The sequence below is a fragment of the Anthonomus grandis genome, chromosome 2 (genome assembly GCF_022605725.1).
Source record: "Anthonomus grandis grandis chromosome 2, icAntGran1.3, whole genome shotgun sequence".
In the NCBI taxonomy this organism is placed as follows: domain Eukaryota; kingdom Metazoa; phylum Arthropoda; class Insecta; order Coleoptera; family Curculionidae; genus Anthonomus; species Anthonomus grandis.
The window spans coordinates 34727172-34990363 of NC_065547.1; the positions used below are offsets into that span (position 1 = coordinate 34727172).

Below are 263192 nucleotides of genomic sequence, written 5' to 3' on the forward strand. Positions count from 1 at the left end.
GGTCTTCATGCTTATGGAATTATTTCATTAACCCAAATGCAAGACCCTTTGATGAATGGATTGTTATTATTGCTAGTTCCACTTCCGGCTGTATTTTATATTTTCACAGCCAGGTACTGTTTATAATTATTATTTTAAAACATTAATTATTTTCTAAAAACTTCTTTTTTTATTAATTGTAGGTTTACTGATCCCACTATGTTCTATTTATAGCACATACACAATTGTAAAACCACCAGGGTGAAAGATAATTCTGGTAATTATGTTTTAACTTATACATTTGGCACTAACAGGATAAACTTGTCTCGAGTGGACAATTGCAGGAGCCCCAGGTCTGAGTTAAGGAACAGCGAGTTTTTAGATGTGTTTGGGGGGAATTACGAGGAGGAAATGATTTTTGGATGAAAGTAATTTAAGGTTAAATTTTGTATATATTTATTAGAAAAAAAGTTTTGTTTTAATTCAAGTGGGTGTTTTTCTATGGTGGTTTTGTTATCCCAAGAAGGACCTCCAGAAGAGTGAAAGTAATTAAAAGTGAAAATAATAATAATAATAATAATATACTTTATTGCTAAAAAAATGATTTCTAATCACAAAGCAACATTAAGATGGTGCACCATTATAATGTTGTGTGTGATACACTTCAAAAACATAAAAAAGATGAAAATATTATATATATATTTTTATACATACTTTCACACTTAACATAATTAAAATTGAGTTTTAATTGAATTGAAATTTAAAATATGCTAAAAAAGATAAAATACAGTTACAGTTAAGATTCATCAACCAGACACTTAATAGTTAATTACAAAGATTTATTTATCTATAGAAATAATAGAAAAAATACAACTAATAGTACTAATACCAATGCATTCACGTACTGTAATATTTACCACATATTAAAACTGTAGAGATATTTTTCTTGAAGGAATTTCATTGTTTCCTCCCTAAACATTCTGACATAGTTCAGTGATCATCTTTCGTATGTAGCACTAACCAAAAGTATGACATAAATTGTGCAAGGAGACAAAGTTACTCATTGGAAAAAATGGTAGTTTAGTTCAAAATTTTATCAATGAAACTTCTCAGTGTACTGTACTGTCTATACTCTAGTATCTGAAGATAAAACAAGAGAACTATACATTGCCTTAGTTTACTCATAGTTTGGTAGATAGATATAGACATTTTAAGTATGATCACAAATATAAGTATATATATATATATATATATATATATATATATATATAAGATTTGTGATCATACTTAAAATGTCTATATCTAAAATGAAATCTCTATATATATATATATATATATATATATATATACCGTCAAACGGGGTTAAGTGAATCATAGTGGGTAAAATGAATTAATCGGGTATTTCCGCAAAAAAGTCGATCCCGTCGCAGACCTGCCCCATATAGTGACATTATTGCATCGAGATGACCTCGTTAGTATGTCTTTGTGTGTGGTAGGGTGTGTTTCGCTGCTCAAAAAAATACACGTGAGTACCATAACGACATGTTCCGGTTAAACGATTTTTTTGTATTTTACAAAACTTTGGAAACGATTGGTTGCGGAAGTGATCAATATTAATATTTATTTACTTGATTGTAATTAATGTGTTTATTAGACATTAATAAACAAATTTGTGCTTAATTTTTGGTAATTTTTTTTTTTGTTGAATTTTAGCATTTTTTTTTTCTAAGATGGTAACTTTAATGGGTAAAATGAATCATTTAAGTGTCGCTGTAAATTTATGATTAAATTTTTTAGAACTTTTTTTTTAAATAATTTTTTATATAAGAAATATTTTTTTATTAGTTTTGGTCTTTTTAGCATGCCGAGAATTTACAAAAAAAAATTGGGGCCGCAGGGAAAATGTAACTACGATCAAGAATATGTTCGTCGAGCAGTGGCAGTGGTTAGACGAGGTGATATGTCCATGAGACAAGCATCTGAAAGATTTGGTGTACCTTTCAGTACCATTCAAAGAAGATATCATGGCAAACATTCTTTAAAATATGGTCGACAGCCTGTACTAAGTGGTGAGCAAGAGCTAAGACTAAAGGAGACAATCAAAATTTGCGCCGACTGGAGATTCCCATTAAAAATTACAGATGTTAGAGCAATTGTGCAACAATATCTAAATAGACTAGGAGTAAGGGATTCCAGATTTAAAGAAAATATGCCAGGGATGGACTGGTTCAAAAGTTTTATGAGCAGAAATAAAGACCTTACCGTTAAGTTGGCTGAAAATACAAAACGCGTTAGAGGTGCATTAACCCGCGAGGTTATTCAAAAATATTTTGAAAACTTGCAGGTCACGTTGAAAGACGTCCCTGCTCAAAATATTATCAATTACGACGAGACCAATTTTGTGGATGATCCCGGGTCGGCTAAAGTAATTACAAAAAGAGGTGCAAAGCATGCCCATAGGTTAATAGACTCCTCAAAGACCAGCACAACTGTGATGTTTGCAATAGCCGCTGATGGAACATTACTGCCTCCATATACGGTATACAAGGCAAAACATTCCTATGATGGTTGGACAGAGGGAGGAATTGAAGGAGCAAGATATAACAGAAGCATGAGTGGATGGTTTGACTCTGATATATTTGAGGACTGGTTTAAGACAATTGTCATGCCTTATTTTCGAAAGCTTGCTGAGCGTAAAGTTTTAATAGGCGATAACTTAAATTGCCACATTACCACTAATGTCGTACAGCAATGTGAGAATAATGAAATTGATTTTGTCTTACTCCCTCCCAATTCAACTCATTTGCTTCAACCGCTCGATGTCGCGTATTTTAGGCCTTTAAAAGCTGCATGGAGATCCACCTTGGAACAATGGAAACTAAAACACCGTGGAGTCATTCCTAAAACGGAGTTTCCAAGGCTGCTGAGACAGAGTGTGGAAAAGGTTGGCATAAAGTCGAAAGAAAATTCCATTGCTGGTTTTAAGACATGTGGAATTTTTCCGCTCGATCCCAACAAAGTTTTAAATAAAATTCCACGAAATTTACACATCGATGAAAATGGTGAGAATAATGATCAGGCCTGGAGTAACACAATAATCAGTCACCTAAAAAATTTAAAAACTACCCCGAATCAATCAACAAAGAGAGGAAAAAAAATTATTATCGAGGCTGGCAAAAGTGTGTCAAGTCAAAGTTTATTATCAACGATAATAGATAAAACACAAGAAGAGCCCTGGAAATATCGGATGATGAGTTAGATCGAGAGTTAGATAAAGAATTTTCCCTAAGTGATTTCGAAAATATTGTTGAAAACTTTGACGAGTTTGATCCAAATCCGTCGACATCGAATGATGATACTTACATGATCGACACAGACTTATCCATGGAGCCAATGATTGGGGAGTTTATTATTGCAAAGTTTCCAACCGAGAAACGAGATCGATTGTTTGTTGGCAAAATCGAGAATTGTTCAAAGAAAAAAGAATTTACTATAAATGCCATGAGAAAAAAGGGAAACTCGGAAAAGGGGTATTTTGTTTATCCAGAAATACAGGACCTTTGCCTAGTAAGCCAAGACCAAATTATTAGAAAACTGCGTCTTTCAAGAGGGGTAAATTTGTTTTTAACTTAGACAACGACGAATTTAAAAAGTTGGAGTAATTTCTTTTTTGTTAATTTTCCTATGTTTTGTATGTAGACTTAAGTTTTTTTTACCAAGAGTGCCATTTTTGTTTAACGAAATGTTCCTAAGTTTGTTGTTTTTATAAAGCCTTAATATTCTGTGATAGAATGTGTTATAGAATAAGACTTTGTTATTTAATCTTACTTTTGTTACCTTTAGAATAAAGAATTTGTTTTTTGTAAGTGTTTTTTTCCGTTTAAATCTTCTTTTTTTATTTTTTGTTGATTCATTTTACCCACATTATGTTTAAAGTGAATTTTACAGCACTTCTAATACATGATTCACTTTACCCCAAACCAGAGGGTAAAGTGAATCAGACTTTATCAAAAAAAATGGAGGACTTGCTTAAATGCTTACAAGTTTTAACAAAATCTTTTAAGACGTTTACCAGAATCTACAATATTTTTTACATATTTTTTAATTTAATACTTTGGCAGAAAAACGAAAAAACCACTTATTTTGATTCACTTAACCCCATTTGACGGTATATCTTAGAACATTGAAAGGCCTTTCTATGTTCTAAGGTTGTACACAAAAGGTTTTAACGTTGACGTTAACCAGCTTTTTATTGCCAACCTAAATAATTTATTGATAAATTACTTAAGTTGAGGAGATTGAGTAAAAATATATGTATCTGGTAAAAGAATATAATCCTTTAAATTCAAAATCAAAGTGAACATTTTTCTCCCTGTCTCGGTTTTCAAAATTTTGTTAGTTGGCAGCACTGAAAATTAATGCGAATTTGGATCTTCTTCCGTATACACGGAACCTTACTCTCCTTATTGTAACTATTTTTATGCATTTTAAAACCCTTTGTTAAATTTATTTTAATTCATCTTAAAATAAAATATTTAAAAGACAATTTAGCTTTTTTTTAATTTGAAATTTGCTCCCATACCTATCGTGCCAATTTATAATTCTTGGTAAGTATCTATAACTAAAAATCTTAAATGTCCCAAATAAACAATATCTTGAGAATTAAATTTCAATCAAATAGTATTTTAGTTGATGTGTTAATTCTTGAATAAAGTGATGAGGGATGTCTGATAAGCAATATTTATTTTTTTCCAACTTAAATTAAAAAGAAAACTTTTTTTTAATTAAAAATGGGTACGGTAAAATTCTAATAAAATGTGGGTATTTTATTAAAATTGTTTTTAATAAAACATCCACATTGAAACACAAACTGATAAGAGTATTGTTAATTTTAAAATAAAATTCTATTTAAATATATCTCTCATCACTCATCAGTTAACACATCAACTTCTGTAATTCGGCAAATTACTTTAAATTTAAATATCGCCCAATAAATCATGCTTAAATTTCCCGCCATATGCCACCCAAGATGGTCGCCCCTGTCCTTGTCAACAACGTCAATATAGCTGTCCACAGAATTTCTGTCTGTTTATTAGGCAACGCGCATTTCTCTATATTTGTGTTCTGTGACCTTATTGCCCATTACAGCGAGATCATACACATAAAAATCTAGAACGTTTTAAAATAATGCGAATTGGGATCGCTAAAACCATTTACGGGTGTTTACACATGCGTTTTATCTTAATTCGTATTTCGCTAATCAACATTAACAGTTGCCTATAAACATGGTAATTGCTCATTGCTCGGTAATTGGGACTTAGCCTGTAGAGCATTTGCTGCATTATATAAATAAACAAATAAAGCTCAGCTCAAAGATATTCGATAAAAAGTTATGATTAAATGTTATTAAATCACAAATAAAACGAATGTATTCAGTAATTCTTTAATTGATTAAAGAAACACAAACAAAATACAACAATTATCATACCGTAATCGCTCAAGAAAATATAATAATATAAATACACAACTTTCGCTAATATTTGGCAATAACAATGATTGACTTATTAACATCTTCTTCTATCTGCGAACCGCGTTCCGAAGCTAAAAAATAAAAATTCTCTCCATTATACCACCACCTCCTGACTAGAATATTCAATTTACAATTCCTAAATATACATAAATTTACAGGGCCCCAAAAGGATCGAAGGGAGCGCTGGGGTCTTGGCTGGGCGGCTGTTGCCCCATTGACATCATTGGCCGATACTGATCAGATCCAGGTTGTACCCAAGCAGGTGCTGCTTGTGGTGCTGCCACTGTCGCTGGTTTCGGTTGGTTCTTGGGAGAGCTCCATTTACTGCTTCCGCCCGAATCCATCGTTAAATTCTCGACCAGCGAATGTAAACTGGACTCCAGGTCATCGGTGATGATCTTCGCTGGCGGTTTAGTTGGTTCCGGAACGGGAGCGGCCATCGCGTTGTATTGGGGCGGCATTTGTTGTTGCGGGGCGGCGGCGCTATTGAAGAACCCGAACGGCTGTTGTTGCGGTTGCTGGATTTCCGTTTGCTGGGCCACTCCAAAGGTGTCGGTGCCGCACCAAAACTGCTGTTGCTGATTGGAAGGGACCGCCTGCGGTTGTTGGTTCATGTTGAAGAAGTCGGGGATGGTGCCGTTTGATGTTGGGGCGGCGGCCGGGACCGACATGTCTGCAAAGGGGTTACCTGTAATGAAAATCGTAGGTTTTTTTAAGTTGCTCGATTTTGGAGAATAGCCGAAGATATCAAAATTCTGATTTTGCCATTGGATTTTTTGAAAAAATTTTTTGAAAGCTGAAAACTAGTACCATGTGGGTTAATTCAAATTTTTAAGAAAAAATTATTATTTTGAGAAAGTGCATCAAAATTCTAATTTTACCATTGGATTAGTACCATTGGAAAAGTAGCCGAAAAAGAGATCTCGCACGCTGGAGGCCACAAGTTTTTTAAGATTAACCAAAATACTTCTGGTACTGGGATTCTAAAATTACGATTCGACACTCTCTTTTTACTCGATATGACTAATTCTAAATAAAATGTTTAATAGTGAGTGTTTTGCGGATTGTATCGCATGCACCAGACGATTTATCTTCTTCCTTATTTAATACGTGCATAATGTGTCAGCATCTTTGTTTAGACGTATTTGTTTCATCGACTATCAGGTTCAGTGTTGTCAGATGTAACATAATTATCGAATTGTAACATAATTTCACAAGAAAATAATTCAAAACGTTAAAATACATTTCAAACTTAATAAACTACCAAGAGAGTTTAGGATTTTACCATAACGTGAGTTATATTATTGGCAAAATGTATATGTATACCATCTAGGCATCTACCCATTATATTTCCTCCCTACTAGCTATTTTTCAATTATTTATTAATTATTATTTATCCGAACTCCAAACCGATAGCGCTCTCTGGTGCAAGTTCAAGACCAAATCAATCAAATCCAAATCTTTAAACGGCGCTCGGCGTGGGCTCCGCCGGTAACGAGTTGTGGGAATCACCGAACAGAACGTCAAATAAAAATGAAATCATACATACAGCCTACGGTCGAGAGCTATTACTTTTTCACTATGTAATTATTGGTAATATTATAATTGAAACGTGTAAAATGAACGCTGCAACTACGTCAAAATATTCTTCTGATTTGGACTCGGAATCTGCAGCAAACATCAATAGGAAACGTTTTAAAAACATGCAAAGACGGTAAACTAGACCTCAGCAATACAGGATAGAATGGGAAAATCTTTTTAAGGCGTCGTTAAAACCTGTTAAAGGTAAGTGTTATATTTCCATTATGCAGGCTGTTAACTTAGTATATTAGGTACAATAAATTTGACAGATGAATCTTAAGGTTATTTTAATACAAGTTTAGATAAACATGTGTCCGCAACGGCGGTTTGTTTACGTGATGCAGGGTGTTAATCTTAAATAAAACAATTGGTTTTTCGGGAATATCCTAATACGCTTTATCTAATTCTGTCATAATTTGGCGGTGTTAATTTAGCCTTAGCTTGATTAAATTTAATAGATTCGGCGTCGTTAGAGGTATACCTAAACGAATATTTTTGCTTAGAAAAATAATCGTAACTGACTTTTATATATAGATTTTTTATTTTCTTTAGATAAATTTATCAAAATAACAAGAAACAGAATAAATAAAATAAATAAATAAATTCGGTGGCTTAATATTACATAAATTATGTAATTAATAATTGGTGGGACTGTGGAAGACTCTTTGATTTATTTGGTAATTGGTATTTATTGTGTTTTAGATAATCCTCTACGGGCAAGGTGCATTGCATGTAACACTGATTTCCAAGCTGATATTACAGTCATTAAAAATCACGGCTTATAAAGGGACTGGCATCAAATCAACCTAAAATCGATTCTTCATTTTTTAAAAAGAATGAGGCTCAAGATCAAGTTTCCCAAGCAGAGATCAAAGTAGCCGCTTTTATTTCGGAGCATAACTTATCTATGAAACTGTCAGATCATTTAGTGCCCCTTATGAAAAATATGTTTCCTGACTCCAGAATCGCCAAAGACATGCAAATGGGAAGAACCAAATGTACCGGCATTATTAAGAACGTTTTTGGGAAATGTTGTTTTGAGGAGCTTGTAGAAGAGCTAAAAGAAGCTTGAGAAGGCATAAAAGGTTTAGTTTTTTAATAGACGAATCTATAGATATAAGCAGCGTAAAAAATATGTGTGTTTGCGTGCGGTACTTTTCTTCAAAATGTCAAAAAGTTGTAACTAGATTTTTTAGTTTAGTGCAATGTTTTTCTGGCAAAAATGCTGATGAAGCAAATACTGGTGCTATGGCTGAGGTAATATACAACAACCTAATTGCTGTATTTACATCATCCGGGTTACCCTTAGAAAATATCATAGGCTTTGGTTCGGACGGCTGCAACACAATGTTTGGGTCAAAAAATTCTGTGGTTACTCGATTAGAACTTAACTTCCCTGGAATAGTTATTCAAAAATGTATATGTCATTTTCTCCATTTATGCGCCAGTGAAGCATGTAAAGTTCTTCCACGGCACTGTGAAGACTTAGCTAGGAATATTTTTAGTTTTTTTAAACAGAGTAGCAAAAGGCAAGCTCAGCTTTTAGAATTCCAAGAATTTTGTCAAGGTGAGCCTCACAAAATTTTGCGGCCTTCGCAGACTAGGTGGCTTTCACTGCTCATGGTAGTTAACAGAATTATTGAGCAGTGGGATCCATTACAGTTATATTTTATCCAGCAGTGGATTGGACATAGATTACTAGCATTCGAAACCATAGCCAATAGGTTAGGTGACAGTGAAACCAAACTTTTTTTTTTATCTTCTCCAATGGATTCTTCCAAAATTTGTCGAATTAAACACTTATTTTCAAAATGAACAAGTAGTTATAACAACAGTTTATATTAAAATGTGCGAAACTTTTAAATTTCTTTTTGTTGACCTTTTTAAAACACAATTATGTCCATCAAACATAATTGCAAAACATAGATCCATCTTACGATAAATATTTTATAGAGTTAAACCAAGTATATCTTGGTATTAAGGTAATGGAAAATATTAATAAACTAAATCAGCAACAAGATGACTTCCTCATCCGATGTCGTCAATTTTTAATAGTATCTGCTATGGAGATAAAAAAAAGGTTTAATTTCAATGATAGTATGTTATCTAACTTAGCTATATTTGATAAGAATTATTGGAAGCCAAGACCTCAGTCTCTTATAGGGGTAATAAACTTACTACCTAGAATTATAGATCCTCAAAATACCGACAAAAAATTGATGACCAGTGGAGACTATATTGTCAGTGCCTAAATGAGTTTGATGAGGATATTAAAAATGAAAATAACATTGACAAATGTTGGTATAAAATATCTATAAAGAAAGATCTTTTAGACTCCAAACCATATGCAGATTTAGGCGCATTTGTTTTGGATATCCTTATTTTACTCCATTCCAATGTAGATTGTGAACGGGTTTTTTCAAAGGTAAATCTCATTAAAACTGATACGCGTAATAGTTTGTGCACTAAAACTATAAATGCACTACTTTTATCATCACAGCGAGCTAATGGTGAATGCTATAATTTTGATGTTACTCAAAAAATGACAAAGTCTATGATATCAAATATAATATATAAGAAGGATGATGAAGAAGATATTAATATTTCATTTGAATAATGACTTTTGTGTTAAAAATTTTTTCTTGTACCTAATTTCTAGTTTAAATTTCATACATAATATCAAAATATATAGGTTAAGTTTATATTTGTTGGGGTTTTGTTTAATACTAGCTATTTTTTACTATTGACGCAATTTTTTTATTTCCATTCCTCAATACACTCTCTTAGAAAAATAAGTTCCGGATTGTAACATATTTTTCGAGATAATCCGATAATTTTGACAACGTCGCTCGATAATTTCATACGTCACATCTGGCAGCACTGATCAGGTTTCCATTTGGTTAAGAAGCTCTCTTAAACCCAACAACTAATAAATCTAATTCGACTATTTTCCACAACCTCCTGTCAATAATAGACGCAGAGGACGTAGAGTTAACATTGAATTAGCAGTTTTAATATGTTAAAATTTTATGCCACAAATTGTTACCAAAGAAGCATTGCACAAGATTTTAATTTTGGAACTAGCGGAACTACTGCAAAACTACCAACAGACAACTTAATAAATTACGATTTATGAAGAGATCCAATTTTCTTGGTGTTATAAGTGCTATTGATTGCACCCATGTTGCCATATTAAAACCAAAAGTGGATGAACACAACAAATTTTTGTAACTTTCCATGCATTTAATTATTATTTCTCTATGGGTGGTTTTAAACGATATTTTTTTATTTTAAAGAAATAATGAGAATCACCCTTCTCGTCGTGATCGTATCGAGATCGAGTCGTGATTTTAGAATCCCAGCCCTGGTAATGTCTATACTAGCTGGTCTAATCTACATTCTGTCACTTGTCAGCTTCAATAGGTTGAGGGATTTGAAACTTTCAAGTTGAAAGCTGAAGCTCATTTTCAGTGTTGAATTGGAAAGAACCGCGGTTACTCTTTTGGTTGACAACTTTGACGGATTGTTCCCCACCACTTAAAAATGCTGATTTAAAGAAACAGTCGCTAAAATGAATTGGTTATTAGGAATTAAGGAATTTATGTTTTTTCTTTTCTGTTTGATTAACAAATTAAGTCACATTTGTTGATTTTCCAGAGCCTTAGCCATTCTTTTCTCTTGAATAAAAATGCTTTTATTGGATATAATAAATTAATTAATTATGTATAATGGTCATGTAAATTTGCATGGGTGAAGCCATAAACACCTTATTGCCGGAATTAATTTTATATTTTCTTCTTTCCTTTAATTTAATTTTTTTTTGCTAAGTAGCGTTTTACTACTTGTTCTCCTTGATAATTTAAAACTATTTAGTATTTATTTTTCTTAATTTATAAAGGGCGCACATCATATCGCAATTGTCAATCAATTTTTAACAATCTAAGCATAGCCTTCTTCTGGACTGTATAATCGGAAGTTTAACCCAAATCCAAAACCGGGTAATAATTGGTAAATACCAAACGCCAAACAGCTGATCCGAGACGTCACGTTTTCCCCTATTTTGGTTAAAATCAGTATCGTAGAAACGCATTGGCAAATACCAACTAAGAACCATTCCACGCTGAAAATCGTCTTAAGCCGATTTACGCAGCACTGAAAAAGTTTCTACTGCTCGACATATAGATGGCGGTAAGAGAGCGAAATTACCTCCTCGACACTACACGGAGTGTCAAGTATCAGATATGTCTTATAAAATGCGACCATTTTTGATAGTTCTCTAGCTTACAGAGGCTTTCTCTTTGATCCTGCCGAAAAACTAACTGTCATGAATCAAATTTTGCGAAAAAACAATTCTTACAAATCTGTTCGCATATTTTGCAAAAAATATTTCCAGGTGTTGAGTTTAGTGTCCTGGGTGGCGGCTGTGATTAGTTTTCATGTGTGTTAACACGTGCGACAAAGGATATTTTTTTAAAAAGCGGTGAATTATATTGTTGTAAAAGAACTGAGAAATAGACAGTAAAAACTCCGTAGAATATAGACATTGCCGACATTGCATTTGCATAAGTAGTTATTGCAACAAACTTTTTTTTGTGAAAATAGCAAGTTCAAACGTAAGCGATAGAAGTAAGAATTCGATTCTGAGAAAAAGAAGCTGTTTTGTCAAATCTATGGCTAGCAAAGTACTGATTTCCTGTTTTTTTTTAACAAACCTAATATGTTTAATACTTGGGTTCAGATTCCTAAGCTTTGAAACCACGAAAATCTCAGAAATAATAAATATTTCTATTTAAAACTGTATCTATGTAAAAATTATTTTTATCCTGATTTATTCATGCCCTATTCAGGTAGGGTCCTTAAACCAGATGGCATACCTTCAGTTAACCTCTCAGTCTTAATACAAGGTAAGTTAGAAAGGTCTTTGTAACAAATGACCCCACCAGATGTGTAAACTTAAGGTTCATTTAATGGTAAACTGCTTGGATTAAACTAAGCTCTTTAATTAATAATTTAGATTTATCGAAGTAAGAAAAAATTATACTTAACTTAGTAATGTGTCTCTTATATTTAATATTTAGATATATTTGAAATAATTAAAATAAAATCTTTTTATTTCTTTGAGTCCAATATGTATAGGACATTCCATTTAAAAAAATATTTTTTCAAACCACGATTATAGAGAAATGACCACTTTTCACCTGGAGGAGCAGCCGAGAACAGCATTCTGTTGGATTTAAAAGTTAAAAACTGGACCCAGGTGTTTAGTAAAACAATAGGATCCTAGATCGTCAATATGGCAAAATGGGGTAGGATTTTAATTTTTTGAATGATTTAACAAAATTAATACTTTAAAATATGCTTTTTATTTCTAGATATTCGAGTCCAAAATAAATTACCCAGTCAAGGAAGCTCAATAAGCAGCATAATTCATCATGTTTCTCTATAACTTTTTGACAGCCTCAATGTCAAAACTTTAAATCCGATGCCGAACCTGAGAGAACAGCAATTTTGAAGAAATCATAGTACGCAAATAAAAAAAGTGATAAATCGAAGTCTTTATTTAATATGGAGACAAAAAAGATCCCAATTTAGCACTTTTTTCTATCCAGTTACTAGAATTTCCGAAAGAACCACACATTTCCCACTAATTTTAAGCGCACGGTATAGTAGAGCGAAATTCAAATTGAGCGCCTTAATCAAATTTTAAATTACCCGTTATGATAGCGTCACAAAGCCACCTTCACTTCAGGCTGATACTAATCCCCGATATTCAGAGGGCGCAGCAGTCAATGGACGTTTAGTGTTATAATGACTTATGGGAGTTTCCTCAGTAAAGGCGAGTACATATAATAATATACACAAAACTTCTTCAATTTTATTATGACAACTGTTCTTGGCAGTTCACCCTTCATTAACGTTCTCACCTTGAGTGTAATCTGTAACTACGGGGAGACAAAAAAGACAACATTTTCACCAATAACTTCTAAATGAGGAAACCTACAAAATTAAAAGTTTTCTTGTTGGTTGCAGATTTTAGTGCTCTTTAAATTACTGTAATACATTATGTCTCTAAAATAATTAGGAGAGCCAATATTTGACCCTATTAAAAATTACATGGGATGTCCCGCCTGGTGGTTTAACACTTTGTATAACTATATGTAAAAAACTACATTGTTTATAAAAAAAATTGATATTTACTTTTATTTTTAATATAATGTAATGCATATGCACGAAATATGTACCGTTTATCCACAAAAACAAAATTCTTTTAAGGCGTTTACGGCATGATCTAATCTTGTTTATAAATTAGAGAAAAATACTAGAAAAAAAATGGCATATTCTTTGGGAGCGCACTTTTATATCATCATATTAATGAACCCGAATTTTACCATAATTAATGAGATAATCTGTTACTACGGAAAAAGAAATAGGGTATAGATGGAAAAAAGTATCTGAATCGATGTGTTTATTTTGATTTTTAAGAAAAAAAAACTAATTTTAGCTTTGGATTAGTTGGAACAAAACATTCAAAAAAGTAGAGATATCGATAGATTTGACAAAAGCAGTTTAACAATGAAAAATCCTAGATAAATGCTTCTTCAAAAAAAAGTACTTACCACCAAGAGAAAGAAGATCATCGATGGCGCTACCCTGATGTGCAGTTACCGCGGAACCATTAAAAGCAGGCGCGGCATTACTAATCGAATCCAATCCGCCGAAAAAGTCCACTTCCGGTTCCTCGCTCAAAAACGGATTCGTGCCCGCTTGCGCCTCGTTACTTAAACTAAACTGATTAAAATCTGCTTCCGGTTGGGTCGAGGGGTCATTCATGGCCGACCCGAAGGCCGAACTGGTGTTTGATAGCGCAGATACACCTAAAATAAATAGAAAATTATTAACATACTTGTATACCAGGAATTACACCGACACAAATTAGTGCCTTCATAGATTTAACATTTCCGGTTAGAAACGGAACTATAAAAATTATAGTGAATTTGTTAATTTGAGCAGAACATGAAACCTATTACCAGATTTTAGATTCTTCTGATTTCCAGCCGTCGTAGGAGTATTTCCCTCCAACGAAGCCAAATGCTGCTCCAAGGCATCCAATAGACTATTGGGAGCCCTGGTCAAGTCCGGAATATCTCCCTTATCAATCCCAATGTTCTCCGCTACTTTGAGAAACTCCCCCACCCGATCCATGCGGATGAGAAACTTTTTATAGAGATCCAGCGCCTCCCTGCACTGCTTCTTATTCAGTTCGAAGTACTTTTCCAGCAAATTGATGATGCCGTCGTTATAACAAGCGAACAACCGGATTAGGTCGCGGAAGAGCAGCATGAAACACATGTTGATCACTCCGTTGGTCAAATCGTTGGCGGTGCAGTCGAACTCGAGCAGGGCATCCAACTGGTTTTGCAAGATCGGGAGCGTCTTTATTAAATTTTCGGCGTCCATGGTGCGTAACGTGCCCTCTTCTTTGCCCCGTTTTACTTTACAAAAGTCGAACGCGATCGCCCGGTACGAGAGGGCTTTCTCGTTTAGGTACTTCGCATATCTGGAAAAAACATTGAAAGTTTTATAAAAATATTGCATCCTAAGATGCCTGGGTAAAATATTGATTGTTTCAAAAACAGCTTGGCCCACATTGACCAAGTTGATCTTAAAATGCTCAGAAATAAATTTTTGTAAACTTTATTCATGACTCAGACTGCTTAAACAGTTATTTTCTGAGCCAGCAACGATCAGATTGCAGATTAAGTTGTTAAAAACTGTTAATTGTCTGCAAACTTTATTATTAATATAGTATTAATGTAGTATTATAGTCGAAGCGTTTTGACTTAATAATACTATATTATTAAGTCAAAACGCTTCGACTATAATTTTCTGAGACAACAATGAGAAAAGATCCTTCACAAATTCCAATGGAGAGTATATGGTAACTGAAGAGGAAACGCGAGGTTTTTCCACAGGCCCAATATCCGGCTGTTGTTATTCCAAACACGAGCAAAAAGGAGAATTGGCAAAAAAGGTTGTAACCTACGAGAAAGTTTAATGGGCAATATGGTACCAATCTTCAATCTTGCTACAGCAAGGCAAACAACTGCTGCTACCCGCATTAGGCAAAATAATACGGGTCAGACTAGCCACGGCACACATACTTGGGAGGGAGGATAACAAAGGTAAGTATTCCTGCCAAATAAAGTGGGACGTGACTCGCAGCAAAACCCAAATCCTTCCGACCAATCTGCCTTACATCATTCCTCCTGAAAACAGAGGAAAATATTATAGAAAAGTTTTTCAGGGACGATGTACTACAGGCTCTCATGGCCTCTACATCGACACCAATATTCCTACCAAATAGGTAGCTCTTGTGAATCAGTGATCCATGAGATAATCCTGAGGATCTTTGAATAACAAACAAATCATTCTAAGAGCCTTCTTAGACGATAAAGGAGCATTAGACAAAACGTTATAAGACTCAAATAACCATGCCATAGCCACGAGATGTACATCCTATGACAGGCGGTTGGATCAATCAAATACTAAACCATAGACAGGTGACAGGCTCAATAGCACCACATAAGAGCCAAGGTGTGCAGGAGAACACTGCAGAGGAAATCGTCTCACCACTGACGACAAACTTTATATTGGAGAGCCTGCTAACACGATTGGAGAAATAGCATATCTTCGCTGTATAATACGAAGACGACATCGTTCTACTAGCACGGGGGGACAATCAGGCTCATGTAATCGAAAAAATGCAAAGAGCCCTGACCGTTGTCGCGCAGTAGTGCATGGAAGAACAACTATCCTTAAAACCCCGCAAAAACCACCCTAGTTGCCTTGATAAAGTTCATAAGAGCCTTAGGACTTGGACTTTCGTGGATACCAATATGACTTGGAGATGAGGTTAAATATCTTGGGGAGACCCTAGATAAAAAACTCAGCTATAAGAAGCACGTAATAAATAATACAAACAGTGCTACGAAAACGTTTATGTACTGTAACAGAATGTTTGGCAGATCACGGCAACTCTCACCAAAAATCATAAGCTGTATGGTGTATGATATGACACCAGTATGGTGACGTATGTGGCAGAAATGAGGACTGTTATTCAGATACGTAACAAAACATAAAGAACATGCTGGGTATATCAGGAACGATGTCAACGACAACAAATGCGGCCCTAGAAAAGCTTTGCTAAACGGTTTAGTTATCATATTTTTGTCAGCCTGATTACGTCCAAAACGTAAACATGATTATTTGGGGTAGCCCTTAATGCTAAATTTAATTTAAATTCAACTCACGCTACGTCTGGGAGTACTGGCTGAAGCAATATCAGAAGCAAGAAGGCTAATCTCGAATGGCGCAACGCTCCTAACAAAAGTTGGACATTATGACCTATTCGACAAGATAAATGACCTTGAGCATATGACACTAAAAACGGACAAAGCCAAGGTCACACAGCCAGATAGATCCTTTCTAATTAAGAAGAAAAAAAGACACAGAAATTACCCGGCGTAGGCAAGGCAGCTATTCAGTACAGTAAGCAGCGGCAAGGGACCGAACCTTCGCAATCTTTACAGGAGACCATGCAGTAACAAACACTTAAGGTCGGTTTCAGACTGGGTCAAAACAGAGATAGGCGTTGCAAGAAGGGCAATCCAACTTGTAATGGAGGGATCCAGTAATAGACTCATAGACTTAGAATCAATTTGTTTTTTTGTTTGTCAGCGATAAAACCTGGAAAAGAGATAGGAGATACTGGTTGGTACTTCAGCATAGAAACTAGTGGAAACAACTCCCAAAGCCGGAAATCTCCAAACAAATTTTGCTTCTGTGAGGCATTTAATGAGTCCTGCGCCGAAGGCAAGACTTCACCAGAGGAGTTAAGAACTGCACCCCTGGGAAAAATACTGAACTTCCGGCGGCCCAATAGGATGGTAACAGAGTAGAGCACAGTAAGTAACAGTAGTAACCGAATACAGTAGGTAACCGAGATCGCAGTGCGACACTACCGGTGGTTTAAGAACCAACGGTTTGTGACATAGCCACGACAAAATTAAAATTACGATGTAAAACATTGCTTCCAGGCGACATGCCGCATCAAATTAATTATTTTCGAAGGTACTTGTGCAAAATTGGCAAATTTTATCTAAAAATGCTCAAAATGAAATTGTCTTCAAACTTTATTATTGAGTCAGATTGCTTAATTTTTGAGAACAGCGATGACAAAACTTATAATTAAAATTTAAAAGATTGATTACTTCCACGGGACATGTCCTCATAAAATATTAATTGTTTCAAAAACTTTTGTTTAAAATTAACAAATTTTACATCAGAATACTCAAAATTAAATTGTTTATAAGTTTGTTTTCACTAGGAATGTCTAAATGATAATTTTGGGAAACAGCGATGATAAAAGTGGTATTTAAGATGTCAGAAATTGATAATTTCCAGGCGACATTCCCCATAAAATATTAATTATTTCAGAAAGTACTTGTTCAATCAAAATTGTATCTCAAAATGCCTAGAATTCAATTGTTTATATATTTTATTTTTGACTTTGAAAACTATAATTCTCTGAAACAGCGATGACAAAAGTTGTAATTAAGATGTAAAAGCTTGATAACTTCCAAGCGATATACCCCAACAAAATATTAGAAACTACTTGTCCAAATTTTACATTGAAATGCTCATAATTAAGTTATCTAAAAAAATTATTATTAACTCAGAACGCTTAGACTAAAGTTTGTTAAAGTTGTAGTTACGATGTAAAGAACGACGTCACCTGACGGGGGCATGTGCAAAAAATTAATTACCTATCTCATAAAGTATTTGTCAAAAATTAACTTAATTAAGTTTTACCCAAAAATGTTTAAAATAAATTTTTTTACATATTTTTTATTAAAAAAAAGTTTAAAACACTTACATAAGAAACTTTTGCGCTATCGATAAGAAACATACGTCTCAATAGAAAATACAAACTTAAAAAGTGTAATTTTTTTCCATAAATACCTCCTTATAAATGGTGACATATCGTATCCGGTTCTCGCCCCGACTGCACTCTGCACCCCCGTCTTATCCACGAAATTGGACAGTTGAAAGGAAACGTTGCTCGAAGCCAAATATTGGGTGAACCTCTCGTTCCCGTAGCACATAACGTGGTGGGTGGTGATCAGCGACTTGAAAACCACCACCCAGCTGGTGTTCTGAGATCTTTCCATAAGTAAATTCGCCATTTGGGGGATGGAAACGTTCGGCTCGTTCGTGCAGTGCACCAGGTAGTCGAGGTGCTTCTTTTTGGGGCCGAGCATCTCCTCGGTGGTCGCCTTACAGACGGATTTGGCGAGGCCCTGTCCCGCCAAACTGTGTTTGGCCGCCAACAAGCGGTCGTTTATTGTCTGCCCCGCCATTTTATCCTAGAATTATCCTATTTTCTATTATTTAAACGAGAAAAGTTCACTGATGATTTCTACTTACTTCTACTTATGTCATGGATATGCGTGTTCCGGTTTGTATCGATCCTCGCGCTGGAAAAGGGATGGAAATACAAAAGGGAGCGCGCAACGAGAGGCGCGACGGATTTTTCGGCGTCAATTAACGATTGAACTTTTTCGAGTTTATGATTTATTTTGTTTCTTTGGCACTTTTTTGACTTTAATTAAGATAACTACCTTTAAAGTTTTTTCAAAGCTTTAATTCAGTTTTTTCGAATTTTTTTTGGAAGTATATCGAATAATCTTTTGTTATACAGTGTAAGTCTGATGTAACTTAAATTCAGTACTTCTATACTTTTTTTCTGAAATGAATCAAATAAAATCAAAATAAAATTTTTTAGCTTTTTGGAGAGCGTCTATGTGTCCTTAAATTCTGGAGAGTCATCGACGGCAGTGTTTTGTGATCTATCCAAAGCATTTAACTGTGTGGATCATGGAATACTGTTATCTAAGCTCGATAAATATGGTTTTAGGGGCGTAACGTTGCGATGGCTTGAGTCCTATCTATCAAATCGTACTCAGAAGGTTACAGTGTCTAGGCGTTTGTCTGCTTCTAGATCCCTAAAATGCGGCGTTCCCCAGAGTTCAGTATTGGGACCACTGTTACTTTTACTGTATGTGGATGACTTGAGTTCATTGAAACTGCAGGGCAAGGTGGTTCAGTTTGCTGATGATACCACCATACTATGGAGCCATAAAAATTCTGATTATATTAAGACTTGTATCCTTGAAGACCTTCAGATTTTATCAGAGTGGTGTGCTTCCAACAGGCTCGTGTTTAATGTAAGAAAGACGTCTATTATGGGGTTTAAGTGCGATGTTCAGGGTCTGATGTTTGACGAAAATTCCCTCTTGCAGAATAAAGAGTGCTGCAAGTCCCTAGGAATTACCATTGATGGTCGCCTTCAGTTTGAAGATCATATTTTACATTTAGCTGGGAAATTATCTTCTGGATGTTTTGCAGTAAGAATGGCTAAACAAGAGCTGGTGGTTGCACGTTCAGTGTACTTTTCACTTATTGAATCTCATATTCGGTATGGCTTGCCTTTTTGGGGTTTAACCAATAAGGGGCTACTTAACATTATCTTTGTTATTCAAAAAAAAGCAGTTAGATACCTGTGTTCTGCTAAGTTAAGAGATTCTTGCAAACCCCTCTTCATTTCTGAAAAAATCCTAACTCTTTTTTTACTCTTTATCTTAGAAACAGCTGCTCTTATTCACAAAATTCCCAAACTACCCTCTGACACTGGCCATTTGACTCGTCGTGTAAATGATGTTCCCCTACATATTCCTACGTCTTCCCTTACCAAAAACTCATTAATTTACATGTTCAATCATGTTCCTCTATGTGTTAGACATATATCGGATGTGAAGAAATTTAAAAGAGAACTAAAAACGCTTTTATTGGCGAAAGCATATTATAACCTGGATGACTTTTTTAATGATAGGTTTTAACCTTGGACATGTTGGAAAGTTTTTTTTTTCTTCTCTAGTTTTGTCAACAAGTTTACCTTTATTTAGTAATTGATTGTTTTATTTAGTTATCTTTAATTCAAGTATGTTCAAAAAGTTTTGTCTTCTTGTGTTTAATTTTGTTCATTGTTTTGTCAATTTTTGAAATTGGATTTTTGTTTTTTTAGCTTGTAGGATGCTTGTACAGAAGATTATTCTTACGTAATATAGCACACTTTCTTTCTTTCAATCCTTCGGCTCGTGGACTCGTATTTTTAGTTGTGCTCTTTTTCGTCGAAAACAAATTTATACAGTATATGCCAAAAATAAAATATATTTTTTTTTAAATAGTAACCCTAATTTTTTATTGCGTACTTTTAAAAAACATAGATACATAAATAATTTTTTTAAATTTTATATACCTTGAGTTACTGCAAGCAACTATTGAGCCAGCTTTAGTTATACTGCCATTGAGAAAAATGAGCACCATCAGCCAGAAAATTTAATTTGTCAGTAAAATGGAGCACCCCTGCATTATGCGTTTCCTGTAACGCAATTTTTTGATCAAAGTTTTCGTGGAAGATGGATTGGACGGAGGTCCAACTGAATGGCCTGCCAGATCTCCTGATTTGTCACCCCTTGACTTTTTTCGTAGGGTCATTTAAAATCCAAAATTTATGTTTTTTATAGTCCAATGAAGATTTACCATTTACACCTGAAATTGACATAATGTGCGCGAGCATTTCGAACAGTGTCTCTATTTTTGTATGGAAGTTGGACGAGGGCATTTATAACACCTAATTGATTAGAAATAAATTAAATATAAATACTAGAACAATTTAATTTGTTTGAAGTATCCGACACTCTTCGTATTTAGTCTTTTATTGAAAATAAAAAGTTCAGTTTTCTATCCTTTTTGCAGTAGACTGGGCCTTTTAAAAATGTTGAACTAATAATTCATTTGAAAGGTCTTTTTGAGTATCCTTTATTACCCTAGCTCGAAACGGCTTACTCTTACAGGTATTAAATTAGTAAATAAAAACATAAATTTTTTTAAAAATTTTGACAAGCTGTGATATCACAGAATCTGAAAACAGCAAGTTAAAATTTCGTCATTATAACCCACATAAAAAGATCTTTAATGCCAAATAACTTTAATAAAAATATAGAACTAGATTTTTGCAAAATCAATTGCCAGGCCACAAACGCGATTTTATACATTTTCCCATATGACGAGCGGGCTTTAAATTATTGACCAAAATATATTCCAATTATCTAAACTTTCCACGAAAACTATTATAATTACAAGGAAATCCTAAGAATGGTCTTTAATAGGAAATATTTCAAGCCACAACATGGTTTGTTACACATTTTCTAATTAGACGACTGGATTTGAAGTTATAAACCAAAACATATCTGTGCTCCGAGTTATCTGAATTTTCTAACTGGATCATTTCTCATAAACCATCATAATATTACGAGCAAGTTCTAAGAATAGTTTTCGAATATTGAAATATAACTGTGTTTATTACACATTTTCCAATTAGATGAGCAGGGGTTCGCTTATAGGTGAAAACATTGGTAGTTTTTACTCACAATTTTAAAAATACCTTTTATGACTGCTGGATATTCAAGGATTTTTCCAGAATATTTTTCTTTATTAATTATAAAATAAGTAAAATATAACAAATTTTTATTAAACTACAAATATAAATAAACATGCGCTACCGATGCCTCTTCCCTTGGCCCTGGGCCACTCGAACTGTAATGCACTTCTTATCCAAAAAAGTCAACAAATCCTAAAAATTACTCGGTGAAGAAATGAGAAAATTTAAAAATAAATAAAAGTAGGTACCTGTATATGGAACATAAACCCGAGCTCCTTAAGCATCGCGTGCAAGCTCTCCAGTTGGAGCGGTTCGTAAAGCAAAATGTTCTCTCGGATTTCCGGGTTGCTGCACACAAAATTGTGCCAAACAATTTGCAGGGGGGGTTTGCACGTTTTCACTTTGGCTTTTTGTCTTCTTTCGAATATCAAAGACTCACTAAAACCAAGCAAATATAATTTTTGTTTAATTTATAAGTATTTACAAAAAAAAAACATATCCTGGTGCATTCACCAAAACATAAAATGAAGCTTATATTTCAGAAAGCAAGACTTTTTCTAATTAAACATCCTTTCTAGCGCATTCACTAAAAATTAGAGAAAATTAAACTCAATTTTCTTTGGATTTTAGATTTTTCGATTCCTGATGGTTCTTTGAGTACTTAATATTGTTTGGAAAAGAATTTAGGGCTCGAAAATGACTTTAGATGTTTTTCTGGGAAAAATATTTTATTTTCAAATGGGGTTTGCCATATTACTATAATAATTGTAACCTTCAAGTACCCCTACGAAAGTCGTCGACTTCAAATTGTATTTTGGCTGATAAACATCAAAATCTTCTCTTTATCCCTTTATTTTTTGTGCGATATTTTATAATACAGCGTAAACTGTAACTTGAATTTTTCTTATCAATCAATCGCTTTATTGTCAAAAAATTTTACAATTTGTAGACAAAGCTGATAACTAAAGTAAACATAAAAACAAACAAAACACAGAAAAATAAAATAAAACTAGTAAAACAAATATACAAACGTATACAAATCAATAATTGTATGTGGTCAAAAGTATGAATAAATAAATAAAACACAATTAAAAATTAAAAAATAAACAATTGCATTCATACAATGTCAAAAAAAGAAAAAAAAAGGGAAACATATATAACAGTACATATAAAAACAATAAATCAGTCTGTGTGTGTGAAGTTAAAATTAAGTTAAAATTTAAAAAAAATCGTTTACCGAGTAAAAGGCTCTCTCCAGTAGGAATGATTTTAATGCCTTACGGAAAGTAGGAAAAGATGTGATGGACTTGATGTTCAATGGCAAATGATTGTACATTTTTTTTGCTTTGTACAATATAGAGTTTTTTACCAATTCTGAATGTGGAGTAGGCAGATATAAATCATACTCCGCGTTTTGTGAGATGATAATTATGGGATGGCCTATCTGAATTTGATGAAACGTGCTTGTGAATTAGACAAACGGACTCATATATAAGTAGTGACGGCAAAGTTGTGATATTAAATTTTTTAAAGAAATCCAGGCAATGAGCTCTATAATTAAGTCTAAGTGTATAACGCAAAGCTCTCTTTTGAAGTCTGAAAATTTTGTCAAATTGAGTGACACTACACACACCCCAAAAAGAAAGGGCGTAACGAAGGTGTGATTCAAAGAGGGAAAAATAAAGGGGAAAATCCGTTATAGAGGTTGAGAGGCTAAGCTCCTTGGAAATTGATCTTAGCGCAAAACTAGCGGAGCTTAATTTTCTTCTTAAAGGGTTAATGTGCATGTCCCATTTTAACGACTTGTCAACAGTAAGCCCCAAAAATTTCACTGAGTCGGCTTCGTCAATGGTTGCGTTATCCAGTTCAAAAGATTGCAAATTATTTTTATAGGACAAACATTTAGTTTTGGAGATGTTAAGGCAGAGAAGATTAGAGTCGCATCATGCTTTGATAGAAGTTAAGTCACTTGATATGATTTTATGAAGTTCGACATTGACAATATTTGAGAATTTTCTTGAAAACGTAAAAAAAAAATTCTAAACTTATGTATTATTTTTGACAAATACTTTTTTTTTCAGTTTCTCAGATCGATGTCAAATTATGTTTTCTGGCAAAAGCGCCTGAAAAAAATAATTTTCCCCTAATTTTTGGTAATACATATGTAGAAGAAAGTAACTTTTCCTTCTACATAGTTACTATTATTTTATTATGTTTTCTATATATTTATATATAAGATGTTTCAGATGTTATATTTAAGATGTTTCAGCCTTCAAACAAGCCAACAGATGTTTAATTTATTTAAAGTAGAAAATGACAATATTTAATTCTTTTTCTTTTTATACTTTGGTAAAGACGTTGAAAGAAAAAGTCGTTAAAAAATTTCCAGAATCACCAAAACTGCTATAATAAGGTAGTTGCTATAATAAGAGAGCTTTTTTCTTCACCAAAGCGTAAAAAAAGAATCTTTATCTAAAAAATGTAAAATGGTCTAAAATGGTAATAGATTTCACAATTTAGAGCGAAAGAACTAAGCATATTCCTGACGCCTTCACCTAAAGGTAAAAACCTGATTAAAAATTGGTCGGTTTTTCACAAATTGCAAGATTTAAACTGAAGATTTTGTATTATTTTTTTATCGTTTTCTAAGAAACCTCACAATATTCCTAGAATAATAAAGGAGTTAAAAAAATTCCTAACGCATTCACAAAACCAATAAAAAAATGAAATATTCAAAGAAGCGATTAATTGATTGCACGCGCCTTTGCCATAAAAGAGATTGATTCGCAAATTAACCGTTTTTAACTGATCACGCAAATTTATTTAAGTTATAGCTTGCATTGGTATACTCTAGTTTTAAGTTTAATACTCTAGTTAAAATTCTAAAAAAAATTTAACACTAAAAACTTTTTCCTTAAAATGACATAAGGAAGAAAACATTCACCCTGCGTCTTCGTTCAAAATATAAAAGCTAATTAAATTTGACAATTTTTAAGCAATCAAATACTAAAAATTTAAAATTTTCAAATTAAGTTTGCCCTCACCAAAAACTGCGTGATTCAAAAATTGTTGATTTCTGACAAATTTCAAAATGTATCTTGTGAAAAAGAACTTTTATTTAAAATCAAATTTAATTCAAACCATTGAGTTATGAAGGAAAAAAAATAGCCTACCGCCTTTACCAAACTATGAATTTTCTATAGAGCACACATTTCTTTTAATCCATTAACTTTGTGCTCTAGGATTCATTTTTATATTCACAGTAGGAAGACTAACAAAAAGTAGTTGCTAATTCTTCTATTGACGTTGTTTTTCATGATATTTACTACGTCGTAACATTCTCACTATGTTCTTTCTATGGATATTTTTGCAATTTTAGCCGGAATTACTCAATGATTTAGCATATTTACAGGACTTTCATTAAATAATAAATTTCTAAAGGATCAGTTCTTTACAACACTTTCTAGGTTTAAGAGGAAAATCTCAATGATACTAAGATTATCCAAATGTCTACTATACAGGGTGTTTCAGGAGTAATGGTAGATACTTTGATATGTTATGGTATCCATAATTCTGAATAAGAAAAATATATCCTAATCTCAATAGTTGCTAAGATTTTTTTTTTTTTTTTTTTTTTTTTTTTTTTTTTTTTTTTTGGGTCGGTGGAGAAATTCTTTATGAACACTGGTTACGCGGCGCCGCCCCCAGTAGTGTGGGACTCAGTGTCGAGTCTGTCTCGTCCTATACCCACTAAAACTCCACCGCTGGGTGGTGCCTTGTGGCTCCCTACACTGCGGTCTGCTAAGAAGCAGTCCTATTGTGTCCCATATGTTTAGTCCCATAGGTTCAATTCTGTAGCTTCAAGGAAGTCCAGGATTGTGCCCAGTGGTAGATTTCTTATACCCTCTGGTGCGGGTTTCTCTTCCCCCAGGAATGTTGCCCTGGTTTGATTAAATGCTTCACAGAAGCACAGTATGTGAAGAGTTGTTTCGTCCTCCTCATTGCATCCCCTACATAGCGAGGTAACTGATTTCCCTAGCGTATGCAGGTGTTTCCTGCTGGGTGCATGGCCTGTAAGTAGCCCTGCGACCTTTCGCAGTTGTTGTCTGGAGAGGCCCAGTATGTTCTCACCCTTCTTGAAGGGTGGGCTGCCTATAAGTTGTTTGGATTGTTCCATCTTTGGCAGCTGCTCCCAGTAGAATTTGTTCTGGTTTGTTGGCCAGTTGCCGATTTCCCTCTTCCAGGTCTTATCGCTGACATAACATGTTGGTTCAGGGCCTACCAGGCTGTTGCTGGCTCCCTGGGTTGCAAGTTGGTTAGCCCTTCTTGCAGCCTTATTGTTGCCCATATTCTCTGCTAGGATTATCTCTGGCCTATTTTGCGCTTCGGCGAGGTTCCTGAGATCCTCCCAGCAGCTTTGCACAGTCCTTGACTTAGTCTCGAACTGTTGTAGTGCAAGTGTCGCAGCCTGGTCTCCTGTGAAAATTGCGAAGGTTTTGCCTCTTGGCAGCCCTTCTCTCATCAGTTGGACACAGGTTTGAATTCCTATTATGCTTGCCTGTAAATTTGTTGTTTCGAGGCCCAGGTTTAGCATAAGTTGTCTGCCCTGTTGTTCGTCCTCCACCATGCCCACAGCTACCCCGATCTTGGATCGTTTGGTTGCCGTGTGCCATACTGAGTAACCTCTTTGCCTGAGCCTGTTCGCTTCTGCGTCCAGTGGTCCCCTTTTTTCTTTGATGATAAAAGGTTTGTCTAGGTATGTGACCTTGGTTCTGTCTGTTCTTAGGGCCAGGCGCCCAAGGTCCTGTATTTTGTCAAATAGGGCATTGTGCCCATCTTTCGATAGGATTGTTGCGCCATTTGACAGCAGTCTTTTCGCCCCCGTTATAGCTTCAGCCCGTACCACTAAGTGTAGCGGGCTTAGTCCTATCAGGTTCTCTAGGGCAGCAGTCGGCGTTGTTGACATCGCTCCTGTTATGCCCAGACATGCTATTCGTTGTGTTTTGTTGAGTATCTGTATTACAGTCCTCTTTTCTGCCGCATGCCACCATATAGGTGCTGCGTATGTAATGATGGGTCTAACCATTGTCGTGTACATCCAATGTACCATTTTTGGTGACAGTCCCCATGATCTACCGAACATTCTCTTGCAGTACATAAGAGTTTTCGTGGCATTATTTGTAGCTTGGATTACATGTTTCTTGAAGCTGAGTTTTTTATCCAGGGTTATACCTAGATATTTGACCTCGTCTTCAAGTCGCAGATTTTCTCCATAAAATTTTATGTTTCTAATGGGCTCTAGTTTCCTTCTTTTGGTAAAGGAAACCAGAGTAGTTTTTGTGGGGTTTACCCTTAGTTGTTCTTCCTCACACCAGTGCTCGACAGTAGTCAGGGCTCTTTGCATTTTTTCGAATACATAAGCCTGACTACCCCCTCGTGTAAGGATGACTATATCGTCAGCATATCCTATAGCAAGGATAAGCTGCCTCTCCAGTCGTATCAGCAAGCTGTCCGATACAAGGTTCCACAGCAGCGGTGACAGTACGCCCCCTTGCGGTGTTCCCCTGCACACTTTGGCCTTAACCGTTGTGCTGTTGAGATTTGCTGCTACTTTCCTATGATTTAGCATTTGGGTTATCCAGCCGCCAATCATGGGATGTATTCCTCGTGCTGCTATCGCACGGTTGATTGAGTCATATGACGTATTGTCGAATGCTCCCTCAATATCTAAGAAAGCTCCTAGGGCGATCTCTTTGTTGTTCAGAGATTGTTCGACCCTCTGGGTTATCTCGTGAATCGCTGATTCACAAGATTTACCTGTTTGGTAGGCATACTGGTGTCGATGTAGAGGGTTGACCCGTAATACATTGTCCCTGATATGCCTTTCTATAAGCTTTTCCTCTGTTTTTAGGAGGAATGATGTAAGGCAGATTGGTCGGAAGGATTTAGGTTTCGCATAGGAGTCGCGTCCCGTTTTTGGTAGAAATACTACTTTTGCTTCCCTCCAGCTCTCTGGTATATGCGCCGTGGCTAGACTTGCCCGCATTATTTTACATAGTGCAGGCAGCAGCAGTTCGCTACCCCGCTGTAGCATGACTGGCATTATGCCATCCATTCCGGGAGATTTAAATGGTTTGAAGGAATTTATCGCCCATTTAACCTTCTCGTAGGTTACTACCTTTTTCGCTAGTTCCCAGTGTTCCCTTTTGCCCCTGTTCGGAATGATAGGAGTTGGGTCCTGGGTATGTTCTGGTTGGTGGAGAATTTTCGATCCCGGAAAGTGCGTGTTCAGCATTAAGCCAAGCGTTTCTTCCTCGGTTGTCGTATATTCTCCATCGGGTTTTAGACAAGAGCCTAGGGTTTGTCGTGGCCCTTTGGATATTGCCTTGTGGAGTCTAGCATATGCTGGTGTCTCTGTTAGGTCCCGGCATAGCTTCCTCCACCCTTCTTTCTTTGCTCTTTTTATAGCATCATTGTACCTGGTTAAGTGTTGTCTGTATAGATTCCACTCGCCAGTTCTTTTGGCTCTGTTAAAAAGCTTTCTTACTGTCTTCCTTAGCTCGCCCAATTCTTGGTTCCACCATGGGGTGTTCCCTGCTTGACGCGGTTTGCTTAGTGGACATGAGTTTTCAAAAGCAATTTTAATAGCCTCAGTGACTGACTCTGTCAGCACTTCGAGCTCTACATTGTCTTTTGCCTCCGTTGGACAGTTTTCCAGTTCGCGTCCTAGTATCTCATTGAAGAGGTCCCAGTCCGTTTTCCTGGCGTTCCTGTAGGTCTCCGGATTTGTATCCATAGATTCTAGATCGAATCTTATGTACCTGTGATCCGACAAACTTGGTTCGTCAGATACATGCCATTTTTTAACGAGGTCGCAGATGCGTCCCTTGCCAATGGTTAGATCAATTACTTCTCTGCGGAGTATGTTGACGAAGGTCGGTTCCTCCCCCACATTAAGTATATTTAGACCGGAGGCAGCACAGTAATTTAATAATGATTCGCCCCGTTTGTTTGTTCCAGTGCTTCCCCAGATAGTGTGGTGAGCATTGGCGTCACAGCCTATTATAAGGTTTTCCAATCTTTGATGGTCTATCAACCTCCGAACTGTTGTCGGAGGTGGTTCCCCTTGTTGATCGTGCGGAAAGTATGCTGATACTATTATTGTATCGTAGCTCCTCTCCGCTGTTTTGATTTGTACTTTGACCGCCGCTGTGTCCCTGTCACAAAACTCCCACAGCGGTGTGGCCTCTATATCTTTTCTTATAAAGATACAGCTTCTTAGGTTAGGTCCCTCTTTTGGGTCTGACACTAGTCTCCCGTTGAGGTTTCCTAGTCCCCTTATCTGGCCCCTATAGGTATAAGGTTCCTGAATCAGGGCTATCTGAATATTGTTGTCGGCTATGCATTTTTGTAAGGCCGCAGTGGCTGCTTTGCAGTGGTGGAGGTTAATTTGTATCAGCCTCGCACCCATTGCGGAGAGCGATTTTAGGAAGAAGAGGTTCCCGGCAATCCCTCTGTTTCCATAGGGGTTGCCTGGTCCCTCTTCTCTTTCTCTTGGCCGGCAGCCAAGAGAAAGAGAAGAGGGACCAGGCAACCCCTATGGAAACTACTATAGTTGCTAAGATACTACTATTTGAAGTTGGTCTAGCATAGCAGAAGGAAATTGATCACACGTGATTAAGTAGGCGGTGAATGACAAATGTCGTCATGTCGCAAATTGTCAAAGTGTTGAGAATGCCGCAGGTCTTTATATACGCAGAATAGCTCTTCGTTAATCATTTTTATAGAGATTATGGTCAACGATTTCCGAACAGACGATTACCGAGTCCAAGAGTATTTACTCGCGTCTTCACCAAACTGCGTGAGGTTGGTAGTGTACCCTAGTAGATTTAAATCCAAATGTGGAAATCAACAAAACTTGGATGAATTAGAACCGATCCTTAAATCGGTGGAAGGTAGTCCTGGTACGAGTACATGAAGAATTGATGTTCACATTGATATTCCTCACGTAGCGGACATTACATCAGCAAGGTTTGTATCCATTTCATGTACAACGGGTGCAACTACAGAAACCCAATGATATCGCTAGTAGATTGGAATTTTGTCATTGGGTAAATGCTCACCGTCAATCAATTTCATCAATAATATTCACTGATGAATCAACCTTCACTCGCGACGATATTAATAACACCCATAACTAGCATCAGTGGTCTCATAAAAATTCACATGCCATTGCTGAATCGAGTTTCCAACATCGATTCTCCGTAAATGTGTGGTGCAGAATTCTTAACAGAATGTTGCTTGGACTCGTTGTATTACCACAGCGTCTTACAGGAGCCGGGTATTAAAATTTTCTACAAAACAATATGCCAATAGAGGATATTCCTTTGAATTTGAGAATGAATATGATTTCTCAGCACGACGAAGACACGTACATGACATCCGTCAAGTGAGACAATACTTAAATCAAACATTCCCGGGATTGGATCGGCCCCGGTTGGCCACCAAGGTTGCCCGACCTTACTCCTCTAGATTTTGCATTGGGAGGAAGGCTGAAAAATGAAATTTATCAAGAAAACGTATGTCAGACGAGTTAATCTTTAAAATTAAGGACATTATGATATTATAATTAAGAGCATACTGAGAAATGTATTGAATTTGACGATGGGATTTTCGAACCATTCCGCTGAACTATTAACAGCGATTTTTATTTATTTGTATTAAAAATTATTATGCTCTAACACTAGAATTAAATTCAAGTCTCTGTTTTCTATTCAGAAATATTATTATTACTAAAACATACCAAAATATCCACCATTCCTCCTAAAACAACCTGTATATGAAATATAATTTCTTCATTTGAAGACTAATCTATTTAATTAATTTATACTTTATTTTTATTATCCGAGAAGCTTTTACTTCTATCTAATTTATCTTAACCTAATACATTTATCTTATTTTAATTTAATCCCATCAAAACGACTTTATGAAAAACAAAAAAATTTATAGTTTTCATAGTTATACAACATTCCTGAAAAAATCTCTAAAATAATAAATGAGTAAAAAATGATTAAAAAAAATGTATTTTTTTTTTAAAAGCACATTTACAAAAGTGGTATTTTGAATAATAATTTTCGTACAAATTGTAACATTTAAACAGAATAATTTCGACTTTTTCTTAACAATACTATAATTAATTAAAAATATGCTTAAAGGCTGAAACGTAGAGGTTTCGTCATAAATCTCCCCAAAAGTCCCCTCTCACTGGGTTAAATGACGAGTTGAGTGAGAGGTCTCCCACTCCTTCAACAAAGGTGCACAACTGGCCTACTGATGCCTAAATACAGTGGTGTTTGCACCACTCTGTACACTACAGAAACAGATAATACGTGCCTAGTTTCTTATGATTTTTACATTGACAAACTATTGAATCGTCCTGCACCAAGACAGAAGTCATTTATAAAATTCGAATCAACAAGAAAAACTTGATGATTATTAGCCTAAAAATAAAAATTCTTTGAAGAAGAGCATCCAAAATCCTATAAAATCCAAATATGGGTAAAAAACACAATGATTTTCACAGCCCCTTCACCAAAAACCTAAACGAATTAATTTCACTTACTTTTCTAACAACTTGTCTCCAACAATCTCTATTGCCACCTTAGTTTCTTCTAATCTGGCCCTCTTGGCAGGCCTATCATCATCAATGTCGACAAAGGGATGAGTGCTGTCATAAATGTACTTCAATAATTTTGCCCCTTGGAGCCTTTTTAAGGGCTTCACACCAATTTTATCCAACTCTTTAACGATCAACGGGGTCGTCATTGTATCGTAATTCGGCATGGGAGTTATATCGCTGGTTTTGATTATGTATTGGCTATTCACTGGTGTTTCTATGGGGTTTTCTTGGATTAGAAGAGACTGCGAAGCTTTATCGTCTGGGCTCGTTTTTGGGCTCATAAAATTCTCATTTTCATTATTGATGGAATAATTTAACTCCTCATTATTTAAGGTTTCGATTGAACATGAGGAAGATTTATCGTCTGGACTCGTTTTCGGGCTCATAAAATTCTCATTTGCTTGATTGATGGAATAATTTAACTCCTCATTATTTAAGGTTTCGATTGAACTTGAGTAAGATTTATCGTCTGGACTCGTTTTCGGGCTCATAAAATTCTCATTTGCTTGATTGATGGAATAATTTAACTCCTCATTATTTAAGGTTTCGATTGAATATGAGGAAGACTTATTGTCTCGACTCGTTTTTAGGCGCATAAAATTCTCATTTTCATGATTGATGGAATAATTTAGCTCCTCATTATTTAAGGTTTTGATTGGAGTCGAGTAGTCTAGAGAATAGATTAACGTTTCATCATTTGTGGCAGACAATTGAATGCTATTTCTGGTTTTTGACGGAGTTGCACGGCTTGTAGAATAATTCAATTCTTCATCGTTCAACAATGATTCTTGGCTGCCGTTTTTTGGGCTCAAAGAGCTTACAGAAAAATTAAGATTTTCAATGACATTCGTGCAATTAAAAAAATCTGCATAACGGGTGGAATAGTTCAGCTCTTCATCATTCAAGACGGATTCCTGGCTGCTATTTACATCTTTTACAGGATTTTTACAAACATCCGATTCCTCACTTCCTATAGATTCTTTATCTAGTTCTTTGCTATTCAAAGTGGCAGTGGCATTATTATCGAAACTATAACGATCTTGACTTAAAAGTGTTTTGATATAATCGGTGACATTCAGATGTTCTTCATCACGAGCTGCCCAAGGTTCCTCTGAACTGTCTGATATCAAAATACATTCGTTCTCATCAATTGGTTCTTTAGTACTAACAATTTCATCATTAGTACTAATTGAGAAAGCTTCTTGGGCTTCTGGTGGCTCCTCGTATGAAGCAAACAAATCAGGCGAGATACTCCTTTTTCCAGGACTTTTTGGTAGCTCTGGACTCTTTTCTCTGCCAATTATTGTGCCCCAATCCCTCAGTAAACTTATAAATCGCCTTCTAGAGAAGTTCAAGTCTGATACATAAAAATTATCGGAAGCATAATCAAACTTAAATAATCTACATTCATTACAAGCTAATCCATGCAATCTTTCACTAAATATTTCAACCTTATCAGTCTTGTTTGTTTCGAGGCTCATTTGGTTCAATATTAAGGATATTTTTGAGTTAATCAATTGTTCCCGGTCAGCTGAGGTGCGCATGTTCAATATTGGGGTGACATACTTGAAACGATTTCTTCCCTTTTTGGGTCCCACCTACAACAAAAATTATTGGGATTTAATTATTAAAGTTTGGTTGATAGGGGTGTAAAAAGAAGCATATTAATTTCTGGAAATCACATCAATTGATTGGATTTGGTTGACGTTGACACATCTCTGTTACCTATAATATCTAAAGCATTGGAGAAGTGCAAGGATAGGTAACTTTATAATTTTCTATATAAATCTTGGACCCCATATCAGCAATAATAGATGATTTTGAAGAGGGCAGCTATAATGTTATAAACAGCTTTGACTTTTTTTAATTATTTATTTAATATACGGGATAAACTCCATTACAAAAAACTATATAACAAAAATAAAAAATTGAACACTATTACCAAAGTTACTTAACTAATCTTAACTATTTTATACGTTTTAAATAAAGTAAATATATTAATTGAGTACCCCACACCTAGAAATATCTAAATTAGGTATTTCTCTTGTAACAACTATCAATGTATTAATAAACATCTTAAATTAACTAGATCATAAGTTAATAGAGAATAAATTAAATATTATTATTTTATTCTCTATTAACTTATTCTAATAATATATTTAAAGTGACTTAAAAGAATGTCCAAACGTTCAATACCCCTATCACTAAGCAGTCTTAAAGTTCTTTCAATAGGCATTGCATAATTAGTGCTATGATGAGGCAAATAATGAGAACAGCTTATATAATTTAAGATTACGAGAGGGAACATGAATGGTATGCTGCTTAAGAGTACAGGAAAAACCACCTGTCCATTTAAAAATTTATATAAAAAAAGAAAGTCTGTATTCAAAGATCATCGTATATGTGGTCCTCTGGAATTCCTAAATGAATTTTATACAAAACCTAATCAATCAGTCAGCGGAATTAGCGCTTAATTATGGGAAGGGAAAAATGGATGTACATAAAAACACTAGCAAAATGTATTCATAAAAAATGCAAAGGAAAGAAGTATTAAAAAATTGATATCCCATTGAACTTAATATAACATCAAGTAAAATCGAATATTCGAAGAAATAATACTTCCCCAACATTAAATGCATCTGTAGTGGAATTAATAGACAATTTTCGAAGATGCATATGTTTTGACGCTTAACATAGACATAAACGTCATCTTAGCCGCTGTTTGACAGCTCCCCAAAAAGTGTTTTCGAAATAGGTGACACGTTTACCGCTAACCTAGCATAAAGTATTATTATAACGATAGCAAAAAACATTATTTCCAAGAAATTCGTTTTAATTGTTTTCTTTAATTATTAGTCCTTAAATTTTCTAACCTCATTTTTATTTGATATTAAAGAAACTATAGATATTTTATTAATGTTTAGTCTACAATATTATATTTAATTTAATTAGGTAGCGTTATTTAAAAATTGAAATGTATCTAAAGTTACAATATGATTGATGATTTTGCAGCTCTAGAATCAGATAAAAATTATTGTGTATGATGTTCTATTTTGCTGAATCAACATAGGGATTATTTGCTAGGATATTTGATCATCTTCTTCATTAAATCTGACCCTACTTCTCTTGAATTTTGTCAAGACAATGAAATTTAGATTTAAGTTGGTCGTGGTCATTGTTATGCAAAATAAAAAAAAATTATTTTTACTGTTTCAGACAAAAGGAGACTAAATAAACTTGAATTCTTAATTATTATTATTATTTAACAATAATGTAAACAACATTAATGCGCATGCGTTTCGCTATGTTTATGGCTATGTCTATCGTACGTAAGATAGTGGAGGGTGCCGATAGGGATATGCGATAAATGACTCTTTAAATGTCATACTTGTCAATTAGTGGTAACCGGTGATACTTTTTAATGGTTTCGAAAACTGTCTAATAAAAAGTGTAGTAAGTAATATTACAACTGATAGTTGGAAAAACTCCATACAACATTTTTACACGTAGAAAATTCTTACGCGTCTATTAATACTAATGTTCAGCTCCTAATAAGTTTTGACTTAGACAATGATAGTGACAGTGAAACAGAATTAAATTTAGATCAAGGTAGAATAAATTATTAAAGAGCGTTTGCATTTATAAGAAATAGTTAAAAATGTTTGGACCTTGCTCAATGGTCTAATTGATTTATGATAGTTGAAGTATCAATACAGCTGTTGAACTTTTTTATCAGAAAATTTATTCCTATTTAGATTAATAAGTTTCGAAGTTTCCGATAGATCCAAAATTTCGAGAAAAAAGCGCTTATATCCGCTATGATTTACTCCACAAATAATAAGACTAATTAAACAAAAACATAGTGCCTGGAAAAAATATAAGCGTTCTACCAATCAACAGGATTTAACTAATTGTCGCAACTTACGCACACAAAAAAAAGCAGACATTGATCATTCAAATAAATCCTACTGCTCTAACCTTGAGCAAAATCTCCAACACATCGCCAAACAACTTCTGAAAATTCACAAAAAAAAAGTTCTATGCCATGTAATATGTATGTTCAAACTGGTGCTCTCTTATCTGACCCCAAACATAGCAGACTCCTTTGCTCAATTTTTTTATAACTGATACTCAAGCACATCCCAACAAAAGATAACTGAAATCAACTACTCAAATTCTAATACTATTCACATCACATCTTAAGCCCAAAGTCCAAAGTCAGATTGTGCGTATGCATATATTTTTTGTAAACCGCTAACAATATTGTTTAATCTTGCACTCAGAACTGGAGAATTTCCTCTGCTCTGGAAAAAATCTTAAATTATTCCTGTTAAAAAATTATAAAAATCTTATCAAAAACTTTCGGCCAGTTACACTTTTTAACAACTTTTCTTAAGTTTTTAAGCGTGTCCTTCATTCAGCATTATACTTCTTTTGAAACATCTTACAGACACTAGACAGCATCGCTTAATGAAGTGCAAATCCAGAGCTCCATTTAATTTCTACCAGAGGATTTAAATGGAGCCAACTATTTAGATTTTCTACAAAATGATATCCCCGTTCTTCTAGACAAAGCTGGATTATTGGAACGAGAAAGACCAATAATCTTTCAGCAAGATGGTTGTCCAGCGCATTGGTCCTTGGCTGTCAGGAATTACTTAGACGACTGTTTTCCGGACGGTTGGATCGGTAGAGGCGGAACCTTTCCTTGGCCTCCTCGATCACCTGACCTAACTCTGTTGGGTTTTTTCATATGGGGCCGGGCAAAGGAGCTCGTATACACAACCGAAATAAGAACAAGAGAAGAGTTGATTCCCAAAATAAATGAAGCATTTGACAGGATGAAAGAAGATATGACCATAAGAGTAACCACCACCAAAGTAACAAAAAGGGCTCGTGCTCTGTATTAGAAATAATGGATTGCATTTTGAACATGAACAATAAATAGTTTAAACAAAATTGTGTTTTATTTAACATTAAAACCTAAAATAACCCCACAATCGGGACTCTAATGCGTAGTAGGCTTATGAGAGGTATCAGTCTAATAATTTTTGTTTACATGACCTGCCGCACAAAAGAGGCCATAATTCTGAGAATTGGCCAGGTATCGGCATGAGTGATATCTTAAAATAAAGGGCAGAAGCTAGGCATATTTTTAGAGAGGTTTGAACGACGAAAGCATTTTCATAACAATTATTTAAACATAAAACAAAGCATTTTTATTTTAACTCCATATTTATTTTTTACGTTTCAAAATCTCTATTTTTTCTAATAAGTTTACACAGAAGCTTGAAATTGATCGTATTTTTATTAATACACATTAGACAAAACAAAATAAACTTTGAAACTCCGATACTAATTGTAATTTGCGCTCTATTACCGTAAGTGTGAAAATTTGGTATTTCTTGAGAAAAATGCGAAAATTGCCATAAAAAATTTATAAACAAATTTCGACCTACACATATTTAGCTTAAAATGTTTGAAATTAAGTCAGCTATCACCGTCTTAAAGGATTGCATCTAGCTTCCGGACACCCTGTATATCCCAAAAATTTCTTAAATTCTTTTGGTTTGAATGCGAAATGGTGTATCAGGAAATCGGCTTCTCACATGATCGTTTGCTTGAAATATTTCAGGCAAAATCTCTACAGAAAAGAACGAGATTCGGCAGATCTGCAATTCTTATATAAATTAACTAATGGCTTAATTGACCCTCCAGAGGTCTTGCAACTTCTAAATTTACACGCTCTTCGGCTGTCAGCTCGCAGTTCTCAAACTTTTTACCTTGCAAGACCTACAACCAACCTTACAAAATGTTGGTCCATACATAGAGCTTGCAATATACAGGGTGTCCTAAAAATCAACGATAAGCCGAAAACGGGGAATAGACCAAGTGCTCAGGGATTCAAAAAATCTATCTTGAGTACTTTTAAAATTATAGGCCTTTATAGAAAACTGAAAAAAATTGACACCCTCTGTTGATCTTTTTAGTACTGTGGTTACAAATTTTTGAATTTCTTAACAATTTCTTTTAATGTAACCCTGAATAACCGTTCGATAAATTACAAAACTAAATTCAAACAGAGCTGTTTACATTTTTAAGAAATTATCAGATTTTTGCTCAACTTATGTCGTTTGACCATCATTTCCCAACTTTAACTAACTAAGATACTTGTAAGAGAGTTGCTAGATTATTCATTCAACAGGAATGTATTTTTTTTAGTACATACTCAAATGTACTCCACTACTCTAAGCTAAGATAATAATTGTACAGTCAAAATAAATGAAATATGAAGCTGAAAATCAATCATACTCTTGTGAAATAGCTTCTCTCAAAAATGACATGGAGGTATTTAAAGCCTCTAACTCACGCGAGGAAGTTATCGAGGATTCTTCGGATATCGAATTTGACACTCATTGTACACTTAGTACAGAACTTGACAATCCTTCTAGTACCAAGAATTTAACAGTACCTGATGTTAAAGAGTTTTTTGTGACAAGTAATCCTGATGTCAATGTATGCAGAAAGCAGGTCCTGGTGTTTGGTGATCAGACTGCAAGAGGTGTAGCCTCTGGGATGACACATTCTTTGGACTCTAAGATCTGTTCTATTCACGGTGAAGTTCACTCCAACTATACTTTATCCCAGATGGCAAACCGTATATTTGAATTAACCACTGACTATGTTAGTACGGATAATATTATTGTTTGCTTAGATTTAGGATCAACTTATTTTGACTGTCACTCCTTTTATGGTTTACTTTGTTTGGGTAAATTCACTAATTTAACTTTAAGCTTAACTTACGATGATACAAATAAGTTTAATTATTTTCATGTGGTATCTATTTGTAAGAGATTTCTTAAGTCCCAAAGGGCTTCAGTAAGAATTTTCAGCAATAACTCTCAAAATAATAAATTTAGAATTAGTAAAAGTGCTCTTTGTGTTCGTCTGGTTTTGTTTGTTACTGTTAGTTATGCGTTAAAAAGAAATTTTGTACTCTCCCCCGTTCCATTATCTAATATTAATTTTGATAAGCATTCCAGTGGCTCTAACTCTGATAGTTCTCCTCTTACTCTTAACTCTACTTCAGCTGATACCTTGGTTAATTCTTCTTTTTTAGGGTAGGCAACTTTGACGCATGCATTTCTATTATGCTTTTGAATATTTAATCACTGCGCGGTAAATCTGATGATTTGTATATACTTTTAGACAGTTTAAATTTTCCAAACATTGTCTTACTTACTGGGCACTGGTTGAGAAATGAGGAACCAATTTCCCTTCCTGGCTACTCTGTAGCTTCCAAATTCTGTAGGGCTGGCCTTGGATATGGTGGCACTGTGGCTCTTGTGCATCAATGTTTTTGCGACGGCTTTGTTGGTTTTGGCGATTTTGATGATCTTAGTGTCGAAAAGGAGTTTGAATTCTCAATTGTTTATTCTGGTAAAGCCAATTATTATATTGTGTGTATGTATCGTTCCCCAAATAGTAGTATAAGTACTTTTTTAGATAGGCTTGAACAATTCCTTTTAAAATTTTCTCCTAAAAATACTATAATTCTTGCTGGAGATCTTAATATAGCTTTTGAAGATGGGGAGAATAGGGCTACATTGGATTTAATTAATTTGCTTTCCTCTTTTAATATTTCTATGCATGTTAACAGCCCTACGCGTGTAACAGGTACCACATCAACAACCATTGACTATGTTGCCTCCAATATACAGGAGAATGTAATTTGTAATGTATTTGATCCAGCTTTGTCTGATCATAATGCCATCCTGGCTCAGGTGCCATTCAGAAAAAGATACAAATCCAGAGGTTTGGGTAGAATTTACAGCACAAGGAACTTCCGGTCTTTTGACGCAGGATGTCGATCTTTTAATTGGGACTCAATATTTTGTGAGCAGGATGCTCTTGCTTCATTTCACGCATCTCTTTCAAAGTTAGTTGATAGATACTTTCCCGTTCACCCATTAAAAAATCGATTTACGGACCGGAAAAGATGGTTAACTCCTGGTATTCGCATTTCCGGTCGTAATCTTAGATTTTTTGGTATTTTAAAAAAGTTCTACCCGATAAATAATTTTGTATTGTCGCTATTCTCGAGATATCGAAAAGTTTACCGGAAAGTTGTGTGTGAAGCGAAGAGACTCTATTATTCCAAACGTTTGAAATATTCCTCCAATGAGCAACGCGAAGCGTGGTCAATTGTTAATGAGGTTGTGTCCAAGAGTAATGGCTCTCAAGAAGTGCGGATTGATTCTGACATATTAAATAAGTACTTTTGTTCGGTTGCTGATATCCTCACAAAGGGTCTCTCTTCCACTTATGACCCTCTCAAATTTTTACCTACCACTAGTGGAAACTCATTTTACCTCAGCCCCACTACTCCCAGGGAGATTTTTTGCACTATAGGATCGATGAAAAAGAAAAGGGCATCTAGTGACGATGGTATTTCAGTGAATTTATTGGGAAAACTTCCTTTGAGTGCTATTCAGGCTCTTTCTGATGCTATTAATATTTCATTTCAGTTGGGCACATTTCCTCTTTGCCTAAAATTAGCAAAAATTTTGCCTCTTTATAAGGGTGGTGATCGTTCTAGTCCATCCAACTATAGGCCGATTTCAATTTTGTCTACTTTATCTAAGTTAATTGAAAGACTTATGAAGGATCGTCTTTTAAGGTTTCTTCTGGGGGAAGGGGTTCTTCGAGATGAACAATTTGGTTTTCTATCAGGGAAAAGCACCTCTGACGCTATGTTTGATTTCTTGTCCAAACTTCTCCAGGGTGTTAATGGAAGAGAGGCGACTGCGGCGGTGTTCTGTGACTTGCCCAAAGCTTTTGATTGTGTGAGTCATAGGATACTGCTTCAGAAGCTTTCTGCTTATGGAGTTAGGGGTGTTGCACTGAAGTGGTTTGAGTGCTATTTGTCTGGTCGCGAGCAGTCTGTGTACCTTAATGGTGACTTTTCTGGTAGGGAGTCTGTGGATTGTGGTGTTCCACAGGGGTCAGTTCTTGGTCCCCTTCTATTTCTTGTATATATTAATGATCTTATTACTCTTAGCATATGTGGACATTTTACATTGTTTGCTGACGACACAACGGTTTTATGGTCGAATAAAGATCCCAAGCAGCTTGTCAGAGATGTTGCAGCCGATCTCCTGAAATTAAAGCAATGGTGTGATTCCAATCAACTTTGCTTAAATCTGTCAAAGTCCCACATTATTGGTTTCAATTTTCAAGCTGAGAGTCTTGATTTTGGTGAGAACGCATTGGACATGGTAGACAATTCTGCATTTCTTGGTTTAGTCATTGATAAAGATTTAAAGTTTTCTGACCATATAATAAAGTTAAATAAAAAACTTGCTTCTGGCTGCTTCTCTGTTAGGGCAACCGTTCATGAACTGGGGAGAGATGTTGCTCGTGATGTGTACTTTGCTTTGTTCGAGTCGCATTTAAGGTATGCTCTTCCATTTTGGGGTGCATGTTCAAATTATCTGTTTCAGTCTGTTTTTGTGCTGCAAAAGAGGGCTGTCAGAAGTTTATTTAGGGCCCATTCTAGAATGCATTGTGGTAATCTTTTCAAAGAGAGCCGTATTTTGACCCTACCATCATTATTTATTTTGGAAACTGCATGTTTAATATTCAAAAATAAGAACAGTTTTCCAATCCGACATCACAGTTATCCTACCAGACAGATTAATAATATTCCCCTTCCTATTCCTCATTTTACATCTATCAAAGATTCATTTATATATCGCGGTTTAATGATTTATAATCTCATTAGCGTGGAATTAAGAAGTGTTCAGTCTTTGCGCCAGTTTCGTTGTAAACTGAAGTCATATTTGCTTCTAAAAGCCTTTTATTCGATTGAAGACTTTTTTAAGGCTGAGGATGTTGTGTAGTAGATGCTAAGCTTTTAATCTGTTAATTTTAATTTTGAACATACCTTTATGTGTCCCTTTATCTCTGCTACCTTTGTCTACATGCATGTATTTTATTTTATAAAGATTTTGTTTGTAACATTTTCTCTTGCATTTTTTTTTTTAGGCATTTTATATGTTGTATAAATTTTTTATATTTGTTTTGTAAAATCTGATTTGATTGTATTTATTTTCTGAAGCTTTGTCAATAAAATTCGTGTACATGTACCAAATTTTCGACAATAAAGTACTTGAAAAAAAAAAAAAAAAAAGAAATAAAACTTTACTTAAGTAGCAACTAATGTTCAAATAATTGTCTGCCTGCATTCCTGATACAGCGTTTTAAATTGGATTAGTCAACACTTTTTTTTAATTTGAAGTTCTCACTTTTTATTAATTATTGTTATATGTAAATTTAAACAATTTATTTAAATTGGGTGAACATGGCGCCAGGCTATTCTTCTACCCCGTCCTATCTACTTGTACGGGTATTCCATGTTCAGAAATATCCCTATAGGGTAATTAAGACCGGTAGTGACGCAACTTAGGTCATTAATCAAATCAAATCAATTAATTTACCTTTTATTACTTTTTTATGTTCTATTTCACTACAATAATCATTACTTAAAAAAATAAATATCTTTACCAGTTTTAATTTGTTTCTTATAAAGTATTAACAAAAAGATAAAGTATGTGGTATCTTTGAAAGGTAATTAAAAGACCTTTAAAATGAGTTACCACTCGACCCTCCTTTCAATTTAAAATTTTAGAGGTTATGTCCGCTCCCGCCAGACTAGACGGCTGCTGCAATTTGATTGTAAACTAACCTAAAAAATGTCCCCCTCAAAAATAAATTTAATGTATTTTTGGAAATTTTTAAATTTTATACAGGGGCAGAAATTTAGAGGGTGGTACTTTTTCAAATTAACACCCTGTATACAACACGATTAGAGCCTACACGAAGTTCATACATTTTCTTAATTACCGTTTGAATAGATCAATACAAGCATCCGAAAATGGACGTAAATACTTTGATTAATGTTGATCTACAAAATTATAAACAGTTTACTTGAACGTGATTTCTGCTTATATCATATTCACATAAACGCCAATATTTACTACTACTACCGTATATACAAGGCAAACTTCTAGCATTCCAAGAATACCATCAAACTACTTTCTCCATTCACCGCTTAATTCTTTGTGCTAGAGAATTGAACAAAATCAATAAGTTCCGATAGTTTTTATTTAAATTTCAACACATATAAGGACAAAATTAGAGTTTTATTAATTTAGCTAAGTTGTAACTAACTAGTACAGCTTCGTAATACTTTAGGTATGTCTTATTAGAAATCTAGAATACTTACTAGACTGTTCATGTTTCTTTGTTTACTTTGTGCCATTCAGTAAGACAGCTTCGCCTGTCTGTTGAGCGCCAAATAAAAGTTGGATCCTATCCCTTTTAGTTATTAAATAAATAAGTGAACTAACAAGTGACCAATAGCGTTGCAATTCCTCAAATTTAACCACACATAAGTGAGGCATTAAGAATTATAGTGGCCTAACCCACAAAAAGTTGATATTTAGATAAACCCATAAAACAATTCCCAAATATCCAAAGAATCGACAGAAAAGTGGCCTAACCCATTTTAAACTTTGTACGTATAGATGTCGCCACATGTTTCACTATAATATTTAAATTATTTTTTCATTTTTAAATATTATACTGGCCTTTCGGGGGTTAGGCCACTGTTATGTTAGGACTATCATTTGTTTACCTACGTTTAGGTTAAAACGTGGCTGTTCTTTTTCTCAGTAAAAGTTGTTGTTTTTTTGAAAAAAATTGGGTTGTGTTAGTATGGAGAGTGTGGGTAAGTATTTTTAATTTATTCCGTTACCTGTATTATTATTTTGTTAGGAATTTCCACTTTTACTGATAGTAGCACGGCAAAAATTGAGGTTATTAAAATTTTACTTTACTTAAATAGTTTTTAAATAGCCATATTACTTAAATAGCCACTGTTGCAAAAATTTTGTGTCAGAAAAAAAACTTATCATGTATAGCGATCAATGTGGCGGCCAGAATCGCAATATTAAGATGGCACTCATTGCGAATTCTCTATCACTGAAATAAATCACAAGTTTTTAGTATCAGGTCACTCATACCTTCCGTGTGATCAAGATTTTGGCGTTGTAGAAAAAGAAAAAAAAATTCATAAAGATGTGTTTATACCGGAGCACTGGATGACTGTTATTAAAGCTGCACGAAAGAGAAAGCCATTTCAAGTAATTGAAATGGAAAAAAAACATTTTTTTTCCACGAAGAAACTGGAAGGCGCTATTACTAATAGAAAAAGCAGTACAGATGGCTCTAAGGTAGAGTGGCTAAAAATGCAATGGATTAAATTTTCGAATGACACAAAACACCAATTTCATTTTAAATAGTGCAATCCTTGTGATTGTTGAAAATTTGGATTTGCTGTATCCATTAGGGTGTCCAATAGAAAAAAAGAAAAAAAGATGAGCTTATGGAACTTCTTCCATATGTTCCACTAATTTTTCATGGTTTTTACCATAACTTAAAGACATTTGCCTCAGCGATTGACGAACTGGGAGAAAACAGAGATAATGTGGCTGTGTAGGGCTCCTTGAATAGACTTTCCTAATTTTTTCATGTACTATCTGTATTAAAAATATACCTTTTTGCATTATAATCTGCTTTTTCATTTAACTTTTAGAGATTTCAGAACTTGCCAAAATTGTAGTTTCGTTTATAAAAATAACATAGTGGCCTAACCCACATCAAAATCATTTTTTTAATAAAAAAATAATAAAATGGCTATACATTTTTAATAACTAACTAAATTTAAAAAGCATTAAATCAAAAATATTATTAGAAGTTCACAAACTTTTTTAAAAACCATCATGGAAAAAGCTACTGATTTTAATTTTTAAATTACACATTTATTTAATTTTGGGGTTAGGCCATTATGATTCTTAACGCCTCAAGTGATCAAAAAGATGAATGTCCTGTAATGTATTATAAACCCCAATCCTTATATTAATTTGAGAACTTGCTAATAAGGAATTCTAGAAATTTGTATGCTTTGTTAATTATTTAGATACATGCTTTCAAAAATTAAGATGGCAATCTTAAAATGACTCACCTGGGGTGCTCGAGGCTTCCAACTGTCCCCCTCTAACACTTTTTTCCCTTTAAATCCGAATCGTTCCAAACTGGTCGGTTTAACGTTTTGCAATATGGCTCCAATATCCGGAGTGTCCTCTTGAATCTTTTCTTCAGACTTCGAGAGGGCCAGAGCCATTTGAAGATGCTCCGGATTGACATTATCAGAAGAAAAGTTTTCTATGACCAATTTGCTTTGTTTCTTAACAAGTTTTTTGCCAGTTTTTGCTTTGGGAGGCTCCTTGGTGAGTTTCCATGCCACTTTTACGGGCTTCTTCAGCTTAATAGGGGACCTAAAGTCATCGTCACTATCTTCGACTTTGCGTGTTTCCGACGATTTAAAATATTTCGACACGGTGTTGGACTGTTGACTGAAAGAGGTTAGAAAAAAAAGGAAACTTCTGTTACATGCTAAAGAAGACTACTTTATTTAACTAATAACAACAATCGAACCTATTGCTCTTCGTTTTGGTCTTTTTCGCTCCTCTTTTGATGTTCGATAGCGGTTTGGAAGAATAATGAGTCTGCTTCTGGTTCATCCTGGTACACAGTTCTCTGTCTTAGTTTAGTGAGGAGACTGTTGAGAGCGGGCTGTTCGAAGGAGGCACGAAAGTGCTGTCTGCGGTCCAAAAGTAACACGGACTCCGTATGCTCTTTCAACCAAGCTCTGACTTTTTTAGCAGCAGGAGTCAATCTGAAAATGACAAAATGAAGATGGACTCATTACTAACCACTAGATAAAATAATATGAAGACTAAAATTAAAGGAATATTGTTTGCTGCAAAATTAAGAAGTTTATTTTTATGTTTGATAGTTATGTATACAGGGTATCTGAGACAAAACAGTCCATCCTGAAAATCATTAGAAATTAATTGTTTATCCGAAAGCCGAACATGTCAAATTTAATACTGAGACGGACATTTATTGACAGAAATTGCGTTTCTTTGCAGTCATCCTCTCCCCCAGAGCCCCACTTTATTTTCTACATAACCCTATTTTTATTTTTTATTTTAACACTTCGTTCTGGAGAAATATGAATAAATGTGGCTAACATTCTTCACAAGTTAAATCTTGCAATTTTGCAGCCTGCATAAAATTTCTTTTTTTTTTAATTATCCAGGTGTTATATCTAATCAAGAAAAAAATACATTCCGAAAATTCAAGTTATTTTGACAAAAACGTCAAAATATGGAGTAAGTAGTTGCATATTTCGACGCTTTTGTTGGTTTAGTTATTTTTCTTTTTAGATGATACTGTACTATTAATCAAAGGACAAAGCATAAACACAATGTTAAGGCAGCTGCAATCACAGTTAAATAGGATAAATACCTGGCTAGAGGTACACCACCTACAAGCATCACCACAGAAAACCAAAGCAATGATTTTGACTAAAGGAAGATATGCAAACCTACAGTACAAATTACAACTAAACCAACATAAATAGACTGGGTAACAGAATACAAATATTTAGGCATCACTCTCAACTACAATATAAAATAGACAACACACATAGACAATGAGGGACATAATTATTGGACAAGGCAAGCAACATCCGCCATAATAGAAGGGGCGGACCAAATACTACAGTATTACAATTACATCTATAGAGACTCCAAACTACCATGTCACCGCTACAATATACATATAGACAAACAAAAAGGATAGAATACCTAAAGACCAAAAACTCCTGGAACAACAACCATTTTCTTTATATCCAACCCCCACTACATGCCAGGAACAAGTAGTTGAGGACAATGGAGGTCCTCAACTACTGTTATGGAGGATTATGTCTCAATGAACACTGGCTGGTGCCAAAGGAACTATGTACGATCCCTATAAAAAATTACAGAATGGTTTCTGGATTTTGCAGGTCAGTTAGATCTCACAATCTATGAGCTTTTAAATCTTGAATATTTATAATAAGAGAAGCAAAAGACTCTTTTCGCCACAGGCAATCCAGTTAGTCATAATAACACACTCATTGCACTCAGTGATTTCTAATAAGGAAGGCGCTATAAAACAGATCAAATATAGGAATCAGAAAAGATGCAGTTCATAACACTAAGCACCAAACAAGAACCAAGTCTTGAAAACAGGAACATCAAGTTAATATGAATATTGAGCCATACTGGAATAAAAGAAAATGATACAGCAGAAAAACTTGCAGTAGAAGGAAGACAGAATAATACCATAAAACAATAAAAAAAATCCAACATTCAAGATTCCTTAAATTAATTTAAAAAAAACCAATGGAGGAAATTGATGGTCATATACAACAACTGGAAACAGGAAAAAGGTGGCAGCTACCCACAAATACAGCCTACACCACAGAAATAAACATGGTTTAACAATGCCAAAGTCACTATACAACAAACAGGGCCAAAGTCACTACACTCATAAGCAAGCTCTGTTACTACAACTTTCATTCAGAGAGCATTGCCTTTGTCAGGTCATACCTGTATGGCCTACTCCAATAATATGTGTCATACAATGCTAGTGTATCTGGTAAACAGACATTACATCATGGAGTACCACAAGGATCCGTTCTAGGCCCACTCTTATTCCTTATTTATGTAAATGACTTGCCTTATTTTACAGACCAGGCACATGAGCATAAGTTCATCCTGTTTGCTGATGACACTACTCTACTCCAGCCTCATCACCCGGCAAAACAGAAAATCGCCAGTACAGAGGAAATAGAGAGTAAAATGAGGGAATGGTTTGTAGCAAACAAACTAAACCTTATCTATGCCTCATATCCTCATATCCTCCGTTATGTCATATGCTGTGCTGAACTCTACTCATGGGGAGAAGATATCTGGTTTACAGAGCAGGTGCATAAGGGCTATGACTGGTTTGGGGCACCGTGACTGTTGTCGACACTGTTATTCTGAACTTGAAATCCTCACTTTTCCATGTGTATTCATCTTGCAATGTTTGACTTTTGTAAAAAATAATCTACCATCATATTTAACACACAGTAATATACATCAGTATTCAACTCGAATTTCGCAGGCTTGGGAGAACCCGTAGAGGAACTGTTTATCATGGGATTTGTTTCTATAATCTGTTACCATTGTAGGTTAGGGAACTTAATGAACAAGCTTTTACTAAAAAAATTAAAAAATATTTATTAAAAAAGTCTTTTTATTCATTTGAAGAGTACCTAAATAACAATTTTAATGACCTAATTTAACTGTTTTATAAATATTGTGTGTCTATTATTTATAAGTATTTTTAAATTGAGCGTCTGTAGATTTTAATTATATATTACCTTTTTTAAATTGCATTTTATATATTACCGTTTATATTGACTTGTAAAAACACTATGTGTAATATTACGATTAATGAAATTAAAAAATTAAATTAATGAAATTAGATAAGAACAGAGCACTGCACCATGCCAGAATACTCAAATGAAATACTTGTCAACACCCAAACTGTATTTTTGGACCAACAGGAACACTAAATCATCTCATCTTCAACTGTACTTTCAGGGAAAATCAATCCAAGGAAGACTACTTGCAAGCCACACAGGAACTATTAGGACCAGTAGCCACCAAGAACATTCTAACAAAACCAGTGTCAATGACCATGCGCAAAATCATAGAACATCAACCTTAAAAGTACATCTTTCATGACTAAGGCAGCTGGCTGTCTGCAAAGACGCGGGCTCAACAAGAAAGACAAAAAACTGTTTTTATTTTGGTATCAGTGTTTTGTAAAAGTGAGATATAACAACAGTAGCATGAAGTATTTGTTTAATCTAGTCCTAGGTATATTGATAATATTAATAACAATGGTTTAAATGCTGCAAGAAAGAATTAAGTTGATGGGTCTTTATTATCATCAAAATAAGTCTGCTAGCATGCGCTTTTAATGGTGATCATCTGGATAAAAGGGTGAATTATTCTTATGTAATGGATTTGACGAGAAAGTTTCAAGAAAGTAGTAAAGTCAGTATAAAATTGAAAAAAGTTTAGCATCCAGTGAGAAATAAAGTAGTAGTAGTGCAGTTTTGGTCATGTTGAGATAGAACCTAAAATATCTGCTTGAAAATTTGCTACCGCATCTGGCATGTCTAAAAGTACTGTTCACAAAATTTTAAAATTATAAAAATATCATCAACAAACAAAAATATATCACAATTTATTTCGAGAAACACATATGTAGCGACCTCTTAATAAAACTTAATGTATGTGCTTGTTGTATCCTGGGAGATCATTCAAATTTAAATTCAAAATATGATTTATTGTTCTAATAATAATAATAATAATAATAATAAGCTTTATTTCCAACAGGTTCCATATACCCAGTTACAGGAAAATCAATTAAATATATAAATGTACGAATGCATGAATTGTATTAGATTCATGCAACTAAACTATAAAAGAATTGCTATATAATAAAAAAAAAAAAAAAGTAGTGAACTTGAGAAAATAAATAATAAAAAATCAACACTAAATTAGGATAAGAATCAAGAATTAATTTAAATCAAAAGAGCAAAAAAAAATGAGTAAATAAATGTATTCAAGCTAAAAACTAAATAACCAAAAACTAAATAACCTAGCCTCCCCCACCGACCATACGCAGGTGATTCAAGATAAGTGCCAAATCGTCATGGTGAATGTCACAAAAATCAGCAATGGTGTTAAAGTTTTGACACATAAAGTGAATAGGACTCTGGTACAGAATGTTGGACCTGGCTGTGTCCAAGTTAAAAGCTGGACACTGTCTGGATCCTGGGCGTGGTATATGAAAGCAAATCCTTTGCAAAAGGGATGGGCAGTCAATCTTATGGTTAAGTAAATTAAACAAGAATTTCACCGAATGCATTTCTCTCCTCTTCGCAAGTGACCGTTCAGTATATCTAGAGAGCAGCAGGTTATGGTCAAAACCCCTTGGAGGATAGACTCCATCATCCTTAAATGCCAAACATTTAAGGAATCGCCGTTGGACTGATTCTAATAGGTGAATGTGCTGGTTGTAAATGGGAGACCAAATGAGGGAGCAGTAGTCCAGCCTGGATCTAACAAATGCATAGTAGAGAGTTTTGGCAGTGGCAGTGTTCAAAAAAAGTTTGCAATTTCTAATAATAAAGCCTAGCATGCGAGTAGCTCTAGAAACAGTATCTTCGATGTGAGGGATAAAAGAAAATTTTTGGTCAAAGGTGACTCCAAGATCCTTGAAACAGGTAGACCTTGCCAGAGACTCTCCATTAACTGAGTAATTAAAGGCAATTGGACTTTTGATACGAAAGTAGCTGGCCACATTACACTTGGAAACATTAAGGTTAAGCCGGTTCAAAGTGCACCAATGGTGTACAGTATTGATGTTCTTTTGCAGTAGACCACAATCTGCTATAGAGTCAATCCTATAGAAAAGCTTTAGGTCATCAGCATATGCTAACCGAGAGCAATTGAGGGTGGAGATCAAGTCATTAGCGAAAACGTTAAAGAGAAGGGGGCCCAAGTTAGAGCCCTGAGGAACTCCAGAGGTGGGTGAAAAACAAGCAGATCTAAAGCCTTCGACCACTACAAACTGAGAGCGGTCAACTAAATAGGAGTTAAGGAGCTTTATCAAGCGATCGGAGAATCCAAACTGGCGTTCAAGCTTATTTAATAGGATGAAGTGGTCAATCTGGTCAAAAGCCTTTTGAAAGTCTGTGTAGATAACATCGATTTGGCTTCTATCATTAAGTGCTTCGCACACAAACTGAGAGAAGAATGCTAGGTTTGTAGTACATGAGCGGCCAGAAACAAAGCCATGTTGATCGTTGGCCAGCATGGACTTAACCTTGGGAAAAATTAATTTATAAAGAGCCAACTCGAATAACTTTGAGAAATCGCACATAATGGATATAGGGCGGTAATTCTCTATTGTTCCAGCATCGCCCTTTTTAAAGATAGGGCAAACTTTGGCTTGCTTCCAGATATTGGGAAAAATACCTGTGTTAAGGATCAGATTAAAAATGTGGAGCAGAGGGTCTGTAAGTGCAACAGAGCAGTCCTTAGCTAAAAAACTAGGAATTAGATCTGGGCCAGAGGTCATTTTGCTTTTGAGACACTTGCTCGCCATTATAATGTCGGTAGCCGCGAGCGCGACGACGTCTATGCAAGTCAAGGGAGGTTCAGAGACGACAGGATGATCGCTGGGAAGTGAGTTCGTGTATACACTCCTGAAATAATCTCCAAAAGCGGACACAATGCTGTCAGGCGTATTGTATGATTGGTTAGAAAGCTTCATTGAGCCGGGGATTTGAGACTGATTACGTTTGCTTCGAATAAAAGACCAAAATTCACTCGGATCGGAGGTTATTTTGTTCTCAATACTATGGATGTACATTTTGTAGGCTTGTGCAGTTAGAGCTTTAATTGTCTTGCGCAGAGATCTAAATATCTCTAGATGATGTTTAGACTTGGAAATCTTAAAATCACGAAATGCTCTTTCCTTTTTATATATATTACGAATTATGTCCGCCGAAAACCAGGGAGGGAAACGTCTTTTACGTTTTACCTTGAAGGGTACCGCTCTAGCGAAAGTGTTGTTCAGTATATCATAAAAAACATCACATGCGGAGTTGACGTCCTGCTGCACCATGACAGGCGACCAATCAGTATCTAGCAGCAGCTGATACAAAAGGGGAAAGTTAGCCTTTCTGAAATTAAATTCCTTTATTTCAGCTTTATTAAGGGGTAGGTTATTGAGAGAGATAAGGCCTGCATGGAACTCAAATGACAAAGAAGGATGGTAGGTATCCTCCGGGACAAGAGATGCACCGCTGTTAAGTACAGAGATATTAAAGCTTGCAAAGATTAAATCCAAACAGCGAAGATTGTTATTTACCACGTTATTGAATTGCTTATAGTTTAGGAAATCAAAAAAATTACTTAGAAGTTGACGTTTACTATTGGGAGATACCGAGTGTTCAATATAAGTGGGGACATTAAAGTCTCCCAGGATAATCACATGTTCAGAATAGATTACATTAATCATGGAAAAGGCTTCGAGAAAGCGTTCTAATTGCACGGAGTCGATGGAAGGAGGAACGTACAATACAAAAATATACAGTATGAAATGATTAAATTTGCCCCCACATCCTACCAGATCGATTTCTGGTATTTCTTGGCTGATCGCAGAGAGGTCGAGGGCTTCCGAGGAGAGGTGGTTCAGAATCCCCAGTAGAACACCACCACCCCTTGAAGCAGCGACAAGGTCAGTTCTTCTGTCAGAACGGTACATTACGTATGAGTTGGGAAGGATTTCACCATCAAGTATATCATTTTGGAGCCAAGTTTCTGTGATGGAAATAATATCATAGCCAGAAGTAGACGCAGCACTAAAGCAGGTATTGGTCTTGGAGCGCAGGCCGCGGGTGTTCTGGTAATAGCAAGAAACTAGATTTTTTAAGGAGGGGGAGGTGGTCGCCCTTGGTTTTTTGCCGCTATTGAGGGAATACCATTGATATACTTAATGAAGAGGTTATCCTCACCACGGTCCCTGCGCAGCCTTAGTTCTTCCTTGACATTATTAAGGTGTTCCAACTGAGCCGGGGTAAGGTCAGACTCAATGTATATCTTTTTTCCTGAGAACTTACTCCTGTTCTTCAGTAGGAAGTCGACATCCCCATGGTTCACCAGTGTGATCTTAACTGGTCTGCAGCCATTACAGTTGGGTTTCCCAAATCTAGATGCCTTGGATATAGGAATATTACGGCCACACACATCGTTAAGCAGAGTAGAGATGTCTGCTGTGAAAGTCGGATCTTCAGACGACTCGGACTTTAGGTTAAAAAGCATTAAATTGCAGTTACGTTTTTGCCTCTCAATAATTTCCTGCAACACAACATTACTAGCCTCGGCATTTGATTGAGTAAGTGGTGGTTGTTGAGACTTGCCATTGGAAGCCAATGGCATCTTAGATGAGGTAACCTCCACCTGTAATGCATCCAACTTTGTCCTGACCCTTTCAAGTTCATCCAGTACAACAGGCAATTTAGATATTTCAGTCTTCAGCACTCCAACATCCCTTTCGAGTACTCCTACACGATCGATCAGTCCCAGCAGCTGCTTGACGCTGCCTAAGCACTCTTTACAGTAGAAGGGCATAGATCTCTTGCTTAACACCACTGCCCTGATTTCAGTAGCACTTAAATCACTGCAGCTTTGACAGACCATGCTTCTACAATGGTCGCAAGGGTAACCAAAAACCTCCCCATTTCTTTTAGGTTCTCTGCAAGTAACTGCAGTCTTACACTTAGTGCAAAAGCCAGACATTGCGATATCGGTACCCTCGCCCAGCTCCACTCACACCACGAAGGCAAGTGGAAAAACTGTGTCGATATTGCAATCCAACACTACTTAAGGTTTAATGCACAGAGAAAAATTAAAATTAAAAAATTATGTGGTTAGATGCACTCTTGATAAATGACACTGGTTTGTTTATGTTATTGTTGTAAGTTATGAGACTATTGAGTTATGGGACTTGGCAGTGTCTTCTTTTTGGACTTTACCCATTATTTACAGCGAGCGGAATACTCTCCTACACAATAACTTAACTTTTAAAGACATTAACCCACTTAAAAACTTAATTTTGAGACCGATGGTAAACACGTTCGTTACAATTGGCTGACAAAAATCTTCTCCAACTAAACATTTGTTGTTGTGAACAAAGCTGTATAAAACAAAAAAAATAAAAGTAGGTGCGAATAAACAACAAAAAATATATGAAATACACACAGAAATAAAAATAAAATAAAGTACTGATAAAACCTAAAGCTAAAAAAAGAACACTCACACACACACACAAGAACTAAATACATGTATTTCAGTTGTTGAATTGAATTGTATTTTGTATGGAGGTTGACATAGATCATTTTCAACATTTAATAAAATAGATGTTAGATACTTTTTATTTTTTTCATTTAAAATAAGATTTATTTTTTTATCTAAATTTATTCATATTTCTTGAGAACAAATTGATAAGATAAAAGATATCCCCCTCAATATTAAATTTCACATGTTAGGCTAAACAATTTATTTTTGAATATTTTTAGAGTGAGTAAATAAAGAAATAAATAATGTCTTTATTATGCCAAAATGTACAAAGGCGAAGTCTAGCCTAGGGCTAATCAACTTAACCTCTAAATACATGAACAAAAATATATACCAAATTACATAGATAGCAGTTATAGAAAACCCGTGAAATCTATCTTGAGTTGAAAAATAACCAATGACATAAAACTAAAAAAGAAGAAAAAAAAAATTACACATTTTCTCTTTAAATTATAAGATCATCTGTAATGTGAGAAAATGTGACCTTGATTTTACTTTAAAACCAGCAATGGACATGCACTTAAGTGAATTCAGAAGGTCATTATACACCAAAACAGCATTAAAAAGAAAACATCTGTGAAATAAGGTAGAATGAAAATGAGGAACCGATAATTTACTTATACATTTTAGATTGACGTCATGCACATCTCTTCGAAAAACTGGATTTTTCATGAAGGTAAGCAGGGGAGGATGTACCAAGCAATTGATGCACAAAAAAATTTCAATTCAATTTTCAGTTTTTAAATATTGGATAACTTTTTAGACAAGGGGCTGAGAAACAATATCTCTCAGCCTCTCAATAAAAACACCTCAATTATTGTGTGGTCAAATTGGTATACATTACATATACTTACTCTCAAAAGGATCAATAGATTTTATATGACCAGGAATATCCTTCAATACTGAACATAAAAATATCTTGAACACTATTTTATCTGTTTCAAGATTATAGTTTTTCTAAATAAATTGACTTTCCTAACAGTTAGTGATTGTGAATGAATAAAGAGAGTAACTTATTCTACCAAGGAAAATGTACTTACTCCATCAAAAACCAAGACAGACCTGCTAGAGCGATCCCGCCTGCCGCCCAATAATTCCTTTGCGTATAAAACGGGGTCCCTTTGGTACGCCTGGGCTTCCTAAACCTCTCGTCCACTCTCCTGTCCATATCACGACTTTAAGGTTATGTGCGATTCGGTTCAAATACAAGGCGAATAATTGCTTGTATTTGACTCGAACATTGATATTAGATGAGAGTTAATATGGAAAAGTTTTATTTGTTTATTCGTAGTATTTTTTTTTTAGTAAGTTTATTATATGAAAATTCGGAAAATTTTTGTATTTTGACATATGTCACTGACAGTGACAGCTGATGATCCTTTAAGCGAAGTTGCCACGTGGTAGTTCCAATCGGCGTTCGAGTTAAATAATTTTTTTTTAGATTCGTAAATTTCAATATATTGCGTAGATTACGTTTAAAAAGCTATTAAAAGAAATCTAAATAATGTAACTCGATAATAATCAACATATTACAATAATAATGGGATGATTTAGTTATTAATTTGCTTTTTATGTAATGGACTGTGTGATTTTTAAATAGAAAAGTATTTTGTAAATATGTATTTAATTCGCTAAAGTAACTGGTTTGTCCTTAAAAATGTACTGTTTCTATGGGACAAAAAGATATCACAATAAACTATTTCGACACTGTATATTTCTACTAGCGAATAACCGAGTTTGGCACTAACGTCTTTTTTGTCTACGTTTTTTTTTGTTATTATTATGATAGTGTATATAAATATGTGTTGCTGCAGCAATTTCCAGTATTGTTGCTTCGTTATTGCTCGACTATTTTAAATAAATTAAAATGGTAATCGAAAAAATGCCACGGCAGAATATTCTGCTATAGGTTATACTACAATGCTGTTACACGATAATTTATCGGAGTACCGAACTCACTACGTAACAGCATTTTGTTGCACGACGATGTTACGAAACGGAGTTTTGTTCTATGTCTGTACGCGCCTTAATTCAAAGCGAGTGAAAAATTTGGGTATTCACCAAAATGTGAAACGAAGAATGTTTTAGCTATTTAAAAATTAATTGTTTTTTCTTTTTTTAAACTAGAAGAAACGTCCGTTTTAGCTAGATTTTTCAGCTAATCTAACGAATTTACGTGACCTACAAATACATTTCTAACCAAGCTTGGCAACATTGTTGATTGGTTGTCACAAACGTCAAAATGACAATCGTTATTTCCAAACCGACCAATAACGTGCTTGAATAATCTACGCCCCGATTGGTCGTTATGAAACCTGACTCTCAGTTGAATTTTCCTTTTTCTAATAATTTCAACTCTAAAATCGTATTATTTAATAATTCCTGGTTTAAGTAAGCGTTTTTATGTCCACCAGTGACTCTCATATTATTTTAAAGTGGTAAACGGCAAAATAAAAAACTGTTAAAGTCGCCATTTTGACTATGCGCCCACTCCCCACCATCTATTTTCAGCCCAAGGCACTTACGGCATCGGTGTCACTCGGTGTGCAAAAATTAACAGTAAAAATTTAATATTTCTATCGGTTTTCCCGTAAATTCCATTAAAAAAACGTGAACGTCGTATAGTTTAAGGCACGTACGATGCGTAGCGTGAGCGGGAACGAGCAGGAACCCCGCGAAAAAGTGCATTTTCACGGGAATTAACCAGCTGATGGCGGGTGGTGGACTTTACCGAGGCAGCTCATAAACGACAGTGCTAAGTGCGGTTTCGCGTTTAATTCGACTAAAAAACAAACTGATATTATCGTTGCGCGACTTCCCGATCCTTTAACCCCGTTTTTATCGTTCAAACGTATTGAAAAAATAGACGGGAATCGTGGGAAAAGGGCGTGCGGACTGAACACACCTCGCGGCTCCCAGCCACACTCTTCTTGTCAATTGATATTTCGCGACCGTTCGTCATCCTTAGACTGGCCTGTTAAAAAAAAATACAAATGATTCGGGAATTTTGATGCATTTTGTATCGGTGGTGAGATGCCGCATAGGACCCCCGCGTAATTCCTGTATATTTTTACCTTTTATTGTAGCTCCTCCCCCCCTCTACTACTCAGTGGCTGTTCATAAGGATAAATAAAACAGGGAAGAAGAAGTAGGATAAATGTCTACCGGAGCGTTCGTAGACCGGATCGATCCTTTCGCCAAACGGTCCTTAAAAAAGAAAAGTAAAAAGTCCCAGGGGAGCTCCAGGTACAGGAGCAACCAGGATGTTGAACTGCAATCCTTGCCCCTCTTGAAAGGTGAGTTAATGCCTTTCAACAATCAACTGTCAAATATGATGACCAGGTCAATGTTTATTTATTATTACCAAATATTACAGAAGCGAAATATAAATAACTATTACAGATTAAGAACTTTTTTTATGTAACCACTCTTGGGTTCTAATAATGATAATAACATTATGTTACATGTTGTATTCAGTGGCAAAAGTTAGTAATACACTCAGTCATGATACAATCTCAGTTAAAATTTAAAATGTTATGGCAGTATTCAAATTTATGTGGATACAGTCTCAGTTTTGAATATTCCATTAGAATGAATATTGAAATCAATTTCAAGTCCGAGTCTCAAGGTCAAGTCAGTTTTTCAGGAATCAAATTTGCTTTAAAACATTTGACCCAGAAACACTTTTGTCGAATATATAAGACAAAGATTATTTGGACTATCATTAATTATTTTCTTTATTTAGTTTATCAGAATATATAGGTTTTTTTTTTTAATAACAGACATGTATCCATTCTTGCTGCTGACCTTTAAAAGATTAACTAGATTTTAGTGACATTGGCTAATAAAGGGAAGCCAAATCTTTAAGAAGGTGAATGCATTTAATAGTAGCTTTTAGCCAAAATTTGCCTCTGTAAGGAAATAATATATAATTTAATGCATTATTTAAACAGCTAAGTTTACTTAAATAGCACCTAGATGACTTAGCATCTGTAAGTGCTTATAAAAAATAAAGAAAAAAAAAACAATGAACTCTATCTAATTGTATGTATAAACCATTGATTAATAAAAACATTATGATGATGTATATAAAATCAACAAGGCAATAGAGAAGTAAAAAAAAACAGATCAGAAATTCAGCTGAAACAAGAGTAATATTAGTTCACACCTTATTCATAAATCTTCTTAGAGAATTTCTCTGCATTAAACTGATAAAATTAGTATATAAATCTCTAGTGGAATCATTGCTGCGGTACGGCCTTGTAGTATGGGGGGTACATACAAAAGTAATTTACAACCATTACAGGTAATACAAAGATAGGCAATATCCAACTAAATCATTGTATAACAGCGACAACTGCAACTTAGACTGTTTATACATACACTATATTTGTACCTATATACATAAAAAAGAAAGACTAAAAAAATTTGTAAACCATCAACCTCAAACAAGAGCAAATGTTAATAGACACTTAATTATACCACCAAATAAAAAAACTATAAATTTAAAATTTGCAAATTATTTAGCACCAACATTTTACAACTTAATACCAAATAAAATTAAAACTATAAGTAGGATTAAGATTTTTAATGAGAGATGTAAGGACTTTATTGTAAATAATTATGAAACTTTTTCTAAATTTATGTCATAGGGTAGAAAATAGGATTTAATTCCACCCTTGTAAATAAATAGAAAAATGAATGAATATATGATACATTTACATTTTTAGGAAATAGTATATAGGTAATATTTCAGTGGTATCAACATACAGGGGTATCAACTTCTAGGTGCCAATTAAACAAAATTTTTGATAAAAAAAATATATATAAAATATAAAAGTTCTGGCTTAAAACAGTGCTTTAATTAATTCTAAGTTTTCAACTATATTCATCTTATGATTTCTTGTAACTAATTTAGATTTGTATATGCTTCTTATTTCTAGTGAAATAATATTATAGACCTTGGAGACCAAATAGTTGACAAATCTAAGATTTATATTTTTCTTAATTTTTGGTATTTGAATGTGTTTGTTTATTTTATATAAAAAATGCTTTTTGCATCCTAATTTTCATTGGAGACATCATATTTGCACATATTTTAATGTTCCATTTGAAAGATGCACTTCAGAACACTTTTTATTTTTCCATTCTGAGATCACAGAGAATGAGACAAGTTGTTTTTGTTTATTAGTTTCACAAACTAATGGAAAGTGAGATGGGTCCAGTAACAGAGTTTCTTAGTTTTTATGATACTTACATTGTACTTGAAATGTAACTGAATAAGCTCAACAATTTTATCCCACCTTAGCATGAGTTACAGATAATATCATGATATTTAATAATTTCTTATTTATTTTCATAACTATTTGACAAATTTTGTTTAATTACTTAAGGAATATTGTTTATTATTTTTTTATTGTTATGATTAGGTTATTAATTATTGTTGCAATTTATTTTGTTATTGGGGACATCCCATATATAAATAAATAAATATAAAAGGGTCATAAAAGATTATTAATAAAATTAAAATATTTTTTAGTTTATTTATTTATCAGTAATAATTTTAATTAATTTACTTTAAATAACCTTGGGCACTGATGATGAATTGGAAGTTTATAATATTTGTTGAAATCTCTCTGCAGTCTATGAATTGGACTATGCATGCTGTAGTTAGTAGGTACATGAAACATGAAACTTTAGATTAAATAAATCTTTCAAACAGATTCTTGAAAAAGTTTGAAATGTCACATTTTCCAAGAGATAAGTTAATTGAACAATTTCAAATTTTTAAAATCAAACATTCCATTTATGTTTAACCATTCAAAACAAGAGATTAATATCATTTTGTAACTGTAGAACACCAAAATCAGTATAAATCAATATGAATACTTTTAAATTACAAACAAAAAATTTCCTATGAGGTCTTTGTTTTATATTATCTAAGTGTTTGCCTATTCTTATCAAATAATGATATATTTTGTTCCAAGTCATTGTGAGTTTAACTGGCTCAAGTGCAAGACACCAGTTTTAGATTTTAACCTGGAATTTGTGAGATAGCAGTTGTAAATTATCTTTAAGGAGTTCCCAAATGTATATGATATATATTTGACTTTTGTGTAAAACAATTTTACATTGCTTTTATAATAGTGCTTATTATTAGAAATGACCAAATGGAAATATCTTTTCCTGGAGCACTCTTTTGAGGTCTGCAAACAGCCAGTATTCACTATGGGCCAGATCTGAAGAATAGTAGTATTTATTCATAAGTATACACCTATATTTATTTTGACAAGTCAAAATAAAGTACAAATAAAATAACAGTTGAGAGTCTTCACAAGCTTTACTTAGCCTGCTGACAATTACTAGAATTCATAATAAAATCATAGTTTGATTTAATTTTGGTGTAATTGTGCCTGTAACTTTTTCTATAATTACTAGCATAAAAATTTATTCAATGATTCAGGAATTTTAGCTCCTCCCCTCAACAATCTTTGATTATTCAGGAGAATAAAATCTAATTACATTATATAGAATTAATAAACATTTAGAATTCCTTAAAGTAGCTCAGGCTGAGCCTTTGGGTCTGATTTACTAATTGGTCATATCTGAAAAATAGTTGTTGAGTTAATGGAACTGGACTATTCTTCAGATATTTTTGTGTTTGAATAATGTTCCTAAAGTTCAGGAAATTCCAATTTAAATAGATTTAAAGTATTTTTTTTATTCATTACAATACACATGTAAGGTGAGTACAAAATTTAAATGCTAAAGCCATAATATCTACTTCAGAATTAATTATGTACATACAGTTGAAGTTTTATCACATGTATGCCTACCAAATTCTCCTTAAAGAAAAGAGACCTAGTTTTCATATTTCTAAATCTAAAAAAAGGGCTATTGCCATGTTTAAAATTCTATCACATTTTAAACATGGCAATAGCCCTTTTGTTCCTCTCAAAAGATGTAAGACATCTGATTTTCCCAAGTGGTTCTTGGGTGAACTTAAATATCTAGTTAAACAGAAGAAGATTGCTCACAAGAATTACATCAGTACTCATGATCAATCTGATTATGTCACTTTTTCTAATCTCAGGGCGAGGTGCAAAACTTTAACGAATATTTGCTACCGTGATTATATTTTAAATTTAGACCAATTACTGTGTACTGACCCTAAAAGCTTTTGGTTTCACCTCAACAGTAGGAAGGCGGTAAATGAAATTCCAAATTCAATGTATTATGGTGATAATGAATTTTCTGGTTGTGAACAGATAGCGGAGGGTTTTGCCCAGTTTTTTTCAACTGTAATATAAATAAAAATAACAATTATTATATGGGTCAACAGGTGGGAGAAAATATGACAATTCCTCATCCCCAACTGTCTGTTGGTTTGATTTTTGATAAAATTTTAAAATTAAAGGCCAAAGTTAGTTCTGGTCCTGATGGGATACCAAACTATTTTTTACAAAAATGTGTCTGTACTGTTTCTCGCCCTCTATTCTTCCTTTTTCAGAAATCCCTTGGCTCAGCACTCTTTCCGTCATTATGGAAGCATAGTTTTGTGGTACCAATATTTAAATCAAATGATAATGACCAAATAGGCAACTATAGGGGCGTTTGCATCCAGTCGGCCATTTCAAAACTGTTGGACAGTCTTATCTACGACCAAATTTATTTCTATTGCAAGGAGCTGTTGCTCGATCACTAACTTGTTGATCTATCAGCAGGATCTGTTGGATGCCTTGGAGAGGGGATGTCAGATGGATGTGATTTATACAGACTTCTCCAAGGCTTTTGATAGAGTCGATCACAGAATCTTGCAGAAGAAACTTAGAGTGTTTGGTTTCTCCAATCATATAGTTGCCTGGTTCACAAGCTTCTTGTCAGACCGGACTCAGCAGGTTAGATTGGGTAGTGCTAGATCCAGCAATATCAATGTATGTTCTGGTGTACCTCAGGGTGGACACTGCTCACCATTGCTCTTTAACATTTTCATTAATGATATAGCTACATGTTTTGAAAATAGTGCCTTTTTATTGTTTGCAGATGACCTGAAATTTTATAGAGTAATCCAGACGCCCAAAGACCGATTTTGTTACAAAAAAATTTTCGGTAACGCCCAAAAGAAATTTTGTTACAGAATGACCTGAATAGGCTAAATGATTGGTGTGTCAACAATATCTTATTCTTAAACATACAAGAAATGTAATTATATTAGTTTTGACAAAAGAAGTAAAAAAGTTGTAACATCATACAATATAGAGGGAAGCCCTGTTCAGTATTTTGATACAATCAAGGATCTTGGCATTTATTTTGATGATCATTTAAATTTTAATATACACATAAATAATATAGTGGTTAGGTCCTCCAGGGTTCTGGGTTTTGTTCTGCGTAACTGCAGAGAGCCATCAGTCAAGACCTGTAAGAGAGTGTACATGTCTTTGGTGGTTTCTTTATTGGAGTATGGCTCAATGATATGGTCCCCCTATTATATAATGGTCTGATTGTATGCCCCAACCTTCTTGGTAGAATTAGCTTTAATGTCCCTTCAAGACTCTTGAGACGAAACTGACTATTTGCTTTGCCTTTTCACAGTACCAACTATGCCACTCACTCCCCTATCGAAAGAACCTTAAATATTATCAACCATGAGGATATTGAAGTTGTGGGCATTGGCTTGTCTAGTTTTAGGAATCAAATTAGAGAGATTGTGTAAACTCTTCTGTTGATTTTATGTTGGTTTGCCTGTAAAAACATATTTGTATTTTAGCTGTTTTAAGTTATGGTTGGGTGTAACTATTGAACTTTGTAATATTTTTTTTTTGTAATGGGGTTGATCCCGTCTATTAAATAAATAAATAAATTTAAAAGTCAATTCATTACAATCACAATATAATGTTATTTTCTTGAGATCCAGTCAGATGAATTAAAATCAGCTCTTGACCATAATTGTTTGATTATTAGTAAAGGTAAGTTTACCAGTCATTTGGAGGTTTGCAAAACTATTAATATGTAAATTAGACCCAAAACACAACCAGAAGGAACATTTTCCTAAGAAAATTGAAGAAAACTGGGACAAATAAGTTTTGAAATCATGACTGACCATTTCTTGCACAGGTTGCAAGACCACAGCAAAAACACATGAAAGAACTGTCTTCTGCTTGATAAGCAGTTAATATTTAAATTGGACATGATCTTGGTATAGGTAAGTTCCATGCCCAACTTCATAAGAGGATATCTGGTAAACCTGATAAACTTGCTCGGAACATTTTCAAAACTTTTAATATGGATTCGAGAATTAGGTGATCAAATTGTATAGGCGATTTTAAGAAGAGACCAGGTGAGGTGAATTTCTGTCTTCAATGCTGACATATTGGTAAAGTCTTTGTAAGATCTTTTGATAAATCCAAGCAACTTATTAACTTTATAGTTTGTTCAGGTTTGTCAAGTGGTCGAGGAAAGTAAGACCAGCTTCAAAAAAGACATCCAAATCCTTGACTGAGTCAAGCTGCTTCAAGGATTCCTAACTATATAAATACTATAACTATAAAGTAACTATATAAATTACTTTTCAAGATAAACTATTAAAATTTGGTATAGCGATAGAATAGTTAGGAGAGCATCTTTTGACATATTCTATTATTTTCCATCACTTCCGGTTTAACAGGAAGTGACACTAACTTTCTTATTATAAATGGGACATTTGTTCTATTTTTTACGTATTTCAATAAAAAATAAGGTTCTAAAATCAATTATACTGTATTTTCCACTTTTTGTTTTATACTCATAGAAAAAATCACTTTTTTAAATTTTAAAATAGGGTGCCATGAATGTGTTGAAAGTTTTAATTTTTAATCAAGTAATCACGGAAAAATACTTTTCGTTACATTTTATGACTTTAAATCTTTCACAAGCCTATTTAAAATGTCTAAACCATTCATTTTGGCATTTACAACTTAATTTTTTTAAATAGCACATATTGGGAACAACCACTTTTGAAATGCGGTCACCCCGTATATATATATATTCTTTATTCAGCCCAAAAACATAATATTACAATATATTACAATGTTACATACAATAATCGTAACATTACAAGACCCCAGATGGGATATGGACCGTGTCCTAAAATATTAGCTATAATAGCTTAGAAAAATTTAGTATTTAGTTCTGTTATATAACTCTCTCAAGCATCAACTGATCTTGACAGGAGGAGGAAATCCATCAGAAAATCTTCAAATCAAACAGTTCCACCAAACAATTAGAATTTGTAAATTCATAGATAGATAAATAATACAGAACATCTGGTGGGCTTTAGTGGCCACCTGAAAACAGGTTGTTCTTTTGGAAGTTGATACAGCTATTAACAAAAAGTTATACAGCACAGAATAATTTAAATAAATAGTTATGTCTATACCCTTAGTATTCATTTTTTCATTAGTAGTTCAGCTTCTTTCCGAACAAGTGATTTTGTGATAATGATTCAAAAATGATCCAATGACCCATGAGACAATGTATTTTGAAAAGTTAATATAGGAAATTAATAACCATTTATTGGAGATTTTGCCTTTATCATTGCAAGTTTGAAATGATTTATTGATTATATTGATTTAATCAAGTCCTTAGAATTTTACGAAAATTCTAGAGTGTCTGAAATGTAGTTTCCACTAAAAGGTGCCTCATCATGCCTGTCATTAAACTTCGATTTCTTTATAATTTCAAGAGATAACACAGGATTTTACATCTTAGTTACACAAAGAAGGGAGAAAGCACTATTATACATGTTGTGTGTGGGCATACGCCCATTGTTAACATCCCCTTGAATGGAAAACCGGATGCACAATCGCTTATCGCGTTTGTCATTCAGTTTTGCACAATTTAATTATCGCCGTTAGACCGGGTTTTATATCCAGTCCATTGGAAAGGTCGACGTGATCGTCATATATACAGTCTGGAATTAATGAGAAACGTGGCAACGTTACTTAGGCGTCGGGTAGAGAAAAATACTGTTTTTTATAAATTATTTCCCTGCATCGTCAAATAATCTTAAAACAAAAATGACATCTGTTACTTTCATACATCTTGATAAATTAAACTGTTGCCAATTAACTAAATAGTGGCGCGAAATTCAAAATGGAATGACAGTATTTTTTGTAGTGAATATTGGTCAAAGGTATAAGTTTATTTTTATTTGGCTTCTTAGTAACACTGTTAATATACATTTGTCAAATGTCAAATTGGTCTCAGAATTGTTAAATTTTAATCTAGCGTGTCCTGACTATAATAAATTTGTAAAACAGTTTAGGAGACTTGGAAATGTCTATACGTTATCGACGATAATATCGAGTAGGTCCTAAAATAAGCAAAAAACAAATTTAAAAAAATGGGAGGCCTTGGAACATGCAATTTTCTCAAGGATGTCATGATACATTAGATATGTTATAATAATAATAATACTTCTTTATTTGCTCATATACATCCAACAGCTTAGCATTGTCAAAAGGTATAGACTGTCAAACTCCAATAATACAGTGCATAAAGGGAGACATTAATGTATCAGAGTTTTACCTACATAACATAGCAAACAAAAAACTTACATTTTGTTCACAATATAAAAGAAAATACAATTTTGGTTCGCATCAGAAATGCTCACTAAGTATATATGAAACATTTGTTATACAGGTATGAAAGTATAATATTCGATAAATTTTGATAGACTAGGTTAAAGACTATTGTAGAATTGGTCCAATGAGTATGTACAGATCTTCAAAACCAGGTTTTTCGTTACTTGCTTAAAGTCCATATGACAACTTTGACAAGGTCCTATATACGCCGTTCTACATACTACTGGAGGCGCCAATTGAACAATTCTGCGCAACAGAAAAAGAATCACGAGAGTTTTATGGCCAGATCTATTATATGGCTCTTCCATGATAATTTATGTTGCGAAATTTATAAAGAATTAAGATGAGGAATACCCTGTAAGGGCACCTAATGCAAAACCACTTTTTTATTCGTTATTGTTATTTCACTAAGCCTAATCACTACTATCAATTTATTTAATCAGTAAATACTCATATGAAACTTAAGAGCGCCAAAATATCTAGGAATTTTTTTTTAGGATGTTTGGTAACAAATTTAATCTATTCTCATTTCATCATTGTTTACAACAAAATTTATTACTCAGAGTTTTCTAATTAGTTTATATATATATAGGGATAGCTATGATATAATGAGATTACTTTCATCTAATCAAAAAGTACATATAAATATTTAAATTCTATTCAGAAACAACAAAGTATAAAACCCAACTGATAAGCATTCTTTATTCTTCCATCATCAACACTCATATTAAGAAAACAGATTTTATCGCATTTTTACTTATAAAAATTGAGTTTGCAATGCCGCTTATTAATTTAAGCTCCACCTTGGCATGCCTGATCAACTATTGAGGTATCCCTGACTCAAATGTAATGTTGCCACATTGTATAGTAAATCCTGAATGAAGAGATTTACAATGTTCTTGATTAAATGTTATAGCCAAATATCGCTTTATTGTTTTACAACATATAAAATGTTATTAACAAAGCAAAGAGAAATAAGATAACACAGAATACAATAGTAGGTCCAACAGTGTTTAGAACAGATAAAATAAGTAATATAGGTAAATATTGTCAAAAATAAGTTAAATTTAATAATCCAAATCAAATAAAATTTTATTCAAATTTAAATATTCATACAATACATTTGAGTTCATCATAGACATTGCTTTTTTTATTAAAAGTTTTGTTTAATAGGCACCTAGAGGTTACGCCTGTATGTGCACGGAAATATTACTTATATACTATTTCCTAAAAATGTATCATACATTTATTTATTTACAGTGTGGAATTAACTCCTATTTTTCTAACCTATGACAAAGGTTTAGAAAAAGTTTCATAATTATTTACAATAAAGTCCTTACACCTTTCATTAAAAATCTTAATCCTACTTAAAGTTTTAATTTTATTTGGTATTAAGTTGTAAAATTTTGGTGCTAAATAATTTGTAAGTTTTAAATTTATAGTTTTTTTATTAAACCACCAAATTAAGTGTCTATTAACATTTGCTCTTGTTTGATGATAATGGTTTACTAATTTTTTTAGTGTTTCATTTCAATTTCTTTGTACATACAATGCAAAAACATGAAAATGTACACTTACATCATATGGACAAGAACAGCGCAAATGGCGAAGTTTAGCCTCCTGACCGGTCTTCTACTCAACCGATTCGCCGGATATTAAGTTCACCATCTTTAAATGTTAACAGAGAAAGTCCAATAGAATGTTTTTAAGAGATAACACTGAGGATAAAACAGTTTTAACCAACCATAACAATATAACAATGCAGTATATCTGTCACTAAAAAAGTCCTAAAAATCTACTGCACATCTAATAAATACCTCTTGTACTTAGACCTTAAATAACCAGTATTGCATACCTTAAATTGAAGAGGTAAATTATTATATAAGTTAACACAATTATAACTGAAGCTCTTTTTAAAAAAAGATTATATAGGTACAAATATAATGTATGTATAAACAGTTGCAGATGTCACTGTTATACAATGATTTAGTTGGATATTGCCTATCTTTCTTAAAAATGATCTTTAATATGGAGTTTTGTATTACCCGTAATGGTTGTAAATCACTTTTGTATGTTCCTCCCCATACTACAAGGCCGAAACCGTTGTTTTATTCACTTGTCTGAATTTCAGTAAAATTGCCTTGCAGTTAAGTATTCTGTAAGATCAGATTGAGAGTTGTTTTTTATTATCCTGTATACAAACATAGCAAAGTAGAGATTAACACGAAAATTGTATTTTAAATGTTTATTATTGACATATAATGGATTGATGTGGTCAAACTTACGACCTCCATATGCAAAACACATAAATTTATACTATTCTGCGAGTTACAGAAGTCTAGCTGTCGCAGGATTAAGCATTCTACCAAGAGGTATGTAATATGGCCACGGAGAACATATTTAAAAGAGTAAGGGCTTTTCAATTTTAATAATAATAACTTTATTTCCAACTAGCTTTATTTCCAACAGGTTACATATACCCAGTTACAGGAAAATCAATTAAATATATAATTGTACGAATGCATGAATTGTATTAGAATCATGCAACTAAACTATAAAAGAACTATAAAAGAATTGCTATATAATAAAAAAAAAAAAAAAGTAGTGAACTTGAGAAAATAAATAAATAATAAAAAATCAACACTAAATTAGAATAAGAATCAAGCATTAATTTAAATCAAAAGAGCAAAAAAAAATGAGTAAATAAATGTATTCAAGCTAAAAACTAAATAACTAAAAACTAAATAACCTAGCCTCCCCCACCGACCATACGCAGGTGATTCAAGATAAGTGCCAAATTGTCATGGTGAATGTCACAAGAATCAGCAATAGTGTTAAAGTTTTGACACATAAAGTGAATAGGACTCTGGTACAGAATGTTGGACCTGGCTGTGTCCAAGTTAAAAGCTGGACACTGTCTGGATCCTGGGCGTGGTATATGAAAGCAAATCCTTTGCAAAAGGGATGGGCAGTCAATTTTATGGTTAAGTAAATTAAACAAGAATTTCACCGAATGCATTTCTCTCTCTTTACTCTTTACTATTTCTCTCTCTACTTTAAGTAAACAGAGCAGAGCTTTTTTAAAACATACTGCCGAAAATTCATTCCGACTGCTTCAATATTTTTTAGGTGTTCCAGTAGATTAGATCTGCATAATTGTGCACACCTAAAAAATATTATATCAATATTGCATCAATATTATTAACAAACAATGCTTGTTTCTGTAAAATGAAAAGAAGAGTGATATGTAGAAATAATGAATGCATTGATGGAAAAACTTAATTTTGGAAAAATCATTAGTTAACCAGGTGTATGCTTTGGATGGTAGAATGTGAAGATCTATTGATACCCCAGACTGATAAACATTCATATTTACACTCATAAAGGCATTTCTTCTGAGTGCAACCTTTATGGTCTGCTGGATGCCAAATCCAAGTAATGTATCATCACATAGCTTCAGCTCAATTGGTTCAATTGTGCCAAAATACATATTAAATAGCCTGAAGGAGATCAACACATTGCAAAAGTTCATGAAATAATTTGACGTACTATATATAATAATTTGGCGTTAGTTGCTCAATTTTTCTTGAATGTGCATTTGCAAGAAAATTCATTAGTTTTGCTCTAATTGATTTAACATTTTTGAAAAGTTACTTCTAAAAGGCCAGCTTAATTATGAATAATTGTTGTGGTCCTATCCAGTCACATATTTTTACCTCAGTGAGGCAAAAGCAACGTTGCCACATACAATAATAAGAATCGATGGCAATTTACACTTCATAGCACTCGATTAGGTGTAAATTTGAACGTAATTTGTCATGTATGAAAGCGATGAATTCCCAATAAGGTTCTGTTTGGTTTTTATATTTTCGCGGCCGTGAGAATTAATAATTGTCGTCCTCGTCGTTGCGAAATCGAATTTAAAAGCACTTTACGGGAAAAGTTGCCCTCAGCGATCATCATCATCATAGTAATAATAACGTAACTTTATTAGCTGACGAAGATCGGTCGGCAATTAGTCAGCGACCGGGTGTCGCTGACGCTGCTGACTATATCGATTTATTTCGGCCCTCTTCGCTTCTTTAGCGCGATGTGTGTGTATGTGAAACCGAGAAATGAGGCCGAGTGGCAGGAATACGATGCGAAAATAAATTAATTTGAAAAACTTCTAATAAATACCTTTTTTTTTAATCACCCTGTATAATATAATGTATTGTATATATTTTTAAATAGGACGCTGTTTGCTCATTAAGGACTTGGATTTGGAAAAGCCCAAACGGTCTGACAAAAAATAAGATCTTGACTTTGTAATAACCGACAATAAACATATCGTCAAAGATGTATCAGTATACTAAATAGATTTACCACAGGCAGTGACCACACTATGGTAAGAGAAACGTTTGTCTCAATTTAAAAGAGGAGCGTCGCAAAATGGTCAAGACGTTAGATAAAAAGACCTTGGCATCCGCCGATTAATTGTTATAAATTCCAATAATGCATTTACGACCTATTAAAAGAACTTGAAGAATGAATGAAGAGTTAAAGATAGACACCTTTAATAACAGTAAAGGCCCAGACAACAAGCAAACTGGAGAACTAATAATGCAAGAAAGAAAAAACAAAAGAGGAAGATCTAAGGGAAATAAACAGTCAAATCTCCAAAGAAATAAGGAAACACAAGAAGGTAGAAAGTGAGAGAAATTCAACGACCATAGAAAACAACAAAAGCATTAAGGTACTCCAAAAAAATTACGAACGGAAGGAAAGAAATATGCAAAATGAGCAACACATATGGAGTATTAACTTACGACCAATAGAAAGGAAATATTAAATATAGCAGAGGAATTTTAGAAAATCCTGACATTTGGATGGCGTTGTCATTCTAATATTACCATAGAGGAAATAGAATTAGTATTAAAAAACACAAAAAATAAAGCGCCAGGGAAAGATAACATAATTACAGATGTAATAAAAATAGGAGGCCAACATCTACTGCTAAAAACTGCTTCTTTAACATACAACAGCTTGTCCACAATATAGAGAGAAGGTAGTGTGAGTATTCTGAGAATTCTAAATGTAGCCATACAGTCATCCCTATAACATTTCTCTGATACCTCCCAGTTAGGTAGAATTCTAGAGCTTGGATAGAAAGATAGTAGAATTTCATTAAAATTATAAAACTTAAAATGGTTGTGTTGTCCCTGTTCATCCTGAACTCAAATTAACTGTTGTTAAAGAACCCATTGGTGCATACAATTAAAAAATAAGATAACATGAAACATCAAACTAGAAAACTATTACTGAAAAGAATCATCAAACTTCTCAAGGCTATAATATGTTTTAGGTAAAATTAGACTTTTTAGGCGCTTCATGAACATTTTCATGCATCTTGAACATTTTTTAGAAATATAGAATAATTCTGATGGAGAGTTTGGACGAAGAGTCAAGATATGGTTTTCAAATTTTCAAATAGTGGAGGAATTGTAGAAAATCCTGACATCACACAAAAAACAAAGCGCCAGGGAAAGAGAACATAATTACAGATGCAATAAAAATAGGAGGCCAACATCTACTCCTAAAAACTGCTTCTTTAACATACAACAGGTTCTCCAGAATATAGAGAGAAGGTTGTGTGAGTATTCCAAGAGTTCTAAATGTAGCTTTACAGTCATCCCTATAACATTTCTCTGATACCTTTCAGTTAGGTAGGATTCCAGAGCTTGGATAGTAAGATAGTGGAATTTGATTAAAATTATAGAACTTAAGATGATTACACAGTCAAAAGCTTTGCTGAGTTTACAAAACAGAACTGTATTATAGCATTGCTCACATAAATATTGCATAGTATTAACTATTATATTAAGTATACCCTGTGTCATGTCCCTGTTCTTCCTGAACCCAAATTAACTCTTGTTTAATAACCCACTGGTAGGTATAATACAAAAAAAAATATTTAAAATACTCAAGATAACATAAAACACAAAACTAGAAAACTATTACTGAAAACAATCGTTAAAAAAACTTCTCAAGGCTATAATATGCTTTAGGCAACATTAGATTGTTTCGGAACTTTATGAACATTTTCATGCATATTGAACATTTTCTAGAATTATAAAAGAATTCTGATGGAGAGAGGGACATGCTTATAAATCTTGTGTCTTATATAAATAAGAGAGTTTTTAGTAAGGGATGATGTTGGTATGGGCAAAGAAAAATCATGGAATCATCGAGTAACATGTCCAGTATTTGATGGTGGTCTATCAGATTTAAGGATGAGTGCCACTGTCTCCAATATAAATAGTGAGTGAACAGTTAAAATTTGCTCTGAAATAAAGAGTGGTCTGCAGGAACTCCTTAAACCAACAGAAGAAAGATATCTTGTAGCTTTTTTCTGAATCAGGTCAAAAATATTCAGTATTTCTTTTGTAAACAAACCCCAAAACTCAAGCAGTGCAAAATACATTTAGTATGCAACCACCTTTCCCATCAGTTCCTGCATTGCCACTTTAACATCCTGAAAATAGTTTGGATGAAGAGTCAAGATATGGTTTTCAAATTTTAGATTTCTTTCAATATCAAGACCTAAAAAATTAAGTCAGCAAATAAAAGACCATGAACAAGAACTTGAAACAAGACCCTTGTCCACAACACCAGACTGTTAGATGTACGCCACTCCCGAATCTTACGAAGATCCTTAACAATGATAGATCTAAGGTCTGATCTTTGATCTAAGATCTGATCTTTGTGGTACTAAAGAAGCGTAGTATCATTCACAATTTGAAGAATCAGACTCAAAGAGAGAGCTTAATTCACTCAAAGCCTAAGTAACTGCCAACATAAAGGGGTTAAAGAAAAAGGCCTGGGATTAAATGAATCACTTCACTTCTCCTTTTTATACACTATAATTTACACTATTTACACGGACTTTATACACATTATATACAACAGGATTCCTATTGGGGAAGAGCCTAAACCTAAGGTGCGTAACCTATGGTTATTTAATTATTTAAATTTATAAAAAATATAGAGGACAAAGAACGAATCTTTTACACGTTGACATCATGAGATTATCGTCTCAAGTGTCAGTGGTAGCAGGTGGCGCAACTGACAGGCTGTACATATTAGCGCTGTGTTGCCACACTTACTCCTTTTATAAAACTTGATATTAACAAATAATTGTTGGATTATGTTTCCAACACTTTTGTCAGGGCTTGGTGTTGAATCTCTGTGTATACATTGAATGCTCACAATTTTTTTTTGTGGAAGCTTGTTAATAACAAAATAGAGAGCCCAATTCTTCTAGCACAACTATCTTTTCACATCCCTTGAGTGAAGGCCAGACACAAGCCATGATTTGTTCTTGATCCAATATTCTTTAGAATGTATAAAAACATTAATTATGTTGTTATGGATTCCAATATACATTGTTGCCATTTATTATAGAATTTTGCTAGATGTAGAGACTTACTCTTCTTGAATATGATTCATTAAGTAATAATTTAATTCTCAATTTATTCATACTGATCTGTCTAATGGTGTTGACTAGCAGTGAATTCTATTAAATAAAGAGCTCAATTGTGTTATTGCTTTTTTTTGTGTTTTATATTATGATTATTATTATTATTTTTATTGTCCCTTTAATTTTAATTAATTAATTAATTCATGTTGTTTATCAATTTTTTTGAGATTTTTTTCTGTAATTCAATAACGTCTGGTGGAACAAATACTATTATTAAACGAGTTTTCGTATTGTGTGTTGTAGTTTAATACTCACAAGAAATTTGTACTTGGATTGTTGGGGAAGTCTCTTTACCTTATATTTAGGTTAAAAGTGTCTTATAGTTCACAGAAAATATTTGAGTATAATATCATAGGAAAATTTTTGCCAGAGAGCTCTAATGTCGTAGTCAGAACATAATTATTATACATCAGCGCAACACAGTTTTTGAGTAAATCAATGTACTGTTCTTTTCATAACTGATTTGCATATCAGCAGTATTTGTTAGACGCTTTTGAGAACCATAGTTAATGGACCGTATTTACACTAATTTCTCGAAATCGTTTGACAGAGTGAAACATGTACATCTTATTTATCAATTGCGTGCGATAGGCCTGAGCGATGGTCTTTGAAAGTGGATTGATTTATAGCATAATTTCTGAAGAAATTAAAGTCTTCAGGTGTACCTTAGGGCTCCCACACAGGACCTATTTTATTTATTCTATTTATTAATGATCTTTGTTGTGTTGTCCGTCACTCGGAAGTTTTATTATTTGCAGACGACGTAAAATCATACAAAGTAATGAAATTCGCAATTGCTGCGCAACTTTTACAAGCTAAAGTTGATAGTGCTTTTTTATGGTTAGTAAGTAATGGTCTGGAGCTTAATATTCAAAAATCCGAAAGTTTTTGTTTTGGTTGGTTGTATATTGCACTATAAAGGACTTAGTTCTCAGATCTGCTACTACTGTTAGAGACTTGGTGTTATTGGACAGTAAATTGACATTTGGGTCTCATGATGAGATTGTCTATATATATGTGTTCATTCTGGACTTGAATACGCCTTGCCTGTATGATCACCTTTTTATTCTACTATGTGGCAATAATTGAAACCAAAAAGCATTTATTAATTTCCTAGCATTCAAGGCTGGCATTGAAATTTACCAGAATTTTCATATTAATTATAAGATAATAAAGGATATTTTTAACATCGGTAGTCTAACACCGAGAGGGACTCGTTCAAATTTACTCACAATGTATAAAATATTAAATGTAATTTTTTATTGCCCATATTTTGAAAAATATACAATTCAAAATCAATAATAAATGTCGGAATCCTGCCATGTTTCGCTTGCCTTTCCATCATGCGAATTTCGGTCTCTTTTGTCCAATCACCAGAATGATGAGAGCATTTAATGGGCTTAACCTTGCCCCTTCCTGGCTAATTCTGTTAATGCATTTAAATTAAGTCTTAAGGAACTAAAGTGATGAAATTGTGCATAGGGTTATGTTTTACGTTTTGTATTTTTTGCTCCTTTATCTTTGCTATTGCTTTGTTCATTTTCATATTATTGATTATTTTTATATTCTTTGAAACTTCTTGGTTATTGTTATTAGTATGTATTTTAATTTATTCTTGTAAATTGGCTTTTTAATATTGAAATAAATAAAATAAATTAAAAAAAATCAGGTGTAGTAAAGAAACTTGCTTAGATCTTGATTTATCATAGTTGAGACTGTAATAATCCTACAAAATGTTCCTTAAAAATATTATAAAAAAAGGCTTAAAGCCAAGATATCCCTTTGTTCATCCTGTAACTAAAATGAAAGAACAATTCCAATAGTAAATCGTAGCGTCAATCTCAGTGTAATCAGAAGTGAGATACTTTATAAACTTCTTTATTATTGTTATTATTATGTATTTTAATTTATTCTTGTAAATTAGCTTTGCCGTTGAAATAAATAAAATACATTAAAAAAAAAACAGGTGTAGTAAAGAAACTTGCTCGGATCTTGATTTATCATAGTTCTGTGATAATCCTACAAAATGTTCATTAAAAACATTATAAAAAAGGCTTAAAGCCAAGATATCCCTTTGTTCGTCCTGTAACTAAAATGAAAGGACAATTCCAATAGTAAATCGTAGCGTCAATCTCAGTGTAATCAGAAGTGAGATACTTTACCCACCACGTAGGGAATTGTACCGTTTGATTGATTGATTTATGAACTAATGGTTGTTTTTAGATGTGCCGGCGAGCGAACAGGAGGAGCTGTTCATCCGCAAGTTACGGCAATGCTGCGTCCACTTCGACTTTATGGACGCGGTGTCCGACCTAAAGGGGAAGGAGGTGAAGCGGTGCTCGTTGAACGAACTGGTCGATTACATCACGGCCGGACGGGGGGTCCTCACCGAACCCGTTTATCCCGAAATCATTAAAATGGTGAGTTAACGTTCTCGTCAATGGTGATTTCATTAAAACCCGCACTTCATTCATATTTTTGGGCGATTTACGCAAACCGACGGCGGCGCTTTTTCTAGTCAGTCTAATTACGATCTCATCGCCCGGGAATTCGGGAACACCTGCCAAAGCGGATCCGTCGCAGGAATTTTTGGCAGAAATCGTCATTTTCCGTTTGCGTTTTTTTTTTTGGTTTTTAAATCGGAAAAGATTATTTAATTATTATAAGTTAAAAGTAGTTGAAGCGGCCACGTCTTGGGCAACTGTTACGTTTTATGTCTGAAATCGTCGGGAACCGTCACGCTCAACAGAAACATACAGGGTGTTAATTTGAAAACTTTCAATGCAAATATCTCTGAGACTAAAAAAAATTAGAAAACCACAATTTGGTACTATACTATACTATTTGGTACTAACCACACCTTGGGCCTGATGCACCAAGTTCCCATAATTTTAAATAGCACCACCTCTTTAAGGCATGGAATAGTATTCACCTGCACAAGAATTTTTTCAAGTATAAATGAAAGGTATAAGTGAAATAAAATAAACTGTTTTTATGCAGTGTTATTTATTTAATTAAATTCTCAAAATGCATTCCATTTTGGGCTAAACAAAAGTATAATCTATTTCCAAACTTTTTTAAATACTTCTCTTGGAATATAATAATAGATGCACATTCTGCAATAATTCTCATCATTGAGTGAGACTGGTTATGTTTTAAATACAAAAGTTTTTAAGTGACTCCAGAGAAGAAAAAATCGGGGGTTGTTAGATCTAGTGATGCCTCCGGCCATTCCATTGGACCTCTTCTCCCGATCCACTGAAATCCATCACGAAACGCAGCATGTAAAAATTGCCTCACAGTAAGAACATATAGTAGGGTGACGCTCCATCTTCTTTAAAATGTAATAAATGTTCGTTTAAGTTCCTACCTCCATGAATATCCAACTGATTTTCTATTTCTTTAACAATTTTAGGTTGAATGAGTGTTTCCAACATTTCCATGTAAGTTTCGCTAATAAGATTACCGTTAATAAATAATTCCCGCCCACACATTGATTTTTTCTGGATACTGTGTGTCCTTTCCTGAAAACGTGCGGATTTCCAGTATTTACAGTTGTGCTTATTTACGGAATCATTTAAAAAAAAACTTGTAATCGTCGCTAAACCAAATATTTTTTAGCAACTCTGGAGTAATACGTAATTTTTCTCTGTCATTCCCTCTCAAAATTCTACTTTTCCGTCAGGGTCGTCTTTACACAATTCCTGAAGAATTTGCATTTTGTTTGGTTGGAAATCATTTAATTTAAGTACCTGATTTATACATTCATGACAAATTCCTGATATCGCTGAACCTTGGTGTAGAGACAATGTCCTAATACTTCTACTTGTGTCACTTCATGAAGTACTCTACACTGAATTCTTTAACTTTTTTTTTGTTTTCCTCCAATCCTTTTTTGATTTTTTTCTAATTTGAGAATTAGTTGCCTCACATAAGTTTGACTTTTGACATTTTTTCCAGTATTTCTTTAAATAATGCAGCTCAAACTAAAAAAATTATTGCTTTATTGGCTATATAAACATAGAAGTTGGAGATAAAGCCAAAACAATCTAATTCACTGAATTTACAATAAGTTACATCAAAACTAGATTAAAATTTAAGCCATAAAGAATACTTAAAAGCTAATCATTCAAAAATGTCCTTAAACTATAGCAGGCTTTACTGGTGAGAAGTTCATTTGCTCTTATATGTAGGCTTTTTTCAGTTTTAAGTTTTCTTATTTCTAGTGGAAGATTATTAAATAACTGTATGAGTGAGGAATCGGTAGCCTCAGTAGGTAATTTTGTTGAGTGTTTTACGGATCACCTAATTCTAGTTTATGTTTCAACTCAAAAAAAGCTTTATTGTTTCTAACGAAATTGTTTTAAACAAAACTAAAAAAATATGTATAAATTTAAACTGTCCTGTCCTAATAAACATTACACAACTTACAAACAATGATGCTAAACAGTCATAATTTTTTTTTTAATAATTAATATACTAAACAAACTGTTTCCAGAAGAAAAAGACAATACAGAGTTAAAATATTATGAGGCAGGAATAGATGGCAAGGGTCACGAGGCTTTGTTACACATAGATTCCTAATGGCCCTTTTCAACGAAACAAATAGTAAATTAAAAAGGTAATTTGAGCATGAACCCCAAAAGCAAATTTCATATTGAAGTTGGGACTTAATAATCGCAAAATATGCACATTTGGAAATATAAAAGTTTAGATTGGTAAGCAATCCTTAGAGCACAATGATTTTGAGAACCATAAATTATTTCAGCCATACTGTAAATCATGGTGTGAAGTATTTGGGTGAGTCGGTGACAAGTCACAAGACCATATCGTCGGCCTCATATGAATTTTGCGTAAGTCCAAAAATGTAAATTTTACAGTAGGCGAAAAAACTAGTTATTGACTAACAGTAATGTAACTTCAAAGACTTTTTTTAAATTATGTTTTGTTTTATGAAAACTAATATCGGAAATGTCAGAAAAATAATTTTCTTTTTTATTTAAACAAGTTAAAGGACTTAGGCAGGAATCATATAAAAACTCATCGCATTTTGGACATACGCATATTTCATATTAAAAATACAACTATTATAATTGTTAATTATTATTTTATTGTTTATTAATTGCTTTTAAAAAAAATTAAAAATTTAAAACATTAAGTACTTACATTCTTAGAAAAACATTACATGTTATACGAACCTTTAGGATTCATGTTCAAGATCGTCATAGAAAGGATGGTAATCTGGTTCCATAGTATTTTTTAGCGATTGAAGGTGTTCAAACTTTTCCCTTTTAATTTTTAATTTACCTTGATAGAGTTTTGGTAGCTTTTCCATGGGTATACTCAAGCATTTTTTATTAAATCTGAGTGGAAGGATTTGAAATTCACCAACTTCTTATATTGAATGGATCTGTTTGAATTATATTTTAGAGCTCTAATATCTTGTACAGTAGGGTCACCAGTTTTACGTCCAGACCGAATTGAATTAAAAAAGTTAACAGAAAAATCTTTAAAATAATCATGATTCAAATATTGAACATAATAAGGTCTTGGGTTTTTTCTCGCAACTATTATCAAATTTACGTAATCGGCAGGTACGTTTATTACCCTGCCTGTAATCTTTCTTTCAATTGTGGAATGCATAGAATCACATTCCATTTGTGTATGACCCTTCTCTAAGTATTTTTGAATAACACATACTTTTTTTTCCATTGAAAAATTTAATAGGGCATTAGACAAGGTGGAATTGCGATTCTGTGCACCACAACCGTCACTGTAAAGAATAATAGTTTTGGTATTTGGATCCATAGTTGGTAAAACCATGGTATCTAAGAAGGTACAAATAATCAAGGCAAAACAGTTTGCCTTTAACTCCCCTTCCCCTTCGTGCCACAGAAAACAGTAACCATCCTTTGTATGTAGATTAAAAATAGTAAAATTGTGCAGAATCAATTTAGTTTTGTAGTAAAGGGCAGACACTTTTGACTGTAGACACAGTAAAACAGATTGGAGATCCATGGTAAACACTTCATGGGGTGACTGCTTGTCCTTTTCTTTTTAATTTCTTGCCTCCTCCTTTTTTTTATATGTGCTTGATGAAGTAGATCGGAAACATTTTGTGTTCGGTGCTCTACACAAATATCACATTCGTCCTTTTTGGTACTGAAGAGAGATAAATTTAGTTCTTCAAAAATATATTTAAATAGGGTTAATCCAACTGGTTCTATTTTTTTATATGTTAACCAAACATTTTTATAAAAATCATAGAGTTCAGTTTTGTTTTTCCAGCGGGGTTCTAGGTATAGCTTTGAAGACGATTTGCGGCAGTAATGAGATTCTAGCTTTGGTAAATTACTAAGAAAATCTTTAACTGATTTTTTTTTCTCAATATTTCTTATTTGGTGTTTTTGGTAGCAGTCTTTAGTTTCTACATTATTACATTTTTTATTTTTGGGTGAATTAAAGCTTTTTTTTAACCAGTGAGTAATAGTTCTCATGGATACACCAAGTGTGTTGCATAACATCATTTTGCATACTCTAACTCTCTCTTTTTTTATGTCAAGAAAGAAAGATCAAGAGCATTTTTTTCTACTTTCTCCTTCGGTTTTTCGGTTCCTTGCCCTTTTGGTTTTTGAAGAGACCGCTCTTCCATTGACAAAAAAATTTTTCTCCTCCCATGTATACTTCCAGTATTTTTGAAATTTTTTGTCTTTGTTCGTCATTTAAGAGATAACATTTAAAAATAATTTTCTTTGACCCCTCTTTACATGAACATCTCATTTTTAATTTTCTTTCAGTTCTCTGAACAGAAAATTTGTTATCCTTTCTGCCCATATACGAATCCCCTTCTTGTCTTTTCTTTTTGTTAATGTTGTACTCCCATCCTTGACTGTCTCTCAACCTGTTTTTCTTCCTCTTACGCTTTTTGTCTCCATTTTCTGGAATACTCTCCCTTTCACTTAGGTCTTCATCTTTATTTAATCTGGAATTCTCTTTGTTCTCATCATCGACTGTGTTAGTATTGTCAAAATATTTTCGAAACTTGTGGTGCTTGTGTTTTCTAGATTTTTTTTGGTCGCTAGTCCGAACATTATTATTATTGGTCAGATTTCTGCCCGTATAACTAGCCTCTTCGAAAGTTATATCGGCGTTGTTTATGGTATCCAAGTCAATAAAGGCATCTAAAGTATCAGTATTATCCAGTAATATAATTTTCTTGACAAAATCCTCATTGCCGGTCAAGTTGGAGTCAATATTTTCTTGTAATTCTTTTGCAGATACATTAAGCAAGTTTTGGGCCAACATACATTCTTCTTTTAAATGTGCTAATGCATCCGCATACTCAGGATTAGAAGAAATTGTAACGTCACTTGAAACTATAACTTTTGGTTCGGATTTTTGAAACTGTTGATTAACATCAGCAGTTTTTAGGTTGCATTGGGGAGCAACTCATTTCATCCATACTTTTAAGCCTCGCTTTATAAAGTATTTTATAGCTTTTTGAACTCTTATTCATTCTGAAAAAAATACTGTGCATCTACTCCAAGGGAAGGCTTTCAGAATATTAGAAATGAGCTGAAACAATATCATTATTTTTGTTTAGCACAAAATGGGAAGCTTTTTTCACCATCTAATTAAATAAAATACCACTTTATAAAACAAAGTTTATTTTATTTAACTTATACTTTTCTTTGACCCTGTATAAAATTTAGCAGAAAAAATTTTATGCAGGTGAATACTACTCCAAGAGACCAAATTAACTAATTTAAGGTATCACAAAAAGAGTGATGCCATTTAAAATTTTGTGGTTGGGGTACATCATGCTTGAGGAGTGACTTACCCTATAATCAAAATATGGTGTATGTAGTTCCCCCTACCTGTATAACATTTGTACCAAATTGTGCTTTTCTAACTTTTTAAGTTTCAGAGATATTTGGATTAAAAGTTTTCAAATTGACACCCTGTTATATGATATAATTGTACAATTTTTTAATGTAAAATAAAATCCATCGACATGATACTTTTTTCAAGAATTCAATAGCCCAATCGGGTTTTTCATATCATCAATGACTTTCCCAAAGAGGCATTATTTTCTGAAAAATTAAAAGATATCATTTTTTTCCAAAAAAAACTCCAATCGTTATACCTACCACTAATAAAAAATTTACTGAATCCGCCTTCTCACCCTTACAAACGTTCTAACTACCAATCTATACCATTGGCGCAACCACCCGCCGATGGTTGCCTACACAATTTTCAATTAGCCACTGTTGCCACGTTTACACTGAAACATTCCTGACAGTAGTAATAACAGGAAGTGCCCGACGAATTCGCATGCATGGCGGGTCCCTTCAGAGATAACCGAAAAGATGAAATTTTCTGGGGCGTAAAGGGCTGAAGGGGCAAGGAGAGGAAGGGAAGTTTTTCACGTCCGTCCTTTGTCGTAAATTGTTTGCTTTTCCCGTTTTGGGAAAGGCCTTTGTGACACAAAGGATTCCGAAAGAAGACGCGAATTGAATATTTAAAAATGTCACGATATGCTCTAGTTGTGTTTATGTTGACTTCTTCATCCTTTAGGGCCCCACAGGGTGTTATTTCTATACCCAGTAGTCGTTAACGAACGCACGAAATTTGAAAAATTGGCTTAACGTGGCACCATTGTATGAAGTCACTAGGCAACCCTCGATGCTCGTATCCAGATTAGTTGGTTAAGGGTTTGTGGGGGTGGCAAGGCGGGGTTTAATTATAAAGCGACGTTGCCGATTTACGTTTTTATATAGTTGTTTGATCTATTCTTTAGATATCGGCGAACCTGTTCCGTACGTTGCCCCCCAGTGAGAATCCGGATTTCGATCCGGAAGAGGACGACCCCACGTTAGAGGCGAGTTGGCCCCATTTACAGCTAGTTTATGAATTTTTCTTGAGGTAAGTTTTTTGTGTTGGTAAAATATATATTGTTATGAAAATGTCATGTTGCCAAACTTTATAGAAGGAAAAAACGGAGGAAAAATCAATATTTTCTTAAAAATTGCAATAAACCCATTGTCGTGGGTTTATACTCTTTTTTTTAGGTAACTTTTCCTCAAGATTTTAATGTGTAATTGGTTTTTTTTGCATTATCAATGGTTTTCCCGAAAAATTTTCATAGAAATTAAACAAAACTAGCGACATACGATATTCTTTTTCAGCTAAAGGGTGTTTCTTGAGAGTTACACAAGTTGGAATCACAATAAAACAAAGAAATATATTTTTAATATCAATGAAGCACGCTTTATTGGATAAAAAGTTTTATGACATTAATGATTAAATGATTTCGGCCATGTAATCGCCACGGCTGGCGTGTACAAGACGCGAATACCAATTTTCATAGTTTTTGCAGCGTTTGCGGCCATATTTCGTCAATAACTCTTCTAATGTTGATTTTCAGGTGTTCAATTTCTAATTTTACAATGTAGGCAAGTGACTTCATATGCCCCAAAGAAAATAATCAAATGGGGTTAAATTGGACCATTACATACATTTATTCTTTCATAGAAAGTTTCCTTGAGTAAATCAGTTGTATGCATGAGCTGTGCAGCAAGTGGTTCCGTCCTGTTGGAAACATATACCAGCTAATTGACTGTCCTTTCACCAATGACAGTAACATTCTGACCATCATTGTTTTTGAAGACATATGGACCAATGAGAATAACTCAGTCCATTTAGCGCACCAAATGTTCTGGGTATGTATGGTTCAGTAATGTTCTGGGGATGTATTGGTGTGTGGGTAATAGCTTTTGGATTATCCTCACTCCAATTCTGCTTATTCACTGGAGAACAGAATGTTGAATGGAAATTCAATATCAATTCGTGCTTCAGCCAATTCGGCGAAAGGTCGTTTGGCTTTAATTCTTACACAAGTTGAATCTTGACACCTCTAGTCAAGATCCTTTGGTAAAATCTTCCATAAAGCGGAAGGACCCAGCCCTAGTTGCTGAAAATTGCTTAATTTAGATCTTTTTCAATACTTCCCTGTACAGAGGCTATAACTTCTTCGGTGCGTACGGTTCGACATCTCACAGTACGATAGTTTGACGAACAGAACCATTATTTTGATTTAAAAAAAATCATCAATTTACATGCGTTGCTCTGGTGTAAGCTTATCCATAATGAAATGTCAGACCAAACCATAAATTAATACTTCTTAGATAGGAAACTCCCATAAAAGCCAATAGAACACTAAACGTCGATTAACTGTTGTCGATGAGTAACCGGAAGTGAAAATAGGTTGGCGACATCCTAATAGCGGGTAATTTAAAATTTGATTATGGCGCCAAATTTAAATTTAATATACCGTTGCTCTAATATACCGTGCACTTCAAATTAGTGGTAAATGTGGGGGTTCTTTCAGAAATGAGAATGGGCAGATTGAAAAGGTGTTAAATTTGGACTTTTTTTTTCCCCCACATTTAATAAATAGTCCTCGATTTGTCACTTTTTCCGAAATTAAACAACAGATATTTACATTAAATGTATTACTATATTGCAAAAAGAGATTCTAGCAAAAAATTCACAAGTTTATACATTAAAACTTAAAAGGGTAAATTATTAGTTAAAGGGCTTAGTTTAACCTAAGCAGTTTATCATTAATAATTAAGCTTAAGTTGTTACAAAAACCATCCAAAAAGGAAAAAACAGGTACCATATATGTTTGAAACACTACCAAGATACATAACATTTTATTCATTTTTGTTTAACTTTATTTTTTCATTTTTAAAAACTGACGGGTTATTGTATTCTTCAAACAAACATTTCATAAACGTTACATCAACAGGGGGCATAAATTTAAATAATCTTGTTAGATCAGCTACAATGGCAAACGGTAAGAGGCAATTTTTTGGCTCTGGTGCACATCGTACTTCAGGCAGATTATATGAAGTATTTATTTTGGTCCTAATAGTACTAATCTGTGTCTATAATAGGAACTTCGGTAAAAGAGTCGTCACTGTGCTTAAGCTTGTAACTAATTTTGTTTGGATAGAGTCCCTCATATTTTAATTGCCGTACTGAAGTCTAAGGAACTTTTTTAAAGTTTAGCGCCTGTGAAGTTTCTTTATATAGAACATAATCTTGTGCTTTCATATGAAATACTACAAAAGGTCGTTTGTGATTCACTGAAGGAAGAAGTCGAAGTAATCCCAAAGGGCTAAATATTTCTGCACCAGACAGTTTTCTTTCGATTTGGCTATGCAAATTATCGACTTCCTGGACACTGCTATGTCCCGGTTCTCCAAAATTCTGTGCTATTTCGTTAACAGAGGGATGTTTTTCTAGGAACTTCATCAAAGCCAAACTGATAATAGAGTTTTTGTTTTGAGGTACATGAGGTACGCAGTCAAACCACAAAACGATTTTTGAAATATGCGGGTAAGCTGCTACAACGCGTTCTAAAATTTTAATTAATCCCGAAGCAATATCACTTCCCTTCCTCCCATGTGTTCCTTCGCTCCAAATACAACAGTACGCTTGTTTGCGTAAATTACAGTGTGCAGTAAGGTTGTAGGTGTTGAGTTTTCTGCTATAACGTTCTAATATATGCAAAAAACTGGATATATTAAAACGCGGTAGTGCAAAAACGTTCTCTAGGTCAAAACATATGATAGCAGTGATTTGATCTTGGTTGGATCTATCCAAATTGCGTTCAATTTTCGCTGGGGTTTTTCCTTGTAAATGATTTTCAAATCTTTGTTTTTCTTCATCAGTCATACCATATTTTTGTTTTATTCGGTACTCATCGCACACATCACAACGATCCTTTTTTGGCTTTAAAAAATCAATGTTGTATTCATAGTAGAAAATATTTCTGTAAACAACCTTTGTAACAGGTTCAATTTGCTTTTCATTGCAAAATTCAGTGTACAAAGAATATAACTTATTAATACCTAGGTTTCCTTCTAAATATTTCTTTTATGTATCAGCTCGACAATAATGAGATTCTACTCTCGGAAGTTGACTAATGTGAAGTCGAACGTAGTCTTTGCTTGTACTACTAATAGTTTTCTTGGGATGACAACCTAGACGAGATGGTAAAGGAATTCCTGTAAGGTTTTCTTTTTTTCTCATGAAAATAATTGATTCTTTGTTGACTTATGCCCAGTGTCGTCAAAAAAAATGCCTTGCATACGCGAATTTTTTCATCTGCTATGTGAAAATAATATTTAAATGAATAACTTCTACGTGATACTTCTCGTAAAGTTTGCTTTCGTATTTTGTTTATTCTTTCGGTATTTTTTGCGTAAAAGTGCCATTTAGCGTCATTGGATTATTCCCCAAAATTTTTGAAATATGGTTTCTCGTTTAGGTAAACTTATCTTCTTGCCACACAGAAATTTGCAATTGTTCTCACAATTTTTTAAAGTTTTTAAATTTTTTCCCTTGCGGATGTTACCTTTTAGATCTCTATGTTTCTTTTCTCTTTGGCACAAAACTTTATTAATATTCATTTTCCACATCTCAAGTTTTCGTTTTCGTTTTCTGGTAGATTTATTTTCATCAGAAATAGCGGAATTTTGCTGATTGGTTTCTTCGGGTGCTTCAGAGTTGCTTTGCAAAGGTGTGTCTGCAATTAAGAAAATAAAAAAAATATTATTATTTTAAAATTTAGTTTTAAAAATAATGCATATCTCCTTGGTTGCCTACCATTTTCCTGTGTAACGTTAGACATAAAACCTCTCATTCCTTCCAGGCTTTCGTCAGATGGGATAAAATCTAGATCAAGATGCGAATCATCACTATTGTCTATATACTCCATTCTTTTACGTGGATTCATTCCTGATGTTGATCTTAAATAAAATAATACAATGTTCTAAAAGCAAGCTTTAAAGTTCACAATTACAACACTAAATTGTAAAAAGATATTATTATAATGTTCTAACAGAAAAAAACGCATGGAAAATTGAGGTTAAACCAATGTTTACAGTTAAACCATTTAAAATACAATTTTTTCTAAAATCCATTTCATTAAAACAATTTATTATACTTACGCCTCCATGTCGAAGTCCATTTTTTTCAAAGTGGTTAAAAAACAGCACTAAACCGTAAAAAAACAGCACACGGTTTTACAAAACAAAGCTCGATGTTGACTAGTGCAAAATAATATTATATTGTTCTCTCAGCAGTTGACTTTGAAATCTGATTGGCTCCACTGTTAGAACATTATAATACTAATTATTTTTTTAATTTAGCACATAGAACATTTTAATATCGGTTTTAACTTCGGTTGTAAGCAATTCTGATTAACGTTTTGAATTCTGATAGAACAATTTAAAAAATATATATTCAAATACATTTACGGAATGTTTCGCGCCAAAAATGCTTATAGAACAATATAATATTCACCCAACGTTGTATTAAGCCTATGAGGTTAAATCTGGTTTAAAGTCCTTCCTTGAATTGGACATGAAAGAATCAGGAGTAAAATAATTTTCACATATATAGAATTTCGAATAGATTTATTTATTGTTACTGAGATTTTCATGGTTTCAAGGTTTAAGAGATCTGAACCCTACTATTAAATATGTTGGGCTTGTTAAAAACCAGGAAATCTGTGTCTTTTGCTATCCACAGATTTAACTCAGAATCCATTTCTCACTTTTGTTGTTTGCATTTGCATTTGCCATTTTCACAAAATATGTTTATCACAATAACTTTTTATGCAAATGGAATGTTGCTAATGTCTATATTTGATTCGCAGTTTTGACTGTATATTTCTCAGTTCTTTTACAAAAATTTAATTCATTTTTTTTTTTTATTTTCCTTTATCGCATGTGTTAGCGCACCTAAATGAAAACAAATCACTTAGACAAATATGTGACATATGAGAACAGATCAATTTTCTTAAGATTTTTCTCAACATTTGATTAATGAGGTAAAAAAGAAAGCGTGTGCAAGCTAAAGAACTATGAAAAATTGCCGCATTGTGTATGACATCTCAGATGCTTGACAGTCCATGTAGTCTTGAGGAGGTAACTTCGCTTTCTTACCGCCATCTATATACGGAGGAGTAGAAACTTTTTTGAGTGTTTCGTAAATCGCGAAAATTCTATTTTAAGACTCCTCCATATTAGCGATGTTCGCGTGTCAGGGACTGCCTTAAGACGACATTGACACCGTTGGTCTCGATAATGGACGAGCGAATTGAAAACATTTCCTATCGAATACAAATCGATAAAAAAAAAGTGTGAAGGTCATTAGCATTTTCGTGTGTAAGGCACGTGCAATATGCTAATGGCTAATTAGTTTGTTATTTTTCATTTTCGATTCAAGGTGATTTTTGAAAGAAAGAGTATACAGGGTGTTCGAAAAATAGACGGAGATATTTCAATGGGTGATTCTTTGTAAAAAAATATGAGAAAAAGTTTCTATATACATGGGTCAGGAAATGCACAGTTAAAAAAATGATACAGGGGGATACATTTTTTTTTTAAATATTAATTTTTTATTAATATTAAACAAAATATTTACTTGATTCTTTTGAAATTTGGCAGTATTACTTGTTGTATTAAGAGGCTAATTTAGCCCTAATTATATTAAAATTATAAGGTCCAGTGGCGTCCCAGGGGGGCATCTTAGCAAATATTATTGGAAAAAAAATTTATGCCACTGTCTTTTTTTCAACATTAATATTTTTTGTTTGATTAAGCATTTGAGCAAGTACAACATTTTCGCCTCTTGTATTTTTTTCGTATCTCACTTCGTTTTCGACAAAAAAAATAAATACCGTGTTATTGCATGCCACTGGACAAAGTTGGTTTATTAATTTTTGGTAAAAAAATCACAGCTGCCTTGGAAAACAAAAAATCAAAAACATTTCTAAGAGTTTTTTATTGCAACAACTACAACAAATGTTGGAAATGTCCACTATCCATTTCTGTACACCTTCTCACTCGACGAATCATTAAACGACGCACTCGAGCTAAAATTCGAGGTCTATTTCTCACTTCTTCGCAAATAGATAAATAGAAAGACTAGCATAAACCAGACTTTTAAGGTGTCCCCATAAATAAAAATCTATTGGATTTAAGTCAGGGGAGCGAGGTGGCCATTGAATTGGTCCACCTTCAAAACGGTATTTATTTTTTTTGTCGAAAACGAAGTGAGACACGAAAAAAATACAAGAGGCGAAAAATTCGTACTTTTAAATGCTTAATTAAACAACAAATATTAAAGTTGAAACAAATAAAAAAGGCAGTGGCGTACATTTTTTTGCCAATAATATTTGCTAAGATGTCCTCTGGGACGCCACTGGACCTTATATTTTAATCTAATTAGGGCTAAATTAGCCTCTTAATACAACAAGTAATACTGCCAAATTTCAAAAGATTCGAGGAAATATTTTGTTTAATATTAATAAAAAAATTATTACCCTGTATTTTGAAAACTGTGCATTTCCGGACCCATGTTTATAAAAACTTTTTCTCATATTTTTTTACAAGGAATCACCCATTGAAATATCTCCGTCTATTTTTCGAACACCCTGTATAATACCGTTTTTATTAAAAAATAGTGATCCATCAATGATAATTTTTCCATTTGGGAATGTAAAGAACTTCCGTCTCCTAAATGATTTATATGGCAGAGAACTTGCAAGTGTGCCGATAAGTCAGCTCTCAAGATCATTTTTAGATTGCTGGCAATTGCATGTCGACAAAAGGAATTTTTAGATATTATTTATTGGTTCCCAAGGATGTATTACTCTTTTTAAGCTGATTTTTTGCTTAAGAATCTGATGGTGAAGTCGGTTTTTTAGTATTTATCAATGGTTGTCCCAAAATTAAAAATTTTTCTCAAAATTGACGTAAACTCATCAAAATGGTACTCTTTTTTCCGCTGTTTTTTTTTCTCAAGTAACCGATGGTGAAAATCTATAAAATGTATAAATCTTAGAAAATAGGCTAAAACCTGTTCCGGCGGTTAGCAAAAAAATTCAGTCAAAATATAGTCATGGACCAATTTAGAGTACTAGTTTCCTATGTTGAACTGCAAGTTACCTAATTAAAAAACCACGTTTTTTTGTTTATTTAATGAAAATCCGTTATTAAACTTATTCAAATGCAATACAAAAGTAAATATGTAATTCTGAGATTAATTTAGTAATATAGTAGCATAAAATATTAGGTATATAAAACAACAAAATTAGTCACTGTCGGACTCACACTTATATGGAAATATAGACAAACGAAACAAAGTCACTCTTTGGATTTCGATTCGCTTGATGACTTTTGTGGCAAACGGCGTTTTTCCTTATCAGATTTAGATGAAGATGACTGTCTTTTGAAGATTGGCTTTGAAGAAGTAAAAACCTTTTTAACGGTTTTAGGAGAAGCCATTTTATTATATTGTTTTTCTTCAAGACCATGCTTGTAGTAAGGAAGTTGTGCACGATTTTCGCTTTAAAACTGGCAGAGCAGATATTTCAGAAATAGATTTTCGTTTTTGGAGCGATGGCTTGGAACATTCTAGCTTTAATGTTTCGTCTACAAACTAGAGATGTGGAGGGAAGTTAGGATAAGTTGTTAATGTTAGTAGAAGCATTATGGGAGAGAGCGTTTAGTGAGTCGATTATGTTGTCTTTTAGCGCATTTGCAGACTCGAGGTTCACATTGGAAGGGCAAGCGAAGTCTTTGTCGTCAAGCATGTCACATTTTGATCTAAAAGCCATATCCTGCCGCATGGTCAATCAAATCCGCTTATAGCATTTCCTATTGATGCAGCTGTTGCATATACTTCTCCCAGAAATCTTGACACCTGAAATTGCATAATATTTTGGGTAAGAAACTTAAATATGTCACAGGGTTCTAACCTGTGGGTAGTGTGTGCTGGTAGGGACAACATGATGATTCCAATATCATACTCGTTATCCAGCCAATTCTGTTTCTGGAGGCAAAATTACATTAGCCACTGCGAAACATTCAATTTTCATCACATTTCAAAAATCAACAAATTTCTCGTTAGGGAGTGCGACCAGCAAGTATGCACGGTTATTCACGATATATGTCACGGAATATTATGTGTGAACTACAGGGTAAAGTTTAAACTGAAAGTTTCCCAATAGGAATTACTGAAATAAGCCTGCTTTTGAAAGACTGGTGGCTGAATTTAAGGAAACTGGAAGTACAAGACGGATTCTAAAAGCAAACTTATAACGGAAAATGAAGATATTGAGCTGCTGAAGTTGTCAAAGATCCTCTTATCGGGCAAAACCAAATTGCAGAAAATGATAACATTGTCCAAGCAAGTGTTTCTAGGGTACTAAATCGAAATCACTTAAAATTCATCGTCTCCAAGAACTTTCGAAAAGCGATTTTAATACAACAGTTGAATTTTGTATGGCGGTGTTGGATAAGGTTGCAGATAACAACTTTTTTGTTAATATTCTTCTATTTACCGAGTAATGCGCTTTTCACAATAATGGCTCTTTCAACAGACATAATTATCATCATTACACCGATTCCATCCTACATAAATGGTCTGATAATATAGGAATAATGATGGAGCGCCGCCATATTACCACCGTGGGGTTAGACGATTTTTAAATAATAATTTTTATAACCTGATGGATAGGACGGGGTAGTCCTATCCAGTGGCCTCCAAGATCCCCGGATTTGACAGCACCGGATTTTTTCGTATATGTGAAAGCTTTTGTTTTGAAGTTACCTCTGACCACACCAGAAAATATGAAAGAGCGAATAAGAGAAGCTTTTCAAAGTATTACTCCACAAATGATGTTAAAAGTCCCTGTAAATTTTGAAAAGATTGTGCGTCGATGTTTGCAATTAGATGATCATCATTTTAAACATATTTTGTAATTGTTATTTTTTATTTTTCCTAAGGATAATGTATTATAATAGTCAGTTGAAAATAGATACGTTGTAGAGTCTTAAATTTTACCTATTGCTAATCTTTTGTGTTTCATGCTGTAATCAATAATTATATTCGGGTGTTAAATTTAAATTTAGCATGACAAGCTAAATTTAAATTATAAAAACTCAAAAGTCATAATTGTTTAAACTTAAACTTGATTACCCGCCATAAATTACGTTATTTTTACATACAAAAAATTAGTTAAACAGTAAAAAAATTACAAAGATAAAAAATAAAAAAATTACAAGAAAATAATAGGCATGTCAATTTGTTATCGCCTACCATGAAATATGTTTTAAGTGTAAAAAAATCCACATTTTAAATATTGCTAATTTTTATAAAAATGAGAAGGTTTAGATATAGGAAGACCTTTTTAAATTTGAAAATGAATTCATTGGCACATTTAAATTAAGCAACTTATTCCGTTGTAAAAACTAATAATTTAAACCTAATATTTAACGTCCTGTATAAAGTAATCACTTTTTTACAAATGAAATGCAAAATTTAATAATTTAGTGCTCCTCAAATATCGTAAAAATAGAGAAAACACAAATCGCTTAATTTATCATGAAAATGAGGGTGTTATTTGCAAATGTCTCTAACTGACAAAAAAATCAAAATTCACTTTTTTTGCCAAATTCAACAGGGTTTTAATTATGAACGTATTACTATCTTTAAAGTTTTCCATAACTGCCTCTTTCCCATACAAAAATTGGTACAAAGTTGCAGGTTATTCGCATTTTTTTCTTTGCTTTTACAGTTCCTTTGCAAACCTGGGGCCGTATTTTTGAAACCATTCGACGTTGATTCGCATACGAAATTAGAGGATTTCGCACGAAAAATCGATATTCGTATTTTCGACCGCTTCGTATGCGAACTTTTTCGCATGCAGTGTCTCGAATGGGTATATACCATTCGAATTTCAAAGTTCGTGTGCGATTCTGCCACTTGTCTTGTTTTGGTTTTAAACTAGCTTTGTTTTTTTTTTAATTTGTGAGTTGGTTAAGTATTTTCGTAGTGTTTTCTTGTTGTTTATTGAAAAAAAAAACAATAATCAAATGGCAAGATTAAACATTCTTGTGCAAAGAAACGTCGTCGATGCACTGGAAGAGACTGAAACTCTGTCAGATAGAAGAAATAGGATGTACTCTTTATTTCTTGACCCATTTGAAATGTATTCAGATGCTCAATTTAATAAATTATATAGATTAAGCAAACCTATTACGATAGAATTGATGTGCTCTTTATGTGCTCCAGAGACTGTGTAATCTGTCCGCTACTTTTGTCCACAAGGCTTTTATCCACAAGGCCACAAGCCGGAAAATTTTGAGTGAATTTGCCCGACTTTAATTCCGGGTTCTCTTCCATAAATGAAATTGGTTCTTTCTTTTGCTCACTTGACACAAAACCGCAATATTTTTTATTATTTGAATTCATTAAAAAAAAAGTAAATTCGCTAAAACCCAAGAAACGCCATGAAAAAACCTCAAAATTCCCTGATGTTTTTAAACTTAAATTTTAGGTTAGGTTACAAAATCTTTATCGTCTTCATTCCGGTTACGTTGCCACTACATTTCATGTTCGCATGCGAATGAAATTTCGAATGCTGTTCAAAAATGCACTTTTTAATTCGTGTGCGAATTTTGCCGCTCGACTTTGTTCGCATTCGAAGATTCTCGCATGGTTTCAAAAATACGGCCCCTGCTTGTTTGCGCATCGACCAATAAGCACGCTATTCTTGTGCCTACGCGACTAACGTAAAAGGTTTATAGAAGGCAAATGTATTCTTCCGTCTCTTGAAACGTCCAAACAGTGTCATTTTCGTTCAACTGCCAGAAAAACTTGGTCCTGAATCAATTACCAGACCAAGCCACATATTATTTCAGCCAGCAAATAAATTACAACAATGTTATTATAGTATCTAGAACGTCTATTACCAAGTTAATACCTGCAAATGTAAACTAGTATTTATGGACGGAAATTGATACACAAAAAAATGCGAACACAATAGCCTCGGCAGTTACACCAAAATTATTTAGCTTTCTATTAGAAAAATTAATTTGTTGGCTAATGGGTGCGGCGGGCAAAACGAGAACACAAGTGTGATGACAATGTTACCCTACTGGCTTCTTAAAGAATCTCCAGAAAGTGTTAAAACTATTAAGTTCACATTTCCAATTGTAGCGCACTTTTTAATCCCACCAGATAGGGTTTTTGGTCAAAAAAATACCCGTTATTATAGAATCCAGTCATTACGACGCTATAAGAAGTAAACATGCTACTGTTAGAAAAGTAGGTGTAGCTTCGACTATACAAGATTGGAAAAGTGAAGCAAAAAATCGTAAAGCTTTCTGGAGCCTGGTATTTTAAATTTAGCAATGCAAAACGATTTCTTTTTCTAAAAAGGAACACACGGTTTTAATTTAACGTGAGATTAATTACTTAAATAACATAGGAGCGCCTAAAAGTGTTTGTAAAAAAAAAACGTTTTCGTCCCTTCAGCCATGTTAAGTACCACTAAGCAACAAACTTAAAGGCTATAAAGCTTTTGTTATTAGTTTCCTGATTAAGCATTATGGTGAAGACTGGATATAACTACCAGAACTGGGCTTCTACAAAAATGTCCTATAGCAAACTGCTACAAGACTACAAGTACGATAACAAGTGAAGGAGAGAGAACGATAACAAGTGAACAAGAGACCAAGATTTGTGTGAAAAGGAATAAACGACACTAAAATCATTTAATTTTTTTCCTCTTTCTTGATTTTTGTAAATAAGAAGATATTTAAAACATAAAAAAGATTTTTTTAATTTCTTTAACAGGTTATTTGTAGTTTAATTAATAAAATTTTTAGTTAAAGAAAAACTTTAGTGGGTTTAAGTATGTGGTTATTTTATTTGAAAAACTCTCTCTTTGCGAAAAATAAACTTTTTTCCTCAGAAATTGTAAGAGATTCAAATTTAGGATTATTATTACTTGTCATTATTGAATACTAATTGCAAAATAAGTAATAAATCGAAAATATAATTTACATGAAAGCTAAAATAGTTTTTGTTGCTCCTGAAAAGTAAATCAAATAGCATAGAGAGAGTTTTGCAAATAATGGTCTCAAATCGTCTGAGTATTTTCACAAAACACAAAATATTACGAACACCGTAATGTTTAGGCTGGGTAAACCTCAATAAAACCTATTTCTATTTACGAGGTAGACTTCAAAAATCAAATAACATACAGGGTGTTGCATTAAAAAAAAAACATAACTTTGATATGTTTCTGCACTTAGAAACACCTTGTAGGTCATAAAAATAATTTTGAAAGATCTCTGGAACGCCTCTGATATTCTTAATTTTTTTTTAACCTGTAGCTTAGCCAAAATATTCCGTGTCACTTGACATTGACAGTTAATATTCAAATAAAAGAGATTGTCCAATTTAAGAGTCGGTCCAAAATAAGGACCTAGTACTAAAGTACCTTAATAAATCCAAAACATTTCCCGAATTCTTTGTAGGTTCCTGGAAAGTTCCGATTTCCAACCGACCATCGGCAAACGGGTGATCGACCAGAAGTTCGTCCTGCAGCTGCTCGATCTGTTCGACTCGGAGGATCCGCGGGAACGCGACTTCCTCAAGACGGTCCTGCATCGGATCTACGGGAAATTCTTAGGCCTGCGGGCGTTCATACGCAAACAGATCAACAACATTTTCCTACGATTCGTCTATGAGACTGAACATTTTAACGGGGTCGGGGAACTTTTGGAAATCTTAGGATCGATCATCAACGGGTTCGCGTTACCGCTTAAACAAGAACATAAACAGTTTCTGGTCAAGGTAATAAAATTAACTTCTCTCTCTTGTATATGGTATGTCGTGCAATTTTTATTTATTTTAGGTACTGATACCGTTGCATAAGGTGAAATGTTTGTCGTTGTATCACGCGCAGCTCGCGTACTGCGTGGTCCAATTCTTAGAAAAGGATCCGTCATTGACCGAACCGGTTGTCCGGGGGTTGTTGAAGTACTGGCCGAGGACGTGCAGTCAAAAAGAAGTAAAAAATATCTCAATTTTTTTTCGCCCTGAAATGATGGCTTTAATTGTTTTTGTTTTTTAGGTGATGTTTTTAGGTGAAATCGAGGAGGTTTTAGATGTAATTGAACCGTCACAGTTCCTACGCATCCAGGATCCGTTGTTTAAGCAGCTGGCAAAGTGTGTTTCCAGTCCACATTTCCAGGTAAGAAGTTCTCTTTTTTGCACAGGTTTTTTAATTCCTAAAGCCGATAAAATTTTTTTTTTTGGTAATTGCTAAAAATACTTGGAATATTGGTTTCTCCATCATTAATCTCTTTTAATTGCGATAAACTTTTTTTTGCTAATTTGTTTCAAGTATTTTAATGGTTTTATCAATTTTTTTGATATCATTATGAGTTTTAGATATAGAATAGAATAGTTTATTAACGTATTTACCATTTACAAATTTATAATAATTGTTTTTAAATAAGTAGCAAATAATTATAATAATATAAATTTCCTAGATTAACACTTATTTAATTACTAATAACTTAAAACACTAACATAATTATTAGAATATAAAACTTATAGAAATAATTTACAGAAATTAATAACTACTACTATATAAACAAACTGCAAGATACAAACTTCTGAGTGACGCTTCTAATGAACCTTAATTCTAACCGAGACATTTATAGAAAAGATCTAAATAATAAGACTTTGAAAATGACACAGAGACGGCCCATTTTTTGTAATGAGTATTTCCCTAAAATAGGAACTACTATGGCATGTCAAATTCCTGATACAACCACAAAGCTTAAGCTAAATTATCCATCTTTCTTAAACTCCATGTCGTTAAAGCCTATAACAAAAAATGAACTAATACTTCATATTAATTCATTAAAGAAAAACAGTTCCCAGGCCCAGATGGCATAACTTCTGATACGGTAAAGCTGTGTCATCCATATACTGTTGAACCACTTAAATATATATTTAAGCTTATTTTCTCATCAGCAGAGATACCTGAAGAACTCAAAACTTCAATTATTACACCAACTTACAAAACAGGAAGTAAGAGTGATGTTTCTAACTATACTATAAACCAATAAGCTTAATAAATACATTTGAAAAAATTTTTGAAAAATGCTTAAAACAAAGATTATATGACTACCTAAATAAAAATAAAGTACTTAACAAAAATCAATTTGTTTTTCAAATAAAAACTGGTACAAATCATGCAATGTATAGTCTAATAGAAAACATAAAATATGGATTGGAGCAGGGAAAGAAGTGTGTTGCAGTTTTTATGGATCTAGCAAAGGCCTTCGACACTGTACGCCATTCCAGGTTACTTCATGTTTTTGAAAGAAAGATATGGAATTAGGGGTGTAGTGTTGAGGCTCTTTAACAACTATCTACAAGAAAGAAAGCAAATGGTAAAAATTAGAGATTCCCTGAGTGACCCTAGCGCTGTGCAAATTGGAGTGCCCCAAGGCACAGTGCTGGGACCCTTACTCTTTATTTTATATATAAACTCCCTTTTATCCTTGCATATAGGTGGCATGGCAGTATCTTACGCGGATGACACAGTTCTTGTATTTAAGGATGTTACATGGAATCTTGTAAAAATCAAACTCAATTGGCATCAGGAATGTAAAGATGTAGTTAAAAAAGTGTAAATTGTCCCTAAATATTTTAAAAACTGTTTATGTCGCCTTTTCTCTAACAGATGCAAATGGGCCAAATTTTAAGGAAATAGTTATGGATGAACAATAAAACTTTATTATAAAAGAAGTAGAAAACACTAAACATGTAGGTATAATAATAGACAAAAATATTAAAATGGGCACCACACATCAAAACTTAACATCTAAGCTCAAAAGCTTAATTCATAAATTTCTCCTTATTAAAAATATATTGGATAAAAAAACTTTAATAATGTTGTACCAATCATTTGTGGAATCTCTGATATGCTATGGTATAGTGACCTGGGGTGGACTCTACAATACTGCTCTTAAATCCTTAAACTGTTCAAAATTATATTATCAAAATAATCTAAGTAGACATTTATTTATTTAATCAATCAATTACATATTAATTTACAATTATTATGAGATATAATATGTGTATTATATGCATACAATGGACATAATGTGTCTGTGTGTAGGCACATTCAGCTCAACAATAATTAGTTCATAATGAACTTCAACCTAACACTAATAATAGTAACATATACCTGCTTAAATAATATTATCAAATTCAGAAATATTAAATTGACTAAATACTAATTAGTTATAATTTAATGAAAGTTAATGGCACGCTTGATGGAATTTATGTTATTTTTATTCCACTAGTACAATTTTTTCTTTACAGTATAATATTTTTTGTTTTTAAATTGTTCTGACAACATATTTAATAATTTGGGAGCTATATATGTTAGACATTTTTGAGTTACACTAAAATGGGGGATGGGTATTATTAGATGTTGATGTGTATTTGCTCTGGTATTAACATTATGACTAATAAAATTTTTAAAAAGGTTACTACAAATTGAGAATCTAAGTACATTTTTAATATAAAGTTGGGTAACAGTAAATATTCCCGATTGTTCAAATAAAAGGTTCGAGGGAAACAGTCTGGATTTAAATAAAATAATTTATACAACATATTATACAACAGCTTTGCAATGATTCATCTAGTGCTTTGTACATATTTATTATTTTTTTACTAAGTATATTACGTAACTAATAAAATTTATATATTAGTTTTTTTAGTTTGTTTTGAACATAATCACTATGATGCTGTCATGTTAAATAATTTTCAAAATAAACACCTAAGTATTTAATTTTGTTTGTTGATTTGATGCTGCTAGAACAAGTACAGTCAATATTCATTTTACAATCGAGTATAAATCCTAAGAACATGCTTGCTTGGTAATACCACTATACTCATTGAAAAACACATAAAGTTAGTTTTTTTGACATTTACTGTCAGTGAGTTAATATCCATCAATGTTTGAACACTACACATTGCAATTTAAAAAAGCTTCATCCCAACAATCTCCTTTACATAACAGAACTGTGTGATCGCCGAAGCATACCACTTTTACTTTCGGAACTACATGTGGAAGATCAGAAGAAGAGTATTGGGCCAAGCACTGTACCCTGTGGAACACCACAACCTACACTTAACATAAGAACTTAAAACTGATTTCAGATTTACCTTTTGATATCTGTTTGTAAGATATGACTTAAATAGGTCAAGTGCAATTCCCCTAATACCGGTATTATATAATTTATTTAGTAGGTTGCGATGATCCATAGTATCAAACGCCTTGGTAAGATCCAAAAAGACAGCCAGAGGCTTCCAATGGTTATTAAAACAGTCTGTAATAAAAGTGCAGACTTCATTCAAAGCATCATCTGAACCTACACCCTCGGTGAATCCATGCTGTGATTCTGACAAGACCCTATTAGATTTTAAAAAACTGCATAACCGTGTTTTTATACATTTCTTGATTACTTTGCAGATAGGACTAGTAAGTGCAATGGGTCTGTAATTACCCGGTTCTGTCCTATCTCCACCTTTATGCAAGGGAACAATTACCTATTATTACTGATATGTATCTCATTCACAAAGTTGTTCAATATTTTGTGTTTTGACATCTTTGATAATCCTACCGCCATCTTTTAGTAAAAAATTATAACAGATTAAATATGTCTAATTTAAAAATTAGGCAGACACACATAAGCTGATTCGTATTAAATAAAGAGCAGACTCTACCTAAGCAAAATAGACACACTTCAAACATGGAAAAGTCAATATATTATAATTTATTTGTGTGGATAGGTGGCAGAGCGGGCTCTGTACTTCTGGAACAACGAGTACATCATGTCCCTGATGGAGGAGAGCAACCAGGTGATAATGCCGATCATGTTCCCGGCGCTCTACCGGATCTCGAAGGAGCACTGGAACCAGACGATCGTCGCTTTGGTCTACAACGTTCTCAAGACGTTCATGGAGATGAATTCGAAATTGTTTGACGAGCTCACCGTTAGCTATAAAGCGGAAAGACAAAAGTAAGTGGGACACGATTTTATTTTGATTTACCTGGATGAACAGTAGTTGTCTGTTACTTACTGATGAGTCCTGGCTTACCTCTCAAGTCTAATATTAGGCTTATCCTCAAGTTCGGAAGTAGTTTAGATTTTGCATAGGAATTATTATCTTGTAAAGTAGAATATGAAATGATTGACCAGGACTTCCCGGACTGACCGTGCATTCTGAGCATCTCGCAATGAAACAAAATCTCTGGAAAATGTACATTTAAGCCGCCGTACCACGGGTATGATTTCATCTTGTGGCATCTGTAAATAACTTTCTCCACTTAAGCTGTACATAAGGACAAATATTTCTAAAATATTTGTTTATTTTCCCATGATCAAATTCTAGCGGTCGTAGAATTGTGTATTCTGCGAAAGATTAAAACTAATCGAAAACTACTTACAAATGGCCTTATACACGTTTGGCGAGTTGAATTACGGATTGAGTTTTAATGTATTAGACCGTAGCCGATCGATAATTCTAGCCGTGACACTGGTTTCGTGAAAATTGAAGCCGAGATTTGGTGGCGCACGCCGTACAGTGGAACGACTAAGTGGAGATACCGCGGGACCTAATATTTTACATTTTACAAGATAATATATTTTTTTTATTATTACGTATTTTTAGGTATATGATAAATGTTTTAAATATTTATTTTTATTTATTTTATTGGAAAAATATACATAAACGGTGTTTCAAATTCGTATACCCTCAAAATACGAAAATCGATAATTTACCCCAAAATTGCACATTATTTACTTATAAAAGAATATGCCATATAAAAAAATGTGTTGTGAATGGCTGATTCTCAAATATTGTAGGGCAGGCATCTGACAGCTTTACTCCTTTTCGAGAAACCTTTAAAATTGTTCCATCCTTCCTAGCCACTATATCCTCACGAATAACGAAACGTTCAGAAAAATGTTTTATGCAGATCCTTGATGATTCTTTTATCACTACGTCGTCTCTTTCAATGCATTCTAACCATCTTTTCTTTTGATCCGGGTCATTGGGAAAACAAAAAATGGTAACTCTCTCGGTAACTTTATAATTGCTTTTGCACCCAGGAATGCAGCAAGAGGTAAGCATTATTCTAAATAAAATTAAGATTGTAAAATGTAAGTTAAAAATAAAATTGTTAATTTACCCACCTAATTTAAACACCGAATTTTTATTCTTTTTAAAACTCAAAGCGAGTATCAAATTAGTTTTGTTGTTTAAAATTTTAAATGCGTAATCTTACTATAAACTACAATAATAAGTGCAGTAAAATATTATTTCGAATCAACGCAAAATATGTGCCCCAGCGCGGAATTTTTGCCATCGCGATGCGGTTGTCGCCTCGCATGATTTCGGCTTCTGTTGTGAGGTATCGATGGAAGCGGGGATAAGTGTCCAGGCTAGAATTATCGATCGGCTACGATTAGACCTAATAGATAGAGAGTAGGCAGAGAACGACTGAATCGGTAACCTCCCACCGATAGCGACGCCGATTCTCCGTACCGCTCGCAATGTGAATTTAATTTCGGCTTGCTCGCAGTGATGTTTAGCAAGCGCTTGGAGATGGGTAGGTTAGCCTCGAATCAAGTATTGGAATTTTACGCGCACACGAAAGATAAAAATTTATGTTGTTTTTTAACGTGCTCGCAATCGCAAGTCAAAAAAACAACTTTAATATGCTCAAATCTTAGAAACCCATTAACATATTAACACCTTTGGTGAAAACTAAATACAATATTTTAAAATAAGATGAAAAAACACTCTCAAACAAAATAATAATTCTAATTTAATAATTCTAATTAAGATTATTCTGTCGTAAAATTCTTTACGTACATTGGCTAACATTTCAGGTGTAATGGACCTAGAAATATTAATAATTCTAAGTCTCAATTCGTCCAAATTAACGGCTCTTTCATGTCGGTGTTGGTAAAGGATTTCCGTCAAATAGCCCCATAAGAAGTAGTCGCAAGGCGTCAGATCTGGAGATCGCGGAGGCCATGGTATGGTACCTCTTGTGGAAATAAGCCGTTCAGGAAAAGTGTTTGTTAAATAGTCCTGCACTTGTCTAGCATTGTGTTAAATTTCCTTAAAATCAACATCCAAGTTTTGTAGAGCGGGTATAATATTTTGTTGCGATAAAAGTAAATATCTCTCAGAGTTAAAGGTAAAGGTAAACCATCAATAAAAAAGGCCCTACAATGTGATTGGCTAAAATACCAGCCCAAACATTTACCTTTTGCGGGTATTGAGTTCGTAATGGTACACTCAAATGTAGATTTTCCCGAGACCAATATCTCACGACTGAAGAATTATGTCGACCTAGAAAAGAAAAAGATGACTCGTCTGTAAATAAAATATTACTTGTGAAGTCATTTTGATCAGTTTTTTCTCTTAAGGTTTCACAAAACTCCAAGCGTTTTATTTGATCTTCTGGAAAAATGTATTGAGTGTTTTTAATTTTATAGGCTTTGTACTTATTTCTTTTCAAAATATCACGCACTGTACGACTTTGAATATCAAGTTCTTCAGAAATTTGGGAGCTAGAACAAGGTTCACTTACTTCCACAAAAGCACACACCTTGACTTCCTTTTCAATCCTGGCGTCAGGTGTTCGACGAGGTTCCTGATCGCCACTAGAACATTTTGCACACCGATTTACAAATCCCGACTGCTCAAACTTATGCCAGATATTATAAATTGTATTAGCAGTAGAGACTTGCTGATCAGGATATGCAAATATAAAACGGCCAACAATACTTCTTCTGCACTATCCGCATGACAATACCATTTAATGATATTAATCTTTTGATCAACAGTGAAAACCATTTTTATTTTATTACTGTATCCGTCTTCGTACCAAAGGTTGAAATAAATTGTAAACATGATCGGCTAACACGTACATAGGGTATGCGAGTAATTGCAACCGGACTGATAAGCGCAACGACGACGCGATAGCCGCCCAGGGTGGAGCCAAGTTTGTTCTCGCTCTACTCCGTCTCCTTCTTACACATTACGCAAAAATCATATTCGAAATTTTTCAACCGCCGAACGTGTATACTAAAGATGTAAATAAGAGAGTGAAAAATGCAATGAATCCTGGCCGAACAAATCTTAAATATTACCTAAACTATTCAATTGGCTATAAGCGATTGGACCTTTATCCCTGTTAAAAATGGTTTTTTTGATTTTTGAATATTGCTAAACTTTGGTATGCATATGATTTTCTATTGTTATTAACTAGTTTAAGCAATTTTAAGCTAGAAAGTGACCAGTATTTAAAACATGTTTAGCCAAACTTCAGCGCGCAGAAGACTGCACTGCTTGCAGGTTCATATATGACCATCTTTGTTATAGAGTTTGTCTAGCTAAGGAAAGGTACACCATCTGTTTCAAAGCTGCGCCAAGTTTTGTCCCCTAATAACGCGCGATTAGCGACAGTAGCGCGCCTTTTTTTTTTAATTTAATTTAAAGGCACAGAACACAAATATAAGAATTAACGCAACGGCACTGTTTATATGCAAATCGGGGCGATCGATACCGTTGCTTTGGCAGCGGCGTAAACAAATTTACTGCGCAACCGAGCCGAACAACACGTGCTGTACCTTTCCTTAGCTAGACAAAGTCTACCTTAGTTGTTAAAGTCTACCCTCGTTATCTTGTACACGTATACATATGAGATTAAGGCATTAGAAAAAGAAGTACATAAGATAATGAGGCCCAGTACAGGGATCTCAGTAACCATGAGGGATAGAAAGTTGGTTAAATGGGAAGAATTTAGCGGCTTTGGGTGCTCAGTAATATGCCACTTTGAAATTTAAAAAAATCCTAAGTAGCTCCGAAGATATCCGAAGAAAACTGAATTTTCGAAAAAGATTTTCCTGAGTTTATTACAAAAGATTTTTGAAAATAACTGACACTTTTTTTATAGCCACTTTTTTCCCTCTTTAAAATACCGTTATTGGATTATAGATCGTTTTTGAATTAGACGTCGACGTTTCGTCTCCGGGCCACCATCATCAACTTTTTTTTTCAAATACAGACCTGGTTTTTCGATTTCAAATTGTAAGTGCTTTTAATTCTGAATTCAATAAATATTTAATATTCAGTAATAATTCAACAAGTTGTAGTTCAATCATGTCTTAGATCTTTTTTAAGCATTATTAAATATTTTCAATGCCTTAGAAGAAAGTAGGCTTTGGAAACAAAATGATAGTTATAGAGATGCTTGAGGTTTGACATTGACTTATAAATTATTTCAGTGTACACTTTACATATTTCAATTTATTTTGTAAAAATGTTTTCGAATAAAGAAAAATTTAATTTTTTAATTGTTATAACGCGGATCAGATGTATCTGAATAAATATATGAAGGAATACGGTGCGTTTAAAAAACCTCTGCATTCTCGGCAAAAACCAAGTAACGACGACAAAGTGTTCAAGTGTCTTGGAATCCATGATAAGAAGATGCTATTTACGGTTAAAAAATCTAGGAAATCTTTTTGAATATCTACTACCGACGTAGATTCTTTTATTTTGTAGTTTTTCATTAGCTTTTTATTGATTATTTATTGTTATTGTTAGATCGGCCTAAATCGCCTTTTCCCATGGTGTGGCACAAACGGTACAAGTTTTTACTATCGTAAGAGTTCACAAAAACACTGAAATGACTTAACCTTTCTCGTTTTTCAACCAAAAACCATAGAAAAAACACAGAACTTCACACATGCCGAATGTAAACATAAAGCCGTTTGTCAAGATGTTCACATCAGCCTTTTCCTACGGTGTTGCCATCTCAATTTTTTAGAAGCGGTTTTAGGAATAGTATATAAAATGTCTTCTTTTTATTTTTAATCCAAAATCTAACATCGATAAGTTAAATTAACATTATTCTGTGTGTTGATATATAGCTGAAAATGTCCTCTTTTGAAAACTAACTAACTTGACAACACAGTATCGATGAATATGTTTGTAAAGAAAACATCCCCCTTGCCTCTGTGCACATGTTGAACTCGAACAAAGTTGTTGTTTACGAATTGTAGACTTCAATGTTTTAAGATAATGACAATTTTTTTTCCAAAGCCCTTCTTCTGAGGCATCGAAGATACACTACCGCTCAAAAGTATTTGCCCACCATGTATTCTTTTTAATATTTTAAATTAGATACAAAAATCTTATCTTTATACCTCTATTTAGATTGTATCTCTTTTGTAAATTGCATATATGCTTAAACAGCATAATTATCAACTATGGTTCGTTGAAAAACACTGAGTATTTAAAAATAGTCTTGCAAATAACAAACAATGTAGTGAAAATATACACTTCTTCTAAAAAATTAATCAGTTTACAGCTTGTTTCCGATGAAATTTAAAACATTTAAAGGTGTTTAGTCTTCAAAAATTGATTTTGTGTAACATTGGTAAATAATTTTGCTTGCTTATTGACGATTGTCACCGTTTCTTTGCTGGTTTTTCAACATTCTTTAAAATGGCTAAAACAAAAGAGTTATCGGTAGAAACAAAAGGTATTATCATTGGACTTCATAGGGCTGGACAGACTAACCGTCAAATTTCGACGGATTTGGGAATTCCAAGGCGGACTGTCGATATTAATGTTAGGAAATTCACCAAGGGACTATTAGCAACAAACCTCGATCGGGAAGGCCAAAGGCAACAAGTTCAAAGGATGATTTAAATATTATAATTACAAGCAAACGCAATAGACGCCTTACCGCCCCTGAAATCACACCAAAAATCAACAAGGAGCGTAAAAAAGCGGTCAGTGTTTCGACAGTAAAACGGCGACTTTATAATGCTGGTCTTAAAGGACGTTTAGCTGTATCAAAACCGCTACTGAAGGATGTTAATAAGAAGAAAAAACTTGAGTGGACACAATCACATAAAGAATGGACCATTGATGACTGAAATAAAGTTCTCTGGAGTGACGAGTCGAAATTCGAGGTTTTTGGAACGAAGAGGCGAGTTTCGCACATCAAAAGAAGACTTATGGAGGATCATCCAAGAAGAGTGGCACAAGATACCTCAGGAAACTTTGGAAAAATTAATTAGAAGACTACCGAAACTCTGTGAAGCTGTTATTAAAAATCGAGGCGGACATGTAGATGAATCCAAAATTTGATTTTCTTAAATTTAATTAATTGAAAATGTATTGTTTATATTCATTTTGTTATAAATAAACCGTTTCATAAGAATAACTGATGGGTTTTTTATTTTTAGTTATAACTTTAAAACAGTCATATGTGGGCAAATACTTTTGAGCGGTAGTGTTTTTAGTAATGCTTGAAAAAGGTAAAACATGACTAAACTAAAACATGACTGAACGCAACTTGTTATATACAGTTGAATTCGGAATTAAAAGCACTTTTAATATCTGATATTGAAAAACCAGGTCCGGATTTGAAAAAAAAAGTTGATGATGGTGGCCCGAAGACGAAACGTCGGATCTAAAATTTAATAACGGCATCTTAAAGAGGAAAAAAAGTGGCTATGAGAAAGTGTCATTTATTTTCAAATCTCTTTTGTAATAAATTCAGCAGATGGTATTAATTTTTTTTTCGAAAATGCGGATATTTTCGGAACTACTCGGAATTTTTTAGATTTCAAAGCGGCATGTTATTGAGCATCAAAAGCCGCTAAATTCTTCCCATTCAACCAACTTTCTAACTCTCATGGTTACGGAGATCCCTATAACGGCCCGTTGTATATTATTAATTTGCCACAATGGTGTATTTTTACTCAAAAAGTCAACTATCCAGGTATTTTATCAGAGATCTTGTTCGACAGTTTCATAAAAAAAACTTTACTTTTACCAGACAGAAATTACTTTTTTCCACGAAAATTGTATTAGTGCATTTGCACTACTCTAACTGAACTGAGCAGTTGCTTAGATCAAGATTGAGGACTGTCTTCGTCAACGTATATCAAAAAATCTCATATTTCATAAATTTTTCTCAAATATACAGTGCCGGCCAAAAGTAGAGAAACTTAATTTATTTTCTAATTTCATAATCTATTCAAAATTTTTGTGACACCATGTATTAAAAATGTTTATCTTAGCCTAAGCCATAAATTCATACCAAAACAGTTTGAATATTTATCACAGGAATGTAAATAGTAAACAATGTTTTTTTTACTTGAGGACATAAATAGAGAAACTTTTTGTATTAAATATTTTAAATTAAATAGGTCTCGTTTGAAGCAGTTCGTTTTCGATTGTGAAGAAGCTTATTTGGTATTAAAATGCCTCAAGGTATAAATTTATCTGAACAAATAAAAAAACTTATAATTGAGAAGGACAATGCGGGAGTGAAACAAGTAACAATCGCTAGATAACTTGATCCTCATAAAAGTGTCATTTGTAAACAAATCAAATTGTGGAAAACTAAAGGCACTACTGTCAGCATCTCTAAGCCAGGTAGACCCAAAAAAACAACATTTGCAACTGACAAGCAAATAATTAGACGATGTTCTATAAGAAATCCATTTTTCTCCGCCGAAGATATAAAAAAGGCATATCCCAGCATTTCCCTTTCAGTTCGGTCTATTCGAAGACGTTTATGTGACGCTAAACATCTTAAGGAATAATATGCTTCCCTACGCCGAGGATAATTTGCCGTTAATTTGGAAATTCCAGCATGATAACGACCCCAAGCACACTTCTAAAATTGTTAAATATTTCCTAACCTCTCAACAAATTCAAGTTCTGAAGTGGCCAGCTCAAAGTCCAGATTTAAATCCCATCGAGAACTGGGAGCACCTAGACAAAAAAGTTCGACAAAAAAAACCGAATAAGTTCCGAAATAAAGACGAATTATTCCAAGTCCTAAAAGAAGCATGGAGTGAAATTTCCGGAGATATTATACACAATCTTCTTGAATCTATGCCAAGACGGTGTAGTGAAGTTGTGAAGAATAACGGTTATGCCACAAAGTATTAGTGTGCTTTTATCCACATTTTGTATTATAACATAATTATGTCATAAAAATAAAAAGTTTCTCCATTTTTGTCCTTAGAGAAAATAAATTTTGTTTGCATATTTTGTAATAAATTATATGTTTTCAATTTTTTTTTTCTAATTATTTTCGTCACTACTAGATATAACCATAAACATTATTTACAATTACTTCGAATTAGTTTTAATAAGAAAAAAATAAAAATATAAAAAGTTTCTCCACTTTTGGCCGGCACTGTATAATATATTAACGATATCAACAACACTATCCAGCTACGCGAAGTGGTCCAAGGTACGCTATGGTGTAGATACAACAGTTTCCCTGCCAAAACATTATGTATTAGAGAGTTTTCGTGATATTTTAGCATTGTGATATTTTAAAAATGCGGAGTTTTAGTAAAGTTTTCTCGATTTTAATAAAACTTTAATAAACTGCCTAAAATTCAAGAAGCAACTTCTAAAAACATTTTGAAATTATTGTAGGAAAAAGGCACTTTCATCAGTCTGTTATGAAATAATGTCGCCCTCCGAAGAAATTAAAATTTTCATTCAATATTTTGTTTTTATTATGTTAAATAGGGAAAAGAAACGAGAAAAAGACAGAGAGGAATTGTGGAAACGTTTGGCCGAGCTGGAACTGAACCATAACAAAAACGTGCCGGCGATCGCGACGGCGGGCGGCGGCGGGGCGGCCGTGAACAGTTCGAGCGTCGCCCAATCGAACCCGGCTGGAGGGGGCGGCGGAGGGGCGACCGCGGCTCCCGCCCAAAACAACAACCCTCCACCCCCCGTAGGCGGTAAAAAGTGATACACCACTAACAACGCGAATAATGCGAGGGTCACTCGGGTCTAGGCTTTTAAACAGATTTTTTTTGGTAAGTTTTTTTTTTTTATTTATTGTTTGTTTCTGAGGGTGAAATGGTCAGTTTTAGTTAGTGCTGTAATCACTTTAGGTAATCTATTTAACTATCACTTTAGGTAATGATATTTTTGTAAACATTTTTGTTTTTTTATGCCTGGTAGTCTTTTACAGGTTTTTTTCTTAAGATTTCAGTGGTGAAATCAGTTTTGTGATATGGTAATGGTTCTCTTCAAATTTTCTCTTCTTTTTTATGAAAATAAACCCATCGACATAGTAGGGGAAGAACGGGTAGTCCCGAACACCTGAGCGTTTTTGCGAAAACTGTACAGGAGGTCCTATTGTAGTCTTCTTTGGTAGATTATCTCCATTGTTATAGAAGTTAGAGCTATGCGGCTTTCGCGTTACTATGCTATTTTTTTATGAAACGAAATATGTCGAAAAATCTACAGCTTTTAGTGATTAATATACAGAGTGATTTTTAACATTTTCAATTTTGGGATTCCCTTTGTATCTCCGATATTATTTAACATGAAAAAAAAAATAAAACATGGCTTGTACATGATAAAGGTTTTTCTGTAGAACACGACCCTATAATCTCTTTGTTTATAATAATTAAATATTTTGAGATAAAAAATAAAATTATGTTTTTTAAATGGAACACTATGAATATTTTGAAATGAAAGATCCGCGTTATTTTTTCCTTTTTAAAAATTTATAACACTATTATTTTCAAAAATGACCAAATAAAAGGCAATTTTCGTAACATAATTACCGATTATTTTAATTTTAATAATAGCTCATGGTCATGCATCTCTATGGAAACAATGCCAGATTGTTTTAAAGAAGACTATGGCAGAAGTACAAATCCTTATAGAACTATAAATTAAAAAAATATATATATATTATTTATTTTTTATAATAATTTCATTATTTTTAATTTGTGTCCAAATATTTACTAAAAATTATTTCCATTTTTTCTTACACAAATTTCACATAATCTCGTAATGCATTTTAACGCATTTAAAATTATAATGGGACGCGTACGTAATTCTGTATAGCTGTTTTTACGGCTTGCTGTAATTGCTCAGAATTTGTATTGTTTTGGTCGCACCATATAAACTTTATGTTTTAAGTAGCCTCACAAAAAAAAATCCAAAATAGAAAGATCGGGAGATCTTGCTGACCGCCTTATAACACCATTGATTTATATCCATTTTTGCGAAAACGAATCCTCTAGAAATGGCCGAATTAGTACTATGTCTTGGTGTACCATCTTGTTGAATAAACATATATATTATTTAAATTTGCTAAAGGAACATTTTCTAAAAGCTTGGGAATGAATTTTTGTTGCATGTTTGTTTAATGTATTTTGTTTAATGTACAATTGTATTCGGGCAATATACCAATTATAAACATGTAAGCGACGTTAAGCGTCTCCAGGTTGTATAGAAACTTACATTTTATATATTTTAAAAAAGAAGAAAATAAAGCGGATTTTTCTATTTAAAAATATACAGTGTCCCATTTAAAAAAATATAAATGTATTTTCTATCTCAAAATCTTAAATTATTATAAACAAACAAATTATGTAGTCGTGTTCTACGGAAAACCCCCCATCAAAATCAGTGTTTGCTTTTTCAAGATGTTAAGTAATAATGGAGATACATAAGGTAGATCCCAAAATTCAAAATAACTTTGTAGATTTGAAACTATGTCAGCTGTCAAAAATGTCAAAATCAATCACATGGTAAAATCAGTCATGTTATTTTAAAATAGCAGCATTAGGCTGTTTAAAAACCTATATAGGTAAACCCAAAAACATGCCTAAATATGAATACCAGCCGTAGCAAAAAAAACCTTATTTTTATTGCTCAAAACTGGAGGATAATCTCGGACACATCTATAAACTACGGAAAAAAAAACCTATTTGATACTCTCCATGAGGCATATGTAATTTTGACCAAACAGTAATATCTCTGCACATTCTTTTTTCATTTCATTTTTGCCTTTATGACATTAAATCTAGTCCTTGTCAAATGTCTCTTGACATATAAGACAGAAGGATACTGTCTCTTTTGCTTTAGGAGTGTTCTTTGGAATCAAATTTTCTTTTTGGACTGCCTGGCTCTTCTCTCCAAATTTCTTTTTTTTTTTTGTTGCTTTCTCTACCTCTAAACAAGCTAATTTTTTTTTGTACACCTTGTTTCGGATTTAATCTTTTGCTATTTCAGCCTTATAAAACAGCTTCAGAGATTCGAGGATGTTAGAATTTCACTCTTTCTCGTTTTTGTCTTTTCTACTGACAATTTTTTTTTCAGCGCAGCTAGGGATTGAAGAAATTTGGTCCAAGGAACTTTTCAGGAGAAGTTTTTGCATCAGACATACCCTCACTGATTTGTTGCTTAGAGGTAGGAATCCGAGGTAGCGTCTTGGAAACCACGAATATGTTACTGTGCATATTTTCTGCTAACTCTTTATGTTTAGATCTGTGCTTCAGTGAGGTACGGGACGTCAGCTTCCATTGTGATTTGATTAATCGTCGTGCCATTTTTATGGAATGTTTTGCTTTCTCGATTTGTAGTTAAAGAATTAAAATTCACTGGATGAACTTCAGTCTCCACAATTTCCTGGTATTGAGTGTTGGATTCTTTTAAATTCTCTGGAATTTCGGTCACCGGGGTTGGCAAGCCTAAAACTGAAAATACGTGCCCTATCAAAAGGATATATTCTAAGAATCCAAAGCCTTTTTATGCAATTTCAAGTCGAGCACACCAGGTGAATGCTTGTGTCTGCCAAGCTCTGAAATATCAAATTGTCAATTCTAGCTCCATGATATTCTTATCCAAGAAGCGCATAATTCATTATAAGTGTTTTTGAATGGCTTCATAAAAGTTCACTCCAGTGATTGAAACTTATGTGTTTTATGTGGTGGAGTGTTTAGTATCTGAATATTATTTTCCAGTTCAAATAGAATAACTTATCAGGAGATGATGAAGAGAGTATGTACAGCCTATGTTATATTTTCAATGTGTAGATTCCAACTGTATCTGTGAGAGTTACTAAGAGGGATTTGTAACTATTAACTGATCTTATATCCCGCTCATCATAACGGCTCTTTGACCTAGGGACTTCAGGTTTCATGGGTAGAAAGAGCATGGCATCTGAATTGTTAGCTGATATTTTGAAGTTTAGATCCTTGAATAATTTTCTCTTTTCTTTTTTTTTTTTTGAATAGTTTTCTCTTCCTAAATCCTATTTGATTCCTCGGTAAAATTGCCCGGTGTTCTATTAATAGTTATGGGTCTAAAACTTTTAACACAAAGAATATTGTTGTTTAGCTTTAACAGGGAATAGATTAGGTGTTGTTTCCATTGGTGTGTTGTTTCCATTCTTGCCCCCTTTAAGACAGCTATTATAGTCAAGATAATTAAAGCTTGATTGCCTTCGCTTGTCCTATATTTTGTAGCTCAAAGTTAGGGGCAATATTCACTTCGTTTACGTTTTAAAAAGGATATCTCTACTGATGTTAGTTGGGCATAACTTATTTCTTCTTTCCTGAAAAATATTTATTTTCTCTTTAAAGCTTTCTTTTTTTTGTTTTATATTTTTTCTGGCCTTTGCTATTGCTTTTTTTGCCTTAGTAATTTAGTTGTCCACGGTATATTTATGTCTTTCAAATTGTTTATTGCTTCTTTTCTGTCTGTAATCCATTGTACACTTTTGGTTCCTGGGGTTATTGGTCTCTTTTTTTTCCTTTATAGGGCTCCTTCATTGGCAGGCATTTGCTGGCAGCCTGTATAATTAATTTATCTAGTTCTTTAGAAAGCTGCCAATTTGCCTTTTTGAAATTGCTGCTTGATCTTGTAGTTGTGATTGGTGTGTTAATTTTTTCATTTATCTCAGTGACTGTTGGAAGATGGTCGCTTCTTCCACAATCCTCTAGTACCCCTCATCTACATTTTCTTGCTAGAACATCTGTTGCAATAGTTATATCTGGGGCAAATATATTTTGGTTTGGAAGGGTTAACGTGGTTGGGGTTTTTATGTTTAGTATCACTAAATTCAAATTCTTGAGTAGGTCTGATATGGTTTGAGATAGAATTGCCTCATTGTGAGGTTTGGGCATTGAGGTATCCTGTTATGATTTAGTTGTATTTCCTCTCTCGTAATTTCCGGAGGGAGGTACATGTTCTCCACTGTTAATTCTGGTTTTTTTATCCTGATTGCCTGAAAAGAGAGCATGCTTGTGTCCATTTGTCCTGAGTATTTTGTTACAACTGTGTATTTTGTATCATAGTTAATATTCTGCCTCTGCCATCATTACGAATCTTACGGAAAGTTTCGTAAGCTTTTGTGTATGTAGTGTATGGTATTTTCAAAAAATGTTTCTGTTAGAAGAATTATAGTTGGTTTCCCATCTGTTATCATCATTTTAAGACCCGGTTTGAAAAAAACCTCTGATATTCCACTGAACAAACTTTGGGCTGTTTTGTACTGTATTTACCACGTTATTATTAGCCGTTGGCGTGTGTCTACTTAAGTTTAATGGGAATTAAGAAGCACTACCACTGTTCCTCTTCAGTAAGGCAGTAGTTATTTGTTTCTGAATTTTTATTGTTCAAGTACTGTTTAATTTGTTGCAGTTTTCCTAAGATTTCTTGAAATTTTTTAATTACTTCCTTTATTGTTTGGGTCATTGGTGTCACGAGAGTCAGTTGTAGTTTTTCCATAAAAAAATCTTGAGTTTGTACTAGGTATTACTATTATGGCTGTGCTATTTTTTGCATATATTCGATCGGTTTCTTGTTGGTTGTGGTAGTAGGAATCTTTTCAATTCCACCCTATTTACTCCTTCTGGGGTAGGTTGCCTTCATTTTTTTTTTGTTTCCACTACCTCATTGTATGCCTTTCTCTGCTGTGTTAATTTTTTTCCTGGTGTAATTGTCTATTCTGACTAATTGGTTAGAAATTTGGAATGCTGTCCTTCTTTGTTAATGTTGAGAAGTCCCTCAAATGTATGTAATTAACTACCTAACTATTTGCCGGTCGTCTAGTCCTTGGAATAAGACCTGCCGCTTGGAAAGTCATATCAATTGTCATATGTGACTTTACTTGTTGGTATCTCCAGAATTCCAGACAACTTCCCTTCAGTGAGTTGTGTAGGAGGCTGTCGCAATTAATACATTTTTTGCTGCTGTGCATGGTTTATCTCTATGTGCATTTGCTCCACATTTCCGGCATTTTTTAGTATGTTCGAAGAGTAAACATAAAAAGAGAAGTTGTAGCACTGTAATACCGGTAAGACCGGTTATTATTATTGGTAATTGTTTACTCGTGATTGTAAATAGGCAAGCCCCCGTCTTGATATACTTTATCTCCTTTTATTCTTCTAACTCTTCTATTAAATCTTCTAACCGTCATTACTGCCATTTCTCCTGGGGTCTTTGTTACCTCTATTACTTCTTCGTCCATCTCCTTACATATCTCTCATTACAAGATATATTATGTTCGCCGATAAATGCGCTAAATCCTCTTCTTCTCAGGTTCTTGTTATTGACAAAGTCATCGCTGCCCTAGCCTTACTGAATTCGTCTGTAATTTTGTTTCGCCCCTTCCTCATTGGCTACATTTTGTAATTGCAGGTTAAAATATTGCCATCGACATAGGATGCATGTTTCCAAGATTTTTGCCGTTATAAGCTATGACTATGTATGGTCTCCCTGTCTCATTTTCGTGCTAATATTTAGGCCTCAAAATGAGTTATTCATTCATACCCTACTGAAATGTATCTTTGTTTCCCGCCAAGTCTTGTAAGTTTTCGGAGTCTAGACCAGCATGTGTGTTCATTACAGACTCTAGACATGACATGGGCCCTGAATTGTTGCAACGATCTTGCCGTATGTGACCGAGGTAGCCCTAAAGCATTTTAGGGTAGTAAAAAAGGGATATAATCGATTTTTTTATAGTAGAAGGCGACGATTGTAGTGCGCATTAAATCGCACTACTATGCTTACCGGAAATATTAAGTATCACACTTGTCTGGGGTTACCCGCCGTCAGGGACTACTCGACCTTCCCCTACTCTTTGCTCAAGAATTCAATGTTGCAATTGTTTTGTCTTCACATACAACTAAAACTTCATGTTAATATTTTTTCACCGAACAATTAATTCTCAAATTAATAGTAAAATCAAACATAAAATCTTTCTAAAGTTCTATGAATTAACGTCTCATGAATACGGCCAACTTATTTGTTTTGATGGTTATATCATCTGATATTATTGAATATTATGAAAAAATTACTGATCATTTCAACCCATAATAAAATACTATTAAAAAAGAAAAAATAAATGAATTCTCTTTCCTCCAGATTATAAACCAAAAAAAAAACACACACAAGCTGTCATCTGTCAAGCCGCCATATTGGATGTAAAATCCAAACGCATGCAAACACACACTTACGTGAAACCGCTCTCCTCCTTAGTAGAATCACGTGGTCGAGTAACCAAATAATTGTTTAAATAATTTTTAAAAAAATAATAATAAAAAACCTAGTGTCAGTTATTGTTGAATAAATTAAAACAAAATAAAGACAATTTTTAGTGTGCACATAAAAAAAATTTAATCAACTCGGACCGTGCCGTATAACCTTAACAACTATCCTTAATAATATTATGATTTCTTTTTTGCTTAATAAATAATAATGATAATATTGTTGTAAAAAGATGATGATTATTATGAATTTAGAAAACAAAAAATTAAATAAAATCTAGTAGGGCTAGTCTTATTATTATTATTATTATTATTATTTTAGTGTCATCGGAGATCCATGTGTAATATATAATAATATATGTTTTTTTTTTTCAAACCAATCGGGTTTTTGTTTTTTTTTTCTTTTTTAAATATAATTTTTCTTTTGATATTACAATATTATGTAGTTTATGTTGTTTAGCAGCTGTTGCGCTTATGTATGTAAATAAAAAAAGATGATTATTAGGCAAAACGTATCTTTTTATTTATTAAAATTATAAATATCGATTATAGTGCGAGTGCTTATATCATAATAGTGACGTTAGTGGAGAAGAGAAGACTCACAGGGTAGCAAAAAGGCTTTTGGTGCGGGGCTGTTGGCTGTATAAATTGGTTTTTGACTCAATTTCTTGAAAATTGATGAAATATGAAGTATCCCTGGTAAGAACTTAATGCTTTTTTCATGTTTTGTGTTTTTTTGTCGATATATTATCTTTTAGTACTAACTCTATTATAAGATATTTTATAATTCCTTGCCAATGTTAAGAAGAGCTTTTTTTAGAGCAATTTTATACAAAAAACATAAATTTTAAGTTAAAAATTGACTTAACCCTTTCAGTACTGACCTGTTTACTACCTATTATAACGTATGGACGGCTGCCTTTCACTGTGGCGGATAGACGGCTGTCATATATACAGGGTGTCTCACGACGAATAGACGCGATCGATATCTCGGAAACTAGTTTTTCAAAAATTTTGAAAATTTGGCAGCATGGCACAGTCGATGGGGGCTACACAACTAAAATATTTTGACAGTTGTGACATTTCCGGTTATACCGGAAGTAGGTGTCAACTTCGTTATTTTAAATGGAACACCTTGTATATTTTTACATTTTTTGCTTTTACGTGAAATTCTAAGTATATTTTGTGTATAATGTCCTATACCTAAGTGTAACCGTTTTTGACATATTTTTAATTTCATGTGAAAAACTATGTTTATAAGCCCTAACATAATTACCGATTACTCCCTTTTAGTAGCCTTTATTTATTGCTTAGTTTTGGTTTTATTTTAGAGGAAGGACCACTTTAAAAGACTATTTTAATATTTGGCTAAAAAAAAGATACAGGGTGGTCAAAAACTAGCATTAAAAATTAAAATGAAAAAATCATTAAAAGTCAATTTTTTTAAATGGAAACCCCCTATTTTTATAATTTTTTCATAAAGATAATTAAAAATAAGGATAACTTTGTATAAGGTTATCTAGTCCAAAAATTGATAGTTTCCGAAGTATTGGCAGTTTAAATTTGGCCTAATATTAAAAGCCGTATAGTAACACGACTCAAGGATTGTTGATTAGTTGGGCATGACGGTTATCATAGTAACCGCTAGAAGCGGCAGTAAGATAATGGATTATAACAGAAATGTACACTTTTTAATTAAATTACACTTTTACGAAGAAAACTTAAATAGCAAGTAACTTATAAATTTAATGCATATAATCCATTGTCTTACTGCCGCTTCTAGCGGTTACTATGACAACCGTTATGCCCAACTAATCAACAATCCTTGAGTCGTGTTACTATACGGCTTTTAATATTAGGCCAAATTTAAACTGCCAATACTTCGGAAACTATCAATTTTTGGACTAGATAACCTTATACAAAGTTATCCTTATTTTTAATTATCTTTATGAAAAAATTATAAAAATAGGGGGTTTCCATTTAAAAAAATTGACTTTTAATGATTTTTTCATTTTAATTTTTAATGCTAGTTTTTGACCACCCTGTATCTTTTTTTTAGCCAAATATTAAAATAGTCTTTTAAAGTGGTCCTTCCTCTAAAATAAAACCAAAACTAAGCAATAAATAAAGGCTACTAAAAGGGAGTAATCGGTAATTATGTTAGGGCTTATAAACATAGTTTTTCAGATGAAATTAAAAATATGTCAAAAACGGTTACACTTAGGTATAGGACATTATACACAAAATATACTTAGAATTTCACATAAAAGCAAAAAATGTAAAAATATACAGGGTGTTCCATTTAAAATAACGAAGTTGACACCTACTTCCGGTATAACCGGAAATGTCACAACTGTCAAAATATTTTAGTTGTGTAGCCCCCATTGACTTTGCCATGTTGCCAAATTTTCACAATTTTTGAAAAATTAGTTTCCGAGATATCGATCGCGTCTATTCGTCGTGAGACACCCTGTATAGGTCACTATACCAAAATATAAATTTTATCATAATAGAAATGTTTCTATATTTTTATTATTATTTTTTTAATCGATTTCATAATAAAACATATTGAAAACGTTTAAATATTTATTACGAAAAGAAAAGCATACAAAAATTCTTGATATGAATGCAAAAAATACATAAAAGAACTAAAATTTTTTCAAATTCTATAGGACATTGCTTGTTTTAGTTCAAAATTTAATATTTGTCTTTGGTATGACAAACCTCGAAACATGCACAACCTACGTTCCACTCCCTGCACATATATCTGGAAGCCTTTCTCATTTTTTGGCCAAGTGGTTTGTGAACATACAACACATCTTCTTTGAGCTGTTTTAAGTTTTTCAGAGGCACTAAGTTTGGAAAATGTCGCTCTCTTAATCTGGAATTTATTTCAGTGTACATCACTGTTGGTTTCTTCTCGTACCTATACCTAAAAATTTCAAAATATTTAGCTAAAATTGTGAAGAACGAGAAACAAACACTACTAACCTTTGGCGAAACATTTGGCGAATAACATTCAACTGGAACTTGGCAAGCGAAATTTGAGTGGTTTGCTTTATGGAGTACATAGCATGAGCTTTCAGCATACAAATGTCTAAGCTATGAACAAACAATTTCCGGTACCATTTAACTGTCGTATAGTCGTATATGTCTTTACGTAGACAATCAATGCTGCTCATCATCATGTCAGAACGATCTACTGCTCCAATGTTTGCATTATACTCAACCACATACAAGGGTTTTGTGACGTGTTCTTTTGTAGTCCTGTCGATTTTGTCAAGAGTAACCATTTCATTTTTATGCATTGTGGTTATCATTGTTACTTCTCGCCGGTTCTTCCATTTTAAAACAAGACACTTGTCCGAACTCCTCCAGGCAATATCTCATTTACTTAGTTTTTCATTAAATACAGGCATGTGCAATTTATTAAACCTTACAGTGCCACAGGAATTGGTTTTATGATCAAATAAGTAGCTTGAAAGTGCAGGACTGCTATAAAGTAAAGACCGAATAACCTTTCTCTTGATAAAGCTGAAGAAGCTGGACAACAATATTTCCATAAATTCCTAAACCTGGAATGTTTTGTTCTGAAACGTAAGTATCCTTCCCAATATAAACAATAAAATCGAGAAGGTATCCAGTCTCGCAGTCACACAAAACATAAAGTTTAATACCAAAGCGGTGGCGTTTGGTTCGAATAAATTGTTTAAAGCTAAGTCTTCCCTTAAAAAGCACCATACTTTCATCAACAACTAGGTTTTGAAATGGGTAAAATTCTGATTTAAATTTTTGTTTAATAAGCTCTAGAACCTTTTCAACTTTAAACAAACGATTTGTTGTGTCTTGTTCTTCATTATTGGCAAAATGCAAATTTCTTAGGATCTGAAAATATCTGTCTCTTAAGATGTGTTTTCCAAAAATATGAGAAAATAGCAAGGGATCCAAGGACCAATATTCCTTTACTTCTAATTTTTTATTTCTGGGCCTTACCATTGTAAGAGCAATAAAAGTAAAAAACTCATTTAAATTAAGTGCTTTCCAGTATTTTTCTTTCTGTTGATCTACATATCGTCGGTTTTCAAGAAAAGTGACATAATCCAAAAAAAAACATTTTGAATAAACACGTTTTAAAATTTTATTCAGTTATTTTAGCTTATTATTTTTATTTGTATAAATGAAATGATTTACTTCTTTCAGTATATTGATGTATACCTTTTAAGTAAATATTCATTAATATTATTGTCTATGATGTTGATAATTTAGTGGTAAAAACTGGGAAATTTAAAACCCCCTTTTGAGATGTGACATTATTCTAGATAAATAGTATTAAAATAGTACTCTTTTATTTCATTTTTCAGCATAAAAAAATAGGAAAATAAATAAAACAACAAATACAACTTTAATAAATCTGGTTCTATTTGGAAATAGTAAACAAACCTATCATCTACATTACAAAAGTTGATGAGCTAACAAAGACATTAACTTTTAACATAATACTTTACTCATAAAAAAAATTATAAACAAAAATTTAAGTCTTAAAAGACTATTATAATGACTCAAAGAAAGTTGCATAATATTTTGGAATGTATAATTTCCTCTCACCAGATCAACCAAATCTTTTTTTTTATTTTCAGATATTCCTGGTTTATTGGAAAAAGCTTTATTTAACTGAATAGGATCTGATGGGTTAATTGAACGTTTGCTATTTCGCGATATTCCTTTACCTTCTTTAAATCCATCCGTGTATGATGTTTTATAAAATAATGAGTTAGGCGAGCATTTCTCAAATTTAACCACTTTTATGTCCGACACTTTAACTACATTGTTATCTACATCTTTGGACAAATTAAATCTAAACTGAGCATTTATGTCTTTTACATCCAAAAAATCGTCGAATGACATTTCGATCGCTGTATATGGTGAACCTTTTTTCTTTGCGGCTCTTATAGCACTTATAAATGAGTCAGGAGTATACAAGGGTGAAGTTTTTAATTGTTTTTTAAGATATTCTTCAATTGTGGAAAGAACAGAGTAACCCTCGTTTTGAGTATGCCCTTTAATTAAATATTTATGAGTGAATGATTTGATGTTTAAACTGCGTACAAATACAAATTAAACTTATTTTTTTGGTTGCCAGTTAACTCCGTTTCACCGTCATTATCAGAAACTTCCTGAACATATCTGTAAATGCAAGTTCCTAGCTCATTGACCCCTCTGTTACCTAAACCCTCATGCCATACATAACAATCTGCAGTTTTGTTAATAAGATCGTAAATACTAAAATTAAAGACGTTTAATTTAGATTTGTAGTAGAAAATTGATGCTTTTCCTCTAGGACATTGAAAAACTGCTTATAAATCATACACTGCAAGTTTAACATTGGGCGTTTTAGCAAACCTTTCCTTATAAGAATTCTTTTCTGCACGTGCTAAATCCTTTTCTATTAAATGCGTTTCATACTGGGTCTTCATGGTTTCCTTTTCTTCGGAATCTGCATTGGAATATGCCACACATAATTCGCACTGGTCATTTCTGGGAGTGTAGTTGAAAATGTTAAATTCCTTGGTGAAAAATCCGATAAAAGAAAAGGTAATACAATATGGAGAGTTTTTTGCTTTGCAATGTGCCACATAGTCTCTGTGAATATCTGCGATAAATTTATTTCCTTCTATGTAATGTCTGCTTGATTCTGAATTGAATAAAGTCACATGTCAAAAAATGTCTTATTGTTTTTTAATTGATTTACTAAAATACCGTCACAACTCAAACTAATACCATGTTTATTTATTATGCTTTACGACAATAACGGCATATCTCAAAATAATGCATTCTTTCACAAAAATAATTAAAAATATTATACTTACGTTGTTCAAGCATAATGGCACTATACGAATTAACACACTCTTTTAGAAAACTAAAATTTTAAGTAGAATATATATTTTGTTCAACAGTGACACATTTCAAAATAATACTCTATTGCAGAAAAAAATTAACATCAAAACAGTATTAAGTCGAAATGTGACGTTCTCGCTGAAAAAATGCGGTTTATCTCTTAGCCTGCCACAACGCAACTAAAGATGTGTCAATATTAAAGAAAACCGATTTTCCAAATGTTAAAAATAGAAGAACGTCACTAGCGCGATCTCGCGGCAACCATTGATAGTTTATTTGTGACACTCTACCAGATAAAAAGTACATTGAATTTAAGAATAAGGTTACAAATATCTCAAAAAGTGGGATTTTTGACTTGTGTCACTCTTCTCGAAAACCGACGATATCTATTGGTCTCTTGGATAACATATAGAGCAGTATCTTTAGTAAAAAGATTAAAAAACAAATCTAATTCTGGCGAACTTTCGGTCAACATCTGATTTTTTACTCCCCTATTTACCATATCGAATTTATGAAGCTTGGGTTAAAAATTAAAATTGGTCCATTTCAATGTGGATATCGCTGTAGTCGGGCATATCACAAATATTTTCCTGTTCTTGTAAATTCTGTTCATCATCTTCCTGCTGTTCACCAAGCCGGTCGTCTGCATCCCTTACCTCGTACTCCATGCTGTCATCACTCTCAGTTTCGCTTGGCAAGTATTCACTTCCACTGTCCATAAATGGATCATCGTCACTGTCCTTATCAGATAACTCACGAAACAAGTCTTTTATATTTTGCAAATAAGGAATTTTCCAAATCAGCGCCGCCATTTTCTTCCGCTCGGAATCTTTTCGATCTTGATGGACCTGGTTGCTGTTCGGACGACATTATAACCGCCTATGCACACTATAAAAACTCAACTAAACGCAAATAGTAATACCGAGCAAACCACTATCGAAATAACAACAAACAAACCCTTATTTCGGCAATTGTCGTATATTTCCGCTACTGTCATATATATCAGTCGCTCGGATGCCAGGTACCGTTATCATGACCGATATATCGGTCAGCCGTTCATACTGCAAAGAAAATTTTAAACTTTGTCCTATATTTATGTCAGTCGTCTAAGGGGAGTGTTTAGTATGATGTCATATATATCGGTCAGCCGTCCATGTGTCAATTTATTATCTTTTTTTAAATATGTGTTTTCAAATGAAAGAAGGAATAACAAGTTAGGGGCTGCGTTGGTAGGCCTGTGAGATTTAAATTTATAGATTGAATATAAGTATATATTTGCGAAGATTCAAATATTCGAATAGCAGAGAATTCAACCAAAACGATCTAAAGCCGCTTGACTAATAAAATTAAAGTCATGAACCCTATCGAGGCTCTAAGAGGCAACACTTCCGGGTAAATTTTTCACTAATTTTTCTAAAGCTTTTACTGAAAACTTTCTGTGAGACTTAAGTGGTTGTTTTTACTCAAAGCAAAGAGATTTTTCTGAAGAATAGCTTCATGTATGAACCGTTTTTGTGGGTTTCATACTTTCTGAACTAGAGCCAGTTTTGTCTCCGCAGTTTAAAACACCAAATTTCAATTTTCTGGAGTTAATTAAAACTTTTTTTTCTTGGATATATTTTAATATAGCTTTTAGGCTACTCAAGATATTTCTGTAATTCTTTTACAAAAGTATAAAGGACACCCTGTAGGTCAATTCTATGTGAAATTCCCGACCTTAATTCCAAAATTAGCTCAACTAGACCAATTTTGGTTTCAGGAAGATTTTTTCACTAATTTTTTAAGGTTTTTCAATAATCACCGGAGCATGGACATATTTGAATATCTTCTAAACTGGTTAAGATATCTTTGTTTTTTTTTTTTTTTGAATATTATGGAGGACGCTTCACGGTTCAATTTTATATAAAAATGACGATCATCGATTAAAAGTCGTATTTGCCACAAAAATTTTGGTTTTGGGGTAATTTTTTCACAAACTTTTCCACTTTTTTAAGGTTGAATATTTTGTCAGATGATAGGTTTGTTAAATGAACAATTTGTGTGGGTTTAATACTTTCTGAAATAGAACCAGTTCCTTATCAACCCCATCAGACTTGAATTTGGAATTAATTGAAGCCCAGATTTTTTTATTTTTCATGGACATGTCAATATAACTTTTAGGCTATTTAAGATATTTCTGTAATTCTTTTACAGCAGTACAAAGGACACTCTATAGCTTAGTTCTATGTGAAATCCTTGATTTTAGTTCAAAAATTAGGGAGATCAATTTTGGTTTTAGGAAAATTTGTTCGCTCATTTTTAAAGTTTTTTCAGTAATAACTGGACACTTAAATTTGGAGTTTCTACTAAAAGAAAAAGCCCTTTCTTGGGAATAATTTCACATATCAACGATTTTTGTGTTGAGTACTTTCTGAGCTAAAGCGAGTTTTGTTGCCCAAGTCGCAAACTTACCAGATTTAAGGTTTTTAGAACAAATGTTCAATTTTTAATTATCCATGGACTTTCCTTAATGTAACTTCCAAACTGTTGAAGATATGTTTATAATTTTTTTAGAATGTTAAAAGGACACTCTACAGTTCAGTTAGTTGTATATAAAAATCACGATCTTGGATGAAAAATTGGAGTTAGAACAACATTTTTGGTTTTTGTGGTAATTTTTTCATTTTTTCAGTTTTTTAAAGATCATTTGACTATTTTGTTAGGTATTGAAATTTAGTAATAACTCAAAGAAAACACGTTTTTTGACGAATAATTTCATAAATAAACCATTTTTGTTGGTTTAATAATACTTCCTGAACTAAAGCCAGTTTTATCCCACAAGTTTAAATCACATCGGAGGGAGGTTCAAGTTTTTGGAAGTAATGCATTTTCTTGGATATATTTTAATATAAATTTTAGGCTATTCAAGATGTTTCTGTAATTGTTAATATCTGTATACAGGATAGTATCTAGAGTTCAGTTCTATACGAAAATCTTGATCTTTGTTCAAAAATTATCTCAAGTTGACCAATTTGGGTTTCAGGTTAACTTTTTAACTCATTCTTTGCAGTGTCACTGGCACACTTTTTAAGATACTTAAATGAAGTTTTTATTCAAAGAAAAAAGTATTTCCTAGAGAGCTAGAACGAATTTTGTCGCCCAAGTTATAAACATTTGAGGTTTTTGGAACAAATAGGTATTGTTCAATTCTTAGCTCTTTCTGGACATTTCTAAATATGACTTCCAAACTGCTGAAGATATCTTTATAATTTTTTTTTTAATTATTATAATGCACACCTTGAATATTGGTTTAACTTGATACTTGTTAGTTTCAGTTATTTTTTTTTACTAAACTGTTAGTTTATTCAGTATTTTTTCAGTATAAGTTTAAAACTTGTTAAGGTACCTAAATATAGTTCCTACTTAAAGAAAAGTACATTTTTTGAGTAATAATTTCGTATATGAACCATTTTTCTGGGTTCGGTACTTTCTGAGCAATAGCCATTTAAAGCAAAAAATTATGTGAATAAGTTAAATATTTGACATCAAATTACACGTAGAAGATCGAAATTTATACAGCCACGTGACCCTTGACAAAATGCCCGCTTTACATCTAAAAACAAAAACGATGAGCACTTAAGGCAAAAAGTAAAATTACAAATATTTGTGACGTAGACGACACCCACTATAACTTATTAGGTTAGAGTGTAAGATCTTACATAAATGCCACCACCACACCCCTCCAGTTTCACGAGCTCAAGTACATACGGAGTTTCTACCCTCACCAAACCACCAAAAAACGGTTGTTTATTGTTTAGGCACGCCTTATGTAGGCGTAGGTCTCACCCTTCCGGTGAGAGTGTTTTAAAAAAGAGGCGTGTGTTCAAATTGGTTTCTTTTGACGTAAGACGCACACTTGCAGGAGTGTAAATTTTACGTCATAAGATGGTTTTCCTGAGCCACGCCCGTAGATAAATCTGCATGTGAGTGGGGCGTGGCTAGGTATATATAGCCACGCCCCCGGTTTACATTAAGGGCGTGCCCTAAACAAACAACGGTTTCCGGTCTCACAATAGAACTGTGAATAATTTAGTAGGGCCATAATTAAATTAAAGAAAGACACACACTTATTCATTACCCATCCTTCATTAGACTTACGATAATGTAATATATTAATGAGAAATCACTATGAAACTTGTAGATATATTATTAATATGGAAAAGTATATTGTTAAATTTCTATTGTTTTCTTAAATAGTTTTATAATTATTATTTTTTTAGTGCGAGCATCGGTGTTGAGTATTTTCCGCAAGAACGTTAATTCAATTTTGTGTGTCAAAATTCGCACCGTTTTTATGTAAAAAAAAAAAAATTAACGGCTACATGTCGATACGTACGCGTATCTAAAAATGAGGGGTTAGTTATTCAATTAAAAAAAAAATGTTTAAATAACGTTTTTTTAGTTAATTTAAAGGAAAAATTAACTATTTTATTTCGAAAAAAAAAAACAAAAAGATTATTCGGGTTGAAATTTGAACTCACTGGCCTTTATTCATAGAAACTTTACAAGAACTCGAGTAGAGCTGACTCTATCCGACGACTATAAAAATTTGTTTTAACCTTAACTTCACTTTCTAAAATTTCCTTGGGCGCGTATCGACCTGTAGCTCTGCCCTTTTTGGGAAATACTCGCACTCGAATGCGAAAACTGTGAGCTATTTTTAATTATTATTCATTGTTATGTTATTTCATTTATAATTTTCTTTTAAATCAATGTTTATTCGACTTAATGCTAAATATTATGGCAAACCCAATACGACATTTATATAACAAACAAAAAAAAACTTTCATAATTTGTATAAGAGCTAATTTACTGCCCTCATTCATTTTGAGGATTTATAGTAATTTGCAGTTTGTCAATGTACGTACTGGACGTGTACGTTAATAAATATTCTCATTTTGAAGGTTTAGATGTTTTATTTCGTTATCCTGGCCATCCAACCAACAATAATTTTCGGACACCTGACAAATGCGACATTTGACGGTTGTCAGGAAGTCATCTAAAAGTACGGATGGGCTCTTAGAACATTGAATGCCTAAAATAACACAAAAAATTATTAAAATCCCTTGGGAATTTCAGGAGATACGGGCATTATATTGATTAAATAACAGGGAGCGCGGACTATAAATGGTTTGGTAAACCGACATATGCCGCGTTCTCGATTTTTGTCGCTTGATTTCGATCGGACGCTAGCTCCACACACGTTCATACATGTATCTGTATTAACTTTCTCAACGCAATCAAAATTTCAAACCAGTAAAATATACATAGAAAGGGTAGAATGGACCAAGACCTGCGCCGATTTTCTAATGAAATCGGCGCGAAATGGAAATTTTTGAAAAAATTAAAGCAGTTACTACTGACAATGCTGCCAATATAGTTGCCGCCATAAGACAGACACCATGGAGACACGTACCCTGTTTCGCTCACACACTAAATTTGATGGTTCAAACTGCAATGGAAGAAATAAAGGAAATCCAAACCAAAGTGAAGAAGATAATAGAATTTTTCAAAAGAAGTCCAAAGGCAATTGCTCTCCTAAAATCAATGCAGGAACAAATGGGAAATTCAGTATTAAATCTCAAACAGGATGTAATTACCAGATGGAACTCAACAGATGATATGTTTAAGAGGATTTTGAAGACTAGAGAATCTTTAATTTCAACAACTGCCATTAACTATCCAACCTTAGCAAATTTGAACAATGAAGAGTACGCTATTTTGGAGAAGTGTTGTGACATTTTGGGTGTCTTCAAAGATGTCACAGAAGAGATTAGTAGTGAAAAGAAAGTTACAGCATCCAAAATAATTTTGCTCAGTTCCGGTCTAAAAAAGTATTGTGCAAACTATTTAAACAGCAATCCGGATTTACCAGAATTAGTTCGTCGTTTGGGCCAGTCGCTGTTAGCATCCCTTAATAAGAGATTTAGCAATATAGAACAAAACAAAGTTTTTTCCGAAGCTACTTTTCTGGATCCTAGATTCAAAAATCATGGATTTACCAGCAAAATCTGTTTTGAGGCTACAAAAGAGAATATAAAGCGTTATATTACAAACTTGCCCAAAGAAACGGAAGATAAAAATACAAATATAGAACCCAATGAAACTTGTGCTGAGGAACCTAAACCATCATCTAAAATATGGGAAGATTTTGATCAAAACGTATCAAAACTGGTTGGTGGTAGTAACCCAAAAGTTTCCAGTTTCATTGAAGTTGAAAAATATATGCAGGAACCACTTTTATTGAGAACCGCAGACCCACTCATATGGTGGAAAGAACGCAAATCTGTTTATCCACGTCTCTACGACCTAGCCATGAGAAAACTGTGCATTGTTGGGACATCCGTTCCAAGTGAAAGAGTATTCTCTAAAACTGGGCAAATCATTACAGATCGACGAAACACACTAAAAGGTGAAAAAGTAAATCCAATTGTTTTTTTAAGCGTAAATTTATGAATTAATTTTTATGTTATTTTCATTTTCTTTAGTATTATGTAGTTACTTTCATTTTCGTATTTTATTACATTAATGTTAATTTATTATATTATTATTAAGAATAAAACATTTATGCTATAGGTATAAGGAATTACATAGCGTTTCTTCCAAATTTTCTTTATTATTTCGTTTTCTTTATTTTTATGTTACACATAAATATCTAATATTTTTTGATACAAATAAAAATTATTTTGAACAAATTAAAAGTATTGTGTTTTTTTGGTTTATATTTGGGTTATTTTTTGGTTTTTTTGGTTTAATTTTATATTTAGATTCCTCAAATATCACATCAGTAGGTATCAGTAAACAAAAAAGTTTATATTTTTTCTTTTAATTTTTCCGTTAACTAACTCTTAAGCTAATTAAGAAATTATGAATTATTTTTACTAAAATTTCTTCAAAAATTTACTTCCAACTATGCGATTGTGATTTGTAATAATTCACAGAACGTACGTTGTACGTCACCTCAACCTCACTAGTACGTACGTATTTTCAAATTTAATCAACAGTTCCCTAGTGCGTTGTCTGTTGGTTGCTCGCAACAAGCAAAGGCTCAAACAGGCAAAGAAGCAAATAATTATAAAGTATCGCCACGCTACAGCGCGGACTGACCGAGAGCGAGATCGAGGGTAATAATTGTACTGTCAGTACAATACACCGTACACCGTACATTAAAGTGAATCGTACATTTTGTACGACACGCACACGTAGTTCCCATCTCTAGGGTCAACATACTCAAATATTCAATCAACGCTTATAGCGAATTCCATTGGAAAAAAAAATTGTGGCACTAGGGCGGCACCGACGCTGGTTCGGTTCAGGTAAAAAACCGCGCTGTTGCAATGCCATTGGTTTTTGGATTTAGCCTTGAGGGAAAAATTGGCTGTTAGTTGAGGTTATGTCTTACGTTACCTTACCTTAAAATTTAGTTTTGCTTATATGGAATTATTTATCAACTTCGCCAAATAATAATCGCCATGTTTTCTACTTACGGGATAGAAACTAGAGCCACACGACCTCCCATAGCTCGTGCGGAACTGGCTGCACTCAAGGCAAAAAGTGCCTCCTTAGTGCCCCAAAGGATTACACAAATCTGCACTTATTACACCAATGGTTTGTAAATTTTGCCCTGGTTCCGCACTCGTGCTACATTTTTTCCCCAATAGATTTCGCTATTAGTCTGGGTCTGGACTCTGGATAATGTATAGATAATGTAATAAAACCACAGAATAAACGATCTCACAGAAGCGAAGGCTAGCCCTTTTTACCGAACCGGTTTTTCGTTCAGGCTCCTCCCATTTACCCCCATTCTAACGGGTACAACTGTCGTCGCCCACGTGGGGTATCGGGTCATAATTAGTGTATTAGTACGAGCGTTAGTGTGTATATTTGCGATATTTTGTAATTTGCCGTTTTTTATTTTATTTTTGTTAAGTAGGTATTACACATTACCTTGTTTTGGAGTTTAACTCTGTGCTTTGTAACTTTGTTTTTTCTTTCATTTGTGTTTTGCTAAAAACTTAAAAAAAAAACACTAAAATGCCAACTTTTTGTGCGTATAGGGGTTGTTTTGCCAAAAGCGTTCCAGCTAAAATTTAATTTAAAAATACCTACCTATGTGCATATGTATATGTATATTGTTAACATATTCACATCACACAAATAGCAGACTTTCTCAGCTAGTGCCTTACTAAAGGCAAATATTATTTACCATTATCATAAAACAACTAACACAAAAATTCCATTCCAAAACAAATTCAAAGTATACTAACCTACACCTCTATCGTGTATCAAAACTGTCAAAAGCAAGGACCAATATAAGCCTTAACAAAAAAAAATCCTATTTGAAATGTAACTAAATTTTGTAGTTTGCTCCCGTATTATATGAATATAACCATTTTGATTTTAAAAATAAAAGCACTTCGTTCGGTATATGCGTTTACTACAACTTTACGAGATATCTCAGTGTATTTGCGCCGGGTGCATCTGACAGTTGGGCTTATAAAAAACTGGTTCACGGATATGAAAGGAGCCGACGCAAGCCTTCGCTTCTGTGAGATCGTTTATTCTGTGATAAAACCGATGGCAAAAAAATCGATCAAGAAGGTCGATGTTCCAAAAAGATCGATAAACATCGCCCAGCACTAGTATGGTCTTCTTTTGCAGTGGTCTATGCACATTTTACCTTTATCATATTTCTATGCATAAACCCAAAGTCAAATAAGAAAACAGGCCCTAAGAACAATTACAGGGCAATACAAGAAATCATCTAGGGAAGATCCCTATCCTATAAGCCCCGCTGCTACACAGCAGCCTTAGTCTTATAAGAATAAGTATAGAAGCACAAAGAAGTAAACCCGATTCGGGAAGGCTGGGTACAAACCCGATTAGTATCTTCTGAATCAACACTAGTCACTGGGTTAATTTCCCCGTTGCAAAGCCCAGTATAGAAACGAAAGAGAGAGAGAGGAATTACCTTTTCCATGTTTATCGACTTCTATAGACCTCTTTCTAGTCGATTCTTATTAACGATTTTCATTTGCATAGACTAAAGCTTAACTGTTTGACATTGACTAAGCTATTGCTTTATCTTTTCCCATTTTTTTCCACTATCGTGATAAATGCCCATTGTAAAAAGCCCTTTATCAATATAAATTTTAGTTCTTTTACTGCCTAACACACTTTCTAACTTTCAATACTTTTTTTTAACTATCAATCATGTCTCAGCAGAATTTAAACAATTAAATTGGTTAAATATGTCGGGTGTGGTAAAGCATCATTTTGCTACTTTTCTAATGAGGTTGTTAATATCAAATATTCCTGTATATTTGAGGGAAAAGTTAGTATTTCGAACATTTATTCATAACCGTGAACTTCGTTATGGAAATCACTTTACTATGCCACAACATCATTCAGCACTCTTTCAAAGAGGTTTTGCCTATAATGCAGTATCTTTATATAACTCCTTAGATCCCTATTTAAGAGATATTAGTTTAAACGGCTTTAGGTCTCGTAAACGGCTTAGTTTAAAACTTATTTGTTAAATTTACAAAATACTTAGTGTCATTATGAATTATGTTTACTTTTCACTTCTTTTTTGATTTAGAATAGGGATGGTTAAGTGTTAGAGTAGCCTAAGGCTAAACTTCGCCATTTGTATTCTTTAACCTTAATCTTATATGTATATACCTATAAAACATTTAAATCTGTGTAATGTATATGCATGATTAATAAAAGACGATTTATTATTATTATTATTATTAATACCTATAGCCTATCCCTTTTCCTTTCTTGAATGTTTTGTGTTTATTTGCACAAACGATAATCCTCGCCCATCTTTTACACTATCGTGACAAATAGAAAAGCCCATTATGAATCTTCATATTGACTTTTTACAAGGGAAAATAGAGCCGCTACTATATTTTGTTTTTATTGCTAAATATAAATAAATTGATAATGGAATATATTTAAAATATTGATATTGCAAGTTTCTGCATTGCTTGGCTTTTATTTGCCACCCACCCTTTACTAATGTCAATCTAACTACATGTTGGATAGTTGCCTTCCCCAGCCCTAGGGAATTTTTATTGGGAATTTCCATTTGTATAAAAAAAAGTTGATTTCCTTTATCCTAATGGAACAAATGGAACGCATCTATATTTTCAATGTTTTTTTCTTCTTCAAAACCGTTCATGCCAGTTATTTTTAATCAAGAAAATTGCTATTTGCATTATGGTGGACAAATAGGAATTAACACATTTCATTTTACTTTTTTATAAAGGCAGATCTATAGATATTTTTTAATATCTTGGGCAAAAAATCAAAAAATATAATTTTCTCTCGTTGTTGCAAAGGGAAATGCCACAAATATTTTTTCTTCATAAAATTCTCTTAGGTTTTACATTTATTACATTTTTGCCAGTTCAACAATTTAAAAAAAATAACAATTTAGAACGATTTCCATTCGATCACCATTCTGTTACACGTGTACAACACATGGAAAACACCATTATACTTACAAAACGCAGTAAAATGTTTTATTCTTTGAGAAGTCTTCATGTATAGTAAATTAAACCTAAAACTATGTCAAATTAAGGCTCGTCGTCGTTTTTAAGCGCGTCCATGGTCATTTCGTATACGATAAATAACATAGCGTGAGCGGGAAACGCTCTTACGGTAATCACAGGCAAACCTTTCCAGAATATCCTGAAACCTTAAAAAAATATTGCATATATGGTTTGACAAATAAGACTTTTTACAGTAAAACCATCTGTCATATACCTATTCACATGACAGATGTTTTGCTGCAATGAGTCTCCCTTCATGTCGATTTCCATTCATTTACACAAAGTACCTTCTTCTTGATAAAGCTTTTTAGCGCAATCGAGCATTCCGTTATAGTTGGGATTAAGTAGGTCATCCGCTTGCATGCGCGTCTTGATGACGTCAGCTGGTAAAACAGTAGAAGTTGTCCAAATGCCTTTAAACAAATTAAATTAAATCAGGTTTTCTGTGGTCAAAAATAATAGGTTTCATTTACCTGCCCATCCCCCGGCCCATAAATTATGGAACCATTGCACGTCATTCTTGTTTGGCGGTAACAGCATTTCATAGATGACAAAGAAGAGTCCGCTTGTGGGAACATCTCTGCAAAGTCGTTTTAACGTAATAACTAATTTCACTGATATCCAGTCACTGTTTACCTTATCATCATAGGGACAAATCCTTTAAACAATCCCCTCCATCCCTTTAATTTGAGAATAGTACGGACGGCATGCTTATTCCCTTCGAATTTAATGATATTCATATTGTGAACCCACGAGCTTTTACCCTCTGTGCTCGTCTGTAAAGCGGTTTTAATCAACTCTACGGGGCACATCAACGCCGTTTGAAAAAATCCCCCTACGCTCCCTTCAAAAGAAAATATTGAAAATCAAATAGTTTAGTCTTTCGAGTGGAATTTTGGCCAAAATACCAGCAAAAAACAAATTGGTGAAGTACTTATTGGGTTGGTTTCGTGTGGAGGGACTTCCGGGGCCGATACCATTAATCAGCTGCATGCATTGACTGGTACAACCGAAGAATATCGAATTGCTCGGCCCGTACGTTAATAAGGGCGACATCATACCCTTATAAAACCCCAACACACCCTCATACCGAAAAGTTTCTCTAGCAGCGATTAGGAATGAGGTCGAGAAGTTTTGTTGACGAACTTTTATCGTGTCGAAGGGATATCCCGTTACTACGCAGAACACGCCTAAAAATCGGAATATTTCAAATTTGGCGCCACAATCGAGGATAAGTTGATTGTTACATCTCCGGTAGATGGCAACGATGGTTTTCGTGAACCGAAATTAAATCTTTAACTGTCCTACTGATTTTTTGTTAGTTATCAACAATTTGGCAACAGTGTAAACTGATTATAGTTTAATTATTGTCTGCTTTATGGTAAATATAGCAACAATTAGTTTATTAAAATTTGTAAAACATTTTCTCTTTCATTACCGAAATATTAAAATTATTAGGCCATATTTTAGCGAATAAGACTTACGATATCTTAAGCGTTACGTCATCATATGGTTGCGCTCGAATGACGTCATGTCTAACAGCTGTCAGAGTCGGTGTTGCTAGATGTACGATAATTATCGATTTTGTACGATTAAACCAATGCTTGTACGATGTACGATAGTACTTATGCGATAATGCCACTTTGTATGGTAATTTTGACTAAATTTTATTTTTTTTTTAATTTAAAAAAATAATTAAATCCTTCATACAATAGTAATATTTTGTTACCAATAATATTTTATTTAGTCATTAACATACTATAGTATTAAGTAGGTAGGAATTTATAAGTGTTCTGTGCATTAATAAGTGTTTGTGGTTGCCTATCTAATGGATGGCACATATTACGAAATATATGAACGGCTATGGGCGGCGCGACGCCGTACAGAACTAGAGTATATCGAATCGTGTATCGGGGATTCCCCGTTCTTATTTTTCGTCGTAAATCTAAATTACTTACAGCTTACAGTTTATCTGCATCTTTCACACGTGATTGTTGTAATTATGAGCGTTGTTGATTTTGTGTTTGTCGTTGATTTTATCTAAAACTAGTGTAAAAACTAGACTAAAAAAAAATAAGAAGTAACTATGTCTGATTCCGAATCTGAACGTGAAAGTAGGAGTTCAACTCCTGAATATAAAAAGTTGAAACGCGGCGAATGTTCCCAAAAGTTTAAGCACCGAAAACAAAAATACCGAGTGGAGTGGGAACAAGACTCGAGGTTTAAAGGTTGGCTTATTAAAAGTAATGGTAAATTGTTATCAATAATTAAGTTTTTCCCTTTATCTCATATATTTAAATTGCACTTTCAGATGAAAAGGCTAGGTGTCGTCTTTGTAATGGGCTTGGAAAATTAAAAAAAATATATATATATTTTCCCAAAAATAAATACAACATAAGTTTATAAGAACAAGGACGTTTATTTCAAGTTGTTAGGGTAAGTATTTGCAAAGTTATAAGGCTGTTAGTCTGGGGTTTTTTATACCTCCCGAGATTCCGTCCCAATTACGCGCTACGTCATAGACGCCGACGCGACGCGACGGTGTATTATAGAGCGCTCGCTAGCCGGCCAGCCAAAGTCTAGTGCCCAGGCGTTATTTTGACAAAGCAGCGTGCGCGGTCGACATGCTAGCGTCGGTCGTTGCGTCCACTTGGGCGCCTGTGACGTATCATCCCGGCCGCGCTGGTACAAGGAAAAAATTAAACATGGCGTATTTATTCGAACTTTGAAAATTAATTGTGAAGTAACTATCAATGCTAGAGAACTGAAATAAATTGCTAAATTTACGTTGGAGCCTGCTCTTTTTTGCTAAAAAATAATCGAATTGTCGTTTCCAAGCTCATTTAGAGCTTACTGCAGAACTAACCGTTATTAAAAATCATGCTAAATCATCAAAGCATGTTCAGAACGTAAAAGCTTTTCCAAAGACGACAATAACCTCTTTGTTTAATAAACCTGAGAGTTCTTTGCAAACTCAGAGCAAAGTGGCCGAAATTAAAATAACAGGATTTTTGACAGAGCACAATATCTCTTTTAATTCAGCTGATCATTTAACAAATCTAATTAAAAGTTGTTTTCCTGACTCGAAAATTGCCAAGGGAATGTCACTAGGAAGATTTAAAGCGACTCAAGTTTCTAAAAATGTTATTGGTGCCTATGCCGAACAAGAAATAATCTCTTATTTAAAGGGCTCCAAATTCAGTCTGATTATTGATGAATCTACTGACATTTCATCAGTTAAAACTTTATGTATATGCGTAAGATTTTTCCATCCTAAAATCTGTAAAGTTGATACTCTTTTCTGGAAACTTTTGCAAATTTTCTCTGGGGATGAACCTGAGAAAGCGGATCAAGGTGCTACTAGCCAGAGGCTATATGAGGAAATAATAACACTCCTATCGCAAAATGGTATTCCTCTTAAAAATATGATTGGTTTTGCATCGGACGGCTGTAATACCATGTTTGGTAGTAAAAACTCCGCGGCAAGCAAATTAGCTAACGATATCCCGGGATTAATACTTCAGAAATGTGTATGCCATTCTTTGCATTTATGCGCAAGTGAAGCGTGTAAAAATTTACTCCGAATGTGTGAAGACTTGGCCAGAAATATTTACGGTTTTTTTAAAAACAGCGCTAAGCGACAGGCAATGTTCAAAGAATTTCAGGACTTTTGTAATAATGAACCATACAAGATACTTAGACCAGCTCAAACTCGTTGGTTGTCATTACTGCAGGTGGTTAAGCGGATCCTAGAACAGTGGGAACCTTTAAAATTGTTTTTCACTTCAAATTACCTGGAACATCGTCTTATATCCAGCGAGGAAATAAATATTGCTCTTAATAAATTCGAGAAAATATTTTATATATTTTTGGAATGGGTTCTACCTAAATTTGTCGACCTTAACAAATATTTTCAGAGTGAAAAAGTGGTAATTTTAAATTTACACAGTAAGATGGTTATGTGTTACAAAGATTTTTTATCAGCTTTTATGGAACAAAACTATCAATAAAACAGACATTGGTAAAATTGACCCAACTGATGATGCATTTCCTTCGAATAACAAATATGTATTTGGGTATTGGGGTTCTTCAGAATATAGATTCTTTAGAGGAACCTGCTAAAATTGATTTTCTTCAACGCTGTCGTAATTTTTTAATTACTGCTTGTCTAGAAATAAAAAAACGGTATAATTTCGAAGATCCTGTGCTAAGTAAGTTGCCCATCTTAACTTTAGATAGTATCAAAAAGGGCAATGAGACCACACTTTTACCGCTGATGAAATCTTTACCTCAAATTTGTGAACTTCAAAACACACATCAACTACAAAAAATTGATGACCAGTGGAGAAAATTACAAATTTACGAAGATCTACCAGAATCCACGGAAGTTGATGAGTTTTTTTGTAAACTAAGTCAGGTAAAAGACTTTAGTGGAGAATTCATATTCCCCGATTTGTCCAAGTTTGCACTAAATTGTCTGTAATCTAGTCTAAATTGTTCGTACTGTCACTACCGCATTTAAGTGCCAGTTGTGAAAGGCAATTTTCAAAGGTGAATTTAATAAAAACTACGGCAAGAAATAGAATAATAACGGATACGTTAAATGGTCATATGTTATCTTCCCAGAAAGTTTATCTGGAACAAAACTGTTTTAGATTTAATCCTAGTGAAAAAATGTTGAGAAGTATGACGTCAGCCACACTTTATCAGAATAAAGCTGCGACAAAAGAAAAAGAAACTAACGCAGAATCTGAAGACGATGACATAATTTTTGATGAATGTTTACCATATTTTAATTCAAATTTTGTAATATTTAGGAAATAAATAAATTTAAGAATATTTTCAGAATTTTTTTCCCCTTAAACTTTCGACTTCAAAGGTAATTAATTAAACTTTCGAAGGTATAAATATCGACGTTCAGTAGGATAATGTACGATAATTTTAATCAGGCTGTGCGATTATTCTCTTTATGACATCTAGCAACACTGGTCAGAGTCTAAATATTAGCTATACTTTTCATCGGTATTGAATTCGTTTTGAAGACTGACCTAAACCATGAAAACACCCATTTGTCTAAGTTTTCAAAACGTTTTGAGTCTAAATCCGATCTCATACATTTTTAAAATTGATATCAATATTTATTTTTTATTATTGTTTGTATAGCTTCCCTTTGACTTTAACATATCGAGTTTATTAACAAACGCTTAAAGCGCCTTATACGGTGACGTCATGACTTGATCGCTCGAATGAGATGGCTTAAAGACGCTTATAGGCGCTTACTCGCTAAAATATGGCTTTAAAAACTGCTTATGAACATTTTTGGCATTTTGGCAGCTGTCATCATTCTTATGAATGTCACATGTCAATGACTTCGACATATGACATTACGCATCTGTCAAAAATTATTCCCAAATTGTGGAATGTAAACAATGCATTTTTTGTTATATTTTTCGCGATATTTTTAGGCCGTAACTTCTAAAATATTTATTATTGGCATTCGCCTAACAATGATAAAAAAAATCTCCAGCTTACCACCGATCCAGCCAGCGATAAGATCATCCAGTAAACTGACGGGCATTTCCATGATTCATCCTTCTTAGTGCTCCCCCTTTGTTAAATAAAACAGCAAAAACAATGCTATCTCGGAAGAATAAAGACTTAAAAACTCTCAAGGAGGGTGTCGTGGGCAAGTATGTCAAAAAAGACACCCCACCCGAAATGCCAAGTAAGTTACTTTTGACATTAAATGGGGTGAGTTCAATACTGATTTATTTATGGCAGTTATCAATGTGTGGACTACAGAGCCCAAAAGGCGAAACTCGAACCAAAGTAGGGCTTCGCTTCCGCCCCAGGGGACCATTTCCTCTAATTCGCAAGCCAATCCAGTACAAACTGTACAAAAATTTGGTAATCAAAAAACTACTATTAGTGATGTCGGACTTGGGGCACATGAAGGAAAATATACCCCAAGTGCTTCTGTTCCTGATTTAGCCACAAGGTACTAAGCTATTTAATAATGGTTCCGCAGCATTGAAAAATAATTTCCAGGTTTGCCAATCTTTCTGTAGGGATTTTACCTGATAATAACCCTAGTGCCTTAATTTATAATAACCCAAATGTAAATGCTTCATCCCACCATATTTATCAATCAGTTGGAGGGAATTATATTGATAATTCAGCGGTAATGTTTTCTTTTATATAATCTTGTTAAAAAATTTATGTTTCAAACTTTAACAGAGTAATGCCAACTATGTAGAGATTGATCAGATTTATCCCTTGACTGAGCCATACAAGGATCCATATAACCGCACTAACTCTCCTATATATCAGAATACAAGGGATAATAGTGTAGCAAGGACTACTCAAGAGCAAACTGCACCAATTTATAGTAATACACATGTAGATAGGTTTAATAGGAATCAGTATCATAGTGGGATGTCTTATGGGGAGCACCATATGAGACATACAGTTGGGAGGACTGAGAATACTCAAGGTAAGTTTGCAAAAAAAACTAATTAAACCAAATTATTCAAATATTACAAATTTCTTTCAAAATTTGTTTTGTTAGTAATAGAAGTAATAATTTTTCTTTTCTACATTTTTCTGAAGCCAACTGGGACTTTAAAAATACCACATTGGTGGTCAATAAAACAGTTAGATTCATCTGAAACCCATTTTATAACATATTAAATATTAACATAATAAATATATAAAATAATGCAATTATTTAATATATTATAGCCTTTATAAAATTTATTATAATTTGGGTCAAAGCTATGTTTGTTTTATCTCTCTCTACTTGCAAAAAACACGAATTACGTAAATGAAAGTGCATTTTTAAAACTAATAAACATAAAAGAATATGTTAGGTACTTATATTAAAAAACCTGAAACATTTTAATTTAATTTAAAAAAGTACTTTATTAACCAAAAATATAAGTTTCGTTAAAAAAACATGGCAAGTATGTAGATATATAACCTTAAGCACAGAAAATTAATATAGTTAATATCTGCTTCAAGACTAAATAAAAAATACTCAACAAAAACCCAAGTTCCTTTTTCTAATACAAGGTGTCCCGTAATTAATTGGACATAGGTTAATGTAGGATACCTGACAAGAAAATAAACCTTTTGAGCTCAATATCGCTTAGCAAAATGTTATTGGTTTTTCGTTCTACAGGGTGTTAAAACTAATTTTTTACCAAACATTTATTGAAATATTTTGGAATCCACTGGACAGATTAACCTAAAATTTGGTGTACTCTTATTATTTGGGATGAGGAACACGAATATTATATCTATTTTGCCATTGCCACTGGATGGCACCACATAAAACAACATTGAGTTATTAAAAAGATCATAACTTTTTTGACCTCCCTGTACGTACATTTGCGAGTGAAAATAATAAAACAGCATTTAATTCTAGTCAAAAAAGGTATACTTCTTTGATCTCCAAAAAGTAGACCGTTTTCGAAATAAACGCATTTTTTTATTAGGTTGCATATGAACACTTAATCTAAAATTTAATTAACAACGATAAAATTAGAAAAGGCTGTTGATTATAATAATTGTTCAAAATGTTTACCATCCACTAGGACACATTGTCTATTTCTTTTATTTAAATTTTGCCTGACTCCAAACAATGATTCTTCTTGGGCCCTGATGATATTGACTCCTTTCACAATCTTTTGCCACAATTCCTGACGGTTATTTATTTTATTTTTATACACAAGTGATCAAGTAGCCCCAGAAATAAAAATCTAAGGGATTAAGATCGGGACTACGCGCAGGCCACGGATATCCACTACCTCTACCAATCCATTTATGAGGATAAATTTCGTCCAAGTAATTTCTGACTTGGAGTAAATAATGTGCCGGTGCACCATCGTGCATATACCAATTGTCACGTCTTAAATTTAGGGGCAGATCTTTAGATCTTTCTCAGAAATTTAGATAACGTTCTCCATTAAGCTTAGCTGGCAATTCAAACAGTCCCACAATACAATCCCCAAAGATACCACACCAAATATTTATTGAAAACTCATGAAAATGGTGTTCTTGGAAAGCATGAGGATTTTCCATTTAATAGATATGATTGTTACGCCAATTAAAAACACCTCTCCTTGTGAACGTGGCTTCATCCGTAAATAAAATTTTATTACAAAAAAATGGCGACTCAATTGACGCTCTCTTATAAATTGACTGAATTGGAGTCTTGCAGGAAAGTCTTGAGGAAGAAGATTTTGAACTGGAGTGAAATGATACGGATACAGTTTTTCTTGGCCAATAATTTTGGACACTGAAGATTTCCTTACACCAGTGGCTACCTCAATACGTCTTGTGCTGTTTTCAGGATTTTCGATAACACGAACCAAAATTTCATCTTCCATATCTGCTCCAATTATCCTTGGTCTTTCCGACGTTTTTTAAACGAAATGAGCCCGTTTCGCCTAATCTATCGTACAACGCTTTAAATGTTTGATGATTTGGCTGCCTTCTATCCGGATACAGATCTAAATAACGCTGCGTTGCTCTTCGACTACGAAAATCTTCTTGAGCATATACACATTGTTAAATAAAAAAATAAAAAAAAATTTAGAATTAATAATTATAATTAATTATTAACAATTTATTACATTAATATTGCTTTAATTATACTTGGATTAAATGAAATTTGAATGGACGGATGGGTAATCAGGAAGGAAAAAGGAGAGTAAAGGTATGGGAAGTGAGGGTTAGAAAATGGGTACAAGGGAACCAATGGAAGGAGGGAGACTTACTATAGACTATAGAGACAGCTCAGGGGATCTTCTCAAAGGGAAGCCGACTAGCACTAACCACTTTGGTAGAGTGGCGTGGATTCAACAAGAGTTTCAATAAAATATAAACGCCACCTGTTTTATCCCAGATGGATAAGAAAATCCCGATGACCAAGAAAACAGGAAATTTCTAAAAGCACTATACCTATAAACCTGAAAGAAAATCTCACAAGGAAGAACAGACAGTTTTAAGTGAATCTATATTAAAAGAAAAGTTAATAATCAAACTAATTATTTTAAAAACAAGTTATGTTGCCCTTCCTAAATATAGTGTCTATATCAAGACTAAAATCTCATATTTTGTTGTTTGGGGCTAAAAGTTCGCGTGAGTACTTTCGAAATAGACCTATTTATCCAGTTTACAAGATCTATACGGTCTATTTCAATAAAATAACTAATATGCACCTAGTTATTATGAAACTATTCGAAACAACGGTGTGGTAGTAAAATCTAATAATGAGAGTGATAACAATGTGATTTTGAGGTTAGTACTTAGTCTAATATACTACAGTAAAGCTAATGAATGTTGATAGGACTTTAGTTTACTGGTTAGGTTGTTTTACTGACTGCATGGTTCACTATACGTCACAAACATTGATCCAACCTGGCTCCAAAAGGGCTGCATGATTGCGATGGGGGACCTGGGTGGATTGGTTTAACAGTGAATGTCAATGTAGATGTTGTGGACATTATTGGAGTAGATGAGTGGAGATTTCTACCTCTTATAATAGTGGATAAAGACCATACCGGGGGATATAAAAGAAAGCCTGAAAGTGGAAGAATACCCAGATTGAGGAATCGGGCCAATAGAGTAAGTAGATATAAGCATTGATGGTTAAACTTAATGGTATGCGTATACGGTATGCGTGAGTCTACTTATATAAAATTACATGTGTAATATGTAGATTATTATAAACCAAGATGTCAAATGAAAATATTAGGACTTACCAATGGAATTGGCCTTTTCTCGGGAACACAAAACTAGACACTTAAACAAAAAACCTTGAAAAAGTTGGGATTTAACTACACCACTTATAATCCTACACTATTGCAGTATGGCATTTAGTATCCACAAACTAAAATACCTAAAAGGTGAGTTTTCAACTTTTCATTGGAGTAAAATCGGCAAAAATACCAAGAAACAACCTTCTTCAAAGGCTTGTTCTTCAAGACTCCTAGAGGTCAAAGATTTTCGCGCCCGAAATGGTTTTAGTAGGGATATAGGAGAATGAGCTGGGATCTTATTGGCTAGGATATGACTTCTGACATTAGTGAAATCAAAACAATTAAAAAAAATTAATGTTATGATTAATAATTTGAGTTTCATCATGAGGGTTGAAAATTATTGATATCAAAAATAGAATTAATACTGAAAAGATAACTGTTTATTTTATTAATTTTAGCACCAGAATAACTTAGAAATTGCCTCTTAAAGTTCTATAATCGAGCCATGCTTTCGCTAACATTTTAGATTCATTTTATTTTCTTATTCTTTATATATCTGACGAAAATAAACTGTAACAAGATACCATATCCCACATCTGAGCATTAGAAAAATCATTGTGACGCGGCATTTTTAAGCGAAAATAACACAACAAGAACACGAGCTTTAGCCAAATTAAAGACTTCACCTTGACAGGTCGTAGTAATGATGTTTTCATCCTAGGCAAAGCCTACTTTAAAATCTCCGATAATAATTTGTTCATACGCAACCTAATACAAAAATGCGTTTATTTGGAAACCGGTCTACTTTTTGGAGATCAAAGAAGTATACCTTTTTTGACTAGAATGAAATGCTGTTTTATTATTTTCACTCGCAAGATGCATACAGGTAGGTCAAAAAAGTTATGACCATTTTAAACACTCAATGTTGTTGTACGTGGCGCCATCTAGTGGTAATGGGAAAATAGATATCATATTCGTGTTCCTCATCCCAAATAATAAGAGTACGCCAAATTTTAGGTTAATCTGTCCAGTGGATTCCAAAATATTTCAATAAATGTTTGGTAAAAAATTAGTTTTGACACCCTGTGGAATGAAAACCAATAACATTTTGCTAAGCGATATTGAGCTCAAACGGTTTATTTTCATGTCAGGTATCCTACATTAACCTATGTCCAATTAATTACGGGACACCCTGTATAATAAAACTTTTAAAACAACATTTAATATTAAAAAAATCATATTAATAGTACACCTAATTGCCATAAACATAAAATTCAAGGTTTAATGATAAAGCATATCCTGATAGAATTCATATTGTAATATGCCCTATGCAAAAGTAGTTTTTTTAATGAGGGAAATGTCTTAATAGAGTGAATTGTTGTAAAACTTAATGGTAAATGTTGTTGGTAAATAAACAACTTTCAACCCTTATAAATTAAGGACTTTTTTACTAAGGAAGATTTAGGAACTGGTATAGAAAGAAACCAAGCTTGGTAAGTCTTGTATTGAGGATTAGGACTACATCACAGTTTTTAAAGATAAGTAAGACTTGGAAGTAAAGAGATTGGGTGGTAATTAAAATGATTATCAGCTTCAGCACCCTTTGAATATGGGAACTAATAGAGAAAACTTCAAACAAGTAGGAAATACGCCTTCAAACCAAGAAGTGTTGACCACACATAAGAGGGCAGGTAGATGCAAGAGCATTTCAGGAGAAATTCTATCAGCGCCACTATATTTGTTTTTTTTTGTTGTTTTCCTAATTTCTTCCTGGTTTGTATTAAAAAAAATCTCAAAGGGTCTGAAGTACAAGAAAAAGCAGTAATTAGGATAATTGCAAAGTTGTCATACAGTGCAACATGCAGAATCCACTTTCAAAAACTCCCATTTATTAAAAGTGCCTGCACTTTTTTTTTAACGTTTCTTATATGCGAAAAACAGCGTATGTAAATTTATTAGTCATGAAACTTTACATTCCTATAATGCTAGGAAAAGCTCTTTAATACTTTTTTTTTTACTCAACACACATTAGCTTTATTATTAGGGTTATTAAATTATATGATCATCTTCCAGACAGCATAATTAAGCTAGTGCAGATAAGAAAATTTAGAATAAGGATAAATAGAATTTTAATTTATCTGTCTTTATACATTACAAGAATTTTTTATTACACCACTGGAAATTGAATACTTACAGAAATTGCTTTGTTTGGAGCTACCTATCTTCCAAAGTTCATTCATTGTGTTATATAATTTTCTTATATATTCAATGTTTTGGCCTATTAAATTAGATTTTTCTCCTTTTTTTTTGTGACAATGCTAATGCTAGCAATTGCTTGTGAAGCAATTAAAAGATTTTGATTGATTAAATTAACAAATACTCCATTTTAACCTTGGGGCTTCAAAGTTTTAACCCTTTCAGTACGACTGACCTATATATCTGCCATATCGAGATTTGGCACATAGACGACTGTCAGATATATTTGACATCGAGTTATTCATGCCACATAAACCAATGTCATATATTTCCGTCATCTTCTAAAAATCAATTTGCCGTACAGCCCACTGACCGAATATTCGTGAGCACATATCTTTGCTATATCGGAAAGTGATTACGATACTAGTTATTGCGGATTGGATCGTGGTGAAGTTAGCCAAATTAAGACATTGTTTAAAAACGATGATATATTTGCCACTGACAGTGAAGAGGAGCCGTTTATGGATAGCGGGAGTGAATATCTACCAAGCGAAGTTGACACGGACGAGCAGGAGAGCGGCGAAAGTGAGGTAAATGAAATAAGCTTCGACGATAGAAATGGGCCAGATGTTGTAATTAATGACAGTAATCTTGACGCGGACATAACAGACTATAGAGACCTGATTATTACTTGGAGAAAACACGATTTTGTTCCAAAATTACATGCATTTGATGATAGTAATAGTGGAGTGAAAAACGAACACCTGACAGAAGGTACACCGGAGATTGAATTTTTCTTAGATCTCTTCACTGAAGATATTGCTCAGTATATAGTAGTAGAAAGTAATAGATATGTAATACAAAAAAATGAGAAGAATTGGAAACAATTAAACTTGGGAGAATTTTTTACTTTTATTGCATTAACTATGCTAATGTCTAGAAATAAAAAATTGGAAGTTAAAGAATATTGGTCAGTAGACCAATATTTAGTAGTACAGTAGACAATTACTATACACCCCTGTTTTTCGTAAGTACATGGCAAGGGACAGATATTTACAAATCCTTAAAAATCTCCATTTTGCAAATAATGAGGAGGCAGATAATAATAACCGTCTGCACAAGGTCCAGTATGTACTAGAAGAAATCAAGCGGAGATTTAAATCACAATTCTATCCATTCCAAAACTTGGTGATCGATGAGAATATGATATTGTTCAAGGGTAGGCTTAATTTTAAGCAATACATAAAGACGAAACGTCATCGTTTCGGTATAAAGTTGTATGTTCTATGTGATTACGAAAGTGGTATTGTGTTGGATTTCATTGTGTATATTGGCAAAGACACCTACGCTGAACAAGAAAATATAACTGGCCTGTGCCCACGGGAAATGTTGTGGCGATGCTTATGGAGTCGTATTGAAACAACGTACACTCGCTCTACACCGACAACTTTTATAGTAGTCCGATACTGTCCAACTACTTATTTGAAATAATGACTAACTCCTGTGGAACCGTTAGATATAATAGGCTCCATATGCACAAAATTGAAGAAAAACTAAAAAAAGGAGATGTTACCTTCAGAAGTTCTGATATTTGTTTAGTTATGAAGTGGAAAGATAGAAGGGATGTAACCATGATCACCACTATGCACGAAAACAAAATGATAACTTTGGACAGGATCGACCGTGCCACAAACGAGAATGTCAAGAAACCAATGTGTGTTGTGGATTATAATAGTAAAATGGGTGGCGGGGACCGTTCGGATATATGCTCATTAGCAGCATTGACAGCTTGCGTAAGTCTATAAAATGGTACAATAAATTGTTTATTCACACCCTGGACATATGTGTACCCAATTCCCATGGAATGTTCTCTACAAAACAGCCTATTAAATATCCACTTGCTAAGTTTCAACTGAACCTTATACGTCAACTTCTGGAAAGGTATATGTTCTTTGGTTTCTATTGTACGTAATTTAGTGGTGAATTATATTTATTTCAGATACGGACAAGTGAATAAACCCATACCCATGTCTGCTGAAACAAATTCAAGATTGTCTGAAAGGCACTTTCCAACCTTAGTACCTGCCACTGACAAGTCCAAAAGTGCTTCAAGAAGGTGCATTGTCTGTTCCCAGAGAAGCGAGGCCAAAAGAAGCGAAGGGTGTCTAGATATATGTGTAAAGACTGCGATGTGGGATTATGCGTGGTTTCATGTTTCCAAGAATTTCACACTAAAGCCAAATTTTGAATATTTGAAATAAATTAGTTGTTTACTTTTGATACTGTTTTAGTTTAAGTTGTTTTTAGTTTTAAGTTGGTTTTTGGGCAGACAATAAATATTATTTATTTATTTAGTTTTATTTTATTAAAAACTTATGCATTTACGTCAAACATTAATTTTTTTAATGATTTATTTACCTCAATATTTAATTTCTAGCGGAAAATTTAGTTCCTATTATACATAACATACTTTTACTAATTCCATTTCTTTATCACTTACCATTTTCATCAGAATCTTCAGAAGAACTTCCTCTGCCTCCAGGGTGGTCAGTTGATTACACCCTTAGAGGGCGTAAGTATTACATTGACCACAACACAAAAACAACTCATTGGTCCCATCCATTGGAAAGAGAGGGACTGCCCACTGGCTGGCAATGCATCCAAAGCCCCATATATGGAGTATATTATGTGAAGTATGTTTCTAGTTTATTAATAACTAATTTATTGGTTTATTAAATAATAAATTCTTCAGTCATATTACTCGTCAAGCCCAATATGAGCACCCATGTCTGATACCATGCTACAACTATGGAAATATCACACCACAAACTTATCAGAGATATTTGCAAGCTGTAAGGCCCACCCATTATCAGCCGCACAGTGTTTTGGTGCCCGCTAATCCTTATTTAATGGAGGAAATACCTTATTGGCTTAATGTCTACTTTAAATGTAAACTAATTATTCATTTATTATATTGTCATAATGTTGAAAACATTTTAGCAAGCACTGAAATTGACCACAAGTTACGCTTTGACATGTTCAGGCTGTCTGAGTTGGAATGTTTTAATGCCATGCTTACAAGACTTTACAAGCAAGAATTGCAAAATATTGTGATGAGATATGAGTCATACAGGTAAAGCCTTTAGCTGGTTTGTGATATCTTGTAAAAAATGTTGAATTTTTAGGGCAGCCCTATTGTTGGAGATGGAAAAAAGGGCCAACCAGAGATAACAAAATGATGTTCCTATTGATATTTTAAGTTTTATTTGCTTTGCTTATCATTGTACATACTGTATTATAATATTGAGTATGTTTTTTAAGTTTCCTTTTATAAGAAATATAATTTGTGTCTACCCTTTAAGTATATTTCAATTGAACAGAATCTATGATTTTACATCCTCTCGCTGGATGTTTTTGAGTTCTTCCACAGAAAGCCCCTGAAGCCTTACAATTTTTGCATCTTTCCTCCCCATTTCTAGTGCGTATATTTGCGCTGAAAAATGTATTTAATAGACAACAAATAAACGAGAATTGTTAAGAACAAACCTGCAGATAGTCCATTTTTTTCCTCTTCGGTTAATTCTTTCCTAGCATTTTTGACATTTGTATAAAAGAAAAGAGCCAAAACGTTCCAGCCCACGAAAGCGTAAATTATCGAAAGATTGGGGCTGCGAGAAATTTGTATATTACGTATCCAATCTTTCCAGCGGCTCATTTTTAATTAAAAAAAAAAAGTTTTGTTTTTATTTTTATTGCAATTGTATTGAGGACATTGAGGTTATGTACAACATTAGTTGCTTTGTGGTTATGTAACATTAGTGCGGTGTTGCCACCTAGAGCTGATGATTTATTTATTAATTTAATATACACTGCTCAACAGGATATCAAACACAGAAATATTGTTAAAGCAATGGACTAAAGCATCGATATATCAAGATATAAAATTAGACTTACACATAAGTACAAATAAATAAATAAATAATATAGACACAAAATTAAAATAATACAATAATTTTTACAGACAAATTAGTTGAAGAAGGAAATATATATCGATGGTTTGGTTCCAAATGTGGCTATCTTCAAAAATTGTATTTTTGAGCCATTTACATAGCCTTGCTGAAAATAAGGGTTTCAAATAGTTCCAAAAGGGGCTATATCGATAAATTTAAATTTGGCGCCAAAATTCGCAATTTCAAAAGTGTCTATCTACTCTTCAAATTATTTTATGAGGTCCAAATATGTTTAAAATCACATAGCTACTTTTGGAACTGTGAAAATATATTTTTGTGAATTCCATATCTCTCCAAAATCACATAGCCTGTTTTGGAAATAATTATTTTAACTAAAATTTTGGCGCGCTTTGCAGTTAGCTACTTGTTTGGACGTGTCAGCTGATTTAGAACGCTTCATTTACGTTTTTTAATTCGTTTTTTTAAGCGGTCAGTTGTGTTTTGATAAGCATTGCGTTCGTGTGTAAACTTTTTTCGTGCAAAATGAGTCGAGGCAAAAAAATATTAATGATGCTGCCCAAACAACCATCTTTAGAAAATATTCCTGACGTCGGCGTTGCTGAAAATTTGGACACTACTGGTAAGTTTTTTAACTATCTTTAACTTATTGTATTGTAATATCTTATTATTGTCTTTAGTAAATTGGTCTACTGTTCTTACCGATTTTTGGTTGTAAATAAATAAAAGAGGGCCGTATTTATTTTTGCCAATTCTGCAATTACAATTCATTAACTTTTAGGATAGCTTAAGTTCGTATTTAAAGTTATTCTCAGAAGTACCTACTTATGGCTGTTTCTGTAAATTATTTAGTATTACATTAATTATTTATAGCAATACAAAACGTGTAAAAAAAAACTGTGGATGGTTTTTGCGTAAAAATCAATCGTAAATCTATATCTATTTATTTTATGAGTGTGTGTGATGGTGCTAAAGCGATTTTAGAGTTTTGTTTGTCAATATCAATTATTATTAACGTAATAATATTATTTTTACAATACGTAGGTACAACAACTACCTTTTCCTAAGAAATTAAAATTTTTGTTAAGAGATATAGTTTTTTAGAGTTTTAATTATAAAAATGTCTTTTTAGAAAATCTTAATCAGGCACCATTTTGTTCGGCCCACTCTAATTCAAATACAGTCTCTGCTGAAGAACCCGAATCCACCAGCCAATCAGTTAACGGTAAATAAAATCAGTAATAATATGAGAATTATCTATATAAATAATAGTAATATTATTCTTTAATTTTCTTTATTCTTCATTAATTCTTTTATTCTATTATTATTCTTATTTATGAGTTTTTAGCAGAACTTGACGAAGCATCTTCCCAGTGACCAATCAGGTAAGTTAATAAAAACAGTAATGACTCTTGGTGTTAATTATAATTTTTTTAGATGATGGTGGCTTAGACAATCACGTAGTACTTAGAAATACTAATTAAATACCAAAAGATACGTCAGTTGAACCAAAAAATAAAAAGAAAAGATGTCCCACTTTTTGGAAAAAAATGTTTCGCAGAGACAATAAGAATTCGGGGCTTCCATATATAAACTCAAAAGAAAATCTCGTTTCAGGCAGGTTCTTAGGTGAACCATGCAACAATTCTTGCAGGTAGGAATAAGATTGACACTTCTTTATACGTAGATCATAACTATTTTTTTTTTAATTTAGGATTAAATGCAAAACTCGTATTAGCAAGGAAGAAAGGATAATGATTTTTTTTTGCCAATTAAAAACGTGTCCCAAATAGTAACACCATAGAAAAAGATAAGAGAGGCGGTTATGGTACCTCTAAAATATCAGAAGATGCAGTAAATTTTTTAAAACAACATATTCAGAAATTTCCTACAGTCTCTTCTCATTACTGCAGAAAAGACTCAAAAAAAAATGTACTTGGATCCAAAATTGAACCTAAGGCAGATGCACAGGTTATACCAAGAAGATTGTGCCAAAAAAAATATGGAATTTTTAAAGAAGTCATTCTATCGCCATATAATATCCAACATGTACAGCGTATGAATCTGCTAACACGGAAATCAAAGTAAATTTGCTGCAAAACTATGAAGATCACATTAAAAATTAAGAAAGAGCCAGACAGGAAAAAAATTTAGATAAGGATTCCTTTTTATTCCCATTCTTTTTTACAAGACGAAGTTAGCCACATACAATTTCACTATTTTTAACTGTGGAGATAATTCTGGAAAATGCTACATGTGGTCTGAAGTAGAAAGTTCACGTGGCCCATGCGCAATAACATCTTGTTTATTCCACCACCTCAAAAGTCTTTCTACATCCATTGAAAATGTAAGGCTCTTTAGTGACACATGTGGAGGCCAAAATAAAAATCAATGTGTTGCCACTATGTTTATTTATGCCGTACAAGTTTTACCGATAGAGGTCATTGACCAAAAATTCCTGGTTTCAGAACACAGCCAAATGGAATGCGATTCAATGCACACAAGAATTGAAATTGCATCCAAAAATGTCCTCGGAAAAAAAATTGCTCGGAATGCAAAAAAAATGACCCTAAGTACGAAGTTTTTCAAAAAAAAGATATAGCTTTTGTTGACTGGAAAACCCTGGCAAAGCTAATTACCGAAACAAGGATCAAGATGGGACTGTAGTTAATTGGCATCATATTAAGTGGATTAGGTATGAAAAGGCATTCCCTTTTACAATGAAAATTAAAACATATTTTGATGGAGATTTTCGCCGTATAATGATTCTTCCACACAGAGGAAGACGAGTGACAGTTGCTTCCATGGAAAAATGTCTCAAACCCTTACACGAGGAAAAGAGGAAAATTTCAGCATTAAAGCTAAAACATTTAAAAGAAATTTGCAATTCTGGAAGTGTCCCAGATGACTGCCGGCTCTTTTTTACAAGTTTGCTAAGTAGTGACGAAACCATTGATGAGGATAAAACGGTGGTTCCAGATGTAAATGACCCTGAGGGCGAAGACTTTTTCTTACAATAATGTTATTAATAATTATTTTTATCTTTCATTATTATGTTCAGAATTAGTTCTTTAAGTTTATAGCTTTTCGCCTCACTACAACTTTGAGAAAGTATTATGTGCCAAATATGGCTATCTACATTTTTCCTGTTTAAATTAGTTATTATTTATGTTTTTCGAAAATCTGGGTCATTATAAGATTTTTTTTTAAATTTTATTCAAATAAAAAATATATAAATAAAAAGATGAGTTTTATTAAAATGTGTTTTTTTATAGATTTGATTTGATACAGCCTATTAAACTTTATTTTGTGATTGCTAAATATAAAGCATTTTGTAGATAGCTACATATGGAAACCCACCATCGATATATATTAAGTACACTGCATATAAAATGAGTCTATCTACCTGGTACCTGCTACGTTCGTTACGTACTATTGGTTCGAGCTTACGTACTATTAGTCAGAGATAATATAATCCATTTTGCCGTGCTGCAGGGCGAGGTATGTACATACCATACGTGGAGTTTTAAGCATTAGTAATTTAAAAAAACCTTCTCTGAACGCTCTCCAGATCCTCAATAAGTGAATGGTATTCCGTATGATGAACGGCTGACGAAACAATAGAAGCATAATAGATAAAAGTAAAAACTAGACACTTAAGGGTGCGTATGTTGTCGAAATTTATATATAGCTTAGCCTAGAGATAAAGCGATAGGCCTTGGTTGATTTCGATATAATGGTTTAAATCTTACCACTCTTAGGTCTCTTAAATGAGTCCGATATAGACAATACCACATTGTTTATAGAGTAATTGTATATAGTAGAATTTTTTCTAATCTATATGACATGACTTGGCACTTATTGATATTCATTGCTAAGTTGTTTGGATTACACCAGACGATTAGGAGATCTAAATCTTTTTGCAGTATTATGTAGTCAGTAATTGAGTTCACTTAAAGGAGGAGTTTAAGATCATCGGCGTAAAGCAGTATCAAAGATACAAGCTGGACACACACATCATTTATGAATATGTTAAATAGCAGTGGGCTTAGCAAGGCTCTATCTCTATAAGTAAGGCTCTACCTTGGGGTACCTCGGAAGTTGAGATGTATACTTCTGATTTAACACCATTAATAGTAGTAATAAACTGGGATCATTCAAAATGCCAAGAATCCAAAAACAATAAAACATATTGATAGAAACCAAATGGTTTCAGGTAAAGTTTCAGTTTATTTAACAGTATCCGGTGATCCAATTGGTGAAATGCTTTAGAGAGATCCTCATAGACAACATCAAGTAGTGATGAAATGTCAGGACAAAAGTCTATTTTTACCTGATTAGAAATTAGCTAAGTATATATATATATATATATATACAAAAGTAAAAAGTGCCCTATCCACAAAAAGATGACAAGGCAATCATAAGGCCCGTTCCTGACAGGTATGCAGCGAATGCAATGCACGCAGGCGACAAAAATTAGGGGCGCACATTTGATCTCGCATCGACACGTCTGTCATAAACAAAGTCCATTTTTTATTATAATTTTCGTAAAAGCAGGAGACTTATATTACGTAGAATACTACTATTATCTATATAATCGAACACAAAAGAAAAACAATATCAATGTTTATAAGTTTAAGGGGACATTGATTATTGCGGAATTAGTCCTACTCAGATTTTGTTCTACGGTCGATCGGAACGGTTCGGCTTTTCCAATGCTCCAAAATCCAAATTTAAATTTGGATGAATGTTATAAAGGAGTCAAAAATTTTATTAGTTATTTTACTGAAAAACGGGCAGATAATGGATTGATGTTTTTATCAGTGAAGCTGTAGCAGAAGCCCACAAGATTGATGTAGAGCCAGTGTTTCCCTTTGTACGACAAAAAAAAAACAAAAGTCAGTTTTCATATGAAAGTACTGATGAAACTGTTTTCGATCCAAAACAACAATTTAAAATAAATTTTTATTATCAAATTTTAGATACCACAATTCAATCTTTACAGAGACGTTTTGAGGGAATTTCTCAACTTAATGATTTATTTGGGTTTTTATGCAATTTTCAAAATTTAGATTCAGAAGTAATAAGATTATCGTGCATGGATTTAGACAGCTTTGCAAATTCAAAAAGAAGAAAAGATATATAAAGACGTTGATGGAATCGATCTGCATAATGAAATCGTGTCTTACAAAACTCTAAACCCTAAATATAAAACAGATGCAGACTCAGCTATAAACGTTTTAAATTATATTACCAAAAATAATCTAATATCTTTGTTTCCAAATTTATTTATAGCCCTCAGAATATTTTTGTGTTTACCTATATCGGTGGCGTCGGGAGAAAGAAGTTTCTCGAAATTAAAAATTATAAAAAATTATTTAAGAACTTCTATGTCCCAAGAACGATTATCGGATTTAGCAATTATCTCGATTGAAAACCAGATTTGTGAAGCCATTGATAACAATGAAATGATAAACGAGTTTGCATCTTTAAAAGCCAGACGTATTTTATTGTAATGTGTATTTGTTTCTCATATCCTTGCTTTATATGCATATTATAAATTATTTAATAGGTATTTTTGTTTAGAATTTGTTTCTATTTGATAACTTTTTGTATTAGTATTAATTGATAACCCGTTTACTCATATGTAATTAACTTTAATAAAAATACATTATTTTTAAATACCTATATGCATACATATTATTTTTAATTACTATTTTAAAAATAAATATAAGGGGCGCCAAAATATATTATGCTCGCAGGCGCTTGACACCCCAGGAACGAGCCTGGCAGTCATTACAAATTATAGGCTCATAACAATCAATACAATCATCTACAATTTTCGAAAGTCTGCCTGCTGCCTTGTCATCTTTTTGTGGATAGAGCACTTTTTACTTTTGAACTTTTGAACGTATCAGGGATAAGTTAGTGCAAAATTAAAGAGGTATGTGATTGGCTTGACAAGAACATAAGCCGAATCCTTTATTAAGAAATAATATGGTATTAAGTCAGGTCAACTTGTTAGTTTCTATGTAAGAAACTTTACCAGCTGTGCTTCATTAAGAGACTTAAATTCTATTGAAGGAAATATGCCATCCAGGTCATATTCGTCGGTCCGACTTGGGATTAAATGCTTTCTCAAAAAAAATAGAGAATGCATTAACAGCTTGTTAATATACATGACAAACACATTTTCCCACATTGACACACATCTTAGTAATATTTGTGTCATTGTGTTCAAATCATGGTGTTAGAAATCCGATTAACCTTGAGCATTTTGAATTAATCGATGACCGCAAATGAATTAGTCTTCTTTGATTCGCTGTTCAGTTTCATTTACATAATTTTCATGTGCGGTAACAATATCACACTTTATCTTAGTGTCGCAAATTCTTGACACGTTACTTTAATCTTTGTTTTGTAATTCTCGTGTAGTTTTGTTTTCAGTTGAATTTTGGAGTTTGTTATGGAACACAGAGTTGAGTAAAGAGATTAGTAAAAAATATCACAGGCGCTGTTTAATTCTGCTATTTCATGAAATCTTTGTGGAGAAGCTCGTAGTATAGTCTTTGAAAGTTTACTTTTTTAAAGTTATACAGCAAAGATTGTGTGGCTTTGGGGTTTTTATTTATATGAGAAATGGAGAAATGAGTTACGTTAATAATCAGATGTGGTTATTAACATAACTCATAACAACTCTATACGGTAATGTGGTACTGTTACTGCTAATAAGATCAATAGCTAACGCTCAACGCTACAGTTGGGTTTCTTATATAAGACACGATCAAGCAATCTATTATTCTCAATCCTTACCCTGTTACACTAATGAAGTTCATAGGTCTTAAAGATACTAATTAGTGTATATAGTTTGCAGCTTGACAAGAAATTGTCATCAAAATAGTCTACAACATCAATAGCTCAAAAAATCTAGGTTACGATACGGGTGACTGGCAAAGGAATATAATATCGATTTTGTCTGGTTCAATAGGTCTTAAATTAATTAGTTTGAATGCAGAGGATTTCAGATTGTGGTTTATGTATAGGACAACACCTTCGCCTCACAAGAACCGTAGTATTTTGATTTTGATCTATACCCATCAAAAAGACTACTAGAGATAAGTTTATTTGTGGAGATTGACGAGTCGAGCCAAATTTTTTTGATTACCATAATATTATAATCTGCTTGCGTTGAGGAATGTAAAAAATTAGTCAGTTTGATGCGAACGCCTGCAGTGTTTGGGTGTAGATTATTAAAAGGGCTCTTGGAGGAGTCTTATTTTATAATTAAGCTAATATTATTCATTATACCTTTACATCATTTTATACCAGACGTTACTGTTTTCAAGTAAGATTCCGAAAAACTTTTAAAGTGAAAGTTTGGGTTGGCGCTTTTAACTGAAACTTTGCTACATTAGAACTAATGAGCCAAAAGTCCTTGCTCATATATTGATTCTTTAGAAATTTAAGAACACCCAATCTAAATACAGTAATCTTCCGGTTTTTGGAATTTTGATCTAAGCTTGGAGCAGGCATATAGGTGTTGGTGATTTGGATATAGTGAATTTATGTCACTTTGGCCGGCAAGGTCAAATAAAGAAAGAAAGAAAGAAAATGTGCTATATTACGTAAGAATAATCTTGTGTACAAGCATCCTACAAGCTAAAAAAACAAAACAAAAATACAATTTCAAAAATTGACAAAACAATGAACAAATTAAACACAAGAAGACAAAACTTTTTGAACATACTTGAATTAAAGATAACTAAATAAAAAAATCAATTACTAAAGAAGAAAAAAGGATAACTAAAGAAGAAAAAAGGAAAAAAAATACTTTCCAACATGTCCAAGGTTAAAACCTATCATTAAAAAAGTTATCCAGGTTATAATATGCCTTAGTCAATAAAAGCGTCTTTAATTCTCTTTTAAATTTCTTAACATCCGATATATGTCTAACAGCTCTAACACATAGAGGAACATGATTGTAAATTTTTTTACTTATGTAAATTAATGAGTTTTTGGTAAGGGAAGACGTAGGAATAGGTAGGGGAACATCATTTACACGACGAGTCAAATGGCCAGTGTCAGAGGGTAGTTTGGGAATTTTGTGAATAAGAGCAGCTGTTTCTAAGATAAAGAGTGAAAAAAGAGTTAGGATTTTTTTCAGAAATGAAGAGGGGTTTGCAAGAATCTCTTAACTTAGCAGAACACAGGTATCTAACTGCTTTTTTTTGAATAACAAAGACAATGTTAAGTAGCCCCTTTAGGTTATTGGTTAAACCCCAAAAAGGCAAGCCATACCAAATATGAGATCAATAGACCAAATACGACCATCAATGGTAATTCATAGGAACTTGCAGCACTCTTTATTCTGAAAGAGGGAATTTTCGTCAAACATCAGACCCTGAACATCGCACTTTATATCATCGCAACCCCATAATAGACGTCTTTCTTACATTAGAGACGAGCCTGTTGGAGGCACACCACCCTGATAAAATCTGGAGGTCTTCAAGGATACAATCAAATCAACAAGGATATCAAGGTCAACAAGGATACACAGGTCATAATCAGAATTTTTATGGCTTCATAGTATGGTGGTATCATCAGCAAACTGAACCACTTAAGTCATCCACACACAGTAAAAATAACAGTGGTCCCAACACTGAACCCTGGGGAACGCCGCATTTTAGGGAACTAGAAGCAGACAAACGCCCAGACACTGTAACTTTTTGAGTACGATTTGATAGATAGGACTCAGGCCATTGCAACGCTACGCCCCTAAAACCATATTTATCGAGCTTAGATAACAGTATTCCATGATCCACACAGTCAAATGCTTTGGATAGATCACAAAATACTGCCGCGGATGACTTTCCAGAATTCAAGGACACATAGACGCTCTCCAAAAAGCTAAAAACAGCATCATGAGTCCCTTTACCGGCTTGAAATCCAAACTGATTTGCAGACAAAATGCCATTATGATGTAAAAAGGACAAAATTCTGCTTTTTGCAAGTTTTTCAACTATCTTAGAGAGGGTAGACAAAATAGAAATGGGACGGAAATTACAAGGCTGATCCAAATCTCCACCCTTATGAAGAGGGATAACCACTGCCTCTTTTAAACATGGAGGAAAAATGCCAATATGTAAAGAATTGTATATGGCAGAAACTAAAGCATTTAAGGCTGAATCAGGGAAAAAGAGTAACAACCTCGAAGATATCCCATCAGCTCCAGATGATTTATGGTTTTTTAGGCGTTTGATTTCATTTTTAACTTCGGTAAGATCGACAGGATGAAAGAAAAATGAATGCTCAAACGACACTTCTTGAAGATATTGTAAGGGATCAATGTTACTACAAATGCCCTTGAGCAAGATATTAGGTATATCACAATAATAGTCGTTTAAAATGTCAGGTCTTAACTCCGGTTCAGATACTTTTCTATGGCAATGTCTAAAATCATTAATAATCGACCAACACTCTCTTTGCCTTTTTGATGACATATTTAAGCGATCCCGATATAATCCCGATATGATCCGATATAGTAATTAGATTTTGCTGCTTTAATTGTCTTTCTGTACAGACTACGGTATTTCTGATGATATACAAGGATATTTTCATTTGTGGTATATTTGCACAATTTAGTCAAAAAACGGAGGTTTTTAGCTGAAATTCTAAGGCCTCTTGTAACCCATGGTTTTCGTTTCTTAGTTTTAAGTCTCATTTTAGGAAAGCACTGATTGATCCTATCACACAGAACTTGAAAAAATAAAGTAAGTGGGTCAGAAGCCGTTTCAAGTGCATTCCAATTTATCGAAGCTGTAGCAGCAGAAAAAGCATTGAAATTTCTCCTGCTGAAAATTCTTCCCATATAATGAGATGAAGATAATACAGTATTATATGGCATTTTAGCAAGAATAGCTTCATGGTCGGAAACACCAGATGGGAGTACTGTGCATAAAACGTCATCAAAATTTGTACAGAAATAGTCAATTGTAGTTGCAGATGAAGAAGTTATTTGTGTGGGAGAAAGAACGTGCATTTTTAAGTGGTAAGAATTTAAAATACTTAAAAGAGAAGTACGTGGCAAGGTTTCATCAGTGTAGTTGATATTAAAGTCACCAGCCAATATAACCTTAGAGTGTAGGGACAACTGGGATAAAAGAGAATCAAGTTTGTCCAGAAGCATAGCAATATCTCCTATAGATGGCCTATAAACACAAAGAATATATAAATTAAAACGCTTACAAAAAGAAAAAGAGAGAATTCAAAAACATTCTCTAACAGAAGATTATCATACTTATCAATATTACAAAAAATCATTTCAATTGTTTGCCTAGCCAAGATCATGGTTCCTTCATGTATAGATTGTTGACGACAAAAATTTGATATAGGACAAAATCAGATATTAAAAAACATTCACTAGGCCTCAACCAATGCTCAGTCAGAAGTACAATATCAAGAAAATTACATGTGTCCAGCAAAAGATGAAACTCATCCATCTTGTTTCTTAGGGATTGTATATTAAGAATAAAGATACTTAAGCTTTTCGAAGAGCTAATTTCAATCTTACTAGTAGAATATGAACATGAATGAGATTCAACCTTCGTGGACATGTCTATAAAAAAGAAGAATTCAATTCACGATCAGTAATCAGTTCAGACTCATTAATTTGATGATTCAAAGACAATTTATTCGATGAAATATTAATTTGAAAATATGTGCATGTAATAATGATGCCAAGTCTGAACCAAAGTTACTGGCGTGATTAGACTCTAAAATCCCATACAGATTAATATTATTTGCATGAAAAGTACGATAAAGGGCCTTATTACTATTATAGATAACATTATGGTTTAAATAAGTATAAGGGCTTGTCATCACTAAAGTGATGTAAAGTAAAAATCTTCTTTCGTAAAGTCCTTAACTAAATTTGATGCTGTCCTAATCACTTCACTGGTTGAAATGCCCGGCTTCAGGAAACACTGGACCTTGTAGTAAGCTTCAAACTTTAAACGTAAATGTTTTAGGAACACTCTGCTACAATTTCCACCAACAAAGAGAAGCCGAGGTCGACTATCGTCAGGTGTATTTGGCCTAGTTGGTAGCTGTGTTGGAGAATTAATAACAACAGATTTAGATATCAGTATGTCAATAAGGCAGCTTAATTAATTTGTGGTTCTTGAGTCGATTTTGAAAGTCTTTTGTAATACGGCATTTAGATTGTTTGTCGTTCGCTTTGCTGTTGCACTCTCGGTGATTTCAGTGTACGTACCTGATTTGTTTGTATTTTGGATTATTATTGTTGCATGGCTCTTGAATTATTTGTGGTTGTTTGAAGTTGCTATATTTTTTATATGCGGATAGTAATTGTCGCTCATAAATATCTAATCATCATTATTGACGGATGATCACATATTCAATGTTCCGGCTTTCTAGATCAAGGTTGTGTGGAGGTGAATGAAGCTCAGAGCTAGATTACCTGATATTTCGATACTTCTGATATCTCGAATAGATGAGAGTTTATTAACTTGGTTAGGAATAGCTTTTAGAGCGTCCAATATATCAACATTTTTAATGCCGACCTAATTAGTCGATAATCAGCTTTAGTCTCGGAGCACGAACTTAATAAATATACCTGGACTGCTAATGCATATGGCCACGATACCCAAAAATGACCACTGCCTGGTGGCTGCCATTTTTATAGTGGTTGACTGGTCGTGTGCTTCTGATGTTGGTAACTCTGAACATTTTTAGTGTTGCCAACAAAAAATATATTAAATAACGGTAATGAAGTTAAGACGACGCTGACGTTTGACGTGTAAGTATAGCGGATTTCCTAGTTTTTGGCGATTTGTAAATAACGCTTGGATATATCGTCTGTAACAGGCGATATAGCTTCCTCCTTATTTAATACGTGGATAATGTATCACCATCCTTATTTAAACGTATTTGGTTCACTGTTTCTCAAAACCGAATTATTGCGAATTGTGTGTCTGTGTTTATCATAGAATAATATATAGAGTTGTTTATTTTTACTATATAAACCCTTGCTAATTACAAACCCTCATAAAATCATCTATATTTTGATTTTTATAGATGGTAGTACCTATTAATGTGGAAACACTGTACATAGAAGAAAGTAAAAGTCGTAACAGTAAAAATAGAAAGAAAATAAAAGTGTTTTTAACTGAATTTGTTAAGTAAATACAAGCAAAAATCATTTTCATGGTATTAGAATTTATAAGATCCAAGTTTAGGTTTAGATTTATAAGATTCAAATAGCGGCCACCTAGTAGTGGTCATTTATTTTTCATTGAATTGGCAGTCCAGGTATATTTATTAAGTTCGCGTCTCGGAGTCGTTACACACTTGCGCGGATCATTCTGCTGTGTACATGCATCCCTAATATGGCAACGTTGCAAATATTGACATCTATCAGCTGACTTTGACGTCTGCGCAATGGCGTACCTCACTGTCAAAATCACGTTTGTCAATAATCACATGACGTTCCACTAAGGGTCCCCCAATAAATTATTTTACTTCGATTTTACTGCGGGTTAAGGAAGAGGGGCTCACAAAATGGCAATTTGCGGTCCGAAATGTTCCCTGTGCGGTCTCATCATCAGTGCGTGGGGAATCATTCAATTGGTGAGTAAAAGAAGAAAACATACTGAGGAGTGTCGGATATAATTTGCCCCCCTTGCAGGCCCTGATGGGGATCTTTTACTATGTCGAGGCGGTGGCTCTGGCAGAAGACGTGCCCGAGGTCTCGTCCTATAAAAACCTGCAAGATTTCTACAGTCAAATGTCCAATGGGTATCAGCAGGTAAGGAAGTTTTATGGGTGTGTTCTCTCTGAGGGGAACACCATTTGAGGCTCCTATTAAAACATGTTTCTTTATTTATAGAACGCTTATAATTGCTGGATCGCAGCTCTATTATACTTGATTACTATGGCCTTCTCTGCCCATCAGTTTTGGCTTAACAACAGGTCCTCGTTGAGTGTGTAAAGGTGGTTTTTAAACATTTTTTTTTAAAGGGATTTTACTTTTACTGTATATACATGATTTATTAAGAGAAGCCAGATATTTAAGGATGACATTCAGTATTTTTCATTGTTTATTCCCTTAGCCCCCTTAATCTACTTTATTGTACACCTTTTTTCTTCATTTTAATTGGTTTTTAGTATATGTTATTTAGTTGTAATGAATAAATGATTAGTTTAATGTTTGGGGTTTGATTATTTGGTTTTCTTTAGCACACTAATTGAGATTAAAAAGAGCAGTGAGTATACTAAAACTAATCCTAAGTCTCGTCCATATTCAAAATTTGTAAAAAAAATAAACTGGGTTTGCTATGGGATTTTTAGTTGATGGTAAGTATGTGAGTGGGAAAACAGTATGCATATTGTATTTTGCCATAAAAGAAATAAGTTTTTAAATAATCGTAAAATGGTTTGTGTCATTTAAATGTCTGGGTTTTTTGCCTTTTTCTTGTATTTTTATAGAGACTTGAGCAATAAATAGCTCATAACAGAACTTTAAATATAAATTAACACTTACTGAGGGCAAACCAAACCAGGTTGAATATTTACTAGACTTTTCAATAATTCAATTATATTATTTTTTTATTACATTGGTTGTAAGATCCTATACCTAAGTAAAAACTATTTAAATTCTTTTGGCTAAACTGTACACCATGGCTGATATCAAATTAATAAAATGTTAAACTTCATAACAATTAAACTTAAACCTGATTCACAAGTCTTTGAAGAAAAACATGGTCTTCTAACTAAAGAGGTGAATAATTTGAACATTTTGGACTAAATGATCCCTTTTAACTTTTTTTAGATCTTGAATCAAATTTGAAAAAAAAATCCTAAAATTATGCTAGTCTTTTTCTACAAATCTAATTCATCTAGAATTCTCAAATTTTATATCTATAAAAGAATTTTATTTTCTGTGCTTTCTCATTAGCTGCTGTGCCCTATTTTTATCAATAGTTTCATATATAATGTTAAGATTATTATTTTATATGTCATTAACATGCAAAACCAAATTGGCACATGTGTTTAAAAAACTGCTGCACTATTTAAAAACAATAAAGCATATCAAATAAAAACATGCATAATTATCATGAAAAAGAATGTATTTCTGGACAAAGTTTCCTCCTGGATAAATCATGCAGCACAAAACTATTAGATAACTAAATAGTGTGAAAAGGTACCTAAATATAAATAGTAATAAGTAGGTAGCTAATAGAAATAAAATACAAAAAAAAGAAGATATAAAGTTATCAAAATGCAATATTTCCAGTAAAAAAGGCAAAAATTCTAAATATATAACAAAATTATTACAGTACTTAAAGTTCTCACCAGAGACAAAATTAAAAGGAATAAAAAATAGAGCAAGGAATTAAGAAACAAAAACTTGTTTAAAAATTAAGAAGCAAAAGCTATAAAATGCTTCACTTTTAAGGAGTGATTTTTTTTTATGGTAAACACAAGCACAAGAGGAAAGTCCTATGTCACTCTTGGAGTGGTGCTTGCGCGAAGATATTTGTGGGCATTTATCTTAAATCGCTGTAGGTTATATGCGTCGGGAAATATGTGAGGTGGAAGCCCGTTCCACAAAGAAGATGTTCTCCAGATGAATGAGTCCCGATACAGCGACGTCCTTGGGGTAGGCAGGTGGACTCGATGTTGATGAGCCGCAACTGCTAGACGCGTCCTTCTTGCCGGAACAGCTCTGGGTGGAATCAGGCCTGCCACCTCAGGGGAGCACTTACCGTGATAATAACGGTAGAATAAACAGAAATCAGCCACCTTTCTCCTGTGCTCCAGACTATCCAGACTCTTTGTCAGTTCTGGTTTGTCGATAGGACGAATAGCTCTCTTCTGTATAGAATCCAACAGGTTTAAACTATGCTTGGGTGCAGAGCTCCAGACATGCGAGCAATACTCGAGGGAAGGACGTATTTGAGCCTTATAAAGAGTAACAGCAGCTGTTCTGGTGTATACAGTTTTTTCGTTTTGAAAAGCACTCCGAGTTTTTTGGAAGCCGCCATGGCGACGTCGGCAACGTGGTCATGCCAGGACACACTGTTGGTGACCTCGACTCCTAGAAGATGTAAAGATGATTTCATCGGCAATGTTTTCCCTGCCATAACCAGCTCCGGGCCACCAAGGTTAGTCTTCATCGTAAATACTGCAGCCTGCGTTTTTTTAGCGTTAAAATTGACCAAATTGTTATCGCCCCACTCCAAGATTGTTCAAATATCGTTGTTGGTTGAAGCTACTTGTTGCTGCCTAAGATTCTGAGAACTTGCGGCTGTCGTTGGTTTGGCGGACTTAAATGTGGAAATAAGTGTGCTATCGACCGCAAAGCTGTAGATTGGATTGACACTGGTTCCTAGCAAATCGTTGATATATATCAAGAAAAGGGTGGATGCATCCTTGAGGGACTCCAGCGTTAATGTTAAATTTGTCGGAGAGGTATCCATCGACGGCTACTTGGATTGTTCGTTGTTCAAGAAAACTTTGAACCAATTCAATAATGAGTTTTGTATGCCGATTGAGGAGAGCTTGGTTAGTAGTCCCTCATGCCACACTCTGTCAAATGCCTTGGAAATGTCAAGAGCGACTGAGCGGGACTCGCCGTGCTTCTCCATGGCCTCCGTCCACAAGTGTGTGACGTAGGCCAGAAGATCGCCGGTGGATCTAAGCTTTCGGAAGCCGTATTGATGATCGCTGATTAGTCCAGATGATTCCAGATATCTTAACAGTTGTTGGTTGACTGCTTTCTCCATAATCTTCGATATTACTGGAACTAGTGCAATCGGGCGGTAATTGGAGGGCATCGTCTTCTTACCCTTTTTGGGTACAGCTTGCACTTGAGCAGTTTTCCAGCTTGTTGGAAATTGGCCCTGCTTATACGATGCCGTGAACAGTCTACATAAGGGAGGAGTCAATTCGTCTGCACAACGTATTAGTATTAGGGCTGGAATTCCATCGGCTCCAGAAGCTTTGTGTCTACGCTTTTAAGAATTTTATTTATAATTCGTTGGGGAAACGAAATTTCTCCCATCGATGAATTCACCTTTGGCAAATATGGCGATGTTTTGCCTTGCGAGTGCAGAGTAGAATTGGACGCGAAGAGTTTACCCAGTAAGTTGGCTTTTTCCCTTGCTGTTACCGCGATAGAACCATCATCTGCTGTTAGGGGTGGCAAGGCCGACTTAGCAAATCGTTGACTAACGGCTTTCGATACCGACCAGAAAGATCTTGTTCCATGTGGGCAGTTTAGCAGTTTGTTTTTGATCCTGTTGTTGTGACTCTCTTTGCATTCATCAATAATTCGCTTGCAGCTATTTCTGGAGGCTAAAAAGTTCCTCCGATTTTCGATGGAAGGATGTTGACGCCATTTGCGATATGCTGCGTTTTTAGTGTTTACTGCCTTTTTGCAATTCAGGTTGAACCATTGCTTGTTGTTTGATCCGCATTTAGTAGAAAAAGGGATATAAGCTTCCATTCCTGCTAAGATCGTCTCTGTAATTTGGTTTGCACATTCTGAGATGTTATTGGTTCTAAAGCAGACTTCTTTCCAAGGGAAGGAGCGATAAAATTCCCGAAGATGGTTCCACTCTGCTGATTTATAGTGCCATACCTTCCGCGGCATCGGAGGATCCTGCGTTTTAACCTCCAACTGGCAAGAGACTGTTATCAATTTGTGGTCCGATGTTCCTAGGGGGGCATGTACTGATACAGTGTACGAGTCAGGGTCTGAAGCCAAGACCAGATATAGGAGACTCGCGATCTCGCCGTCTCGATCGGGGATTCTGGTAGGTTCCTACACAAGCTGCGTAAGCCCGCATATGGTGGCAAATAGCTCAGCTTCTTGTCCTTCATCGTCGTTCTTGTTGCAGAAGCGCAGCCAGTTGGTATTGTGAACGTTAAAATCACCCATAACCATGATTTCTGTGCTTGGGTAGTCAATTTGCAGATGGTTAATGCAATCAACCAGGTTCAAAAAGAGCCGTCTATATTGGGTGTCGCTTGGTGGTCTGTAGATACAGTAGATAAATTTCGTGGCACCACTGGCTATTATTTTGAACCACATGACGTCGAAGTCCGCAGGTTCAAGCGTTTCCTCCCGCTGGCAACTCAAATCGTTCTTGACAAATATGGAAGCAAGAAATTGTGGATGGAACACATCCACAATTTCTTGTTTCCTAATTGCTATAAATATTGCTCCCTAGGTTTATTTATACAGGGAGTTACAAAATTCGGTGCTAATATTTTAAGAGTGTAATGTTGGAGTCAAAATAAGCCTTTTTTTCCTATAAACATGTGTCCTAAACTGCACCCCCTCAGAGTTACAGCCCGCGCAAAATGCTTGAAGAAAATCGATTGTTTGGAACCGTAACTATAGTTATGCGCCAAATCTTCTGAAAATTTGCATGTCCCCGTTTCTTGCCCCTCTTTTCATTTTAGGTCTCAAAAATGGTGTAAATTCAATTTTAGGGGATGATTCAGGCAGCTTACTTTTCTGATGGCCCCTATCTTATATTTCCGATAAAAAAAATAAAAATCTAGCAACACCATATTAGCTAGCCATAAAAAAAGCTATGATTTTTGTCTCTTTTCGATATGATTCGCATTTTTTTGATATAATTAAGCGTTTTTGAGAAAATCGCTTATAAACAAAAAGGGAGTATTATTAAACTCGATTAAACTATCAAATTAGAAAAAACTAAATTGGCTGTGACTGCTTTAATTTTTTTTTCAAATCAAAGTGATTTTATCGAAAATAATGCAAAAAACGATAATTTTAGATTTTTTCATGGCTAATTAAACGATGTTCTAAACGTTCAAATTTTTTATTGAAAATATAAGATATGGGCCATCATAAAGGTAAGCCCCCCGGAATCCTTCCCTAAAATTGGCTTGGGCAGAAAAATGTCAAAAAGACCAAAAAAAAAATGGGAATACATTTTCAAAAGATTTGACGAATAACTGTAGTCAGTGTTTCAAATCATCGATTATCGTCAAGCAATTTGAGCGGCCTGTAACTCTGAGCTGCATTTTAGGACACATGTTTATAGGAAACAAAAGTCATATTTTAACTCCAACAATACGCTGTTAAAATATTTGCAGCCGACCCCGGTAGCAAGTGGACAAAGCGTTCACGATGCAATCGTGTGATCTCGGGTTCGAATCCCGGCATGGGCATGGTTGTTTGTGTTTGTCTTATAAAAACAAAACATTGTGGTTCGGAACCCACGTTAAACTCTAGGTCCATAAACAACAATATTGGGCGGTCGTCGAAATACGACGCGAGTCCATTGTATTTGAGGAAGAAGAATAAAGAAAATATTTGCACCGAATTTTGTAACACCCTGTATAGAAATTTAAGGCTTCTGTAATTTAATTGCCTTCTGGTAGAAGTGCCACGCAAAAAAGACACTTTATTTTTTCTTTGAATGTATTTATTACTATTACCTAAGATGATTAAATATACTTAAAAAATTTTAATATTTTACATGTAAACGGACCTATTATAAATAACTTATCAACTACAGGACAAGGACATTTAAAACCTCACTTACTATTATAAAGTTGCATTTAATTAATCAATAATTAAGAAAAAAAAACAGAATAACTTAAATAATTTACAAAATAGTCCCTTCATAAGTCGAAAGAAAGAAGGAATTGTCTAACGGTATTGGGTGGAAGGCCTGCTAAATGGTAAATTTATTTATGGGATCCCAGCCTGTGTTATTCAGTATCACTCTCGTCGAAAATGTACCATTTGTCCCGGTTTCGCCTTAGGACTAGTGGTAACGGTTTGCTAGTGCTCGGCTCTGCACCATCGTATGGGGTTGGTCTGAAATATCATCATTAATTGAAGTTGAATAAAATTATATGAAAATTATTGTTCTAATTATCTAAAACTAAACCAATTTATACATTTATTAAATGTGATAACAGTTAGCCAAGTTCATTTTATCTCAGTATTTAACTTGAAAGTGAAGTGATTAGGACAGCATCAAATTTAGTTAAGGACTTTACGAAAGAAGATTTTTTAATAGTAATGTTAAATGGAATTTGTTCTTCATCTGATGTTTTAAAAAATTTAATTCAAAATCATGTTGATACAAACACTTTAGTGATGACAAGCCCTTATACTTATTTAAACCATAATGTTATCTATAATAGTAATAAGGCCCTTTATCCTACTTTTCATGCAAATAATATTAATCTGTATGGGATTTTAGAGTCTAATCACGCCAGTAACTTTGGTTCAGACTTGGCATCATTATTACATGCACATATTTTCAAATATTTTAAAATTAATATTTCATCGAATAAATTGCCTTTGAATCATCAAATTAAAGAATCTGAACTGATTACTGATCGTGAATTGAATTCTTCTTTTTTATAGACATGTCCACGAAGGTTGAATCTCATTCATGTTCATATTCTACTAGTAAGATTGAAATTAGTTCTTCGAAAAGCTTAAGTATCTTTATTCTTAATATACAATCCCTAAGAAACAAGATAGATAAGCTTCATCTTTTGCTGGACACATGTAATTTTCTTGATATTGTACTTCTGACTGAGCACTGGTTGAGGCCTAGTGAATGTTTTTTAATATCTGATTATGTTCCTATATCAAATTTTTGTCGTCAACAATCTATACATGGAGGAACCATGATCTTGGCTAGGCAAACAATTTAAACGATTTTTTGTAATATTAATAAGTATGATAATCTTCTGTTAGAGAATGTTTTTAAATTCTCTCTTTCTTTTTGTAAGCGTTTTAATTTATATATTCTTTGTGACTTGACAATGCACGTTCTTTCTCCCACACGGATAACTTCTTCATCTGCAACTACAATTGACTATTTCTGTACAAATTTTGATGACGTTTTATGCACAGTACTCCCATCTGGTATTTCCGACCATGAAGCTATTCTTGCTAAAATGCCATATAATACTGTATTATCTTCATCTCATTATATAGGAAGAATTTTCAGCAGGAGAAATTTCACGATTTACTCTTTTTGCCTGATTCAACCTTAAATGCTTTAGTTTCTGCCATAAACAATTCTTTACATATTGGCATTTTTCCTTCATGTTTAAAAGAGGCAGTGGTTATCCCTCTTCATAAGGGTGGAGATTTGGATCAGCCTTGTAATTTCCGTCCCATTTCTATTTTGTCTACCCTCTCTAAGATAGCTGAAAAACTTGCAAAAAGCAGAATTTTGTCCTTTTTCGATCATAATGGCATTTTGTCTGCAAATCAGTTTGGATTTCAAGCCGGTAAAGGGACTCATGATGCTGTTTTTAGCTTTTTGGAGAGCGTCTATGTGTCCTTGAATTCTGGAGAGTAATCGGCGGTAATGTTTTGTGATCTATCCAAAGCATTTGACTGTGTGGATCATGGAATACTGTTATCTAAGCTCGATAAATATGGTTTTAGGGGCGTAGCGTTGCGATGGCTTGAGTCCTATCTATCAAATCGTACTCAGAAGGTTACAGTGTCTGGGCGTTTGTCTGCTTCTAGATCCCTAAAATGCGGCGTTCCCCAGGGTTCAGTGTTGGGACCACTGTTATTTTTACTGTATGTGGATGACTTGAGTTCCTTGAAACTGCAGGGCAAGGTGGTTCAGTTTGCTGATGATACCACCATACTATGGAGCCATAAAAATTCTGATTATATTAAGACTTGTATCCTTGAAGACCTTCAGATTTTATCAGGGCGGTGTGCTTCCAACAGGCTCGTGTTTAATGTAAGAAATACGTCTATTATGGGGTTTAATTGCGATGTTCAGGGTCTGATGTTTGACGAAAAAAAGAGTGCTGCACGTTCCAAGGAATTACCATTGATCGTCGCCTTCGGTTTGAAGATCATATTTTACATTTAGCTGGGAAATTATCTTCTGGATGTTTTGCAGTAAGAATGGCAAAACAAGAGCTGGGAGTTGCATGTTCAGTGTACTTTTCACTTATTGAATCTCATATTCGGTATGGCTTGCCTTTTTGGGGTTTAACCAATAAGGGGCTACTTAACATTGTCTTTGTTATTCAAAAAAAAGCAGTTAGATACCTGTATTCTGCTAAGTTAAGAGATTCTTGCAAACTCTTCTTTATTTCTGAAAAAATCCTAACTCTTTTTTCACTCTTTATCTTAGAAACAGCTGCTCTTATTCACAAAATTCCCAAACTACCCTCTGACACTGGCCATTTGACTCGTCGTGTAAATAATGTTCCCCTACCTATTCCTACGTCTTCCCTTACCAAAAACTCATTAATTTGCATGAGTAAAAAAATTTATAATCATGTTCCTCTATGTGTTAGACATATATCGGATGTTAAGAAATTTAAAAGAGAATTAAAGACGCTTTTATTGGCTAAGGCGTATTATAACCTGGATGACTTTTTTAATGATAGGTTTAGTAGTAATTGATTGTTTTTTTTTAGTTATCTTTAATTCAAGTATGTTCAAAAAGTTTTGTCTTCTTGTGTTTAATTTTGTTCATTGTTTTGTAAATTTTCGAAATTGTATTTTTGTTTTGTTTTTTTAGCTTGTAGGATGCTTGTACACAAGATTATTCTTACGTAATATAGCACATTTTCTTTCTTTCTAACTTCATATGAACTCTGTTACAATTTCTTTAACGGAGATCTATGACGCATGTATTACAAAGTATTGCTTTGACTGTATACTATCCGTTGTTTGAGAGAATCGTGTTTGAGCTCTCAGTAAAGCATTAGACGATATTTTTAGTCTTCTTGTCTTCTGGTTATTTTTATGATTTCTGGACAAAACGTCTTTGCATAAAAGTGACGACAGAAACGATGCTGCTAATTATAGCGGCATATGAATAGTAAGTCTAAGATTCCGAAATTATTTCATAGTTTGCTATGCAGGGAGAGCCATTATGAGGAAACAAAAATAAGCGAAAAAATGTGTAAACTGCTCTAGTCTGCGACGACTCTCATAAATGATAGTCGCTCCGATGAAAACACTTCATTTTCCGAGAAAAAACTGCGTATTTAGTGCAGTTTTTAAAAATATGATATGATCTGAATTCATAGGATGGGAGTCTTTCATCCGGCGTACCACAAGGAAGCATTTTGGGTCCCCTTCTTTATTCCATTTATACGTGTTTAAAAAATTCAAAACATATTTACGCTCACGACACCCACATAATTTTGTCCTTTGATCCTTCTAATCTTGAATATGCCAGCCATTGTTTAAATGAAGACCTAAAATTGCTGTATGACCAATCCTTAAGGCATTGTTTGCAGCTAAATCCGAAAATGTCGCTATGTTATTTACTAAATACACTTTAAGACAAAACCTTTTTAATCGCATTCATTTGCATATCAATAACAAACCAATTTCATTTCAAAACATAAATAAGAATCTTGATGTATACATGGATTTTAACTTGAAATTTTCTCACCAATTAACAAAAAAGTTACAAAAAGGTTATTTAATGCTTAAATCACTTTATTCCCAAAGATGCTCTGCGATTCCCTGATTCTCACATCTGAATTTCTGAGATACTGTTTATATAGTTCTTGAATTGACCAAGTCCTTGAGCTGAATATGTCTCAAAGAAGAAAGATAAATTACACTGTGTTTGCTGAGTTAAGTGCAGGGCTGTTACTCACGGAGTCAATATAAGACATCGAAATCCTCTGCAGATCCACCGCACCGAAACCCACGGCATCCCAAAGAAATTTTGAAACGCAGCTTTTCCTATAATATCGCAACTTGTGTGAATAAACATATACCGGACCTCTCGCCATCTATAAATGCTTTTCGAAATAAGGAAAAGGCTTATAACTGCTTTGTCTTAATATTGTGTTAAGCCCATACAACTTTATATTTTACTACCACCTATTGCTTATTGTCAATTAAATATTCGGTAGCAAGAGTTAGGTTTAGTTGTTACTATTTTAAAAACAATATTATCTATCTTAACTTTTTGTTTAAAAGCCTTGAAATTTGCCTTTTAATCCATGTGCCTATTTTCGCTGACAGTTGTACTAAGATTTTCTTGAGGATTAATAAACGTTTTGATTATTATTATTATTATCTTAAAATCTATGATGATTTTTAAAAATTTCGGATGCATGTTATTTGAGAGCCAGATAATGAAGATTATCTGGCCCCATTAAGCCAAAAACGACGGTAAGAAAAAACCCAATTAAGCACAGTTTTCACAAAATTATTAATGAAAATTAACCGAGAATTGACATGAAGGGACTTTTATAACCTTGCCGAGTTTCATGCTTGTTTTGTGATGCCCGTACTGCATACAACTTTTAAATTAACTACAGTATCGTTAAAGCGACATTTAATGTTGTTAGCCCTAACAAAGAAAGAACGATATCTGATTTTTTGTTTTACAACGTATTTAATGGTGTAAATGCTCTTTTGTTGTGGATACCATAATTTATTTATTTATTTATTTATTTTATTTATTTATTTTATTTATACACGGGATCAACCCCATTACAAAAAATATATATATTCTTGAAAAAGAAATAAAAGCTATACTACCTAACCACTAATTACTAATTAACAATAATTATCAGACTTAATCTTAATACCAAGGATAATTAAACCGTTTTACAAGTAGTAACAATATTCTCTCAAAATCAGAACAATTAACAATGCAAAATTAGCTAAGAAAAAACAAAATATATTATTATCAATGACAATGATCAAATGTATTTCAAATCATTAATCATGGAGCAAAATTAATTCAAAAAACAAAATCCTACAAACTCTTAATAAGACTCCTAAAATGCAATAAGGAAATTCCTAAAACTTCGATTCCAGTAGAGTTTACCAGCCTCAAGGTCCTTTCGACAGGCGAGTGCATAGCATAGTTGGTACGATGATAAGGCAAAGAAAACAATCGATTTGCCCTCAGATTACGGTATGGAATATTAAATGAAATCCTATTAAGTAGTTCGGGACAAATCACAAGGCCATTCAAAAGTTTATAAATGAACACCAAATCATTCTCAGTGCGTCTCTTAAGTAAACTCCGCATATTCAGCAAGTTCATTGCTTCATCATAACAATGGTCATTAGGAACTGGAATGCGAAGTTTATAAAGGCAGAATCGTAGAAATTTATTTTGAACCCTCTCCAGTGCCATACAATTATTCATGTACAGAGGAGACCAAATTATTGATCCATACTCCAACAAAGAGACAACAAGTGATATGTACAACCATAATACTAATGATAGATGTCATAATGGCCATAATGTTTCGTATAACCTTTCATTGTGCAAATTACCTTCGCACAACTTACAAGAATGATAACAAGTATTCTGTGGCTGGGTTTTTGGTATGTTTTGGTCAAGTTTAGATCAGTTTAATGTCTGCGTCATCTCGCTCAAGATTACCGTATTGTTTGAAAATTACGTAAATAAAAAAAATTAACTTAAATGTGCATTTAAGTAGTATAACTAACTAGTGACCGATTTAAGTAAAGTAATCCACCAAAGCTGTATATGTCACGCTTGATGAGGCGCATTAAAATTTATTTATTTTTATCCCTATAAAACACTTATAAAATATATACTTTAACAATTTCTGCACAAAATAAAGTCCGTTTTTTTATACCTGATTTCGCTCTTAACGGGCGGCAACTCGTAAGGGTCCGTGGTGCTCCCGCTACTTCCCGCCCCGTCCTCGTTATTAGAATTCCTACGCTCGTTCCGTGAAATTTTCACCCTAAACCGGGAACTGGAGCCTGAGGGCTCCGCGTTATCCGTCAGGTTACAAGACAACGAGAGGGTCGTGGTGCAGTTTCTGTTGTCGTATACGCCGTGGTTTGACGTTATTGTGGAACTAAAACTGTAAGAATATTTTATAGGTCTTGTAGATTTGTAGTCTATAATAGTTCAATCAGATGAATATTGAAGAAAGTTTAATGTGAAAATTAAATAAAAAAAGATTTGTTGGTATATAATATAACTATATTTTTTTAGATAGATGATAATATGGAAAAATCGGTTTTCAGCCAAAGATTAATCATAAATAATAATTAACACACATGTAAAGCCCAAAAGTGTAATAATATTTCATTTTAATTTTTAGTTTTAATTATTACATTTGTATTATACCTTTAATACATTGCATTATTTGTTCCTAAATTTACTTCAATCTTTTATGACGCTTATCAAGGGTGATATACTTTTATTTTTTTTTTGTATAATATTGCTTATAACGTGAACCTCAGTTTGTAAGCTTGCTTAATTTTTTTGTATGATATAAGTCAAAAAAACTACTTCAGACGATCGATTTATATATTTTGGTCGACGTTTTGACCTCTATGGTATCAACCTCAGGACTTAAGATACACAAAAATGCAAATGAGATCATACATTCTAGTCTAGGGACAAATTGGGCAAAAAGCAAAACCATGCCACGTTCATGCTGATAAGCTAGCTAACTTTATTAAGAGTAGCTTATAAATTATGTTTTAATTTGTTGTCATTTTACCAAATGTGTTTTTTTTCAAGTTATTGCCGCCACTACTTTTTTTTGCGTGAAACTTGCAATAGAGCGTTAACAATGGCGCCAAACGATTCAGTGAAAATACATGATAAAATTATTTTCAATAAAAATTTTTAAAATGTTGCTTCATTTTCACATTCAGAAAATTAAAAAACTCAATTTTTTACATTTTTTAAAGTAGTAATTTATTTTCAGACGCCATTTGCAACTATATTAAGACACCATTTTACATAAGACTTTTAGAATAAACATTTTTTTCATTAATATGTATGGCCCATCGAAAACAGTCCAACAAGGTTTGGAGCCCTTATTTTTAAAATTTTAAAAAATGCTCGGATTCGTCGATTTTTGATTTGACATTTTTCTTTGAATACTTTCAACTCCTTATCATCAACCCCTTGGCGGAGGTTGCAACCACTCTCAAAATCTTAAATAGGTGTGGGGGTCAAGTGATGGCTTATTTTAAAGGTCTTTTTATTCTAGTTACAACTGCCAAGTTTGAAATTGTTAACTTAAGTTTTCGCAGTATTTATTTATTACTATCAACGTTTACATAAACATTGTAAGATAATACACAATAGATATACATAATATATAATATTAACTATTAAGTATCTGAAAATAGAAAACTAAACTAAGAGAACATCATGTGCACATTTCTTAAATTTTTTAAAATTACTGCAAAAGAAATCAAGACTATCTGCATACCTGTTAACAGTTGCAGAAATCCTATTTATTGGATTATTTAACAGATATGATGTTAAATAATAATGGAATTAAATAACGACAAAAAGGAATATGCAGAAGGTCATGACCCTTAATTGCATAAAATGGGATATGGATTGAGAAAAGAGCCAAACCCTCAGGACATCTGGTTAGGCCACTCAGTACCTTGTAAGCAAAACAGACATTATAAAATTCTCTTCTTAATGACAATACAGTAGTAGACAAATAAGACATAGTCTCTGTACTAAGAACTACCCCAGATTTGAATCTTATCTTAAAATCTCTTTATCTTAAGTCTGTATCTTACAAACTTTATAAATCTGGATTAGATGTTTTCAATTCGAGATATGTTGTTTTGGCAGCAAGATTATATTTGCGAATTCAAGGTTCGATCGAACTAAAAATAGATACAATGTTTTCAGTGCCGGAATGTTTGTAAAATCCTTGCATGATCTCCTCAAAAAGCCTAAGATTTTATTTGCCTTACAGATCATAATGTCAAAATGGTGACAGCTTGTCAAAGATTTTGAAACAATACCATAATTTTAGCGCCAGTTTTTAGATGTTCTTGATTTACAAAACAAAAACGCTCGCACTCGTCGCTTTTTTTAGAAAACGATTTTTTGTTTACATTTTTAACCCCACAACTTCAACCCCTTAGCGGGGGCGACATTCAGCCTTTTTTTTTTAATGGTAAAGAGTGTGTTGTGATACATCTTTTGAAAGAGCATTCAATTTTTTTTACAATAGCGTTTTGTTTTTTAAATTTGAGCTGCGGGTTCCAGAGAATTCTCATTTAATTTTATTGATTAGTACTTACGCATTATTCATGCTTTATCTTATTAAATGTTGAAAATGTCCGCCGTTTACCTCTATACAATAGTACAGTTGCTGTTCAAAGTGTTCCCGGACATTGTGAAGAATATCGGGTGTTATTTGTTGGCATTCATGAATGATGCGGTTCCGTAAATCTTCTAATGATTCAGTGGGTGAGTTGGGTGGCATAAATTTTCGATTTCAGATGTCTCCACAGAAAAGAAATCAAGAGGAGATAAATCGGGTGATCCCGCGGTCCCTTCGATAACATTCCTTCTCCCAATCCATCTATCAGGAAACGTTTAATCTAGAAACTGCCGTACTAATAATGCATTGTTGGGAAGAGCCCCGTCTTGCTGAAATATCGCATTTTCTTCATGGTAGCGTTGGTCGTTTTCCATAATTTCTATATATATTTTTTATATCCATTTAAATTTCCTGATAAGAAAAATGGTCCATTATGTGATCACCAGAAATACCAACCTAAACATTTAATTCTTGAGGGTGTTGAGTAACCTCATAGTAGATCCTTAGATTCGTGTCGGACCAGTACCGACAATTATATCTTTGCCACCGAACCAGTTTCCCGAAATTTTGCCACTAACTCTAGGATTTAACCATGTTGTACAGGTTTATCTGCATGTCTCTCATTAAACGAAGTTGCCGTTAGTCTTGTCTATCACATTAATTGTTTATAAAGTATAATTCAATAATTTCCACTATCTCCACAATAGAATAAACCATTTTTATCGAATCGAAAGAAAAGCACAGAAATAAGTAATTCACATCAACTTGTTTACTCAAGATAATGTCAGATTGTTGACTGATTTTTGATAGTTTAAAAACAATTTTTCTTAATTAAAATCTCACACACCTAAAATATCCAGTAAAATGTTTAGAATTCCATTGCCTGGCGATGCGTAGCTCAAATTTAAAAAACAAAGCGCTATTGTAAAGAAAATTGAATGCCCTTTCAAAAGATGTAGCACAACACACCCCTTTCCATTTAAAAAATAGGGGTTAATGTAGCCCCCTAAGGGATTGAAGTTGTGGGGTTAAGAATTTAAACAATAAATCGTTTTTCTAAAGTCAAAAATTGATCCCCACTGCTATTTAAGATTAAATTGTCCCTCCAAAATCAAACATCGACGGGTCCGAGCATTTTTTAATTTTTTAAAAAAGAGCCCCAAACCTTGCTGGACTGTGTTCCGTGGGCCACCAATTTATTTCAATGAAAAAACAAATTGGTTGTCAGCAGAAATACCGACGTTCCTTTAAAGGTGTTTTATCTAGCAGCAAAACAAAAAATAAATTCTCCACTTATTTAAAAAATCTAATCTACTCTAACCAAATCTTAATATTTTGTCCAAAAATAAGCATGAAGAGGCTGATACTCTTTTCATGCATTATGTCCTAGCCTTAGTAGAACAATAAGAAGGCAATATAGATTTGATAATTAACAGTTCAGACACTGACGTCTGTATTTTAGCTTAATTGAAGATGTGTTTTTTTAACTGCAAAAGGCAAATATAGACTTGATTTAAATCCTAGATTTTAGGAACTTTTTTAACACTAACACAAGAAATGATACAAAATCTAGAGCATTTTGTCTGTATGATCTGCAAAACAAAGTTTGTAAATGTAAAGGATGCTCGTAGGTACCATTTTGTTAAAAATCAGCAAGGCAAAAATTTATCACCAACATTTGTTGCTCTTTGATTCACAACATATGTATATTAAGGTAAGTTTAAAAAAAAAATGTTTATGCCAAACTATGTTTATCTACTTAATAAATATTAAATAAATAAAAATACTAAAATTTAAGGTCCAACTAGGTAGCATACATTTGGAAATCGAGTCATTTTCAGCAGAAATATTTACTACAGATTGGACAGAACTAGAAAATAGGTTTATCAAGTTATCAAGCATCACACTATGAAAAATCCACCTGCACCTGAAGCTATTTTACAGTGAGTAAATGTGGCTGTAAATTTGAATGCCAAGCACATAGCTGCGGTTGTAGGAAAAATTTATTAGCCTCTTCCAATGTGCAGCTGTTCGGAGTTTGGTCTTAATACTAAAAAGTTAAATATAATTCTTTCGGACAATGACCAACTGCTTACTAGGCCTGATGAAGAGGCTTTGTAATATCAGCACAGTAAAATGTTAATCCTTTTAAATTTTAAATATGTATTTTTTTTAGAATTTAAGAATCAACTCTATAAATGGAGTATTCCTCACTACACAGAAAGCCAGACTGAACCTGTACAAAAAGCCTGTTTATTTTTTGTTGTTTTTCTTATATTGCTTAAATACAATTTTTATATTTTGTTTTTAATACATTTCTTATAAAAAAATTAGTTGGAAAAACTAAATTTTTAAATACTTAAATATATTTTTTTAATGTCGATCCGTAGATGTACTTTTGGGTTCGCCATAAAACCGGATCTGGACCCGTTTAACAGATTTGAATTACTTGCCAGACGTTTGCTCATTTTTTGATATTATCATCAACAAACAGCCCATGAACCTCTATATTTTAATCTTTAATTCAACATAACTGCAAAAACTACTTAACCATTAGAATGTTTGAACCCAATTTATATTAGCATCAAAATAGCTGCTTTTTTATTTTTTTTGTTCTTTTAAGTAAAATTCATTTATTTTTTTTATAAATATATTACCAAACAATCTCAAACTCTGTTTTATCAAATTCGGATAAAAAAATAAAAAAGTTATAAAATTAAAAACCTTTATAAATACTTAAAACACCTTTCCGTCATTTTGAAATCGACATATTAGTTAAAAAATGCATATTCTAGATAAAAAAAAAATTAGCTTATTATGGCAGGCCTAATTAACTAATTTAGGTTATTTGCTAAGAGTTTTTGTAGTTTTGGATAATAAATAGCATGAATCCCAAAGACCCATATTTTTGATTAATTATTTTAGCATAACAAAAACTACTTAACCAAATGACCTTTATTTCGAAACCCAATTTGATTTACGGCTTAAATTGATTATATTTTTTATTTAGATTGTTTTTTGCTCAATAATGTTCAAAAAAAAAATTAAAAGCATTTTTTGCTTTTTATTTTTACTTTTTTTTTTTTAATGAAAATATATTTTTTTACATTTTTTCCACGAAATATATTACAAACGTAGTAGTATTGTAAAAATTTTTTTCATCAAAATCAGAAAAAAAGTAAAAACATTACAATTTTTTTAAATAGACGGTATTCCGCCATATATTTTAAAAAGCGAATTTACTAAAATGACAAGTTAAAACGTGAACCGACTACTCTTCAGTAAATTTGAGTCTCGGCACAAACTTGCCATACAATTTTTTGTCAAAAAAAAACTCACTTTGTTGCTTACTGTTGTCCGATACTCTATGTTAACCTTTTCATTCAAATATAGCATTTCTTAAAACTTTTACTTTAGCAAAAAAAAAACTTTTTTCTTACCTGGAACAACTAGGCTTAGATAAATCCATTGGGTACAGCTGATCGGCACCCTCCGAATGCCTGCTCCTCTTTTTACTCTTTTTCTTCTTATTTTTGGCATTAAGCAAATCGATCAGGGGCTTCTCGTCTTCCGATTCGCTGGTGGCGATTTGTAATCCGGCCGTCGAGGAGGACGCCCCCGGAACGGACGTGGCGCCTTCGGCCTGTTTCTTTTGTTGTTGCTCCATAAATTTGCGCATCATTTTCCTCTTTTTGTATCTTTTGTAGGAGTGCAAAAACTTCCGGTTGTACTCCTCAGAGCTGGAAGAACAGCTGCTGTCGGAAGAGCTCGTCCTGGTACGGTGTTGCCGTCTATGAGGCCTAAACAATTGTTTTTCAGGAACTTATTAATTTTAAAATGATTATCTACCTTACCTCGTCTGTTTCCGTTTTCGGTTCTCGCCGGCGGACAGTTGCTGTTTGTAGCGCAATTTCGGTGGTAAATTCACAGAGGGCGCTGAAGAAGGGACCGCGAAACTGGGCGGGAGTATTTCCAGATGGTTGCTGGTTTCTTGGAACGGCACCGGACAAGTCTTAAACAGAAATTTTATATTTATTTGCGTAATGAGGTTATCAGTATAGTTGCAACTATGCATGAAATGTACCAGCAAGGAGACAAAGAAAGAGAGAAAGAAAATGTGCTATATTACGTAAGACAACAAAATCTTGTATACAAGCATCCTAAAAACTAAAAAATTCCAAATTCACTTTAAATGTCAAATTTCAAACAAACATAACATCTAAAACACTTTACCATAAAATTTACACACATTACCAAAATTAATCATAACAAAACAGATTAAGAAAAAAAAACATATTTTTGATAAATTTCATTAAAAAATAAGTAAAGCTGTCAATAAAAAAGAATTTAGAAGAAGTAAATTAAATTATTTAACAGGAAACAAAACTAAAACACTAAAATGATGTCAGAGCACAGGTTAAAAGGTATCATTAAAAAAAATTGTCAAGGCTATAATATGCCCTGGATAATAAAAGTAATTTTAATTCCTTTTTGAATCTCTTAACTTCTATAATTTGTCTGATACATAGAGGAACATGGTTATAAATTTTTTTGCTAAGGTATATAAGTGAGTTCTTGGTGAGGGAGGATGTAGGGATTGGTAAGGGAAAATCGTTAACCTGGCGAGTCATATGACCAGTGTTAGAGGGAGGTTTAGGACATTTATGAATAAGACTGTTTCTAAGATAAAAAGAGAAAAAAGAGTTAGGATTTTTTGAGATATAAAGAGAGGTTTACAAGAATCTCTTAACCCAGCGGAACATAGGTATCTAACTGCCTTTTTTTGAATCACAAAAATTATGTTTAATAATCCCTTGTTGCTTAAACCCCAAAAAGGCAAGCCATAACGAAGGTAGGACTCAATAAGAGAAAAGTACACTGAACGTGCAACTACCCCTCCCAGCTCATGCCCCGCCATTCTTACTGCAAAGCATCCAGAGGATAATTTTGATGCAAGATTTAGGATATGATCTTCGAAGCGAAGGCGTCCATCAATGGTAATACCAAGGAACTTACAGCTTTCTTTGTTTTGCAAGGGGGAGTTTTCACTAAACATAAGGCCCTGAACGTCACACTTAAATCCCATAATAAAGGTTTTGCCCACATTAAATACAAGCCTGTTTGCAGCACACCACTCCGATAAAATCTTCTAAGATCCTTAAAAACCTGGGCTCTAACATTATCAGAATCTCTATGATTCCATAAAATAGTGGTATCATCAGCAAACTGAACCACTTTGCCCTGCAGTTTTAATGAACCCAAATCATTTACATAGAGCAAAAATAATAGTGGTCCTAATACTGAACCCTGAGGTACTCCAGTTTTAAGGGATCTGGAATCGGATAAACATCCAGATACTGTAACTCTTTGGGTACGATTAGACAGATAGGATTCCAGCCATTGCAATGCCACACCTCTAAAGCCATAATTATTGAGCTTAGACAGCAGTATTCCATGATCTACACAATCAAATGCCTTGGATAAATCGCAAAACACTGCCGCCGCGGACTCTCCAGAATTCAAGGACACATAGACACTCTCCAAAAAGCCGAAAACAGCGTCATGAGTCCCTTTTCCCGTTTGAAATCCAAACTGATTTGCAGATAAAATGCAATTATGTTGCAAAAAAGATAAAATTCTGATTTTTGCAAGTTTTTCTATCTTTTCAACTATCTTGGAGAGTGTAGATAATATAGAAATTGGACGGAAATTACAAGGCTCACTCACATCTCCACCCTTATAAAGAGGGATAACCACTGCCTCCTTCAAACATGCTGGAAAGACGCCATTATGAAAGGAATTGTTTATGGCAGAAGCTAAGGCATTCAATGCTGAGTCAGGCAAAAGGAGTAGTAATTTTGATGATATTCCATTAGCTCCAGCTGATTTATGGTTTTTTAAGCTTTTAATTGCATCTCTAACATCAGTAAGGCTAACAGGATAAAAGAAAAAAGAATTTTGAACTGACACTTGTTGAATATAATGCAAAGGATCAATATTAGTATTCACATCCTTAAGCAATAAATGAGGAATATTACAGTAATAATCATTTAAACTATTTGGTCTTACTTCTGGTTCTGAAACTTTCTTGTGAGAATGCCTGACGTCATTTATAATTGACCAACATTCTCTCTGCCTATTTGAGGACATATTCAAGCGGTCACTATAATATTTAACCTTAGCTGCTTTTATCGTCTTTCTATATAGACTACGATATTTCTGATGATAAAGAATAATGTTTGCATTAGTTGTAAACTTGCACAGCTTAGCCAAAAAACGGAGGTTTTTAGCTGAAGTTCTGAGGCCTGCTGTGACCCATGGTTTTCTATTTTTCATTTTAAGCCTCTATCTTGTCACATAGCACATGAAAAAACAAAGTAAACGGGTCAGGAGCCATTTCAACTGCATTCCAATTAACCAAAGCTGCAGTAGAAGAAAAAGCATTAAAATTTGCTCTGCTGAAAATTCTTCCTATATAATGAGATGAAGGAAATACAGTGTTGCATGGAATCCTAGCGAGAATGGCTTCATGGTCAGAAATACCAGATGAGAGTACTCTACATGACACATCATTTAATTTTGTACACAAATAATCAATAGTAGTTGCAGATGAGGATGTTATACGTGTGGGTGAAAGAACATGCATCTTTAAGTCATAAGATTCCAATATACTTAAAAGGGATGTATGATATGATGGCAAGCTTACATCAGTGAAGTTAATATTAAAGTCACCAGCCAATATAACTATGGAGTGTAGAGACAATTGGGATAATAGAGAATCAAGTTTCTCCAGGAACATACCAATATCTCCTGTGGGTGGTCTATAAACACAAAGAACATATAAATTAAATCGCTTACAAAAACAAAGGGAGAATTCAAAAACCTTCTCCAACAGAAAGCTATCATACTTATTAATTTTACAGAAAAAAGCTTCAATTGTTTGTTTAACTAAAATAGCTGTTCCTCCATGTATGGACAAAAAAATGATATAGGAATATAATCAGATATCAAGAAACATTCGTTAGGCTTTAACCAGTGCTCAGTTAGTAATACAATATCAGGAAAATCACATGAATCAAGTAAAAGATGAAGCTCGTCCATTTTATTTCTTAGAGACTGTATATTTAAAATAAAACTACTGAAACTTTTCGCATGCTTATTTTCAATGTTATTTATAGAAGTGTGAGTGAGCTTCATCTTCTGTGTATTTAACTCGAAAAACTCATCCATTATCCCAAATATGCTGGTCATACACTTTTATAAAAGGTAAAAAAGAGAAAAGAATGCTGTAGATTTCGTGTTTTTTACCTTTTATAAAAGTTCTGTGTATTTATCTATAAAAAAGAATCCCTATCACAGTGAGTATCTAGAAGTCCAGATTGATTACTTGGTTTTATTGTGGACACATTTTTTGATGAAATGCTACTTTTGAAATGTTTTAAAATATGGGTATACAGTAATGATGCCAAATCTGATCCAAAGTTAAAACTTAATAAAGTAAAAAACTTACAACATATCCAGAAGAAACTACCACAGGCTCATCCGAATCCGTGTTAGTATCCAATAAATCAATGGTAACTGGCGGTTCGGTGGACGTCTCCACCAGAACCACGTCACTGTCGTTACTGTTATCGTCCGGAATCTCGACAGTTTCCTCGATTACCGGAACCGGAGAGGAAGTGGGCCTAAGAAACGAAAACGAATAATTTCATTTCGATTAAATGCGAAATGACACCCACACACCTGCTGTGATAAGTGATGTTCCTGTCGTAGCCGACCATATCGAACGGCGACCGCATGAAGTTGTAGAACTCGTGTATAAAGTGGTCGGTTTTCACGTTAAAATATTCGTGCAGCAGATTGCGAAATGTGCGGCCGCAGATGTGGTAGTTTGCAAGGTTGTCCAGGATTAAGTCGACCACTTGCATGATTAGCCGGGTGTCCTCGTAGAGGAGGGCGTTTAATTCCCTGTTTAGCCACGGGACAAGACGGTGACGAGCTGCTGGATTATTTCTAAACAAATACATACACTTGTAGTGAAGAAATAGTCCATACTTGTAGTGGAGTCGTAGGTTAAGGTACCATGAAAATCTTTCAGTCTCCCTCCACTTATTTATTAAACATTTAGTTAACTTAAAATTCCCTACATGTTTCCGACACAGTGGTGTCTATCATCAGGGGGTACTAAAAGACAAGCAGACACAGAAAAAAACTTAAAAAATTAATATAAGGTACACTTACAAGGGTTTAAAATTGGTAACAGGCACACGCCCCCGGGGTTACATATCAAAAACCCTCTATTTATTATTATTGTTTTTAATTTGATTTTTTTTTATTTTTACTTGTTTACATTCTGTTGTTGACAAACACTGTAGGTGACATCTATGGGAGAAGTTCTAAAAGTGCCATGGTACCTGATGGTGTGTTACTACAATTTTTTTTTTTTTTTGGTAAAAGCAAGAGTCTTTTACCTTGTCTTTTGTTCGGAACTATTTCCTTTTAGTACCCCCTGATGATGGACACCATTGTGTCCGAATCATGTAATAAATTTGGTAAACATGTAAGGAATTTTAAGTTAACTAAATGTTTAATAAATAAGTGGAGGGAGACTAAAGGATTTTCATTTTACCTTAACATACATTTGTATTCACCATGCTTTATAGACCTTATAAAATTGTCATCTCCACAACTTTTTAGTTAAATTTTTTGTCATCGAACGGAATCCAAATGTGAACTTTGAATCAGTATAACTCAACTCAAAAATGCTTTATTGTCAATATAAACATAGAAGTTGTAGACAAAGCCAATAGACTGTACATTAAAGGAATAAAAATGAGAAACTAATTTAAAATAAAATAAAATTATATAAAACTATGAAAAATACTTAAATGCTAATCATTAAAAAATTCACCTAAACTATAGTATGCTTTACTAGCAAGAAATATTTTCGTCCTTGTACGTAAGCTTTTTTCAGTCTTAAGTTGTCTTATTTCTAGTGGAAGTTTATTAAACAGCTTTCTACCTCCATATATGATAGAGCTACGGACAAGTTCAAAATGAGGAAAGGGTAGCCTCAACAAAAAATTTTGTCGCGTATTATAGTGGCTTCCTAAGTGGAGTTCCTGTTTATATTTTCTAAAACCTAAGTAAACTATTTCCAAAATAAAAATACAACACAGGGTTAAAATATTATGACTTACAAAAGCGGGCGACATGAGTCACGAGGCTTGGCCCCACATAGATATCTAATGGCCCTTTTCTGGAGTACAAACACTGAACTAAAAAGTGAATTTGAACATGAACCCCAAAAGCAAATTCTATATCGAAGGTGCAACTCGATAATCGCGAAGTATGCAGATCTGGCGATGGAGAAATTAAGACTGGTGGCAATAACCCTTAGGGCGTAGCAGACTGATGAGACTTTTCTACATACATTCACAAATTTGCCAGTTACCTGCAGATCGTTCACATAAATGAGAAAAAGTAAAGGACCAAGTACTGATCCTTGCGGAACACCCACATTTATATTAAGTTCCTTAGAGATACCACCATTAAATTTGACAGCTTGCACACTTTAAAAAATGTTAGAATAGTGTATGGTTCGAACCTTTATTCTTTATTTTAATCTCGACACGTGTTTCGCTAACGATATAAGCATCTTCGAGAGAAAATTAGAACAGTAAAAGAGTAAAATTTTTACATCTTGTTGATGACAAAGCTGCAATAAAATCTAACCAGATATTATTCAGGGAGCAATGAAACTCCACAGTCCAACTCATTAGTCTGCAAAATATTCAACAATAAACTGTTAAAGTCACACTATCACCTGATTTCAGACAAATCTTCACAAACCATTTCCATAAGATCCACATTATTGCTTGCATGCTATATGATTGTCGTATTGTCTGCAAAGATAGTGAATACCACCATGGATATTCAGTCAGGCATGTCATTCATATACAGGAGGAATGGCAGAGGACCTAAGACTAATCCTTGAGGGACTCCATGTTTTATATTGGATGCTTCTGACATTTTCCCTTGATCAGACACAATTTGAGATCTCCCAGAGATGTTTGAACAAAGCCAGTTAACTGCATAATGCTCTAGCTTCCTCAGTAGTACCTCATGACTAATGCAACCAAATGCCTTAGTTAAGTCACAAAATACCACCGCTGAAGCCGTTGCAGTATCCATGTTTTCATAGACATTCTCAAAAAAAAAAGAACAACAGATAGATAAACAGCATTAGTAGCATTCTCATTTAATCACTGGGAATCCCTATTACCCATAAAACTTAAAAGGATAGAGAGAGTGGAATCTAAACTAAAAATTAATTATTCAGCTATAGAGTATTTTTAACATGGCCTTTATCTCAAATGTCACTAATAATACTCCAACAATCTTTTTGCTTATTTGATGATTCAGTTAATCATTCTGTAAGACTCAGTTTCTTGAAGGAACGCTATGATATTAAGATGATCTTGGGTCACTCAAACTCAATAATAACTGCTTAATCTTAATTCAATCCACAAAGTGAAAAAAAGAATATTTTTGACTCTAATAGTTTTACCAAAAGCAAATTCCATATCTCGGATAACTATCAAATCGTGACATTTATTAAAGCAAAACAGTCTATAGACAATTTTAAAAGATAATAATTGTGCAATAAGCTAACTATATTAAATTTTTAGCATGTGAGAAGAAAACTGTACTGCCAGCCAAAATGACTACTAATTATGAATCTTTAATATAAAAAAATGAGAAAAAGGCCTTAAAAACACATTTCAGGACACTTAACTCTCAAGGAAAATTATATACTATAATAAATTATATAAAAAGAAACTTTTTATTTCCTATTGAAACCTTAGGGTTCAAACTGTAATAAGAGTAATCTGTGAAGTACACAGTCAAAGGCCTTAGCCAATTAACGAAAAAACACTAGGGCAGTCTCTTATCATTAAAGCCTCTCAAAGGTAACTCATCATTCACATATATACTGTAAAGCCAAAAAAAGACATGCATCCTATGTATGTATCCACTTCAGAGGCAAAACAATCACTATAACGAAATGAAAAGTAATTACTAACCAATATCACACAGTCTCTTAATCTATTTGCACAAAACTCATCAAGAAAAAAATCTTGCACTGGCTTACATTATCAACTACCAACAGTTATATTCACACCTATAAACATAAATGATTACACCACACTATTTTCCTCATACTAATAAAGATAAGACTTATGTATTCCCATAAGGGAGTATAATAAACATTACTAATAAGTTTGCAATTCCGAGGAATGTTTATGGCAGATAAGAACTTCAGTTTAATTTTAAAGTAGTGTTTAATAAACTATTGATACCTGTAATGGCAGAACTGCATCAGAAATTTAATTTTATGAAATTATAATTATCCAAAGAAATTATAAATTTTTGCCTACAAAACCAACACTTAAACAGAATTTACCCATGATGAGTGTATCACTTGTACGCTGTGTTTGATTAATAAATAAAACTCACTACTTGTATTCAGCACATATATTAAATTAAAAATTGCTGCCTAGCGCTTTCGGCCGTATGCCATCATCAGGGCTTAAGACATTATCAAAGCAATGACACTATTTGAAAAAAAACGGTATACAACTTATTGCTGTTATAGAATTTACCAACATTTTTAATACCAGAAAAGAACTGCTAGATGTTAAACAAAAAAATAATCACCACAATTTTTCCCTAAAGTTTATGTTCTCGTGACGGGGGAGTGCTGTTTGCAGTGCATAAGAGTGTAACCAGTCGGGTTTTGTCATAAAGTAAGGAAATTGAGGCACTATTTGTTTGTGTAGGCTCAGGAAGCCATCAGCTATTAGTGGCTACTTCATATTTTCCGCGGAAAATCCACTCTAACAAGTACACAGTATTTTTGTGGACGATTTGGAGGGACGGGTGGAATCTACCTCACTGCCGTTGGTTGGATGAGGAGCACGGATCAACTGCTGTTCCTCTGGCTTCAGCATCGCCTGGTGAAGTCGAGTCTGTCCAGTGTCTGGCCTTTGTGCCCTATATAATTTATTTAAGGTCAACCATATTTCAATGATACTGGCTCAATTCTGGACTTGGTATTGGCACCTTCCTCAGATGTAACTGTTTCCATGGCAGATTTTGCATTACTTCCAACAGACAATCAACATCCTCCAGTGTACTGTTGTGTGGAGTGTGGTCTTAACAGAAATTCAAGTGAACTGACTGGCTGTGGTTACTATAGGGACTTTCATTCGGTCGACTGGGATGCCATTTTGGATTTCCTATCGCAGTTTGACTGGGATACACTGTTAACGAATTTAGCTTTGAACGATATGTTAAATGTATTCTATGAAATTATTTATTTGTGTATTGATTGCTTTGTTCCTTTAAAGAAATATTCCGTTAAGAAATTTCCATATTGGTTTTCATCAGAGTTGAAAGAGTTAATAATTGCAAAGAAGAGGACACACAAGAGATTTTTGAACTCACAATTAGATGCCGATTATCGTGCTTTTTCGATTCTACGGTCAAGATGTAAAATTAAAAAAAAAAACACTGCAATGTTGAATATGTGTTTCTTACAGAGCAATCTCTTAGGAATAATCTGCGAAATTTTCGAAAATTTGTAAACAATAAAAAAGGCAACAGTGCAGTCCCTCAAGAGATATTTTACGAAAACGTTAAATACTCTTCTGGTATTGATATAGTCAATCTGTTCTTTAAGTATTTTTCTGAAATGTATCGCAATGTACCACCTAACTGTAACGATTCAGTATCTGTAAATCAAGTTACAAATAATTTGAATGTTTCTAAGTTTAGCATAACATTCTCTGAAATTTATTCTGAGCTGAGTATATTGGATGCTTGCAAGGGTCCTGGCCCCGATGGGTTGCCTCCTATCTTCTTAAAGCATTGCAGCTTTATTATCTCAAGACCTTTGTTTATATTATTTAATTTATCCCTAAAGACAGGTGTTTTCCCTGACTTTTGGAAATCAAGCTTTGTGACGACCATTCACCAATAAGTATCCTTGGTTCTATCCCAAAGCTTTTTGAGAGGATTGTTTAGGGTTTTTTGATGCGCCATTTTGGTGTTGTAATTAATGACAAAAAATTTGGTTTTATGTAAGGGCGGTCTACTGAGCTGAATGTTCTCAGTTTTACTGCTACTACTAACTTTTTACTGCGACTACTAACTTTGTTATCCAGTCTTTTGAGTCTTTTGACTTCAGTAAAGCTTTTGACCGCGTCAATCATGCAATTTTGTTAAGCAAATTAAGCAAGTACAGTTTTACCGGTCCCCTATATATTTGACTGAAAAGCTACTTATCTAACTGAAGGCACATTGTTAAACTGTGCAATTTTGAATCAAATGAAGTACAGACTCCATCTGGTGTTCCCCAATGATCCCACTTGGGGGCCGTTGCTTTTTAACATCTTCATCAATGATATTGGAAGTTGTTTCATGAATGATTATCTGTAATTTGCGGATGACCTTAAGGTTTACTGTGAGTCTCAAATTTAGATAATTGCCTCAAACTTCAGCTTGACTTAAATAGGCTTGCTGGTTGGTGCACTGGTAATAATATGGTTTTGAATGCCAGTAAATGTCATTCCATACTTTTCACTCAAGGTACAGGCCAGCTACAGGCAGCTAATGTTCTGTGATTTTATAATAATAAGCCTTTATTTCCAACAGGCAACTTGCCCAATAACAGGAAACAGTTGCAAAACAATGAAAAATATAGTTTAAAGAAAAAAAAACAAAAAAAACCTAAAAGAATGAATAAAAAGAAAAGAAAAAAAGTAAAGTCACAATCTCTAAAGTTATCCAAAAAATTAGAAGAAATAACTATTAATATGATATAAAAACCCAATTATAAAAGTTTAACAAGATAATGCAATATACTTACTACCTATAACTTAAACACATGGGTCTTAATCCCAAGAGTAATGATCCACCAAGATATTGACAATCACAAGAACCGGAGAGAAATTTATATCACACATGTGACAGATCTGATTAAATATAGCGCATATTGTATATAACGGCGATTTCAACAGGATGTTAGAATGAGGCATTGGCAGAAAAAATGTTAGGGGATGTCTAGCATTAAGCCTAGGCACCATGAATCGTACACCAGAAAGAAGTACAGGACTATCAATGAATCCATTCAGTAACCCATGCAGGAATTTTACAGAGAAGATCATTCTTCTGAGATGTAATGGATGTAGATTGAAGTGTTCCAATAGTTGCTGATGATCAAACTCTCTAACTGGATATATGCCATCGTGCCTGAAGGCCAAAAACTTATCAAATCTATGCTGAACAGATTCAAGGAGACCAACATGATTCTGATAGAGCGGGTTCCATATAATGCAGCCAAACTCCAGTTTTGATCTCACAAAGCAACAGAAAAGCAGTTTTAATGTAAATTCCAAAGTAAAACTCTGAGAACTTCTAATTATAAAACCCAATCCTTCTCAGGGGTGACTTGACTATGGGTATGTACCGTTATCAACTGCCAGCACTGAATTTACTGGACGTCGTTCCGATATTTGTTTCAGTTTACTGATTCAGTACTGAATGACGCCATAAATGCGTCAGTGACGTCATTAATCTTTACTGGATTGACTGGGGATAAAAGCTACTGTAGGTACAGTAAAATAGTGGGGGAATGTCAAAACTGTCAGAAGTGTTGTTGATGTTGATTTCTTGAATCTTCTTGTTTACGTTGTGGGAATTATTTTCCAAGTTCAAAACATAAATTGTTCAAAATTTGTCCCTTAAAAAGCTCTCATACAATGCACTAACCTGTTTGGGCTCTTTCCATCTTGCTTTTTTCAGTCATATTTATTTTATTAAAAAATGTGGTCTGGTTTTAATAAATCAAAACACCGTACCGGAAAACAAAACAGAAACAGGTAATTTTGTTCCTTTTTTGGAGCAAAACAGCACGCTGTATAAAATCGGAACGACAAATTACAGTAAAATCAGCACAGTACAATCCTGTACTGACAGTTGAAAACGGTACATACCCTATGTTGTTGAAGTGTGGAACAGATTTAAATTCAAAGGTGATACCAAGATCAGTAATTTGCTCTAATATACTTAAAATAGTATCATTAATAAAGTAATTAAATTTTAAGGGTGTTTTTGATATAGAGTAACTGACCACACTACATTTAGCCGCATTCAAGCCTAACCAGTTAACACCGCACCATACCTCCACTGTATTTAGGCAGTTCTGAAGAAAAACACAATCCTCCAAACCATATACATTTAAATATAGCTTTAAATCATCGGCAAAAGCCAGCCTATGACAAGTGAGTGACTCAATCAAGTCATTTATAAAAAAACTAAACAGGAGCGGACCCAGGTTTGAGCCCTGTGGCACACCCAATAAGGTTTTTATCAGGTATCATTATGATTTTTGTGCAATGTGTAGTGTAGGTTAGGTTTTTCTTCTCTTGTAACATGTTTTATTTTGTTGTAAATTGGGCAATTGTTTGTTGGAAGAGAAATAAATAAACTACCTTAATATATATATTCTTATTTATAAGTCTTATCCATTCTAAATTTATAAGAGGACTTACCTAAAATAAGTAGGTGTACAATCCCTATACCTCATCCCTAACATATGATCATCATGTACAACCCACAAATTTTGAGCATAAATGGATCTTCTAAAACTAGTGGCAGAATAGTCCCTCCGGTGCCTTGGGTATATAGTTCTAGTGGGGTCCATTGAACTCATGCTATATTATGATAAACATGAAATAAACTCCATAACATAATTTTATAACTATACAATACCTTAAGTCAGGAATTCCTGCATCCACAGTAATTGTCCCAGCGGCAAAAGGACTTGAGAGCAACATTTGCTGAATGGCATGTTCTCCCGTAGAGTCCACAGTAAATGTAGTCCTATAATCAGCCATTAACTCGTGCCAAAGCAGCTTTTTGTTAACCTACCTAACATGAAACTGTTGTCTCTGCGCTCGAGGAAGTGGTAAGAACCAATAGTCCTCCCTGAGTCTGTGCAGCATAGGGTCCTCATTCCTTGGAGGCTCCACAACATGAGTATCATACTCTTCATTTGATATGACATTGTGGATTATTGATTTAAAGGGTTGTTTACATAAAGGGCATTCTGCTTTTACCTAGAAAATAATATATTTATTTATACTCTTTAAGAACACAAATATTTGTAATTATATTAAAAGAGAGCTCTAACTGCATTAGAAATAAAGAAAAGAATTATAGTTAAACTAGTGCTATCTATATAAATAAAAGTTTTATAATATGTAGTAGATAAAAATAAAATAACAAACAGGTGTAGATAGATAAAACAACAATGACTTAATTTGTTCTATGAAGAAACTAAAAAATTATTTCATTTTTTGCTTAAAGTGTTATATAAAGTCATTACCAAATCTATACTTCATCTAAATATATCACCTAAAAAAACAAAAAAAAACACATTAAAAAAAGTTGTCTATGAAAAGTACACTTTAGTCAGCAAAAACTGGTTTGTTTTCTGTCTGAACTTTTTATGGGAAATGAATATCTTTGCAGCATTATAAACAAAAGAGTTTCTGAGTTAAATAAAGCTTATAGTCTCTCTGGAGGAAGATTCAAAAACTTTATGAGTAGCAGGTAGACCTTGTGCACTTCATTAGTGTCTACTATTCAAAAACCAATAGGGATTGTAATTTTAAACTAAACCATAAAAGTTTCAACTATAATTTGAGAAGTGCTACTTTTCTGCAAATTGTGAATGCTTTTGCAAACTTCTTTAGTAGTGTCTTTAACAACTTCACTCCATTTGCTGATTTCAGGCAGGTACAATCCGCCTTTCAAAATATTCATATTTGTTAATTAAAATTATCTAGATCATCAGACAGGGTTTGCCCAAATGTTCTAATGCCTTCGAGACCTGGATTTATAACAATCTGTATCACCAAATTAAACATCTTATTTTACCTAATCATCTGGTTTCAATGTAGATTGCCAGTCACAAATTTAACATAATTTCTGCAAAATGCATACAAGGCTATAATAAATTTCAAATATCAACTTGATAAAATCTACACAGATTTTGTTAAGGTCTTTGATAGGTTGGACCAGGGAATTCTTTCTAAAACACTTTTAAACATCTAGTAGAGTTTTTCATCTTACTTATACATACTTACCTATTACATAGACTACAATTTGTGGAGTTTAATGGGTTCAGATTCTATTACCTGCATAACTTGTAACTGATGATGCTTTTTGAGACTTTTGATGATCCTTTTTTATAGGACAATATAGGCATGCTACCCCTCATAAAACAACTGCATAGATCAATACATAAATAAATATTAAAGTATTTGATAAAATGAAAATATATCTCAGAATTTATTTCTTTTATCAATAAAGGTGTTCTAGCAGAGGCTTTCAGTGACACCTTTGATAAATAAACTATAAAACATATTATTGTTGAATGGATTACACATTGGAGACTTTATAAACATAAATTTGGACCCTAAATGTAAAACTGACTAGATGCCTTTATGATAAATAATATATATGTCACCATAGGTATTTCTGGTTAGAACAATAGCCATATAAAAAGTATTATGAATTTGTAAACTTTTTTTAAATGAAAACGAATTGGACTTACCTTGGACCACTGCACCAGGCACTGAAAACAAAACTGATGGATACATGAGTCAGAAAAACATTTGTCCATACAGTTTCCCAGACATATTGCACAATGGGGGGGCGTGCTGGCCGATTGAGGCCTGTTAATAGTCGCTCGCGTTTCCGCCATGATTTGATTGGAATTACTCACTTTTCGAATCAAAACTTTATCAAGAAAATCATCTCCGGGAAGAAATCCTCCATGATTAGTCAATGTCAGAACAGTTAGTTAAACGTTTTTAGGCCTATAAAGTGGAAACAATTTGGATTTTGAGGAATGCTTTTATGTTCAATTGAAAGTAAAGTGTCGGGGTGCGGTTTTAAATAATTTGAGAATTTTTTAAATGTGTACGGGGAGAAATTAAATTAAAAATAAAAACAAGAACGGGACACAACACTGAACACCACCACCATTTTTCCGACACAGAAGCAGAATGACACTTGTGACAACCGAGTGACATTGACAGTTATTATGCGCAACATTGCCAGATTGTGTATTTAAATATATATACGGGATGTCTCTAAACGGTCTGTCCCAAATCCTAGGACATATTCCTGAAGTCAAAATAAGACGATTTAAAGCAACTTTGTTTCTTAGTTATAGGGTGTTAAATAAAAAAAATGAAAATCGATTTTATTTAATTTTGTTAACATTTTGCGACATACCACTCTAAAAATTGATACCCTGGGGGTTTTTGGTGTGAGAAACTCGAAATTGAGCATCTTTTTACTGTGGCCGATAGAGGGTGCTCCACACTGTACTGTCGTGTAGTGTAAAATATCCATAACTTTTTTGCAAGTGTAGTTTTTATTTTTTTTGTAAAGGAAATCATTTTCCCAATACTTTTGAGTAAAAAAGCTACTCTTGTTAGAACCCGCTAAAATTAAACCGTTACCAAGATATTTCGTATTTTACTTAGATGCCGCACCGGAATTAAAAAAAAATTAGTTCTTAGCTTTGGTAATAAAATTCAGTCAGTAAATAGTGTAAAATGTTTTTTTTTAAAGTCTGATATGTATGTGTAAAAAAAGTAATAATAAACAAATATTTTTATTGTAAAGAATTTTCGTAATCACCCATATGTTCGGAAGAAAAAAGCATTGTTTGATTTGATACGATAAGTGTTTCAGTGAGAATTTGCTAGTGCAAAAATAAAAAAGGTGTTTTAAGCTTGTTAGTAAAAATTAAATTTCTAATTTATTAAAATAGCTAAAAGATACTGAAATTAGAAACTGAAATTTTGTTTACAGATGAAGCATGCTTCACGAGAAGTGGTGGACATCGCATATCACTTTAAATGTTCGGAATTATTTGCATCAACAATATCCAAATAGGTATAGATGGATTGCAAGAGGAAATGAGGCTCCTGTAAACTGGCCACCATGCTCACCGGACTTGACTCCATCAGATTATTTTTTGTGGAGGTCTTTAAAAACGATGGTGTACTCTAGAGCAAATAATACAGAAAAAGAGTTATGGGCAAGGATTCAAAATGCAGCCAATGTACTGAAGACCGATGAGGAGTTGATGCAAAAAGTACTTTTTGAGTTTTTACGTCTTGTTAATATGTGTAGTTATGTTGACAGAGGTCATTTTGAACAATTGATAAAAGTTTATAATAATTAAAATGACTTGAAATAAATTATTGTTTCTCATTAAATTAAAAAACTCAAAAAACCTGAGGGTTCTTTGGCATGAGAAATCCAATCTCAATTTTCCCTCCAATTTTCAGTCGCAAAACGTTAAAAAAATTAATTAAAATCGATTTTAATTTTTAAAATTTAACACCCTTTAACTAAGAGACGAAGCAACTTTGGACTAAGGTAACTTGCTTTAAATCGGCTTATTTTGAAATCAGAAATATATCCTAAGATTTTGTTCAGACCTTTTAGCGACACCTTGTTTATTTGTTTAATTTATTTTAAATCTTATACACTATATAATAAATTTATCCCGTACCTGAAAACCTATTAAATTATTATTCGCGAAATGACAAATAAACAGAAATATTTTTATTTGAAAAAATATAATATCGATACAGCCAATTTATGTTTCCTACGTCACAGTCATCTGTCAATGTCATTCATAACCTCAAAATCCGTTATCGATTTTCAAAAAAAAAACTATTTTTGTTTGTTTATTAAATAAAGGGAAGCCTTAAAATTCTCTATACTTGAAAAATATTCCAGTGCTCGTCACCCATTCATTTATTCCCTGATTACTTATGTATGCATGTCCCTAAAATAATCACCATAATGTATTTTCTATGGTAAAATTAAATAATTTATGTGAAGATGGGAGCCCTATCGAAATCGTCTAGAGTATGTTTCGAAATTTTAAACGAGCTTTACACGGCGGTAGGTGCCGGAGTACTAGGGATGCTCGTACTTATCCAGCATGGCTTCCGCTCCCATCAAACCCTTAAATGTTTATCAGTGGTTGGGCTCACCTCTGCAAGTCTTGTCTATGTGTTTAGTAGGGAGAAGCAGAAAATTGTTGCTAACAAGAAGAAAGTAGTTGTTATTACTGGGTGTGACTCTGGTAAGTAAGTAATTTTGTAACATTTAACAGGTCACATAATAATATCATTTTCCTATTCAATGCCCGATAACCAACTTAATAGAGTAAATAAAATTCAAAAATATGCTTTATGGTTAAAACAGAAAATGTTTTTAATAAGGCAACAAACAAAATACATGGTTCATTCATACAGTTACAATCAATAATAGTTATAAATACACATACTGATCTATTTTCTTAAATATAAAGTACCAACCAAACTTAAATCAGACAGAACGCACATATATTATGAAATCAAAATCAAAAAAATAACTAAAATACATACATTAGAAAGAATCCTTGTCAAACTCTAAAAGGCCATAGTATGCTAGAGAGACCAATCATCTCTTTAATTGAAGACTAAACCCTGTCAAGGAATGTATGTGGCATCCTTAATATGGCATAAAAGTTTCTTGAAAATCCCCACACCATCAAAAAATAGAGATTTCATGACCAGTGATGATGTGGGCATGGGTTGATGCAGATTGCTCTGCTGATGAGTCTGATATCACTGATTTTCTATTATTAAGGACAGGCCAGTGTTAAAATGTTTTGTTGAACAAACCAAGGTGAGCAGGAGTCTTGATGTTTTGCCTTACACATGTATCTTAAAGCACACTTTTGTATGATGCAACTGAATGGGGTAGCTGCTTATGATAAATGTGGCTCAATAAGAGTGAAATATATATATTTCTCCATAGTCTAACTCTAATTCATAGTTTACAGTAATTCCAAAAAATGTATTGCTTTCATATTGTTCTATCAGCTTACTGTTAAGAGTACACCTTCTAGTATTCCTTTTAAGCACAAAACTCTATAGTTTGGGAATTATGACTGAGATGATTTGAGTCAACCACTGTTTTATCCCCCACACATCATCTGGTATTTAGACTTACTATCAGGACTGTGCCAGGTTATTGCTATGTCATCAGCAAATCAAACAATCTTATCAAGAATAAAACAATCCTTATCAACAATAGCAATAACATTGATCTCGAGGGGGCAAAAAGTATTGGGCCTAAGACTGATTCTTGAGGTACCCTCCATGACACATATTCTCATTTAGAAAAGTCAGAGTGCCCAGATACATGTTGTCAATGATCATGAAGGTAAGAAGAGAACCAAGACAATGCCACTCTTCTGAAACCATAGTGTTGAAACTATAACACAGCATAATGTTTCTATCAGATTGACAGTGTGTTTTGGATTCTTAAAAATAATGTGTACAATTTTAATAAATTGGTGTTGTAGTACTGTTTTGTGCCAATATTGTGTATTATATTTTTGCTTTAGGATATTGATCTCTGACAGTATTCTTATAAAAAAAAGTTTACAACACAGCTATTAGCATTGTAAGAAAAGACAATAGTCTGTATCATTAAGTAATGTTTTCCTTTATGATTAAATTGGGTGTTTTGAAGAAATTGACCTAATAGTAAATAAATTTACTTAGCAGTAAATACATGAAATAATAATTAAACTGGCAAAATTTCTGGAAGATTATTCCATACTAATGTTTTCAGGTCTTGGCTTTTCCTTGGCCCAACATGCTGCTGACAGTGGATTCACTGTAATAGCAACATTTCTGAATCTCGATTCTAAAGGCTCCTTAGAAATTAAAAGGTTGTATGGAGGTTATATTATTCAGATTCAGCTGGATATTACTGATAGTATTAGTATCCAGAATTGTGTGCAGACATTGGAGCATTATTTTAGTAAGAACCCTGGATACAGTAAGTAAATGTTTCATATATGCCTTTGATATCTTTTTAGCCAATGTATTCTAAGCCAATTTTAAATAAATTTTATCCCCTAGGTCTTCATGCTTTGGTAAATAATGCTGGAGTAATGGTATTTGGTGAATTCGAATGGCAAACAGAAAAACTAATGAGGCAACAAATTGAAGTGAACCTTTTGGGCACCCTAAAAATTACAAATGCTTTTTGTCACTTGCTGAGACATCACAAAGGTTCATCCACATATTTAAAATGTTTAAAACATGACTTAAGAATGTTTTTCAGGTAGGGTTGTTACAGTATCTAGTCATTGTGCCCTAGCAAACCTGCCAGGCTTGTCAGTCTATGGTGCGACAAAAGCTGCTTTAAATTCCTGGAATGATGGTTTAAGGGTTGAAATGGCCAAGTATGGGGTACAAGTAGTCACTTTTATACCTGGTAAGTATATCAGTTTTTATTTATTTTCTTTGGTCTGAGCAGTATAGTCCGGATGTTTCAGTATATATGTTTTTTATGGACTTTATTTTTCATTAATTTTTCTCTCCTTTATATAAAAATACCTGGACAGCATTTAAATATGATTTGGTATCGGTCTGACTAATTTACATTATATATTCTATGCCTAGGATCCTTGTGAGGCATAGGATTTGCATATTGGTACTGTATGGAGTAACTTCTATTTTGTTAGAATTTTGTCTTTTACATATTTATCATCAATTTTTTGGAGCTTTCATTAGAATAATGTTAAGCTAATAGGCATGGCTTTTTTGTGTAAATGAACTATGAAGATTATGCTTCTTTGGGACATTTTAAATAGGTTAGGCACTAAGTCTTGTAAAGTTATTTTTCAGTTTCTTTGATCAACGGATATTTTAGGGTTCTGTGTACTTTTACTTAGTATGCAATTTTGTTTTCATTAACTTTAAAACGACCTACAACAATTTGCAATCTGCTCAATACTTTACAATAAAATATCACTTGCCTCCGGACTAATGCGGCTTTAGATCAAAGAAAATATATTATCTTTGAAGGCAACTATACCTAAGGTGTTTTAATTTAAAAAAAATAGGTTCCTTTGTGGCAGAGAGCAGCATAATGAGCAAACAACTACAATACGTTCAAGAGATGCATGATAACTTCACTGAGGAGCAACATCACTTCTACAGCGACTATTTTAAGCGTTACAACATTTATTTGTCTTTCATCTCCGGCTCGCCGGAGCCCCAGAAGATCCAAGACGATCATTTGTATACGGTGTTCGAGGACACTTTGCTGGACAAAGAGCCGAACGCCCTCTACAAACACGAACCGCTCCGGTATAAATTTTATCATTTTTTGTTTAAAATAAGCCCAATTTTTATAAGGGACATGCTGGTGACGAGGTTCATGACGATGCCTCAATATAAAGTAGAGACCCCTAGCGATGACGATTTCGAAGACCTCAGTGTGTCCTAAATTATTTAAGTCCTATTGTTGTATACTGACTAGTATAGTGTGTTCCTTAATAAATAATTTACGAAATTCTATATTTGTTTTTACAAATTATTTATTATTAGTGGGTATAAGGTTGCCTTATAGTTTAAACAATTTTTTCGTTATTACTATATCTGGCAATAAAGCTTTGGTTGCATATGTTGAAACAAAATTTTGGTCCCATCATCAATGGTTTTTTAAGACAAAATTAGCTGGAAAAGAGTTACTCGACCAATTTTTCATATGAGGAAAGTTAGGTTCCACCAATCGACATCTTCGTGTGTTATGTACCTCTGGATGTTTTGTTTCACATATAAAAAAAATCCATAAGTCACAGTCAATACTGCCACTCCACAAATACATGGTCCATGTCTTTCCTGTACCCAGATCTGCCATCACTCGCATATCTCTTTTCTGGAGCCCAAATATTCTAACCTCTGCCGAATGCCCCCGAGTAATAATAGCATACGAGAGTGGAACAATGTTAAATAGGATACGCGAAGAACATCATATGCTGACTTGTCAAGAGATATGCCGATAACGAGAAAATTCCGATTTTTCCCACATTTTCCGGCAAGACTACTTATGCGATTTCTTTTTTGCAGCTTACAGTCTAAAATTAAACCTAAAAAGGTAACCTCAGGCTTAGGTTCATTTGGGACATTCACTTCTATAGAGAATATCATTTGTTTAGTCTTTACTGCATTAATCACAAACATTCTAGGCTGGACATTTTTATAGAGTTGTAGGATCTCCGATAGTGGGTCAGCCGCAGTGAATAGAATAGTGTCATCAGTCATCAGCAAAAAGTATATATATTGCTTAAGCTTCATGCTGTGTTAGGTCATTCATATAATTGAGAAACAAAATTGGTTGGTGTATAGAGCTTTGGGGCACTCCATCTGAAACAACACTCCTTGCTGACCAAGCCGCATTAAGCTCTACTTGTTTGTTTTGAATGTCACATTCTAACAGAGATGCTGGCAGGTGAAAAGTTGTAATGGGAGAGTTTCTGTAAACGTGGTGGACACAATCAAACGCTTTACTCAAATCACAAAGAAGTACCAAATTAAAGCGCATGTTGTGAAATGAGTCAACTGTATTAGGAACCGATCCAGTATTGCATGAGTAGAATTTCTTTTTTTTCTAAAACCGAATTGGTTGTGAGTGAATAGGTTTTTTCGATTCAAAAAAGTTTGAGATCTGCCCCGCCATACATTTCTCTAGAATCTTTAATAGACTATGAAGAAGAGAGATGGGCCTTCAACATTCTGGTAAAAAAAGATTCTTCTTTTTGAAAATTGACTTTATTACCAACACCTCTTTAAGACAATTATTGTAGTTTTGATCATAATTAGATCTATATTTAATCTTGTTCTTAATATGGTTAATTATTATGTCTCTTATACCTCATTATATGTAATAACTTCCTGAAAAGAGAAATTTATGCGAGGAAAAATTAAACGGGTCATCACTACTAGGAGGTATATTTTGCAGAGTTAGAGTGCTTTGTGCTATTGTTGCGAAAAATTCATTAAAGTAATTGCATAAAATATTTTCATGCATATTTGTCTTGTACTTTTACACCGTACTGTATTTATTATTTGCCACATTGTGGTTTTTGGATTGGAGAAGTTACAAATATGTGTATCATTAGAATATATCTTTGCGCAGTTGATTTCTTTTTTATATACTTTTTTTTTAATTTTTATATTGATTAGAAATATCTTGTCGAACTGATTTACTATCTCCAACTAAAAAATGCTTACTTTCACGCATACCTCTCAGACTTTTATGAGACCAGATACTGTGAGGTCGATCTGACCTTAGCCTACATGGCTTTTTTTGGAAAGGTTTTAGGATGTGCTTTTTCAAGAATTTAGACAAACTTAGCAAAGCCAGTATCTGAGATGAAGGCCCAACTTACATCATTCACTACATTATAAGACCTAAAGTTGCTCCACCGTGTAATTGGTCTATGTTCTTTTCGAGATGTTGTATAATCTCCAGCAAACCTCTCTAAACATAGTTTAACCACAGCATAAAGAAACCAGCAGTCGCACTTCAATAAAAATACATTGGCTTGAATAAGCGAGTTCGGTGCATGTGTACTAACGCAGGCGAGGCATTTTTGCTTATAGTAGGGATGCCGCTGACACTCGCTACGGTCCACGCGGCTTTTGCCTTGGCTAGAGCCGGACTTAAACATTTTTTTAGATGTTATTATCTTGTAAAATAAAAATACCTACATAGTACAAATATTGATTTTTTAATATGAATAAAGTTCATACATTAACAAAATATTTAAACAAAAATAAACATCGCATTTCTACATCTAACAACGACGATATAGAATAATACGTGCAGGAAGTTAATTAGGTATGTACCATAAATTTAAGAGACCATTCTTTGAGTAATTTTAAAACAAAAAAATATATGCCACTGTTAAAATTTAACAACAACTAAAATATATGCCACTGACTTTTGTGCAATTTTTATTATGTTCTGTGGATTATACAAATAAAACTTTTCTGTCTCTTGAATTTTTTTCGTATCTTGCTTAGTTAATAATAAATTCCAAATGAAACTTTTCCCCAAATTCCTTGTGTGATCCAGGGATATGCAATTAAGTGGACTTTTTTTTCTCGAAAAATAAGCGAGATACGAAAAAGTTGTATTTGTATTTGAGTAAATCAAATAACATATTAAAAATGGCACAAAATTGAGGTGCCCCAATTTTTTTGCCACAAATATTTCTTAAGGTCCCGTTCGAGATTACACTGGACCTAATAAATTTAATCATGTTAGGGGTAAATTAGCTCCTTAATGTTATAAATAACACCGCCATAGAACTTGCGGACCTATGTTCATATGAACTTTTTGTCTTAAAATTACTCAAACAATCGCCTGTTAAATAATTTATGGTACATACTTAATTAACACCCTGTATAGTAACGCTTTTAGATTAACATCTGACTACATAGTAGTTTAAGGATAACTAATTATACAAATAAAGTAATATATCAAAACAAATAGAAACTCTTAGGCCAATAAATAAAGACAAATAGTTGGCAACAATTCAAAACAATTCTAACATCTGCGAATTTTTGTTATATTATTAAGTACCAACTAAAGTAAAAGTGTACAATTTTGCAACTCTTTTAAATATGGCAACACTGTTAAAATGGCAGAAATATAAATAATGTCCTTAAAAATCCAAAAAAAAAAAATATTACATTGCTGCAACTTTAATTGATGCTTAATTATGTTATTTAAGCCATACAGCCAAATTTGCAGCTATTAAAAACTTTGGCAAAGTCAATTATTTTGCTTCATTAATAATTTTTGACATACCCCTCTTTTAATACAAAAGTTTTTATAAAAAACGCTACGCTTTGTAAAAATGCTATTAAAATAGTCACTAAATACGGCGCTGAACTAGGCGATACACCTATGAACACAGTTCGATAAACAGTGAGCTCGGCATCCGGAGAACATGGCTGCGGCATGGCTAAGGATGCTATTAGTTCGCTTACATTTTCGAGCGGAGTGAGACTGCTGGTTTCTTTATGCTGTGGTTTAACTATCTGGGCCCTATGATCTGACACATTCATCTTTACTACATTTACACATCTTATATCAACTTCTTTAATCAAAAATATTATCCAGACAGTGATCACGACAGATTGGCTCCAAAATAGTTTGCTTCAGGCTAAAGCGGTTTCCTTAATAAGTGTAATAATAGGTGTCTCATAACATCCGGTCAATACCGGGTATTATTAAACACCTCGCAGCAATGATCATAACTTTAACATACAGTTCTTGAACTACGATCAATATTTTAGCATGATCTGGCATGCGTGTTAGAAGGTTATCAAATACTGTGAAAAAAGTGTCATGATTACCATGGGGTGCCTTATAAAACATTAACATTAAATTTTTGTTATGGACAGACAAAAAATTTGACACGCTTATCAGTATTTACATGATTGTTTACATTTTTTTCAGAAGCTTTTATGCCATTTTTTAACAAAGTCATTGTCTCTCCAGCAGACCAGGACTGTCTCGTTGAATAGGCATCTACCTTGAAACCATCTATTTAAAAGTTTGGACTGTTTTGTAGGTTTGGAGGTTCTGTAATGCACAGGCCATCGACGACGCCAGAAATGCTTCAATCTCTTCCAGCTTGTTTCGGAGTGACCTCACATTTATATGTAGAAATGTAATTGTGTCTTTCTTTTAGGAGCCTATTTTGACGTTGTTTGTCCTGCAAATAGTTTATGATAATCCCTGTAGGCCACAATGTAGAGCATAGATATTTCTTTAAAGAAAGAAAATCTAAAAGAGACAATATGTCTTATTTATGTTTGTTTTTTAAAAACCCGTTGAAAATATTAAAATTCTGATCTTATTAGTCGACTCTCTCGAAAAAATTAAATGGAACAAAAGGGGTCACTGGACCAGTTTATCTCTAATATTAAGAAAACTGGCTTCTTTGGGAAACTCGTTAAAGGATATTAACATTTTGATCTCATCAATTCATTTTTTGAATAAAATTATCTGGAAAGATGCAGTTCACGTATTTTTTTTAAGCAGTTAGACCAAATATAAATTTTCTAGACACAAATAATACTCCTAGGCAATTAAGCTTCGACTAAATTTCGACTCTTTCCAGGCATTGTTGATCACTTCCAAGCTGTTAAAGTAATTTTCTTGCCAGGACAAATATGGATTTTCCAGGCAGGAATACCCTTAGGCAGTTAAGCTTTCCAGGCAAAATTTTTAAAATTTGAAATGTCACTCGACCGGTTCATTTCTAATATTTAGAGAGTTACGTTTTTAGAACCTCATTGAAAATATAAAAATTTTGATCTCAGGAATCGATTTTTGGAAAAAAATAGCTGAAAATAAATAGGGGCCACTCGACTAGTTTATCTTTAATATTAATGAGATTAGGTTATTTGGAAACCCGTTGAAGATTGGAAAACTTTTATCCTATCATTGGAAGTTTTGAAAGAAAATTAGCTTGAAAAGACTGCTCACTCGAATAGTTTATTTATAATATTAAGAAAGTTCGGTTTTCTAGGGAACTCGTTAAAGATGTTTATTAAAAATTTTTAATGAAAAAAGATTTTGTTATTTAAGTTTCTTGAGTACTACTATAGTCGATGCTTAATAAAGAAAACTCAATTTTCGATATTCATCTATTTATTTTTTAAATTATTTCGTATTAGTAGGCACGAGATTGGCCATTATTTTTAACACTTTCTCCCTTGTCAGAGGGCACTTGCTGTATCTGGCGACGCAGCTCTCGGCATCGTTGGATTTTCCTATATCCAGTGCTTCTTTAACTGCTGTACCATCCAGGACGTACGTGAATAAGGAGTTTCTAAAATTACAGGAAGCAGTTTTTGTCTATAATTTGAAAAGTAGCAGTCTAATAAAAAAAAAAGAGAAAATATGGGTTGAAATCTTAGAACTGAGAGTGAAATATTGTGATCTGTGGCTCACATACTTAATGAGCTATAAAGTGTAAGAAAATGTTAAAAAACTGACATAAAAAATGTAATTTCATTATACCCAATACTCTTACTTGGCAAAACTTAAAATAAACTGGTCCATAGCTGTCGCCTCTCCACTTTTCTCATTCCTGGCGGCATCATTCACAACACTGCAAATGATCCTCTGTGTACACGACGTGCTGTCGATATCGTTGGCTGCCAAAGAATTGTCGATTCTGGCCAACAGGTTGGTGATGGCCGACATGTCATCATCTAAATCTGCAAAACCAGTTATTAAGCTGCTAATAATGCTTTAAAGTATGAGTTACTTCGTCCGTATCCTCCGTGCACTGCCCCCAAGACTTGAGAGATTTTGGGGACTATTAGGATGATGCTTAAACCAAGGAGCACTCCTAGAGCGACTCCACCGATGTCCAGTTTCATTGTGCCGTAAGAGACTCCAGTGCCTGAGCTGCCGTAGGATCTAAGAGTCGGAATATCAGTTTTTGGAAAATGTGGGGTTTTTAGAGAATAATTGATCATATTAAAATTTTGATTTTATCTGTGAATCTGTTAAATTCATGATAATCTATTTCCATGAACCTTATTTGTGAATCTGTAACACTTCATGTTTTCCGCATTACAATAAATTAGGTAAATACAAGTGAATGTGTTGTTTTGTATTGTGAAATATCAAGTAGTAAGATTTCGTATTTAAATTTACAAATCTTTGCTATTAAAAAAACTTGAGTGCCAGAACAAAAAGGATTTTGCAAATGGCGAAGCAGCGATTATTTTAGCAGACAATAATTTACATCTTGAAAATAATTAAGTAAAAAGCCGCAACCTTTATACCAGCTGTTAATTTGATTACATTTAAATATTTTTATCTCAAGTACCCAGGTGGAAACACAAAAATCCTCCACGGCCGTATTTGAAATTGATGAATCTGCCCAAAATATAAATTGATTAAGTTTTTTTTTTCAAAATGAAATACAAAACAAGCACCGATGATTATCAATATTATGATAAAGTAAGAATCGAATCGGAAATAGAATGCGTTTATGACAATATCATAACAGCTGAAGATGATGGTGCTCAGGTATCTCCGAAAATTGAATTTTCATCATGTGTACTATACTGCTAATTGAATTGTGAAAATGCCTACCATTTTATTTTAAGTTTTTGTAGTCATGTATAATAATAATAATGCTATTCAATAATTTGACGAAAATATTTCCATTTACTTTTGAAAAATATAGTTTCGTTACGAAATATTATGCCCTTTATCAGTTTTCAATAAAATTAAGTCTGGGTAACTACTATAATTATGCATACTAAATAATAATAATAATAATAAATATTTTTTATTTGCAAACTCATCATAAAAAAATAACACATTTATTATTTTATGGAAATAAAAGGCTAAAAAATTCAGAATTCTGCCAAGACAGATTCTGGTCTTTAACATTGTGACCAAAACTTAAGAAAACTAACTAAAAAAAATGTAGAAACGCTTGTAACAGACTAATTTTCTAACTAAAGTTTAATTATACACAACTACCAAAAAAATTTAGAACATTAACATAGTATCTCTCACAAAAAAAAAACACGCACCTTAGTTACCCACACTAAACACAGATTTTTAGTTTTTACCCATACATAAACTAACAATATTGACCCTTCATCCCTTCAATATTTTACGTAGATAGCTGCTGACTCATCAGACGCACCATCATTCCTCTGCGAAAAGTCTGAACAGACACCAAACCCAACTCAAAATGTATGCCCAAAGAGTTCATCTGATATGCAAAATTATAGGAAAAGGACCTTTTAAATAAATGAGTCTTATGTCTTGGAATATAAATTGTGTTTCTTCTTAAGCCCAAATGGTGAACATCATTTCTAAAAGTAATCTTAAGGTATAGGTAAGGTGGACTACGGTATTTAAGAATTTTATAAAAAAAAGTAAGTGAATGAGCAACCTTTGAAACATCAATATTAAAGTCCCCGAGGCAGGTTATATGGTTAAAATGAGAAAACATATCAATTAGTGTCTCCTCCAATGTTAAGAAACAATTTTGAATATTAGAATTTGGAGGTCTATAAATTATTCCAAAAATATGCCGTTCATCATCAATATTAATTTTTAACCAAAGGCTTTCTAAAAATTCATACATATCAGACAAAAGAATTTCATAAGTCGTTCATACCGCCACCTCTATAATTTTGTCGATCATTTGTTATTAGTTGGTAATTAGGGATGTGTACAGCATTACTATCAATATCGCGAGTTAGCCATGACTCTGTAATTATTGCAATAAGGTAAAATCTTTTGAACAGTATTTCGCAGAAAAATCATCAAAGTGAGCCAACAGCGACCTACAGTTTATATGTGAAACCTTCACTAAGGACATAAATTAATGTATATATTAGAACCCGAATAAATAAGTAAAAACAAAAATTTAAAAATAAAAACCTAAACAGTGCGTTTGAAGAGAGGTTATGAAAAAAACTATATGTAACAAAGATTATAAAAAAAAAGAGTTAAAAGAAAAAAAGGTAACTAAGAAAGTTAGGAAGTTAGTTTGTCGCAAAGTTATCCAAGAAAAAGAGTTTTGAGTAACCAAATAATTACGAAAGTACCTGTCATTTTATTCACATGTATTAGTCCTCCTCACGCCTATTTTTTAGCCCCACTAAATCACGTTCAGAACTCACACGATGAACGGAACCATCACTTGCTTTGACATAAATGTTGCCAAAACTAAACTATATATTTATATTATTAATTATATATTAGAAAATTATGCATTATTACAGTTAAATTACTCAAAACCTAGACAAAATGAATAATCAAAGTGTCACTGAAAGTACCTATGCCCTCTACTCGGTATGAAGCGAAATATTTCTAACCATATTAGCGTATATTAGTTTTCAATGAAATCAAATCTTCATCGGGTGACTATAATCCAGAAAATAGATCTGTTATCCCAAGCAGTTTTTCAGGATTTTATTGTTCAACCTGTTCGAGTTCCAGCACCGAATCGAATACGTCTAATAAGTTTAAAAACTTTCAACCAAATGAACCAAGTAAGTTTATCAAAATGAATATAAAATTTTATTAAGAAAAAGAAAAATGTTGCTTTATGGAAGAAAAATATTAAAAAACAAAAAAGAGTCCTATATTTGGAACCTTTGGTGTGACACTCAAATCACGAGATAGTTTTACCAGTAACCAAAAATCTTTATTTTACTCTCACGTGTTTCGCTAACGATGTTAGCATCTTCGGGAGAAGATTAAAAGTGAGTCGAGAGGAAAATAAAGAGTTTTGGTTAGTGATAAAGCTGTCTCGTGATTTGAAACAAAAAAAAAGTTAAGGGTGAGTCGCAAAATATAGATAAACCTGCACGTCCCTTGCTACCATCCCCCTGTTTGAGAAAATCAAAACAGCAACAAATTTCTTATAAAAGTAAACTGACGTGAAATTTATAATGCCTTTCGTGAATCGTCGACAATAGATGATTAAAGATCATTTGTTATTGGCATATTGAACGAAAACTAAAGAAAAGAGGAACAAGAAGTATATAAAGTTGTAGAGGAACTTACATATATATAACTATACAGCTCGATAGTTGAAAAAAATGGGTGTTGGAAATTTTTATGGCTATCCCAAACATTACAGATTTGTTTATTCGCACTCATTACAGAAATGCTTTTCGACTCGAATGACTGAGAGAGACATGCGTGGAAAATACGCACCTTTTAATAAGCTTAGCAATAATGATAAGCAGGGAGCATATTCTCTTTTTTCCCATTGTTGAGTCGCATTCTGTCGGAAAATATAGGGTTCTTACGTCTCAAAAAAGATTTATGTAAAAAGTATTTAGAGCAAAAGGAAAAACAGAAATTGCAAGAATAGAAGAGGAGAAAAATTTTCAAGAACATTTAGAAAAAAAACTGGATTCAGAAGTCTAGGTCTCACGACAATAAATTGCTAAGGAAAATACGAAAATTTTATCCTTTAACTTCGACAAGCAGCTCTTACTACGCCAAAAGGCCCAGCCGGTCAAATCTTTTATTTGAGAAAATTAGCCATCTACAGTTTGGCAGTTTACAACTTAGCGATAATATTGCACTTAGCAAGATATGCTTTATTATGTTTAAGAGGAAACACAAGCAAAAAGATGTTCGGTCGAAATATCTTCGTTCATTCAAGATTGCAATATAACATGAAAATGTTTAATATAGGTTCAAATGACATCCGATGGGTGTGGTGGTCAACGAAAAAACCCATTTTTGCCGCCACGTGCTTTCAAATTATCTCAATCTAAAAGAAATAGATCAAAAATTTTTTGAAAAAAGTCACATTGAGATGAAGTGTGATCAATATATTCGAAAATATAAACAAAATAGAAATATGTTCCAGTGTATTCTGCAGAAGGTTGGACACAAAGTATTTGCAGTGCAAGAACAAGACCTTTTGTAGTCAAAAACCTAACATACCACGACTTTTTTGATTATTTAGAACAGAGTCTTTTAACATGACTCAAATTTCATGGTGCAAAGTTTGCTGGTTTCGCTAAATAAAGGATAAGCCTGACAACTATCAACGCGTCGTTTTTGGTCAAAGGAACACATGACCAAAGACATTCAAAGCGTCAAAGAAAACCAGATCGTATCGCTAAAGGCCTCTCAAGCATTCTTACCGCTTAAGCAACTTATCGCAGGCTACAATTCGTCTTGACTTCAAGAATGTTCCTGTAAAACTCGATCATTTAAGGCCTACTTTTGGTGTAGCCGTAGAACAATAATTAGTGAAGGATTTTCTTTATTTTTTACAGAGATTCTTTAGATTTATCACTTATGTCAGAAAATTGGCAAATGTAAGTAAATTGCCAAAATTGTAATATTAGCTAGTAGATTTGATGCAGATAAACAAATAGTAGGCTGGGATTGATTAAAAGGGTTTAGGAAGCGCAACCCTGCCATCTCATTGAGGGTTCCTGAAGCCCCTTTCTCCGCAAGAGCAAAAGCTTTGAATAAACCTCGGATGATGAAATAACTGATAATTATATACCACCGACACAAATTTACAACATCGACAAAATGGGCCTTAGCAATTTCCAAAAGCCACCGAAAACATTTGCCCAAAGGGAAAAAGAACAAGAGTAGAACGAGGCCTGCATCTCTCTGTCACTATATGTGACAATACTGATAGGAATTTTGTCATTATTATCCCAAGAAAGAACTATAAACCCGAATACTTTGATTATATTGATACTTTGATTACATCTATGTCTGCAGACGCATTACACTAATCGGATGCAACTACTTGACATATAATTTTTTGGACCATTGAATTTATATTATACCCAAGGGCTGGGCACCTGGCTAAAGACTAACCGTGGTAATATAGTACCGCTCTAGCTGGTATCTTTGAGAGAGCATGAGGAAGTGCTGCCACGGTCGAAAATATGACAAGTGAATTTAAAAAAATTGGAATTTATCCGTTGAATTCATATGTTCTTCTAGCTCATTTATTTCTACCCAGAAACGTAACCGACAATGTTCTTGAGATAGAGGTGGATGATGGAAAATGCCAGAAGCAAAATGTTGCAGAGTCTTCTGTTTCGAGCCCAGCCTACAATGAATCCAATAACTTCCAAAGTAATATTCATTACTACTCAAGTCGTCTACCACCCAGGAGATTTAAAAAGCACGAAGAGAAAAATAACTGACTCTCACATTCTGACAAGTCCTCCTTATATGGATAAAGTTAAAGCCCAAGTCCGAAGCAAAATAGAGAAAGAAAATCGCAAGAGCGTTAGAGTTCGAAATCAGGTGAAGCGAACTATCCTTCAGGATGATTGCGATACCGAAAATAAAGACTTTTTAGGCAGGACGCTGCATGCCTTTATTGCAACGAATTATATAGTAAATCAAAGTCAGAAGAGCACTGGATAGGTTGACAAGTATGTAAGTGATAGTGCCGTACTCTTTATGCTGGCCTTTCACCCAAAGCTAAGATGTTCAATTATGAATTGTACACCGATAATTAGATATGTCAACTTAGACTGTTGTGTGTCATGTTACCCACCGTCAATATTAAATTTTCTTTAGGATCAGGATTCATTTCTTACTTTCTTAATAAAAGTCTTCAATAAGTAACCTTAGATTTTTTTATATCATCTTTGGATTTTTAAATATAAAACAAAATGTATGTCATCTCAAGCATTATTCTCCTCCAGGTCTTTGAAAACCAGCCAAGAAATGTGGGACTGTTTACTAGAACCAAAATTGGCTCTGAACAGAATGATTGATTTTTTTAAAAGTTACTTGTAAAACTTAATTTTTTTCTTTTTTCTTAATTAGCTGGCTACTCTCTTTTATTTTCCTTTTTTTTTAATTAAAGCTTGAAAAATCCTTATGAGTTTCATTTCTTAAGTGAAACCATTTTTCATTTTCCATTAAAAGATTTAAAATCTTTAAAAAAATACGAATGTGTTTTTACGAAAAAACCTAGATGTATCAAAAATATTGTTAGAATTAAATTGGTCAATACGATTTCTATTAATTTGCACAAAATATTTAGAATCGCACAAGAACCTTATTTTTACAATTTCTACAAGCTTTAAATGTAATTATCTCAAAACTATAGTTTTGCACACTTATGATTTTCGCATGGGATCCACGATATTCAAAATATCAAAATATTGATCTCACCTGGAAAAGAAGGGTTTCTCTATCTCTTTTAGTAAGTAAAATAGATTAAAAAAAATCCATTACTAACATAAATAAAAACTGAAAAATGTTGTATTAATATCCTTGAAAATGATATTTTAAGCATCTGAAACTTTTAGCAGCATTTCTACTACTTATAAAGTTTAAGTCTTACCCTCCTCCGGTGCTACCATAAGAAACGAGCCCGAACCTGGACTCTTTCGGATCCGAAAAGTCCTTCTTCGGTTCGGCGATTGGGTTCTTGGGGATATAACCCGATTTATTTTTATAGGGCAGGTCCGACTCGTAGTATCTGTGACTGGGACTAAAACCTCTTAAAAACGATATTTTCGATTACACTATTAAAACAATGTAAACAACCCTTACCCGTCTTCCGCTTGATATTTTTTGGGGGACCCGAATACCACCAGGGGATACAAGAGCCCCAAACACAACAGAACAATCGCGAAATTCATCGTTAAACTGGTGACTTTTCTTTATGGCACTATGGGGTGCATTGAAATCATTTTATACGATACACATTTTACACCCGGCCGCGCCCAAACAATACGTTACGTGAAGATATTAAATAATCATTATGATTATTATATTGTTAAAACAATACCAGGACAATGTTGTATATGATGACAAAACATCCCAAAATTGTTATATTGTTAGGAAATTCGGTTTTTTCGAAAGTTTCACTTTCATGGGCCGATGGAGGACTTTTCGAGCGACCCCCGGTATGCGCATTCGAGTTACCAGGGATGATTAAGAAGTCGCTTGGTTAAATAATGATGAAGTCATTATATGATGTTAATTTGGTGTTAATGTTATGGACTATTGTCGGCAGCAGAGCGTACATCAAAAAAACCCTCTAATTTGGTTTTAATGGAGAAAAAAAATGATATTTATGCAGGTGAGGAAAAGTGATTTTTTTATAACAGGCTCATAATGGCACTGATCACGGTGGTTGTCACGGTTTTTGCTGTATTTTTTGGTGACGTAGTGTTTTGTTTTAATACTAGCGACGACTTTTATTACCATCGCGAAGCTCGTGGTAAAGGAGCTGATTTAAGGCAGAATAATTTCGGTTCAAAGCATTTTAGGCTTATCAGCTTTAACACGGAAGGAGACTTAGAGGTACGTTATTATTATGAATTAAAAATCCCATTTCTGACTTGGTTTCTAAAAAGTATAGAGATCATTTCTATAAAGATTCTCGTTACTTTTTTGGAACTACAATATTTATTGAGTTAATCTCAAAAAATTGTGATAAATCCTCTATCAAAAAAAAACATTTTTGTCTCTTAGATGTAATACCTCATGAACAGTTACACTTATGGAAAAAATTATAGAAATGCATTTGGTAGAGAATTTTATTCTTTACATTTTATCTGAAAACACTTTTTCTCGTAAATCCAATATTTATAGAGTTTTCTCGAAAAGCTAATAATAAGCTATAAAATAATAGAAATCCGTTATGAAAAAAAAATCAGTATTGTGGACGCTATATTTCAGGAACAGTTTATTATCCAAAAAATGTTCTAATAAGAAGTTTTTTAGAGATGTTCATTATATTTGCTAAATATACTTTCTTTGTAAATACAGCCCATATTCGAGTTATTTTCGAAAAAATGTTATAAATCCTTTTTAAAAAAGTTCCAGTTTTTTGAACGTTTTATATCATGAACAGTTGCTCCTGCCAATAATAGAATAAAATATTATAGAAAGAAGTTTTGTAGGGAATTTTATTATTTCAATTTAAGCTCTAAGCACTATTTCTCGTTAATTCATCATTTATTGAGCTTTTCTCATTAAATAACTTTTATAAAACCTTTATAAGAAAATCCTAGCCTCTTTTAGACGCTATATTTTCTAAATACAACATTTCTTAAGTTCGAAAAATTATTTTTTGCACTTTGTATTTCGTGAACCGGTCCTCCTACAAAAATATTACGGATAAGTGTTTTGTAGATGTGGTGTTTGTTAACACTGAATTTTGATTTCTTAATTACTATACTGGATGGTTAAATTAAATACTAGAATTTTGTGGATCTTTGCTAAATACAACTTTTTTCCAAGGTGTTTTCCTGAAGTTGAGTCATTTACTGTAACTCGTTGCAGGACTCGTCAAAAGGGAGTTGATATACCAAAAATCATCTATACAAAAGTTGCATAATAAAACGAATATGATATTTGATATGAAGATGATTTGATTTGAAATATGACAAACATTAAAACTTGAAAAAATAACCTTTTGATATTTTTGGCGAAGATCGTGTAAATTCTCACCTTTTTTTGTTTACTGCTTTTACTGTTTGTGAAAATGTGTGCTATAGTATGGTTTTACAAGTAAGAATCTTTAATCCGATCAGTTTTGATTTTTAATAAGGCGTATTTCATTTGTGTAATTATTTTGTGCACAAAAATGGCCCATGTGCACAAAAACAATAAGCTAGTGGACATAATACTTACCTATCAAGAGTGCCGACAAAATGCAGCCGCAGCATGCATGTTGTGTGGAAAGGTTCACTTTAAGAAATATTAAAATTAAATTAAAAAAAATCGAATTAAATAAAAAGATTTCGTGCCTTAGCAATGCCTCGTTGTAAAGTGTAAGTACGACAAAAACATTAGATATTATCCTTGTCATTATCAACAGATACACGCCTTACAACCCGAAGATTATACTAGAAGAGTTGTACTTTGCCAGTGGAATCTAGAACAGTTCGTTAGACACTTTCGGCAGACATCAATTTTGTGTACAAAGTATGCTAATGGTGGTACCAAATGCAGTGCAAAATTTCCGCAACAATCATGTTTGGGTAGTTGAAAATCCGCATGCTTTAAAAAGATCTAATTCTCAACATAGATTTGCATTAATTATTTGGGTTTGCGTGGTCAGATGGCATGCTTATTAAACCTTCCTTTTTTCCACCTCGACTGATCGGTGAAATTTAGTATCATCGTTAGATGTTTTGCTAAATATGAGACAGAATATGTGTTCCTACATGATGCAGCTCCATCACAATTTAGAAGAGAGGGCGCAATGAGCCCATTTTCTTGTCCTCCGCGCTTCCCAGATTTAACGCCTTGCGATTTTTTCTGTGGGGCTTTTTGAAACAGTTGGTGTATCAAGATTGAGCGGTAAATACTCCAAAAAAACTTCACAAGGGCAATGAAGATTGTTGGTATTTAATTCGTGGACACCAGGATTTTATTTTCGAATCTTGTAAAGAGTCGTTGATTCGCCGAGCAAAATTGTTTTTTAATCGAAGAAATGGGGCTAATTTTTGTAAAAACAGAGACCATCCAACCTAATAAAGAATTTTTTATAAATAATTTTCGATAATGTGAAGTAATTCTCTTATTACACAACTTTCATACAGGATATGTTTCAAATTCCACCCTCAACATGATACGAAGATGGTTAAAATTGAGCAAAGTTGAAACCTTCGACCTTAAGAATATGCCGTTTAAAAAAATTAATAATTCATATATTCCATTTTTACAATTTTAAAATTTTTGCAAAGTTACCTTTTTAAGGATGTATCATAATTTATATTTATTTTTTCTAAAAACCCGAACTTTTGGAAAAAACTAAATTTGCCGCAGTAGGCTGTCATAAGCTGACAAGACAATCTTTAAACTGTTCTAATTATCAGAGTCTTAAATATTTGTATGTTTTGTTGGTATGGTAGTAGAAAGTAATAAGTAGTTTACTTTTAATAATTTAAGCAATTATGGTTTTTTGAGTTCATATTTGTAGACAAATATGAACCCAGAGAAATCTACACGGCAAGTTTCCCAAGAAATTATATCTGAAGATAACTTAACAGAAAGTGGATTTAAGCCATTTAAAATTCACTTAGCTCAAAAACTACAACCTAGTGATGCTGAAAGATGTGTGTTTTTTTGTAACTGGCTAGCGAAAAACATTACTGACTCCCTAATTTTCTTGAGAATGTGATATAGACCGATGAAAGTACACTTACAAATTGTGACATTTTTTTAGTAAGTAATAAACGCATTTGGAGTCAAAATAATCCCCGACAGTTTTTCCCCGTTCCATTCCCCGACGGGAAATTCGGGCACAAGTGCTATTTGACCTAAATGTTTGGACAGGTATTTCTAAAAATCGAATTTTGGATTTTAATATGGAACTCTTAACGGATATTCTTATTATCAGTTTTTAAGATTCAATTTTGAAGATTTCTTGGATATTATGATTCCTTTAGAAAATTACTATAGAATTTTCTAGATTTGTAAAAACCTTGTCCAGTATTGCGAATAAGTCATTTCCTTATAGACCCATCAAAATTAAGCATCATAAACCCTGGTCCACTAAAGGCTTACGTGTGTCTGCAAGAAACATGCGCTCTTTATCATACCTAAAAAATTTTTCGGACAGCATATTTTTAAATACAGGAAATTATATCAAAGAGCAATAAAAGCCGCAAAAGATATTTATTATAATAATAGGCTGGCTAATTCTGGTAACGTTGCTAAAGAAACATGGTCTATTGTTAACGAATTAAGAAATAAGCCTTCTTCAACTAGCACTAGCTCCTTTTCACCTGAGAATCTCAACGATTATTTTGTAAACGTGCCTAAAAACCTAATGACTACTATAACACCTTCTCATGATCCATTTTCATATCTCTCTAATGAAAACTTACAGAGTTTCTTTTTTACCCCTGTACTAATAACAGAGCTTCAAAGTACAATAAATGAAATAAGAAACAAATTATCATCTGGTACAGATGGTCTTACTCTAAAAATATTCTCAACTCTGCCTGATAACACATTAAACCATTTGAGAAACCTAATTAACAAATCATTTCAAAATGGAGTCTTTCCTAACTGCCTTAAGACTGCAATAATTATTCCCTTGCATAAAGGTGGAGATGAAGAGCTAGCTTCAAATTATCGTCCAATCGCTCTCCTTCCAACATTATCGAAGATCATAGAAAGATTGGTTAAAGAAAGGCTATTATCATTCCTGTTTAAATATAAAATACTAACTCCCCATCAATTTGGCTTCTTGAGTAATAAATGCACTAATGATGCCATGTTCTCCCTTTTTAACAGTGTTTACTCCAGTATAAACAATCATCATTCAACAGTAACTATTTTCTGTGATTTCTCCAAGGCTTTTGATTGTGTAAACCATACTATCTTGATCAACAAATTACATCACTATGGGTTCAGAGGAATGCCTCTCGTTTATGGTTTAAGTCCTATCTTAGCTACAGAAGTCAGCTTGTAAAGGTTGATACGACCATGTCTTCTAGCAGACCAACAGAATGTGGGGTACCTCAAGGTTCAGTTCTGGGACCAATTCTGTTTCTGCTGTTAACATTAGCGGCAAAATCTGTCTCTTTGCCGATGATACTAGCTTTACCTGGAGCAATCCGGATGTTGCGGCACTTCATGCAACTAATGCTAAAGACCTTACCAACATTAAATCGTGGTGCGATTCGAATCTTCTCTGCTTAAACACCTCAAAAACTAAAGTCTTATCTTATAAAGGTACTATCCAACCCTTTGTACTTAGCAACACCAGCTTGGACGTTGTTGAATCTGTGAAATTTTTGGGACTTATTGTTGACAGCTCTTTGAAGTGGGAATTACATATTGATGTTTTATCTAAAAAATTAAGTTCAGCTTGTTTTGCCATGAGATCAGTTTCCAGGGAATTAAATCTTTCGTCATCAAGAACAGTGTATTATGCCCTTTTTGAGTCCCATCTTCGTTACGCCCTTCCATTCTGGGGCACATGCTGTGCGACTCAGTTTGAGCGCATTTTTAAACTACAAAAGAGAGCGGTTCGCTATTTACTAGGACTTGATAGTTGAGCTCACTGCCAAGAAATGTTTAAAAGATTTAAAATATTAACTCTTCCATCTTTATTCATTCTTGAATCTATTTGCTTGGTTCGCAAGTATATATCAGAAATTCCTAATATACCATCTCACAGTTATCCACTTCGAAACGCAGAGCATGATCTTTATGTGCAAATCGCAAGCTCTGAATTAATAAAAAGCTCTATTCTTTACGGAGCTAAAAAATGCACAATCATCTGCCTTTGGAAATTAAATCATTGACATCTTTTCCTCGATTTCGCAATGCTTTGAAATCATATTTACTGGAGAGAGCTTTATATGCAGTAGATGATTTTTTTTAATATTAATTTTTGAGTATCATGCACGCACTGGCTAATTACTAAATTTTTTATGATGTAGAATAGCAATATTTTGTATTGCTAAATTTCTATAAAATTTTTTATGACTTTTTAAACATTGTATTAATGTTTTTGACTGTTTTTGTTACTTTTTTTATTTACTTTTCTATTTTCTTACTTTTTACATTTAGTATAGGAAATTTGACCAGGTACATTTATGTCTTTTGTACCCAGTTTTGTATATATTTATTCTGTGATTACGTATTTTGATTTATATATTTGTGTGTTTTGCTTTTTATGTATAGCTTTGTCTACAAAATTTTTTAAATTTTTTGACAATAAAGCATATTTGATTGATTGATTTGATTTCATCAAAACACATACATGGAAAGGTTTGGTGACAGGTGGATTGGAAATAATGCGTCCTGTAAGATAACGGCAAATTGAATGTTGATTGAACTGATTGAACGATTTGAATGTTTTAAATACGTTTGGAGAACACTCAAATATCGAGTTTATACGAGAGGAATTTCGAAAATATTGAAAAGATAGGGTTAACTATTATTACGGAGTTGAACAGATTAAGTAGATGAGAAATAAATCGTGCGGTGTTCAATATTCGTAAGAGAGTTCAATTGTGCACAGGGACAACAATTTGAGCACTTAATATAATTTATTTTAAGATAGATATTTTTTGTCTTTAATTTATTGAATATTTATTTATTTTAACATTTATTGGCAGTTTAAATTTTGTCTTATCAGTTTATGCACTTGCATCAGTCTTGTGCGATAAATTTAATTTTTTCCAATAATTGAAGTTTTTTAAAAATAGAAAAGTTTTACTTGTAAAACATTATTAAAAAGAGAATTCTCCAAAGATTATAAATATGTATCAACCAAATATGGCGCCCGTAAGAAAAAACAAAGTTGATGATGGTTGGCAGAAGACGAAGCCTCGTATTAAAAATCTAAAAACATTTAACATCATATAGCATCATGAAAATTAAATCGATTTTTCAAAATTCCGTGTTTTTTCGGCACCATTCGGAATTTTAAATTTTGTTTAACCGCATATTGTTAAGCTCAAAAATTATCAACTTTGCCTCAATTTAATATTCTTCGTATCTCTTATAGATTCCAACATCCCCCTGTTGAGGGGTGAATTTGAAACACCCTGTATAGGTGATTTTTGATATACAAGATGTTAAAATAACTAAACTTTGAAAGTTGCCTTGGGCCCAAAAAAAAACTATTTTTGTTTTTCTACACTCTATATTTTGGAATCCTCAAGTTGCTCCTTCGAAAAATAAAAGAATGTAATTATTGAAATTTTAGCTATAATGACTTAGCAGTTTTGTTATAAATACTAAAAATATAGTTTACCACAAAGACATGTTTATAGAAATTTGTTTAAAGTACCAGCAATATAGTATTGTTACTATTACCGGTACATTCAACGCCTCATAAACAAACCAAAACATCGTAGCGTAAACGTGTATTGTTGCACTGAATTCATCTAATTTCTTTATAAATGTCATTATATAATAATCAGCTTTTCACCGTGCAGTTTTCAGTAACACTTTCGATATGTTTTGTGTCGTTTTGTTGGTCCTCATCGTATTCCCGGATCAAAATCTCGCAGAAAAGAAAACCACGTTTGCATCGTCAAACTCCAAGTTTTACAGATTAATCAGTTTCGGCAACGATGGGAATATCAAAGTGGGTGTAATTTGACGGAAATCCGACAAGAGAAATATTTTTTTTACTTGGTTTTCAGATCGATTTGGATTTTAATGTGCCCTTCATCACCTTGCCGATCAAAAAATCCATGGAAACAGCCAAAAACGCACTGATAAACTTGAACGTGGGCGCGGTGGTGCTAGCGGGGGTTTTTATATTTGGAGCCGCAGTCACTTTACCGATTATCTTGGCGTTTTTTAATAAAAAAGGGCTGATTCCCTCCGATGGACCTTTTGGTGGATTTTATCATAAGATAAACCAACAGAGGAGTAAGTTTATTCACCTTAATATTTAGCTGTATACAGTGCACCCGTAAAGTAGCGGATAAATTCAATAAAAATGAAATATACTGTTTCTGAAAATAATGCATGAACCTGTCGATTTTAATATTGGGTTTAGGGTTTTTTCTACGTGGAAATTAAATATACAGGGTAATTAAAAAAAAGATATGACGTCATCATTATGTTTTTTAAATGGAAACCACCATTTTTTAATGCAGAATCAGAAAGAACGTTTTTTTTTATAAAGGATATGGTACAAATGAATATTGGTTACATAAGCAATTTTGAACGAAAAATGATGATAAAATGTCAAATTAAAGAAATGCATATCTAAATTAAATGTTGGTATTTTGGTTTTTTAGTATGTAACCACTATTCATTCTCTGTAAAAAAATGCATTCTTTCTGATTCTGCATTAAAAAATTGTGGTTTCCATTTAAAAAACATATTGATGCCGTCATATCTTTTTTTTTTGAGTCCACCTATATATTTCCACCTAGAAAAACCCTAAACCAAATATTAAAATCGACGGGTTCAGGCATTTTTTTCAGAAACGGTCCATTTCATTTATATTGAATTTATCCCCTACTTTTTATTAATTATTTTAATAATTTTAAGGGCCATATTGAAAGAAAAAAAAGAGAAATATGCAATGTAGGGGTTTGCTTCTTGCTACTTTTTTCTAATTAAATCGATTCTGTGCCCTTAATGACATTTAAAGCCACTTCATTAAAATGCAAGGAGGCTCAGTTCACTTCACTTTTGTTTTATTTAAAACTTTTAGGCCTGTTTATATCAAGTTGGCTACTTTTTCGCAATGGGTAAAGCAATCCTTGTAAGTGTATTGTCAGAATTGACAGATGCCATTATGAACGGGTTTGGTGCCCAATAATGTGAGTTTTCTGTCCGTAGTTTTTAGGAATTAAATCGTACGTTTTGTGCGCGTTATGCTCTTCATAACGTCAATGAAGCACCTAGTACAAATCTCATCAAATCTTGGATAAGCAAATTTGACGAAAAGTTCTGCTTAAAAAATTCACCCTCCCGAAACCAGGAGGGTGAATGAAAATATGCCGCGGTTCTCCAGTTACATAAATCTAATGATTTTTGAATTTTGAAGAAGACCTGAATCTTCAATTAAAGGAAACAAATTATCCTATACGATTGACGCTTGGAAACCAAATGTTAGAAGGATTTGATAACCTTGACAGAATTGTCTTCTCGGATGAGACACATTTTTATTTGCATGGATGCGTCAGTAATAGCTAAATAGTCGTTATTGGTCGGAAGAAAATCCCCGAGAATAACATCAATCTCCATATATACCCCATCTATAAAGTTACTGTTATTGGGGCAGCAATTATTTCTTCCAGAGGCGTAATATAGGCGGCCCATACTTTTTTGAATATAACAATGGCCAAACAGTAATGGTTAATTTTGTCAGGTATGCGGCACTGATTAATAATTTTTTTGGCCCTACCCTCAAAATCTTTTATTGAAAAAGCTTTAATGAGCAGTGGCGGCGTCAGCAAGATATGGCTATTTGCTATATATCAAATACCACGATTGAATCTGCAAAAGCACTGTTCCCAAATAAACAGATATTAAAAAGAGACAATATTACCTGTCCCCCACGAAGTCTGACTTTGCTCCAAACGATTTATATTGCGTCTTATCAAATTTAATTCAGCTTAAAAATCGTATTCAGCAAGAAATTGAAACCATTACTCCTGAATTATGCACAATTGTAGTGGAAAATCTAAGACAGCTTCTTGGAAGAGTGCCAGGGGCAGCAAATGGGCGGCATCTCGATGATGTTTTTTTCCACACATGAATTTCGACATTTTTAAATAAAGTTTGTCTATGAAGTTAATGATTGCTTAGCATTTAAAAGAATTTGCCAGTTTTGTAATGGTATTTACTGGCGCTTACTAATTTTTTCTATCTCCTTTCGATCTTCTGGGTTGTTTATAAAGTTTGTAGTTGGTTATCCAACCATTATCTGGGGCGCCACCCTCAAGTTTAATGTGGATGAGGGACCACGGCCTATCGGGTAGCCTTTAGACAGTGGAGAAAGTAATCCAGGTCTTCTGTGTGAATAAAACAATAGGCAATATTGCAACAAAATCACATTTATTCATCCCAAAACCCAACATGTCATCTCTTTACTAACACTTCTCAATAAGCCTTACATACGGCCAAATTCAATACGGTACGGTGCGGGAAGAGGAGGAGTGCAATGAAGAGAACCCATCTCGGTAAGCAAAATGTAAAAAGCGGGACGGTAATTTATGGCAGTGAATGAACGGATCAGATACAGCCCAGAGAAAATAAAGTATGAAACGGTCGGTATTAATCGCGGGATAATTAAGCGGTCTAATATAAATGCGGTCGCTCGTAACCTCGGCTAATTCTGTTTAAAATGTCGGTAGACGCGGTCTTAATTATGTAGGTAGAAGATGGCAAGGTTGTCAGGTTGGGAATAATGGGATAATATCCAATGCAGGGTGATACCTCGTAACGGTCCGACACGTAGCACCCTAGCACTTTTTAAGGAATACACAGTGTTACCCCGTAACGGTCCGGCACGCAACCCCGTGTATCCTGTGGATATTAGGAATAAGGAGATAATGTCCAATGCAGGGTGCTACCTCGTAACGGCCCGACACGTAGTCCCCTAGCACTTTTTAAGGAATACACAGTGTTACCCCGTAACGGTCCGGCACGCAACCCCGTGTATCCTGTAGACACTAGGAATAGGAAAAAGGAATTTGCCTACCTTCTTACCTATTATACTTACATGCTGACAACAGCGGCGGAGCGATGTACGATACTGTGGGGCTTACCTCGGTCGGTCTTCTCGGTCGGACTGCCACTCAACAAACTGCGGACTCAGCGGACTGCCGCAACTTTCCGCCATCAATTCTTTTCTCAAAAATTCAAAATGCTGAGGTCATAAAGCACTTAATGACATTTTTAAATAGTTCATCCTTCTAAAAAAAATAGCACTAAAAGAGAACCCACATGATATATTTTAATGTAATATTATAAAAAAGTCACTTAAAGGCGCTATTTTGAAAAATAAAAAAAAATAAGTATTGAGATAAATGTCCCATGTGTGAGCTTTTTTCTTACAATTTTTTGTTCGAATTAAGACAATACTGAGCTCTAAGTCAGCTATTTTAAGCACTCTATTTAAAATACATAAATTTTCCTGCAATCAAATTTCAGGGTGAGTGTCAGAGGTATTTTCATGAATACGTCATTTTAGTTAAAAAAAAAGTTATAAGAGTACCAACATCCAATAATAAAAATAGTCAACTAAAGGCACCATTTTGAAAGAAAATATCTCAAATGGATCGGTGTTTTAATTCTTATTTAAAAAATATATAATATGGGTGTCTTGTTTAAGAAATATTTTTTGTTTTTTTTTATTTTTTTTACACCTGCATACACAACACTATATTTCGCAAAACCTAGATATCAAACCCCACATCTTTTATATTTACCATTTTTTTATACAGAGTAGTCCAAAAAAGGGGTGAAAAATATAAGGAATGGCTCTGCACTATATGGATGCTCTTTTTTAGCAAACATCAGAAATTTCAGAACAAGAAATCATTGATCTTTATTTATGAAAGATTAAGTTAAAAAATATTTCATTAAAAATAATAGGTAGTAAATAATAATATACAATGCATAAGTTTAAAAAAATGTATTAAAGTATATGATATTACAACAGAACAAAAGCAAACATAATAAGACAAAACAATATGACCACTCCAACTGAACAAAGAATTATTTTTTCTTGCCCTTGCCCTTCTTCCCTTTGTCTTTCTTTTCCTTTCCCTTTCCTTTATCTTTGCCTTTGCCTTTTCCTTTCTCCTTTGCCACTTCAAAGTCTTTAGGGTCGTACTGGGCTTCGCAACACGCGACATTCGGTTTCTTTTTGAACCTTAAACACGAACATTGCAATATACATTACGAGAGTCACAGAGAAAGTACCTTTCCGGGTGTATGATGCCCGCCGGAGGAGTGAATTCAATGTCCAGCTCACTATCTGAAGAAGAGGAAGCACCCGACGCGTTTTCCTCCAGAGGAGCCTCGCCGTCGCAGTAACAATAATCGTCTTGCGGTTTTTTGTTTTTTGTGATTTTAAAGGTCATCGGTGTGCATTCCATGTAGGGATCCTCGTTTTCAGCCTACAACAAGCAATAAACAAAAGTGTTGGCTACAGTCTGTTAAGCAAATCAATACAAAGTTCCCTATAGATGATATATTGAACTCACCAATGTGTTGGGATCTTTCAAAGGATTCATGGTGATCCAGTAAGTGCCCTCTTTCTTTTGGATCTGTAACGTCGGTTTCGGCACCACCTTAACTTCGCCCTCGTCAAATGTGGTTCCGTCCTTTTTAAATGTGGGCACCCGTAGGTGCCCCAGCCCTTTCGATTGGCGGTGCGCCCGAATCCGTGCCGCGATCGTTTTTGTGAGGGCCCCCGGTCTCCAACCACGTCTTGGCTAAAAACGATCGATAACTATTCAATTTCTTGGTTAAAAATTACAAAAAAGTAGGGTTCCTCGACTAATTTATATTAAGTTTTGAAAAAGTTTAGTTTTTTTTAACAAGAGTTGAAAATATAAAAATATTATTGACCCAATTAGAAATAAAAGAATGGCCACTCGACAAATTTATAAACAGTTCAACATACTATAGGACTAGGACAGAAAATTATAGTAGGTCGTGTGTTCCCGGACGCTTAAGCATTTTTTTGCGAAAACTATACATCAAATGGTAAAATCAGATATGTTATTTTAAAATGGAAGCATTAGTTATTAGCATTAGTTAAACTGTTTAAAAACCTATATGGTCAAACCCAAAAACATGTATAAATATGAATAACAGTGTGACACATAAATAAATCCCTATAAACTACGGAAAAAAATAAAGCCTATTTTGATACTTTGCAAAAGTCACAAATGTAATTTTGAGCAGATAGTGGTATGTCTGCAAATTTCTCGTACTCGCACTTTTTGTATTTAAGACATTAAATCCAGTCCTCGTCAAACATACCTTAACGTAGAAGATAGGCCACTCTCATTTGAATTTTGTTTTGCTTTAGGAGTATTCTTTGAAGGCGAATTTTCTTTTTACATTTTGTGGATTTTCTTCTCTTTAAATTCCATTTGCTTTCTTTGCCTATAAACGAGCTAATTTATACGGTGAGGATTTTAGAATTTCACTCTTTTCCGTTCTTCTATTTCTGCTGGCAACTCTTTTTTGAGCGCTGTTGGGGATTGGAGACATTTTTTTCCTAGACTTTAAGAACTTTTCGGGAATCTAAAGACGTTTTTGGATTTAACATAGCCTTACTGATTTGTTGCTTAGAAGTAGGAATTCGAGGTGAACTTTTGGGAACTATGAATATGTTATAGTGCGTGTTTTTTGTTAACTGTTTAGTGTTTAGATTTGTGCTGCGCAGGAACGTATGGAATGAACTTCAACCGTCACTATGATTTGATTAATTATCGTGCCATTTTCATGGGATGCTTTGCTTTCTCGAGATGTAGTTAATGAATTAGAAGTCACTGGATGAACTTCTGTGTTCTTCTGTTCTTGGGTGTAATTGCTTGATAGACAAGTGATGAAATATCAAATTGTACAATTCTAGCACTAGGATGTTGTCTCAGCCAAGAAGTACATGCTTCATTATAAGGATTTTTAAATGGCTTAATAACGGTTCTGTCCAGTGGTTGAATCTTATGTGTTGTATGTCGTGGAGTGCTTAGCATGTGAATATTATTTTCCTGTAAAAATAGAAGAACGTCCAGATCTGTGTGGCTACTATGACCATCCAATAAAATTGGATTTGTTGGACTTGGTTTAGTGTACTTCACGAATTCTTTAACCATGTTAAAAAAAACACTGCTGCTGCATGAGTGACGCCAATTGCCTCTTGTGGTGCTCTAAACAGCAATCGATCATTTATTTTCATTTTTTGGTATCTTAAAAGGCCAGGAATAAATCGGCCTGTAACTTTTATTGATACGCTAACGGTCACATTTTGGCCTTACACATGTTAATTTTTGTTTCATGGCCAATTGTGCTAAACTTTTTTATAATTTTTTTTGAAGGCATGTTACACCAGTTTCGTCTGCATTAAAAACAAACGAAGGCGAAAATCTACAGATTTTTAGGAGATGGTCTAACTTTTCATGAAACAAACGCACTCAAGGTTTATTGGATCCAACGGCTCTGCTCAAACTTGTTGTTTCTGATAACCGTAATGATAGGTCAGGATGCATAGCGATTTAGGAAATGATGGTAAGGATCCTTTCCAGCTATTTTTTTCTGTGTTGAATCTAAGTTAAATAGTCAAATTTTCTGCCACATCAAAAGCTATCATAAGAAATTATTTCTTTGTCAATGGCATCAATTTACTCTCCAAATCTTTAACATGCTTGACTAACAGATCTTCATAATTTCTGGAAAAAGTTGATAAAAATCGACCAATTTTCACTTTTAAACTTAGGCGAAATTGAGCGATTCCGAGGGATATTGGGCACTTTTTGGAGAATTAAGCCTGGTCGCCGCATCCCGAACAATGTGGTTTTCCTTTCACATTTATAATTTTTCTGTTTATCAATATAACATGGTGGTCCGTTCACATTTAGTTTGTGAACGTCCAAATAGTTAAAATTTTTTCTTTTTATAATATTTCTTTGTTTTTCTCTCCAAATTAAAACTACCATTTCATTTAATTTAATTTTCTCCTTTTATTATAACCAATTTAATTAATATTTTTATCTTAAGTCTTAACAACAACAAATCTGCGCGTGTACGATAGCCTTTAAATTTCTAAATTCCTTTGGTTTGTGCTAAACGGAGACCAGAAAGAAGACGACTTCCTTGTTAGCACTTTATCATCGCGCATTGATTCCAGTGTCGTGATCTATACGTTTATTTCCGCAACTGTTGTCTTAATCTTACCGCATCACAGATCGTGATTTACTTATCAAACCCGCAACCACTCTTAGTGATTCAACCCGAATTAGAAGACCCAATAAGTCAAGAGCAGGCTTGCTGAAGCTGGATACAGACACCTTAAGGTAAGGATCTTTAAAGGATGGTTTTTTCGACCTTTCCACATTTACCTTTAATCACACAAATACAGTCCACTTTAAATCTGTCACTGAATTGTCTAAATCCACCTTGTGCTTAACTAAAAAGATAAGTAACAACTTCACAAAAGAGAAAAAAAGAAAAAGTTTTTTTTTTCTTACCAGACCAACCACATGGAATCTTATACTACATGAGCAATTGCAGTGTTAATTTTAATGAAATAGCTCAAAAATTTATATACTGAATAAAAAATAATTTTGCGACCCGAGTGTTTTTAGTTTTTTGCATTTTTTGAAAACATTTCCCATAGTAATGTATATTTTTTACATTACGTGTGAAAAATTTGGATTTTTTCACAGAAATTTTATTACAACTACTTACTACAAAAGTTGTAGATCTTTTCATTGCCTACAACTTTGCCATTTAACTTTTTTCCATAGGATTTGTAATTTTTTCCGGAAATCGAGATAAACCGATTTTTGCCCCTAAAAACTCACCCCCTTCAACTTGCCCACCTAGAATCAGGACAATAGATTTTATTCGACTATAAATTTTTTGGTTTTAAAAATTATCGATCCTGGTCTATTCACATTATAACTTAACATATATCATAACTTCTGCGACGAAGGTGGATTTCCACGTCTTCATATTTTTTTAAGACAGTTATATCCCGACCTCTGTCTACAAGAAGAGTAGCTGATGATCTTCTTTGTAAATATTCTATATGTATATAGCTCAAGATTGGGCAGGTCGGCAGGTTTCAAAAATTGGCAATCTTCTTCCTCATTAAATCACATTCATTTAGGTATATCAATAGTCTGGATCGTATATTATCTGTTTTATAATAAATTATATGGGCATGACGGATTTTTGCATCTAATATCAATGTACGCTTTAAATATTTTATAGAACATGTCAGCTACCGTAAATGAGATTTTTGTTTTGGTGTTTGTAAAATTTACAAAATATCCTGATCCTAAATCTTTAATATCACTTTCATTTGCCGCAGCTCAGTACTGCTCTATACTGCTCAGTGCTGCTACTATGTCTACGAACTGTTTTTCAGAAATGCGGTGAGTTTTAAATAACTTTAAATATGACTATTATCATTTAATGAGGAAACTCGTGATTAACCAAAACACAAATGGTTACGCTTTGGATCAAAACTGAAAAAGTTAAATTCCGCAAAAGTGAAATTTTGCAAACGCTTTTTGTGCAAATATCCCAAGTTGGTAAAGCTATATGGAAACTACTGTTTATGAACGTAAAAGGATTTATGTTTATTTACTCTGTTTAAAAACTCGAGTTAATCATTTAAAAACACATTCTATTTCAAGATTAGAACAGCGTGCAGCTGTCTATCTCTATTAAAGTTTCAGTCCATAAAGTCAAAATTTGCCAGGTGTATACCATATGGACAGTATGGACCTTCTCGACTATTGCTCTTGCATGACTCAGAGCCTCATAATTTAAAAGTTCTTGTTAAAAATCATGTGACTGAGATTCAAAAAATGATAAATGTGTCAGACTGGAGACATGTTCCATTTAGCTATAATCCGGCAGTCTTACTAGCCTGAGAGTAAAATCCAGCTAAGCTAATAAATTCTAATTGATAATCTTATGGACCTGAATGGTTGCGTAGTTAGATGTTCAAAATATACTAAAATGAAGTTTTCCGAAAATGAATTCACATTATGTGTTTTTTTTACAGCAAATGGAGCTTTGATAGACAGCAGTGTATTTGCTTTGCGGTTTTTCTGGTATAAAGTTGTTGGATATGGCGTTCGCTGCTTCCTTTATTTCAGGTGGAGTGCCACTATCCACTTCAGCGTCACTATACACAGTCATAATTTTTTTCACTCAAAAACTCAAATAACTTACTTAAAGTACTCCAGGATATACACATTTTTCTAAATTTTAATACCTAAATGATTTCTATTAATATAATAACTTGTCGAGTTGTCAAGCAACGCGTTAGCAATATCTGTTAGAATATTTCTGTTAGGCTTTCTGCCTAGTCTTTTAGTCAATAAAATACAAAATTACCATGAAAAACAACCCGGTAAATGGCGGTAAGTAATAGGTTATCTATTCAAATTCCATGAATATCAAGCCTATTATTAAACGGTCGCAGGAAGTATAGAAAATTATTCTTTTTTTATGAATGGGAAATTTCATTCGCCTACGACTCATGCGACAATTCCTATGAATAAAAAAGGAGATTTTACACACGTGTAACATACAAAACATTTTCTAGTCTTGAAAAAAACATTTAAAAATATCAAAAATTCCAAATTTCTTCACGCACTAGTGTGTACAAAAATTACTTGACGGACTAGTGCGCAAAAAAAGTCAAAATTTTTAAGGCACTAGTGCGTAAAAAGAATTTTTTAGACACTAGTTCGTAAAAAGTGAAACTTAAAGTGAGTACTTTACGCATGGTAGTTTTTAATGCCATGACAAATACCTTTAGTCCCAAAATAGGCGTGAAAACATTCCACAACCAACCCATGTGAGATGGTACATTGAAGACGGGAGTGACGCACTCCTTGTGACCCAATTTATTACCAGGATATGTGTCGCCCATGGTATACACGAATTTGCCCCTTTTCTTCCTCTTTCTCAGTTTCTTTTTGTGGTCTGTCTGTTCCCTAGCTTTCGGTTTCTTTTTTGTTATGGTGCCGTCCTCCTTCATTTCGCAGTCAGGATTTTCGCAAGCCACCGCTTCGTCACATATGACAGTTTCCTCGCAGACCGTCGTGGTTTGCTGAGAATGTTGACAAATTATTATACGACGATGACGAAATTTCGTTCTAATATAGTTTTTAAAAAAGGGAAAAGCTTCAATTCGTAATCAGTGCGAGAATATACATTATTGCACTGGTTTCGGAATGAGCACCTGAAGCGCCATGTAACCGTAATGCTTTAAAATATGCATTAAGGTATCTGAAGCATAAAAAGGTAAACTGTTCAAATGAATTCTTATGAATTGACATAACTAAATCTTTTCTTACGGAATATACAGGGTGGTCCAGATCTTAAACAAGAAATTTTAACCACATGGCTTTTAAATATCAAAGAGCTCCATTTGCATAATTTTTTTTAAATTCTACCAGTGGCTCCCTTATTGCATCGAAAACCATTTTGTCGACGATGTGAATTACGTATTTGGCGAACATGTAATTCACAATCGACGTCTAACAGATCCGATAGCAGCAGCTAGTTTTTATTTTCCTAATTCTTCGCAAGCATCAAAGGTTAAAGAGTTCTTACCTTGAGTTCACAGGAGTCGCATATACGATTTCTTTCAAAAACCTCTATATGAAGAAGTCGTAATATTGGCCCATTACATTCAATCCATCCTTCTGGTCCAACTAGTTCCTAACATTTATAGGAAAGTTGGCTGGACAACCGTTAAGTTGAAACCAAGCTATCAAATAACAAGCTAAGCTACGCTAATCTTGAATGTAGTGGAATATTTTCCCACATATTGGCATGTTCTGCCGTTAGAAATTGTAAAAAAATTTCACCGTTAACTCGTTCTAATAAGAAATAGTGTGGAAATATTAACAGTAATTTCAACTTTGATTTGTGTCGACGAGTAATATAAGATTTATCAGTCTATAATACGATATTTAAAACTCTCTATTTTGCTAAATTGTTTCAATATTTAGCCGCAATCGCGCACCGCGATATTAAATGGAAACCCTGTATAACAAACTATGACTTACTTTTGACGAAGAATACTTAGGTTAAAATAGTTGACTAAGGTCTGAACCATTCTGTATTATTACAATATTCATTTTATTGTAAAAATCTTACTAAAATTGGAAGATTTTGTCCCTTATCATCGCTTTTTCTATCAGCCTTCTCTCCGTTGCCCAGTTTGCTTTTAACTTTACTAAAATCGACAGACTTGGAAGGACAAGCTGGATTTACGCAATTAAACCTAATAATTGAACAAAAAAGTACAATAGAAATTCTTAAACAATCGGTGGTTACTGACCTTAAGGGCACCGGTTCATAAGGGCAATTAGGCACCCCGCAGGAAGGCAGCGGCTTCAAATAAGGACAATTCGGATCGTTACAAGGGTCACTCAATTTTTTCTTGTTATACGGACAGTTTGGTTCGGGGCACACATCAGATTGACCCCTTTAATATTAATACTATTAGAAATATTTCCGAGGGTGAATCAAAAACCGATCCTTACCTGGCCAACCTCTCCGGACAGTTGGGATTGGTGCACAAATCGTCACTTCCGACTTCACAAGTCGAACCTGAACCGCTGCCATCCGTCGTTTCCTTCTCTTTTTGCTTCTTGTAGTCCGCATATGGACAGTCTGGATCGGAGCACACGCTTACGCTGTCGGACGAGCTCTCTTGGCATTTATTCTTCTTTTTGCTCGCGGGACATTCCGAATTAGAGCAAATGCTTTCCTGGCTTTCTTCATCTGGTTTTTCTGATTTAATTGTGCCGAATGGACAATTGGGATTGCCGCATGGGCTTTTCCTCTTTTTATCTTTCTTCTTCTTGTCCTTCTTCTTTTTCTGAAAGGTATATGAGTTACCGGAGAACATAGGGAAACTATTGATCGATAATGCCTAGAGATTTGTATAGTCGGCGAAGGTCGGAGGACTATAACATTTTTTTTGAAAGCAGAAGCCCTTTGAATAATTTAATAGTACGCCATTTAAACATAAGATCCTTAAATACAGGTTTCGAAGAATTTTTTACTATCTATCTCAATGTCCTTTCGATTTTTTTACTATTAACGAGACGTGGTTAAATGGAAACACAGAAACAAATCGCTTTAATCTGCCTGGATATCGACTCTTAAGACGGGATAGACAGGGGCGCGGAGGAGGAATTGCTTTGTATTTGAAAAAATATATTAATATTGTCAAAATAAATCATGAAGTCGACTTATTTGAGAGCCTTGGAATAGCATTTAAAATTTAAAAAATAATCATTCGCACTTGTTTCAATTTATCGCCCTCCATCAAAGAGCATCCCAACGTTTTTAAATGATTGGGAAAACATGCTTCAATCCTTGGTTATAAACTATGACTATATAATACTGGTGGGTGCTTTTAATATCGACTTCTTAAAAATAAATTTGTATAGTAACAGATTAAGATTTATTTTGGAAGTTTTAATTTGACACAAAATATTGTTGAACCTACCAGAATAGACTTAAATACAGGTAATGGTAGTCTTATTGATTTCATAATATTTAGTAAACAATTAATATCCAAAAAATCACAATCGATTCCAATTTCAGAGACAATATCCGATCATAATTTAATTTTTTCTATTTTTGAATATGAGAACGTTAGAAAGAAAGAAACATATAATGTTTCGACAATATTACAAACGACAGATTACAATAAGTTAAACTACAACAATTTTATCACGGATGGATTAGCCATTCCATGGGAACGTACTTATTATTTAAGATTTAAGAAATATAGATGATAAAATCAATTTTTTCAATAAAAACATAGCCATGCTCTTAGACAAGCATATTCCTGTTAAAACTAAAATAAGGAAAAATAAGCCATTCTCCCCATGGATCACCGACAATATTAAACTTTTAATAAAATTAAGAAACCGTGCGAATAAAAAATTTCAAAAATGAAACCCATCAGATCTGCAATATTATCGACAATTAAGAAATTATACAAAACACGCAATAATTCGTGAAAAAACTCCATTTTTTAATCAAATAATTAACAAAAAAAGGCAAAGAATTTTGGACCGTTGCTAAAAAACTTAAGTTAATTAAAAAAAAACATATGCTGGTCCCAATTAATTTATGTAATCCCGATGATATTCAAAACCACTTCCAGAATGTTACCAGTTTACCAGATACAACCAACCAAGGCATCATCTAATATTATAAAAATAATAATTTTAACAACGAACAGTGTTTCAATTAATAACTATTAAAACCAGCGCAAAAGGAATAGACCGATTGTCGATTAAAGATATCAAATTTTGTCTGCCGTTTTGCTTAAATCTATTGGTCAATATTATTAACAAATGCATTTTACGACAAAAATATCCATGAATATGGAAAAAGGCAATCATAAAGCCTATAGCTAAGATAGTAGAGCCAAAGGAAATTTTAGATTTAAGGCCAATAAGTATACTGACAGCTATATCTAAGGTCATTGAGAAACATATTTATAACCAGATATTTAGTTTTGCCGAATCTTTTAATATAATTCCGGTTTGCCAATCTGGATTTTTAAAAAATTTTAGCACTTCGACGGCGTAAACATATTAAACGACATAAGGATTAACGGGGAACAAAATCGTCCTACTTGTATGGCATTACTGGACTTCAAAAGCCTTCGATGCCATAAATCACGAATTATTATTAGCAAAATTACAATTTTTTGGTATGTCACTTGATGGTATCAATTTTTTAAAGGATTATCTACATATCGACAGAGTTGTGTGATCGTTAATCAGATCTCTGAAAACAAAGTCTCCATATTTATGCCCTGTAATCGAGGAGTATCCCAGGGGTCGATACTCTCACCCCTGCTTTTTTCAATATATGTATCAGATATGCAGGAAACAATAATGTACTCGAGATTACAACAATATGCTGATGATTCCCAAATATACATACCTGCGAAATTTAAAATACAGTGCAAGAAAAACTTAATTTAGACTTATTAAACCTAAATGCTTGGGCAGAGAATCATAACCTTAAGTTGAATGCCACTAAATCAAAAATTCTAATAATGTCGGCAAATAATATATTAAGGGAAAATATAAAAAATACTATTTCTATTCAAATAAATGATACACAAATCCCAATAGTATCAGAAGCAAAAAACCTTTTTTTTCTCACCCCAAAACAGTAATATCTACTTTGCGAAAGTCTGGTTTTGTCTTTGTTCGATTATGGGGACGTAATTTATGGAGATTCCTTATCTGTAAGTACCAAAAAGGCTATTCAAAAAGTTCAAAATTCCTGCATGAGATTGGCATATAACATTCCATATAGACATAACGTAAAACCGTATTTTAACGCTATTTAAATTCTTAATATAAATATTAGAAGACTATACTGCACATTCACATGTTTGTATACAGAGTCATAAAAAGAGGACAACCGGCATATTTAAGACACCGGCTTCAAGAATTTGTCCATTCTCATGCAACTCGAAATAACGATTTTATTGTACCTATCCACAGATCAGCAGCTTTTAGGCGTTCTTTTAAATTTGTTGCTGTTCAGATATGGAACAGTCTCTCCCAAGAACTAAAGGAATTACCTCTCCAAATTTTTTTTTAAGCAAGTCAAATTAAAAATACTTTTGGGACAAAATAATAATTGATTTTGTTTTTTCTTATATGTATTTGCAAAAAAAAATACAGTTTTAGGTGTCTCCGACTAGTTTCGCTCGTTCATCTGCATTTCTCTGCATGCCGGTCCCCCTTCTCGCTTTGTCGCATCAGCGCTGCCTCCCTAGTTGAGTAAGTTGGTATACCCATTCCCCGTTGAGGGTATATAACTTCATGTGTGTGCATGTCTTTTGTTTATTAATATTTTTCTTAGTGGTTTTTCTTGATTTTTTTATGTTTTTACATTCCTATTCAAATGTAGGTTCTTTTAATTTTGGCTCATAAATATTTAAAATGGATTGCAACAGGAATGTAAATAGTTGTTTAAGGTCTTTAAAAGGGTTGTCTCACTTATATGTACTACAGTTTACTGATGGTGCAATGGTGCAGGCAAACGGTTGTTTTAATCAAGAGACACTCCTATAGTCGCCTTCGCTCTTATCGTGCGGGTTCAAAGGTCACCACGTAATATGAATCAAATTGAAAAATTGGCTGCCAAAATGTTATTTCCTTGAGAGTTTGACAATACATTGAACGCCGTCATGTGACATATTAAAGCCGCGTATACACCTTAGATCATAATTATTAACTGACGTGATGCCTTTAACGCCGTAAAAAATGTCTGCGGAATACTACGTATCCGAGATTCGACATGTAAAACATACGTTGGTTATTTCCTTTCATGACGTGAAAAAGCCCATAAGCACAGCATAAGGAAGACTATTAATGACTATTAAGACTATTATGTAATTATTTAAGCTGTGCCATAAGCATAAAGCCCGTTGGGTATACGCCTCATCGGTATATGCCTAGAATCCCCGATATTCTGCTAAGTTGCCGGACATAATATTTACTTTTCTTTGTTGAAAAATTGTCCGAAATAGACGGAATTCTCAATAACAATTTTTCTTTACGCAATAATATCTAAATCTAAGCATTTTATATTTTTTTATGAGAGCAAAAATGCCTCCCTAGCCTTTCATTAAAATTGTACATATTTCATTTAAAAATGGTTGTTACCTAAATTTTTGAGAAATTAATATACGATTTAGCATGACGATTAACATATGTGCATAACATACTAATTTCTTGATTTCAGGGCACAGCGTCTAATTTTTAACGATTATTTGATCTTGTCTTCTTCTTTGTTTATGTGTGATTTTTGTAATAATTATTGGGAAACTATAAATTTTGGTATAATGACAAACAATTAATTTGAATTGTGTGTGATGCAGTGCAGTCAGAGGCCAGAAAACTACTTTCTTTGTTTAAAGGCAAGTTCATGTTGCAATCTCACTTTTAAAATGACATTTTAATTTTATGATTTATTATTTGTCGTTCGACCCAATCTATACGTTGATGCACAGAAAATTAAAAAAGTTGTGTTATCTTTTTTTTATATCAGTTAAAAGTCAAAAAAAGATAAAAAATAACTAGAAAAAAAACCGGCGAGCATTTCTATCTCCCAGGGCATTCACCAATTTATTTACTTAGCTTTTTTTAAAAAGATAAATACGAGGGAGCTACGACAGTTCTTTAAAATGTCGTTTTCTTATGAATATTTATTTATTTACACATTACAAGGCAAAAAAGGATTGAAACTAACTGTTAAAAAAATTGAGAATGCGTCGGGCATATCTATCTACAAGCGCATTCACCAATTTATTTACTTAGCTTTGTTTAAAAAAAATTGTACTTTTTAATTATACCTAAATAATAAACAAAATGCAAAAAAAAAACTAATTATTTTAATAACAAAAAAGAAAATAAGGGATTGCTTAGAATGTACAAGAAGAAGTAGCTAAGGCGCTTGGAATTAGTTTAAGAATGGTGCAAAAAGTTGTATATGAAAACAAGAACAATCTTATTTCCAAGCAGGAAACAAAGTGTAAAAGAAAGAAGCCGAAGACTGAAGATTTAAGTGAATGTGTAAAAATGAAGTAACAAATTTGACTAAAAAAAGAAACTAATTTTAACTATCATTATCACTAACAGAGTCGGAAAACTCTTCGTCATTTTCCGAATCTTCTTTAAATGGAGCAATGATCAATGGTTCAACTTGGATATCGAGTACTTTTTCTCTCTTCCAGCAGGTTCTAATAATGTTTTCTGTGTGATCCACTGATTTCCGCCAATACTCCTTTGTGATGTGATTCAATGCCTCATTCCAAACAGCTTCAACCTGGTCAGATCTAAGCCCAGCACCCACATGCTTCTCATAATAAGATTTTGACCGTGCCCATATAAGCTCAATGGCATTAAACTGACAATTGTATGGTGACAATCTTAAAACTTCATGGCCATATTCACGTACTATTTCGTCAACAGCATATATTTTTGGTCTTTTCAGCGATTTTGCAATTGAAAGAAGTTCGGATTTTAGCATATATGGCAAGGGATTCTGATTTTCTTTTACTAACCATTCATAAATTTCGCTTTTTCTCCAACTTCCATTTGGTTGTTTATTCAAAATTCTTGAATGATACGACGCATTGTCTAATACTATTAAGGAAGGTTCTTGCAAGTTCGGTATTAACTGTTCCTTTAACCATTTTTCAAACATTTCGCAATTCATATTGTCATGATAATCCATACTTTTAGACTTAGAGGAAAAAATTAAACTTGCACCTGGAACGAATCCCGTTGAAGACCCGGCATGTAAAATAATAAATCGTTTTCCCTGACCACATCCTTTTTTTCTTTTCACGCTTTTCACAGATTCATCTTGCCAAGATTTTATTCCACTCCCGTTTGAAAATATCAAAGTTTCATCTAAGAATACCACTTTCCTTAACTTTGATTTTTCATTTTGTGTATATTGTCTTAAAAATCCTATTCGTTGGCTCACAATATTTGGTAGTTCACACAAATATCTTTTATTGCAGTCTTTTTTATAGCGAAAACCTATGCTTTTAATTAATTTTGATAAAGCAGAAAGTCCAATTTCCAAAGTGCCGCGTTGCTTTAAAACATCCCTCAGAAATGGCAGCGTTATATTTGTTTTTAGCCTATATAGTTCATAAATCCTATCCCTTACTTCCATTTTTATACATTCACTTAAATCTTTAGTCTTCGGCTTCTTCATTTTACACTTTTTTCCTTCTTGGGAATAAGATTGTTCTTGTTTTCATATACAACCTTTTGCACCATTCTTAAACTAATTCCAAGCGCTTTAGCTACTTCTTCTTGTACATTCTTAGGCAACCCTTTATTTTCTTTTTCGTTCTCGAAGTAATTAGTAACATTAAGTACCATTTTTTTGGCTTGAGGATTTAGAAATCCACAAAAAGGCTTTTTCTTTTCCATAATTTGAAATTTAAATTATCTTGTGACAAATAATGTCATCCGTCAATCGAAACGAGACAGGCATGTTTGTTATGAAAGTAATTGTTTTAGAACCACTGACATTTATCATTTTATCTTCTTTTGATACATTAACGCTGCATATATCTGTTTCATTTATCTAACGCGTTGTAGTTAAAAAACGTTGTTGCGCAAATTGAAATGAAACGTAACTACAAAAGTTTGTCGTTGATAATCCGATACACCCGCACGATAAGAGCGATTTTGACTATATTTGTCATAATAAAATAAGGGACCCCAAAAATGTAATTTGATTATAAAACTTACAAATAAAATCTTTTTGTATTTGTATTTGTATTTGTATATGAGTTAAGTTGGCATTTAGAATTTAAAACTGAATACCTTGTTGTTCCTAGAAATACAATCTGGATTAGCACAATCCACAAATTCCCCATCGATATTCTGATCTGAATGATCGGCAAAAGGACACTCGGGGTTAGAACATAAGTTGTCTTTATCACCCTTTTTCTTCTTCTTTTGTTGCTCTTTTTCTTGTTTCTCTTGCTAAAAAATGTAATCTTTAACAAATTTAAATTGTTATTTATCTATTTTTAACTAGTTAGTTCAATGACACCCATCCAGAAGATTTTCTCAACAATTAAAATAAACTCACCATCGTGGTACTAATTTTTAGCTAATTTTTATGAACTAATATATTGATAAAATCAAAATTTTGAACACTTGCCCCAATTCTAAAGTACACTCAAAGTAAAAGGAATAAATTGATTTAAAATTCTATTTTTTTCTTCTTTTATTTCTTTGGATACATCGATTAAATTGTAACAATATACAGAGTGCCTGAAGGAGAAACCATGACGTCAAAATTCAGTTTTAAATAGAACATCGTGTATATTATGACGTTTTACAATTCTGTGATATATTTTTAATACTTTTTTTTTGCAAACCATATGCCTTTAGTTTGACAAAAACGAAATATTAAGATTAAAACAGAAATTTATTCTAGATTTATTGCAACTAATGTTTAATAAGATTCAATGCGTCCTTTGTTATGAAAATATTACTTACAGGGTGTTTCAAGCAGAAACTATGATGCCAACATTAATTTTTTATTTGATTTCTTAGAAAGTAAGTAGAATCCAGTTGGAAGTTGATTTATCGACCAAAATGCACTGAAGTAAATGGACAACAAATTGAACATCAGTTAACAGCAATAAATATTGTATAAATTTTTATTTTTTAATGTTTCATTAGTCTATTACGTCAAATTTGCCAAACTGCTTACTTTAGGCATATGGTATGTTATACAAAAAGTATTCAGAATATATCATAAAATTGTAAAATACCATGATATACATCATGCCATACACAGTATTCCATTAAAAAAATATGTTGACGTCATAGTTTCTACTTGAAGTACCCTGTATAGAAAATTTTTATTATAAAAAAAGCGTAAGTGACAATGCTCATTGTCCCATGTCCAAAAAATGAAAGAAAAAAAAATACTTGAATTTTAATGATTTTTGATATGATAGGCCAGTAACATTTGGTGCATCTACTTGTATTTTAAATGAATTTGTTACTTTCATCTTGAATGCACTGTATCTATCTGTTCTATTTATTTCTAATATTTTTTAAAAGTTATATTTCTCAAAAAAATGAAGATTAACTCTTCAATATATTAATCACTTTTAGCTATTTTTTGCCTGCTATTTTAACCAAATAATTGCTTAGCTATTTTAACTGAATAATAAAGTTTTTATCCTAATTAAGAATTACCTCCTCCATCGGACAACTCTTCATGGCAAAAGGACACGTGGGAAATCCACAGGGTTGCGGAAAAGCATAGGGACACAAAGGACTACCACACGGTCCCGTTTTAATCTCCTTTTTCGTTTTCAACTTCTTTAACTTCGCAGGTTGGAAGGGACAGTTCAGGTTGGAGCAGGGGCCCTTCGGTAGAGGATCGGGACAATCCCAATGGATGGGGGGCAACGGAGGCGCGAGCGGGTATTTACAATGCGGATCACCACAATTTGCTATGCATAGTTTGCTATTTTATTCTCACTTAAGTGTTTTAACAAGAAAAACCTTACAAGCTAAAGCGGGCGGCAAAAATTGAAGTTCGAACTCGGCATCTTCGTCCACTAGACCTAACTTATATTTAGTGTATGCGCATTTGGGATTTCCGCAGCCGGCAGGGTACCTGGCGAACAAACTGTTAAATTTTGATGCTTGTCAGCAGAATCGTCAAACCTCTTTTTCTTGGTGTCTCCGGCATAAGGACAGCCCTCAACGTTACATGGTGGCTCGTTACAAGAAATGGTACTGCCCTCTTGCGTCGTACGTGGACGATCTTGATCGCACATTCGCTTACATGTGTCATCTGCTAAGGTCTGCGCGTATGGACAAGTTGCTTGACCACACGGTCCTATGGCTACAATATTTTCATTAAAGACAATAATAAATTTGTTAATAACGGGATAAACCTTTTTTGTATTCCGCTAATATACTGTCAAACTGATCCATGACTCCTTTGCACTCGATCATGGGCGACATGGGCATCAGGGCGTTTTCGCCCTCCATTTCTAATGGTTCCACTGGATCTGAGCCGCCTCTAAGTCTTTCAGGGCATAAAGGACAGGTAGAACTGTGCCATTTCGGGTCTTTTTTCTTTTCGGGTTTCTTTTGTATGGAAAAATGTACAATAAAAAATGACAATAATAAATAGTCCCTTCACCTTTGATTTGTGACCGTCTCCCGACCGTTTCATAATTTTACATGGTTTCGGAACTGGCGCAGGTTCGTTTCTAGGAACGAACGGCAGTTCCTCGTGTTTTGGTCTGGAAAACACCCCGTACGGTCCATACTCGCACATGGTGCCGTAAGTGTGACTCAATCCGTATGTAACTGGTGGTTCTACATCTCCGTGGATGGTACCTAAAGCTGTTCCTGTCGCTAATGGTCCAATGCCTTAGTAAAAAATGATTGCGTATAAAAGATATTTTTGTAGAGAAGAGGCAAAAGTACCGTATTCCTTAAACTTCTTGGCAGCCGGACAATCCTTGTTGCCGCACAACTTTCTCGCAATTCTCTCAGCAGTCATCTCCACAATTTCGTCATCCTCGTCCACAATTTTTAAACTGGTGTCCGCCAGCTTGCCCCCAACCGACCTCAAGAATGATTCCGTGCGACCCACGTTCTTTTTCTGGATGGTCACAGTGTTTTGATCTTTCGTTGTTTTCACATCGGCACTAATAAGGGCACAAGGATGTTGAGAATAAAATAGAACTATCTCTTCGCTACCCCACACCATTTTTCTTACCTAATTATATTCAAAAGATCAAAGAACTTGTTCTCCGATGGTCTAAAACAGATAGATACAATATCGAAATCTTCTTGAAAATCAAGTCGGATCCCTCCTAAAACAAGTCGCAATTCGTCACCATTAAGCCCTGCACTTACCTGTTGAATTGTAGTATGAGGGCCTTGAAAAACCTCTCGACGGTACCTTCGTCGTTCAGCACTTGGTACGTGCTGTCCTTGGCTACCATTCCTCCCGCCTCTCGTTCAAATAGTTGAGTAAGCGAGACGTTCTCTTTTATCAACAATTGTGAGGGGAGGCGTGCTTTCGCATCGATGACTCCGCTGTACAGTGGAGCCACCAGGGGCTGAACCCTGTCATCATTATGCCTACATCAAAGAAGTATTTAAATCGGTTCAAAAGATTTGAATTAAACCATACCTTTCCACTTCGAATATCCTGGAATTGTGGCGTTGCCTGAAAAGGTAAACCTCCTTGGGGCCTTCGTCCTTGATTTGAAACAGGGTCTGGATGTTCGGTCCAAAGCAGGACATTCGTAGGAACACGTTTATCGTGGCGGTGGTGTGGTTATTTTGATTCTTTAGCGGATAATTCTCTTTAAAGTAAAGAGTTATTTAATAGTGGTTAAAGTTTTATTTAATAAGCCTTGAAGTTCTACCTATTCTATTATAATTTTATTGTTATAACTTATTAATGAAGCAAGAAATTTAGAAATCACCTTGAATAGCGAGACAAGGGAAAATCATTGAGGAAGTACTTCAGTCCTAAAGTGTTACTAATTTAAAATTTAAACAAAATTTATGAGCTAAAAAGAAGAATACCTTCAATGGTTGTGGACTTGACTATACCGAGTGACTCAAAAAACTTGATCATTTCTCCAAACTCCTTGTTCCAGGTTTGCTTAACTGATCCGAATTCTTTGTTGTCGTCGTATAGGGTGATGAAGAACGGATCGGTCTGTAGCAGTTGCCGCAGTACCGAGGATCTCGATACAAATAGGAATGTTTTGCCGTAGTTCATGTGAATCTTACATTTTTCTGAGTCCTCTACGATTTAGTGTATGTGACTTAATTCGAATAGCATGGTGAATGCAGAGGATTACTTACCCTGGATCACGGGTGACGAGAAGTACGTGGTACCGATATCGAAATTGATCAGATTGGCGAACTTAAAATTGACGATCAAATTGTCGATGTTCGTTATTTGATACTTCTTCTCCATTTCGATCTGGCTTATGATCATCTCCACGAGGTAAATCTGTGAGGTGGGCATTTTTTCTTTCGATAGTACAATGAACTTTTAACTGATAATTTTATGATAACAAAAAATGACGCTTGAATTTGAAAACTTGCTGACAAACTCGTCTGTCAAATTGAACAATTTTTCAGGTATATACAGGTAATCACATTTTCATCTTTTTGATATAAAAACTAACGTAATTATATTAAATGATTCATTATTAAGATTTATCTTATGCGCCTCTGGTGGTCTCGCCTTCTCTTACTCTTGATTAGTTCAATGACAAATTTTATCATTGCATAGGCGTGTTCAAAAGGGTCAATGGCGAACCAATATAAAATTATTTTAAACTTTCAGGTGAAGATTCCCCTGTATGGAAATACTTGATGACAATCGATAAATCACTTATGGACAATAATGTGGATATAACGTCGTGCAGCCAAAGGATGTTGTGCTGGGCAGTAGAAAGTTCTTCAAAAAACGTTGCCAATGGTATAAAAACCTTCTTAAAACCATATTCGAATTAAGAAAAATCATCAATTTTAGGTAAAGGATCCAGTGCTGATAAAATATTCGATGGTCTGGTAACGAACCGCTGGGTCCAAGAAAACATGTTGAGTTCAGTGTACCTGGAGGCTGTCAATAGTGGTCTAAGTGGAATAAATTGCTCCCAAGTATATAAAATGTGTCAAATGAACTACGACTGGCTGAAAATATTTATTAACAAGTTTAATGGGACTTAATGGGTTTCTTACGAAATGTCGTTTGACTGAATAAAACACAATTAATGTTTAGAAACTTCTAATTACACATTTTTTTATTTATTTAAAAGAATTAGGGCTGTTGCAACTGTAGCTTAAGGCTAATGGCTAATTAAAAGTATATTTTGATTTTTCAGAAAATTTAATAATATCAATATAGAAACTAGGAAATTTATAATTCAACTAAATCTTTCGAGAAAAATGAACCAATTAAATTAATCCTAACTACCCTTTTATATTTACTACTGTATGTTACGATAATACTTTTTATTGATGGTCACATTTCATGATAATTAATACTGCATTTCCGCACTTTTTAATTGTTATTTCACTTTTACAATAACATTTAATTAAGAATGTTTAGTTTATTTATAATTGGTATCAGTTGCAACAATTAAAAACAAATAAAAGTTAAAATATTTGCTGCGTTTTATTGTATAAACAAAGGATTAACTACACTATAATGGACTGCCAAACCTGATATAAATGTATTGGATACAGATTTTATCCTTTATGTTTAAAAATAAAATCAGTGACTTTGATGTATGATGAATATTTTCAAGTATTAAACGATCAAGTTCCTAAAACATTCAAAAATATACTAATGATATAAACAGACAGAGTAATTGTGTAAATATTCAGCTTTTGTGTTAAAACATAATAAATTTAGGATCTTTTATTAAATTTGATTTACTTTATGATATACTGGCGTAAATCATTTATGTTGATGATATGGCAATTTCTAAAACGAAATGATGTATGACACTTAAATGGAAGAATAAGCAGTTGATCCTATACAAGGGCAATAGAGAAACTTTCAATTTGCAATTTTGTTTATGTTTTTATCATTTTTTTTTATTAGACCAGTAGTAGTAGGAGTAACAGTATTGGTGAGGAGACAGTGTTCGGCAGGTAGACCTAAAAATCCTTTTTAGGGTAACCTCTGAAACCTCATCATTACCACGGGCTAACGATCCCTAGTCTTCCTAAGCAGGTGACCCAGTCATCCTAGTTAAGGTCCTTTAACTCACCCAAAACAAAAACTGCGATGGGTACATTTTTGTACCCATCGCAGAATCCCTTCACATCATCAGGGAAAGACTCAGAAAAGGACGCAACACTTGCAGAACGCACTGGACTTCTTTTGAAAGTGGTGAACCTTTTTTGTCTCTTCGTAACTCTTACTTTCAGTTCAAAGATATGTTTTACAAAGGAACCCCGGACAAAGGACTTCCAATGGGCTTGCCGTTATCCTAGTCAACATATATATTGATGTGTAACGTGGAGCAATACAGTTTAGCAATACAATTTAGCAAGCAGTTTTAGGTCTCAAATATCAATTTCCAACTCAATCGTGAACATCCAAGTTGAAACATCTAAGTCAGCACTGCCAACCGTTCAATGAAACAATAAAACCTTTAAGGACAACATCCTACTGCAAACCAACACACCCAGAACAATGCCTACACTAGATTTCAGTTTTCAAGAAAGGTGAGCATTATTAAAATCTTGTATAGAAAGGCAGCATAGCACAAGAATATAGAAAACAAAACCAGAAACTTGTAGTAGACTAGTAGATACCCATTTCTAAGCAAACTCTTAAAGACAACTATTAGAAAACAACAGACAACTATAGGAAAGCAGCAGAGATAATAAGAAAAGAGCCACAACAACTAGAGGATCCTACCGGATTTTTAAAGCTTCCCTGCATTTTCGAAGAAAATCGGAAGAATTGCTAGAAAATTCTACATCAAGACTGCCTTCTCTTTGAAGACGACCATATGAGGTTTAGTATCGAAGGCCAACCCAGAATGCTTACTGGACACCAAGAACTAAATATACCAAATCCCCTGTCAATATGGAGTCCTTAATAGGAAAAACAAAGCTGTCACTGAAAACTAGTCAGGGCAAAATAATCTCAAACGGGTACCCAAACAGAAGAGGTTTCCAGATTAGGAATAGCAGAACACGTAAAGGAGGAGAAGAAGAAGAAGCAAAGATTTTGTGCAAAGCGCAACATTGGAGATCATGCAAAACCAAGGAACCTTCAGCCAGCCCAGTATTGATATTCCCAGCATCCTGAATACCTCTACTTCTCGGGACACTCGGAGGCAAGATATAATACGCTTCCCACAACCCAGACATCACAGACCACTATATTCTACATTCAATTTTCTTAGAAACTTTTGGAATTATGAAAAAATAAGAAAAATAATAAGAATAAGAAAAATAATAAGAAAAATAAGAACATTTTTAATAGAGAAACTTCCGATGTACATATTTGTTTATTACACTTTTAATGAAATTAGCGAAGCTAAATTTTATTCAGTCTTAGCCGACGAGACCAAAGATTTATCGAAAAAAGAACAAATGTCAATATTTATTAGATACATTTATAAATCAGAAATTAAAGAAATATTTTTAGGATTTATTCACTGTGAAAAGTTGGATGCGACCTCACTATTTGTAACAATTAAAAATACCCTATTAAAAAACAGTATTTTGTTGGAAAATTGCGTAGGACAAGCATACGATGGCGCTAGTGTAATGAGCCATCTGAATGTTGTTCCAGCGTTATTTAAAAAAGAAGTGCAGTTTACGTACACTGCTACAATCACGTCTTAAACTTAGCAGTCGTAAATTGTTGTAAAGGTATACCAGAATTCTTACAATTTTTTAATATGACAGAACAGTTATATATTTTCATGAGTCATTCATTTATACACACGGAATTTTTAAATGTGCAAAAAAAAAATTATCCTGGCAAACAAAAGAACCAAAGAACTAAAACGCCTACAACATGGCGGTCAAGATGGTCCATTCAGTACAAAATGTGTAGCGTGCTTGAAGATACATTTAAATCTCTATATGTTACTTTATATTTATTATCTTCTCGTAATAGTGACAGAGGGCTAGAGGCCAAAGGACTATTGCATTCCTTAACCAAAACATTTATCACTTACATAGTATGTTTTAAAGATGTTCTCAACATAATATCTTCCTTATCTGACTATTTGCAATCAAAAGATATGGACTATGCCCGAGCAAATATTTTGGTAGAAGAGACCCTTCAGCAACTACAATTAATGAGAGTTGAAAACTCATATTGGGATGCGATTTGGGAAAGAGTGAATATATTATATAATATTATTATAATATATATTTTATAGATTTTAAGGAAATGTGACCTCAAACAATTTATAAAATTGTTAAGTTTTTTGTATGTTTTGTTGTATTTTTTATTTTTATATATTTGTTTTTTGTTTTGTCTTTGTATATATTTTGTTTGTATGAGTTATTTAAATAATAGCTTTGTCGACAAAATTTTAAATTTTATGATAATAAAGCATTGATTGATTGATTGATTGATTGATATTATGGTCGCTAACTGGCGGTGGCGATTCGTCAGAAGCAATCCCCAAACGTAAAAAACAACTACCCGCTCGTTTTAAAATGTTTTTTTACAGAGCTTGAGACCGAAAATAAATTGGATACATCGAAAAAAGGTCTAAAGATTGGCGTTTTTTTTCCAGTTTTGGATAAAATAATAACTGAACTTCAAGCTTTTCAAATAATAAAAAGCTATTTAATGGATTAAGTTCATTGCAGCCAGGACACGAAAACTTTTTAAAGCTATCAGACCATTTGTTAATTGCTGGTTCCTATACCAATATCTGCTCAGATTGGGACGAAGAAACATTAAAAGCTGAATGCATCCTTTTAAAGAGATTAATGGCTAAAAAATCGGAAATCAAAACACTGAGAGAATTATTTAAACTGTTGGAAGAATATTATCCAGCTTTTGAAAATATCTATGTTTTAACAAAAATAGCTATGACAATACCTGCATCAACTGCTTCTTCAGAGAGATCATTCTCTTGTTTAAGTAGAGTAAAAACTTATTCAAGGACTACAATGCTGAATGAAAGACTCCTCAATTTCTATTTTAAGCATTGAAAAAGATCAGATTAAAAACATTGATCTCAATAATATTGTGGATACGTTTGCGAAGAATCATAATAACAGAAGAATCTTATTGCTTTAAATAACGAATTGCTATACGTTATAAGTTTAGACATTTCACGTTTTTGTATCTTTTAATTGTAAATAAAGTTTGTGTTTATAACCTTTCTTTCTGCTTATAAATTATTTTAAATATTACCATACAACGCTGTTTCAACGTAAGTTAAATTAAACGTAGGTAAGTACCACAGCAAAATGTAACAGTAAGTGCCCCTCCTAAGTTTTTCTGGCCCTGTCTGGCCCACCCCCCCCTAACAGAAAACCCTGGCGTCGCCACTGCAAACACAAGAAATATTTTAAATTACAATTAGAATATAAACGTGTTCTGAATAAACACATGTAAAAAATAAATAATAATAAGGTGAAAACAAATTGGCAATGAAAAATAAAAAAAAACTAATGTAATTATATTAAAAATAAAGATATTGATATGTGAAACAGAAAAATATGAATACAATTTTAGAAAAAAATGAAGAAAATTGAAAATAAGTACTATGTCAATGCATTTATTTTGATTTTTTTAATATCTGGATAAGGGTAAGTATTACAATTTAGGTAAGTTTATTATTTTCTTCGTTTTTTTATATTGAAAATTTTAAGAAAACCATTGATGATACTAAAAACCCGATCATCAGATTATTGAAAAACAAGAGTACTATATTAAAGAAGCTATTTTGATTTTTTCAAAATTTGGATTTTTTTTATGGAAAAAAAAATTTAAAGCCGTAGGCAGAAATAAAATTTACCTACTCACGAATTCAAAGAACAACCTTGATAATGAATAATACAGAATCAATGATGACAATAATTAAATGCTTCTACACAACACTTTATAAAAATTCAACTATCAGGCAACCCTGTAGGCCTCCGATCACAAACACTCAGAGGAAAATCCCGAAGGAGATATTCACAAAGTAAGAAAGGCTTTGTGCCTAATTAAAACCAACAAGATATCAGGAGAGGACATACTGACAACAGAAATACTTAAATATGGCAGAAAATACCACGGCTATGGCAAAACGCAATAATCACTCTTCCACAAAAAAGGACACATCAAATTCGAAGCGCCGAACGTACAAGTTGCATTTCTATCAACCCACAGAGCAGGCAGGTTTCAAAAGTGCATATAGCACCGTTGACTATCTACAGGCGATCCGCACATTTATGGAGAAAGTTACTGAATATAACTTCCCGATATACGTAGTTGAAGTATTCGTAGATTATGAGAAGGCTTTCGACTCATTTTATAAACCTAGACTTACATAATGCCAAAATTGAATATAGATACTAGGAAATAATGTCATTTATCTACAAACCAACTACAATAACTGTCAAATCAGACGAAATGACCACACCAAAGAAAATCAGAATGGAAAGAGTAGCCAAAGAGATATTTACTATCTCCCCAAGACTCTTTACAACAGCGCTTGAAGACACCTTCAAAACACTGTATTGAGAAGAAAATGGTATTAGGGTGGACTATTGTTATCAGTGCTTCATCGTCACAAGAACTCCAGAGAATGGCAACAACTACATAACGCTTCTACAAAAGTGGGCCTTTTAACAAATCGTTCCAAAATTAAATTTTAAGCAGAATCGAAAGGCAAATTTCAGTCAATTAATATAGAACCGAAAAGTTATACCGGGTTGTGCATCGCCGAGCGGAATATAGGAAATCCCATGTAAATTTTAAGTCAAAATTATTGGCTTTCCTGTACATTTTACAGAAAAAATGTAAGATAACTTTTTGAAGAGACCAATCTAGCAAACCCTCGTGCAAAGTTTCAAAAAATTTTAATAAGCGAATCTTGAATTATTCAATTAAATGTGATTGCAAAATTACCAAATTTTCGGTTCAGGTAAAACCGGACACCAGCCACCAGCAAACAATTTGTTATAAGGCTTTGCCAAATTTGACTACAGCCGAATACAAGAAATGTTTTTTTTTAATAAAACATTGAAATTATAAAACATTTCAGATACTGCTCTAATACTGTTTTTTCGCATAATGCCACTTAATTATGGCTATTTTTTCGTCGATTAAATAATTCATACTTGTTTTCAAATATCGACTGTCACTGATTTATTGACACTTTTCCTCACGTCAGTGACAATATTCATTTTACTGGTGCCCGTTTGGTTTTACCTGAGCCGAAAATTTGGCAATTTTGCAATTACATTTAATTAAATAATTGAAGATTTGCTTATTAAAATTTTTTGAAACTTTGCACAAGGGTTTGACAGATTGGTCTCTTTAAAAAGTTATCTTACATTTTTTCTATAAAATGTACAGGGAAGCCAATAATTGACCCCCTTAAAATTTACATGGGATTTCCTATGTTTCCTATGTCATAAGACTCGGCCAAGAGAACCAAACTGCCCAAATTTCGAGAAGGATTAAGCTTGAATGGGCAGCTTTTGATAAACTGAACTGTATATTTAAAAGCAAAATTCCGAAGAGTCTAAAAAGAGACTTTTAGATAAATGCCGGTCATGATATATGACCTAAATACGATGACGGTAACGAAACGCTATTAGGTCGACCTCCTAAAAAATAAAACGACGACATCCGAGTCCGGTAAAAACTGGATGGAGAAATCCAAAACCAGAACGATTAGAAAAAGTTAAAGGAGCATCCTGAAATGGCTAGAAAACGGCTGATGATTTTAGGTATCATCGGCTAAGTTGGGAAATGGTATAAAATTCCAAATTTACGAGTAAAATTAGCAAAAAAAATCAGAATCATGCTTTTAAATTCAAATTCCTAATCAGGAATTTCATTTTAAAATGGTTCATAAATTATATGAAATGATGACCCAAATATCGTTCTTGTACCATGGTTGCCAAAATCGTCTCTAGCTCAAAAAGATTTTGAGGTACATAAAAATATGGAATTATCTGGGAAGAAATGCCTTTTCTTTGACTAAAATTATTTTTAAAACATTCTCAAAAAAAGATTTGAAGCTTTTAAAAATAGAACCATTATGTCGTGGATATATTCTAAGAGCATCGCTTTTATAACAATAATAATAATAAAAATAATATATTAAATTGTTCAAAAACTAAATTAGATTGTTCTACTGAGTCAAGCGGGTTTAAACGTGGGCTTTCTTGGCCGCATTCCAACCCATATTTCGAAAAATTCGCGATTTTGCGACAGACAATATATTTTTACTCTTGTGTAAATCTGGGTGTCCAAACAGGAACAGTCGGAGCCTCCACTTAAAACTGGCTTAAGTGGATCCACTTTGCCAGGGCTACCCGGTATATACTCCGTTCGAGGCTACTCAAACAAACCAACAAGTTGTCTCGTCGTCTGGACTCCCCGTTAGTTGGAAATTGAATTTTAAAGAAAATTGCGCGAGCGTGAGTGTTTTGGAAATTCTTTAAAAATGCAAAGAATTTTAAGCGTGGAGACGAGCAGGAGTTTTAATCAAACCAATTCGGAGTTCGTCACTAAACGATTTTGTTGCAGTTTTTTGTTGACTGTCGCTTTTTTCTCGGTTTTGGGAGGTAAGAAAATGTTTAGTTTTCCAGACAGATGAACAGTTGTTCAATTAATAAAAGTATTTTTCTTATTGGATCTACTAATCTTTAGTTCTTCTTTGTTAGAGAGTTTTCTTATAGAGAGTTTTTAAATTAATTGCAATAAACTTAATAAATCCAAAAAATTAAGATCAATAGAAAATAAATTTTCCAACTGTAGTGCTACATATCTCCTAAACAATTGCTTTGACAAAATAATTCTTATATTATTCTTTTTAGGTTTCTTTTTTGATAGATAGTCTGCTTGCCTACAATAAACCTCAATATATATTAACCTAACCTGTGCACTACACAGTTTTTGAGATATTACTAAAAAAACATATAAAATTAAAAAAAGCCTTACTGCTGATTCAAATTTTAAAAAAAATCACTATGCGAAAAAAAAAATTTAAAATTAACGGATCAATTAACACAAAACAGACCTCGATCAAATTGACAGGCTAGTTTACATTCAAACACAATCGTATTTACATAAAAATAAATCTTTTCATGCCAAGTTTAAATTTATATCGTGCGGAAAAACCGAACAATAATGAAATGTTAATTTTTTTCCAGGTTTCCTGCTGGGAAAGTTCGTCTCTGACAAGTCTCTAAACGAGGTGCATAAAGAGATGCAGGATCTCTCCAGAAAAGTGGAGTTTTTGAACCTGAACTTGCAAAAAACATTCCAGAGCGTCAGATCCAATTCGTCGGCGAGCCAGGAAAATGCGTTTTTCAGCTGCAATTTCACGAATATCGGGAACAATCAGACCGGAATGTTGATGGCAAATGTTTACCTGAATGATTTGAATAATTGTTTCAATTATGGATGATTTTTAAAAAAAATTATCTTTGGATTAACTTTTTTGCTCTGTGAGCTCTTTGACGTATGGCATGTGAGGGTCACAGTTTAAACAGTTGATGTTTTTGAAATAGTGCATGTTAGTAATTTAGACTGTAAGCTTTTGTAATGAAACAGTATTAGTTTCATTACTTTTTATTGTTGTTGTAAAGTTTGTAATTATTAGTTTGTTTTCAGTATTTAGTTAAAATAGGAATGATTCACAGTCTTAAAGACTGAATCTTTGCAAAACATTAAAGAGTCGACATATACTGCGAATAATTATAATATTTTTGTATATAAAAAATTGTTCTATTTATTTAAGAATCTTGTATATGTGTACAATGAGTTATAATTATGTAAACTTAATATACATACATAAGGGAAAGTTTAAAAAAAAATTTGGTTTGTACCTTTGCCTTTTTTCTTAATTTCTTTTTACGACAACCTGTATATTTCTTTAAGCTTCAAGGTTTTATAAATATTTGATGGTTGTAAGATTTTGTTTTTTTAGGAATTTCTAAGTTTATTTAGGACTAGCTCTATTCTTCATAGGTTACCAATTAAGTTATTTATAAAATCCGGATATCCAAAAATAGGTTTAAAAATTTGAAACAACTAATTTTAGAACTTACAAACTGAATTACTTGAAAAAGTAATATTTTCTTAAAAATCTTTTTTCACCATAATTTAATCAATAAAAATTGATGAAGATGGAAAACAGTACCATGTCGATGGGTTTATTGCATTTCTTAAGAAAGTTTTTTGATATTTGGTGGTTAGTATTTATTATATACTATATATTACAAACTAAAATTTATTTAAGTTTACAATTTTTGATAATTCAGGTAAAGCTCAAATTACCAGAACTCTAATTCAGTAACTTTTTAAATGATTATCATATGTTCCAAATGACTTCTTATCAAATCAGGAAATTATTAAGACATGAAAACCAGTTTAAAATTCTATGGTCATTTAGTAATTACTGCAACGCCAAGACCAAAGATCACAAGAATAAGTCAATCAAACGAAAGTAATATATTCTAGTACATAAATGGAATTATGCTATGTACACTAATATATTCCCAAGTAACTTCCATACACCCACCTCTCACAAACCCAAAAACTTGACACTGGCAAAGAGAACCACGATGCATTACCGCTGAGAGGGAAAATGTATTTTTGCATAGTAAATGGCACATTCTTGTCTCAAGATCTCTAGTAAGTAAAGGCAACAACCAACAATTTCGTGTCTATGGTGACAGAGCACCATTGAGCACCATTAACGACCTGACAATAACCAAAGGGACTTAAAAATTTTATTTGAACATTGTCAATGACGTCTGGAGTAATATTTCTAATTTCCTGGCGTATTTCTTTTTTTTAATCTTCTAAACTCGCTGGTTTAGTAACATACATTTTACGTTTTAAGTATCCCCATAAAAAGTAATTCCATTCAATGAACCCTCGTCTATCTTATCAAAGATGAAAATTACAGCTTAAAGTAAATGCCGTTGCCTTATTGTGCGGACAAATCAAACGAAGTTTCGCCCCGAAGTCAAGATTAGATTTCCCAATTTTCTTACGATATTATAATTTTACTAGTTAATAGAATATATCAGCTATGCTCCAGAATTTCAGAGTCATCTCGTCTGTCTAGATCCTACAAGAATGAAGCTAGCGGCGGGAAAACCAGGGGAAACCTCTGAATACACGTAGAAAGTTGGAGAATGTGCTGCAACAATGGTCTACCTAATAAATAAGCAGCCCTCGACCAGCTAGATGCTCTAGGTCAGTTCAAGTCTGAATATTGACGCGAATTTTAATTTTATTCATTTATTGAAATATGGGATAGAATATGGTAGACAACATGTGAAACGCATCTGCGTACTATGAATATAATCTATGCATACACAAAAAAACCTGTAGCAAGTAAGCGAAAAAAAATATTTAGAAAACCAATTTATATTGTTTACGCAGTTAAGAAAGTATTAATTATGCCTTTTTCTTATTATAGGCTTTACTTGTAATGTTCTTTAGTAGCATATTATAATATACAGGATGCCTGCGATTAAATCAGCACTATTGATATAATAAATTTCTTAAAAAAAATTATTTATACTAATAGCCTAAACCTAAAAATAATAAAATTTTAGTGATATTAATAATTTTACCAAAGTTGTTTCTTAATTATAAAAACAACATAAAGTAAACCTATTTAATTTATAATAAATGAGCGAAAACATCGCCATTTTGTTCAATACATTTCTGAGCATACTTAAGCACGCATTTTACATCTATTTATCCAATTATTTGCCTAATATGTCCTTGAAGTTTATTAATGGCTCCGGATTTTTTTATGCACTTCATTCTTTATGTAACCCCAAAAATAAAAGTGGAGATGAGTTAGGTCTGGTGACATACTAGTAGGTGGCTAACGAATCGAACGTGTCGCAATCAATTTATCGATAAATAGTCTATTAAGTAATATTCTTGCATCATTTAATTAGTGCTCTGCTTAGACTAAATTGATTTTGAGGGTTTCTTGAATCAGTAAGGGAAAGATTTTCTTGGGGCCATATTAGTATAGATTTTAATATACCTTTGCTTGAAAAATTAGCTTCGTTGCTCCAAATTATACAGTTAAAGATTTCGTTATCATTTGCATTATGTAGCCAGTTGCAAAAAGCAAGTCTTGTTTTGTTAGATCTATGTTTGTACTGGTCGATATTTAGGCATATAGCACAAATTTGTGTTTCTTTAGAACCCGCCATATTATTAGTAAGCTCACACAGTAAGTTCTTGCTAAATCTCTAAACACACTTTCGGTACTTCTATATTTTCTGTAGAGAAAAAGAATCTTCGTGCAATTTACGAGTCTGCATTTTATTATTCAAACTCAGTTTGCCAAAATTGGCAAAATTATTAATATCGCTATTATATATTAAATAAAAATACACAGGATATTCTATTTCACAAAAAGTGATGTTTTTCCGTTTTCACCATTTTAATCAGCAGAAGAAATCCTACCAGTTTGCAAATTTAGCCGATCCTCAATCTTAAATATTAACAAAGATACCAGTATCCATAAGATACCCATCCTATATAACTCCAAATTTATGACTTCATTTATTTTGGTTACTTTCTTTGAAGGAAGTATGGAGGTCTCATTTACGAAGCAAAATACTTCTCCTCGTTCGGCAGCCTACAAATAAAGCAAGTAATTTATGTATAATAAGGAATAGCATGAGTTCCAGCAGCACCAGGCACACCGACCTCTACCGGACAAGATTCACTCAATATATTATTAAGTTCTACTCTTTGGGTTCGGCTGCTTAGATATAGGATTCAAACAGCCTATTGACAGTGCCCCTAATTCCTATTTTGTACAATTTGTCAAGCAGAATATGATGCTTTTGACACTTTCACAGTGTCAAATGCCTTACTTAAATCCAGAAATATGCCCATGTACAGATTTCTGTCTTTTAAAGTTAAAACAAGATTCTAAGATGAATCTAAGATTCTTCTGAATCTAATTGAAAGAAGTCGTCCATATTCTCAAAGAGACCCTGATATAAATAAATCAAAGGAGAACAACACAAAGTCTCGGTCTCAAAAATTCTTTAATTTGTTAGAATGGTGACACGTGTTTCGCTCCTAAGAGCATCATCAGACCTCAAGAAGATGCGTGTACACACATCCAGTGTCTATGTACACACATCAAGATTGTGTGTGTGTACACTTGACCCAGTCGGGCGTGTTTTTAACCTCACAGTGTGTGTACACACATCCAGTCTCTGTGTACACACATCAAGATTGTGTGTGTGTATACTTGACCCAGTCGGGCGTGTTTTTAACCTTCTTGAGGTCTGATGATGCTCTTAGGAGCGAAACACGTGTTACCATTCTAACAAATTAAAGAATTTTTGAGACCGAGACTTTGTGTTGTTCTCCTTTGATTTATTCTGAATCTAAGATTCAAGAAGAATAAATTACTAGAAGGAAACTTTTTAAATGATTCTTATAAATCCCAAAAAGTTCTCCAAGTGAGGAGATTCAAAACGAATTAAATTGAGCTAATACTTTCTATGTGCAGTTGTTTAGTAAAAGCCTGGATGAATTCCAGGTCTTATCAAATTGTAACTTGTTTTTTTTTTGTTAAATAATGAAAAAAGCGTCTTTTTTATCTTAATGCCAGGATCCAAAAGTTGTAGAAATTGTTTTGCTTTTGAATTATTAAGAAAAGCAACCGAATAAGTACCATATCGGAGGGTTGCCAGAAAATCTTCTATTATGGCTCTTAAGCAAAGTAAGCAACTCTTCTGACATTTAACTTTCTTTTGTAAACAACAAACATAAAGTATATACGAGTATACCCTTATATAAGCAACATTCATTAATAACTCATTTTCGGAAACAACCGCTCATTAAATATAGTAAATCATCAAAACACTGGGTCTTATCGTAAAGTAAGTAACCTCAAAGTGTTCTCAAGGGTACAACAAAAAGCCCATTAAGAAAAAATTATGCAATAAACACACAATAAATCATAAACAGAACGCGGAGAGTCGGTTGATCGGTGAACATCGGCGCGGAATGGTGTCGTTCAGTTTTAAAAGACGCCGATGAGGTTTAGCTTCGTTTATTTTTAATTTTAATTTGGATTTCCGACGAAAATGATCGAGTGTAAGAATGTGCTCGTGTTATACGTGGGAGGCACCATTGGTATGCAACGGGACTCGAATGGAGGTAAGTATTACTATTGATTTGCCCTCGTAGCTTTGTAATTGTCTCCAAATAACTGATTTGATAAGGACAAGCGTTTTGTAGTGATAAGATTAGGTCAAGATAAAAATTAGTAATTTTACAGGGATTTATTTACTCAATTCATTATGACAATTTGGTAATCTTCGTAGATACAACTAAGCTTAATTTAATATTTTGGGTCATACCTCAGCCTGCTCTCTTGATTTTCCAACTGTAAATAACGCTCGCGTTATTTTTTTGTTACTTGGCGAACTCGCTCATTTCTCAGGCAGTTTTAGTTTCTTTAGGTGTATAATCTTAACTTGTGTGTTAAAAAAGAGTTTCAAGTTTGTAGTATGTCTTCTTCACAGTTAAACAGAAACATGATATATGGACCCAGTATTGATTTTTTTTTTAGGATGGAACATTGACACATATTTATTTTATTGGCAGCGGATTTTAATTAGGCATAATATATCGATATTCAACGACTAGAAAGACTTCTGTTAGGTTTTAACTTGCATATGCATGTAAACGAACCGAGTTATGTTACATTGATTTCTTCATCATGCATCGACTATGTTTGTACAGATTTTTCGAACTCACTATTTGATGCCGTCTCTTCGAACTTTAAATCCAGTTCTATCTGATCGTGATGGACCGTTTTAACCCTTTTTAATAAGCGTGGGGTTGGGTTGCATAGGCAAAGAAAATATCGTTTACAACCCATAATTTTAAAAGCAGCTTGTCAGTTTTTCCAGATAAATCCCATATGGAATTCTATCCTATGTCACAATTTTCCTTTGATTGAGTTTCATCACCATCTTTTCTGCTAAAATGTCTCTGAAACAAAGCCTGGCAAACCGTGGAGTACTCGAGCCCTAATATGCATTGTCTGCATACTCTTAGCAAATATTTTTTGAATTCACTAGTTTTTGTCACATTTTAACAGAATGTTTATAGAAGAACAATCAAATTTGCTAAGCAAATTTAGAAAAAAAACAACAGGAAAGTTGGCACATTGCAAGAGACTGAGCCTTAAGGTGCTAGAAGTAGATCTTGGTTTTATACTACCATCACAGCTGATGGGTTAAATGCCTTTTGCACCTCCATTGCGTCTAGAATAAAGACATCTTCACCTCATTTAATCTTTTTCGTACAGACCTCTTCTGGACTTAACATGTGAATTATTAAGCATTAAAAAATAATGCCTTATATGGTTGAAATGAAACCACTGGCAAAATATTGTTAATGGTTCCGAAACCAGCATTCGCAGTGCTTTTGGAATCAATAAGGCTTATTTCCTGATACTAAGGGTAGCAAAAGATAAATCCTCTCTTCAAAGAACGTTGACTCTCCATTGGATTTCCGACCCATTTCCCTTTTAACCATATCATTGAAAGACATAATTTATTGTCTGCAAATCAACTTTCAAAACAAAAAAAAAACTAAAATTACTTCTTAATAAACTTACTTCTGAAACCTAAATAAGGCTTTTGATTGTGTCGATCATGACATACTGATAACGTAAGTGGGAGTATTATGGTTTCCTCCAATAGGTTTTTGGGAATTTGAGTTGATAGCAATTTAAAGTTTCCTATCGATATTGGTGAATCAGCCAAAAAGATTGCACGGGGTTAATATGCAGTAAGAGTTGTTGTTTATAAGTTGGATGAAAAATTCTCTAGGAATGTTTATGCATTTGTTTTTAGGGTTTTTGTGGAAGTATACTCTTTCACACACTTCTTTAATTAAAAAAAAACACTTTTAAGGTATATGTGTGACACAAGTAGATTCAATCATGTAAGCCTTTATTTCTTTTACGTAAAATGCTAACTCTCACATCATCAAATGACACTAAATATAAAACATCTATAAGATCTCAAACTTTTAATTTATAAGGGCTTAACACTTTTTAACCATATTCCACTCTGTATAAGTTTTAAGATGATATTTTTGGGGTTAAAATAACCCTAATTTTTCGCAAAAAAATATTCATATAATAAAGAAAACCTCTAAACTTTAAACTGCAGTGTAAGCAATTCCAATTTGCTTTTAAACTAGTATAATTCACGTAAATATTTTGAAAGTTATTCATTTATTCTGACCTTAGATTATTTATATTTCAAAACCTTCATTATCATTAACGTTTAAATTTAAAAATATGCTCATTTATGAAACTTCGAACTGGAATTTTTATTCAATTTTTGGCTTCGGACTGGATTTATATCCGAACCGAAAAAATCCGGTTAAATGCGGTTCTAATAAACTAATAATTAAAATTATTTACATAATTGGGCAATTGAGATAATATTTGTATTCAATTGTTTTAATTTTTTAGTGTACATTCCCATCTCGAATGAATTTTCGAATAAAGTGCGATTAACTGAAATGCACGATCCGTCATTGGCCGGACAACTCAAGAAGCCCTTGAAGCAAGACGAATTGATTTTACCGTAGGAAACTTTTCGATTAGCCCCCGTATATACTCCGTTTGGTTTTATTTTTAGTATGATTGGTCCCAAGGCGATAGTTTACAAAATCGAGGAATATAATCCACTGTTGGACTCGAGTAATATGTCCATCAAAGAATGGAAAAGGTTGGCAAAAGATGTTGAGAAAAATTACGAACATTTTGATGGTTTTGTGATACTCCATGGTACCGACACGCTGGCATATACCGCTTCAATATTGTCGTTTATGCTGGAGAATTTGGCGAAACCCGTTATAATCACTGGATCACAGGTTGGTTGATTTTAGAGCCAGGGTTCGAGTTACTTAAACTTCGAGTTACCAGAAAATCATTGCTTTTGGTAGAACAATATAAATGAAATGTTGACTTTTCCATTAAATTACCGGGAAAAAAGTAGCCAAAAACAACTACCGTGTCAATGGACTTATACTGGCTTCCCCAATAAGAGTTTTTCTCGGCCTTATCTCGGGAACCGTTCGTCGTATGATATAGGGGCAAATCGTTCATAAAGAATCGCTGGAAAATATTTTCAAGGTCTAAAAATAACCTCCAGAGAGCGTAACCGCCATCTTAAATTATCTATCATTTTTATAAAAAAATCAGTTATTTCAAAAATAAAGATGGTGGAGATTAATTGTTTTTGCAATAACCTGCTTTAACTTTTTAACGCTTTCACCGATTTTAACAAAATTTAGTATTGTTGAAAAGAGCATTCCTTGGGCAATAAGAATCACTCAAAATATAGTTAATTTTGTTGAATCCTTTTCCGCCAGAAGTTAGTTTTGACCCAAAATCATAAAAAAATCAAAGGAATAACATCCAGAAAACCGTTTTCAAAATATCGTTCCTAACCTAAAATATTGAGAAAATGAAATTATTAGATCAATGAAGTCCAAGGATTGCGCGGTAAATTTCCTAAAACTATTACAAATTTAGCAACAAAATGAATAAGATGTTAAAGAGGCAATTATGAGTTTAAAAAATATATCATCAGACCATTCATATTGCTCCAAAGGAACTACATCCTGAACTTATTACGTTACTTTAATATTAATCTCGGAATTCATACCTTAAAATATAAATACCTTCAAATTTAATCAAAATATAACATTAACATCCAAATTAGATAAAAATGCTTAATTTCTATCTTAAATTTACTTTAAATACCGAATTATAATCAAATCAGCCCAATAGCAAATAACGTAACAACTACTACAATTTATTAGGAACATAAGCTCAGAAAATCTGGTTATAACCGAACTATGTCCTGACATCTGTAGAAATCAATCCCCTATATTAGTACTAGAGAAATTTGTCAAGACTTGAATTTGAGTATTTCTCAAAGTACGGTTCATCGCATTTTCTAAACCCAAAGGTATCTTTAGTCTGTTTTACTTTACAGTCAAAATATGTGTTTGTACTACTACTGACTCCATGTTTTTTAAATTTCTTTTAGGCTACACCGTTATTATATCATCTTACAACAAGCGCTTACTGTTCCAGATTTCGGCTATTAAACATGGTAGCAGAAAATGCTCAATTTCTTTCAAATGTGTTGTGGACTGAGGAAGCCCTCGGTAGCGATGGGCAACTAAACTTACATAATATGCACTTTTGGGCCTGGAATAATCTTCGCTGGATTAAGTCCAGCATCAAAGGAGATATAGTGTAAATTTTGGGTCTGGGATAATTAGAGGGCGGGTTGTTGGACTATTTATTTTTGACGGTTCAATGGTCGAACATATTTAGATTAAAATTTCTTAAAAAATGTCCTTCCAATTTTAATGACAGATATTCCGCTGGACGTTCGTCAAAATATGTTTTTCCAGCATGACGGTTGTTCCGCCCATTATTCCCTTGCTGTTCGCCATTATTTAGGTGCCACCTTCCTTGACCATTGAATCGAATAAGGAAGTCTATTCCCTTGCCTCCAAGCCATGTATTTAACACCTAAATCTTTAGTTTTTGCCTTTTGGAATAGTTCTGTTTATAATTTTGCACATATTGAAACCTGATGCCTGATTTACCCTGATTGTTTCGTGATTTAATCTGCCTTGATTTTTATCGCTGGGAAAACATTAAGGATATAATAGCCACAAGGCCAACTTCCCGTGAGGATATGATTGCAAGAATTAGTAATGCTATCTCAAAAGTGAAATTGAGGCTGCTGTTCTTTCAACTCATCAGCGTAGTCAAATGTGTATTTAAAACAACAGAAGCAATTTTGAACCCCTGGCTCGCCATTGGATCACTTTCTTTTTCCTTTTATGGGTTTTATTATAAAAACGGTTCATGAATTCAGTAAACTAACTATGATATATCTTCGATTATACCTATAATATTAAAGTGACTTAATAAGTTTTGGATATGTTTAGTCCCTTTGGAGCAAAATGAATGTTTCGATGATGTATATTTTTTTATGATTTAATCTCATTTTCTCAATATTTGTTATTAAGTTACGAACCAGATTTTGAAAAACGGTTTTCACTGACTTCTTTGGACGTTATTTGGCTACTTTTTTGGTAAAGAAAAAATCATATCATTCTATTTGATTTTTTTAGGATTTTTCATTCAACTAAATTAACTATATTTTGATTGATTCTTATTGCCCAAAGAATGCTCTTTTCAACGGTACCAAATTTGTTAAAATCGGTCGCACCATTCAGAAGTTCAAGCCGGTTATTGCAAAAACAATTCAACCTCCCCACCATCTTTGTTTTTGAAACAACTGATTTTTGTTTACGAAAATGATAGATAAACTGATTTTCTTAATAAATGTGAAAAACAAATTTATATTATTTAAGAAATTTACAGAAAATGCGATTTTAAAATTTAAAGTGGCCGTTACGTCCTCTGGTGGTCATTTTTAGTACTATCAAATATTTTCCAGCGATTCTTCATAACCGATGTACCCCATGATTTTTTTACCCCCAAGTCATACGACGAACGGTTCCCGAGATATGTCCGAGAAACAGTCTTATTGGGTCACATAGTATATTGATTTTTGGAAAAGTTTTTTTGATGTCTAGACTAAGCCTAGTACCACAAAAACTTACTTTATTTAAGCATTAAACCAACTAAAACATTTCAGATTCCAATTTTCGAAACTAGGAGCGACGCTAAAGAAAACTTCTTATCTTCATTAATTTTTGCTGGTTGTTACGACATTCCCGAAGTATGCGTGTTCTTTGCCAGCAAATTACTTCGCGGCAACAGGACCACGAAAATTTGCTCGAATTTATTAAACGCCTTCGATTCTCCCAATTTTCATAATTTAGCCGATTTTGGGATAGAAGCACAAGGTAAATAATTACAATGTAACTATTTGGAAGGTTTATAATAGAATAAGATTGTTCTTTTGCAGTACATCAGCATTATATAAGAAAAAAACCGAATTGTCATCTCGTGGTGCATAGAGATTTGAACCCTAACGTGGGCACATTGGCATTTTTTCCTACCATCACTAGTGCACAGGTGAATAGTCTCTTAAGTAATTAAGTTATAGTTAAAAAGAGTGTCCTATTTGCTATGTGTGACTATTGCTATTTCCGGGAAAAAGTTGCCAATTTTGATGCTTATTTTAAATCTTTTTACAGCGTTGCAAGATGTTTAATAGTTCGTGAATTACAGGGTGATTTATAAAAAACGCCAAATTTTATTTTGGTTATTATTTTTAAAACTATTGATTTTAGAAACCTACTTTTAATTACAAAGTTTTATAATTTTTTGTGCTGTACAAAACTTCACCTTTAATTTTTTTTATGACATTTTGCATCTTGGCAACGGCTATCAACTTCTTTTTTTTTTAAATATGGACCTGCATTTTTTATTACCTTTAAAATGATGTATTTGGTTCAAATGTTTCCCAACGTTGGGAAAGACATTGAAAGGCCTTTCAGTGTTCTAAGAATCTAAATATGTGTGTTAAAAAATGTAGTTTATTTATTATTTATGTTAATATTGTTCAAATTACTAAAATAGTTTGTATTTTTTTCTTTTTTGCTCGTTACTTTCTTGATTTATTTCCTTTGGTTTATTTTTGTGTCGAAATGAAGTTTTCAATTGAAGAACGGTTAGGTTTATCGTTTTCTTATGCAAGAGTTTTCGCAATGCAAATGATGCACTTCAAATGTACACAAATTTGTATCCAGAAAGATGAATCTTAAAACAATGTTTGCCAGGCTAGAAAGAAATTTGCGCCAATATGGTTCTTTTGAGAACTCACAAAAGAGAGACTGTAATAATAAAATATATATTAATTATTATAATAAATAATAAATTGATGACAGCTAAACAAATTCTATGTACACTCAAAAATAATCTTTGAAGACCAAGTCATGTTGTGTCTAAAATGGAATTATTGTTAATATTACTACTTTTATATTATTTTAGCGTTTATAAATATTTTTAAATAACAATCAAAAAGATAAACTTTTTACTGTATTAATAAGTAGGTAATTAATTTACAATAAAAAAACAGACCCGCATTAAGGAAAAATTCCTTATGGTGGGTATTAATATGTCGAAATGTTGGGAAACGTATGAATGAGATAGATCTACATCATTTTAAAGGGAATAAAAATTGCTTCTAAAATAAGTACTTTAAAAGTGCAGGTTCGTATTCTAAGTTTTGTAGAGCACAAAAAATCATAAAACTTTGTATTTAAAAGTAAGTTTCTAATATCAATTTTGGCAATAATACTTAAAATACAATTTGACGTTCTTTATATATTATACACTCTGTAATTCATGCAACGCTGTAAAAAGATTTAGAATAAGCATCAAAATTGGCAACTTTTTTTCTAATTTAACTGCTCTCGTATCTCCTATAGTTGCGGAAATAGCAATAGCCACACATGACAAATAGTGTGTATACAGTGTGTCGTATATAGACAAAAATGCGATTCTGAGAAGACTCGCGGTCGATCTAATTTTTAAAAAAAAGTAGCTGAAAAAGAGTATCATATCGTTTGCCTTAATGTATCTTTTAGGACGATTTTTTGCCTTTAAATCCCCTTTCAACCATTTCTTTCAGCTCGAATCATTCCTAAAGCCTCCCACAGAGGGCATCGTATTACAAAGTTATGGTGCGGGAAACATGCCATCAAATCGTTCCGATATCCTAAGGGTCCTAAAACAGGCCATAGACCGGGGGGTCATAATTGTTAATATCACTCAGTGCTCCAAGGGGGCGGTCAGTATTACTTACGAGACTGGAAAGGTGCCCTTTTCTCACCCTTTCTTGCTACTTTTTTTCTAATTTAAGCATTTTTTAGGTGCTAGAAGCCATTGGGATTATTTCCGGTTACGATATGACTGTGGAGGCGGCTCTCACCAAACTCATTTATGTTTTGGGGCACCATAAAGGTGATTATTCGACTAGGGTTAAGGTAAGACAAACATTTGCAATTCCTCATAAAAAGTCTTATTACTCCCCAACAAGCAATATTGTATTTTATAGGGGTGGTGCCACACAAATAGTTTTTGTTAAGTGTTTCCTTGAAAATTCAATTAAGCGAACTAAAGTAATTCTTGTATTAATTAAATTTATTTTTCTTAGATGTTGAAATCAGATCTCAGAGGTGAACTGACCATGACCAAATAAACTACTGAAACAAATCTGAGGCGGGATTATAAGGACAAGGAGGGAGCAGTATTTAATAATTATCTTTTTTGTAGTTTTACTTATATTAATAAATTATTTTTGTTATTTTCTAGTATTTAAACAAACACAAACGTAATTCACACCAATCAGATTTATTTTTATTTCAGTATATACGTATCTAATAAACATACAAAAATAGTAAAAAAAATAATCGACATACTTCAACAACAGTCCCGGAGCATGCAAAACGTAATGGATAAATATTTGTAATAAAATAAATAAATAATTAATAAAACGTATATAAAAAATCGTGTCTTATAAGTACAAAAACTTTATTATATAATAATTGAACTATAAATCACAAGGAAAAATCACAAATAAAAAAAAAATGCTGCGAGGGTGTAGAAGTGACCGAAGCGGTCCGTTTCCTATTTTCAATATATTACTTACTTATTGTAAAGCCACAATAGACCTAGGGTCGCTGTGGAGGCTGTGCCCCACTCACAACAAACCTACTTATTGTAAATTTATTAGGGAAAAAAAAAGAAAATTGAAAATTATTTTAAGGTTGCTTGCAGTTTGTTTTTCCTGGTATTCATTGTTTTCCAAATTTAAATCGAACCTAAGCGCACAATAAACTTTAAAAACACTTAAATCTATTATCATTTTTATAACAAAACATACTAAATATGGGTAACTTATAATTTTTTAAATATAGGAAACAAGTTAAAGCTGCCTCTTGTTGCCATTTGAGTTTTTAATTCAGCGGCCATTGAATATAGCATGTACATTTTTTTCCGGGAATCTTGTATATTGTGTGCGAGATATTTTTATTATTTTTTTTTTGTGTCGCTAAGTTGCTATTTAAAGTATATTAATTATTAAATCGTTTTTTCTAAAAGTTTAATAATCAATGTTATGAACCTTTTGATCCACATTCTGCACCACTTTCTCCATATGACATTCCAGCTCAATATTGTAAGAAACCTATTTACAGCAGCTCCAGGATTAAAAGTTTCTGCAGCTGCTAGCATAGATTATGTCAATTTGCTAGCCAATGATGGTTTTTATGACTTAATTATTGAGAACTCTAAAAATTATGCGGTTGAAATGCCCGCACAGAAGTACGGAGAACCAAAGCGCGATACCTTTATTTCAGAGTTAAAAATATTAGGGGCTTTTGTTGTTTATGGGAACCATTACACTGAACCGAATTAATTATTTATTAAAAAGTAATTTTTTATTTAATATTAGAGTTTTTAGGAGATTTATGAATCGAAATCGGTTTTTGCTCATCTTTGCACATATACTTTGCAATTTCCATCAAAATGCAGGCGCGCAAATTGATAACCCTCTATCAAATCTAGTCAGGCACATAGGCTCTGTGGGTACTATCAAACAATTTAAGGAAAACGAAGGTTTAGTTAAGTGACATATCAAAGACTTTAGACATCGTAGGTACAACAAGAGACTACTTTGAGTACAATTGAGGTAACAAGTAAGGTTTCAGAAAAACGTCGGCAAGGGCAGCGATTGATAAAAATTCCAACTCCGATGCTTCGGCTCCAAATGCTTAAGCACATTCCTTAGTCAACTAAAAAGGGTAAATTAGATAAAATAGATGCTGAGTAAGTGACTCTGCATCGAAT

At 33.4% G+C, this 263192-nt stretch overlaps 13 protein-coding genes and 5 long non-coding RNA genes across 25 annotated transcripts in view; 10 read left to right on the forward strand and 8 right to left on the reverse strand.

Moving 5' to 3' along the window:
• LOC126750235 (JNK1/MAPK8-associated membrane protein) overlaps window positions 1-466 on the forward strand; it is a 1580-nt gene extending 1114 nt beyond the window's left edge. Inside the window, exons 4-5 of the mRNA XM_050459783.1 lie at window positions 1-113; window positions 183-466. The exon at window positions 1-113 is cut by the window's left edge and continues 146 nt beyond it. Coding sequence (XP_050315740.1) covers window positions 1-113; window positions 183-213 — 144 coding nt within the window. The 3' untranslated portion in view covers window positions 214-466. The remainder of the gene's footprint in view (window positions 114-182) is intronic.
• Window positions 467-5408: 4942 nt separating this feature from the next.
• Window positions 5409-18625, reverse strand: LOC126750182 (phosphatidylinositol-binding clathrin assembly protein LAP-like). Of its 2 annotated transcripts, none has more exons than XM_050459713.1 (5): window positions 18578-18625; window positions 18113-18527; window positions 14119-14648; window positions 13708-13965; window positions 5409-6197 (listed from the first exon to the last, which is right to left on the reverse strand). In XM_050459713.1, the coding sequence occupies exons 2-5, from the start codon at window positions 18508-18510 to the stop codon at window positions 5662-5664; spliced, it is 1722 nt and encodes a 573-aa protein (XP_050315670.1). In that variant the 5' UTR covers window positions 18511-18527; window positions 18578-18625; the 3' UTR covers window positions 5409-5661. The 2 variants fall into 2 exon arrangements, with proteins under 2 accessions (XP_050315670.1, XP_050315671.1); XM_050459714.1 differs by having other exon boundaries at window positions 18113-18516; window positions 18578-18617.
• A 3058-nt stretch (window positions 18626-21683) lies between these two features.
• On the reverse strand, window positions 21684-54692 carry LOC126750167 (structure-specific endonuclease subunit SLX4). 3 transcript variants are annotated; one of them, XM_050459690.1, is made up of 7 exons: window positions 54314-54685; window positions 44893-45133; window positions 44420-44810; window positions 31876-32930; window positions 31276-31770; window positions 21902-22091; window positions 21684-21845 (listed from the first exon to the last, which is right to left on the reverse strand). In XM_050459690.1, the coding sequence occupies exons 2-7, from the start codon at window positions 44976-44978 to the stop codon at window positions 21771-21773; spliced, it is 2292 nt and encodes a 763-aa protein (XP_050315647.1). In that variant the 5' UTR covers window positions 44979-45133; window positions 54314-54685; the 3' UTR covers window positions 21684-21770. The 3 variants fall into 3 exon arrangements, with proteins under 3 accessions (XP_050315647.1, XP_050315646.1, XP_050315648.1); XM_050459689.1 differs by having other exon boundaries at window positions 31276-32930; window positions 54314-54692; XM_050459691.1 differs by lacking the exons at window positions 21684-21845; window positions 21902-22091 and adding an exon at window positions 30719-31153 and having other exon boundaries at window positions 31276-32930; window positions 54314-54683.
• Window positions 54693-55691: 999 nt separating this feature from the next.
• On the forward strand, window positions 55692-107266 carry LOC126733649 (serine/threonine-protein phosphatase 2A 56 kDa regulatory subunit epsilon isoform). Its single transcript, XM_050437043.1, has 9 exons — window positions 55692-56301; window positions 56360-56569; window positions 74637-74833; window positions 81214-81338; window positions 93824-94142; window positions 94204-94359; window positions 94423-94542; window positions 98169-98398; window positions 106971-107266. The coding sequence occupies exons 2-9, from the start codon at window positions 56431-56433 to the stop codon at window positions 107197-107199; spliced, it is 1515 nt and encodes a 504-aa protein (XP_050293000.1). The 5' UTR covers window positions 55692-56301; window positions 56360-56430; the 3' UTR covers window positions 107200-107266.
• Window positions 67423-74277, forward strand: LOC126733651 (uncharacterized). Its single transcript, XR_007659806.1, has 2 exons — window positions 67423-70238; window positions 70299-74277. It is a non-coding gene; the product is annotated as an uncharacterized LOC126733651 (long non-coding RNA).
• LOC126733650 (uncharacterized) lies at window positions 83097-85770 on the reverse strand. The gene is made up of 3 exons (XR_007659805.1): window positions 85436-85770; window positions 85092-85234; window positions 83097-85011 (listed from the first exon to the last, which is right to left on the reverse strand). It is a non-coding gene; the product is annotated as an uncharacterized LOC126733650 (long non-coding RNA).
• A 22915-nt stretch (window positions 107267-130181) lies between the features above and the next one.
• LOC126750405 (solute carrier family 25 member 45-like) lies at window positions 130182-135919 on the reverse strand. Of its 2 annotated transcripts, XM_050460030.1 has the most exons (6): window positions 135772-135919; window positions 131148-131429; window positions 130876-131083; window positions 130713-130819; window positions 130527-130652; window positions 130182-130385 (listed from the first exon to the last, which is right to left on the reverse strand). In XM_050460030.1, the coding sequence occupies exons 1-6, from the start codon at window positions 135821-135823 to the stop codon at window positions 130264-130266; spliced, it is 897 nt and encodes a 298-aa protein (XP_050315987.1). In that variant the 5' UTR covers window positions 135824-135919; the 3' UTR covers window positions 130182-130263. The 2 variants fall into 2 exon arrangements, with proteins under 2 accessions (XP_050315987.1, XP_050315988.1); XM_050460031.1 differs by lacking the exon at window positions 131148-131429.
• Window positions 135816-145560, forward strand: LOC126750404 (scaffold protein salvador). The gene is made up of 8 exons (XM_050460029.1): window positions 135816-135964; window positions 136021-136237; window positions 136288-136420; window positions 136477-136732; window positions 144712-144892; window positions 144952-145148; window positions 145200-145332; window positions 145385-145560. The coding sequence occupies exons 1-8, from the start codon at window positions 135874-135876 to the stop codon at window positions 145428-145430; spliced, it is 1254 nt and encodes a 417-aa protein (XP_050315986.1). The 5' UTR covers window positions 135816-135873; the 3' UTR covers window positions 145431-145560.
• LOC126750408 (uncharacterized) lies at window positions 137657-144549 on the forward strand. Its single transcript, XR_007665719.1, has 2 exons — window positions 137657-144140; window positions 144199-144549. It is a non-coding gene; the product is annotated as an uncharacterized LOC126750408 (long non-coding RNA).
• On the reverse strand, window positions 145441-145998 carry LOC126750407 (uncharacterized). Its single transcript, XR_007665718.1, has 2 exons — window positions 145746-145998; window positions 145441-145692 (listed from the first exon to the last, which is right to left on the reverse strand). It is a non-coding gene; the product is annotated as an uncharacterized LOC126750407 (long non-coding RNA).
• Window positions 145999-158644: 12646 nt separating this feature from the next.
• LOC126750234 (ribonuclease kappa) lies at window positions 158645-159392 on the forward strand. The gene is made up of 3 exons (XM_050459782.1): window positions 158645-158815; window positions 158874-158993; window positions 159075-159392. Exons 1-3 carry the CDS (start codon window positions 158747-158749, stop codon window positions 159174-159176), a joined length of 291 nt encoding a protein of 96 aa, XP_050315739.1. The 5' UTR covers window positions 158645-158746; the 3' UTR covers window positions 159177-159392.
• Window positions 159393-164768: 5376 nt separating this feature from the next.
• Window positions 164769-191430, reverse strand: LOC126750397 (E3 ubiquitin-protein ligase Topors-like). Of its 2 annotated transcripts, none has more exons than XM_050460016.1 (10): window positions 190977-191430; window positions 189287-189474; window positions 189128-189238; window positions 188908-189069; window positions 181034-181303; window positions 180801-180975; window positions 177145-177302; window positions 176731-177081; window positions 170825-171058; window positions 164769-165050 (listed from the first exon to the last, which is right to left on the reverse strand). In XM_050460016.1, the coding sequence occupies exons 1-10, from the start codon at window positions 191124-191126 to the stop codon at window positions 164942-164944; spliced, it is 1908 nt and encodes a 635-aa protein (XP_050315973.1). In that variant the 5' UTR covers window positions 191127-191430; the 3' UTR covers window positions 164769-164941. The 2 variants fall into 2 exon arrangements, with proteins under 2 accessions (XP_050315973.1, XP_050315972.1); XM_050460015.1 differs by having other exon boundaries at window positions 176731-177090; window positions 190977-191429.
• Window positions 191431-193083: 1653 nt separating this feature from the next.
• Window positions 193084-196818, forward strand: LOC126750210 (D-beta-hydroxybutyrate dehydrogenase, mitochondrial). Its single transcript, XM_050459755.1, has 5 exons — window positions 193084-193538; window positions 195080-195289; window positions 195373-195525; window positions 195578-195730; window positions 196362-196818. Exons 1-5 carry the CDS (start codon window positions 193292-193294, stop codon window positions 196745-196747), a joined length of 1149 nt encoding a protein of 382 aa, XP_050315712.1. The 5' UTR covers window positions 193084-193291; the 3' UTR covers window positions 196748-196818.
• Window positions 196819-201961: 5143 nt separating this feature from the next.
• LOC126750643 (uncharacterized) lies at window positions 201962-209473 on the reverse strand. Its single transcript, XM_050460296.1, has 5 exons — window positions 209378-209473; window positions 209166-209324; window positions 202596-202750; window positions 202359-202545; window positions 201962-202154 (listed from the first exon to the last, which is right to left on the reverse strand). The coding sequence occupies exons 1-5, from the start codon at window positions 209464-209466 to the stop codon at window positions 201986-201988; spliced, it is 759 nt and encodes a 252-aa protein (XP_050316253.1). The 5' UTR covers window positions 209467-209473; the 3' UTR covers window positions 201962-201985.
• Window positions 209474-216763: 7290 nt separating this feature from the next.
• LOC126750332 (uncharacterized) lies at window positions 216764-240528 on the forward strand. The gene is made up of 4 exons (XM_050459906.1): window positions 216764-216896; window positions 216955-217186; window positions 239927-240061; window positions 240116-240528. Exons 1-4 carry the CDS (start codon window positions 216765-216767, stop codon window positions 240310-240312), a joined length of 696 nt encoding a protein of 231 aa, XP_050315863.1. The 5' UTR covers window position 216764; the 3' UTR covers window positions 240313-240528.
• Window positions 220899-239703, reverse strand: LOC126750331 (uncharacterized). Of its 2 annotated transcripts, none has more exons than XM_050459905.1 (19): window positions 239437-239703; window positions 239152-239376; window positions 238751-238925; window positions 238471-238698; window positions 238331-238372; window positions 238036-238259; window positions 237746-237978; window positions 237495-237690; window positions 237262-237442; window positions 237102-237211; window positions 236785-237044; window positions 235390-235551; window positions 228532-228869; window positions 228327-228473; window positions 228143-228269; window positions 226788-227087; window positions 221488-221718; window positions 221204-221400; window positions 220899-221153 (listed from the first exon to the last, which is right to left on the reverse strand). In XM_050459905.1, exons 1-19 carry the CDS (start codon window positions 239600-239602, stop codon window positions 220997-220999), a joined length of 3699 nt encoding a protein of 1232 aa, XP_050315862.1. In that variant the 5' UTR covers window positions 239603-239703; the 3' UTR covers window positions 220899-220996. The 2 variants fall into 2 exon arrangements, with proteins under 2 accessions (XP_050315862.1, XP_050315861.1); XM_050459904.1 differs by having other exon boundaries at window positions 238331-238427; window positions 238517-238698; window positions 239437-239702.
• A 7012-nt stretch (window positions 240529-247540) lies between the features above and the next one.
• LOC126750433 (uncharacterized) lies at window positions 247541-249131 on the forward strand. The gene is made up of 2 exons (XR_007665724.1): window positions 247541-247866; window positions 248455-249131. It is a non-coding gene; the product is annotated as an uncharacterized LOC126750433 (long non-coding RNA).
• A 4138-nt stretch (window positions 249132-253269) lies between these two features.
• On the forward strand, window positions 253270-261648 carry LOC126747434 (L-asparaginase-like). 2 transcript variants are annotated; one of them, XM_050456095.1, is made up of 8 exons: window positions 253270-253468; window positions 255807-255921; window positions 255976-256210; window positions 259030-259240; window positions 259288-259412; window positions 260974-261159; window positions 261215-261328; window positions 261499-261648. In XM_050456095.1, the coding sequence occupies exons 1-8, from the start codon at window positions 253396-253398 to the stop codon at window positions 261541-261543; spliced, it is 1104 nt and encodes a 367-aa protein (XP_050312052.1). In that variant the 5' UTR covers window positions 253270-253395; the 3' UTR covers window positions 261544-261648. The 2 variants fall into 2 exon arrangements, with proteins under 2 accessions (XP_050312052.1, XP_050312059.1); XM_050456102.1 differs by having other exon boundaries at window positions 253272-253468; window positions 259303-259412.
• Window positions 261649-263192: the final 1544 nt, after the last annotated feature.

Coding starts and splice junctions, on each gene's coding strand:
- LOC126750182 (XM_050459713.1), bottom strand. CDS start 18,510: ATGGCGGGGCAGACAATAAACGACCGCTTGTTGGCGGCCAAACACAGT. Junction 14,649..18,112: donor ATGTCACCATTTATAAGGAG/GTATTTATGGAA, acceptor TGTTTTTTCCAG/ATATGCGAAGTACCTAAACG. Junction 13,966..14,118: donor TCAGAAGAATCTAAAATCTG/GTAATAGGTTTC, acceptor TATTTATTTTAG/GTGTATCTGCGCTATCAAAC.
- LOC126750167 (XM_050459689.1), bottom strand. CDS start 44,978: ATGAACCAGAAGCAGACTCATTATTCTTCCAAACCGCTATCGAACATC. Junction 44,811..44,892: donor ACCAAAACGAAGAGCAATAG/GTTCGATTGTTG, acceptor AACCTCTTTCAG/TCAACAGTCCAACACCGTGT. Junction 22,092..31,275: donor GGAGACAAGTTGTTAGAAAA/GTAAGTGAAATT, acceptor GCTTGGTTTTAG/TGAGTCTTTGATATTCGAAA.
- LOC126733649 (XM_050437043.1), top strand. CDS start 56,431: ATGTCTACCGGAGCGTTCGTAGACCGGATCGATCCTTTCGCCAAACGG. Junction 81,339..93,823: donor GTTTATGAATTTTTCTTGAG/GTAAGTTTTTTG, acceptor AATTCTTTGTAG/GTTCCTGGAAAGTTCCGATT. Junction 94,143..94,203: donor ATAAACAGTTTCTGGTCAAG/GTAATAAAATTA, acceptor TATTTATTTTAG/GTACTGATACCGTTGCATAA.
- LOC126750405 (XM_050460030.1), bottom strand. CDS start 135,823: ATGGAAATGCCCGTCAGTTTACTGGATGATCTTATCGCTGGCTGGATC. Junction 131,084..131,147: donor CACCAATTTGTTTTTTGCTG/GTATTTTGGCCA, acceptor TTTCTTTTGAAG/GGAGCGTAGGGGGATTTTTT. Junction 130,386..130,526: donor AAAGCTTTATCAAGAAGAAG/GTACTTTGTGTA, acceptor TATTTTTTTAAG/GTTTCAGGATATTCTGGAAA.
- LOC126750404 (XM_050460029.1), top strand. CDS start 135,874: ATGCTATCTCGGAAGAATAAAGACTTAAAAACTCTCAAGGAGGGTGTC. Junction 136,238..136,287: donor GTTCCTGATTTAGCCACAAG/GTACTAAGCTAT, acceptor AATAATTTCCAG/GTTTGCCAATCTTTCTGTAG. Junction 136,733..144,711: donor GAGGACTGAGAATACTCAAG/GTAAGTTTGCAA, acceptor CATTTTCATCAG/AATCTTCAGAAGAACTTCCT.
- LOC126750234 (XM_050459782.1), top strand. CDS start 158,747: ATGGCAATTTGCGGTCCGAAATGTTCCCTGTGCGGTCTCATCATCAGT. Junction 158,816..158,873: donor CGTGGGGAATCATTCAATTG/GTGAGTAAAAGA, acceptor CCCCCCTTGCAG/GCCCTGATGGGGATCTTTTA. Junction 158,994..159,074: donor TGTCCAATGGGTATCAGCAG/GTAAGGAAGTTT, acceptor CTTTATTTATAG/AACGCTTATAATTGCTGGAT.
- LOC126750397 (XM_050460015.1), bottom strand. CDS start 191,126: ATGGCGGAAACGCGAGCGACTATTAACAGGCCTCAATCGGCCAGCACG. Junction 189,239..189,286: donor AGACAACAGTTTCATGTTAG/GTAGGTTAACAA, acceptor GGCTGATTATAG/GACTACATTTACTGTGGACT. Junction 177,303..180,800: donor TAGTTTCTTCTGGATATGTT/GTAAGTTTTTTA, acceptor TTTCTGTTTAAG/ACTTGTCCGGTGCCGTTCCA.
- LOC126750210 (XM_050459755.1), top strand. CDS start 193,292: ATGGGAGCCCTATCGAAATCGTCTAGAGTATGTTTCGAAATTTTAAAC. Junction 193,539..195,079: donor TATTACTGGGTGTGACTCTG/GTAAGTAAGTAA, acceptor TAATGTTTTCAG/GTCTTGGCTTTTCCTTGGCC. Junction 195,731..196,361: donor AGTAGTCACTTTTATACCTG/GTAAGTATATCA, acceptor TAAAAAAAATAG/GTTCCTTTGTGGCAGAGAGC.
- LOC126750643 (XM_050460296.1), bottom strand. CDS start 209,466: ATGAATTTCGCGATTGTTCTGTTGTGTTTGGGGCTCTTGTATCCCCTG. Junction 209,325..209,377: donor AAATATCAAGCGGAAGACGG/GTAAGGGTTGTT, acceptor ATCGTTTTTAAG/AGGTTTTAGTCCCAGTCACA. Junction 202,751..209,165: donor TATGGTAGCACCGGAGGAGG/GTAAGACTTAAA, acceptor TCCGACTCTTAG/ATCCTACGGCAGCTCAGGCA.
- LOC126750332 (XM_050459906.1), top strand. CDS start 216,765: ATGTTTTGTGTCGTTTTGTTGGTCCTCATCGTATTCCCGGATCAAAAT. Junction 216,897..216,954: donor GCAACGATGGGAATATCAAA/GTGGGTGTAATT, acceptor CTTGGTTTTCAG/ATCGATTTGGATTTTAATGT. Junction 217,187..239,926: donor TAAGATAAACCAACAGAGGA/GTAAGTTTATTC, acceptor TTAAACTTTCAG/GTGAAGATTCCCCTGTATGG.
- LOC126750331 (XM_050459904.1), bottom strand. CDS start 239,602: ATGCCCACCTCACAGATTTACCTCGTGGAGATGATCATAAGCCAGATC. Junction 238,428..238,516: donor CCAAGTGCTGAACGACGAAG/GTACCGTCGAGA, acceptor GACTTGTTTTAG/GAGGGATCCGACTTGATTTT. Junction 221,401..221,487: donor TGAAAGATCCCAACACATTG/GTGAGTTCAATA, acceptor TGCTTGTTGTAG/GCTGAAAACGAGGATCCCTA.
- LOC126747434 (XM_050456095.1), top strand. CDS start 253,396: ATGATCGAGTGTAAGAATGTGCTCGTGTTATACGTGGGAGGCACCATT. Junction 253,469..255,806: donor GCAACGGGACTCGAATGGAG/GTAAGTATTACT, acceptor TTAATTTTTTAG/TGTACATTCCCATCTCGAAT. Junction 259,413..260,973: donor CTACCATCACTAGTGCACAG/GTGAATAGTCTC, acceptor CATTTCTTTCAG/CTCGAATCATTCCTAAAGCC.